The sequence below is a fragment of the Pyricularia grisea genome (genome assembly GCF_004355905.1).
Source record: "Pyricularia grisea strain NI907 chromosome Unknown Pyricularia_grisea_NI907_Scaffold_4, whole genome shotgun sequence".
NCBI classification, from domain to species: Eukaryota; Fungi; Ascomycota; class Sordariomycetes; order Magnaporthales; family Pyriculariaceae; genus Pyricularia; species Pyricularia grisea.
The window spans coordinates 2,257,319-2,525,885 of record NW_022156718.1 but is presented as its reverse complement, the minus strand read 5'-3'; the positions used below and the strand labels follow the sequence as shown (position 1 = coordinate 2,525,885).

Below are 268,567 nucleotides of genomic sequence, written 5' to 3'. Positions count from 1 at the left end.
CCCTCACAGGAAAGAAGTCATTCACCAGGGGCTCTCCCGATCCAAACTCCTCAACATCACCTACGATGGGCTTCGGCTTTGGCGAACGCCGACCTATAATGTCCAAGGCCAGCGCTCCTAACTTGAGAACAGCAAGCCCTGCTGCCTCGGCAGCTTCCGGCTCGAACGACCGGGGCAGCAACATCTCCATTAAAGAATCTCGGTTCAACTTTGCTGGGACGCCTCCTCTGAGCCCTCCAATCAGCGAGACTGGCGATATGCCTCTCATGGCTATACAGCCCAATGACGTAGGCAAGGCAACTGCTATGGGCGTGTTCAACAAACCAATGCAACCGTACAATGAGTCCAAGTACGCAGAGCGACAACTCCAGCTACAACAAGGTCGTGACACCCCGACGCTGCGTGACCGGACCGAGTCCAACGCCACGAATATGTCCAAGAATGGTCTGTCGCTACATACAGACCCGAAGGACAAGTCAGCGGGATTAACTTTCCTTGATGATTCTGACGATTCCCCAGATGAGCCTCGGCATTCCCCCATTCCTCCCGCTGTTGTTCTAGAAAGACCTGCCGATAGTGAGCATCCCGCATTCAGGCAGGGCTCCCTACCGACACCACTCTCTTTCAAATCACAAGTGTATGACCCACCACACGATCCTTCACCACCGCTATCTAAGCCTGAGATGTTCGAATCACCTATAATTCCACAACACACCACGCCGGTCGACTCGCCTACGCTGGGTTCTCCGGGCCTTCTCACAACTGGCCTGAGTGGCATGGTGCGTCAGCACATGCGGACGGAAAGCAGCACATCTTCTATCTACGGGCCTAGCTCCTCGGGCCTGGAGGTTAAGTTTCCAGCTGCCTCGCGCGATTCAACCGTTCTGGCAATCATGGGTGATGGTTTAGGGGTGAGCAGTTGGCAGGACCAGCAGTGGAATCCCTATGAGGACGAAGCCGCCGAGTCTCGCATCAGTCAGCACACGCTTGTTCAAGACGACACACCGACAGAACCGGAACCGTCATCGCAGCCGGAGCCAGTCGAAATCACAGACAACGACACCAGCCCGGTTAAGGAGGAAGACCCCGATGACTTTGCCAACCGGGTCGCGATTGCGAGGCGTCGTGTTCAGGAAAGACTGACCACATCTTATCTCGAATCTGCCGACAGCAGCCGGGCGCCTTCGCCTCAACCGCAGGAGCGCGAGATGCCTGTACCAGCCAAACCCAGTCCGTTTGGTCTGCTCAGGGGCAAGTCAAGTCGGGGATCTCTGGCTGACAGGAATCGCAGTGGTCCACCCAGGAAGGCTTTGCAGACTCTAGGCATTGGTGCCACGACCATGAGCTCATCGCCCAGCCCTTCTAAACAATCCTTCGAAGACGCCGGCCTTGCCCCTATGAGGGAGGAGGCGGAGGTCAACTCGAGGGTAGAGACAACTAGGCGCCAGTTTGAGGACAAGGTCAAGGAAAAGGACTCGGATGCTCGGTCGCTGAGGTCTACGAAATCCACCAGGTCTTTGACGGACAAGGACGATGAACAGACTCACCCTGGTCTGCGCGCCTTCAGACAGGCTCGTCGACAGCTTCAGAAGCAAAAGGAACTTGCCGTTCTTGCCCGGCATCAGGGTCAAGGAGAGGGGGTCAAGAATGAAGAGTCTGACGCTCAAAGTGACAGCAATCCGCAGGAACGAACACCATCCAGAACCCGACACCCCAGGCGGGACTTCAGCGAGGATTCGTATCGCAGTGGCACATCGATGTCTCCTCCACGCAAGGAGCGCGACAGGAGTGGGTCTGAAACGAGTAATGGCAGGGTCCCACCTCGACCGCCTCGTCTTCGCAACAACTCGACTCCCTACGAAAACCAGCAGCTGAACGATTCCGATAACACACCACGCCGCCTGATGCTGCGATCGCCGGGGCTTCCTGGTACCGACATCAAGAGGTCGCCGATTATGCCGCCTCAGCCTTATCCTGGCGCTATGTCGTCGCCCAAAGGCTTCTCTAGATCAGCTTCTTCGGGAAATCTGAGGGTTAACCCTGGACGAGTTGGAGAATTGGCGCCCATTTCTCCTATCGCCCCATTGGGTGGTCTCCCAAACAGCCCGAGGCATCAGTTTGTTCCTCCTTCGCCTGCCGCGAATTCCTCTTCGGCCTTTCCGGGCCCTTCAGGATCAACTACCAACAGCACTCTGAACGAGGCGAAGAAGAAATTTATCAACAAGAAGGACATCTCTGATCCGACACTGGTGATGAGCACTAGCCGCGTTCCGACGGTGAATCTGCCCCATAGCCAACCTTCATCGGACAGCGCAGGGGCGGGATCGGATCAGCGTAATGCTCCTCCACTCCCACCGATAAACCCTAGGCGAACTCGAGGTGTCATGAATGGCTTCCTCGGACGAAAGAATAGTGATTATGACGACGAGAATTTAGCTACCTCGAGCTCCCCACATCTCCCTCTGACGAACTCAAGTGGCTCGCTCGGGGGCTCGAGGACGGCAGACGATGGCCGCAGTGCTTTCTCCGTTAGCGACGACGAGGAAGACAAGCCGGTCAGTAGATGGCGGCTCAGGAAGGCGAATCCGGAAGGACAAGGGTCTAACTCGCAGGCTTCTGCCGCACCATCACTGGGCGCTGCTGGGCCCTTTGGACCTCCGCGGGATACGCGAGCATTTGTCTCAGCTGCACCGCCGGTGGGCCGGTCAGTGATGACTGCCCCGACAAGGAAACCTAGTGCTCTGCCGGGTGGGATGATTTGAATCAGGCCTATTTGTTTCTAACTGATTCGCGGCAATTTGACAAGCAAAGAATGCATGGGGATTTTCTTTTTTATTTTCTTTCAGTACTGGACATTTTAATTTTTGTGAGATGCGACCATTCGCAGAGAACGAAGCTAACGAAACTATCAACTCGAGATACCTAAGTTTGTTTGTATAACATCAGACTGTACACATTTACTTATTTTTTGTTTTGGTTTTTTTCTCTCTTAATGTCTCTTTGTTATTGGTCTTCGAAGAGACACCCAGGGGTTCTGGTAGCCGTTTCTTAAATTATTTTAGTTCTTTAGGTTGACGGCCTTATTCATCTTCTTCGCAACCTAGTGAGTTTTGGAACTGGGGAGAACATATGGCTTTCTGAAGCGATAATCTGCGCTGGATCATCTCGCAGATGTGTCCTTGACTTTGTTGCCCACAGTGTTTATATCTTTCTACTCATCATCTTGCTCTGCCTCGAGCAAGTTTTTCTTTTCCTCACAGGTGTTCTTTTTTTTTTTTTTTTTTTGTTGTTGTTGTTGTGTCTGGGAATTTCCTTCAATTGGCTCGGCGTTTTAAGTAAAGAGGGGTTGGATGCGGGGGAAATGTGAAAGTAACACGGGAGTATCTTTGACGATATCACAGATTGTAGAGGACTTGCGAGAAAAAAGAAAATAACATCGATTTGCTGTTTCATTATCAAAAGAAGGCCTCGAGGCATCCATTCCATTGAACTTGCGTTATGCTTCAATTTATATTGGTCCTATAGTTTGGCGGCTTGTTACTTCCCGTGACTTGCTGATTGGTGTGTGCGTGCTGCCCAACTGCCTGAGAAGGGCGCAATCAGCTCGCCGCATGCTCCTGCGTTTCGGGGCCGACGTTCCGGTCGATGTTTATCTACTACCTATCTATCTAGGTAAGGTAGGTACCTATTGTAGGTGCAAGATCCCCGCATTGGTACTATGCAGCCATATTCCATCCTATAAAAACAAACACCAGGTGCGGGAGCTGATGATCTAAAGTCGAAAACTTACACTGTGTTCATCTGTTGTTCCAATGCCGAATAAAGAATCAGCGTCGTGAATGAATTGAACCAAGTAAACCGGATCGTTCAAACGTTCAAAACAGAACTTCACCTGTCTTTACCAACCGAAGTACCTTCAAAACTCCCTCCTTCGCCCGTGACAGTACAACAACAAATACTTTCAGATATAACGAACGACTTGCGATCGCTAAGAGAATCACCATCAAATAATGGCTTTCATCAGACCATACCAGCCCACCGACTTCGAGGCGACGGCCTTTATCGTAGGTCTAGCTCCCCACCCAAAATACCAACACGATTCGCGGCATAGTATTCCACATGCATGAAAGCAAGGCCCAAAATCTCAAGTAATTATAAATTCACTTGACTAACATAAACTCCCCCTGCCTCCCCCCCTGCGCCCTGCAGTGCCGCGCAACGCTCCCACCGTCGCTGGCCAAGTCTCCAGCGGGCGTCAAGCTGTCGCCGTACCTGTGGACGCACCAGTACATGGAGCTCTCGCCATCGCACTGCTTCGTGCTGGATGACGGGAGCGGCCGCTGCGTCGGGTACGTGATCGGCACGCCCGACGTGTTTGCCTTTGCCGCCGCGTACCACGGCTACGTGGCCAAGCACCTCTCTGCGCCCGACATGACGCCGCGGCAGATGGAGACGAGGGAGGCCTGGACCACGGCGGACGGCGAGGTCAACGAGCAGGCGCTGCTGCAGCTGGCGCGAGAGCCGCGCTGGCTGCTGCTAGAGGGCGTCGAGGGCAAGGAGGAGATGGTGCAGCGGTACCGCGGCACTATGCACATCGACATGCTGGAGGATTGGCAGGGGAAAGGCTGGGGCAGGAAGATGATTGGGCAGTTTATGGAGAGTGTGAAGAGGAGGCAGGGGGAGAGGCTCCCTGTCGTCTTGGCGGATGGGTCTGCGCAGGAGATGATGCTGGATAGTGGGAAGGGTGTGCATATTGGTATCTCGGGGGAGAATACCAAGGTCGTCAAGTTTTACGAGAAGGTTGGGTTCCGGGTGCAGGAGGGTGGGGAACGAGAGGGTGGTGTCTGGATGGTATATGATTTCTAAGGAAGATGAAGCATGGAATATATGGAAGAGGTCGGTTACATAACTATGCATATGGGAATTTCATAGGGAACTTCCTGCCGGCCAAGGGGAGACTCTCAGAATTTCATAGAACTTTGTTAACTATCATAGTATAAAAGTTTCCAGGTCTGTGCCACCAACTCCGCCGCTAACACCGAATAATAACATTTCTTTCCGAAACCTTGAATGAAAAGACATGACAATCAATAACCATGATGAGACAAGTGAAACAAACCAATAAACAAACAACAAAGCAAGTTGAAACAACGGGGGTATATCGAAGGGGGCATTAAAGGTCATCGGCACAAAGCCTTTTCTACAGCCATCACCAAACAGCGCTCTGCCGACGGCTGAGCCCCTCGATGCCAAAACGGGTGAGAACATTCTTCTGATGCGTCGGGATGATCGACTCGGCAAGGGACTCAGCCCCTTTCGCAAACTCAACAGCATAGAGCGTTCCATCTTCGGACTTGACAACCGCGGCCGGGGGCCCGCCATTGGTGGTATGCACTGGGCAACCGTCGTTGATACGACTAATGGTTGCGATTATCTCGTCGTCTCCCTCGCCCGTGAATGGATTTTCTGGAGACATTCGGGAGGTTTTGGAACCTGCCCTCCTCTCGGGCCCATAAGATGACCCTCGATCAATGACGGGACGTCCGCGCTGTGACTGGAGCGTAGTTCGATCGCTGGGGTCAGAAAGCGCAGTCGGCGAGAGCTTGGGGTTGTAAGTCGGGGATAGCTTGGGCGGCTCGTCGCGCCGGTGCCCGATGCTGGTCTGCGGCCGTGCGATGTTGCCGCCGTACATGGGCGAGTTCTTGGCCGCGATGTCGGCAGCGCGGACCCGACGAACGGCAAACTCGCCGCCGCCGAGGGAGCGACTTCTGAGCTTGCTCTGAAAGTCACGCTCCTCTACCGGGTCGTGGTGGCCGCGTCGGCTGGTGGGGCGCGAGATGTTGCGCTCCTTGGCGGCGGTCCGATCACGACGATCCTGCCGGCTGCTGCTGGGTCGGTTGGCGTCTCGCGCCGCTCCTTTCGGGCTGTCCTGACCCCGCTGCACCGACCTGGGCAGCGGTTCGGGGTCTGGCCCTTTGATCTGCGACATTTGCTTTTCGTCGTTCAGCTGTTGCTCGCCCTGCTCCTCTGGACGAAACCCGCCGCTGAAAAGACTAGGGCTTGCAGCAATGGGAATGGAGGCTCGCGACGTACTCTTCTGCCGGTCTAATATCGGGCTGCGGGGGTTGGTATCCCGCCCCCTGGAGCTGTGCGTAAAGGGCGAGGAGGAAAAGTCAAAGTGGGCCCGGCCTCGCTCCACGACGGGGGAGCTGATGTTTTCGGCGCGCGAGCCGGAGCGCTTGCCGACATGCCTCAGACGCTCAGGGCTTGCTACAGAAGCCTCGGTTGGCGCGGCGGCGGAGGTTTGCGGGTCCGTGGGCGGGCCGCGGCTCCGCGCGCCAGCTCTCGATCCCAAGACCGTCTCGGGCGGCTGTACCTCGGCCGGTGTAGGCACCCTGACCTTGGCCGGCTTTTCTGAAATTTCCTGGGGAGTCTGCGTGCCTGAGCCGGGAGACCGAAATGGTCTTCGAGGCATGTGGCCAGTAGACGAGGCAGCCATGCTAGACTTCAACCTGGAGTTGCCCGACGTTGCGTTTTGTGGTAGTCGCGTCTCGACTGGGGTCTCCATCATCTGTTGCGATGGCACCCAGTAGAACTTGGACTCCTGAGGCGACGAGTCGCGGAAGAACTCTAGATATGGCGTCCGCGGCGTCAGCAAGTCCGTGGTGACTGTGACGCTGCCGTCATAGATGTACGGCTTCGCTCGAAGCTTCTCCTCGCTTCTAGGGTCTGGACCCGTACCCGGGAATGGAGTCAGGGCCTGGCGGTAGTTTTTATTGAACTCTTCCTCGGTCTGGGGAAGATAAAGTTTGGGCCGCATGTGTGCGGGAGTTGGACTGGGTGCTGTCGGTGTCTCTACCATGGGGCTATCGTCCCTCGAGGAGTCGGTAGCTGGGGGTTTGGAACGGAATGCACTGTCTGGAATTATAATGGTTGGTGACATGGGTTTCTCTTTCCGACGGCCTGTACCCGTGGGAGACTGGATGTTCGTCGTATCGACGGCCGGAGGCATTTCTGTTCGCTTCTCTGTGGAGATGTGAGGTGGCTTCTCGGACTTTTGAGGTATTGGCAGCTTCTTTGCAGGCTCTTTGACGGACTGCGGCTTAGGCGATTCATTGCGAGAACTTTGACTGGGTAGACTTGTTGCAGTCGTACTCGCAGTCGCGGGTTTGCTCCTTTGCCTCTCTACCGCCGCCGCCGAAAGCTTTGGCGTGTGGCCCTTTCTGACTTCGGGCAACGATTCAGGCGGGGGTGGTGCCGGAGGCCTACTTGGCAGGAGCAGTGACGGGTTGGATGTAGGCTCTACCTGGGGATATGGGTCGGTGCGCTGAACGAGTTTCGCAAAAGCTGGTAGGTCGGTGTCGACAACAAGGACCTCCTTCACACCGCGGCCCAGAAGGCCATAGACAGACACTTCTCCGCTTTTGATGCCGACGACGGCGCTCGTTCCGGCGTAGGTCAGGTCCTCCTCGGTGCCGGTGCGATTGCAAAACACAACAATGATCTCGTCGTCCTGCTCAGCTCGAATGAGCGGCTCCAGACGCTGAACCCAGTATGTTATCGTGTCCATGTCTGGCTCTTGAGGCATGCGGCTGTACATGCGTTGATCCTCATCGGTAGGCCATGCCATTGAAAGAATGACCAAGTCAGCGGCAACGTGAAGAACGTGGAAGGCAAACTCAAAGGCAAGCCATGGGGCCTCGAGTTTGTAAGGGCTAGAGCGGGTTAGATTTCGTTCTCTAAGGGTTCGGGATGGTGGTCGGGACGAAATTGCTACGAACTTGAGATCGGAGCAGATGCCCATAGCTGTCGAGCCAAGGCCAGGAATGTAGTCATCATAGAAACCATCGCGCCCCTCGAGTGCCCATTTCTCGTCGATGTAGTAGAGAAAGGATTTTCTGTAGTTGGCAATAGTTTCGCCGTCGCCATTGACAATCAGACACGAGTTGTAGTATTCCGGCGACGCGGGCCATTCTGGCGTCACGTCGACCTTTTCAGGATACCCAAGTGCGACGTTGCAGTTGAATTTGAGCGCAGTCGTACGAGCCCAGAGTGCACTGATTCCCGACCCCGTAGGCTCCAAAAACGGCGAGATGTCTTGCAGCGACTTGAAATTGTACCCTGCAGCAATGTTGCAACTTGAGGTTAGCTTCTGCTGCCGACAGATCCTGAAGGATCAGCCTTATGAGCTTGTTGCGACAACCGAGAAAATAATTGAAAGAGAGAAAAAAAAAGAAAAAAAAAAGTCGCGATTGCTCATTTCCCACTTACCCGAAAAAGCAAGTTCGGGTAGAACGAGTAAATCAAGATCCTCCAGCTCGGACTGGTTTGCTTTGTTCAAAACGGCATCTGCGCGATTGAGGTTGTTGTCAACATCCCCAACCTGAGGCGCGAACTGGAGGCAGGCGATCTTCATCTTCGCAGGTTTCGGAGGGGCCGTCCGTGGTAGTAACCCAGCTCTTCCACAATCTCTCAACCGGGAATTTCACCCCAGAAGCGACGCCGGTGCGTCGAGAAACAGAAGCACAAAGATCTGATAATGTAAGGCGAGTAGTACCATCAACGTAAGACTCGAATTTCTTTAGAGGTTGGGGCGCACAAACCCAAGATATTATATTGTTACAAAAGGATCATTTGCGGGGAAGTAGGGAGGGCGGGACAGAGGATCTATACCATCTCACAAAAGTATGGCGGGCAGAGCCGGGAGACCCTGCAACCCAGCAAGCAACAAGCAAAAAGCGCAAAACCAACAGCCCGAGCAACCCTTCGGGTGTCTGTACCATTGTGAAAGTTGGCGCCTAAAATTACGCATACAGAGCTCACTGGTGGCGTGATGTGCCGTTGTCTCGCGCCAAGGGTGGGATGGAGACCGCGGAAGTGACCACCACATCGTAGTAATTCGTACATCTTGGGAGGACCTGAGAAACGAAGCCGGGAAGCCGGGGGTTGGCAAGAGGGTCCAAAATTGATTGAGATGCACTGCACCTAAGCGCTGACTTGTTCAGGTTGACCATGCTGCGCCGTGACGAAAGGTGGTATGGCAGGGATTGTGCCCAATTACATCCCCAAGATCACCAAACTTCCGTGCCCGCCCCATGCGGGGGGAGCAGCCCATCATCTTGGCCTGACAATGCATTGGTTAGTCTGATTGCCAAATTGCACAAAGTAAGGTACATACTATGTCACTAATGCGGGTGTTTTGATCCGCAATCTGCTCCCTAGCTTGGGAATTTTGTACGATACGGAGTACAAAATAGGCAAGAGAGGGTGCCTTTCGGTTGGGTGCTTCAGCCCTGTGAGCCCACGAAAATGCATTCACATAAAAGGAAGTGTAATCAGAGTGTAAAATTTTTAGTAGTTGGTTATTGTGAACAATAGTCACGGGAGTGCGCAACACCACATATTGGGCATCAAATGGGTGGCATCTTGTAGTGACATTTGGAGCAACGGCCAAGACAACTCGGCGGGTTCCGATAACAAGTTGCAGTAGCCAGGGCGAAAGACAGAGCAAGTGATGAGAATTATTGTGTGCATGTCATTTGATGACAGACCATTGCAGAGGGGCGCGTACTGGTTACGAAAGTGGGCAAAGAGCACATAAGTGGAACCTTGGTTCGATAACATGCACTCCATTGGCTGGCATCTCTGGAGACGAATCCCTTTTCAACCATTTAAACTGGAGAATCTGTAGAGTCTAGCCAATAGATAGACTATAGTACTAGCGTTCCAAACTGTCGGGTCGAGGCCGCGGTTAGAGAGTGAATTTACTTGCACAATGTCACAAAGGTAATAATGAATAATGGCCGCCCATGGTCCCCTCCATGTCTCCCAGCTTGATGCTCATTGGCGGTCTGAAATGTTGTTGGTAGCTCATTGCAGCGACCTTGCAGACGAGTTTCATGCCTGGTCTCATGGTTGGATTTTGCCTTTGCTCACACCAAGAAAGACCAGCCACCCATCACCAAGATACCAGGTATGTATCAGTTCTTCTAATCCACCGTCCCCAACCCGCCGACCCGAGCGATGCCAATCAGCATGCTGTTATCTCTGCCGCCCCTCCCTCCCGCTATACCGCCATTCTTGTTCATATTTCCAAACTTTTATGACTTGACGAGCATGTTCTATAACATTAATATCGCGAGGGGAGATCAAGACGCTATTTCTTGATGAAAAGGAAAAGAGGTAAAACTATGTCCTTGGTCTTCATTCTCGTCTTCATTTGTGTAGTCGCAAGTAACTGGTAAGAAACGTGGACGTACATCAAAGTGGTGACACAGCATACATATACTACCCGCGCGGCGGTATGACTTGGCCTCCTGTGATACCAAGTACGTCAATCCACCAATCACGAGTCTGATTTTTCCGAGTTCACTGAGAGGAAAGCAAAAGCCTTGTTCCTGAAATTCTCTACGTGTGCTATTTGCTACCCAAAAATCCACATGGAGCAGGCTGGCATTTTCTCTTCTTCGGGAAGTTTGCTCCGCTGTGTCGATCCTTGTTGAAGAAATTACTGCTCTTACATACTGCCGAATGGGGTTGGGAATGTGCTCAATACAATTCTTCTTTGTTTCTCCCATCTCAATGAAGGGCTTACGAGGCATGACCATATAGATCCGGTCACACACAATACGCAGGTCGGAGCCCCGAGTTTACAAACATAGCCCCGCCATCGTTCTCCGCCGCTAGACTGACCTGATGTTTGCAAGGACTGGCTTTAGAATATGCTCAGCATTTGTAATTATGCGGCCAAATCCCCGCCACCCCGTCCAACCGCGCCCCAGGCCAGGCTGTACGAAGCGAGGGGGCCAGTCAAGTGGATGGCCGGGGCTTTCTTGCATGTTGGGGCCTATGAGAACTTGATAGGGCAAGGGTCCTTCCCCTTTTTGTTTTTGTTCTCTTTTTTCTTGTATGGTACGATCAATAACAGCTGGCCACGTAAATGCGCGTCTGTATGCAGCTGTAAGCGGCCAGACCTGTCTTGAAGCTCATTTCTTGAGGAATCATCCCCAGACCCGTTTCTATCCCGTGATCAACGAGGGATGCGGCTCCTCCCTAGACCAACCCTTGACTGGTGCTGTTGGTGGCAATAGCGCGTCTAGCAAGAGCAATAATGCCTCACCAAGCGCGTTTACTGGACGGATATCGGAAGTTCCCTGCTACGAAAATATGCGGTAAGTGGTTCATTGCCGCGGTGTCAGGTATTATTGGGCATCTTTCCTGATTGCCAATGCTACTTGACCCTATTTTTCGAGTGATTGGGAGCCTATGATCATCGTAATGAGGCTAAGTAGTACCCAATGTACCATAGCAACGCAGCTATTTGTCCAATGCCTGAGATTGACACTACACCACACCGCTAGTCAGCAAAGAAGACGGAACTTCCAGGGTTGTACTGCTTACCATTTGGTAGTATACGCCTTTCCTCTTCAGAAGAGCGGAATGGTTACCCTTCTCGACAACCTTGCCCTCCCCAAGCACGAAGATTACGTCCGCATTCTGCACCGTCGCCAACCGATGTGCCACGACAACCATCGTCCTCGACCCTTTTGTCTTCTCAAAGACTGCCTGAACAGCCTTTTCCGTCTCCGAGTCCAAGTTGGACGTCGCCTCATCCAGCAGCAACAGCCTCGGATTCCTGACCAGGGCCCTAGCGATTGCCAGTCTCTGCTTCTGCCCGCCGGATAGTGCCACCCCCTTCGTGCCCACCACCGACTCGTACCCTTCCGGGAGCGAGGTGATGAACTCGTGTATCTCGGCGTCGCAACAGGCTTGGATGAGAGCTTCTTCCAGCTTCTTGGCCGGCATCTTGTCTTCTTCCACACCCAGTAGGATGTTTTCCCTGATGGAACCGTCGAATATACATGCCTCTTGGGCCACGAGGGATATCTCTCTACGATAGTCTTTCAGGCAGAGGTGTGATATTTCTACCCCGTTGTAAGAAATGCTTCCTTTGGTTGCGTTGTAGAACCTGCTACGGTGTTAGTAGAGTTTTGGTGGTTCAGATTTCTGCTTCGCGTACCTTTCGAGCAGCGAAATCACCGTTGTTTTTCCAGACCCTAACGTAATGTTAGTTGCATCTCCTCTAAACCTGCTTCTCCCCAGGACACATACCAGAAGGCCCGACCACAGCAGCAAACTGCCCTTTTTCAACCTATAGGTTTTAGCATTAGCACCAAACCAAAGTTGGCTACTTAATGTAGGACAGTATAGAATCTTACTGTAAGGTCGAGGCCATTCAGTACCGGCACGTCTCTCGTCGGATATCGGAACCAGACGTTCTTGAACTCGAGCTTGACACCCTTGTCTCCTTCGCCCAAGTCGCCGCTGTTGACTGACGAGAGCTGGCTGTCGTTATCTTTGGTACTTCTCAAATCTACGATTCGATTTGCCGCTACTGTCGCTTGAGCGATGTCTGCCCGGAACCTTACGTCAGAAGGGGGTTCCTGGTAGGTGTGGTGGTTTGCCCAACTTACTAGGTGCGAAACTGAGCCATTGTCCAGCACCCATTCCACCCTTGATTGCCAGGACATTAGCTTATATTGGCGACATGATTCCATTTTGTGATGTTCAAGAGCCACGTACCTGCAAAACAGCAATGTATACAACAACTTCATTGTTTATTGTCAGCACCTCGCTCCTAGTTGCCTCACGTTTGGAAACAAAAGTACTCACTATACTGAAACGGCCAATACTCATGGTCTGCCATCAACTTGCCCCCATACCATAGCACAAAAGCCATGCATAATAGCGCTATGCTATCACTCAAAGCAAACAGCACGGTCGAGGTCGCACTCCTCGGAAGCGCCTCCTTGATATGCTTCTCCAACAAAACCCTATACCTTTCACAAATGGCCTTTTCCAACGTCAACGACGAAACGGTCCGGAAAGCACCGACGCTCTCCGTCGCAAACTTGGCACTCTCGGCAAAGACGGCCGCGCCCATGATCTCGAGCCGCTTCTCGTACCGGACGCGAAAGAAAGCCGCGCCGAGGATCAGCGGCATAGTCGTGACCACCGTCACCGCCGTTAGCTTCCAGCCAAAATAGAAAGAAATAGCAAGGCAGCCGATGACGGAAAGAATAGAGACGATGACGAAGCCCATGTTCATGCCCAGAAGCTGTTGGAGCTGGGTAGGGTCCGTGGCGAGACGGGCGGCGAGCGCGCCCGTCGAGTTGGCGTCGTCGTCGAAGAAGGAGATGGGCTTGGAGAGTATGTTGCGGATATACTCTTTGCGGTAATGAGGGATGATGTACTACAGTGGCTCATGTCAGTCTTGACTTGAGGAGGGAGAAGGGAGGTCAGAGAAAAAAGGCTCACAAAGGATAGCCTGGTTGCTGACCAGGCAAGGGCAAAATAGCTGATGCCCACGCCGGTTGCCAACATGACAAACATAAGACACCAGAAGTTTGCTGCCGCTCGTAATTGTGCAAAGTCGCCCCAGAGCTGGAAGAGGGTTACCAGGTTCGCAAAGAGGTATGCTTGGAGTGCAGGACTCGCTTTCCATCAAGGCGAAATGTCAGCATATACTTACACCTCCAACCAGGGGTCGTCGAATGTGAAAACGTACCTCCTCCTCCCAAAGCCCCAAGTGCCATGATGAGATACCAAGGCCAGTGGCACATCTGTTCCCCCAATAGCATCCCAAAGCTCCCGAGCAGCCCTCTCCTTTTCTTTGGTTCCGCCCCAGCCGATTCCCCCTTATTTCTTGACAGTCTTGGTTCAACTGAATTACCCAAAGGGTCCACGACATCCTCACTGCTCTCCTTATTCTCCTCGCCCAGCACCAAATCAGCGCTTCTATCTCCACCACCACCCCGACTCTTCTCATCCATCTCGACACTACCACGCGCCGACCCATCCCCGTCCCCACCACCATCACCAAGCTGCTGCGCCGTCGCGAGCCCAAAGTAAACCCCGCCATCTCCCTTGGCCATGAGCTGCTCGTGCGTGCCCTGCTCGACAGCGACGCCGGCGCGCATGACGACGATGTTGTCGGCCCTGCGGATCGTCGACAGCCGGTGCGCGATGGCGATGGTGGTGCGGCCGCGGGCGGCGTTCTCGAGCGCAGCTTGCACCATCCGCTCACCCTCGGGGTCGATGGCGCTGGTGGCCTCGTCGAGGATCAGGATCTTGGGCCGGCGGACGATGGCGCGCGCGATGGCGAGGCGTTGGCGCTGGCCGCCGCTCAGCTTGATGCCTGCGTCGCCGACCAGGGTATTGTAGCCCTGGTGGGGGGTTGTTAGTCGTGAGGAAATGGGGTAGGTATCAATGGGAGGGGGTGATATTTCAGGGGTTCAGGGGTAAGAACTCACTTCGGGCAGCCGTGTGATGAACTCCTCCGCAAATGCCTCTCTGCAGGCTTCTTCTACAAGCTTGGTCTTTTCCTCTTCACCGACCTCCTCCCACTCCGTCCCGACCAACCCATAAGCAACATTCTGGAAAATGGAATCATTAAACAGAAAGGGCTCCTGCAGCACCAGACCTATCTGGCTCCTCCACCAATACAGATCAATCTCCTTGAGCGCCTTCCCTCCAGCCGTGACGACCCCATTCCTCAACCAGAGAACATCGATATTGCCCACCGGATCGCCATCCATCTCGTACCATCTCTCCAACAACGCCACGACCGTGCTCTTGCCGGACCCGGACGGGCCCACGATGGCCGTCGTCTTGCCGGCGGGGAAGCATACGCTGAGGTCCGCGAGCACTTTTGTCAGCGGTCGCGTCGGGTACGCAAAGTTGACATGCGTCAGGACGAGGTCCCCGGACGCGAACGGGGCTGCTTCTGGCCCGGAGAGCCCGTTGGTTTTGGGCCGTGGGGCGTCGATGACGTGGTAAAAGACGGCGGCCGCGTTGGCGGAGCGGGCAGCCGCGGCGATCGGGGTCGTTAGGGTCGAGACGGAGCCGGTCAGCATCATGACGGAAAGGAGGACGCTGTTTGTGTCGATCACGTTAACGATCCTCCAGAACCCCCCTTGCAATAGAAGCCTGGGGTAGAAAACGAAAGTACTCACACAATCATGCTCTCCGGGGTCTTGATGCGACCCTCCATGTACATCTTGAGCGAATACCAAAAACACAAGGCAAAAGTAGCATAAATCGCAAAAAACACAGGCGCCTGCTGAAACGCCAAAACCGGCCTCAACCTCATCCCCTCTTTAGCGCCCTTGTCGACCCAACCATCATACCTTGTCGCCATTTTATCCTCGGCCCCGCACGCCGCCACCATCCTGACTGACGCAAACGTCTCGGCGGCCGTGGCGCTGGCGCGGACCTCGCAGAGCTGGACGGCGTTCATGGCGCGGACGAGCAGCGGCGTCGTGACGGCGTACACGGCCGCGATGAGCACCACGCCCGAGCAGGTGACGAGCGACAGCTCCCAGTCGTGCAAGAGGGCGACGGCGAGCGCGGCCACGATCAGCGACGTCGCCTGGATGCAGATGGCGGCCCGTTCCGAGATGCCCTGCTGCAGCGTCGACGCGAGCATGGTGATGACGGCTGCGGTCTGGCCTGGCGGGAGGCAGTCCAGGGCAGATACGCGCATCGAGAGCACCGCGCGCATGTATTGCAGGCGGAGCGTCGCCGATATGCGGAGACTTACGATGCGGAAGCCGAGCTGATGGGCAAGTCGGGGTGTTTAGTGGTTTATGGACTTTGAGGGTAAAGCTACTTCGGAGGAGGTTGGGACTTACGTAGGCGACGTAGCAGAAAATGAAGCGGGCGATGAAGAGATAGACCAGGTAGCGACTGGGCATGCCGGCATCAGTAATGTTCTTAATCGCCAAAGATAGGGTCTGCGAATGAAAACTTACACGCATTCCAAGATTAGATTGCGAAAGTCCTCGTTGGTCAAGGCACGCCCGTTCTGATGATAATACCCCGTGAAAGACGCAAATACACGTCCTGAACAATGAAGTGAGTATTTCACTCCAGTCAAGACATTCACTCAATGCTCAAGACGTACCAAAGACAATGTTCATGCAGGGCATAGCAGCCCCTGAGCAAACGGCGGCCAGGACAGACACGGCCAAGATGATTCGATCGCTACGGGTCGAGTATGAGAATATTCTCTAGGTAACCAATTGTTAGCAGCTTTCATAATTATTGCGAGAAGACAGAACGAAAACTTGCCAAAAAGTGCTTGAAAGTAGTCTTGTGGTCCGCCTTCTGAAAACCAGGACCAGACTCGGCCTTTCCCGCCGCAACAGCCCCCGCCATTGCGCCAGCTCCTCCCGCAGCGGGCAAAACGCCAGGACCGAGGCCGACATTTGAGCTTCCCAGGCCGTCTCCCGTCACAAACCCAGCAGTCCCAGCGCCGACTGCACCGGCCGCACCACGGCGAGCTGCCCAGAGTGCTGCAGTCCCTTGCCCGCCCATGGCAGCTGCTCCAGACCCTCCACCATGAATTGCTGATTGAAGAGGGGTAGGGCTGCCCTCATTTGCGGATGGTATCAGTGTGGCGGCCGATGATCTATTGGAAAGCACATTGCGTCCATCCGATGACAATGATGGAGGTGCCAGTGTTGCTGACGAGCTCTGCGTCGATAGGATCACGGGATTTGATTGCAGAGGTTGGAGTGGCAATTTAGACATTGAAGAGAGGGGATTCCCCATATCCTTGGTTCCTCCATGAGGGTTCGTCGAAGCAGCCGACAAAAGAGCCTCGCCTTCGTTGATGGTCGGCATTGACGGGCCTGTAGCGGCACCCACTGTCTCGGAATGAGGCGGTGAACTGCTCGGAGAGGCTTCCTCGGTATCGGTCGACGGCATATCTAACGAGGTGTTGTCCGCTACAGTCGCTGTAAGTGGGAGATTTGCGGGTGGAGGCGCCTTGCCTTTGTCGTCCGAAACATCGCCGTCATCCGTCCCTGATACCCTACCGTCGGGGCCATCCTCGTTCGGCGGACTGGCCGGCCTCGGGGGCTGACCTTCCTGGATCATTGGTACTGCGGGCATTTCAGGGTCTCCAGCTTTCTGTGACGGTGGGATACCTTGATTCTCGGCCATTGTTGCGAATGGCAGCGAAAAAAGGCGACAGGACGACAGCAAGGAGAAAAATAAGAAGGATTATCTATCAGTATCGGTATTTCTTTTTATCAGTATTGTGAAATCGACAATCGTTCTGAAATCACAGTACACTATCTAGAAGCTGTCAATTCTAGCTCTCACATGGAAACTGTGTTCTTCAGGAACCACATTATTGACTGGATGTGGGGAGATCCCGATTGCCAAGAAAAGGTACCCAAAGACAGACTTGTGTCCGTATACAGTCATGGCTCTATCGGCCATAGGAGTGAGTAATTTGGACTGTGAACGGGTACGGCCATGTAGACCCGGGACTGGGCACGGTTCCGGTGTCTACCGAACTAGGTCGAAACCATATTAAACTCATCAATATAGGGGATTCTACCCACTGAGAAACAAATCGGTGATTGGTTGCTTTGGAAGATCCCGATGGATGGATGCTACATGGCAAGCTAGGAAGTGAGGGAAACCCATGCATGCGCTCACTATGGACAACGAGGCAGAATGCGCAACCTAATCGCCAACCTATGGCGAAGCTGCGTATTTTCTTTGAATATGGGAAGATTGGGGTATAACACAATTACAAAAGCATAGCAGCAGACCTCTCACACATTCGTACCTGAGAATCACGGCAGTTTCCCGGGCCTAGAACAGAACCGATAAGTGCAAATTAATCATAAGAAAAACCCAGGGGTGAGCCTAATATGCAGGGGACAAGCCATATATTAAATCCTGCGGGAACTAGGGACTACCGGATTAATCTACCGGTTGAATACCACTTTGGCAAGCCCGCAATTCGTCTGCCCGTTTGCCTAAAAAGGTGGTGTGGTGCAACACTCAATTCCCGATAAGCTGTGCCGTCTCCGGAAACAATAAATCTTTTACGGAGAATTCTTCCTTGCCTGCAGGATTTCCACAGCGGAATGGTAAATTCACAAGCCCTGACTGACAGCCACCTCGAACGGGTCAATGCCAGGCAGACCAACCACACCCTGCTCGACCTCAAACGTCATACTCCCAACCAATGTCCTCATCTTTACTCCCTGACCGCCATTTCTCATCTTGATCTTGCCAGCAGGAATGGGCAGATGCTGGCCAAAATTCCGACCCCTCGCCCCGGACATGTTGATGAGGTGCACCACCAACTCCCTACCCCTGTTCTTGTTGAAGGTGACCTCGACCTGCGGCGCCAGCTCAAACTCCAAATCCCCCATCAGGCCGATGTGCTCCAGCACCAGCTCGAAAAATTCGCGAAACATGCTCATCCCGATCTCGTGGTATGCCCAGCTGATCAGGAACGTAACGAGCACGCCGTGCGGCCCGAACCCGACGGCGCGCTCTTAGGTTTGCTGATTGCCGTAGATGTACTCTGAAGGCGCAAAGGATGCATAGCCTAGCTTTCTGTACAGGCTCATCATGTTGCTCTTCCATTCGTAGAGGGAGAAGGAGCCGAGCAGGGGTAGGGTCGGGCCTGCGTAGGTGTTGTTTGCTGTCCCGTTTTGTTCTGGTGCAAAGTAGAGAGACCATAGCGCTTCTTCATCGGTCTCGTATGAGATGCGTTGAGCTGAAGATAGTAATGATAATAGGTGAATGGTGCTGTTATCGGCTGTTCTGTGTGTCCCAACTGCACCCTCTTGCCAGGACTATGCCCCCGTTTTACGCCCACCAATCCAACTTTCTTGAATCCGCCTCCTTAAGCTGCCCCAGATTCGGCAGCACAGTTAAAGAGTAGCATGAAAGGCCCTCCGTCCTGGCAATGTTCTGCTGTCCAACGATGTCAAAGGGCACATGCAGCTCCTGAAACACCCTATACAGTCCAGCGTCTGGAACATGCTGAAAGGCTCCAGCCACCACTTTTCAGTCGCGGTAGTGTTTTCGGCCATGACGATGGTGGTGCCCGCTACCCGCAGCATGGACATTAGTGGCACCACAACCACCGCAAAAAGGGATTCTTGCCAGCATCTTGATTTCCGTATTTTGTTTCTTTCGTACCGCACCCTGTGATCTTGTGGAAAATTCCCGATATCTTTCTACATACTCGCAGGATTTTTGTTTTCATCGACGTAACGACGTCACCTGCCTTTTCCCCCGCGTCTTGGCCATCCAGGCTTCAAGATAAATGCAAGCCAGAATTTCTATTAGCATGGAAGCTTATATGCGCAGGATGAGTTATGCATGGGCAAATGTTGATCGTCATCAAAATTCCTTGGAATCCTCTGCACCCCTCAGCTTCTGCATGGCTGGCGGGAGCCGTTTGCTTGGAAGCCCCTGACATTTTGCACCAGAATGTCAAACGACTTCTGGGGCTTCACGGCATACAAAACATCAAAGTCTAGAGCGAGAGAGCGACAAGTCTACAATGGCTTGAGCGCTCAGATATTTGGCATGCCACCAGCAATCCCCCTTTACAACTCGGAGACAAAAGGCCAGCCCCTGAGCGGCTGTCCTGAGTCGGCGCTGAGCCATCTTGCCCGCGTCGACTCTCTCACCCCTTTGCGAACACTTGGCTAGCAAAGGGGATTGCCCCTACCGTGGTGAGAAGACCCTTAATCACACGGCCCTTGGCAAGTCCGCAATCGCAGAGGAGCTTAATCAGCTCCGCCAAGTGTAGCTCCGTTGTCGCGCAATCGGCAGGATTAAGTTTGATCAATGGGGGAAAAAAGGGTATTTTCTGGTGCATATATCAGCAGCGCCGCAGTCAGATTCAATGCTGGGGCGTTTATATTGGCTGCGGCACATTCCGGAAATACTGAGAAGGCCTCGGGCTCGTGGCACGCCCCAAGCCAAGACGAGTTAGGAGATGTGGAGTGCCGCCGACGTAAACCGGCTCTCGCACATGGGACTGACCGGCGCTTCTGTCCATATGAGTCTTGATGATAGACACCTTGCCATACCACGGCATGAGTTCCCGGCACCCGGTGTCTTGTAAGGGAGTTCGACCTCGGTCGCCTAGTATGCAAGATGCTTCCGACGATAGTGAAGACGTGGTTCCCGGGGCACCCCAAAGTTATTACTACAACCGCAGGTTGGCAGTTCCGGATTTCTGGATGCTAAAAATAGGGCCACGTTAAAGATCACCCACGATTCCTTAGCCAGCACCCTTTTTTGATCCACACAGCAGATGTCTGCACTGGGTACGTTTTGGGTGGGGTTTTCGGCCAAATTGGACAGAATGCATGAATCAACAACAGTGGGCCTGGCCAACAGGGATTAAAATCAAGATCAAGGGTTAAGATTAGGGTGGTTACGTGATTTGAATCAATTGGCAGAATTTTAAAGGGGTAAATGGTGCGGTAGGTGGTAGGTATTGCGGTAGGTGGGTGTAATAAATGGTGTGGTTTGGGAGTTGGGAATAGCTTCATGTAATTGTTGGCCGAAAAAACGGGTTTACCGCCTTCGGCAAAATTTTCACCGCCTAGTGGCAGAATGTGATCCACAGGTGCAACATGGGGTTGGACGGGGTTGGGTGGGTTTTGGGTGGGTAAAAGTCTCGAAACCGTATCTACCAGTGTTCACGCTGTGTGGATCAAAAAAGGGTGCCGGATAAGGAATCGTGGGTGATCTTTAACGTGGCCCTAAAAATAATGCTGGTCTTATGTCGTACGGGTTATGTTTGGGTTGTGAATTGCAACCCCACAAAGCCAAACAAAATTTCTTTTGACCATCTGGTCTTCTCCGAGGCACACGCGACCGATGATAATAAAGTCTTTAGTATGCAAACAGACAGACAGGAGTAGCAAACCATGGAGAGCCGACTGCAATGAAAACAGGGGCGACGGTCAAACCCTTCTTTTGCACGGAAGTCCCGGCGTGGGCATAACTTTCACTGCCGAGTGCATTGCTCAGATGCGGAGACGTCGGAACCGATGAGTTTCAGATGAAGAGGACGCTAGAAAAGTAGCTAAAGTCGGGTCACGAATGGGGAGCATTGGTACTGTTCGATGAGGCCGATGTATTTTTGGAAGAAGCAAGCGAATCCCGATCTGAAGAGGAACATTCTTGCTTCTATTATGTCTTCTAGCCCGTGGGCTCTCCTCGACATTATCGGTAGGCGAGAGCTGACAGTCCTTGAGCCTTGTCCCCAGTATCTTTGCGACAAATCGAATGCTACCGCAGTATCCTCTTCCACACCACCAATGGGAGATGGGGACAATCTCTCCACATGCTGGGGGCCATGCCAAAAGAAGCTACCTTGTCAATCATCCACCAAAGAGTGGTCCATTTTGACGACGCCTTCACATCGAGAATCAATGTCCTGATACACGATGAGGATCTGCGCAAGATTGCCAGGGAACCTGGAACCAAATCTATGACAAGCTCGAAGAAGAAAAGGGCTCCGAGATCAAGATAACCGAAAGCGGCGAGGCACTACTTCCTCAAGAGTAACCAGGTCAATGCGTTCAAGTGAAATGGGGGCGATACAAGGAACGGTAGGTTGCCATGATTCCCCAAGAGCTTCATCCTCGACAATTATCGGACTGACAGCTTGGCATACCAGCAGCTTCCTGGACCCATGTCGCCCTGGCAGAATACCGATTCATCAACACGCAAAAGTGGGAAAAGGTGGAGAACGGGACGGCGGAACTGCAAGATTAGGACCTGAAAGAGATTAGCGAAATGTTCAAGAACGTGGCAAGTCAAAAATTTCTGGGCGACCTCCACAAGAGGGTGGGGATCAAAAGGTTAGACGCTATCCGGAAGAAGACAAGGGCGATTGTCTGTCTGGTGGATGGAGAAGTTGAAAGTTGCAGTTATGAAGATTGACTCAGACCTCAAGTAAAAATCATGGATAGAAATTACATAGGGATTCTCAGATCCCACTCCGGGCGACCATAGGGCCAATTGTCAAAGTCCTTTGTTCCCTCCATCTCCCTGCCATCGCTGAGTCGTAGTCGAGGATACCTCATGTCCCTGAACATTTCAGGCAGATCGTCGCGCAACTTCTCGTTCACAAGAAGCAGTGCCCCCGAATGCCACCCCGCAGCGCAGACCCCTAGCGCAAAGTACCTCCCGAGCCCATCGTCGCCCATCTGTCCAGGTAGCTCCTCCCACACTTGCAGCTGCTGTTCTATCCACTCGCTGACCTCTCCGTGAGCGGTCATGTCATTCGAACGGAGGCTCCTGGCCCGATTGGCCGCTTCTTCGCGGTCCGGTCCGCCTAACTGCAGGCTTGATAACCACTCCATCATGGCTTGTCTAAAAACGACACGTCGGCCATTGGTGTAGGCGTGCGGCAGAAGTTTGTAATCACCCAGGCGCGAGACTAGACCGCGAAAGAAACCGGCTCCTGTGGCATCTCCCAAGCCCAGGGCACCACAGCCGCGGCACTCGGTACCGTAAGACGTAATGCGCCCGTTTGCATGCAGCGCCAGGAAGTGGTAGTCCCCAAAGGCCATGGATATCACGTCGCCTTTCTGGAGGGCCGGAATTGCCAGCAGACCCGGGATTCCCGTCTGTTCGCGATTCCTCGGGCGGGCGTTCCAGCAGGCATGGAGGTAGTCCTGGTGAACGATGATGACGCCGTCGCGCTTGAGAACTCCAAACCGTAGATGAGAGCCATGGATGTCCAGGACCGAGTCTTTGCTGCGCAAAGCGCGGAGTTCCAGGATGCCCTCGTTCTGATCATGGTCAAGCTTGGCACAAAAGACCTTTCCCAGGTCAGTGACAAAAACTAGGAAGTGGGCCAGCACGATGTGATTACAAACAACTCCAACTTCTTGACCAAGCGCACGGTCCGCTTCCGACTGATCAGCGGAATCGGTTCCATGCTGATAATTAGTCCTTGGAATGATAACGTTATCGTCAATGGTAATATCACCACCCTCTCCAGCCTGTGTATTCATCATGTCAAACACATCTCTCCAGACGATGATGCCATAACCCTGAATATATGCAGAGCTTCGAGTCCAGCCTGCCACTACTCGCTCAACACGCCCACGCTCTCTACCAGAGGTTTGGGGCGTGTTAAGCTCTGCAGCATCAACGCCAGACAACAAGATGTGCCTGGCAGGCTTGGTGGCATCGTGCCAAGCCCAGATGCGGCCGGTGTCTGAGAGACCAAGGATGTGCTTTCTTCCCGATGAAAACTGACGGACGGTGAGGCTTGGGTCGCCAAATTTCTTGCCTAGAGAACCTGGAAACTCGAGTCTCTTTGCCTTGTTTCGGGTTAGTCCATAACTCTCGCCATCGAGAACTCCTGTAGTGTACAGCTCGCCGGTGGATGTCAAAAGGGTGGTGGACCAGCCGCTGTGCACGTGTCATTAGCAGAGTAACAAAAAGAGTAAAAAACAAACTCAAAACCAGACCCCGAAATCCGTCGGTACGGCATGCTTCCCCACTAAAATCCTAGGAGGGATCCGGTTTCCAAAAACCTACCCGCATTGCATGTCGGAAATTATTCCGAAACCCTGCACGTCATCCATCTCCATTGGATCTGGCTCCTGGTGGGAATTGCGACCCAGCCTGCCGCTACCATTTTCGCCCCATGTGAATGCGCGCGTGTCTCGGAGGAGGCGGCGATACATTCGCTGCCAGCGCAAGCCATCGTGCTGGACGATGGGTCGGTTGGGCACTCGAAAGGTGTCGCGGGTGATGGCCCTCCAGTAGGTGGGGTCCAGGCGTATCGAGGGCTGCTGAAAGGCCTTGCAGGTGCTGCACAGGGCGATGAAGCTTTTGGCATCCAGGTACGGGAATATGAGGACGAGGATGTCTAAAGGCAGGTTGACCAAGATCGATGAAGAGGTGTTGTCCGACATTATTTCTTTTCCAGATTTGTACAAGATTGACAATTGATTAAAGCGAGTGTTTGATGATGAAACAGGTTCAACTAATTCTGGCTGCGAAAAATTCACACCGGTATCGTCAGCCTGTCTTCTATTGCGGAAGCGAGCCCCGCTTTCGTGTGCCTACGAGAGCCCCTCCTCGGTCGGGATGCCAATGTAGGTCGGTGTTGACATCCACCAGCATATCTGTTCTATGGAATAACAATTTCTAATAATAGAAAATCAATAGAGCCACATTAATATATGTGCCAAGATTGTGTGTACATGCCAGTGTATTTTTGATTGCAGAGCTGAAAAATATATGTATGAATAGGTAAACAAGACATGTAATAAGATCGCTATGCGATTCTATGTGAGAACTATCTTGAATTGAAATAACAAGCCGTGATTTTCCGTTGAGTTTGTTGTGTGTATTTCCAACGACGTGGCAACCCGAAAAAAAGAAACTATGCTATTATGGAAGAGGTTATATGATCGGCACTACAAATTGAATGATTGCGTAGTAAACATTTGTTACATCGGTTGACCCGGCTTTGATGTACAGGTATATGTGTGATTGAATAAGAGCTCTTTATATCCTCCAGCTCAGATCCTAGAAGAATTCATCCGATGTACGAGGCAAGGCTAGCCTGGCACAATAAGTCTTCTTCTTTATCAATACTGAGAGAGTTGTGTCAGTAATCATGTTTGTTCGGATAGTTTTGCACAAAACTGCTTTTGCTGGTCATTGTTTTAATAGTTAAAATATTCGTCCAGTTTGAATTGACTTGCACCTAAATCAAAACAGGCACCAGAATCCAAATTTACGGTCGACAAACTAATTTGTTTTCTACAAAATTCTTTTCTCCGGCGGTACTGGTGTTTCTTGAGTTGAATTACAGCCTTCATGAATTTTGTTGCGTAAAATCTTGATTGTTTAATACCTTGCTCACCCTGCTTTTCACTGCAGCGCTGGCTCATCGGTACCCCGTTCCCTTCCGTTAACTGTAACACGGCTTGGGCTGGAGTCACTGCACCAAGTAACTGTTGATGAAGGTTGTAAAAAGGTAAAGTTGTGACACCGAGTTGGATCTATGTCCGCATGGTGAAGATTTTGGCCCTGACGTAGCAACACAGACGAGGAGACGTTTAGGCACAGTAATGTGGGGAGCAAGTTGTATATTGTGCAAGCCCGAATCAACTTCTGTAAACAGAAGACTGGGCTGTAACTGCTGAAAACCTGTTTCCGCTAATAAACACCCTTTTCAAAAAGGTGAAAGAACCACACGTTATCCCGAGCAAAAAGGGGGCAGCTAAAACTCCTCCATTTGCCCGGCTCACATCCCCGAGTCTCCACTCCACAAGAGAGACCATTCCCCGGAGCACGTTTAGTTGGGGCTCACGCTCGCGTCGTAGTTTGAGCAAATGCACTCGTAGTCTCTACAAATCCCATGTGTGGGGAAAGGGTTAGCACTTGTTATATTGGAAGGTTTTGCGCCGACAGCGAGAAGAAACAAATTCGCATAAGAGTCAAAGACCTACCCGTTGGTGCAATAGCCGTAGACGAAGCCCTGGGTCTTGCAGCCTTCGGGGCACTTTGGACCGTCCTGGCAAGTTGTAGCGCAAAGGTTGTTGCCTCTATCGTGAAAAAGCGGGAAAAACCCCCCATCTGTTAGCAAGCAGCTCTTCCAGGCGATGTGATGGTATACGGTCACTGGAGAAAGAAGAAGACGTACATGACGAGACAGCGCCTTTTGCCGTCTGCGCTCTCCGGGCAGCTGTTTCGAGCGTCGTTGGAGCACACTATGGTGGTGTTCGGGTAGTTGGTTGGCTCAGCTGCCGCGACCAGAGCGGGCAGGATGGCGAAAATGGCAAGGGATCCGGAGAACTGCATTTTGATAAGAGTGATAGTTCTTGAGAATAGAAAGATAAAAGAATGAAAGTAAGATTGTTGAATTGAGAATGTAAGAATGAACGTTCAACGATCGAGAATGTGAGTGATGATGGAATAGCAATTATGAACTTGGACCGTCTACATCTCAAGTATTTATACAAGTTGATTTGCCTATCCAAATCTTCAAATCTTGGGAGTTTCCATACAAAGTATCACCATACACGTATATGCAGGTTTGTAGGGTAGGGATTCCCCTGTCTTGTCATGTTTGGAATTTACGAGTAATGCTTTCTGAATCGGCAATGTGACATTTGCAATTCTAAATACAACATACGAAGGATGTTTTACCAAGGCAAATCATTTTTTGACTTTACATGATACCTTGAAACAATCCGCGCGCGTCGCGCTAAGCTTGGGATAAGGCTCCAATGGTACTCAAATCTACTTGCAGATGACTTCGGAGCCATTTGATGCTCGGAATTAAACTGTTTGAAGTCTAGCAGCGGCTCCGATTTACTCACATCTTCTGGGCGGGAAAATTTGGCCATAAGCGTCCTGAGACCTGTCGGATATTTTGGGACCAGGGTGTACCTACATGCCGCTCATTGTCGATAACACCTACTAACAAACCAAAACTCGTGTAAATGCCAAAAAGGTACCGGCCTCGGGGATCCTATTTCCAGGAACGCCGTACTATGGTATCAGACGAAAAAAAACCACCCCCTTGTCACCGTACGTGTATACGTGGGCCCTTATTAACTTAAGTGTTCGCGGCAACCACCAAATACCTAAATTGTTTTTTTTTTTTGTTCAAAACTATTACCAAGGTCGGTAAAGCCCACAAAGCCCACACTAGCGGACACTGTACAGGGAGATGGGCCTTTTACCCATACCACCATAGTAGATTGTCATCCGTTAAGTTCAGATGATTTGTTTAAAATAAAAGTAATCATAGTTTGTTCCCTCCCTCACTTGATGCCCCTGTAGATCCCTACCCAGGCTGTAAACTGGATGGTCATGCGAAGGCGCCAGCCACTGCATAAGAACTTTACTTCACATTTACGTGTCTTGAAAACCTGCTTATACACAGCTCCCACCCAAATCAGAGCCACCAAAAAGCCACACGTGGGGTTTCGTCCCTCTCTAGTGCGACATCTTTTGCGTTAAGTTCTCGTATTTGTACAGAAGTAGAAAAAATGACACTGGTGCTATTTTCTCTATCTTTCTTCTCCTCAATAATATCATCATAGAGGTCACAACAATCACGCAAACAAGGAGACACCCTGCAAAAAGATCAAACTTGCCCGTCCCATCTAGCGCAGTCCGATCCGATACTCCTTCTTTGCCGCTCTCACCACATCACCCAACTCCTTGACGGTATCTTTGTCACGTGGCAACGTATGCCCCTTGGCATGGTCAAACAAGTACGCCGTGTCAGGATCACATACATTGTACAGGGCCATGGAGCCGTGGACGTATGGGTCAAGAGAGCCGACTGTGTTTTGGTATTACGCCAACAGTCAGCAAATCTTTTGTCTCCTTCAAACCGGTGACAAGTATCGATACATGACTCACTGATGTGGCACGTCGGAATGGTAATCATCTCGTCACTCTCGTCCGCCAAGATCATCCAGTGCGATTCCGGGTCGACGGGTGGCCACCCCGCGAAGAAGATGGCATACTTGAACATGGGCTGGATCCTCTTCTTCTTGAACCGCCTCTGCTCGTGAAGCAGCAGCGTCGCGGCGACCGTCGCACCCTCCGAGTAGCCGATGATGCCATCAAAGGGGCCCTCCCTCTCCATGATGTCGACCAGGTACCGGAGGGCGGCGTGGAAGGACCGGTGGCTGGTGGCGAGCCCCTCGGTCATGAGCTCGCGCATCGTGTCCTCGGGCGTCTCGCCATCGGGAAAGTCTCGAATCCGCTCCAGGATGTCGTCCGACGCCGTCTCCTTGGTGTCCTCGTCCGGCTCGATGAAGCGGTAGTAGGGCGGCTTGCCAAAGTATTCGTTGAAGCCCTCGGGCGGCTTGGCGACGCAGGGCCCGTGGATGAAGTGGAAGGATGCCGTGTTGTCCGACGTCAGCTCGTTTACGATTGGGGCTTTCAAAGAGCAAAACAGGTTAGCCGCTTTTAGTGTAGCTCGACTGGTAGGCTGTTTACTTCCAAAGTTCCAGCAATGTGGGGACTCACCGAGCTGCACTTGAAATTTCTAGGTGTTTGTTAGTATTCATCGGCATAACTGGTCGGCTTGCAGTTTGACTTACATCAGAGCTGCCATAGGCGCCGCAGAGGCACAGGAACCGCATCTTGCCTTGTATCAGCCGAAGCCAAGAGAAAACAAGCCGTAGATGAGAATAGTGAGCTGAAGGAATGCAGACGGCGATGTTCGACCGCAGGAATCAACTGCCGTGCAGAACAGCGAATTCGCCAGGACGTTGCGAGAGCCGCACGGTCAAATTATAGAGCACGCAGAAGACAAAAACGGGATTTTATTGACTTGGCAAATTTTTGCTGCCCCCTCTACAGGTATTTGCTTAAGTCGGTACGCCCCAAAAGAATCTTGGGTTGTTTAGCCATATCGCATTCCTACCTAAGGTCCTAAGGATGGCGACATTCGGCAAGAGATACTCTGTACTCCTACAAGAAATTACAAAAAATAAAATAAATAAAAAATCTCAAAGCCGTCTGGCCAGATTATGCAGTTCCCGGGAGCCAGTGCCTATCTCCGGTCCGGATTCATGTATTTAGAACGTACCATGGGCATTTTCGCCAATATAAAGCCGCGCATAAATACTACGTAAACTTGAGCAGCCAGTCGCTGAACGGGAGCGGCAGGTAACCTCCGTCAACACCCAATTGTCTTCTAAGAGTGTTCTTTTGGGGATATATGCAGATGCTACACTGATTTCGTTATAGGCTGTGAAAGAATGGCAGAGACGATACCCACCCGGATCAAATACCCCGGCTAGCAACCACGTGTGCCGTCGATACAGTATGACACTGGATACGGGTATCAACAGGGCTCAAAATGGCAACACTCACTTTGATTGCCCCACTCTTCGGCCTCATAACTGCCCACATTTGCTTCTGCCTCAGTGCATCTTCGTTTCCGACAGCCACTACCGATTACTTGGTACACCCGCCCACTTTTGCCCGTTCGTTCCGACATCGCAATTTCAATTTGGCATGACCTTAATGCCGACTTGCCAATCTCACCCCCTCGCCCCCAACTTGCCAATTATTATGAAACACCCGCCTGTAAAAAGACACTTTGGAAAAGTGCTATATCGAGAAAATGCCTTTAAAAAGCTCTTACCAAAGCAGCAGAGGCGCAGGCCCATGCAAATTGCGCATCCTTCTGCGGCAGTCATGGATAGATACCTCCTGAACTCCGCCACAGAAGTTGCGCATGTTGCGCGTGGCCCATGATGAGACCTACCACCAATACCAATCGTTTCCCACTCGCCGCGCGTGCCATTCTGCACCTGAACAGTCAGACTTTTCGTTCCCTGTACCGTTGTACCCCCCCGGCCACTTCCCACCGCCACCGAGGGAGACCATGGCTTTTCCGGGTGGGAAGCGCGAGGAGGTCAAGACGGCCCCCACGCGCTGCCCGGACCTGCGAGAGTTTGGAGAGCTCGCCAAGAGAGATTAGGGTCGGCAACAGCTGGCGCTCCTCGCCTCGATGGCCGACACGCTGGCTAAGTAAGGCCTTCAGCTGGCGCCATATGCACGACTCCCGGTGCGCTGGCAAGCACATCGACTGGCTCGGCGACGGCCCGCAGGTCTATGAGGTGGTATAAAATGGAATTGCCTGGGCTGAGCCGGTACCCTGCTTGCCGGAGCTGTCCAAGCTCCAAAATGTCAGTCCTCAATGGCTGGCTACAAGCCATGATCCCCTAGCACGATTTTATGGGCGAGGTAGCAATGAGCATGGCCCTTTTGGAAGCGCAACATTGTCACATGAACTAGGGTCGAAGGTCTGCTTGACGGGCCCAATCGAAGCGCTATTCGAGTTTTATCTTAAGGTACAGTAGATATGGCCATGAAAGTTTTTAATTTCTTTTTCTTTTCCCTGTATAGCTCTGCAACCGAGGACACAGCTGCATGGTGTAAAACTATGATGTGGGAAACCCAAATTGGGCGATTGCTCGCCAACGTAGTGAGCAAAAGGATGACTGTACGATAATCTGGGGTTTTCAAGAATAGAAGAAGCATGAAATGGGGTGGCCAGAGTTGAGCGCGGTCGCAGCACCTACCTTCGTCGGAGGGAGCAATTACCGAGCATCGGGTACCTGTCGCCGCCCTCTCCCTCGAAACTTGGCAGCCAGCGCGAGCACCCTGTTTCCCACGATAGGGACTGTATAGGACGAAAGAAAGGGGATAAAAGAAATAAGAAGGGCGTTCCTATCAAACAACCAATTTCAGTAGGTACTCAACAGTCACATTTACCATACATAATCCGCGTTCGCACTGAGTACTTATTAGCCATACAAGTAGGTATATCTGGTTAACAGGCATGTACACAAGGAAGAAGGCAGGTGAATGAATAGATAGGTAAGTAACTACCTGGTAGGCAAGACTTGAATACCTCCATCTGTATTGATACTAGGTGGACTTCAAAGTGAGTGCTTCATAAGAACGCCTAAGCTGACTTTTGTATCCCTATCCCTCCAGCTTCATCATTCATTGCACCAACAACCCAGGTTGATCGCAAGTCCAGCTCGTCGTCACATTCAGATCTCCACCAAGATACGCCGCCTTACGATCAAACAAACACACGGGCCTCTGCGCATAAATCGCCCCCGTGACGTTACTAAAGCTCGTCGTCACGATCTGCCCGGGCCCTTGACTCCTACCCTCGACCCAGTCCACCAGCGCCACCAGCGCGTTCTCGGCCCCCGTGAGCAGCGCCGGCGGCGACACGAACTCGATCGGCACGCCGACCTGGTTGGCTGCGCCGAACCACCAGGGCGCGCGTTCGTCGGGCGCGCTCGAGAAGCAGTGCCGCATGTTGGGCACCTGGAAGAAGCGGAAGAAGGACGTGATGTCGCCGGCTTCAGACCCCGTCACCGCCTGCCGCGCGGATCGGTACAGCCGGTCGCTGCCCGCGGACGGGATCACGCCGTCCCCTTGCCCGTGGTACATGAGGATCTTGCCGCGGTAGGCCGCGAAGCCGGAGAAGTTGTCGGCTGTCACGTTGCCCGGGTCCTGCCGCGCAGAGATGCGTGCGATGTTGTCCTCGTAACGCGTCCAGTTCTGGATCGGCGGGTTGAGAGGGTCGCTGCGGTTGAGAAAGTGCTGCTGGTACTGCGTGTCGAAGCGCGTGAGGGCGAGGTCGCTCGTCAGATTGATCCAGTCCTGCTCCGAGCCTGGGTAGAAGCCCTCGTAGACGAAAGTGCCGTCGTCGAGGCGGTAGTCGGTGTACATCTTTCTAGCGATGTCGATCTGTACGGGAGTCAGGCATGGGTTCGTCTCGTTGCCAACTTGGCCCTCGCCGCAGAGGAGGGAGTCGAGGTTAGGGTTGCAGGCTTCCGGGTGGCTGATGACGCCATCCACGGGGTCGCCCGCGGCCTGTACGTCGCAAGTGCCGATTGCCAGGTCGGTCAGCAGGCGCAACTGCCAGGGCTTGTTGAGACGGTCCGCGTCGGGCAGGTCGACCTGGTAGGACCCGACCTTGCCGACCCATGGGAGATAGTGCTTGTGATCCCAGGCAGGGGCGCCGATGAGCGCGCCGTCGACGCTGTCCGGGTGGTCCTGCACCTGCTTGAGCCCCTGACGGCCTCCTGTGGAGCAGCCAGCATAGTAGGCCCTGCCCAGGGTTTCAGTCTCGTAAAAAATACGCGTCAATATCTTGCCGAAGCTGACTGTGTAGTCCATGGAGCGGTAGGCAAAGTCGATGAGCTTGTCCGGGTCTTCAGCCCACGACAAGTCTAAGGGATCGTAGCCGGCGTGCCCTGTGTCGGTGCCCGCGGTGGCAAAGCCCAGGGCGGCTCCGTAGATGATGTCAAAGTATGGAATCGCGGGGACGTAGGCGCCATTGCCGACCGCGAGGAACCTCGAGGAGCTGTTCTGCCAGACGGTCCTGTCAGGCAGGGCGATGCCGATGGTGAAGTTGTTGGTGGACCCAGGCGGACGGAGAGACACGGTCATGTTGCAAGCGGTGCGGGTCACGCTGATGTTGACCGTCTCGGGCCCCGTGGCGATTGTCGCGTAGGTTGGCCAGCTGGGGGAGCCGGTAAAGGTCGCGGCGTTGCACCGAGGATCTGCTTGGCGAGCCTGGAGGTGGATGGGAGGGGGTGAGGCCCAGGCCAAGTCGCCCACCACCGCGAGTCCGAGAAGAAAGGCCGAGATCATAGTTGCAGCTTTAGGGTCAAATTGCGGGTAATCTAGAAGCAGATTTACTATTTTCCGTTTGGAATAACTAGTAATGACTGTCTGGGACTTTCCCACGGCGGATTCATCAAGTCCGGCCACTACTGAGCAGCCCAGCATTCTGGGGGTCTGCTGGTTAGGCTATTGAATATATTTTATACCAACCTTCTCCAACTCGTTGTGGTAGCCTCTCGTCACGATGTCATCAACCTTTGACGTCCTTATTGGATTCAAGTGGTGTGCGTGCTATGATTCGTGACTATCATGGTAAGCACGATGTAACGAATAACGAGACAGCATGACATGTTTGATCACCCCGGCCATGGCAAATTTTCGGAACCTGGGTGAGACGGAACCTTGTCTGTTGCGCGAGTACGTTTCTAGAGGAGAGAATACTTGAGAGTATATATGTGTGCCACGCTGACATTAAAATACTGTGCCACACCTTCACGACGCGCGAGGCCTGGTATCCCACGCCATCCTGCTCGGACTTTCGCTCGCAAAAACGAAAAGAACTTTGGATTTGAGAGCTCATCACATATCAAATATGTCACCATTTTGGAAGGGTATATCAGGCAGGTCGCAGTCAGACAAGTTTCTGGTAAATGTAATGCTGACATTTATTGGACGCGTTCCAGTCTTCTGGCTTTCTTGGTTCGCTGCTCTGCTGACCTTGGCAGGTGAGGTGTGGATGGGAAGAAATACAGCTTTTATTCGCTGGGACTGCCTTTGAAAGCTTCAACGTCAGCCTCTTTGCCAAATCAGGTATCAGAGGTTAACTAAAAAAATAACTTTGTAAGTAGTAAAACAAAGAATTCCTAAGCTATACACCTAAATGTTCAAAAACCTCGTTCACGCGTAAAGATTGGGATTAATATAAATAAGTAGTGGAAAGTTTTGCATGTAATTATCTCTCTGTCTATTTTTTCAAATTTACAAAGCGAATCTATCTACAATTTGTTCCAATACAGAAGAAGTGGGATGTGTGGATTTGCAGGTGCCTTACAGGTTGAGCGCCTGGATCGCAAGCGCATCTATCTGCCTGGGATCCCAACCCAAGTGCGATAGTTATTGTTATTTCAACAATAACAAACACGCCCTAGCAAGAATCCCACCTCTGCGTTCCACAAGGGTTCGTTTCAAGGTTAAATATACCCCAAATCGATTTCCCCTTTTTTCTATTTATTGTCCTGTTGTGTTACGATCAAGGTATCGGGGTAACCTGTTCTTATGGTAAAGTACAGTGGGTCGAAGCAACTAAGCGTTTTAACTGGTAATTGGGTATTTTCAATAACTGGGGTGAAATTATAATCGGTTTCAAGTAAATATTAAGGTTAATTAGAATTTAATTACTGTTAAATAATTTTAAAATCGAATTTATTTATATAATAATAAATGCGTTTTTATATAAATTGTAGTTTTAATCGCAATATGTTTAATATATTTTATAACCGATATATTATTTATTTTGCTATATTTAATATACGATATATTAATTATATCCCTTTTTTGGCGATTATGTAATATTGCGTATTTTTTCCTTTATATAATCCGATTTTTACCAATCGGTAACTTTTTTGGATAAATATCGTTAAAAGGGGTGTAACCCCATTTGGCTTTTTTGGTACCGGCCCAATTATTTAATTATAATATTAGGTTTTTTTTCCTTTGGCCAAACTTTTTTGGTTTTAAATAATTTATATTTTTTTAATTTTTAATTTTGGTTTTTGGTTTTTTTTTGTTAATTTTTTTACGTTATATTTAACCGAATTAATAAATTTTGCGGTTATTTTTTTACCGTTCGTCGCAACGATTTGTTTTTTATATTTTTTTTTTCGGCGGTTAAAATATTTTTTTATTTTATTTATAAATCGTAAAAAATTGCAAAATACGTTATATTATTTCGGGATTTTTTTCGTTATATTAAATATATTTGTTTAAATCGTTCGTAATACGACGTTATAAATATTTTCCGGAAATAATTATACAAAATTACGGTTTAATATTCGAAATTTTAATTTAAATTAAAAACGGCGGAAAAAAAGATTTTTCGTTTGCGAAAATAAAAAAAATATGGTTTAAAAAAATAATAAAAACGGTCCGTCGGAATATTAATAACTTGGAAAAATTAAATCGCGTAAAACGCGAAAAAATAAAATAAAAAAAACGGCGGTAATTAACCGAAACTTTTTTTAAAATATTTTTAAAATTGTTTTTTCCGGATTTTAATTTTGTTTGGAATTTGATTTTTCCGATAAATTTTTTAAATTTTTCGTTATTAGACGAAATGGATATTTTTACGTAATATTTTATTAATAAATTGTTTTTTAATATTTTTTATTTTATATTATATATTAATAATTTTTTTATAAATTCGTTTGGTAATATAATTTCGAATTTTGGTCAATTTTTGATTTTTAAAAATGGTAGGTAATATTTTTTTAAATTATCCTTTTTTTTGGTTAATTTATTCGTAAATTTAATTTTTAATAATATTGGCGGAGCGGTTTTTGGCAATTTTAAAAATGGTTAAAAAATTCCCAAATATTCTTTTTATATTTATAATTTTTTTATTTAATAAGGTATTTTATTTTGCCGTGGTTTCGTTTATAATCGAATATTTATTTAACGTCGTAAATTTATTTTACGTTAATTTCGATCGTTTTTTATATAATAATACCGTATAATGCTAATTTTAATAATAATATATGGAATATTGGATAAATTTTTATAATGTTTGGTAATAATAATCGGTAATTGGTATTGTTAATTTTTTTATTAATTTTAAAAAATTTAAAATTTTTAAAATTTAATTTGCCGTTTGGTCGTTATATTTTAATATTACGTTAAATAAAATAAACGTTATTTCTTTTTTAAAAAATAATTTTTTATCCAATATTAATTAGCGTATTTTATTATTTTTTTTCGTACGAACTTTAACTCCTACTGGAATTTTTCGTGTAATTATTACAATTTATTTACTTATTTATCGGCTCGCGGTACCGTAATCGTGGTTTTTAATTTTTTAAACGCGCTAGGGTTAAATTTATAATTGGTATAAAATGGGATTATTTTGGTATTTTCGTTTTTTAAATTATTATAAGCGAATTATATTATAGGTAATAATTATACCCAATCGTTTTATTTGTGGTTTATATAATATTTTAAATATTATTTTAATATTTAATTAATACGTTTTATTTATCCGTTTATTTGGGGATAAAACGTTATTAATAATTTATAATTTATTCCAAATTATTTTATTAAAAATTTCCAATATTTTAATATAAAAAATTTATTTTTATTCGTAACGATATTTTTTAATAATCCGTAATTATTAACAATTATTCGTAAAAATATATAGGCGATTTTTTCGGTATTGCTATTTTTTTATATGGTAAAAAATAAATATATTTGGTAAATTTATTTATTATAATTAATATATTATTATATTTGGTTCGTATAAATGGTTTTTTTACAGGTGGTAATTCAACGATAAAATCCATTGTAATAATTTGCCAAATTTTATTGGGGGCTGGTAAAACTTATAATAATTTATAAGGTTTATATTTTACGGATTTGTTTTTAACGCAAAATTCGCAATTTTTAATGGTTTTTCGTATTTTTTATTATATTTTTTTAAAATTATAATATTATTTTAACCGTTTCCATATTTTGGAAATTTTTTAATATCCGTGGGTTTTATTTTCGTGGATTTTCCGTATTTTTTTGGTATAATTATTATATTTATTATTATAAAATTCCGGTATATTGGTAAAAGGTTTTTATTTTCGTTTATTATAAAAATAACGCGTATTTTTTTTTGGTATAATATTTTCGTAGTTTAGTTTTCGGTTAAAAACGTCGGTTTTGCCGTTTTTATTTTTTTTCGGTAAATAATTTTAAAATAAAATTTTAATAAAAATTTTAACCATTTAATTTATCGTTTGTTTAATATTTTATTAATGGTAAAATGGGTTAAATTTTTATAATTTATATAAATTAACATTTTGTATTTAATTCCGGATAATTGGAGTTTCCATTTTTCGAATATTCGAATAATAACCATTAATTTTTTATCGTATATTTGGTAATTAAATTTTGGTTTATATAATTTTTATAAAAAAAAGGCGCAAAAATGCAAATTTCTTTTTTATTTCGTTAATTAAGCTGTTTTTTAATTACGTAATTAAATACGTCGGTTTTAATTTCGAAAAATTTCGTTAAATTTAATATTTTAAAAATCGGTTTTCGGGTTATTATATTTCGTAATTGTTTAAAAATTTATTATATTTATTCCGTTTATTGGAATTTTAAATTTTTTTTGGTTATATTAGTTAACAAAATGGCGATCGCGCCGTATTTTTTAATAAATTTTTTATAAAAATTTACAAATCCGAAAAAGGTTTAAACGTTTTTTACGTTTTATAATTAAAACCATTTTTTTATTGTTTGGATTTTTAATTTTTTTATTTTAATTTTTCCAAAAACGATGGTGTATTTTAAAAAATTAATTTATTTATTATAAAAAAAACATTTTTTTAATTTAATTAAAAATTTAACGTTTTGTAATTTTCGTAAAACCGTATAAACGTGTTTTTTATATTTTTCCAACGTTTTGGAAAAAATAAGGATATTATTTAAATAAATAACGACGAAAATATTTAAATATTTTTTAAAAACGTAGTTAATTATAGTTTGGAAAATTATTGGGGCGTTAATAAAACCGAAAAATATTATTAAATATTTGTAATATTTTCGTTTGGTACGAAACGCGGTTTTCCATTTTTCGCCTTTTTTTATACGGATTAAATTGTATATTTTTTTAAGATTTAATATTATAAATTATTATATTTAATAAAATATATTTTGGAATTTTTTATTCTGGAAATAGGTAATAACTTTTAATAATAATGTCGTTTAATTATTTGTAATTTACGTATAATCGTAATTTTCCCTTTTTTTTTGTACGAAAAAAATTGGGTATTTTACTGGTAATATTAATGGTTTAATATAACCTTTTTTAAAATTTTTTACAAAATATTCGTTTAATATTTCCATTTATATTGGATTTAATCCGTATATTTTGTAAGATTTTGGTTGGGGTTTTTTTTTAAATGGTATTTCGTAATCGAATAAATTATATTTGGGTAACCCGGTTTCGAATTTTTGGTTAAATAATCGTGTATAAATTTGGTATTTTTTTGGAATTTTACCGTTTTTGGTCGGTACGTTTATATTTAATATTATAAAATTAAATTAGTTTTAATTTATAAATAATTATTTTTTTTCCAATATTAATTCCGGGTTTGGTCGTTTGTTTTATAAATACGTTATTTATTTTATTTAATTCGTCCATATTTTATATTTTTTATATAAATTTTTATATATTGTAAATTATTTAATAATTAAATATTTTTTCCATTAAATTTGGCCAATTATCCAATTTATTTTGGAATTATTTTTTTTAAACCAGGAAATTTTTAAAATTATATTTTTATCCTTTATTTCCGTAATATTTAAAGTAATTTATTTTTTTCGTCCGTAATTTTCCATTTAAAAATGTACGGTTTTTATTTCGATAATACCGTTCCCGTATAAAACTGCTTTTTTTTCTACGATTTACAATTAATATAATTTTTTTTATTATTAAAATATCCGTTATTCCGTTTTAATTTTTAATAATATATAATTATTTTATATTTTATTATTAAAAAATATTTATATGGGTTTTTTATAAAATCGTACGTTAAAAAATATATATTTATATTTTATTACCGTATTTTATATAATATTTTCTTAGGGAGGTTACGAGGTAGCTTTAAGGTTTTAAGGTTAGAAATTACTTGTAGGGATAATCGAACCGTAAAATGGCAAATAACCGTTTATTAGCGGATAATAGAAATTTGTATTATTTGTATAGTTAATTGCACAATTAATCGTAAAATCGTTGTTATATTCGTTATTTTGTAGAGTATTGGAATTGGATACGTATACCGATTCCATAGCATAATCTCTTCGATCCGGATTGCCGGAAGTGCGGGGTAGAACCACGTAACCGGTTCTGGCCACGCAGGGCTGGCTGGAACCGTTTACCTGGATCACTTATTACACTTATTGTACTTATAAGAAAATGCGACAATACTGGGAAACGAACTTATGCACTTTATATTATTGTTATATTTATTATATGAATTATACTACTAAGCTATATTACTTATTTGTTTTATTTGCTTTATTGTAAAAAAGACGTAATATTTAAAGCTTTGTGCGTGTATGCGTTTTATTTATTTATTTTGTTTATTTGTTTATTTATTTATTTTGGGTATAGGGTAGCCTTATAAAAACGGCTCCTGTTAACATACCCCCGTAATTTGTTTTTTATATTTATTAAAACAAATTAGCTCGTGGATACGTTATTTATTTATTTATTTATTTTATTTATTTATGGGTTTTTACCATTATTTATATTCGCATGCTTTATAAATTCTTTATATAAAGGTCCAGGTACCGATTTTGTTAAAAAATCAGCTATATTTAATTTTGTTGGTATATATTTTATTTCCACTTATTTATTATTTACCGCTTCGCGGTTAAAATGGTATATAATATCGATATGTTTGGACCTTTTATAGAATTTCGGATTTTCGGCTAATTTTATAATCGACGTATTATCCACTAAAATTACAGGTGTTTTTATATTAAACCCTAATTTTATATTATTATTAATATAAGTGATTATATTATTTAAATAAATAGCTTTTTTAACGGCGTCCCGTAAAGCCATATATTTAGCTTTAATTAACGATAATGCCACTGTTTTTTGTAGCTGCGAAGCCCAATTTATAATATTATTATTATTTATATTATTATTATTGGATAAACTAAATATATATCCAGTAGTGGAACGTCTTTTATACAGATTATTAGCCCAATCTGCGTCTGTATATCCCTTTATAAATAATATTGGTTTATTTTGGCTTTTATTCTCGAAGTTTTTATTTATATTATTTATATTTTCAATATTATTTTTATCGTTAATATTATTATTAATATTATTATTAATATTGGATCTATTATTATTATTAACGTTATTTTGGGATATATTTATAGCTTTATATTATAGGCCATATGTGGGATTTTTTAGCAAATATTTAAAAATATTTTCTAATATTTTAAAATGTTCAGCCCCAGGATTAGCCATAAACCTGGCGGTTAGGCACGTGCAATATATTATATTTGGGCGGGTTTTTATTGCTAAATATAATAGCGAGCCTATTTTTTGTTGGAAATCTTTTATTTCCTCTTTTATAGCTTTATTTTTATTTATATCGAATTTTAAACCTGGTACCCCCGGAATGGATATAGGTTTTTCGTTATTTATAATATTAAATTTATTTAATATTTTATCGGTATAATTTTCCTGGCTAATTAAAGCCGTTTTATTTTCCCTATTTATATTTATTTTATTACCCAAAAAATTGGATATAGGATTTAATTTTTCGATTTTTATATATTTGGATAATTTATTATATAAATCATCCAATAACGTTAAATTAGCGTTAAAAGCTAAAATATCGTCGACGTGGCAAATTAAAATTATACCAAAAAATTTATTTTCTGGATTTTGGTTTATATATACGCCTTCGTCGTAAGGAAAAACTATAAATCCCAATTTTATAAGGGTTTCTGTAAAAAAAATATACTATAATTTTGGCGCTTGTTTTAATTCGTACAGGGTTTTATTTAATTTACCCATTTTATTTATATATTTATTATCGTTATATAGCCCTGTAGGTAATTTTATATATATTTTTGTATCGATATCCGCGTATAAAAACGCGTTTTTAACGTTATATTGTATAACGTACCACCCTTTATATAATACTAACATTATTAATATATGCCAGGTTTCCGTTTTACATATAGTAAAAAAGGTTTCCAGGTAATTTACACCCATTATTTGGTTAAATCCCTGTACTACCCATTTAGTTTTATAACGATATAGATTATTTTTATCCGTAATAAAGCGGTTATTGTTTATATTATTTAAGGGTTTTATTTTAAATACCCAACGCCCGTTTATAGCCATTTTATTTAACGGTAAATCCACAATTTTAAAAGTGTTGGATTCGATTAAACTATTATTTTCGTCTTTGCAGGCTTGTAACCAGTTATTTTATTCAAGGCTTTCCATGGCCTGTTTAAACGTATTTGGTTTTTTTAACGAATTTGTTATTAATATAAAATTATTTTCGTTAAAACTATATTTTAACGATTTATTTATATCTTTTATCGTATATAATATATCGTTAAATATTTTATAATTAGCTGCATTATTTGGAGGGGTATTATTTAATCTTATCTCCAAAGATAAATTATTATTTTCGACGTTATTTTTATTTATATTATTATTATTATTAATATTATTATTATTATTATTATTATTATTATTATTATTATTATTATTATTATTATTATTATTATTATTATTATTATTATTATTATTATTATTATTATTATTATTATTATTATTATTATTATTATTATTATTATTATTATTATTATTATTATTATTATTATCGTCGAAAATATTATTATTATCGTTATTTATTTTTGGGAAAGAAAATTTAACCTCGTTATTTATATTATTATTATTTTTATTTATCTCGTTTATATACGAGTAAAATTTATCTGTTATAAAGGTAATATTTTTGGCCAAGAGACCTTTCTTTGTATTTGGGTCCCATATTTTATATATTTTAGTATTGGGTGTAAAACCCACTAAAATACCTATTTTATTGCGAGGTTCTAATTTTTCTTTATATTGGTTATTATTATAATAAATAACACATCCCCAGGGTTTTATATAATTATTTATATTATTTTTATCGTTATTTTTATCGTTATTATTATCGTTATTTATATTATTAAATATATCGAACGGCGTTTTCATATTTAGGGCCGTATACGGTGTATTATTATATAAATATACGGCTAATAATAACGCTTCACCCCATAAATAATTCGGAGCTTTGCTATTATATAACATTGCTCGTACTTTATTAAATAAGGTTAGGTTTATACGTTTTATTAACCCATTGGGTTTTTTTATATAAGCCGGTGTAAAATAGTATATAATACCGTTATTTTGTAACGTTTTATTAAAATCGTCACTTATATATTCGCCTTTATTATCGGTAAAAAATTCTTTTATACTTTTTTTACCATTTTTATTAACGGTATTATTATCCATTTCTTTTTTATATATATTAAAAGCAGTTAATGTATCTGCTTTTGCTTTTAATAATATAACGCGTAAAAAACGCGATTTTTTATCCAAAAACGTTATATAATATTTATAATTATTATATATAGGTGGTTTTATTGGTCCCCCTAAATTAGAGTGTATTTTATCCAATATATTATAATTTGTAATATTGGTAAATTTTTTATTTATACTCCGGTTTACTTTTGCTTTTAAACAAACTTCGCATATATATTTATTATATTTTTATATATCGTTTTTGGTTATTTTTATCTTATTTATTTTTATTAATTGTAAAATTGGTTTTAAACCAATATGCCCGTATTTAACGTGCATTTTATATATTATATTGGAAGTTATATTTTCCTCCGTATATAAAATTATATTCGAATTATTATCCAAGATTTGGATTGGAAGGTTATATAATCCGTTTATTTTAATACCTTCCGTTATTATTTTATTATTATTTTTATCTTTTATTTTTATTTTATTATTTATAAAGGTTATAATATATTTATGCAATTGTACAACGGATAATATATTTATTCCAAAACTTGGTATATAATATACGTTATTTATATATTCGATTATACCCGTATCGGTATATATTATTTTTATAATGCCCATTTTATTTATTATTAACTGTGAGTTATTACCCCATTTAACCGTTGTATTAACGGCCTTTATATTTGTTAAATAACTTAAATTGCAGCATATATAGATAGTGGCTGCACTATCGAATATAAAAGTGGAGGACTTTTTATTTGCAATTAAAACGTTTTCAACATTTGAATTAAAATTCTGATAAATTACACTAGGTATAGAAATTGTCGTATAATAGGCATTTATAATAAGCCCATTTCGACGTCTCCGGCCTAGATTTATTAATTTATCGTTAATATTTAATTCGTTATAATTATTATTTATAATAATAATAATAATATTATTATTATTATTATTATTATTATTATTATTATTGGGTATATAATTTACGTTATTCTGGTTTTCGTTTTCAAAGGTTATAAGGTCGTCCAACGTTATAATCGGTTTTTTATTATAGCCTTTTCTCCAATTTGGAAATTTAATTATATTAACAAATTCGTCCTTATCCTTATTTTTTTTATTTTTATCTCCCTTTCCATTATCGATAAACTTCCAGCCTTTGGGAGCTTTTTTAGGGTATAAAAATATACAGTTAAATATAATATGGCCATTCAATTTACAATATTTACACTATTTTAACTCGTTTTTATTTTTCCAATTGGATTTTTTATTAACCCTATTTTTATCGTTATTGGGCTTATTATATTTATTTTATTTTTTTTGGTTATATATAACCAACACTGTTTTATTTTCTTACCCCCGGTATTTATCCAAAATATTAGCGAATAAATTATTTATTATATATTTATTTGGATTATTACGTAAGGTTTGGATTATATTTTGGGCAAAAAAATTCCAATTTTTATCCAAATTATTTAATACCCAGGCTATTATAACCTTATTTTAAATTATTAAACCTTTGGATTTTAAATTGGTATATAATTTTTTTATTTTATTTAAATACCCTTTAATATTATTAAAAACGTTAAACGTAACCGTAAAAAATTCCTTTAATAAAAAGTAATCCGAAATAAAACCTTTTAAATTATATAATTTTTTTAATTTATCCCAAATTTCGTATACCGTAACGCAATTTTTAATATATAAAAAGGGCCCATTTTTATACAATATTTTTATAGCGGCCAAAACTTATATATTTTTTATATCCGTCGGTTGGAAACGGGTATTAATACCTTCGTTAATATTATTATCCAAATTAATACCGTTATTAATATCGGTATTATTTCCAATTATACCTCTAAAGCTTTTATATTCCAAAGCGGTTTTAATATAAATAGCCCAAATAAAATAATTCTCGGTACCGGTAAATTAAACCATGGGAAATTTATCGAAAACGGCCATCTTATATTCTTTTTTCGGATATCTCGGTAACGGTTAGGTTTGGGATCGAATGGATGGTATCGTTAAATAAGTCGTGAAAAAAGTTATCGAATAGTATAGGGCTTATATTAATATCGTTGCAATTGGGGGTAAAATCAATGGTTAAAAATAAGGTAATATAGGTAGTAAAAACTAAAAATGGCTTTTAACAAATGCGTCGAAATGGTATCGTATAAATAATTACACCATTATATAAATCTCGAATAGGGCTATTGGTGGGTATATCGATCGGATCGATCGGAAATAAATTCGTAGTATAATCGATGGATAAAGTCGTTCCTCGTTATTAAATCGAATAAGCTATTCCGGGCTTATAACCTCTAAAGGAGGTTACGAAATAGCTTTAAGGTTTTAAGGTTGGAAATCACTTGTAGGGATAATTAAACCGTAAAATGGCAAATAACCGTCTGCTAGCGGATAATAGAAATTTATATTATTTTGTATAGTTAATTGTACAATTGATTGTTATTATGTTCGTTATTGTATAAAGTATTAGAATTGGATACGTGTACCGATTTCATGGTATAATCTCTTCGATCCGGATTGCCGGAAGTGCGGGGTAGAACCACGTGACCGGTTCTGCCACGCAGGGCTGGCTGGAACCGTTTACCTGGATTACTTATTGCACTTATTGCACTTATAAGAAAATGCGACAATACTGGGAATCGAACTCATGCACTTTATATTATTGTTATATTTATTATTATATGAATTATACCATTAAACTATATTACTTATTTGTCTTATTTGCTTTATTGTAAAAAAGACGTAATATTTATAGCTTTGTGCGTATATGCGTTTTATTTATTTATTTTGTTTATTTATTTATTTTGGGTACAGGGTAGCCTTATAAAATCGGCTCCTGTTAACAATATTTCGCAAAAAATTGTAAAAAAAATTATATTAAACCATTAATATTACCAATAAAATACCCAATTTTTTTCGTACCAAAAAAAAACGAAAAATTACAATTATACGTAAATTACAAATAATTAAACGATATTATTATTAAAAATTATTACCTATTTCCATTAATAGGAAAATTCCGAAATATATTTTATTAAATATAATAATTTAGAATATTAAACTTTAAAAAAATATACAATTTAATCCGTATAAAAAAAAACGAAAAATAAAAAACCGCGTTTCGTATTAAACGAAAATATTACAAATACCTAATAATGTTTTTCGGTTTTATTAACGTTTTAATAATTTTTTAAATTATAATTAACTACGTTTTTAAAAAATATTTAAATATTTTCGTCGTTATTTATTTAAATAATATCCTTATTTTTTCCAAAACGTTGGAAAAATATAAAAAATACGTTTATACGGTTTTACGAAAATTATAAAACGTTAAATTTTTAATTAAACCAAAAAAATGTTTTTTTACAGCAAATAAATTAATTTTTTAAAATATATTATCGTTTTTGGAAGAATTAGGATAAAAAAATTAAAAATTTAAATAATAAAAAAATAATTTTAATTATAAAACGTAAAAAACATTCGAATTTTTTTCGGATTTGTAAATTTTTACAAAAAATTTATTAAAAAATACGGCGCGATTACCACCCTATTAACCAATATAATTAAAAAAAATTTAAAATTCTAATGGACGGAATAAACGTAATAAGCCTTTAAACAATTACGAAACGTAATAACCCGAAAACTAATTTTTAAAATACCAAATTTAACGAAATTTTTCGAAATTAAAACCAACGTATTTAATTACGTAATCGGAAAATAATTTAACCAACGAAACGAAAAAAAAAATTGCATTTTTATATTTTTTTTTTATAAAAATTATATAAACCAAAATTTAATTACCAAATATACGATAAAGAATTAATAATTATTATCCGAATATTCGAAAAATAAAAACCCCAATTATCCGGAATTAAATACGAAATATTAATTTATACGGATTATAAAAATTTAACCTATTTTACCATTAATTAAATATTAAATAAACGATAAATTAAATAATTAAAATTCCTATTAAAATTCCATTTTAAAATTATTTACCGAAAAAAATAAAAAACGGCAGGGCCGACGCCTTTAACCGGAAACCAAATTATAAAAATATTATACCGGAAAAAATACGCGTTATTTTTACAATAAACGAAAACGGAAACCTTTTACCAATATACCGGAATTTTATAATAATAAATATAATAATTATATTAAAAACAATACGGAAAATCTACGAAAATAAAACCTACGGATATTAAAAAATTTCCAAAATATGGAAACGGTTAAAATAATATTATAATTTTAAAAAAATACGATAAAAAATACGAAAAACCATTAAAAATTGCGAATTTTACGTTAAAAGCAAATCCGCAAAATATAAACCTTATAAATTATTATAACCTTTACCAACCCCCAATAAAACCTGGCAAATTATTACAATGGATTTTATCGTTAAATTACCATTTTTAAAAAAACCACTTATATAAACCAAATATAATAATATATTAATTATAATGGATAAATTTATAGTCTTAATACTTAAATTAAACCCCCCTGCGTTACAGGGTGGACCGGGCGCTCCATATACCTTTTAGCCACATGGCTTTTCGGCCAATTAAATTGGCCAAAAAAATCGCGCCCGTTCTAATTTAAGGATATGTTGTCGATTATCGGCGTAAATGGAGGTTATCGCACAATATCCGCACTGTGTATGCACTGTATGCGCAATAGCAATATAGTTAAAACATTATATATTTGTTTATTAATAAATATTTAATTAAATAAAAATGGTAAAAATAAAATAAAAATATTATTATAAAATTTGGAATTAAGGTTTTTTAATGGTTAAAACCTTATATTTATATACGTTATAAAAAAATTAAAATAAAATTAAATAATAATATTATTATTTTTAACGCCCTATTTAAAAGTTTATATATAAATAATAATATATATAAACTTTTTATTATATAATGATAATAAATATAATTATATTAACACCAACGTATAGTTTTTTTTTCCAAATTATCGTTCGTTATTTTTTAATTTATATAAATATACGTTAAATTTAATATTTTATATAAATATTTAATAATTAATATATTTATTAATATAAGGTTATATAATAAAAAACTTCGTAATAATAAACCTTTATACTAATTATATATAATAATAAAATAACGTTTATTTTTTTATTTAATTTAAAATAAATATAAAATAAAATGTAAAAATATATAAATTTTATTAAATTTATATATAAAATACGCAATTTTAATAAAATTTAAAAAATAAATTTACGTAGACGTTTAATTTTACCGGTTATATAATCGTTAAGATTTTGGTTTTAATATTGTTAAAATTGGTAAAAATATAAACCCGTTTCGATTACAAAATTTATTAAAAATATTTAATATTTTACCTATTCGAATATTTAACACCTTATATTACGTAATATAATAACCAAAATTTATATATATAATATATACGTATATACTACCCCCCACGTATATAGATTTTCAAGTTATATTCAAAAATAAAAATATAATTAAAAAAAATTAAAAAATTCCAATTTTTTTTAAAAACCCAACCTCCACTTGCGAATTAAGGCCACCCATATCCCAATTCGACCAATATAACGATTAAAAATATAAATTAAATCGTTGTTAATTATTTTGCTAATTATTATATCCAACGTACAAACCGAATATTTTTACGATTTTTATTTAATTAATTATAATGAAATGTCGGTCGCCGAATTGGCGAAATTACCTCCATTTGCGACGAAAATAAACAAATTATCCTTAAACCTAAACCAAAGTAATTTTTGGTTGGACCCACAGGTACAAAATAAAGCTACGAATTAAACCACGGTTTAATTGTGGAATTCGCGTTTAGGGATAAGCCCTAAGACTAATAAATTTACCAAATATACCTATTTCCTACCATATAAAAAAAATAATAATACCGAAAAAATCGTTTATATATTTTTACGAATAATTATTAATAATTACAAATTACCAAAAAATATCGTTACGGATAAAAATAAATTTTTTACATTAAAATTTTGGAAATTATTAGTAAAATAGCTAAAAACTAATTATAAATTATTAATAATATTTTACCCCCAAATAAACGGATAAATAAAACGAATTAACCAAATATTCGAATAATATTTAAAATATTACGTAAATTATAAATAAAATAATTGGGTATAATTATTATTTATAATATAATTCGCCTATAATAATTTAAAAAACGAAAATACCAAAATAACCCCGTTTTACGCCAATTACGGATTTAACCCTATAATATACGGAAAACCCAAAATAACGATTACGGTATTACGGGCCGATAAACAAATAAGCAAATTACGATAATTATATAAAAAATTTTAATAAAAATTAAAATTCGTACGAAAAAAAATAATAAAATACGCCAATTAATATCGGATAAAAGGATTATCTTTTAAAAAAAAAATAACGTTTACTTTATTCGACGTAATATTAAAATACAACGACCAAATAACAAATTAAATTTTAAAAAACTTGGATTTTTTAAAATTAATAAAAGAATTAGCGATATTAATTACCGATTATTATTACCAAATATTATAAAAATCTACCCAATATTCCATATATTATTATTGGAATTAATATTATATGGTATTAATATATAAAAAATAATCGAAATCGACGTATAAAGAATTTATAAAATAAAACGAATATTTAATTACAAACGTAACCGCGGTAAAATAAAATACCTTATTAAATGGGAAAATTATAAATACGAAAAGAATATTTGGGAATTTTTTAACCATTTCCAAAATTGGTAAAAATTATTCCATTAATATTACCGAAAATTAAAATTACGAATAAATTAGCCAAAAAAAAAGGACAACCAAAAAAAATACCACCTATTATTTTTAAAAATTAAATTTGCAAATATCCAATTTTATAAATTAATATTTAATACCGAAAACCAATTAATAATATTAATATAACCCAAAAAACGTAATTTCGGAATAAAACCAAATTTAAAAAAATTATTAAAAAACAATTTGTCGATTCCCAAATAATTCCTTTCCGCGGTATTTTTTACCGACAATTTAATATTTAAACAAATAATTTCGGCCTCGTTACGAAATTAAAAAAAACGTTTTTATTTGCGCAAACGTAATAACCGATTAAATTTTTCGGATCATTTTCGTTATAAACGCGCAATTTTTTACTATATACGGAAAATATCGTTTTTAATTTTAAATTTTTACAATTTTAATTTTTTTTTTAATTTAATCGATTTATTAAAAAAATAAATTAAATTAAAACCCTATATACGATAGGAAAAACCACTTATAATTGGTAATAGGAACGGAAATAACGTTATATTTCCGATTACGACGAATATATTTATTATATCGAAAATTCGATAAAATTATATAATACGAATAATTACGGGCCTTATAAAAAAAATACGGTATAATTTCGAAATTTTTAAAAATAATAATTTTAACCAAGTATTTGCGGCGGATGGAAAACGCGAAAATCGGGTAAATAAATTACGACCGTTTTTTAATTCGAAATAATATCGCGGTTAATAAAAAAAAACGAAAAAATTTTTAAAAGGAAATTATAAAAAAATAACCTATTTATACGGCCACGGAATTTGGTTTTGGGAAAAAAAACCTAATATTACGACCAAAATTAAAACCGATATAATTAAATAAAAACGGAGGAAATATCGGAAACCCAAATTGGAATTACCAAAAAAAACGAACCGAAAATAAGGAAAAAAAAACGCGAAAATTACGTAACGATAAAATAAGGAATTTTAACCCGATTATTAAAATAAAAATAACCACGATTATTATTAAAAAAATAATCGACCAACGGTAATTATTTTGGAATAATTATAATTATTTATACAAAAGTAATTATATTTGGAATATAATTTATATAAAATACGTTTATTATTATATAAATAAATTCGATCTTAGGATTGTTTAGCAGTACTTAAATTTTAATTAATTTTAATGTTTATTTAAAACCGATTATAATTTCACCCCAGTTATTAAAAATACCCAATTTCCAATTAATACGTTTAATTGCTTTAACCCACTATACTTTATTATAAAAACAGGTTACCCCGATACCTTGATCGTAACATTTTTTTCGTATTATCGATTATTAATTTTAATTGTTAACTTTACGTATTTAATTAAAATATCGGGTCGTTTTTTTTTAATAAATTCGTTTTTAACTTTTTTTTTAAATTCCGTATAAAAACGTGCCATTAAAATTTCGGGGCCCCATAATAATTTAGCGGTAATTTGTTAAAATTTACGGGTATATCTAAATATTAATTTGGTTTAAATAAAACGCATTAATTTACGTTTAACCGTATATTTTTCGTTTAAATTACCGAATATTTTTTTAAGGTATTTTTCGAAATTATTGTAATTTTCGAAAATACGGTTAATTTTAATTTTACGGTTTTTTTTTATGGTTTAAATAATTTCGCAATATAAATTCGAACCAGGCGAACGCGTTATTTTTTAAAAACGAAATTATGTAAATAATTTTATTGATATTATTATCGAAATTATTTTCGTTAAAATATAGGTAAATTTGGGTTTCCGTAAAAAATCCCTGTAAAATATTTATAATACCGTTAAAAAACGTAAATAAAGGATATTTAATACTGTTTTTATTAATTCGGTTAATTTATTCGGTTATTCGTTTTTGGAATTATCGATTTTTGGTTTAAAACATCGCGACTATTTAACGCAAAATATTAACGCTGGCCGGAACGTTAATAATAAAAAAAATTTAAAAAGTGGTTTTGTTAAAAAATATTATTTCGGCGGTATTATTCGGTATATTTTAAAACAAAATATTAAATAAAAATAATTAAAATATTACGATTAAAATATCGGGGTAACCTATTTTTATAATAAAATATAATGGGTCGAAATAATTAAACGTTTTAATTAATAATTAGATATTTTTAATAATTGGGGTAAAATTATAATCGGTTTTAAATAAATATTAAACTTAATTAAAATTTAATTATTGTTAAATAATTTTAAAATCGAATTTATTTATATAATAATAAATGCGTTTTTATATAAATTGTGGTTTTAATCGCAATATGTTTAATATATTTTATAACCGATATATTATTTGTTTTGCTATATTTAATATGCAATATATTAATTATATCCCTTTTTTGGCGATTACGTAATATTACGTGTCCCTTCCCTTATGTAATCCGGTTTTTGCCGGTCGGTGATTTGTTTGGATGAATATCGTTAGAAGGGGTGTGACCCCATCTGGCCTCTTTGGTACCGGCCCAACTGTCTGGTCGTAACATGTTGATTCTGGGACAGGGGCCAACCACGTTGTCGGCATACAGCCAAAACATTCCCAGAAACTTTTTCTGTGTGCCAATTGTCTTGCAAGTTCTTCCTTGAAAAGCTTCTTGAGAGCTTCGACGTCCGTGCCGCCTAAAATAGGCTCGAAACCTTCTGGTAACTTCGATTCGCCTATGCCCGTAACTTTTAAAGGCATAGGGAGGCGATTATGGCCAATTCTTTTAACGGAACAATCCGACTTGACCTGGTAGTGAACCTGATACTCCCTATATCTACCAAACCATATCATAAACTTGACACCTTTGAGCATCCATTGGTGGGAAACAAGAACGTCACCCACCTTACAGGAGATGGAGCAGCGCTCTTCAGGCAAATCAGTATTTGTATGCCCTGTAGGTGGAGCAGCCGAGGCAATGTTAGCCTGCAGTGCGATGAGAGCAATGAAAGGCTTTCCGATGTACATGTTTGGGTGACAATCAATAAAGACGCGAGTGTCTGGTTTTCTTTTGGCTGAAATAAAGCTGAGATCTGTCGAAATTGGAAAGAGTAACAGCAGATGATAGATTTAATGAAATATAAAAGTGGACTTTTTTACTACAGAAAAGACTTTTCAAAGAAGAGGTTAATAGAGAGCGGAAACTCTAAAAGTCAAGGAGTTATATTGTTAACACTGGTAAAAGAGGATAGTTCCAACCAATTCTTTTATTATAACGACGAATGGTCGCATCCTTTTGTAAACTGTTTTCAATTACATTTTCGAGCATATCATCTCCTATCCTAATTTAAGTTTTTGTTGCATAAATCACATGTACATAAAACAATGCATATCCTTCTTTAAGATTTTCAATGTATATGTTTTAAGGGTGCAATACCAAGATACCCCCCGTTGGGAAAAATATTTAAAAATAAGTTCACCAAAGTAAATTTAGACAAGTTCAGAGTCAGCTCTTATCATTTGGATTTTGAAGCTATTTTGAATGATTAACTAGCTAATCGAAGTTTTAAAAATCTAAGTTGATATAGGTTTAAATCTAATCTGGTGGGTTCTTTGATTAAACCGAGTCCTTTTACTGCGGAATCCAAATATTAACGGACTTTCCGGTCCTTTTGTCCCACAATCTTTTTCCGAGGCATTTTCAAATGCGATTAAAATAGAAAAAAAAACAAACAATTAATTTTGAAATAATAGTGGCTGTCGTAGATAGCATGGGATCTCCTGCTAATAGATGCACGTGCGATCCGGTTTCCTTATTTGCAAGCAACTCACAAATCCACGCAACCCCCTTTTTTGTGTTGGCTAAATTGAAAATAGTTTCCTATTGTATGTACGATGGGAAGGAGAGATAACTAGATACAGGAACTCGCACTGCTTATTTGTTTCAACCACAATGCCTGCACGTCGACGAGGTCCATGAATAGTAATTCAAGCCCGACCTTCGGCGCGGCTACCTAATGTTAGTTATTACACAAAAGGTAGTGTTAAATGACTCGGATATTCACCACCATAGTGGATCTTGTGCATCCCCTTGTTGTTCACCGCATCATTGGAGCCAAAGTTATTAACGGCCTTGTTACGACCACTAACAACAAAACGCAGACCCTCACCAGCCTCGTACTCGATGCCCATGGCCCAAATGCCAATTTCCAGCTTGACGACAGTTCCCGGCGCAACTTTCTCCTCCACTTTGTGTGGATGCAACGGCCAGTTTGGGTGCATGGAGCGGTCCCAGTCGATGGCCCTGTGCGAGGCCCGCAGCACGCCCGAGGGGCCCTTGTATAGCACCACCTCGGTCGACTGCTCGCGGGTGAACTCGTCAAAGGACTCGACGGGGATGCCCCGCCACGGTATGTTGAGGTTGAGCATGGGTTTGCCGTCGCGGTCCAGCTTTTCGATCAGCAGGAACACGTCCATGTCGTCGGCATCGTCGCACGACATGTGCAGCACCGCTTTGGGCATCCCGACGATCTGCGTCTTTTGCGAAAATGTGTAGGTGAAGGTAGCCGCGTCGTCGCTTTCAGAGTTGTAGCTTGTGATACTCTGTTGTGTGGGTGCTTCGAGGGAAAGCTTGCCCTCTGGTTGCAGATATAAGTTCTTGTAGTCTGTTCGCGCCATGGGGAAGTTGTCCTCTACTACATTTTCGAGCGGATCGCTCTTCCCAAACTTGAGCACAGCCATGCGGACCTTGGGCGTCTTTTCCCAGCCGTTATCCTCCCCCTTGAGGAAGTGGTCAAAGAATTGCATCAGCTCGTCTTTCGCCTGCTGGTTGCCCCAGAGATCGTACCACTCCTGCCAGGGGTGCCAGCGCAGCCACCTTTGCGGCGAGTCGACCTCGAGCCAGCCGCGGATGGCCCCCATGCCGTGCATGGTGTTGGTCCACGTGCCGGTGATGTAGGTGGGGATATTGATCCTTTTCATGTCGGGCCGCTTGTCCTCCCACCAGTCGTTAGACAGGGGGTGCTGGTTCCACATCTCTTTGAAGCTCTCCATGCCGTGGTGGCCCTTTAGCATGTACTTGACGATCAGCTTGTCGAATAGGTCTCCGGCGTAGATGCCACCGCGGCCAAACTGCTCTCGGTAGAGATCGCCGCAGCCTTCCCACGGGGCGATGGCTTTTAGGCTTGGGGGTCGCAGTGCCGCGATGAACCATTGGATGATGGCGAGATGTGAGTTGCCTGCTAATCCTATGTCTCCCGAACACCACGGTTGTTTTGCGATGCCCTCGACGGTGTCGTATCCATCTTCGGCCTCTTGAGTTCCCATGATTGCCATGACGCCTTCTGAATGGCCAGAACCCCTAGAGTCGACGTTGACGATGGCGTAGCCTTTGGGAACCCAGTCGGCAGGATCTGGTGCTTCAAACTTCTCCAGACCGCTCAGCGCGCCATCCTGAATGCCGAGGTTCCAAGGGGTCATGAGGTTCAGCGACATGATGCCGTTGAACTTCTTGCCAAAGGGACTCCAGCAGATCAGGGCTGGGACTTTGGTTTCTGAGCCGGCCGGACGGTAGATGTCCATGTACAACGTCTTGCCGTCGCGCATCTTGAGGGCAAAGTCGTGCTCCACGAGTATGTCGCATGGTAGTGGTTTGTGGCCTGAGCCGTTCCAGCCTGCCGGGAGAACTTCTGATCTTGGGTTCAGGGGCTGGTAGCCCCCTTCTCCCTCCTTGGGCTCGGCGATGGGCACAATTGGGGCTTTTGTTGTAATCATTTCGTTTCTGTTCTTTTCTATTTGATTTTAGCTGCTCTAGGTAGTGGAGAAAGGCATAGGTGTGAAGAAACGTCAGTGATTATTGGAGTCACAAAGCAAAGGTAGGTAAGAAGCAATACGCAGCAGCAGAGTGCATGTTTGATTTTGGGGCAGTTTTATGTTGTAGTTTTCACGACACAGACCTTCATCTCCACTATGCCATCGTGACTCCGGGGGAATCTGAGATCAGCTTCCGGGTCATTGTGGGGCTTAAAGTAAGTTAACAAAGGTATTGTGGGCACATGTCCTGAAAGAATATCTTCTCGATGTCTCGGCTGTAACGCAAATATGAGTCTTGAAATCATTCAAATGAGCGTCTTTCAGGGTTCGATCTACAAATTCGAGAGCGGAGATGATTACTACGGTAAAGATACTGTCAACAATATCCATGCTCACTTGGTGCGTTATGAAACACTACTTACTGAGCGGCAAGATGCATGCATTCCAGCAGCTGTACTCCTCCACATCCCGACCTGGACTTGCCCCGCATCGCTCCATATTACCCCAGACTCAGGAACCGGAATTTATTCCCTTATGAGTTCAAGTGGGTACTTCATACATTCCTCATTCCGTCTCTGATTCCGAACGACTCCACGGAATCAAACCTCTCCTCAACCCCATTTGTTTTCGATTTTCTGCAGCATTTCTCATGCTCCAACTTACCGACCCGGTCGGAAAACAATGGAGAACCACCAATCACCACCACCAACCGTACCAAAGAGGAAGCGGAAGCGACTCAACTTTGCCTGCAACCACTGCCGCGAGCGCAAGATCCGATGCGACGAGGGCCAGCCATCTTGCCACTCCTGCCTGGCTGCGGGGATCCCATGCGTCACCACCGACAAGCGCCGGCCTGGCGCTGAGGTCGAGCGGAGGACCGCGGGATCCCCTCGGCAGATTCACATGGGGTCGAAGAAAGTAACACTGATACATGTCGACGAGATTGAACCGTTGCATGGACCGGCCAGGTTCAAACGGGTCCGGACTCTGAGCCCAGCTCTGTCGACATACTCTGATGACACGGATCACCTGACTCCAGTATCAGCCACACCTGGAGATGTAGACGACAACAACCTGTTGCCCCCGTCTGCCTTGGACCCACCTGCAGAGGATGAATCTGGCCGTTATGGTGGACTGCTGCCCTTGGTGCCTCGCCTAAGGGATATTGGCACCCTCGAGACTTTGACAGGATGGCTGGATCTGGCATTCTACAGGCTGGGAGTTCATCGTCGGTTGAGGGCGGGTCTTGGAGGCAGCGAGTCGGGGACGGAACAACGACCACCTGTCGTCCTGTCACTGGTGCCTCCTGCGCTACCTGCGCTAGACTTGTGCCACGCGACCGTGAATGTTTATTTCAGTACCATCAACCAGGCATTCCCCATCTTAGACTTGCCGACCGTCCGGGGGTGGGTTGGATCAGCAAGCAAGTCCGGGTCTTCCGGGCCTGAAGGTCAGACCGGAGACATTATGTCGATACTGCAACTCCGCTTGGTTTTGGTTCTCGGGTCATTGAATTGTCACGGCACCTGTGCCTTGGAATCTGAGCAGATGGCAGAGTACGTGAGCTACTGTCAATCCATGCTCGGTCACGTCCTCTCAACCAGGTCGCTGGAGGCCGTCCAATACGTTCTGATGCTTGCCATCGCTCTCGGACAGCGCGATCAGATCTCATCCTCTTGGCACATCACGACACTATGCGTCTCAATGGCGCAATCCATGGGTCTACACCGGCGACGCAAGCCAAGCCGGCAGGACCCCAGCCCCGTGGATGAGCAGGAAGAGGAGCTTCGGCGGCGGACGTGGTGGAGCATATACTCCTTTGAGAAGCTTTTTGCGTTTGAGTTTGGTCGACCGTCATCCATTCGGGATTCTGACTGCGACCAAGCCGAGCCGGTCAGCCTCGTCCCAGCGAGCAGCAGTCAAGAGGGAGGATGGTCGTTTCGCATCTTGACCAGCTTTGCCAGGCTGCTGTCGCAGATCAACGATGCTGGCATAAGATCCCAATCACGAGAGGAGAGGACCTCTCCTGGAAATTTCGAGGTTTTCCTCCGACGCAAGCTCAAGTTGATCGGCAAGTCCATGTACCTGCTGACGCGGTGGGCGGAGACAGTGCCGGATAGGATGAGGCCGAGGTTTGATTTGATGTGTAGTCGTGATGAATATCCTCTAGCGTCCTTCATCTCGATACACTATAATAATGCGTAAGCTGCCCAAACCTTTTGGTGAAATTCAAGATGGTACTGCATGACCCATATGCTAACTAGTGATTTGCATCAAGGTTGATGCTGTTATCGAGAAATAGCTTCCTCGTCAGCACCGAAGCCATCAGGAAGACGGTTGAGATGTACACCGCGGGCAAGCCCTGGAGCTCCATAATGGAGAATGGATCAACAGTCGCCGCCAACGCGGCGCGGACCATGATCAAAATGCTTGTTGATGGTCACGAGCAGGGTGCAGCCCCGGTCCTATCGACACTGGCCCCGTCGCTGCATGCGGTATATGTGCTAGCTATCCACTTATTGGCGATGCCCGGCTCAAGGCTTGCAAGCTGGGACCTGGATGTAAGTATCTATTCTCACTCAGAACAGAAAGGGTTCTTTGTTAGCATCTTTCACTGACATCTCGCGAAGCTTTTGCAGCACGGCGTGGATTATGTCAAAAGACTTTATGACAAGCACCATTCAGACAAGGAGATTCACAGAATACTTGAGTCCCTTATGAATCTGGTCGATGCTACCATCCAAGCTGCAAAACCAAAAACGGGCTCACAACAGACGAATAATGTTTTCTCCGGGGAAGCTTCGAGATCTCTTAATAGGTTGCCCACCGACAACGAGTTGACGACAGTTGACCAGTCAAACGCATCAGTGACAGCAGCAGTTCCGCTGCAAAGTGCCCCTGCGGCTGATTCCTTACGCACGGAACCGTTGGAAATGACTGGCGGCGTAACCGGCAACACCGATGTTCGGGATTCATTGTGGCCGGTAGACACGGCGAGCGATATGGGCTGGGGCTGGGATGATTTTGGTCAGGTATTCGATCTCAATTTTGGGGGCTCAATTGCAAGTTGAAGGTAGATGATAATAGCAGTTGCAATGCTCGTAAATATGAAAAGACAATACTATAGCACACGATTGTACAGGACTTTAGAACATCACTGTCCTTATGCTCGGTCCTTACAAAAACTGGAAAAACCAAAAAAACCACCAAAAAAGTCGTCAAAAGTGAGATCATCTGTCATACCAGCGACAACATCCTCAAGACACCACAACCCACAGACCCAACTTTTTTACTCCCTAGGTTCATCAATTTTGAAGGTCCGATACGCCCATTCCCGAGCCCTCCTCCCAAAAAAGTACACCGCCACACCAAACAAGGACACGACCCCGCCCAGGATGGCATAAACATTCATGATTCCCGCGTACCCGAGGGCCTGCACGGCTGGTAGCGTGGCGTAGCTCAAGCCAAACGACACCAAGCCCCTGCCGGCGCAGATGAGCACGAGGTGGGGGCCGGTACGGGACGGGAACGCATCGACGGCGTAGGCGATGCCGACGACGTTGGCGCCCAGGAAGGCGAAGAAGGCACCGTTGTACGACACGGCGATGCTCGGCCAGCCCCAGCTCGTGCTGCTGCTGCTGGTGGCGTCGCTGACGGTCAATGCAGCGGCCTGGCCGTACACGACGGCGCAGACGACAAAGACGACGACGGGCACCACGAACGGGATCAGGCGGTACTCTGGGTTGTAGACGGAGCCGCGCCGCCTGCTCATGGCGCGGACCAGGTAGTCGGCGCCGTAGCCGAGCAGGGGCAGGAACACGATGCAGGGGATGATCTGCGCGCCTTGGACGTACGCCAGGCTGACGAAGGCGAGAGAGAAGGGCGGTTCGGTGAGGACGGTGGCGAAGGTGGCGGCCTGGAATACGTAAAGACCCAAGAAGATGCCGTTGACGAGAAACACCCACATGATGGGCCAGATGCAGAAGCCCTGCATGACCTGGGTGTAGAAGATGGGTATCTTTTTCCATTTGGGGTTCTTGACCATCAGTCCGAGACCTGTGTGCCAGGGGATGGGTCCTAGGCTGGCTCGATGGGCAGAGAAGTTGCTCAGGGTGACGGGGGGTTCGGCGCCATCTTGAACCGTACCCGGAGAGGAGCCGTCGGTGTCGTGTCGGTCCCACATGGTCTCGGCGGCAAACACCACTGAAAGTATGGCAACGACACCATTGATGATGGTGAACAGACCATACCACCAGCGCCAGCCGTGCGCGTCCACCAGGAACTGGGTGGCGATGAAGAAGACGCCCACCGACACGTTTTGGATAAAGATGAACCACGACAGCCGGCGGGACCTCTCATGAAGAAAGTGTATCTCGGAGATGATCATGGGCGAGATGGCCTCGCTCTGCCCGGCGGCCAGAGACATGATGTCGCGGAAGGCGATGTGGACGTCGAGGCTCCGCGAGAAGATGCAGCCCAGACCGGCGGCGGTCATGAGGAATATCGAGCCGAGAAACACGGGACGGCGGCCGATGGTGAGGGCAAGCGGCATGGAGATGACGTTGCCCAGACCCATGAATAGCGTCGGGTATGTCAACAGGTCGTTGGCCTTTTTCTCCTGTCCGGGATAGTCTGCCACGACTTTTGTGTAGAACGCGCCCATTCCCGAGCTCAGGATGACGGCTGTTGAGCTGTAGGCCGAGACTAGTATCACGATGGCCCATTTTTTCCATGATGGGTAGTTGAGAGGGTCTGTTTTTTTTTGTCCTCACAAATAAAGTATCAGAGTCGGATTGAACTTTGAAGTTAAAGGAGCGAGCATTCAAATGTCATCATGTCATTTCACTGACCTTTTGGATCCTTTGATGGACTTGGAATCAAAATCACCTCCTCGCCGTCAAACAGCTGGACTGTGCCAGCATGTGCTCCAAGGTCATGACCTTTGAGATTCTCCGGATCCGTGCCGGTGTAAGAATGCTCAAAGTGAGTGGTGTTGATCTTGCTCATGATGGCACTTGTTAGTTTGAATTACTGGATGTCTGACACCTCCAATATCTGGTAGGTCGCTTCCAAACTCGAGCCTTTAAGTGATATTTTCTATTATTTAAGCTAACCATAAAAAGTGTTTGATTCCGATACTAGCTACTTCAGCTTCTGCACTACCTCCTTTTCGCTACCCTCCACTTCATGGTTCTTGTTTTGACACAGGATTGGCGGATGTGTGGGGGCCGCGTCTTAGCTTTTACCCCAGCTTTTTATCTGCCGAGACTGTTGCATTACCCCATTACCCCAGTTTAATAATACTACCGAAACCCAGCTACCACCATCGCATACTCCGCATCGGTCAGCTGTCCCTTTTCACCTTTCCCCTCATCCCCCTTAGCCTTGTGATGTAGTGGATACCAACATCCACATCCCGAGGGCTCTATCATAGGGTTTTTGCAAATTTCTGGGTAACTCTCAAATTCAATAGTTGATTTTTCTGTACAGGGTCGGTCGAGGAGTTTCATCATTCTGTAGGATCTACAGACTAACCTACCAACTACGACATAAGTGTTTATGTTTGATTATACATGCAAACGGTAGTCACCAAGTCTATGTACAGCCAAAGTGATCTTCGATGAACATGTGATTATGCCACACGATGATAGTAAAATTTGATCACATTTATCACAGTAAATTCTAACTGCGTATACTGAATATAAATAACATTTCTCAACATATTCTCTACAAATGACAGTAAATCTCAAACTACTAAATCAAGCCTTGATTTCAACCGTCTCCTGCACGTACGGCACACCCGTGAGACGGAATCCCCGCTCCGAGAGCTCGGGCGCCCGTCGCGGCTTGCCCGTGTTGTAGGGGCAGGGCTCACCGTTGCGGAGGGTAGGCAGGCCACCGACGTGCATGGCGTTGGGCCAGTGCGTCGTGCTCTGCAGGTTCTCCCACGCGCCCTTCTTCCTGACCAGGTCCTCTTGCGTGGCCTCGGCAACGGGCATGTAGCAGGTGTAGGTGGCGAACCTGGGGAGGCTCCCCTCGGGGCTGACGTTGTAGTGCGGCGTCCGCGAGTCCCAGAGCAGCAAGTCTCCTGGCTCGGCGCACACTTTGACCCACTCGAACCCTTTGTTCTTGAGCCACTCCATGCCTTTTTCGGTGAAGCCGTACCACTCCTTGGTCCACGCCCAAATCTTGTCCGGCTCGCCTTTGAATTCCTTGTGGAATTCTTCGCTGGCCAGATGAGCGCCCTTGCACACGATCAAACCACCGTCCTTTTCGCCGTTTGGTAGGAGGTTGACGATTCCCTGGAGGCAGCGGAAGCCGGGCTTTTCAGGGTCTTGGTCTTGATGAGGCCAAGGGGTGTTGGGCTTGATATCTGTGCGGCCTGGCAAGGTCATGTTTACGCCATCAAACGAGACGATGATGTCTGGAGTGTCGTAGACGCGCTCAAACGCTTCAGTCACGCCGGGCTCCTGTCGGATGTCCCAGGTAAAGCTTTCGTGGTGGATTCCGTATCCGAAAACCATGCCCTTTTCGTTGATGATGGGCAGGTTCTCCTCCTTGATGGTTGACGGGTCATCCCGCTTGTAGCCAAGCCCTCCGGCACTATTGAATTGAGGTTTGTTAGTATCTGCATATGAGAAAAGTGCCTTGGGGGTGTAAGTGGCAAAGATATGCTTACAAGTTCTCCAACCATGAATACATCTCTTCGGCGTACTTTTCTGCCCTCTCACGCGGCACCGCGCCCTTTACCACGACATAGCCATCCCGAAGCAAGTCATCTCTCCAATCGCCAAATTTTGCATTGACATCGTTGAAAAGTCTGTTTGGACCGGCGGGCTTGGGGACGAGACCGACAATCTCAGATTTGACGGGCTGTGATTCCGTTTTGGTAACAGTAACCGTGCTGGACATGATGATCTTTGAAGATTTTGTATAGACGTTTTGAATGGTTTGAGTGATAATGATCTGTGTCAAGAGCTAGAGTTGCTTTAGATAGTGGTCTGTCTACCTTGAGCCCTGAAACCACGGCAGATAATTATATCGGAAATAGCCTAGAATTAACATGGTAGAATCTTGGTACTGTACTCTGACATGCAGCCAAGCAGAACCAGGTTCCCCACAGCTTTTCCGAAACAGATTCCGCGGAATCCCTCTCGGTTCGGAATCATGTAGCTAACTACCACGAACGATGAACTCGTGGTTAGAATCCCCGCATCTTTGGGCAAACTAGACTAGACTAGTCTAGTATCCACAATACCTACCTACTCAGCTCCAACCGCCCTCCACTCGGGAACCAGGACGTCACATCCGCTGACGAGGTGTTTTTGATTTTTGTCTGAACGTTTGAATGTCTCCAGGATATCCGATATAAGACACTTCAAAATAAAAAGAATTGCTACCATGTGGTGCAGCATGAGCGCCTGAAAAACTAGTAAACAAAATAATATTACACGATATACGCCCTTACACCAAGCGTTGTTGACAAAGTCGCTCCCGCATTTCCTCCCCAATAATGACCACAAAGCCAACACAGGCCAGTAACGATGACGCTATAGCCGTCCTAGGCGGAGGGCCCGCCGGCATGGCGTGTGCGCTTGCCCTGATCAAGGTCGGCTTTAAAGTCCGACTGTTTGAGCGGTACGACCGCGCCCGGCCCGCCGGCAACATCCTCAACCTGTGGCCGCCGCCCATCTACGCGCTCAAGTGCATGGGCGTCGACATCGACGACCTCGGCGCGCCGTGCCACGCCTCCTTTCGCAACCCCAACGGCCACGTCCGCGCCGACGTCAAGCTGCCCCAGGACGTCCTGGACAAGTACGGCGGTGGGTTCATAGGCCTGCTGCGCCCGGACCTGTACACGCGCATGCTCGAGGCTGTGCCGGAGGGCACGATGGAGTTTGGCAAACAGGTCGTCGACATCAAGGACCTGGGCCACTGCGTCGAGCTCACGCTCGCCGATGGCTCGGTGGTCAAGACGCCGCTGCTGGTGGGCGCCGACGGCATCGACTCGACGGTCCGCCAGCATCTTTGGGGTCAGGCACCCAAGCGCTCGCACAACCTGATGATCATTGGCGGCTTCACCTTCACCGAAGCGGTGGAGACGGAGCTGAACGAGTGCGTCATCACGCACAACCCCCAAGTCCAGGGTACCTACACCACGATCCTCAGCAAAGGCAGGCGGGGCCACCAGTGGTGGCTGCTGCAGGCCTGGCCCGAATCCAAACCCGACCCGGAGAAGCTCAAGGAGTGTGCGCTCGACGGCGCCGCCGGGTTCCCCAACGGACCGCTCCGGGACCTGGTGGCGGCGACGCCGGCGGAAAACCTGCAGACGTGGCGGATCCGGGACCGCGAGCCGCTGCGGCAGTGGTCCAAGGGCCGCATCACGCTGGCCGGGGACGCTGCGCACGCGACGTCGCCGTACGCGGCCTACGGCGCGGGCATGTCCATCTGCGACGGGTACTTTCTGGCCAGGCTGCTCCGCGGCAGGTCGCTGAGCGACACGGAGGCGGTGGCCGGGGCGCTGCGCGAGTACGACGCGTGCCGGATCCCGCACACGTCGGACCAGGTCAATCTGGCTTACTTCCTCGGCCGTCTGTTTCACCAAGTGCCGTGGCCGCTCACGTTCCTGCGGGACCTGGTGCTGGATTGGACGGCCCTGCTGCAGAGGGAGGTGGGCGAGCGTAGCCCCGGGGAGATTGTCAAGCAGCTGGATGAGATGGGCGACGGGCTTTGACAAGTGACCAATGTACCGGTGTATGGGAAATCACCCTGCTTTGGGTAGGGGGTGTCTGTAACCTCCCAATACCTACCTAGGTACCTACAGGCCTCCGAGTCACAGAGGGCTCAACCCTCGAAAGGTCTTCACAAAGATCGAAAGCAGTCGTGCTTCCCCGAGAAAATAGCCATGAGCGGAAGCTGGGTAGCCGGCCAGCGAAAACACCACCACGCACCAATGAGCAACAAGGAGACGCGTGGCAGCGAAATGCCGGGACCGGACTCTACAATTCATGGTACTGAATACTCATCATCACACTCGGGCGTGAGATGAATTGGCTTTACTCGTTTTTGCCGACAGCCCGGAGAGTATTAAATCCTCTAAATTGGGAAGATAGCCGAAAAAGAAGGCTCGATCCGGCCCTAATCTACGGGACGCATTGTCAAGGGGAAAACTGAAAGAGGGTGTATGGGTTGGGGTGTCGACTTATTGTGTACTTGACGATTGTCGACTGTTTTGCGCGGTAGAGAGACCCTTGATGGTTTTTCTGCATGTAATATGCATACCCAGTCAATTTATCAATAAGCTTTTAGCCGCATCAAGGTACAGAATGCTCCGAGTTGCGGTTCGGTACCTTATTCTCCGTTCCTATCAACGGAGACAAGCGGCTATTTTATGGCCGGCGGTTGACTACCATGGCTACATGCACAACGTTGAACGGAACCAACTCGGGTGCATGCAGAGAGGTAGTATCCCATAAACCAGCCCAGAGATAACGCAAGCATTGTGCAATTTGATTCAACCAACAGGGCGACTGCCGACATAACTTGCCGACAATACGACTGAACTCCATGGTCCCTTTCCCTATGCCTGTTATCAAAGAACCGTCCTTGAACAAAATTTTCCATATTTGTATGGTACAGGCTTGTTTCAGGTTGAATACTGGGTGTGTGCATTATTCTCCAAGAATCGGAATTTCCCTTTTACCCTATCTGCGCGCATTAGGGAATACTGGGTTCCTGCAGAAACTAGCCGCGTAAGCTTCAGGCACCACGTTTTATCTTCCTACCGAAGATGTGCTTTTTTTCATTTGAAGAAAAATTGAAGCAACTCAGGAGATGTGTCGCTTTGATGAATGTAGCCATGTGATTGCTTCCGCAGAGCCCAAAACGAATCTCTTGCTTGTAGAGAGTCCCGAGTATTGTAGACAAGGGGCCACGCACTTATGCTGGAACAGGTTCATAGGTCGCACTTCCGATACCTATGTCTCTCGTAGTAGACTCATCGTCTTGGCACCCACAGATCCCAAGCCTCCGGAGACTGATACTCCTACTTGTCACAAGATAGCCTCCATGAAAGAAAGCCATCGATGGGTTGACCTTCTTTGTCGAGGCAATCGATCCACATAGATTCGGGAACAAGCCAAAGAAAGAATTTGCACATCTGCCAAGCCCAAATCTGCAGCCAAAAAAAATGGCACCCAGCGCCGTGCTACCCGAGAGCCCTCCCGCCGCGGCAGCCGAGAGCTACTGGTCGCGGCTCAAGAACGCCGTGACGGGCAACGCAACAACCGGACCCCAGCTCCCCGAGCTAAGCAGCAGCTATGCCGCCGCTAGCAACGGTAGCAGGGTTTCGGACCACACCGACCAGCCACGCCAGCAGCAGCAACAACAACAGAACACCCCAATCGCCATAGTGGGCATGGCATGCCGCATGCCGGGCGCCGTATCCTCCCCGGCCGAGTTCTGGGAGCTTCTGACCCGCTGCAGGTCCGGCTTCGGGCCCATCCCGGCAGCGACGCGCTTCGACCCGGCGGCGTTCCAACACCCCGTCCCCGGGCGCGGAGGCTGCTTCACGCCCGTGGGTGGGAATTTCCTCCAGTGCGACGTGCGGGCCTTTGACGCGCCGTTCTTCGGCCTGACGGAGAAGGAGGCCACCTCGCTCGATCCGCAGCAGCGGCTGCTTTTGGAGTGCACGTTCGAGGCGCTCGAGAACGCGGGCATACCGAAGCATACGATCGTGGGGAGGGACGTCGGCGTGTTCATCGGGGGTTCGTTTCCAGAGTACGAGAGCCACTTGTTCAGGGACAGCGATGCCATCCCCATGCATCAGGCTACGGGGTGCGCGTACGCCATGCAGTCGAATCGGATTTCGCACTTTTTCGACCTGCGAGGTCCTAGTTTCACGTCGGATACGGCTTGCTCGTCCAGCATGGTCGCCGTGCATCTGGCGTGCCAGAGTCTGCGGTCGGGAGAGTCGAGCGTGGCGCTCGTGGGGGGCTGCCATCTCAATATGCTTCCCGAGTTTTGGATTTCGTTTTCCACGTCCAGGTTAGTTCGACCCTTTTACTAGCAACTTTGAGACCAACAACAAGGGGATTATACGCACTCCATATAAACACTTCTGACCCTCCCCATCCTTAGACTTCTCTCCGAAACAGGCCGCTCGATAGCCTTCGACAACCGCGGCACAGGCTTCGGGCGCGGCGAGGGCTGTGCCATGATGGTCCTCAAGCCCCTCGACCAGGCCGTGCGCGACAACGACGCTATCCGAGCCGTCATCGTCGGCACGGGTATCAACCAGGACGGGCGCACCCCCGGCATCACCATGCCCAACGGCGCTGCGCAGGAGGCCCTGATCCAGCAGGTTTACCGCAAGTTCGGCCTCAGCCGGCGCGAGTGCGGGTTCGTCGAGGCGCACGGCACCGGCACGCGCGTCGGCGATCCCATCGAGGCGAGGGCCATCTACAACGCACTGGGGAAGGGGAGGGCGCGTCGGGATCCACTTCTAATCGGGTCCGTCAAGTCCAACATCGGGCATCTGGAGGGTGCGTCGGGCATGGCTGGGTTGTTGAAGGCGGTGCTCATGATGGAGAGGAGTTTCGTGCTGCCAAATTGCGACTTTAAAGAGCCGAACCCCAAGATACAGTGGAAGGAGTGGAACCTTCGCGTGCCGACCATGCAGACCCCGTTCCCGCAGGACAAAAAGTACATCAGCGTCAACAACTTTGGGTTCGGCGGCACCAACGGCCACGTGGTGATCCAGGCTGCCCCTTATACTGCCAAGGAGGAGCTCTCCAACGTGCTGGAGAAGCAGCATAGGATGTTTGTCTTTACCGCCAACGACAAGGAGTCACTGGCTGCTGTGATGAAGGGCGTCGTCATCTATCTCGAGCGGCGGCCCGAGGTGTTTGAGGGAGCGCTCATGCGCAACATCGCCTACACTCTTGGTCAACGCAGGTCGCTACTCCAATGGCGCGCAGCGATCCACTCAAAACATTCCCTGGAGCTGATCGATGGCCTGAACGACAAGCGAGCCGTGATTCGTCGAGAGTCAGAGGCCGTTCGCCTCGGCTTTGTCTTTACCGGACAGGGTGCGCAGTGGTGGGCCATGGGTCGAGAACTGTACGAACAGTATCCAGTATTTACCGCCAGCATCGACATGGCGGACAGTTGCTTGGTGGATATGGGCGCAACGTGGTCGCTGGTGGATGAACTCGCGAGGGATGAAGAAACGACGTGTGTAAGCGAAGCGCATATCAGCCAGCCGGCTTGTACTGCCATCCAACTGGCGCTTGTCGACCTCCTGCGAAAATGGGGTATACACCCAACAGCAGTTGCTGGACACTCAAGTGGAGAGATCGCGGCGGCCTATTCGGCGGGAATTATCTCATTCAAATCAGCAATGGCAATCGCGTATCACAGGGGTCGCCTCATACCGCTACTAAAACAGCAATATCCATCACTTCAGGGGCGCATGATGGCGGTCGGAGGCAGCAAAGGTGACGTCCAGAGTATGATTGATGGCCTGCACGAGAACCAGGTTCGTATTGCATGCTTCAACAGCCCATCAAGCTTGACCATATCCGGCGACGAACCTGCTCTGGCCGAGCTTGAGAAGTTGGTGGAAGCCAAGCAGATGTTCCATAGACGACTCGTGGTCGATGTGGCCTACCACTCGCATCACATGGATTTGGTTGCGCAAGAATACCAAGCGTCTTTGGCACATCTCCCAGATCCAAGCCGCTCGACAGGGGTCAAGTTCTACTCATCTCTATACGGACGCTTGGCTGAAGGCTCCGAGCTTGGGGCCAACTACTGGGTCGAAAACCTTACCTGTCCAGTGCGATTCAGCGAGGCCCTGGAAAGCATGCTGAAGCCTTCAGACGCTTTAAAAACAGGTGTCACATCTCTGGTAGAGATCGGGCCTCACTCTGCTCTGCAAGGTCCGATCAAGCAAATCCTCAAGGCCATAGGCGGGGCAGCCACCGCCGTGACGTATGACTCGGCTCTTGTTCGCAAGAGAGACGCCGTCGACACCTTGATGGACCTCGGCGTGTCGCTATTCACCAAGGGCGTCAGCCTCGACTTTGAAGCCGTCAACTTCCCCAAGCCCGATAAGGAGCCGACTCTGCTGACCGATCTGCCCAACTACCCCTGGAACCACCGAACAAAATACTGGCAGGAGTCACGGATGACTACACGGCACAAGCAGCGACCCCACGCAAGGAGCGACCTCCTGGGCGTCGAAGCCATCTACTCTAATGAGGTGGAGCCGACTTGGAGGAACATCTTGCGCATCGACGACGTCCCGTGGCTGCGCCAGCACAAGGTTCAGGGTCTGATCATGTATCCACTCGCCGCGTTTGTTGTCATGGCATTGGAGGCCGTGGCTCAGAGAGCAGCGTCACAGAACTGGCAGGTGGATACTCTGGAGGTGCGGGACGTGACCATTGTCAAGCCACTGGTTGTCGGTGATGCAGATATCGAGATAATCACGTGTCTGCGCTCGGCTCAAGAAGTTGGAGAGGTCCTTGCTGGTTCCTGGGCCAGATTCCGCATTTCTTCCTACTCTCCAGATTCAGGTTGGACTGAGCACTGCGTTGGGCTAGTCTCTGCCCGGGCCAAAGAGATCAACGAGGTCGATGGAGAGCGCGATGCAGCAGCTAGAGAGGTAGAGCTGAAGTCTATCATAGATGCCCTGGAGAGCCAGGGAACAAGAAGTGTCCAAGCAAGCTCTGTGTACTCCAAGATGGCGAAGTCTGGCATTGAGTTTGGGCCATTGTTCCAAGGCATGCAAGACTGCAAGATGAGCGAGACCCACTCTTCGGGTAGCATTCTCATACCCGACGTTGCAAAGGAGATGCCACAAGAAGTCCTAGCATCTCCGGTCATACACCCATGCCTGCTCGAGTCTCTCATAGGCATGTACTGGCCCATGGTGACATCTGGAGATGCGGCAATCAAGACAGTATATCTGCCATCATCACTTGGCAAGATATCCATCTCTACAGATGCAATCCAAGTTTGCAAAGAGCCAGGCCGCTCATTATTAGCATACTCTCAAGCTGATTCTCCAACTGGGTCTTCACGGCCAATGAGTGTCAACTCATTTGCCGCTGTCAGCACCAACCCGAAGCGAACACTGATCATGATAGAAGATCTGGTTGTCTCACCAATAGTTGACGACGGGGCTCTGGCAGCTGCGGACATCCCTCGAGAGCTCTGTTACAAGATCCATTGGGAGCCCGTATCAGGTCTGGCCAAGGACGCCTCTTCCCATACCGACAGTCCAGCGCCCATTAACGGAGAGGCCATCTCAACCAAGTTTCCACCACTTTTCGTTTCGATTGTGCACGACAAGTCCGAACTGCAAAGCTCACTTGCCTCTGCGCTGACGAGAGACATAGAGGCACTTACAGGCAGCACTCCTGACGTATGCGGCTTGGAAGACCTAAATCCAGAAGGAAAGACTCTGATAGTGCTCTGCGAACTTCACCAACCAATGCTGTCCCGACTGTCTGAATCCAGGTTCAACCTGCTCAGGAATGCGCTCACCAAAGCAGAGGCTTGTCTCTGGGTCGTTCGCGGCGCCTATGCAAGCTCCACCAACCCTGAAGCAAATATGATTTCGGGACTGAGCAGAACCGTGCGGTCTGAGACTGCTATGAAGTTCGCAACGCTAGACCTCGAGGGAGACCTGGAAGTCTCGGCAGAGCAGACAACCGCACTGGTTCTCCAGGTCTTTGAGCGTGTTTTTGGTCTTGAATCAAACGCTATGTCTGAGCTCGAGTTCATAGAGAGGGGAGGTCAGCTGTTGACTCCGAGGTTGGTCAACGACAAGGAAATGAACGCATACGTCCACAGCGAGACATCCCCATCTGCCTTGGAGGACGCATTGTTCTCAAAAAGCGACCGACCATTAAAATTAGCCGTTAAAACGTCGCCTTCAATCGAATCCCTTCACTTTGTAGAAGATTCCGTGACTAGGACACTGGCAGAAGACGATATCGAGATTGAGGTGAAAGCCATCGGGATGAGCTCCAGGGATATCATGGCTGTTAAAGGCCAAACTGACGATGAGCCCGGTTACGAAATAAGCGGTATAGTTTCCGCTGCCGGCCGGGGTTGTAGAGACATCAAAATCGGAGATCATGTTTGCGCCATGGTTCGAGGCGGTTACGCCTCGAGGGTACGAACGAAAGAAACGATGGCGATGCGGGTGCCAAAGACAATGTCTTTCGAGAAAATAGCTTGCCTACCACTGGCATATTGCACGGCTTACTACGGCCTGTTTGAGTTAGGGCGCCTGGAGCGTGGGGAGAGCGCGATGATACACGGTGCCGCGAGTCCCGTTGGTCAAGCAGCGCTTTGGCTGGCGCAGGAGCATGGCGCAAGGCTGTTTGCTACCGTCGGCAACTCGCAAGAAAAACAGCTGCTGATCAAGGAATACGGAATTCCAGAGCATCAAATATTTAGCAGTAGGACCAGCGGGCTCGGCTCCAAGATTCGAGCGGCAACATGCGGTAGGGGCGTCGATATTGTACTGGATTCTGCAACAGACGATGCTGCGACGGAAGCATGGGAATGCTTAGCCAAGTTTGGCAGGTTCGTGAATCTCAGCAACAGAGATAGCAGTCGAGAAGCGCGATGGGATGTTACGGAGAGGAACAAGAACTTGAGCTACACTTCGGTAGACGTTTTCGCCCTGGCCAACGAGAAGCCGTCCATTATCGGACGTGTTTTCGCAAAGCTTCGTAAGCATGTCGAGTCTGGAGCAATATGCCCACCTGCACCTATCCACGAATTCCCCATCTCAGATCTTGAAAGCGCTTTCAAGGCCCTGCAAAGCGGCAGATTGCTAGGGAATATTGTGGTGGTGGCAAATGTGGGAGATGAAGTAAAGGTGCGTCATTTGAGAGCCGTACATATAAACCCAGAAAAGTCTGACCATTCTTGTACAGGCAATTCGATCACGACGTGCAAGCAACTTGCTCAAACAAGATGCCACTTACGTCCTAATTGGTGGCACCGGTGGACTCGGTCGGAGCATGGCGCGTTGGATGTTGACAAATGGAGCTCGACACATTGCTCTGGTTTCTAGGAGTGGAGCAATATCGGAAAAAATCACTGAGCTCATCGATGAAGGGATCAAAGTTGGCGCAGAGATAGTTGTACGCAGTTGCAATGTCGCTATCAAGGCCGAGGTAGAATCATTGATCTCCCAAGGTTTGCAGGGGATGCCCACTGTACGTGGGGTCGTCCATGGAACCATGGTTCTTCGGGTGAGTAGAATATTGGCGTGGCGAGGATGGATATAAGCATGGAGAAAGGCTATTTTCGCTGACGGTGACTGGCAACAGGACGTTCTTTTCGAGAATATGACATGGGAAGACTACACGACAGTCATCGAAGGCAAGGTCCAAGGTGCTTGGAACCTCCACCACGCACTTGAAGGACTCCCGCTGGACTTTTTCGTGGCACTATCCTCGGCCGCAGGCATGGTCGGCAACAGGGGCCAGGCGTCCTACGCGGCGGCAAACTGCTTCCTGACAGCCTTCGTCCAGTACCGTCTGGCCCGCGGGCTCCCTGGGTCGGCTCTGGACCTGACCATGGTGACCGACTCGGGCTATCTGGCCGAAAACGAAGAAAAGCTAGCTGAAGTCTCCAGGAACCTGGGAAGCGATGGCATCCGTGAGTGTGAAGTCTTAGCTCTGCTCCGGGCGGCCATTAGCGGCCACCTCGCCGAGACGTGCAACAACCATATCGTCACAGGCATGCGCATCACCCCCTCGATGCAGCCATTCTGGACGTCGGACGCCAAGTTCAAAGAGCTGCGGTTGGCGATGGAGGCTCAGCTCGACCAGTCTGCCCCTTCGGCTGGCGTGGATGGTGTAGTATCGTTCGGGGCTGCGTTGAAAGCAGCGACAACGGCCGAGGAGGCGGAAGGGTTGGTCTGTGCTGGGCTTGTGAACAAGATATCATCAGTATTGATGCTGGAGGCCGAAGACATGGACGTGACTCGGTCTTTATCGCATTATCATCTCGATTCGCTCGTCGCCATAGAAATCCGCAACTTCATAGCGCGCGAGTTTGAGGCCAGTCTGCAAGTCATGGAGCTGTTGGCCAGTGGATCGATTCTGTCACTAGCTAAGATGGTCTGTGGAAAGAGCAAGCTGGTTTCAGGGTAGCTCGCGTGGGTCATATATCGGATTGTACTGTTTTCCTGTAATTCTGTCTCAGCCATAGGGAGTGCGTTGGCCATAATAGAAAAATTTTCAGAGCGCATTGGCACCATGAGCTTCAGACTGGAAGCAACGGATGGTAGTTCTTAGGAAATGGTGGGTTGGTTTGACTGTGAAAATCACCAGTATTTCCAAGAGCACCACTATTCCACGCAAGAGGCCTGCTCGGTGTACCAATTGTGGCAGCTTTGACCTCCCGGCCAGCCTTCGCCCGCAATAGAGCCTCCATAAGTTGTTCCATCCACCCTCGAATGACAGTCACACAAGCCTCGTCCTCACTATCCTCCGCAAAGTCCAGCGGAATCCTTCCCTCATCATCCTCGGCTAGAACATCGGCTCCTTTCTCGAGGAGCATACGGGCGCACTGAGTGCTCCCCACCTTGGCTGATAGGTGCAGCGGTGTCTGTCCCTGACTGCCATACATATCGACCACCACTCCGGCGCCAAGCAGAGCCGCGACAATAATTTCGCGTCCATTGAGTGATGCATAGTGAAGAGGCGATCGCCCTGTCCGCCCCCATCGTCCAGTGGCCGGGAAGCCCTGTTGTATCAGGCGTAGTGCTGTCACAGGCGTGTCATCTCTGGTTGCGCGAAGCACTGCTGCAGACTCCTTCTCTGCGCCATTATCGAGCAACACCGTTGTCGTCTTGGTGTCTCCGTTTGAAATGGCAACAATAAGGGCTTTGGACATGGCATTTTTGCCCAGTCCTCTTTCTAAAAGCAAAGTGACTATCTCGCTTCGTTCACGCAGCGCGGCAAGGTTAAGACCCTCCACCGCCTTTTCCGTGCTAACACCACGATCCAGGAGAAAAGCGACGGTCTCGAGGTTCCCAGTTTTACAGGCGGCGATGAACGCCAGTGTTCCGCTTAGGTAGAGGAGTTCGGCGTTGTAGTAAAGGCAAACCCGGCATACCTCGGTTTTCCCCCTGCCCGCTGCGCCAATAAGAGCATCCTTTTCGCCCACGAGTCCGCCATGGGGCTTGTTCAATAGTAGAGTGACCAACTTCACGTCGCCGCCTTCCGCGGCACGGACTAGTGGCTTTGACATCGATTGTGTATTGGTTTGTGTCAGGTCAGGAACAGAATTAAGCATACACTCTGTAAGTGGGAAATTGCCTTTCGCTACAGCGTAGAGGAGGGGTGTCAGTTCCTCCTCGAGCATATAAAACTTATTCGAACTGGTGCTTGACACGAGTCGCAAATCTTCACCGAAAAGTTTTCGTGGCTCCTCAAGGCCCTCGATATCTGCCGCATATATGTATTTTTCGACTGCATCGAGCCAGTTGTAGCAGCTGGCGAGCCAGATGGGGTTGCAAAGCAATTGACAGGAATAATAAAGGTAAACCTCGCCGCTGCTGTTTCTCTTCTCGATGCGATGAGGCGGTGATCCGATATTCTTGTGCAGCATCCAGCACCAATTTCGGAATTTGGTCGAGACACAGTTGTATTCGATGTCAATTAAAAAGGGTTCGATGAGAGTCTGTAGTGAATCTTGTGTTGGGTAGCTGCCACTTTCAGATGCGTGTTCGGGCCAGTATCGAGACGAATATTCGATCATCCGTCGGTCCCCTTTGCTCAACAATTGAAGTTCCTTTTTTGCCTCCATATCTTCGTCTGCCGAGTCTGCCCCTTCGTGTCCTGGTTGTTCTAGGGCCAGCTTCAAAGAAGATTCATTTCATCCGTCAAAGATGATACAGAGAAACCTGATGCAAGTCACAGCAATGCGGCCATGGCTTAAATCGGGATCAAAGGTCTCGACGGATCTCTTTGGAAGACCTTCAAGAAATTCGCGAACGGACAAGTGGGCGAAATCCAGCACGCCGGTGCGATCAATCACCAAGTTCATGCAGACGTCGATAACCTCCGTTGTGGTAAAGGTCTGGGTGACACCTTCAGAAGAAAGGGCACAAGAGGCAAACGAGGCGAAACGATCATCAGAGATCCCGACTTTTGCGTACATGACCCATTGAAAGGTAAATACGGCCAAGTCTGTTGCGTCTCTCCAGATTCAAGGATATCTTGATAGATGCCCCAGTAGGACTCCTTGAGAGTGGCCGGCAGAGTGCCGAGACGCGCATCAATTCAGCTGGCACTTTTAGGGGGCAAAGCGACTGAATTTGCAAATCAAGCCAGCGAAACCTGCACATACAAATAACAACTCCAATCTGAGACAACCGTACACAGGGTCAAATCTACTTACATGCCGTGGGCCTTTTCTAGTAGATTATCTGTGATTGTTTCTCTGAGGTTATCGGCCAATCGGCCGCGAAGCAGCTTAGCTGCTGTCAGTCGGTCGTCGCTGAAAGATGTCAGCATTCTATGCACGAATGATGCAGACATGGAGACTGGTACTCACATGAATGGTTTAATATCTCCCCTGTTATCTTGGGCATCGATGTAAATGTTTGGGGAACCTTCGAAATGTAGAGCAATGTCGTAGTTTTCTCTAATTGACACTAATATTTTGAGCAGGTTGGGCGACTGTCGTAGCAAATCGCCGAGAATATTCATAAGCTCTTGGCGATCTTCTGAGTTAACTTCATCCAATGCATCAATAACCATAGTCACGGCCGGGTATTCCTTCATCAGCTCCAGAAGTATACTAGACGACTCGTCGCTTGTCCAAGCAAAGTCGTCAAACCCCGCTATGCCGTCGAGAGCGTCCTGTTATGATGCAATTATTGGTGCAAGTACTGAAGAATCGGGCGAGATGCTCGCTAGCTGCCGGACAGACTAGAAACAATGGCATCGCATTGGCCGGGTAACGGTTCGGCTGGATTGCGCATGCAGTAGAAGTAGGCAAGGTTCTCGGAGCCGGTGAGCTCGTCAACGACTAGAGACGTGAGCTTCGTTTTTCCCGACCCCGGGATCCCATGGAGCCAGAGAACGGATGATGTACTTTCGCTGCGCCAAGACTGGAACGATGTGTCGTCGAGGAGCCATCGACCAGAGCCCTCTAGGCGGCCTTTTCGAGCGGCTTTGTGATGCGTCGAGTACGACATGGATGGAATGGATCGTAAGACATGAATACGAGTCTCCCTCTCAAGCCCGTCATGTATGATATCCAATTGACTACTGATGCGGTCGATTGGCTGTTGCAAACTTTGTAGAAGCCGAGACAGATTCGATGCTGATCCTGACCTCCGGCTTCGACCCGACCAATTTTCTCGACGATCCAGGAGGTCTTTTCGGCTTCCGCCAGGCGAGCCACCTCCCCCAGCTCTTCCTTCGCGAGATTCACAGGTTTGTACTTTTCTTCAATGTCGGCCTTGAAAGAGCCGAAGCTTTTCACGAGGCGGGCTGCTGTGTTCTGTGTGTAGTACCTGAGGATCTCGGTGAGGTATTGCAAGATGGTGGTATAAAGTTCAACCGTAGACTCTGAAGCCTTTCTGATACAGAAAACCTGAAAAGCTGTAAGTATTAGCTGATGTACCTCCGCAAAGGAGTCGAGCTTAACAGGGCGCGCTTACTTGTGAGGGGCTGGATCGAGGTACAAGACCTCAAATATAGCAGCGGATGCGAGTGTATTCGAGATACTTTCAATAGACTGCAAGACGAAGCCAAAAACCTCAACGTCGTTGACAGCTGCCTTGAGTATAATCCGAATCGCAGCCCACGGCAACCCCACGGAAACTGGCTCGCAACTGGCTACGATTGATCCAACTTCCTAAACCCCAAATAATTTAGACATGTTTGCAGAAATGAAGATCGAACGAGGGTTCATACCGCAAATTTGTTGACTCAAACGGTAATCTTTTCCAGGACATCTCGGAAGATGATCGTGGGGCCCTTCACGATGATCTTCCACCGCTTTCTCATGCACTCATCCTTTTTTGCCCTCTTCTTGGCGAGAACATCGATGATGATCTCTTGTGGGTTGCGATCACGTATAGTCGATAGTTCAAAGTGCTCTCGATCCCCGATACTCAACCTTGCAAGCGCAATAGCCCATTTATCCTCACTAACTTGGGCGATGCTCGTGTAATTCTCCTTGTTTCTAACGACTTATCCTCCGAAGACATCTTGGCACCTTATGTACAAGCCTACCTAGTACACATCCTAGAACAATCGCTATGGCATTTTCGGAGTGAATATAGACTGTCGACATGGCTCTGAAGAGCAGGTAACAAATTCCGTTAACGAGCAGATAAGCCGTAAATTTCTTGTGAAGAGATTGTTTAAAACCAGTCGATGATAGGTTGATTGCCCTGCGAGGCGAGGCTGAGCTGCATTTTCGCCCCCACGGTTGTACTGACAATCGCCACAATATATATCGGGTGTTTCATGAGCTTTTCACTGAAGCGTCCAGTTACGAATGTCATCCAGTGTGAATCCAAGGGATGTTGTGTATCACCATTGATTTGATGATCAAGCATGACTGCCGAGTTCCGTTTCGAACAGGTGTCGTGTATAAACTCCAGCAGATATGTTTTTTTCCGATTAATATTATTATTGTGCTTTTTCTGTTAAATTAGGACAGATGCTGCGCCCTGGCACACAGCCCAGTTTACTAATGTTCCCGGAAATCCTCGGCGCAGAGGAGCGGGCTCAAGTACTCTTCCCAAGAGTTGAGTGCGAGGACATCTTGCGCTACCTGGGACGGCCTTTCCGGAGAGACCGGGCCAAGGCCGGGGTAGGAGCACAGACAGGTTGACAAACCTCGGCGCTTTCCAGGCGCAAGGCACCAATATCGCCGACCTGGTTGCTGTTATCTTGGACTGAAACAACCAACTCGAGTAGAGAGGCCTTTTGGTCAATTTTCTCCTGTCTTGTCCACCTGAACGTGATCCTCCAATTGGTGAAGAACAGGTACAGGAGCTTGCCTCGGAGCTGGTCGACACAGGTTCTCGAATTTGGCGCAGCCTGTACCCCTTTAGGATTGGCAGCTAGGCTAGAAGGACCATGATTGATATAATTGACTGTCCATAGGTCTTCATATCGTGCCATAACACAACACAGCCGATGACCAGCCAGCTGCGCCCATTGCTCGCGGTAGAAATATACGCCGCAAGGATCTCCGTGGGTACGATATGCCAGCCATCATTATGGCGACTGATAGGTATTTCGAGCAGCCAAAGTGACCTTGCTGGTATACCGTTCGATATTTCCCGGAAGCTCTTGGTTTCCTTCAATACTAATACGATGTCTCATCAACTAACTGTCGACGGTGGTAGTTTGTGAAAGGCTTTCCGATTGCCGAACAACCCACTCCTCCATCTCGCTTATGTTTTGTAATGGAGAGGTGATAGTTAGACCGCTGCGTGAAATGTGTTGGAAATGTTTGTCAATTATCAAAGAAGCCACAGTATCAGGATTGATGTGTTTTGGAGAATTCGAAACGTTTAGCATTACCACCCTTTGTGCTGCTCATGCTCAGTCCACAGATTTCCACAATGCGGGGCGTTTCACCCCACCTAGCCTCGCTGGAGGTACCTACCCTGGAGAAACCCGGTCTCTGAAGCACCCCCAAGCTCTTTCTAATTGTCGCCCGTCCAGGTCCTAAAATTTCCCCAAAAACTCCAATTGCTCCGCACGCGAAAATGTCCACCAAACAGACAAACGGCGCGCTAGCAAGCTGCACGCCATGACCCAAACTCTTTTTCCCTTTGACCGATATTCGCGATGGCCGGTGGACGCAAATCGAAACCCACGGTAATCGCCTCACCGCGACAGACTTTAATCCTTGACAACGGCGCACATACGATCAAGGTGGGGCTGATCCCGACCGAAGAATCGCCCGATGCCGCCGATGCTGGGGACGACAAGAAACCCGATGCGGCGGCGCCATCGGGTTCCAGCAAGCCCAATATTTTGAGGATACCGAATTGTATCGCCCGAGACCGCCACCGCAAAACATACGTCGGCTCTGAGCTGAGCAAGTGCAAGGACTTTGGCGAGATCGCTTTCCGTCGCCCGGTCGAGAAAGGCTACATCGTCAATTGGGAGGCGCAAAGGGAGATTTGGGACCGCGAGCTTTTCGACAAGAAGACTGCTTCTCAGCTATGCGATCCTTCCGAGACGAGGCTCATACTGACCGAACAGCCGGGTTCTCTACCGGCATTGCAAGCAAACTGCGATCAGATGGTGTTTGAGGAGTTTGGCTTTGCTAGCTACTATCGCGGCATCGGTATGGCGCTTGTCTCTGGAGCCAAGCTCTTGCTCTCGTCATGGTGACTTCCTACTAACCATGGCATTATGTGCATTCGCAACTATTAGGCCCCGCTTTCAATGCTTACCATGACATCCAAAGCATCTTCCACACCCCATCAGAAGCAAATGCAGTCAAGCAGGTCCCCGCCGAGATCATGCTACTGATCGACTCTGGATACTCGTGCACCACAGTAACGCCCTTGCTCCGCGGCCGGCCATTGCACTCAGCCGTGCGCCGACTCAACGTCGGCGGAAAATTCCTGACCAATTATTTGACGCGTCTGCTGTCGCTCCGGCATTACGATATGCGAAACGATACGTATATTGTCAATGAGATGAAGGAGAAAGCGTGCCATGTGTCTTTGGATTTCAAATCGGATCTCGAAAAGACTTGGAAGGGCACAAGAGGGGAAAGGAGAGAGTCGTACCTGACGGGGGCCGGGATAGCAAAGGACTATGTCCTGCCAGACTTCCACTCGCGCTCAGAAGGCATAGTCCGGGACTATGATCCGCAGCGCGCCGCGGGTCGGGCGAAGAGGATGGCCGCAGCTGCACAAGACCCAGACGCGTTTGCAGACGAAGACGTGTTGACGCTTAGGAATGAGCGTTTCGTAGTCCCGGAGTTACTGTTCAACCCGTCTGATACAGGCCTTCGACAGCCTGGTCTGGCCGAGCTGGTGATGCAATCGCTGTCAGAGCTTCCCATCGGGCTTTGGCCAGGACTTTTGGCCAACATTGTCGTTGTGGGCGGCAATGCTCTTTTCGATGGTTTCATTCAGCGGCTGCAGAAGGAGGTCGTACAGCTGGTTCCCGATGACTGTATCGTCCGCGTTGCTCGACCAATTGACCCCATCACGAGTACGTGGGAGGGTGCGGCCAACTTTGCACGACACGAACATGCTAAAAAGCTCGCAGTCACGAAACAGGAGTACGAGGAGTATGGGAGCCAATGGGTTGCTAGAAAGTTCGCCCTTGGTTTAGGTGCCGACGATGTCTAGCATCCCAGCTACATATATAATAGTCAGGATGCACTCAATCATAGCGTTCAGCTGATGATAGGTCATGGACAAACCAACAAGGCCTTTGGGTGAACAATTTGATTGGATAAAGCGTTCAATGGACAGGTCGACATGAAAGAAGTCATCCAGAGCATATGTCCAGACGCATAAGATCAGACTGATTCCCAATCAACAAGTCCTAACTGGAAACCTTGTTTGCACATCTCACTGGTGTGGCCTTCTAAATTCAGCCCTGGAACTCAAACGGAACAAGACTTGGCATAACTCAATATTATTGTCATTACTATCGGTTCCCGTCGTACATATGCGGTCCACCTCTTATCATAGACAGCTGGAAAAGTCACCAGCGATCCCGCACATACTGTTTCACTGTTCGCGGGCCCTTGATAGCTTCACTTCTGGGTGGCGAGACTTGCTCACACCATTCCGCCCACTGACGCGGCCTATGTTTTGATTTAATGTCGTGCTTCCAAAAACCCGTACTTAGTGCGAAGAAGTCGTCGGGTCTGGATTCCTGAATTCTGCAGACTTGGGGAAAACATGCTTTTTGGATCGTTTTGCGGCGTCTCTTCGTTGCTTCTGATCAGGTGTTTGCTCTCTGATGCGTTGCAAACGATCCGGGCTTGTCTTTCTCGTGCGGGTGAGGTACCAGAGTCTATTGGAAGCTTCAGCGCGTATGCACGCAGTAATGGGGCGCCGTATGCCTCCATTTTCTGGATCGTCGCAATTGATACTCGATGATCTTCGGCCCTTTCCCATTCCTCTGAACTGGAAGGTGTCTTGGGATAGGAGCTGATTGATTGGTTGTTCTGCGCTCAGTGTATGTGTAGCCCCTAAAGAGGTCATAACGACTAAACTGGCTATGAGTGTGTTGAACTGCATGGTGTATAGCTGTGTCAAGACTGCTGTACAAATAGAGCAGAATATTTGGTGGGATTTATTGATCAAAAATGATGATGTATTTTTGTCTTTGCCGACCGTATGTAGTTTGTCTTGTAAACCACTGCTGGATTTGGTTTGGATAATTATCAATATTTCCAAAGAGACTAGGTTGACAGATGCCCGTGGCCTTATATCCCCGATAGATTATCTACCTGTATATATTGTCATCTGTCATTCAATATAGATGCATCCCCTTTGGAGAAACTATCGAGAATGATCCCCACTGGAACCTGAAACACCCCTCGAGAAAACGTCTCTTTTGGGTGGTTTACCAGCATAACGAAATCCACCCGAGTAATTTTGTGCCGCGTCATTCACCTCGGAGTCCCTTTGGCTTTTTTCAAGCTTTTCTACTACGCTGACCACCGGTAAGTGGGAGTGCTACACGTAAAGAAGTTTCGACCATCAACCGATGTCGTCTCAGAATGGCAAACCCCCGGCAAAAAGGCTGCGTACAAGGAGCGTCCCCGGCAATACTTGCATTGGCGTTCAATGTAACCAACTTCATGGCGTTTACCACGTCCTGCTAGCAGGAATATGTTGATCAACTCGTTAAGAATAAGTTTGCCCGACGGCCGAATGGTCTAGTCTAGGGATAGGTCTGGTCTCCCACATGTCATGCCAAAATTCAATTATCAGATGAGTAGATACCGACGGCAAGGAACAAGCGGCCCCTGCGTAATGCATGTGGACCGTTTGAATACTGACTTCAGGTCGTCGCGTGGGTTTCCATGGAGAAAGATGAGATGTCAGGAACCGAGCAAACAGTAGAATGTTGTGGCGAGTTCGAAACAACGGATTTTGTTGCCACATGAAGAAGCACTGCAGGTTGCTGGTGAACATTTAGGCATACAAATAATAAGCAGTTACTTGCGCAAATGTTTGGGGTTTGGACCCGCGCCTACACGCCGACCCCTGAATTGCAAATGGATACACAGGGCGGAATATGGGGGTGGACTTCAATTTACCTTGTACTTCTACGTGATTTGCTGTCCTCTAGAGTACTTTCTTTGCTTTTGTAAACTATAACTCCGGGCATTTCTTGACCGGAATAAAGGCCCGCAATTGATTACCATCGAAATTGACGGGGCCACCTGGTCCAGATTCATTCAGGGGTTGGTGTACGTACTTCGTACTGCGTAGTAGAGGCGAAACAACAATCGAACCCCCACACTACCATATACAGCTTCTTCCAGATACGGCCACAATCTAGACTCCCAAAAGAAGAGGCAGATGTTTTTAAGCTCGGCTTGGGGAAAGAAAGGAAACGAGTGAGTGAGTGAGAGAGAGAGACAAAAAGAGAAAAGTGCAACTTACGAACAGAATCATCGTTGGCCATATTCGCCCCAGCACTGTTCTTGAACACCGCCCTCGACTGATCGCGGGTGGCCCTGTATGAGTCTAAAGATCTCCTCCGCGACGCGGACGGTGGACTACGGCACTCGGGCCCGAACCATGTCCGCTGCATATCCTCTCATCGTCGCGGCCTGTCGTAAGAAGCAGGTGATCGCCAACTCGCAACGCAGAGGTTCAAATTCACGAAGGGAATTCGGCAGCAAGATTCGAAAGGTTGATCACGTTGTGAAACTGAGAATCGTAACTTCTGAGGCCGTATAGGTCATGTCCTGTCTGGCTGCAGGCTGCAGGCTGCATGCTTCAGTCGGGTCGATGGTGATGTGCGCAATTGAGTTTCGACCAGAATCATTTCATGCACGTAGGCCGGGCACACCGACCTGGAACAGATGAGCATGGTGAGTAAAAAAGAATCGCATGTAGATCTTGTCCTGGCTATTCTTTGTTGTTGACTCTATACTTGGCTTCTGGTTGACTCGCTCTATACATAATAAGCTTCACGATTAACCTTATGTAAGTAAACTTTGACAGTTTGTCGTGATGATGCTCCAAGAGTGTTTAGAAGGGCTGCACCCTCGAGTCTTCTGAGGGCCCAGACCTGCGGAACCCCATACCCTTGATCCACGAACCAGTCTAGACTAGTTTACCCTGCCAATACATTACAGGCCGCAATCCGGGACGGTGGGCCTTCGGAATTGCATTTTGAGGTAGAGCCTCAACACAACCTACAAAAGCCCCATGTTCACAGCAAGGCTGTTGAGCAACTTTTCGTTGCCTGATACGCCTGAGATGAGGAGCATCGAGATCAGAGACATCCCACTTGATCCTCTCGGAGGACGACCCAATAAAGCAAATACATACTAATGATCTTCATAATCTGTGACACTGGAGGTTGTGCTTGATCTTGCCGCTTCGCAACATGCGAGTCACGCCCCCAGTCGCATGTAACCTGACAGGTGGTATCTGCTTGCGCCGCGCAACGGGCCCGATACACGCGTGCCGCCGACGGTGAAATTCCCATCGCTACAGTCGGCGTTGTCGAGACGCCGACGTCGTCGGTCTCGGCGTACATTGTTGTGCGTACAGCCTCCTTTCGCCAGGCCTCGGCTCAGGGTGCGTTTTTAAAACACGACAGGTTCCGCTAATGACATGGATCCCTCCATGTCGAAGCCAGGTCAGTGCACAAATCGATGTCGTCTTGCTACATCATGGCCAGCGGCCCGGTGAGCGGTTGTAACCTACCACCAAATCACTGTTGCTGGTTCTGATGCGTTCGCGATGCCATCTGTGGAGTTCTCGGGGATTTTGTACTTTGCTGCAATCACACGTTTTGATTGGCCCAGATTATATTCGGTTGCGATTTCGCGTACGCTTTGAGGGAAATTTTCAACGAGCCCGGTTTGTGCAACTTTGGTAGACATTTTGATGGAGAATTCGAGGTAATCATCGACTTGGTGTAAAAGTCGTGCTTGTAGTAACGCGCTTCTGTTTTCGGGTTGGTATTTTTGGTCGCTATCCGTCCACTATCGTGACATGGATTATCGTGGACTTACAGTACAAACTGTAAACTTTGGCAGTGGACAATTCTTGATTGAGCTTGGAACAACTTGTCTCTGACTAGATAGTCACAGTGTCGCTCCATCAACAATAAAAAGGCGGGTCATTACAAAGGACAATACGGGAGCTCAAACGAAAACGCACCCGCGAACTAGCGTCATCTGCTGTTGTTGCTGAAAAAGATATTGGCTCCTTTTACGACCGAACCGGCTGAAATGTCGCACAAATCTACCGCGATCTTTCCTTTTAACAATTGTAGTATTTGATGGGTATTTGATATTAAAGCAGCAAATGCAGCCTTGATCGTGGAGGGGAGTGCTAGGCAAGAGGAGCGGAGAGATATCAAAGAAAACACGCTTCATAACTTCGTTACAAGCCAAACGCCAACGAAAGAGTAGAGATATTTTGGTCCGAGGAAATCCGAGGTGAGAGTTCGTGGTAGGTTGAGAAAGGGAAATAAACAGCAGCAATCCATGTCATGAAGAAACTTGGCAGCGCGACTAGTATAGGTCTCTAGTCCTCAGGCTGCCCCTGGAGCAGCACCCTAGAGTTGAAGGAGCAAGTTAGCATGGATCCCATTGATGTAGTTGTGCACTGCCGCATGTAAGAAAAGAAAAGCAAAAGAAGAAAAAAACCACTCGAACCCGACGCTGCGGTACTGCGCGTCATTCGACGGGGGTCAAAGCTTACAGTCACACTGATCCACATTCATATCGGTCAGTAAAATATTCGAGTCACAAATCAAGTTGGGACGTTTGGTTTATTTACTCACGTGAGTCGAAGTCGAGCCCTCGTTATGGATGATACAATAGCCACCACAGCAGCTCTTGCAGGTCCTCTGAGTTGCCGAGATACATTCGAAGCACTAGCAAATTATAAAGAGTCAGAAGAATGACACAGTAAACGCCGACGGGTATTTGACGGGGATACTTACGTTCGGACCACATTCCCAACAATCCTTCGCAACTCCAGCCTGGGATCGAAACACAATTGCGTTAGTCTCGCATCAAATTCCCCTCTTGAAATCTTTGGAAAATCAATCAGATAACAAGGTTTTCGCCGCCGACAAAGCCAATAGAGAATGGCACCTTGAGCCATGTGATCAACCAGCTAGTGGCTTCCTCAAACGAATAATTCCTAGAAAAAAGCAACTCACCTTCGCGTTGGCGCCTCCAATGCCGGAGTAGCATGCTTCACACCACCACTTCAGGCAACTGTTACAATGCCTATTCCACAAACAATCTGCGCACCGAGCGACAAACCTTGCACCCTCCGCTTGCGACGGCCTACCTGCTGCCTTGACGGTGCTCGAATGCAGCGGCACGGGTTCCAGCAGCGGGCAGTCACCCCTCTCAGACCTCCCCCACTCAGTCATCCCCTCGGGCGCAGCGCCACAGCCTGAGCACCCGTCGAGAGCGTGCGTCGCGACGGCCCACTGTGGAACCTCGCGGCCGCTGGCGTACGAGACGTCTACCAGCCCGAGCGCGGGAGAATTGAGGTGGCGCGGACCGGCGCACAAGATGGCGTCGAATGATATGACACCGCGGCAGGCCTGGATCGTACGGGCCCACTCGGGGGATACAGAGCGAGCAAGGGCCCGCCCGCGGCTCTGGTACCAGCTGTCCTGGCTGCCGGACCATGCGGATTGGACTTCCCATTCAGAGTCTGGAGATGATGCACGGGAAGAGCCTGGCGTAGAGCTCCGGGCCTGGGTCGACGGTGCCGTGAACAGGTATATGCCCTGAACTCGGGGCGTTCCTACGGGCCTGCCAGGTCTGCAAACGGTTTGCAGGCTTTGCTGTAGCTTTCCTTCGTTAAGGTTCTTGACTCCTCGAAGGGAAAGAATGCGAATGTTGAGAGATGTGTCTGTGATGAGGTCATGGACTAGCTCTGCGGTCACAGAGAGACCGTCCAGTATGAGTGTCTGGACAGAGGGTAAAAGACTAGCGCGGTCGAGCTTGTTGAAGATGTTGCGGAGGGGAGCGGAGTAGTATCTGGGTGCCACAAGGTGGATCGTCAGTTATTTGCACAGTCCATGTGGTGATGTAAACATCACCGCCTCCTAGGAAGATAACTAACTCGTCTTCAGTAATCAGCCCGTCAGGCTGGCCTCCGTCGCGGAATCCATCTAGTCCATCGCTGCCGAGATGTGCGGCCTTGACATCAGTAAGATCGAGATGGCGGAGCGCACCAGGCGTGTGATAAATCAAGCTGCGGAAGTCGCGCGAGGTGGCGGCGAGCTTGAAGACAGAGGACGGCGGTAGGTAGGGTAAAGTCTGACGCAGTATCAAGTCGTTCGAAAGCAGGTAGTTCAGCGTCGTAGTGTAAATCTCAGTCGGTAGTGTCTTAAGTTTGTTGGCGCGAGGAGGCGCGGGCAGTGGCAGCGGTGGTGTGAGCTCGAGCCACGGCATATTGCAACTTAGCTACCTACCTAGGTACCCTGTGAGGTCGTAGCAGGTACTTGGATGGGCTGGATCTGTATAGTTTGGTGTAGTGTCTGGTGTTGTCCTGCTTCGCGGTTGAGCAAGAAACAAGAAAGGTCGACAGATTGAGAACAAAAATGTAAGAAAAAAAAAAAAAGCCAAGATATAATACGACCGAAACGAGATGTGTTCCTATAGAACCAGGAACGCCAATCCGACTTGGCTTCGAGGGTTGGAGACTAGTGCAGCCACACCGGTGCCGGGGTTTGCAGCGGGATGTTTGGTGGGTAGTACTGTACTGTTGCAGTACCTAGTCGCAAAATGCAGGGTAGCATTAAAGTGGTGAGTTAAGTCGCGGGCGCGTGGGGTGGAGGGTGGATATCATTCGCGGTAGGAGTGTGGGAGGCACAGTCCGTGGCTGCCCGGGAACTTTTTGGCTTGGGTGTCAGCGCCAATCAGTGCTTGCATCCAAGGACCTTTAGTATTTTTAGTGAATTGATGTGGTGCATGAAGTACTACGTGGTAATAAATAAATATGTCAGAAAAAGCAAAAGAATTCCGTCAGGGACTGCACGCACAGTAGTACAGTAACAAGGTAGTGGGCAATCTACGGTGAAAGATAAGCATAGCAAGTGGTAGCGCGCCATTGATGAGCAGGGAGTGGGATGTTTTTCGATTCATTGTCATCCAAGGGAGGCTGAGCGGACGCCTGCCGCTTCCCAGTGGAGCGATCACCTATTTTGGAAATACCTAGATTTGGAGCATTATGATGCTACATGTATGGTAATGACAATTCGCATTTTCCAAAACGACGCAGAAAGCTCCAATATTTGGGACACCGCATCGATAGTCAGGGTCCAAAACAATCACAGCAAAAGAGGAAATAATAGCCATGAGCATCGGTTGGTACGGGTGGGCCGTGCATCCGCGTCGCGTCGGTGATAAGCTCCTTGTAAAGCAAAATGCCAAGGTGTTGAGAGGAACGCCATGCTGCCGCTTGGCCACGGATTGGGGATGGTTTGGCCGTAGCACATCTACCCACCACATTACCGGTAGATAGAGGAGGGGGAGATCATTGACGCTACTGTGCTAAGAATTGCTAGAAATATGGATAGAATGCTGCAAACACTGTACTGACAGCTGTACAGACTATATATAGTAGGGTAAGTCAGACACAAGATCAGCTGTTTCCAGATCTGCAGTCTGTATACAGTACCGTTTTTACCCCGTACTTAGGGGTGAGGTGACTTATGACATGGCATTTTAGCCGACTTGAACAGGATTGGCCCGGCAGATAAGGATTTCCCCGCAAGCTGAACGGGGCGCAAGTGGAGCAGCAGTGGATGGGTAGAGCGAGCTTCAACCTTGATGTGACACTTGCGGGGGGCCAAGCGGAACCTGCATGTTTCCAGGTGCTGCATGCTCAGCTCACATTTCCGTTCGTCACTTTAGCAGAAACAAAACTGCCCAAAATAAACATGGTTTGATTGTGGGAATCACAATCGGGCCGTAGGTTTTTAGTATTCAACGACACCGGTTGATACAACGCTTGGACGACTAGGGGAGAGATTGTATGCATATCCGGCGCGATATGGCTTGGCAATTGAGATTTTAGTTGACATCATGACTCTGTCAGGAAAATCAGCTGTGTACGCATGTCGATAACACAGCTAGGCTGTTCCTTCTGCAGTAAGTTGTAGCGAGGCGAGGGTTTATTCTTGTCATTGAGCAAGGTTCTTGAATCTCTTGCATTGGATCCCTATCTTGGGGTTTATCGCTTCCAAAAGTTTGTGAGATTGTCCAAAATATTCTAGGTCCTGCTTCCAGTTGCCAACTCGTTCGCCTACCCTGGACTCCAATCTTTGCACAGTTGGTCGCCAGGATGTCCTTAGCGAATTGCAAATCTGGAAATTCCGTCATCGGCTCTTATCGATAAGCTCAACATAGCTTGCCTTCTCCCCACCACGATTAGGCAAAGATGCTTTGTCACCGTTGACGCGCAACAGACGCGAGTAGAATCGCAAAGAAAATCAGCATGAAATTACAACTTATTCAGCAACGTAGACGTCAAAAGCTTTTATTTTCTCATTTCAATAGTTACCGACCAGCAAGTAATCGGGAAATACATGAAAAGTGTTCCTTTCGGTCCTTCCATCTCGGCACAGTATCCAAATAATGACAGACTCAACCCCACCTCAACTCAAATGGTCCGGTACATTCGTGATTGATAGATCGGCCCCTACGCCAACAGGCGACAAGATTATTCTTCCCTCCTCGGCGCTGCAACAGCTTCTAGATGCCAATGCCGCCGCCGCTTCGGCTTCTGCCGCATCGGCTTACTCGTATTCCACGCCGGTCGTTACGAGATACACTAGTCCATACAACAGCTTTGGCCCGGCTGCTCAGCCAGAGCAGCAAAAGCTTCCATACCCATTGATGTTCCGCTTGGTCAATGAAAGGAATGGAAAGTTTGTTCATGCTGGCGTCAGAGAGTTCTCGGCCGAGGAGGGACAGGTTGCGCTGAGCCCTTTCCTGCTGCGGTCACTAGGGTTGGCGGAGCAAGAAAATACCCCCAGCACAGCGAACAATGGTGGCGAGGCTGAAAGCAGAAGCAAAAGCTCGGATCATGTGAGGATATCAGCACATCAACTCCCAAAGGGAGTTTATGTTGGCCTGGCACCGGTCCACGACTACGCGAGCTACGACCCGGCGATTCTCGAACCATTACTCGAGAGGGAACTTCGACAAGGTTACACGACGTTATCTACAGGCACGATATTACATGTCAAGAGAGGTCCAACAGAGGACTACGAGTTCACAGTAGAGAGTGTCAAGCCTGAAGGTGATGGAATCTGCGTGATTGACACGGACTTGGAACTCGATCTGTTGAGGATACCAACGGCAACTGCGCAAGATGCCGGTAACGGCATGAATGGCTCGAGGGAGACGGACAGCGCAGAAAAGAGTTCGCCAGGTGGCGATATTACCATATGGAAGGCGGTCGAAGGACAGGTGCGACACGGCGATTATGTTGACTACGATCTCTCCTCATGGGACAAGTCTCGTGGGCTGGTCCTCGAGGCTGTACCCATGTCCGAACAACCTGGTTTTTTCCTTGATATTTTCGTTAGCCCCAAGACTCCTCACCTTCGCCAGCGCCCAAGGGAATTACAACACTGGACCGCCCGCATGGGGCCATATACTAATCGCGAGCCTGTTAGGCTGGAAATGCCAGCGGGCTCTTTTGGTAATGATGAGGCAGATGAAGCGGAGGGCTTGATGATATCAGTTTATGGCTTCAAAGATGAGGCAGCTCCTGGCGCTGGACTGCAGAAGTTCTCTCTCCGCGTCAACACCTGGGACGCAACAGACACCAAGCAGGTACCACCTGCGGCTGCTGATGAGGTGGCTCCTGGAGATGCTGCCGACATGCAAAAGTGCAAGGATTGCGGACAATGGATCCCGAAACAAAGTTTTACTATGCACACCCTGCGATGTGCCCGCAATCCGAAATGCGCTCAATGCGGGCTCGTCGCCAGCCGTGACGAACTTCGCGAGCACTGGCACTGTGATCACTGCTCATCATACGGTGATAGGCTTTTTGCACAGCAAAAGCATAACGACCGTATGCATCCAGCAAACACCCTCCGCTGCTCGTGTTCGGCAGCTCTCGAGTTCGACTCGGTTCCCGCTTTGTCCCGTCATCGCGTAACAGATTGTCCAGATAAGGTTATCCTCTGCCGTTTTTGCCATCTTGAGGTACCGCAAGAGGGTGACCCGACCGATCCCTCCGACGTTGCACAAGCTGCTTACACAGGACTCACGGCACACGAGCGGGCTGATGGAGCGCGCACGGCAGACTGTGACCTGTGCGGCGCCATTGTCAGGCTACGCGACATGTCAAGTCATTTACGACACCACGAGATGGACAAGAAGGGCCGCGCCGCGCCGTCTGGGTGTCGAAATTCCATGTGCGGTCGGACGCTCCATGGTGTCGGGCCCAAGGGCACAGTGGGTCCGGCGGCGGGCAACCCGAATAACGATATGGGCCTCTGCAAAAGCTGCTATGGGCCGTTGTACGTGTCCATGCACGACCCCGAGGGAAAGGCGCTGCGCCGGCGCGTGGAGCGGCGGTACCTCACGCAGCTGATGACGGGTTGCGGTCGTTCTTGGTGCAGTAATGAGTGGTGCCGAACGGGACGGGCGAACACGGGGAAAGAGGCATTGGGGACATCTGCTTCTGCAGCGCTGCCGCTTGTCAAGCCGCTTGTTACTCCTGAGGTAATTGCGGATAAGAGCGCCCCGATGCACTTTTGCGTTGACGAGGCCACCCAGAGAAATGTTGTGGTTGCGGAGATGTTAGCTGCCGAGGGGGTGTGGGGGCCCGAGTGGTGTGTCGCCGCGGTGGAAGCGGAGAAGGGCGACCGAGACAGGGCGAGGGAGTGGCTGCAGAACTGGGCGCCGAATAAATATGAGTGATTTTGAGTTGGCTGCTCAGCCGAGTTTGAGGGGTATGGATGGATAAATGGGGGATCAATATACATGGTAGATTAGTTATGACATTCACATAGACGTGGGGTATGATGATATGATGATCTATATATGATAATTATTCACTTGTCGAAACATGATGTAATGCCAAAAGAGTGTGGTTTATTGCAGCAATGTCAATAATTCGAACTACATGCATCTCATCCACGCCTGTCTAATGACCATCAAAAGCAACCAACCCGACCCCAGTTCAACACAAACGCCATCACCAGCCCTCTAAACCCGCAACAACCAACGTAAACGCCATCGTCAAACCCTTTGACGATCTATGCAGCAACCTTGGGTTGTAGGTTGAGCAATTTATTTGCCGCAAGACTGTAAAAACGGGACAAGACATATCAAGTCAGCTTCCTCCAAGTATAGCATGGGTAAAGTCGGACAACGGGGGAGGTGACATACCCCACAGCATGAGCAGCTGGCACAGCTGGAGCAGGAGCAGGAGTTGCAACCACAGGTGGCGGGAGACATTTTGACTGATTGTGTCTTGTTGTGGATTTGGGGTTATTAAGGGATGTGTATGAATTGGTCTTGAGGTTCTTGAGTCTTGCAGATATCTGGCTGTGTTCTGAAAGAGTAGCAAGGAGAGATGGATTGGAGAGGTCGAGCAAGCCTCTTTTTATATTCGATCGTTCCTCTCATCGAAATCCTCCCAATTACCCCCCACGAATGATAAGAGGCGGAGAATACCGAGGCAATAGGCAACTAAAGCCCCGTTTTCAGTTCATTTGATCGGTCGTCCTAGTCACAAGCGGGGGGGATTCGAGGCAGAATGAGGCGATAGGCGAAAACCACGCATTGTAAATTGTTTACTATCGACACTGTACAAGCCTTGCAAGAAAACTAAAAGAATGTGTCACGACACCCAAGTAAACAAGACAGCTCAAATGGAGTTAATCGTCCTAATTGGTCAAGAGAAGACTGCAAGCCAGCACAGAGCTCTGCTCCAAGGGGTCTTGGTGGTGTAAGGGATTGAGCTCTGATAGCTCAGGGGTTTGATGCGGAGTATACAGCTTGCAGGGTGTGGATTGGGGAGGGTGGGGCGCTAGTTTCGATGTTAGTCCGTCAGCATCTGTTATGTGCAGAGCCAAGAAATGGAGGCTAAGGCAAGCTAAGGTACATAACTCTTAAGGAGGAAGAGTACCAAAACCAAAGACAACAAAACCTATATAGATAGGTATCTTGTCAGAGATAGCACACGAAAGGTAGATATCACTATACTGTTGGTACCTACCTACCTAAGTAGACAAGAAAATAGGGCGACGGGGCTGCGTTTGGTCGCGCCGACGGCCGGACGAATGATGTAAATGAGGCGTCATCCCGTGGTCACTTTTGACACCCGGGCTAACTGCCTGGTTTTCCAAAAAGAAAAAAAAAAGAAAAAGAAAGAGTACTTTTTTATCCTTGGGCTGCAAAGAAAAAAGCTGTTTCTCGAGGGCGACAAATGAAAGATGAGTTTCCGGCTTTCCGTTTGGCTACCATACCTCCCTAAAAAAAGAACCGTTTCGGGAACCGGTCAGGCGCCGCGTCTTTGGGCGGGGTAAGCTGTCAAGGCTGCCTCATGGGGGCGCCAGTGTAGAATTTGATGGGGGCCCGCGGCGTGATTCTTTTTTGCCAGTTGTCAGATATAAAGGCGCCAAGGGGAGCATCCTTCAATGATAAGAGGATTTATTGACTATGTGTCAAAAAGATAGGTACCTATGTTTAATCTTTTTCTTGGCTAGTGGTGTGGTAATCGGCCCTGCTGTAGTTCTAGAGTTTGGACTGTGTTGGTGCTTACCCCAACAATTAATTGCCCTGTTTTCCCGCTTCACTCTTGGCCGATCTTGGAGGTGCTTCCTGTGTCTGGGATATCAGCTGATGCTGAGCGCCCCCTTCTTGTATCTTATTAGCGATTTGACCAGGAAAGGTACAAGAGCTGACTCATGCCTGATGCGGAAATTAACGGGATTCCCGATCAGGCAACTCCGTCGCTTTCACAGTCCACTGCACTCACTCCAACCTACTACTGGGCGCGTGAATAGTTTCGTCCTCGTAATAACCACGTCACGAGCTTGTAGCCACAGTTACGATATGCCGATCGAATTGTCCCTTTCCGGCCGATTGCATTTTTGGTTGCATTTTGTTCCACCATGCCGATACTTGTAACATACAAACCTTAGACCGACGTGAACAAAAAAGGCTAGCTACTTTACCTTAGGTAGATATGCATACATTCGGGCTTCACATGTGAGAAATTCACGTAAATTATTCGACCAGCTCTTCCGACATGACAGAACCCTAGCCGGGCACAAACTTCACCTACCAGCAGGCGTCACCACCCTTTGTCCGCCACACGTTGCGAATTTGCGATCAGCGCAGCGGCAGCAGCACCTTTTTATCCAGGGCTTTAAATTCCCTCCGGAGCGGCTCGAACCAGTCGTCCAGCACGACGCACTGATCGCCCTCGACCTGCTCCTCCATAAACACCTGCAGCGCCCACAGCCGCCATAGGCCCCTGACCACCCTGAGGTGCTCCCGCGCGTCCGCCAGCATCTCCCTGGCGAGGACCTGCCGCTCCACGGACCCGCTCCGGCACGCCTCGTCGTCGTCCCGCGTCCGCTCAGCCACCATCCGCTTCGCGGCGTGCAGGTCCCGGCCGGCGCGGAAGAGGGCCCGCCGCGCCGCCACAAACGTCAGCGTCTCGCGCGGCGCCGTCCGCCACCTCTTCAGCATGTCTTCGGTCTCGGCTGAGGTGGGGATGGACGGCCAGGGTGGGATCGTGGCGGCGGCGAAGGGAGAGGCGGATGTGTTGTGGGCAGCGGTTGTATCGGTTGAGGGGAATAGAGGGCAGCGCTCGGTGGACCGCTCGTAGATGTGCACCTCGTGCACCATGGCGCAGTCGTGGTTGACCATGCGGGAGTGCGGGAGGCGGCTACTGTTCACTTGGGCCTGGTGACCCTTGGGGCAGCCGAGCACGCGCTCCCGCACGCGGCAGCACGTGTGCCATCTGCACAGCGGCTCGGCATCGCGGTCGCCGGGGCAGGTCTGTGGGTTGCAGTGGATGGGCTGGGCGTAAGGGTCCACCATGATTTTGGTGGGCTGGTCGGTGCCTGGGTGCGTGGCCATGATGGGGCGCTGATCGCAGGCCATATGGTGGGTGTAGATCTTTAGGACCATTTCGATGAGGCGGGATTGACTTTTGGTGTTCGATGGTAAAGCTTTAGTAGATGTTTCTAGTCTGCCTAGTCTGATAATGCCAAGGCTTTCGTGGATTCATTTCAGAACTTCGATAGTGGTATCCGGACTATCCAGGCAGTCTGGAAGGTTGGTTAGTATTGTGTATATCAATTTCACTGTAGGTATCTAGTTTGATATGATCTCGACAATAGAAACAATTACTCCACAAAGTCAGTTCTCACAACCTGTTCTAAATCGTCTGCCTGGCATTTGCCGAGTGGTATTCTGAACCACTCTCAATAGATCTTGTAGGGATAAGGCTTCTCTTTGGCACAGCTTTATTCTAACCGAGCCAGTTGAGTCACTTTGAGACCAGCTAATGATGATACCAGAAGCGATGAGGGTCTACAAAGGCACTTCTCACATGGACAATCCTGTCATAAGGACTTTGAATGACTGGGCGTAAACGGTGAATCTTATATTCTTTTCAGTCACGTCTCATGGGGTTTGAGACACGAACCTATGCTGTCTAATCCGCTGCTTTAAAACCCAGGGATTTCCAGCTTTCCTGCAATGGTCAACGTATTGAGTAGTTCTTGACTTGTCGGATAAAAAGCCGAGATGGTTCGTCGCACAAGTTTAATAACTTTTCACCATCGGACTCTGTGATTAAATGGGCAGACGGATTGACTTCAATCATTTGTCACACGAATCTTGATCAATGTGCAAATCGAAAAGTACATAAAAAGCTGTCAGGTCTGGCTATCAAAAAGCCCATTAATCCCTAATGTGTTCCCTGGGCTTTATTAACGTCTTTAAAAGCGTCTTGTATCAAGGCAAGTAGCCAATTCGAAATTGATATTGGACAGCCCCAGCAGCATCACTCCAGATACACAAGAAAGGCCTATGTATTTCAGATCGTCCAATGCTCAGTGATGGCTTACTTTTTTCCGCCAGTAAAATTTCCAATTGTCGCATGAAGAGTGCTGACATCTTTCAGACGCCACCATGCGAGCCGGTTTCGATGCATGTCCAACGGCACTGAAAACACAGCAATCCACCATAGGAAGGTAATACTTCGAACAAGGTGTGTGCTCACACTCAGACCAAACGGAATCTCCCGGCTCCGCATGCATTTTCTTGCAAACGCAACACATGAAGCCGACTTTGATATGCATCGCCGCTCTGCAACTCTTTTCATAGATGTTGCAAACTCCGGGGATGGGATATTCCTCGGTGGAGTTTGCAACGCACATAATTTGTTCTCCGGTCCTGGGATCAACGGAGTGGTCTGGACATTATTCCCAAGCCCACTTTGGTTTGTGGCCGCAGTCGTAGACCCAGACCCCGATCCACAATATGCACATGGTTACGAAGCTAGCGGTTGTTGTGATCTTGGTTGTTGGTATATTTTAATGGCGTTGAATAATATCAGTCATGAACGTGGGGAACATCTCATTAAAGGATAAAAAAGAAACGTACATTCGTTAAAAGGACAGCTTTTACATGTAGAGAGACCTATAAACTCAATCATCCTGGGACGCACCTGCAGCCTGACCAGCCACTGGAATATATCGACGGATTTATAGGGGCTGTGATTTCAAAAATGAAATGCCCTCGATGTTAACTGTTCTCTTAGTCTTGAGGGAATCAATAACATTCTGCGTACCAGTTGAGATGGAATTAGAAAGACATTTGGAGCCTTCCAAAGCCTTTTGTTTGCTCTGTTAACAAAAAGAAAAGCTCCAGTTGAATCACAAAAGTGGGTGCAATCAAGATAGAGTAAATTTCTCTATGCCGAGCTCTGGCCAGAAGAAAACCCTAATGGTGAGACGAAGAGAGTATGATCGGAGGAATCACGAACAAGAATGGACATCGAACCATTATATGGTCAAGGGTCATGAGATAAATTGTTTTTGTTATCAAACCCAAAATGGTGTGAGCAGGAGAACGTGCCTTGAATTTCGCAATTCTCCAAATATTCTAGACGTAAGTCTTTGATGTCATTCATCTTGTTCTTGTGATTGCCATGAGAGTCCTCTGTTAGTTCTATCAAGAAGATGAGACCGGCGGTTTAAGAACCACAAAATTCACTTTTCTGCCAAATTACCCCATAGAATACCTTGGAATGTTTGAATATGGAGATACAATGACACTTTTAAGTTTTGTCTTCGGCCAAAAGAGTCTTTCATGTAGGACAAACGCTTCAATCGTCAACCCAACAATTCCTTTAGACATACAGCTTCTTTAATACTAAAGTGACGATTGGAAGACCCCTACCGACGAGTCTTACTGTGCCTGGCTCTTCGGCAGGACGAACTGGCTGACGAGAGGAAGCGGCTAAGTGACCCTGACCAACGGTCTTAGTAGGTAAGTTGGTTGAGTAAGGGGCGGGTTCCGAGGACATGAAAACAGTGTCACGACTGAGTGGCATCATGCACTTCCGGCTTGCACATCAATAAATTTCAGAATCGTCATCATGGCATATACCCTGTTTCTTTTTTAGAACTCGACAAGCTCATCGCCAAGAACCAATGCAGCCTTGTCCCATACCCGGTGCAAGCCACTGCACGTTTGCGGCTTGAGTAAAGGAGTTGCTGGTTTTCTACTTTCGGTGTCTGTTTGCGGCAGTTTGACAAGCCGCCCTTTGCACGTTTTTTTTTATTAAAAAAAAAAGACAGATGGCTATCGCATGGCGTCCACGCGGGCTCCCGACCGGTTAAACAAGTTACTCACCTGCGGTGAGGTGAAGAAGGCTAAGTGCTGCATTGTCGGGACAGATACATTACCTAGAGCGGCAGGCAAACAGACATGGTTGGTGAAACGAAGCTAGTGGCCATGTATTTTTAGATTGCAAATCCCATTCGCAGTTGCCTTATTCTTTCAGCCTTCGGACGCTTGCAAGAGGCGCGCATGGCTTAGTCCGCCTTGTCGCGTGTTGATCCGCAGCGGGATCGACGGATAGCGCCCGCCACCGGGGTTCATGCCTCGAGCCGCCCGACGGCTAGTGTCCTGATACGCGTCACCCACAGTAGATATAATTGAAGGTTTATTAGAAGTTAACCAAGACTACAATATGGAGAATTATGACTGTGTATATTCATTTTTTTTTTTTGGTTACCCACAGTTGCTGGGCATGATCAGTTTGACGAAAAAAAAATCAAGCGCATGCTCACAATGCTTGCCTCGGAGGACAGACGCGACTCGAAAAGAATTCAAGTGTGGTACCTGGAAAAAATATTAAAAGGAAGCAAGCAGAATTTTTAGATGACGGAACGAGGCTAAACAAGTGCCACAAATCAGGGAAACTTTAAAATCTTTAGCCCAAAGGACCACGGCAAAGAGGTGGCGTCGATTCCGATCCCGCACCCGAATCGATCCCACGCTTTTTTTTCCTACTTTTTTTTTCCAAGGCCCGACAAACCAAACAAGCGCTTTTTGACTTCTTCCGAAACATTTACCTCCACAATTAGGGCGGGCTCAAAGCCGCAAGCAATGCCAAAGAGGAAAAAAAACCCATTCCCATGAACCTGCGGGAGTAAGAGTCGAGTAGGTTCAGGGGGCAGTTCCCGAACCCCGAGTGAGTCTATCAGTCATCTGCAATTTGTTTCCTTGGTTCAAGAGTTGGCCAACTCTAGAGAAGTGCGGTCGGTAAAGGAAAAGTCGGATATTAATTAAAACCTGACTTCCTCCAAAGTTTATTTTCTTTCTCTCTCTCGATCTGATCTCAATAAGAAGTTGCATCTCTTTCATACTTTGTACTATCTTTTCCCCCTCTTTTCTTCCAACACATTTCCCCATCTGCAATAGACATCTTGTCTGGCCCGCGTCAGGAAAAACCTGAATTCTTCAAGGTTCGGGCCCAAGCTCCTGCTTGAAAGATACCTACTCTTAGGTACCTAGCCGCCGCTTAGCCCAGGGACCGGACGAAATTTCAGCCTCCCTCCAAAAACTTCCCCAGAGTTACACAAGAAGACAAACCCACGTTTTTTTTTTCTGCATAAAAAAGGGGGGAAAATGCGGTTTGTTACACACGGGCCCTTGACGGGACATGCCGACACTCGCCATTGGGACAACTCCAGTGAAAAAGTTTGCAATCAGTTAAATGGCTCTTCGGGGAGAACATCGCTGGGGTACTCGAGCGTCAAGGAGGCAGGAAATGTTCTCGAGCGCCTGTTGCAGCTGGCCCCTGTCCCGGAAGAGATCGCGGCAAAGGCAAGAGACGTGGAGTTTGTTTCGGCCAGCGACTTGCCATATTTTCCCATTCCGTTCAAGGAGACGGAGCTTGGGGCTGCGTTGAAGGCGGTCGAGGCGAGCATTGGTCTGGCCATTGCGGAGCTGAGACGGACGGCACCGGCAGATACAACTCAGAATAGTTTTGCAAACCAAGCAGCGGAAAGGAAAACCGAGAATGGAGCGTCACGGATAAAGATTGATTTAGAAAGGACCACTGCGTTCCTGTTCCAGGCATATCTGACATCGATTGGAGGGTTCAGCAAGTCGGAAAAGGGGGCTACTCAGTTTCTCAAAGGTACCTACCTACCTATCCAACGTGAAGGCCGTCATTCTGCTTCCAAGATCAAGGAGGTATGGAAAAGGAGAGAAAACCCGAACATGCCGCTTACATGGATAAATAGCTACCGATCTTCTCGAGGCACAATCGGACCTCTACCGGCGCATGTCGGCAAACCTCTACAGCACAAAGAATCCCGGCGAATACTACCACATCCACGGCTCCCTCGAGGCATCTTCGACTCTGCGGATGCTGGGGCTTGAGGCATGGCGTCCCGATTTGACGGAAAAGGGCCACGAAGCCATCGTGGAAGAGATCGAGTCTCGCGTCAGCCGCTACACCGTCGGCGAGCTTGAGTTTCTAAATAGACTAAATCGCCAAGCCGGCGTCCAGGCGTTGAAGCACGAGGAATTCCTCAAGACCGCACATGTGAGTGGAAATAACCAGAAGAAAGGGAGAATGAGAAAGAAACCCCAGTAACTGACGCTGGTCCCTTTCCCGCCTTTGTCACAGGGCAAGGCAAACTCCAACTTACCCCCCTGGAGCATCGACGCCCTCGAGACAACGACGCCACCCGCACCTTTCCTCCCGACCACAAACCCTCACGTCAGCGACGCGTTACAAAGACGGCCACTGGCGGGAATCAAGGTGCTCGACGTCAGCCGCATAATCGCCGCGCCGACCATTGGCCGAATCCTAGCCGAATATGGGGCCGACGTGCTCAAGATCAACTGTCCGCATCTCAGCGACGTCCCATTTTTCCAGCTCGACGGCAACATGGGCAAAAGAACTGCCGAGCTGAACCTCAAATCGGCCGAGGGGAGGAAAAGGTTTGAGGAACTGCTGGCCGACGCCGATGTTATCATCGAGGGGTTTCGGCCCGGCGCTATCGAGAGGTTGGGGTACGGGCCTCAGATGGTGGCAAAAATGGCCGAGCAGCGCGGTAGGGGCTACGTCTACGTCAGCGAAAGCTGCTTCGGGCATGTAGGGGAGTGGTCGAGCCGACCTGGGTGGCAGCAGATAGCGGATTGTGTAAGTTCATTGCTTTCGCGAGCCATGGGTCTAAGTTGCTATATTGAGCAATAATGGCCCCTAAAAATGGACTGTATGCTAACGATATTATAACGAAAGGTCACCGGTCTGGCATGGGAGCAAGGCCGCTTCCTCGGACTCGACGAGCCCGTTGTACCTCCGTTCCCTATCTCAGACTACGGCACCGGTTGCATGGGGGCCATCGCGGCGCTTACGGGGCTTTATAACCGCGCCAAGTCGGGAGGCTCATGGCACTGTAGGGCATCGTTGATGCACTACGACCTCTTGCTCATGGGGATGGGGCAGTACCCAGATGACGTGAAGAGGTATCTCCTCCGCGGGTCTGAAGGTCAAGAAAAGAAGACAGAAAACGGGGAAGCTGTTGAGATTGAAATCACCAATCTACAGACAAACAGCAACATCCCCGAGTTCCCACAAGACATTCGACACAGCCACTCGGTGGATCAGGTGTCAGGATCGGCACTGCACATGATGCGGCGGCATCATCCGGAATTCTTTGCGCAGCTGCCCGAGATGATGGAGACGTGGCACTCGTCCGGCTTCGGGGCCGAGGTGGTGGTGGTGCAGCCCGTGGCTCAAATTGAAGGTGTCGAGCTTGGTTACTCCCGCGGAAGCCGACCCAATGGATCAGACGACCCTACTTGGGATGGGTTTTCTGGGTCTGGGAGGGATGTCAAGTTGGCCTAAGGAGCTAGAGTTTTGGTCATTCTATGGAGTAACTGGGGTCCAAACCTGTCCTTTGAGTCAGTATATTTGTAATTTGAAGCGAGCGTATGTTGGTATACTCTTTTCCCCCTTCCTTTCCTTTGACAGTCAGCCATGGTTGTGAGTTTTCTCGAATGCGTCGTCTTATCTCATGAGATCAAGCATAACATTTAGCGTGTAGTTCATGACAAGATACTTTACTGAAGTGGTTGTCAGTGAGAGCAAGATGATCTGTGGCACTAGGTAGGCGGGTATAGCTACACCGTGCCTCGGATCAAGTTTAATTCCCTCCTGTGGGCGGCAGTGAATTCATTCAATGTCCCCAGGTCCCGGAGAAGAGGCGGGCTTCTAATGACTCGGCCAATACACTGCCTCCAATACATGAGATGGAAGGCAACAAGACGAAACCTAAATCTGAGGCGACGGTTTACTATGGAATAAATTTTGGGCGGTATCGGCCGGGGCAACTTGGCCGAAGAACCTTCTTAGGACTACCTTCCTTTGCCACCCTGTTGATACAGGAATTTTCAGGATATGCCGCGTAAACGTGATACATCTCCAAACTATCCAAAGTTTGCACTGGTCAGTCACTTCTCAAAAGGCTTTTTTTCTTCTTTTCCTTTTTTTCCTTTTTTTTTCCTTTTTTCCCTTTTATTCAGGTGCTAATATGGACGTAGGTTTCTTTCTTGCAAGCAGCAAGGGATGAAATCACCCTTGACCCAAAGACCACCCCTAGTGGGCAGTACACAGTTAAAATCCTTTTAATTTGGGCGAGACTTGTTCACTGTGTGTATGGACCGTATCCGTTCCATGAGCTTCAGTCAGTTTCTCGACGGATTCTTTTCTTCCCGGCGCTGCACAAACGAATCGCATCAACAGACCTAATCATGAGGCGTACCTTGATCTTTCTATATTCTAATACTGTAAATTGATTGGGTCTAAAACAATCTACGATATCCGAGCCCCCTTCTTAACTTTCTTCCAACCCCCACTATGACGTTTTCGAAGACAACCCCTTCCAAAATGCACCAATCGCCGCTGCAACCTCTGCCGCATTGTCACGCACCACTCCGTGACCGGCCTCGGGGACGACAACAACATCAGCAAAACCCACAGCCCGCAGCTGGTCCCCGCTGCAAACCCCGTCCAGCTCCCCGACGACCCCAACGGCAGGCACGCCACTCTTGGCCGCCCTCACAAACGCCTCGTCGTCGTCCATGATCCGACCGTCGCGCACAATGGCCACCACGGCCGCCTTGTGCCCGGCGTGCTCGCGCATCTGCCACTCCTTGATCGCGGGCGCGACGACCTCGCCCCGCGCCACCCGCTCCCTCCAGTCCGGCGGCACGACCAGCTCCCCGCCCTCGAGGAAGTCGAGCGTCCAGGCCCAGGCGGCGGCGGCGTCGTCCCCGCGCAGCGCTGCCACGCCGTCGCCGACGCCCGCGGATGGGATCAGGCCGGCCGGTGCGACCAGGGCAAGGCTCTGCACCCGGGCGGGCCGCGAGTTGACGTACCCGACGGCCAGGGCGCCGCCGAACGAGTAGCCGACGATGTGGGCGGACGGCCAGCCGAGGCGGTCGAGCACGGCGTCGATGAGGCCGTGGAAGAGCGCCGGCTCGTGCGGCTGCACGGGCGTCTCGCTCAGCCCGTGGCCCCAGAGGTCGACCAGAGCAAGGTGCTTGCCGGGGAATGAGGTCTGCAGCGCCCGGGCCAGGGGGAACATGCCCAAGGCGGGGGTTTGGACTCCGTGGATGAGCAGGACGCGATCCGGTGGTGGTGATGATGCGGAGGGAGTGGTCGATGGTGGGAGGTCATAAAACGCTGCTGTTCCCTGTGGAGTGGTGAGGAAGCTGGCGGGTGGGAGAAGCTGACCGAATGTTTTGGTGAAATCGGCCTCTGAAGGTGCCGCGATGGGAGCTTGCGGGGTAGTGGTTGTTGTCCCCGGACGGGGCAGGCTAAAAAGGGACATTTTGCCTATGATCTCTCTCTCTCTCGCAATGTGTTTAACTCAATATCTCTCCAACGTTAACACTGAGCCGTGGTTCTGTCAGCACACCATATATTTTTGTTGGCAGTAAAAATCAATTTGTCATCCGAATGCCCTCATCATCCTCCTCCGCGCGCGCTAATCTTGTTCCGGTCTGACTAGACTAGACCCGGCGCTAGAAGCAGAAGGTTTCATGTGGGGTTCCAGCGGTCGTCTGTTAGTGGAGTCAACACTTTCAAGCCTTGTTCTCTACCAGCGCAATATCCCATGCCATGAGATCGTCATCTTTTGTGATGAAGCAGAGCTATGTCAAAAATAAGGAAAGACAATTTTTTTCAGGACAATTTGTGAGGCTTCCGGTGAGATCAAGTGTCTGCTGATGCCTCGACAAAGGACAAAGACGGTCTACGATTATCTACGCTGCCGAGGTAATAAGTTGGGTCCCCCTTGCATTTTGCCCTGGCGCGTCGCGACGCGATATTCTCGACTTCGACACTCAATAGCATCTGCCTTGGGTGGCGTCTTTTTTATTCAAATCGCAACGAAGAAGAAGGGGGAAAAAGATTATAATGGGTAAACAGAATAACGTGTGTGTAATTATTGCTCAGCCATATACTACTATTTCCTGGACGAACAAGCCAACCCTAGTGTCCTACGCCATTGTCTATGTGAGGCCTATCATCCCACAGATTTTCCTCTTTATCAATATTAGATATTTTCTTGAAATCATGGTGGATATTGGCCGCTTTGGTTGACCCTCGTCTACAGAACCTATCTCCCCTTTTTCGGCTGACAGCGGAGCTGTTACACGATATCTTATTACTTCTGGCATGCATGCGTTTCCGTGTTCTGCTTCTGGACAAACAAATTCACAAATCTAGAGAGTCAATGACTTCGATCCTGTGGTAACTCTACCGGCAGACTGCAATATCCCAGTCAGTGGCGCAAAATGTCCTCCGATGACCATCAAGCCACGTAGATAGACTCAATCATCTTGTTCATGTGAATGGACGACGGATAGCTGTGAGAACGAGCGCAGACTGCAGGTTTAAAATCAAATCAAACATCTGATTAACTCTCTCTCGATACTTAAGCCGTTGGCACAGGGTCACAGAGAACTCCGCGAAGCCATGCCACCAATGCTCCTCTGGGGTGCCTGGGTATGTACGAGCGTTGGGACATTTCCACGGATGCTACGTTTTCAAGAGCACTTCCCATATCAAGATGATATTGTCTAAACGTCAACTTGCTCAGCTTCCAAGTGTGCAGAATCTGCACGAAAAAAAAGAGCCCAATCAATCTGGCCCTGTAGGTCAAAGTCACAGCTGCCAAAAGGTGTGCATGAGAACTTTCTTTGGCTTGAACTTGTTGCAGTTCATCACATTGACACGGTGAGTCACAACCATGCATATACTGTTGGGTTACGGTTACCAGCACATGTAGGCCCTTGCATCTTCTTGCTCAAAACTCGGGATGCGGCGCCTGCGGTGCAGCTTGTCGGATTATGGTTAACATGTTACTCTAAGTGTTGACCATATTGGAGGGTGATGCTCACGGTTGCTGTGCATCCGAAGACATCCTCAACGGCATCGTCTTGGAGCATGACCATCAGCCACTATCCGATTCTTGAAATTGCCACGGAAATTTTGCAGAGCAATCCGTTTTTTCCACCAAAGGTATGTCTCTTTTTCACTATCTGGTTCCCGTCTAAGTCAGGATCCCAGTATCAACGACGGTTTTCAACAAACTCCACGGAACTCTTCACTAACACCTCTTGATATAGTTTGGTAGATGTCAAAGTAAAACCCTCCTGCTCAAGTGTCAAGGCTTGCTGGCGGTTAATAAAAATTTGATCCTGTACTCTACAAAAAGGGGTCAATCAACACACTTAACACATGGTTTAGGCACTTGCCACGGAAACTTAAATGGGAGCTTCCGTTGTCTGGGCGCTTAGAGTCTGTGTTGTCCGGGGTTGATCGCACAGACATTGGGCTGCATTTCCATCCCTAAGTACCTGGGGATATTAGTGGCCGGGTTCAATCTCAAAAAAAGCAAACATGCATGCAGATTGGCCTCTGCGCCCTTGTACTCCAATCTGGTACTCAGCTCTGGAACTTGGTCCCCTGGCCCAAAACAGTTCTGGTTCCGAAGATCTAGCCTCTCAGGTCGGGACGGCACGACACGGCATCTTGCATTAGGCTGGATCTTTATATTGTTTTTCAGACAAAACAGACCTCTAGCGTGAATAGAGAATTAATCAACGAGAATCAACGTTCTTCTTTGGCTTCATCTCCTTTTCGACTGACAAATGACCCTGTCCTTGACCACATCCGAACTTTCTTTGTGCAGTCCGTCAATATCAGGCCAGCTCACTGTGTGCGGTAGTATCACGGAGTCGTCCTTCAGGCAAACCACTACGTGGCTCTGGTTCATGGGTTGGTTTGTATCTGTTCTTTTGTAGTGGCGACGCTTTGTGTAGTCTTGTCCAGCCGTTTGAAATAGCCTCAACTTTTGCGTTGCTTCAGCTGAAATGGGAAATGGGGGCTATGTCGAAAAGAGAAGAGATAACACTGGTCTGTCTGAATTTTATAGCGACTGTGCTGTGCGTCTGCAGGAGAGGAAACAACTCTTCTTTGCCCTGGACCAACCAACGATGCAGGCGCCAGCAAGATTAGAGTCGCTGGGAGTAGCCTTGGAGGCGAAAAGGATTAACGATGCCAAGGAGTTCCATATTCTATAAAGGCAACTCGGCTCTCTCGAGACATGAGCTTTACTTTATCCTTCATCACACACAAGTCTTCTCTTCACATCTCTCTTTGCACTCAAAGCAACTCCCGCTCCTGTTTCAGGTAGCAACTTATTACATACCAAGTAACTCTTTTTTTTGAAGTTTTCTAAAGATACCCCCCCCCCCCCCCAAAAACCCTAGACACCATGCAGACCACAATCAAGTCCTCGGTCCTGGCTTTCCTCGCCGCTGGCGGTGTAGTGACCGCGACCCCCATCCTCTCTTCAAGGCAAGCCAACGTCATCACGGGTGCCTTCACGCCCATCAGCGGCGCCTTTGTCAACATGGACACTTCCGCCAAGGCCCTGACGGCACAAGACAGCCGCACTGTGACGGTGGTGCTCCAGAACGGTGCCGTTGCCCTGCAGGCCATGAACGACGCCGCCAACACGGTGCGCACGTCGACCGAGCTGCGCGCCTTGGAGAGCCGCCAAGTCATCGACTCGACCACAAACATGAACGCCCAGATGTCCACCTTCATCACCGACATCGTGGCCCAGAAGTTGATCCTCGACCAGTTCGGCGCCAGCCCCACCGTCGTCAACATGCTGACCCAGCAAAAGGCCGCCAACGTCGCCCTCAACGACGCCATCATTGCAAAGTTCCCCAACAACCGTCTTCAGCGCGACCAGGCCAGGGACAGCATCAACAAGATCAACGCCGTCTTCGACCAGGGCATCGAGAGCCTGAACGCCGGCTCCGCTCAGCCCTTCACCCCGCCCCCGGCTGCCTCGCCTGCCCCTGGCGCTCCGGCTCCCGCCCCTGCTGCGCCCGCACCGGCACCGGCTGCTCCGGCTCCCGCCGCCCCTGCCCCGGCTCCCGCTGCTCCCGCTCCTGCCCCCGCTGCCCCGGCACCAGCGGCACCTGCACCTGCTGCTCCGGCGCCGGCTGCACCCGCCCCTGCCGCACCCGCCCCGGCCGCCCCTGCTCCCGCCGCCCCTGCTGCTCCGGCACCGGCACCGGCTGCACCTGCGCCCGCTGCCCCGGCTGCTCCCACCGGATCTCCGGCTCCTTTCACGCCCGCCAACCCGCTCGCCAGCGTTGCTCCCTTCATCGCGCCCCCTGCGGCCTCGGGCACCCCTATCCCATTCACACAGCCCAAATAAAAAAAAAAAGTTCACTGGATTTTTCTCCGAGGGGATTCATGACAAAAACAAGATAGACCAGATGCGGCTGGGTCACATCGGTTTTTCTAAAAGAATTCCTTTTCTTCTTCTTCTTTTCTTTTCCCGCATTATTTTCTTCACATCTTGGAAAGAAAATTTAGCGTTCTTATTTTTTTCAAATACTTTTTTTTTCTATATCGAACCGGGTTCGAAGGATCAGACAAGTGGTCCTCTGCTGTGCAGGATGGTTGACGTGAGACTTGGAAAGGGAGAAAGAGAACAGGACTTCTCTATCTATTGAGGAAATGTAAACTATTGTATTTTACTAAAAGAGATGATTAAACTTGCCTTTTTTTTCTTTTGTACCTTGTCTATGAGATCATCTTGCATTTGGTGTACATATTGACAATGATCAAGGGCATATCTCATCAAAGTGCATTGCTGTATAAAGTGTTCTCTGTAGCCTATGTAACAGATAAGCAATGAATGTTTGGTCACTATTCAATTGTAGCAAATGCTGTTTGGAGTCACAAGCAACAGCGGAGTCACTTGTATGACGAGAACCGCCGAGTTCCTTTGGCTAGGCTTTGGACAGACTATCAGAGGCAAACATGTGACGCTGAAAATTGTGTCGTAGCGGAATAAGTAGTCATTGGTGGGCTCTATTTTGTGTACCCAGACAAGCTGTCTCTTTCGGATTGCGCCTTTTCTTTTTTCTTTTCCTTCTTTTCTTTTTTTTTTTCTTCTTTCGCAGCCTGTCTGGAATCACCATATCGGTTAATTTAATTTTGTCCTCACTTTTGGGTGGATAGTTACGCAACAGGAGAGGGATCATGGCGCTATCTCGGGGGTTAGGGTATTTATCGTTCAGTCAATGGTGATGCAGCTATGATGCAACCATGATGTTCGACTGCCGTTCTCTTCCGTCCGTTATCTTTGCTTTTTAAAACCTGGTCCATCTGATCATTGCTACTCTCCTAATCTTCACATGTCAATGCTTTTCGGCAATGCCCAGTGTCAACCAGGATTCCTCCCCTGGCCGCGCACTCGCATCAATGGGGAGCTATCCGTAGACGTTGGCATCTGACGTACGACTTACGCGGGGCAAACCTGAGCGAACGAACCATTGATCGAGGAAGCCGGGGGAAAAAACTCAATCATGTCCGGGAAGAGCTTACTAGAAGGGAGGGGAGGTATTTCTTCCAGATGATTTTGGGAAAATAATCGGCAGAGTTTTTGTTTTTGTTTTTATAGGTGGGTTACTTTTTCTGTCACACGAAACCAAAGATAGAGCTTGACCATTGTGTGGGGTTTCGCGAACCATCCTGCGACTGTTTAAAACTACCCCCTTTTCCCACTAAGAGCTCAAGGGGCCTAAAAGTTTTAAATGACAAAGTCAAAGTCAGCCGACGACTCCGACATGTCACGACCAGGCGACATCGCGGTCCTGCCGCTAGAGGGAGCCTTTCAAGTCTACCAGTCGCTGGCCGACAGGTTCCTCTCCCCGAGCCCTCCCAAGGAGATACCCAAAGATGCGCCCACCATCGCCGTCATCGGCGCCGGAATCACTGGCGTGACGGCTGCTGCGCACTGCGTTGGTCACGGCTTTAACGTCGTCATTTTCGAGGCCGGCTCGCGTCGGAACTTGGGCGGCATCTGGACCGCCGTCAACGACTCATCCAGCCTGCAGATCCACTCGGCCATGTACCGCTTTCACCCTTCGATCCGTTGGAGTCGCAGCTATCCGGACCGCAAGGAGATCCTGGACCAGGTCGAGAAGCTATGGTGGAGGTATGGCCTGGACAAGATAACCAAGTTCAAAGTCAGGGTTAAACGCGTGTACCAGGACGACGATGGAAGGTGGATCGTCAATCACCCCGAGCACGGAAAGTTTGAGGGCCTCATCACGGCCGTGGGGACCTGTGGAAAGCCCAAGATTCCTATATTCCCAGACAAGGAAAAGTTTAAGGGACCGGTCTACCACTCGAGCCAACTGAATGGGTGAGTTTCTAAACAGATGCACACCAGACGACTCCCTACCAGACGATGCCTGGATGGTGTGCCAATCAATGTACCATGATCCGTGACTGATCATCTTTTTATTTTGACCAACAACAGAAAAGACGCAGCAGGCAAAAGAATCGCCATCATAGGCGGAGGAGCCAGCGCGGTAGAAGTGCTCGAGTGGGCCTTCAAGGGCGGTGCCGCCCATGCCTCGATACTCTCCCGCAGCGAGAAGTGGATCATCCCACGCAATATCGTCATCAACACCTTACTTTCCTGGAACGTACTAGGCCAGGACGCTTTTATCGGCTGGCTGCCCGAGATACTCCTTCGCAGGTTCTTCTACCGTGACCTCGAAAGTATCGCCCCGTCCAACAAGGGCATCTTCACTGACACGCCCATGGTCAACTCGGACGTTTTGGATCACATCCGTTCCGGCAAGGCCGACTGGATCAGGTGTGACGTCGAGTCCATGACCGAGTCTGGTGTCTTGGTGAACGAGCGTGCGCCAGGCGTTCCCAAGGGAGGCTTGGGAAGGCCGAGGGTTGTCGATGCCGATATCATCGTCATGGCTACCGGGTTCAAGCGGCCATCGCTGTCGTTTCTTCCCGACGACTGCTTCAATGAACCCTATGGCCCGCCAAATTGGTATCTCCAGACATTCCCGCCAACACATCCGTCCATCTCAGCAATCAACTGGTAGGTGTAACCCGAGCAACCAATTATCTTTCCAATCTGTCCTGCTCCCAAAAACATGGTAAAAAGAAACCGCAAGCTAACCTCATCCACAACACAAATCAGCACTTACATCTCCGCCATCGGCACTGTTGGCAACTGGCACATTGGAATCTACACGCGGATTCTGCTCATGTTCCTGACGGACCCGCTCACGCGACCGGCGCCCTGGTGGATGCGGCGGTGGATTGACATGACCAAGCTCCTCAAGGCCACCAGCCCCGTCGGCGCCTTTGACTTCTTCACCTACCTCGAGCTTCTCTGGTGGTTCCTCTTCTGCATATGCTTCAACCCTTTCCGCTGGAAGTGGGCCCTGTTCGTCTTCCTCGGCATCGGCATGGCCCTTCCCAAGGAAACGACCGAGCTGGAGACGAGGCTGCTGCAGCGCGCAGGCTGGGACAGACGGGAGGTTGGCAGGGACGTGGGTAAGAGCATTTAGTGCTGGCGACGCGCGCTCAGTAGTTTTTTGTTTGTTGTCTGTGTGTGTATTTTATTGTAGGGGCTGTGATGTGGTGAAAAGTGCGCGTGTACACTGTGTTGCGCGTCTGGTATGCGTTCGTCTTTGTGACGTGGAGATTTTCTAGCACGTGTCAAAAAACCAAAAACCAAAAATAAAACAAAAGCTTCGAGCGTGGCCAGAGCTTCTTTCCCCCATCTTGTCTTCTTCCCCAGGAGGACCTTTCGATCCAATCTTGCGGCGTGGAGACCTTGAGCTATCAATAGTATCCGTGCCCGAATCCGTGCTTTTTTGCAGAAATGATCCGCTCGTTCGTTTTTGTCCCAGATCCGAACCTCAGCCAAAGCTTATTTTCTTGTTTCAAACCCCTGGACCGTCCTGTTAAGGATCGATCACATTCGTTGTCATCTGCTATGCGCTGATTTCTGCTGGTCGTCATAGTTTTCCCAAGGGGACAGACCAGCCCACGAATTCATATGTGCTACTTCGTTCGTATTCTATACACCTACCTATCCGGTCGGGGTAATCTTAAAGAAATCCTATTAGATGCTTGCCTACCTAGGTAGGTAGGTACGCAAAGTGCCTTTAAATTCTGGAAGGTACTGTCCTCCTACGTGGTAGTTCACAATAAAGATGAGACGTTTGTCGATGACGTCACCCTTACTCCAATAGCTTCCAAGACTGCCTCTCACGGTCCAAGCTAAGGTTGCTATCTACACCACAGCCAGCTAAATGGAATATCCATCTATTTTTGCTGGGGTAACTCCGGCGGTACTCGATCAGTAGCTCAGCGTGCCAAGCATCGACTAGCGCTTCCTCGAACCGCAAGGGTTTCCAGCCTACCTATTTACTGTACATACATAGCTTGGGCGAGGTACTGTGTAGAAGAGACAGGCTACCCATTCAGCTACCACCCAGAGGACTTACTTCACTAAAGCCAATCACTTTCGACTTTTTGGCAGCCAAATACCCCAAACACATTCAGCGGCGACAGGAACCTGCAGTTTCAACTTCTGCACCCCGCTCAATATGGAAAACCCACGTAAGTGACGTCCAAAAACAGCCGTTGCTTATTAACGCCTCAAACACAAGTCCAACACAGGTTAACTGACCTCATGCCTCCTCCACCAACTCAACCCACATAAAAAAAAACGTTTAGTCGAAGAAATAGACGGCATCATCAAGACGCTCTGCCAAGGCACGCCCGCGGCCCAGCGCCGCGCCGTCGAGACCTACTTCCTGCCCGAGGCGTCGTTCGTGCACCCGATCTGCCTGGTGCACGCGCACAAACCCATCGTGCTGCCGTCGCTGTTCCCAGGCTTCGCGGGAGGTTCTTCTCGGCCCTGGAACGTTTTTTGCAGCCGCGATGCCATCGCCGCCATCTACCGCTGGTACCGGTTCATGAGCCCCGACACGGTCGTGCATATCGACTCCAAGGCCTGGGACGAGAGGAATCAGGTCTTGTACGTCACGGCCCGCCAGCACTTCACAATCTGGTTCGTGCCCTTCTATCAGGCAAACGTCAGGCTCGTCGTCGAGCTGCAACTCCGCCGTCAGAGGCCCGCCGCCCCGTCCATCCAGACCAACAACGAGTCGCACAGGAGGACCAGCAGCGGCACCGCCAGGCAGGGACCTCAGAAGTACTACATCGCCAGGCAGGAGGACCATTACCAAGTCAACGACGTCTTGCGCTACATCTTGCCCATCATTGGCCCAATATTTGCCTTCTTCTCACGACAGTTTGCATCTCTGGTCTGCGTGCTGCTGGCTTTGCCCATTCTCCTGGTTGATCGTACCTTTGGCGACAAAGAACTTGTTTGAGGGGAAAACTTGTTTTGCTTTGCTACGACTGGCAAAATATTGTACAGAAGGTTGAAACTTTTAATTAATTCCTAGGGGATACAGAGGCTGGAAATAGTTTACCCCAAGACAACGTTAACTGACCGTGAATTGGCAGCAATGATATCAATGCCAACCATTAAACTTGGTGAAATTTTAGCAAAGAAATAGCAATCCAATAAATTCTTGTTTTGACCACATAGAGAGAGATGCAGGCAATTGCGCGCTTCGTGACCTTCCCGGTCCCTAACATTTATGGATTGTATTGTCAATTATCGCAACCATTGATGCACATATGAGTACAAATCTGTGACATCCATCAGGGACGGCTCGGATCTTGTAGGGCTTGCACAAGCCGCCGTGTTTGACTTTGTGACTCAAGCAAAATCTTGTTGATATCAGTCATTCGGGCCGTTTCAATAATCTTGCGTAAAGAATCACGACCCTTATCGCATTGTCGCACAATATTTTGCGACTTTTCACGACAGACCCTGAGTATACTCGCTTGGTCTTCCCTGTGCATTTTTGTCACAGACAATAGCTGGCGCTCGAGCGACATCAGGTCATTGACAAACGTGTCAAGCAATCCTTCCCTGCATTTTATGTCGTCCAAGGCATTCTATCAAAGTGAATCCGTGTTAGCAACATTGCTGAGTGCCGAGTCTCGATGGAGGTGGAAGGTGCAAACCTGTAGTATGGCTCGGATGGTTTCCCACCATTCTCCCTCAAACGGGGGCTGCTTGTTATTGTCCGCTATTCCTCGGCTCGATGCACACTCATTGTCTCGGCCCAAGTCGTTGCAATTCGTCGGCAAAGGGTTCACAGTGTCGAATGGAGGATCACTGCTACCGATATTCTCCCTCTCCTGAACCGGCAAGGTGGGCTCCTGGTCGTCCTCAGCAAATCTCTGTAGTAGTGCTTTTCCATGCTCACGATCTGGGGCTCCGGGGATGACAGCTGTCTGACCGACAAGTGGAACATCGGAATGACGCAAGCCTTCGTAGCGGACATTCAGATTTATCAAGTGGTGATTCAGTTTCCTGGGAGCTGCAGACCTTTTCTTGGGCTCTTCGGCTTCTTGAGGTGATTGGACTTTGAGGAGAGTGTGTGCTCGCTTCTGGTAATCAGGTTCAATAGGAGATGCTGGCCTCTTGAGGGAAGCGATGCCGAGATTAAAGGGTGACGAAGCGGCCCCGTATCTATCTCTGACGATGCATTCGCTATTGATATCAACAGGGACAAATGCACGATTGGGTGACTCATCAATGCTCGCAGGCACGACAGGCTGGACGGTATCACGAGATCTCAGGTAGTTTGCCGCAACGTGTTTTGTCTTCGGTGGAAGACAAAATTTACCCTCAGAGACAACATGTTCGGGTACGCTGAAATCAGAAAAGGCAACTTGAATAGGGCCGCCAACAGCCGGGCCCTTCCTCTGCTCTTCTTCTGCCAAGTTGCCCGATAGCTTCTCTGATTGGTCGACTTTCGGTAGGCAGGTTGGTAAACTTCGAGGCAGCTGCGGCAATGATTCGAGACTCATCTCAACAAGCATCCCAGGTGGTGTGTTCTTGACACCCTCGTTGGTGGCGCAATGAGATGAGCTGGAATCTCGGGCGGGATTCTCCGCGTCCAAGATTTTGTGGGCAGCAGCGGGAGTGTCAGGGCTGACTGGCTCTAGTTTCTTTGTGAATGGTCGCTTGAAAAGCTTTTCCTTGCCCACTTTGTTTGGTTCTACCGGAGGCGAAGGTTTTTTGGCAGTGGTTGGAGGCTTCCGGATCGGCTTCGAGGGCCTTTTGGGCCGTGGAGGTGGTGAGCCGCCGGGTATTTCATATTCATCGGCTTCGGCTTTCTTGACAACAGTCTCTTGCGAGCCCAGAGACTTTTTTGCAACCCGGCGGGCCTTGGCGGCTGGTCTCGATGCTGGTGGAATCCCGGCAGCTACAATGATCGACTCTCCTGAGAAGAGTGAACCAGAGCAGGAACCATCGATGCTTTTTGCGTCCGGTATTAGAGTGTCCGATCCCTGAGGACTACCGCACTTTGGCGTCTTGGCTCGATTTACCATATCTCCGAGAAGTTTACTGTTGCTCTCGTGGGTCTTCAAGCTGGCTGGGCATAAAACCCGGATCGGAGGAAATATCCTTGAGAGATTATGGTAGACGGATGGCGGGACTTTAGCATCCGATTTTTTGGGGCTACCAAGGTGCCAAAACTGAATGTGGAGGTGGCCTCGGGGTGGTGTGGAAACTGATGAGATGGCGGAGGAGAAATGAAGAGCAGTCATGGAAGCCGCAGAGTGCTAGGGTGCTTCCCACCATAGCAAAGAAAGTTTCCCTCGGGAGGTTGCTCTTTGGCATCTGCCATCATCAAGAAGCTACCAAAGCCGTGCCTTCCAATTTGGATGTCTATCTAGACCCACCCTCCTTCGTGTTGGTCCGCCGAAGGCATCAGGCAGCAAGATCCCAAAGGCCAGGCTTGGGCAGATTGATGCAACTTACAAAGCGTCATGTTTGTAAAAAAAAAAAAAAAAAAAAAAAAAAAAAAAAACACAGATTTCTCATGGTAAAGACTGCTTGTTCATTCTTCGATTCACGATAATGCCCCGTCAAATCGCCAAGATCTTTCTAAATAAGCCTGCCAAGTGTAAGTCACCAGAAATGGTATCTAAGTTTGATGATCTGGGTGAAGAAAAGTGTAAAGTCACTGCAAGAATACACATGGATTACCAAGGGGGTCGACAATGCACAGATCACACAACCATCCGACCGTGAGTGACGTCAAGCTTTGAACTTGCGCACCTCTTGGTTCAGTGTGGCGCGATTAAAATAGACAAATAACGGGTCCAATATTTTATTCTGATCAAATGGACCTCAAAAACTATTTACCTGATAACAGACAAACAAGCCTTGGAATGTTTCTACACATTTACTAGCAACAGGGAGACAAGCAGGCGAAACAAAGCAGTTTATGCTACAATCGGCGCGACCCACGCTTATTCCCAGCACTCTCCACTCGGTAGGCCTGGCCCCGGTCCTTTTTTTGCAACGATTTTGCGGCTGATGCTGCGTACGTCGGTACTCAAATCGCCCCCGCACTGATCCAGAGGTTCGTCATCTGCAAAAACTTCCCCGGCTCCAAAATTTCTAGAGGGTCTTTCTTCAACTCCTGCTGGACCCTTCAATCATTCTCCGCAAAACCCATAACATTCCTACACATTTTTCTCACCGCGTAACATATAGCAAAGTCTTTGTTTTCCATTTGTAGGAGTATAAAGATTGAGGTTGATTTACTGTTGCCTCTTTAGTCGTCTATTGCGCGACGCTGACCCGGCAAGTGAGAGGCTTTAGCCGCCGGGAAACCGTCTACCTAGGGTTCAATTCAATCGACAATCCCGAACGAACGACGGCGCGCATTATATCGACGATATCTGCCAGCTCCAGGGCAGCCTGAGACCGGAGTCTGGTCCCTTTCCGATCGTACGCAGCCAAGGCCTAATCGATTGCCCCCTGCCACGACCCCTCCAGTGCACGTCGAAGCCCAGACAACCCCCTCCACGTCCAACCCGATTCGCGCCCTCACCCGCCACCGCGCAACGCTCGCCCGAAAGGATGCCCTCTTGGAGCACTTCCCGCCTCAATCTTCCCCGCCGCTTGGGCGAAACTGTAAGCAGCCCCTCCGACTCCAATTCCAAAGCTTGCAGCACAGGGAGGAGCAGGAGGAGGAACGCACCGGATGTCCGGTCGCCCCTGAAGCAGTACAAGCCTGCGGCAAGGGAAGCGCTCAAAGGAAGCCTTTCAGTTGGCCCCGTGGCAATGCAAAAGATGTCGTTCGATCGACGACCGTCCCACAAAATTCGAAAGGGATTATTCAATAGCCGCTTCGGGGGTGGCTCCGGGTTGGGCTATAATAAGAAAAGAGTGGAAAAGCAATACCACAAAAGGTCCGCCAGGTCCAGCAGAAGATCCAGCCCTGACATTTTTGCACAGCTCAGTCCACATAACGGGTACTTGACCTGTGAGTATTTTAGTTTATATTCCACCCGGAGCTGGTGATGTACGATGATTCGTTCGATCGGCAGCTGATAATTCCCGAATTCAAGACCACGGCGTCAACCTCCTGAACTCGGACGTCAGGGCACTCAAGGATGATTGGTTAACAGATACGGTGCGTACTTCTTTCTACCCCTGCAACAGAGACTATGTCTTTAACTGACCTTCAAAATATAGAATATCGCCTTTTGGGAAGAGTACGTATCGTTGACAGCATTGGGGTCACTGCTTCTACTGACACATCGGAACACAGGTACATCGAACATGAGATACTTCCAAAGTATCCCCAGGCTCGTGTTGCCTTGATGAGACCGGTACTGGTGGCATTGATGGTGCAGGCGCAGCGTCTTAAGGACATAGCGGATGCTCTTCCTGATTTTCGTCACGAAACGCACATCTTCCTACCCATCAGTGACTCGATAAATGCTGGCCGTCGAGCCGACACGGGCAGCCATTGGTCACTGCTCTTAGTTTCCAAACTGGACGGTGTTGCCTTTCACTACGACTCGCTGAACGACCACAACGACGCCCACGCACGTGCCGCCGTAGATAGGCTCTCTCGGCACCTTAGACAGCCCCTGCGCTTCTATCGCATCATTGACATGCCTCAGCAGGCTAACTCTAGTGATTGCGGCGTCTTTGTCTGCATCTTGATGCGCCACCTCCTGGTAAAGAAGCTTCTCAACGCCAACGCCAGAGAGAAGGTTGCCATGGGCCTTTCCGGAAAGCAGATCGACGCGCACGGGGGCAGGAAGGAGATGATCAAGATCATTGAGCAGCTACGCAAGGAGGGCGAACGCAGACGTAGTACGGGTGCCTTGCCCATGTCGTTTCGCTCCGGTAATTCGCCGCCGTACATCGACTAGTAGACGACATGCGAGTGGCAAACCAAGGTCTGAGGCAAACGTTAGGGGATTTCTATATGATTTTTGTGTTTGCGAGCTATCAGCATCCACCTCGGTGCTTCAAAAGCCGTGGTGGCTTGATGTGGAAGCATGGCGTCCTTGCGGTTGGTGTTATGGGTCTGGCGTTGAGGCAATGGCGTTGGGGTATAGCCGGAGAACTTTTGTAATTTTCATCCTGACAACTTTTGGTGATTTTCTCTCGTACATGTCGCCCATATTGGATAGGTCATATACGTTGCAGTCACTTCCTTGTTTATGATTATTTATTTCAGGCAGGCGTCTTCCGTTGAAACATTGGTGCTGCCTTCATTGTAAATATCTTGCTTTGTTAGCTTGAGTAATTGATGATAGTCATGCCGCACGATAATATCACAGCACCATGATTGAGAATCCTATAATGAGCCTGTAGTAATTGGGCTGTATGAGATAAAATTCTGTCCATGTCGTCTAGACATACTATCAAGGGCTGTTTTGGAACCGGAGCATTTGGCTGGGTACGTTTCACAAAAGTTGATTTTAGTGAATGTATAACGCACCAAGTGACTGTGGACCTGTGTGCCTCGGTACCATGTGCCACCGTAAATAGGTATTCGACTTCGCTATCAAGAGACCAAGATACAGATACCACGCTGGGTTTGCCTACAAGCACTGGCCGGCGCGAGCTGGCGGCTTCGTTGATCTGTGGCGTGGTTTTAAGAGCATCAGCACGGCAATCCGAAGATATTATACCGAATGCATGCTGGCTTGCAAGATAAGCAACTGGTTATTTTGGGTGATTTGGCTTCTATGGGGTATCATCGATTGTACTGTAATTTCCTGACCCGGTAGAGGATGACTTGTGAGGACAAAATGATCAAAGTCACTTATTCTCCAGAAACGCAGGATTCTGCTCCATAGTCCCTGAGATGTGCGCCCTCAATGCCGCCCACCTGCTCGCGGTCGATGAGGGCGCCGCCGGGGCAACCTTTTCCGACCCAGCTCCCGTCTTCTCATCCTGCTCCCTCGCGCCGCCCATAGCCTCATCCTGATCTCCCCCACTCGAAGCGCCCCCACCATCAGCTTTCAGCTTGTTCAGATACGCCATGCTGAGCCCTATGTTTTTGGTCTCGGCCCTCAGCAGCTTCTCCTTGCGCTTGAGGGCGCCCGGTCTACTCCTGATACTCTTGAGCCGCACCTTGCCCGGCTCGGGTCTCTCTTCCAGCTCGTCCAGGTCCGGGAGCGCATCTGCAAGGGACTCGAGGTTCGCGGCGAGCTTCTTGGATGGCCTGCGCCGTTTTGTAATCTTGCCCGACGAGCTCTTGGTGGCGATCTGAGAGAGAAAGGACGAGCGCTTGATCTGGCGGCGGTCGCGTTTTGAGTCGGCGAGGAGGGAGGATATGTTGTTTGTCTCTGTGCGCTTCGGGGCCGCCGAGGATGAGGATGAGGATGATGTTGCTGCGCGGGCGGCCTTGGCGCGCATCGAGGTGCGCTTTTTGGGGGCGATTGGGGCCTTGGGGGGGGCGGAATTGTCGCGGTTAGTCAAGTTTAATGAGCATTATCCGAGTAACAGTGAACTTACCATTTTTGATATTTTGATTTCAAAGACGATCACTTTGACTTTGGTGCAAAGAGGTACTCAGCAAACTCACTTACGTGACAACTAAAACCAAGCTCGCAAGCGTGAATTGGATTGAATAATTTTGGCGGGGAAGGTCATTCTGCCGGTGGCAGGGGTGTCGAGTCTCGGCGGGCGGTCAATAGCCACTTCCGCCCGAAGACCATACAGTGCGAAGGCTCATCCCTGAAGACGCCGCCCCGCTTAGAATTTGTGAGTGGAGCCTGGTGACGATGAATTCTTGAAGAAGACGATGCGCTCGTGATAGTCATGTATGGCTAAACCCTGCTGCTATGCTGGTGAAGAAATACGAAAAAAAGAGAAAAAAAAATGGAAGAAGCCGACAAGAGCGCGGAAGAGCTCCGAGCTCAAATTGCCGAGTGCGAGGCGACGCTTCAGTCACTCAAGGAGCAGTTGGCTGCAGCAGAAGCTGCCAAGACCCCGCCTTATAGCGGCAGTACTGAGACGGACAGGGGCAGTATTAGCAGTAGCTGGAAATGGCCCCTGGCCGAGGCAGAGTATGATCGTTATGGAAGGCAGCTGATACTGCCAACTGTTGGTATCCAAGGTGAGTTTCAGAAATCATCTTTCACTTGCCTGTTCATGATCAATTTTTGCGTTTAAGAATAAAACTAACCTGCAAAACATTCAGGCCAGCTCAGATTGAAAGCAGCTTCGGTCCTCATCGTCGGTGCCGGTGGTCTCGGGTGTCCCGCCTCGGCATACCTTGCAGGCGCAGGCGTGGGCACCATAGGCCTCGTGGATGGAGACACGGTTGAGGCCTCCAACCTCCACCGACAGGTCGCCCACGGCACTTCAAGAGTAGGCATGCTAAAGGTTGACAGCGCCATAAGCTACCTGAGAGAACTCAACCCGCTGGTAAAGTACAATGCGCACCGAACCCACCTGACTCCGCAGAACGCCGAGTCCATAGTCTCGGGCTACGACCTGGTCCTCGACTGCACCGATCATCCCACCTCGCGCTATCTCATCTCGGACGTCTGCGTGCTCCTCCGTAAGCCCCTGGTCTCGGCTTCTGCGCTACGCACCGACGGCCAGCTGATCGTGCTCAACACCCCCGCCGCGCCGCAGACCGACTCGTCGGGCGGGCCCTGCTACCGCTGCGTGTTCCCAAGGCCGCCTCCGCCCGACGCCGTCACCAGCTGCGGTGAGGGCGGGATCCTGGGCCCGGTCGTTGGTGTCATGGGCGTTCTGCAGGCCCTCGAGGGCATCAGGCTGGTTGCAGCTGGTCGACACCTCCTTCCGCCGTCGGAACAGCAACAGCAACAACAGCAGCCGCAGCAAACACTCATTCCCCCCTCGTTGCTACTCTTCTCGGCACCCCCGGACGGTAGTCCAGCCGGGTTCAGGAGCGTTAGGATGCGTGGTCGGCGCAAGGATTGTTTTGCCTGTGGGGAGAAATCGACACTGTCGCTGGCGACGCTGCGGGAAGGGGGACTGGATTATGTCCAATTCTGTGGTGGGCCGAGACAGCCTGTAGCACTGCTGAAGCCGGAAGAACGCATTTCGGTCGAGCAACTGAACGCTTTATTGCAGCAACAGCAGGACGGGGAGCATGGGAAGCCCGTGCTGTTGGACGTGCGGGAGCGAGAGCACTTTGAAATTGCAAATATCCCCGGGTCAATTAACGTACCATTTTCGAAAACGCAGAGCCCCGGGGCCCGTAAGAGTACCCAAGAAAATACAAAGCTGGACTGGTTGCCAGATGTTGTTACTGACGGCGACTCGCCCGTGTACGTAGTCTGCCGAGTTGGGAATGATTCGCAGACTGTGGCCAGACAACTCAAAGAGTTCGGGCTTGACAACCAAGGAAGACGTTTTGTTGGTGACGTCAAGGGCGGCATGCTGGCTTGGAAAAGAGAGGTGGATAGTACCCTGCCGTTCATGTAAAAGTCGAGGTCTCGATGAGAAGCTTGCTATTTACCTATGTAGACCCCTTTGGGATGAGCTGCGAGAAATGGAAAATAGATACCCCAAATTGTGGGTTTGCAATGTTAGTACAATAACTTGTTCCGCCTCTGCCGTGGCAAGAACAGAGATTTCCTTCCCGCCGACGTTCCCCCCTCCAAAAAAAACCTCCGAGGGGAAGATCATGAAAACATATGAGAAACAATAAAGATGCGAAAACAGACTCAAATACTCCATATCAAAGCCCATTTTGATGTGTCTTTTAAAAGTAAAACATGACAAAAGCTTTCTGGCAGAGGAACCCCTCAGCCCCTTAGATGAACGTTACTCGCTTCTTGTTGAAAGCGCGCTGGTCCTTGAGCCATTGCCTGTAGCCGGCGACGCTCTGGATCTTTTCACCATAGAAATCGGGCACTGATTTGAGTGTTAGTGAGTCCGGTCAAGTAAGTAAGGCCAGTTGAGTGTCAAGTCCAATGTATCAAGGTTACATACCTGGGTTGCTGGCCGATCCATACGGCTCAGCTCTGTTCTTCTTGATGCGCGCAAAGAACTGGTTCTCCTTCTATAATAACGAAAAAAGCTTTGTTAGTGGGATATTCATGTTCATCGAGAGAGCTCAACGATTATAAATCAACGAAACCACTGGGGTTATCGTTAGGATTCAGATGCATACCAGCGTCATCTGTCTCTTGGTACTTCTGTGCAGCACGTTGAAGGCGGCACTGCCCAAGATGGGACCGACGAGCCAGCCCAGCGCGGCAAAGCCAAATGTCATCAGGCCGAGCGTGAAGAACGGGTCAAGGGGCAGCTGAGAGACGAGCGAGTCGAGGGACCCAGAGCCTAGGAAGATGGCGCCGCCTCCGGCGCTGCCTGCGCACATGAGACCGCTAAAGGCAAGCTGCCAGCGCCGGCGCAGGGTGCGCAGGCGGAAGAAGGTGTTCCAGTCTAAGGGCTTCTCGGCGATGTCGGTTGCTGCTGCTTGTGAAGAGGAGGACCTTGAGGTGGTGGTTGAGGCTGATCGGCTACCCAGTATCGGTGAGCGGGCTGATGCGAGAGACTGTAAAATCTTGGGCTGGTAGCGAATCGCCATCGTCGGTGCCGCTGTGGGCTTGGCTGCAAGTAGGCACGTCGTTGCCATTCCACGGAGGGCGGGCTGCTGTAGAGTTGTCGCGCGTGGCACAGCACGGAGCATGGTTGTCGTCCTTGAGACGAGCATTTTGAGGAAATTGGTTGTGGTTGGGAAAGCTAGAAAAATATGATGCTTGAAAAAGTCTCAATGCCTCTCTTAGTTGCGGCGTTGGCGACAATGGATGTTGTGCTGTGGCTTGGGAGAAAAAAAAATGGATGCAATTGGGTGCGCCAGTGACGTTGTTGGTGTCGTTCGTTTTCTCGAAGCTCTGCAGCTTGAGGCTCTCCAAATTTCCATCAAAGCTGTAGCTAGCTTGGCCAAGGTAGCGCTTGGGCCAACGTTTATGGCAATCGATAAGCTACCTTCGTAAGTACCGATTGGTGCCAGTGGATATTGGGCGCGTGCTATAGACATGGGGTATGAGCAAGGTTGCAAGGGTCTTGTTTCTGCCCAGCTACGAAGTACACGTCCAAATTGTCTGAGCCTCGGCCCACACTGGGATGGAAGACCATCAGGTGCTTGGAGCAGGAAACAAGGTAGCTAGATATATCTGTAAACGTCTACATGACTTTGATCTATTCAGTACGAGCGATAATGATGAAACCACGAGTATATACGTCTGTATCAAAATGTAAGTAGTACAAAAGGAAGCGTAGCTTCACCATCCCTAGTCCTACCCAAGGCGCAGTAGGCGCTATAATTTCTCTTGCACTCTGACGAACAAAGCTTCGCCCTTTGCCAAATCCTTGCCCTTGCCGTCCTGAAGAGTAGCCGTGAAAAAGACCTTTCTGCCTTCATGTTTGTCAATTTTGACGTGACACTGCACAAACCCAGGCGTGGTCACCGGCCGGATAAAGGTGACATTGAGAAACTTGGTCATGAGCTGCTGGGTCCCCCACGGTCTGCCATCACCCAAATTAGCTTCCACAACGCCTGCGACAGCCTCGTCGATCATTGCGGCTACCACGCCACCATGCACCACCCCGCGGTAACCGTCGATTCCATGGTCAATGGCGAAGAGGGAAATCCTTTCTTCCACAAGCCCGTCCGGTCTCGTTGTCTTCTTGTTCAAACCAATGAAGCCCGGGATGCAGTCGGGCGCGTTGATTGTGCGGGCAAAGAACTCATGATCGACCGTGAATTCACCGACTCGAGACATTGGAGCCTGTATGGTGTAAGTCGGGTGCCGAATCAGTTGCATGCACCATGGCTCTGAGAGGAATGGCTGAATTAATTCGTCGACGGTGGTGGGAGGCATCGTGCAGGGTAGGTAGACCTGTGTTGAAGAAAATGGGGGGTTTTTTTGAGAGTGACAGGTGGGTGGGTTTGTGGTGCTTCAATTTGCTGTTTGAAAGGTGCAGAAATGAATATTGCCATTATTTTTTCTCAAATCGGATCAAAAGACATGAGATATAAATAGAATACTTGGACATTGTCTCCCAAGCGAATGCTCGAACTTAATCTTGGAACTTTCATCCTGATGCCATCACGTGAGGATTGTTCCGTGGTAGTCGGCCATTTTGGGAAGGTTGAGCACACGCACGTTGGTTTACTTAGCGCGACTTGAGCCAGATCCTTGCTAGCTAGTCAAGTCTTTGCGCAAACGCCGCGTTTACTCTGTAACACCCACACACAGCAGCACAACAAGCTGCGGGATTCTCCCTGGGTTAGAATCACTTTCAATTCAAAATCGGTTCACATTCTGATCTCGGTTCTAATGCATTTACCCAACAAACAGAACCTCTGCCAGATGTGCGCGCGAGGTTCTTAGTCTCGACTGAGCGCGTTTCTCAAATAGACCAGCAACCCATGTTTCGACCCATGCTTGCTTCAACTTTCCCCATCTGGCAGACGAAAATCAGGAACGCGAACCGCATCCTCCAAACTTGCGCTCGCTCTCACAGCCACAAATAAAGCTATGGACGACTTCTCCCGCCCGGCGAAGCGACAGCGACGCGAGAACGCCACTCCGTTATCATTTACAATTGATATTCCTTTGCACCCCACCTATCACAGGGGCACACACCCTCCTCCCAGCAAGATTCAGCTGCTGCCCGAACATAGCGACAATACTGCCTACATCGTCCAGAAGATTATCCATCCCAGTGGCCGGAAGCTGCCTGAAAACGTACGAAAACGACCTTTTTACATCATAGGATGGAAAGATCCGGAGCTGCGAGAGGCCCGTGTTGGGGTGGAATGCATGCGCGCTTATACATACGTATCACCGCGACAAGTGGAAGAGTTTGAATACCAGGACTTGCTAGCGCGGGAGGCGGCCGAAGAGCAGCAGGCGCAAAAAGAGGTTGATGCTTTGCTCGCACAGCAACAGCAGCAACAAGAGTCGCAAAAGGCCGGCGCGCCCAAGAAACGAGGTCGACCGGGTCGACCGCCGAAAAAGAAGACTACCGCAGATGAAAATGATGGTCGCCGTGTCCCGTCACTTTCCACGCCGCAGAAAAGTCGGCTCAACCTATCTGCCGATAACCTGCAGGACTTGCAAAACGAAATGGAGGATCGCATACGCAGTCAGAACAGTATCATGGTACTAGGTGAAGACGAAGACGAGGAAGCCGAGGAGGATGACGAGGATGAGGATGAAGACGAAATGCTCCAGCGCGTGCTCCTACAACAAGCAGAAAGGAACAACAAGGCCGACCGTCTAGATACAGACTTCACAATCGCAATACCCAGCCGACCTCCTGCACGAACACAGCCGGCGTCTCGCAGAGGTCGTGGACCAGGCCGTCCTCCCAAGGTCAAGTCACTTGACACACCTCAGACCACTGTCCCACAGGCGGAGCCCAGCAGGCCAAGGCCAGGTGTTAGGCCCACCAGAGGCCCGAAACAGCGGGTTCCAGATCGTTCATCGGCACGTATTCCAGAAAGTAGAGAAATCACACCGGCGCCTTCTCTGTCCGAATCAACTATCGTGGCACGTCCAACTTTCACGAAGCAGCCGTCACTGATCTCCGTACATGATAGTTCCATATCCTCCCGGTCTAGCGGCTCCCCCAGAGATGTATCTGTCCAAAGGGGGACTCTCGCCAAAACTAAACGCGAATCCACCACCCCCATCCCATTACCGTCCTACGTCAGATCTATACCGAAGGATGCGCCTCCCACTTCGAGGTCCCCGCCTCTACCAAAGGCGCAGAAAGATGAAGCACCTAACGAAGATGCAATGGCTGTGGACATGCCTGATGAGTGGGAGGTTTTGCGGCTTGAAGGCTTCAAAGTGGAGGAACACAATGGCAAGAAGACTCGCTTTTTCAAAGTCAGGTGGAAGGGTGACTGGCCCGCCGACCAGAACCCGTCGTGGGAATCCGAGGATTGCATAGATCGCGACACGGTCAGAGAATTTCTGAGGCTTTGCAAAGAAAAGAAAAAGGAAGCTTCCACAAAGCCCCATTTAGGAACATCTACAGCCTCACCAGGACCGGTCACTGCCAAGACGCAAGGGACGCTCAACGGATGGCTGCAGCCTGGGAGAGGTGCTGCGCCTGCGTCTTAGGGGGTGGTCGCAGACTTACATACCCAGGCATCCCCCATCAGGCCAATACCACCTGCATTTTTGGGTGCTACCAAGCGACAACCGAGTGACTGTAAAGGTATCGGTAGACACCAAGGTATCCGACAACGAAAAAAAAGAACAAAGAAGAAAAAAAGACATAAGATTAATGCTCGGTAGATGCTTCAACAAAATGCAGTATATCTTCCACCTAGTCTTTCTCGCTCCATCAGTAGGCAAAGTTACGTTTGGGATATTAGCCCGTGACCTGTCCCCGCCTCAGTCGTGTTCTTTTGTGTCGGATGAAGCGACTCATCCTTGTTGGTGTGCCCAGTCTTATACCTATCAACTTCAAACTGTGACTGAAATGGAAAAGATTATAGTCCTGGGCGTGAGTTGCTTAGTTTATCTTATGGGTTCGTTTTCCTTCTATTGTCTTCTTTTTTGATGTGGTCCTGGCGTGGTGGCAGTTCTGGCACATGTCAGCACTATACCTACCTAGGTAAACAAAGGACCCAGTGGAAATCGTTAAGCCCGTCTCGACAAAGCTGACAGTATGTGTTGGCCATATGAATGACGCTTGCGTGTACGCCACGCAAATCGAATCGGCATGGGGGAAGCTGCAGTGATCAAATTCACAACCCCGCAACTCGGTACTGATTGCCTGCTTGGCTGCACCATTAGCCTCCAGGGTCTTCGAGGCGCTTATCTGCCGGAGGCTGTCGTATTATGTGCTATTTTGCCCGGAACCGGACGTCAAATTGAAATTCCGGACCGGTCGATTGCTAGTATTAGCTTGGCGTGTTCTGTCCAACCCACAGAGTTGCTTTACACACCAGCTTTGTTGTTGCAACTATTCTCAGAACTGAGGAGGCTTATCAGACTTAAAAGCGTCAAATTTCCCGGTAATATTTTGTATGCCTGGTACTTGTAATCCACAGAAAAGCAACAAGCAAGCAAACACAACACTTCAAAGAATTCCTACCCTCCGCCTTCACACATCGAAACCATCACCATGACCAAAGAACTCACCGGGACTTGTCTCTGCCGCAAGGTCTCCCTTACAATCAAGGGCGACACGATGGGCACAAACCTCTGTCACTGTACCAACTGCCAAAAAGCAGCTGGGTCGGTCTTTTATACTGGCGTCAGGTTCCAAGCCGAGGTAAAATACATCATTCTCTTCTCTACACACCCTCCTTTTGCCACTCAGAAGCTGACATCAACATATAGAACGTCACCTATAACGACCCCGAATCTGTCACCAAGACGCATGTCGATGGCACCGGCCAAGCCGCCAGCGGTATTGCGCGCTCCTTCTGTGGCAACTGCGGTTCTCTTGTCAGAATCAGCAGTATCAAATACCCACAGTTTGTGTCGGTTCCTTTCGGTATCATTGACAGCGACGACAAGGCCGACTTCAAGCCCAAGATGGAGTTTTTCTGCGATAGGAGGGTGGACTGGGTCGCTCCCGTTGAGGGATCTACCAAGTTTCCGACCATGCCGGCGGTTTAGAACGGGAACTCACTTGGTTCTGAATCCAGTGACTGAAGAAATAACGATCCAAATACAGAGTCTTGTCATCTTTCCCAGGTCCGACCCTTCTTCCAGCTTGTCGCGTGACTATCGATCTACCTTTTACAATACCCAATTGCTTTGATTGATCCAACCGCTTTCCTATCCATCACTTTCTCATTTCCACTCTTCTCATTCCCTCCAAACCAAAATCCCTTCGTCATACAAGCCAGTCAGAAACCCAACCCCTCTCGTACAGTCCCTGACGGCCGTCGCAGTCGTTCCGTAACCACCCGCCTCCCCACCTCTGGAGACGTACAGATCCTTCAACCCGTCAGCCTCTGTCCACTCGGCCGCCCAGCTCGGCGCCATGGCTTTGCGGCAATGCTTCGGCTCCTTGGCCTTGGGGCTCCGTGCCCGTTCGTCCTGGCACAGCGCCCGCGACCGGCTGACTTGGTTTAGCTCCGGCGGCGACGGGTGGCCTGCGATTAATAGCTTGCCCTTTTGATCAACTGACAGGTTGTCTGGCAGGAATGGCAACTTGACCATGCCAGTGAGCGGCAGATGCTCTTCCTTGCCTTCCTTTTTATTCTCACCCAAGCTGTAAAAGTGAATGCTGGCCGTGCTGGTCGAAGCAACAACCATTGTGGACTCATTGAGTTGCGCGATGCCGTTGGGAAACGGGAGCGACGCGACGGTGCGTATGGACTCTACGGTCGACGGCTCTTTTGACGACAACTTCACCCGCACCACCGTACCCTTTGCCAAGAGCAAATAATTCTCCAGGGTGGACAGGGTCGGATGATAGCGCGCCGGGAAATGATGGTCGTTGGTGATGTAGAGCTCGGTGCTGCTGACCACCTCGACCGAGTTGGGCGAGTATATCAGCGGATCCTCTATGGTCCCCAGGTGGTTGAGCGAAGGCGATATTATCGACTGCTTGTAACGAAACACTTCTAACCGCGGGCCCCGCACGTCGTTGTTCAGCACAAAGAGGGTCTTGGTCGGATGGTCGAAAGCGATACCGATGGGGTGAAACAACTTAGGCTGCGGGAAGCCGGAGAGGCCAAGCCTATGCAGCCTCATCGTTGCATCACCGTCTGCAGCGACCACGTCCTTTGAATACCTGTACAGCCAGATCTCCCCGCCGGGATTGGCGTCCTGATCCTCGGCGAACGCGCCCATGACGGTATTCCAGCCGTCGCGACCGGGATCGCAGCTCAGGAAGGCGACGCCGAGCTCGGGCACCACGATCCCGTCCTCACAGTTCCGGATCCGGTCGGCGAACAAGACTGCGTGACTGCCGCCGCCCGCCCTCGTGGCCGCTACAAAGGATGCATTCACAGGTGGTAGCTTGTGCGGCCTGTTGGCGTAGATGCGCGACAGGGCATAGTACCTGCCCGCGAGGTAGCGTGAGACTGGTGGTATCAGCAGCGCCAGCTATTTCACATTGCCACGATGGGGTGATGGTGAGGATCTTGTTAGCGCGGTGTCGGTTACTGAGTCGGCGGAACGATGATGTCAGGGGGGTTCTGGGGTGTCTTGTGGTCTCTTACCAGGAGCAACTTCACTGCCGAAGCTGGATTCAAGCCAAAGGCGGCCATGTTAGGGGTTCTTTCGTATCGATAATTGGCTTTAGCTCGGGACAGCTGGTGGGGGGAACTGAAGCCAACCACCAGGGTTTGAGGTGGTTGTCCTGAGAGTTTAAATGCGAGAACCGGAGGTTAAGGGAGGAGAAGGTGACATTTGCCAAAAGACGGTCAGGGATGGGAGTGGATCACGTCAAAAGCAAAAAGATGGGAAAAACAGGGACGGGCCCTAGTAAGCCTGTCAGCACTTTCTGTTTGTTTCAATTCGTTCGGTTGTGATAGCGTCTGAGTAGTCTGATGTTGGCATGTTTTGCCTTTTCAGAGTGACGTTAAGTTCTTGCACATCGGGCAAAACTCAATATATTCCCCCGTTAAATTTTTCGTCCAGTGTTTGCCATCCTGCAGGGGCCTTTGCCGGCGTGTTTATAAGAGTTGAGCAACTACATGCATGGCACATGTCGGCTGTAGTCCCAGCGAAACCTCATCGTGGGCTGAGAGTGTATTTCTTCACCAATGATCCACCACTTGCTCATTGACAATATACAATTGAGTTTTACCAGCGAGCAAACAAAAATCTAGTAGTCACACTCTGTCATTGTTACTATGTATCTCATGACCAGAAGCTCGTCTTTAATGACTGTTGCATAATGAAACGTGAATACATGAGACGGCAAGCTGTTCGCCGTTCTCTGTACGGCATCGGGGCGCAAGGACAAAAACTACCCGAAAAAACTTGACATAAGCCAATATACAGAAGGTTAAGTAGAATTTGTGGATAAATGAATGGCGGCCCGCTACTATGTACGAAGTAGTAAAATGAATGTTGTGCGGGTTGAGCATTTCTAATTAACCTCAAATTCAGTCCGCCACAGCCTTCTATGCATAATATAGAGAGCAACCTGTTGGATGATAGACTTGGAGTGTATATGGACACTACACCACAGCAAGCAAGCAACACTGACTTTAGTTTTCTCATCTGCTGGGGAATCTGCCGATAGAACTGGTTAGCCTTTCGTTAGGGCTCTTATAATCTCGCCAGTTTTGAGCTGTCGAAGGGGACATCCAAATCTGGCATCGTTGAATCCTTACTCAGATATCATCAAAGAGTTTGTCATCAGAGATTATACACCGGGCAACGCAGTTCTGCCGGCCGACAAAGGTTTGGGTGAAGCGCCAAGTCCTCCTCATATGGGCGTTTGAGACTGTTGGTCTACTTTAATGGCTGATAACGATTGGCTTTTGGCCTCTAGCTGGCAAGGTAGGAACACAAGGAGGAAACGGCGCCGGTCTCTACGTGCCATCAACGAGGCGTCTTGTTATTAGGAACAAGTAACTAAGAGAGCACATATCCATCAGTACAATTCTTCTGTTCGCAGGTGAAAGACCGAAACACAAGGTGGGGAAACCAGTTGCTTGTGTGCACCGTACAAGCTTGCTATTGATGTCATCGGTTTGATCCACTCACTGCCTCTACAGCCACAAGATGGTGATTCACGTTTCTCAGCCGGAATGACTGAAGTGCCACTACATCTCTGGGGGCGCTATTGCCTAGGGCAAGGGGAGCGCTTCAAGCCCAGCACAGATGCCATTGCACATATCAGCCTTGGTCGTGTAAATTCAACCTTGATACGGCCATGGATTCCCTTATTTCAGGCGGGAATCAGGCCAGTTTATCTATGGGGAATGTGTTGTTGATTCTGGTGGTCATTCGGAAACGGCTTCCTTTTCCAATGTTGCCGTTGGAAAGCAAATGTGTGAAATTTGTGTATAAATTAGAGGAGGCAACCCTGGCCCTGCAGTTGGAAGAGAGTTGTAGGATGTTAGGAGGATATTAACTGAGGTGATTATATGAATTTCAAAATCCCAGTTCTCACGACAAATTGGAAATGCTAGTTGCATGTGTGTTCAGTTTCTTTCGATAGCAAATTATAAGAACAATCCAAAGTTTAAAGCTTCGTCAAGATCGGCATTTGTAACGTGATACTCAAAGTCGTGGCTTAATCAATTTATTTATTGAACTGTTCTAATCGCCGCTTTCAATTTACAATTTGGTTTCATTTGTGTTTGGTCTCCTCTCCCAAAGTAGCGAAGGCTATTTTCAGAATCGGTTACGTCCATTAGTGTTTTAAGGCTTAGGCGCGTGCTGTGTTAGTATAAATAGTATTTAGCTAATAAATGGGAAGTTAACTTACATTAAAATTAATCCATGCCGCGGTCTGTGGAGTAAATGGGTTGGGGTAATAGCGACACGCCTTTTTTTTCTTTGTCGCGGTTATGGAAAAAGTGTTGGGCCAAACGCCCTCAATAACCGAAAGTTCACATTTTTTGTCAAGTTCAAAATAGAAAGTTCCTTCCTTTGATTCAATTGCGAATTTGGTGGGCTCTTCCTGGGAGCCTGGATTGAAAATTGCGCAGCCATCTCTATTTTGGTGAACAAAATTCCAACTCATCGTCACTTCACACGCAAATGATAACGCATGTCCGGTAAAAAGGTTTAAAACCAGAAAAAAAAGGCTGGAACTTCATAATAAATATTTAATATAGCGGCCAAATGAATATATAAATAATAAAACACTGTGGTAAAGCGAAAATAAATTTAGTAAAAATACGGCAAAGATGTTGTGTAGCTTCAACGTTATGTATTTGGACAATTGGCGTATTAATGGTTAATGTATAAAGCATTGCGTAATTTACATACCTAAATAAACGCATAACAACGTTTTTTTATTTTAGATTTTTGGGCTAATTTTAAACAAAGTCATGCGTAATACATACGGCAGTTACTTAATTTAAACCGCCAGCAGCAAATTTAGCGTTTTTAAAATTATCGGGCACCCCGATTCAGGTTCTTTTATACTGTTGTTATTAACAGCGGAGATTAGAGTCTACTATTTATATAACGTGATAAAGTAAATTGTACTGCAGAATTAAATATAAATAATATCCACGATTTAAATCAAATAAAATTAAAAGTTAAATATTAAATTAACTTACATTAAAATTCATCCATATCGCGTTCTTTGGAGTCAATAGCTTGCCCTGCTCGGCACACGGTTTATATTCCTTTGTCGCTGCTATAGTAAACGTTGTGGGCCAGTCGCGTTCAATGATTGAAAGTTCGCATTTGTCGTGAAGGCCAAACACGATAGCTTTATCAGGCCCTGCTCCAACCGCGAATTTGGTGGGCTTGCCTGGGGAGCCTGGCTTAAATTTTGCGCAGCCATTTCTCTGTTCCAAAAGACTCCAATTCATCGTAACTTGACACCCAGCGTGACCCAGGTGATACCGCATTCCAGGCGGAAGGGTTTAAATTCTGAAAAGAAAAACGATGGAGGCTCATGATAATTACTTAGGATAGCGACCAAGTAAATATGTTAGTCTAATAATAAAGCAGTGTGGTATGGTTAAGAGAGTGATTGTTTGTAGCTAGCGTTGTTTACTTATATAATTGGCCCTATTAACAATTTGTATATAAAGCACTGCGTTATTTAATACCTAAGTAAGCGCATAGCAACTTGCATTATTTTATATATTTTTAGCTTATTTTACACGAAGCTTTGCGCAACGCATATGGCCGTTACTTAATTAAAACCGCCGGCAGCAAATTTAGCGTCCTTTGCATTACCGGGCACCCCGATTCAGGTAGTCTCAGGGCTCATCGCTGACCGGCCCGCGATCCACAATGTTCACATTATATCCGCAAAAGGTAGTAAAATAAGTAAATTGTATATTTTAAGATGCTGGAATAATTGATAAAATTAAAATAGAAAAAGCATACTAAAAATACCATTGAAGTTTTTATTTTAGGGTTGCTTTAAATGTATTCTATTATATTTATAAATTTAATTTATAAGGAGATATGAATTATTATCTTTAATTTATTAAGTTTTATTTTGATGTTTACATGAAAAGATTTATTTATAAGCTTTTAATTTAAGTACAATAGTATTTATAACTCTACTAATGTTAGGGTATAAAGCTTATTTATATAAAATTTCTTTAAATATAAGTTTGATATAAAATTAAAATAGCTTTCATTTGTTTATTTTATTTAAAATAAGTACTAAATAAAATTCAAATTTTATTATAATTAATACTTTATTTTATAAAATTATTATTATAAGGTATTTTTTAAAGTAGATTTCACGCGGATTCTTATTTATAATAGTGTTTAAATCGATAAAAGTTTGGTATTGTTAATGTTAAAACTGGTAATAATATAAACCCGTTTTAATTATAAACATTATATACATATTTTTACTACTATTTACCCGGTCATTTACAGCTTTATATTACATGATATATATACAGAAGCTTATAGAAATATGCTTACTTTAGCATTATTTCGTCCCCCACTTCCCAAGCCTTGTAAATTGTACTAAAAAAGGGAATAAAAACAAAATAAATCTAAAAAAGAAATATCGAAAAAATACCTTTATTAACGAATTAAAAACACCTATATTTTAACTCCATTAATTCAATTATTAAACATTTGAAAAAGACCGTTATTAATCATTTGGCTAATTACCATATCCAACGTACAACCCGTATATTTTTACGATTTTTATTCAATTGATTATTGCGGAATGTTGGTCAACGAATCGTCGAAAATACCTCCATAAGCGACGAAAATCGACAGATTGTCCTTAGACCTGAGCGATAGTGACTTTTATCTGGATTTACAGGTAAAAAATAAAGCCACGAATTAAACCGCGGTTTAGTCGTCAATAGCGCCGTTCAGGAATAAGCCCTGAAACTAGTGTAGAGCCACGTAATTTTAAAACATATAGCAGAGATTTTAACACATCTTTGCAGGATTGTAACCAATTACAGCTAAACAATTACCATATATGGGGATGTCGTTACTTTGTTTTATTGTTTTTACGGAAGGAGATGTGACCCGGTCTGAACAAGTGTTTTACATTCCGACGTGACATCCTTAGGTCCAGCCTCTCAGTCAACCACCCTATGAAAAACTACCCTGGTCCTCAAGATTCCTAACAGTCTTCCCTATAAATCAACCAAGGATCGATTTCGTTGTGCAACCGAAAGCGGGTAGCGAACAACTCTGGAGGCCGTTTCCAGCCATGGTGTGTTCCCTTGGTTCGCACAGCTCACTGCCACAGCTCTCTTTTGTCAACCAGGGTAGTCACTGCAATGCAAGGTGGGGGGTCTGTCTCTTGGGCGATCTGGCATAGCCTCAGCGACAGCGTTAATCTTGGCAACCCATTCTCCGTCGTTTTTACCTTCTAGTTCCAGGTTCTCATAGCCCCACTCTTCCGACAGGTCGGCACCATCGACAAGGTCAGTCAGATTAATTGTGTCGTTTCTTTCGATGTGGCTTTGCACCAAAACTTCCAACTTTGGGAACGGGATGTCGTTGAAACTTCTCGTAATATTTCCTGGCTTGACGTTAAAATGAACGTCGAAAGATGGCACCAAAACGAAAATAATGTTAATGCCGACGCGTTTGAAATGAGGATATGTGTGTATGAGAGAAAACGGTTGCGGAAGCATCGGTTTGGCAGGTTCGTAATCCGGGGAATTTTCAAAAATAGCTGTGGCCTTGTCCATCTGGTCTGTAGGTATGCAAATCTCCCAGTTCTAAAGACAGCGTAATTAGCAAGTATAACGCCCTTGCTGATTGAGAGAGAATGCGCATACGCTCCTGACCCTTTGCGCACCATAATAAATGAGCGCAGAGACCCCTTGAGCGCAACATGGAATCCCATGAGCTTCTAAAGTCCGTACAAACTCCTTAGCCTCGAGAGTTCCATGGCTGCTGAACGAGGGAATCGCATTTATTTCTGCGGTGTAGGTCTTGTCGGCCTCCATATGTGGTGAGGGCGGGCTGCGCCGCCTGTCCATGGGCGTAAGTCTGGTGTGTGTTTCGTTGTAATTTGTAATTATAAGTGTTTATTCATGGGCAGACATGCGAGCGGGTAGATCACGTGTGGAGCCACGTGATCTCAAAACACGTAACAGAGATTTTAACAAATCTCTAGTTATTGGATTGTAGATAATTATAAATAGATAATTACCATGCATGAGAATATACCGTTTAAATTTGTTATATTGTTTTTACCGATCGCAGGGATTACTTTATTCCTATTAACATGTACAGTACCTATAACAAGTTGGACTGTCGAGTCTGGTTTTAACCCCTTAAAGCCCCTATTTAGATATAGAGCTAAATGAATAAGTTCTTTTTCATACTGTTCCGGGTTGTCGCAACCTTCCTAAGAAATTCATTCCCTTTCGCCAGGCGGCGGGGGCCTTCCACCCCTTAAGCGCGTCTTGTGTCAAAAAGGGATATTAATTAGTTGAAAAATGGTAAATTAACTCACATTAAAGTTAATCCAACCCGCGTTTGTTTTGGTCCATACCGTGGGTTGGCCAACACACGCTTTTTCTTCCTTCCACGCTCCTATAGTAAACTTGAGTTTGGTCTGATGCTGTAAGAGTTTGCAGTTTTCGTCAAGTTCAAACTTGGAAATATCGCCCACAGCTGACTCAATTGTGAATTTGGTGGTCTGGCGTCCGGAGCCTGGTTTAAATGATATGCAGCCGTCTCTGTCTTCCAGAGGCGGATCCCACACCATTGTAACTTCACACTCGGCTGATACCGCATGGCCGACGAAAAGGTTTAAAACCAAAAAAGAAAAAGGTCCGAGCTTCATAATAAATATCTAATGTAGTTACCTGATAAATATGTTGGTAATAATGCAGTGTAGTAAAGTCGAAAAGAGAAAGAGAAGCAAAGAAAGATCTTTGCTAGCGTTTTTAAAAAATTGTCCGCATGAAAATATATTTACCCATACGGCATTGAATGGTATAAATAGCTAGGTTAGCGCGTAGCAGCCTATATAATTAAATGTATTTTTGAATAATTGTATGGACAGTTATGGGAAATGTAGATATAAGTTGCTTTAATTTTAACCACCAGCAGCAAATATAGCGCTGTTTAAATTATCGGGCACCCAGTTTTGCTTTTGTATTTTAGACCTTATTTTTACCCTCCACTAAAATTAGCACTTGCGGTTTCCATAAGATTATAAAGCGGTTTACAGTGCAACACAGAATATAAATATATTTCACGATCAAATACAAAAAAAGAAAGACGAGTCAAAACATCGTAATAAGAGAGAAAATAGTAGACGTATATTAAAAATAGAATAATTTATGCGCAGATATTAGTACATGAGTCAAAAAGAAAAGAAATAAAACACCAAATAGGGTACATGCCTGCAAGCAAGATGTAGAATTTAGTTATAATTATCGTGTTGTACGATCATTAAACCAATGAAACGACTTCAACTTTAAATCGTTGTTCTCATTTCACCTCCTGTTAGCCTTTTCTTCAAAATTCTCTCCTTACCTTTATTATAATCCTTTGCAAAAAACCCCTTTATTCCGGCCATTTGAATCCCTAGTTATACTATTTTCTGATTATAGACTTCAACCCTGGTTCAATTCACTTAACCTGGGCTCTTACCTCCTCACCGACAGATGCATTTGCGGTCTGCATTCGCCGTCCATGAAATATTGTGGCATTGTATCCCATAACCACATGCCAGAATTCGAATCCTATTACGTGCTCCAAAGATCAACTTTTCTAGAATTGACGGCTAGAGTTTTAATTAAAAATGTAGTTGGCTTACGATTCAAGAGTACTTGTTCCACTCTGTTGCGTAGGTGTTAAGTAGAAACAATGATTGGTTACTTGCTGCGACGGTAGTCTGTCTACCAATAATTACTTGGTAGGGTAAGGTGCTCGCAGAAGATCGCAACTTGGTGTTCACGTCAAAATTTTGGAATGGGAGGACTTGCGTCTTGAATATAGCAAGGCCGAGAGTACCTGCGAATATGGTGAAGGCGGCACATTGATTCAGGGCAGTAAATTAGATGTTGAATAAATCCCTGATGAAAAGGCTCGCGGTTCCACAGCGCGACAGTTACTTGATGCTGAGAACGTATTCTCAACTGACGCAGTTGGTGTCACTGGTGAGATTTGACCACCACCGAGTCACTTACAGTCAATTGACCCATTCTAGAAGCCCAAGAGGCCCGATCGCTTCATCAAGCATACCGCGGATACAAAATGGGTCATCTGTGTGGTAATGCTGTGCCAATGAGCTCCTCTTCATTGGCACAGCATTACCACTGGACAGAGAAGTTTGGTTCCATGATATAAGCTAATATGGACTTGTATCTTGATCCTCCGTACCCTATCCGGTCTTGCTGGCCGATGATGGAAATAGTTACAGACATCGATTGTATGTATAAGCCGAGTCTTCAAACCTCAAAACGAAACACGAGAAGAAAGAAGAGATCAAAAAACCATAGGCAGGTATTCATGCCAACTTGTGGTCGGCGCTCACAGACGGTTGTGAACAACCTCTCGCGGCATCAGTGATTCATAATGATAGGAAGCGGTGCTTCGAATACTGGGTCGTGCGCTATCAGACTAGGGCGCGTTGCCGTTTAACTTTGCTACTGTCCTTACTCACACCGAGATAGTGCGGAGTTACACGTGATTTAATAGATTGTCACGGCCTTGGCAACATGGTCTAACGGACAAACAACCACAACTAATGTTTATGACACCAAAGCTGAGGTGAAGTTATGCACGGGTCAAGATTTCTTTGGCAGGTTAAAAAGTAAACTACGGTAGCTCGCATGAATTCAGAATCACATACTGTTTTTGTGCCACAGCCGGAGAAAAATCATGTCATGGCGGCTGGTGGAAATCCTGTCGCGAGTCGTCTTTATGCGCAAAGCCACAGTTGGGACTTGAAAAGCAGGAATTTGTTGCCTAATATTTAAAATTTTTTGTTGAGTCTTTCAAATTCTATTCAAGCTTGATTCCTCCCTGACCTTTTGTGCTACTATGTCTTTGGTAGTTAAGCTACATACTAGGTCTGATCAAATATTCCCATAATGTTTAGTTAGTCGGAAATTATCTGAAAAGTGATCATACGCACGTGTTGTCATCACTTTGTACATTAGATCAAGATCTGGCGGCTGACAGCACACCCTATTATTTCGCTGCCTGAATGTCTTCGCCACTGTCCTTTGGTCGTGACATACCCTATCCTATCCACTAGTCTAGTTCCACTTTCTTTATGCAGAATCATATTCGTGCTGTAACTACCCAATAATCCCAATTATTCAAGCTGAAGCTCCGCAACATATCTTAAACAGGGTGAATATACAAAGCAGATCTTTGACCGCCGTCAATTCGGTCAATCAAACACCTACGTGCTTTCTTCATAAGATAGCCGCCAAGTTTCCCAACAACAGAAGTGTAATCTCATCTGGCCTCGACCGCCGCGGCATAACGACCCTTCTTCTTGAGGCCGGGGCATTCTACGTTACAGTCAGTATGCCCTGTACTGCATGAAGCCCCGTCAATCTCAAACGGATACCCGGCAACAATCGTTGTGATTATCCCCGTCGGCTTGTGGTCCATAGTATAGACTTGAACAATGCACTCCAAGGCTGTGATACTTGGAAGCATCAAAGCAGCGACAGCAAGGACGGAGACTTTGAACTGCATTGCAAAGGTGGTGAAAACCTTTTTTTTTTTTTTTGGTAAGCTTTGGTTAACGTAAATGCAAAATGTAAATTTATGGAATAATGGCATTACTCACAGGACCTCCTGGAATTGCCTTCGAGAAGACAGGAATAGTGAAGCTTGAAGTGAAGGGTGTTTGTAATGGCAGACAGCAGATGTTGAGTGATGAGCCAAAGCAAAAAAGAAAAAGAAAAGATATTGTATGAGTATCTAACGGGCCTTTATAGATGATCGGGGCTTCGACAGAGGTCATCGTGATTTTATAAATAGAAAGCTACTATAATATTGCTGCATATTATAAGACGGTAAGCAGCTGAAAAAGTCGTTGGCGCACGAAACGAGAATCATCCTTCAGGTAATGATATTAGACCCCAGTATAATACCTGGAAATAGCGGTCAAATTTGTGATTTCATGCACCTGTCAGGGCAGGCAGGTTCCCATCCTTGGTAAATAGTGTACAAAACCCCAGGCTCGAGAGACTCTATCATACAAGGCACAAAGTAGTACTAGATCCATGTGCGACCTTTGTTACAAGATACATTACTTTATACTTAAAGTGATTAACACCAATGACTGTAAGCTTGTAGTCCAAACTCAGGGCTTGTGACGGCCAAATAACTCGCAAGAACTGGTAGACTTGGAATCACGTTTAAGGCTGCTTGCTGGACAAAAAGTCGACTATGCGACGGACACTCATGTACATCCCGGCAAGCCCCACGCAACAACGTTCGGCCACCTTTTACAGCGCTGGTGTAACTTGGGTGTAATAAACCACCAAGGCCCCGCCCAAACTAGCATTGTGCTTTTCATTTGGCAGTTTGCCTTGATTCTCCATTGTGAGGCTTGCTAGGTGGCAACCGTGGGGCTGGGTGCCAAGCCGGTCCTCTCAACAGGAGTCCGAGTGACGTGCGGGACCATGGTATTGAGGGCCGACTTTAAGCGTTGGCCGTAAGCGAGCAGGTTATAATCAGTATCCAAGCTCTTGGTAGCTATTCAATTTACCATATTAGTCATATATTGTGCAGTTGCGATTTTATTTGTGTGGCCCAAAAGTTAAATCCATGGCCCTCTACTATGGCATCTGGCGAAAGATCCACTCTCCTGCCACCGTACGTATATGCGTGGACATTTACCAGGTTTGTCATGAGCGGGAGGAGTCAAGTACCTAAATTTCTTTTTTATCAAGAGTATTACCAAAGTCGCAACGCCCACAAGGCCCACGCCACTGGACAGTAGAGACAGGGGAGGCATATGTTTCACGCCACCATAGTACAATAGCCGATTTTTAATCCTGGTTGACTTTGGAGCCATTTGGGCGGTGGAAGCGAAATTTGTTATTAATGTCCGTGAAGCGGGTCTTACCATTGCCGGGCGGCTGCTCTTCTTCTGTACTCTGGTGGTATGGGTAAAAATCAACCCCCTTGTACAACGTCCGCTGGTGTGGACCTTGTGGCCTTTGCCGAATTTGGTAATAGTTTTAAACAACATAGCAAATTACGTACTTGGTGGTTCCCGCGAAAGATTAAGTTAGTAAAGGCCCACGCATATACATACTGTGACAAGGGGTGGCTTTTATGCCTCATACCATACATAGTACGCTATTGGAAATAGCCCAATTTGCACGGTACAATAGGAAAGGTTGATTTTAGTAAAGTCCCTTGGTTCCGAAGTAACAGAGCACCCGCATGGGGAAATTTCACGATGCAAACGTTGGAAGATTCGTGGGCTGAAGCTTCTAACCATGCACGCGCGCGATATTGGACATCTCTGGAGCAAGTTGGTATGCAACAATGTATTTATTCTGATGGCTGTGTGTCCGAATCAGCTTAGGCTTTTATTCATGTGCAAGATTCAGATCCTACAAGCACAGCCTTGGCCCAGCTTTAAAATTGTATTCATTAAGAGAAGTCAAGTCCCATCGAGTCATCAGCATGAAAGTCCAATTGCAAGTCTATTGAAGTCAGAGCTATGGTGTATGCAAACAAAACTTTACAAAATCTTATTCTCCACATGAAAGCATGAGAGACCGCATTTAACTAGACTTGCTCACCTTCATTAGTCTCATTATGCGAATTGAAGCTCGAGATTATCATGCAGGACAACCTCCTTGACAACATCCAGCCCCTCAACCTTTCTGGCCAGATCTCTAAGCGCCGGGTACTCCTCAGCCATGTTGAATTTGAACCAGTAGCCCCAGACATAAAAAATGTACAGGTAAAAGTCAGCCACGGTGAAGTAGCCGTCGACCCCCAGCCCGAGTCCTTGAGTGTCACCGACCCGCAGTCTCTCGTCGATCCTGACCAGGCCGGCTTTCAAGCGCTGCATCCCCATCTCCTTGATCCCAGGATGGCCGACCTCCTCCGTGGTGAATTTGAGCGGGGCTAGACTGGGAGTCAACCCCAGGCCCTGGACGGAACCCGCAAGCCACGAGACCCACTCAACCACCTTGGCGTGCTCGAGCGGGGTCCTGCCGTAGACGTGCTTGTCCTCGGCCAGGGACGAGATGTAGGCCGTTACGGCCTCGATTTCGGTGATGACCGTCTTGGTGCTGTTGTTGTTGTTGCCATCATCGCTGCCCTGAACGGTGAGTGTAGGCACGACGCCCTTGTGGTTGAGTTTGGTGTAGTCCTCAGCCGAGAAGCTGCCATCGGCCGCCTCGAGCCGGGGTTTGGTCGGCGGTCCGTCGCTTCTCCGCATCGCGACGCACTCGTGTGGTATTTCTAGGTATTTGAGGAGAATATGTGGCAGCATGGAGCAGGCTTTATCGCTGCGGTAGAGCGTCACGGTTGCCATTTTGCTCTTGTTTGGTTCTGTTGTTTGATAGATGTGCGAAATGTGTCGAATGCTGCGTAATTTGCTAAGGTTGAATGTGTTACTTTCTGCTATCGTACGTGATTTTCTATGAATTTTGTCCCAAACCCAGACTCCTTTTTATTACATTCCCCGCCTAGGTAACACTTATGCACGGTCCTTTGGCCTTGGGACTGTTTCATGACACCAATCCGGCCACTAGGGCAACACTAGCTATCCATTTGTCATCTATTTTTTTTTTGTTTGCTTTGTAATGAGGGAATGAGCACACACTTTCTCTTTTGGTGGCTGCATTTGGAAGGCCATCGTCTTTCATGGAACATATTAATAATTCCTCCTGTCTTGGATCGAATGCGTTGGCATCTTATGGGCCCTGTGCAAGAACCGCTCAGGAGAACCATCGTGCAAAGCCCAAAGATGCATTTTGCAAAGATCGTCCACGCCAAGCCCAAATGTCTCCGACACCCCATCTGATCTCACCGCTGACAGCGACGCCACTTGTACGTGATCTGCTCCTTGACCAATGCCACCTCACGCCCCATGAGCTCGAGTGGGCCAAAGTATGCCAGGCCGGTGCCGCCACCTCCCACGGTCGAGACGCGGAAGTTCATATTGAAGATGCCAACAGCGCCGCCTTCGCTGGTGACGCAGGGCGACCAGACCTCGCTGCGTACGCTTGTGCCCACGAACCGCGATGCTCTGGTGTCTCCGGGGTTGGAGAGGGTGGTCTGGGATGTGAACTGTTTTATATTATGGATGTGTTAGTGTGTATGGAAAGGAATTGTGGACCTGGGACGGAGAAACGAATAAGGATGGGGGATTGCCTACAGTGTAGGACGCGTCCTGCGACCAAAAAGTCGTGACAAAGAAGCTGACTGCCGACTCCGGGTCCAGCACGGCAAAGCCGCCGTAGCTGACAAGATCCGGGCTGACCTGCCACCCCATGTCGCCGCCTGTGATGCTCAGGTGCATCTGGCAGTTGAGCGTCCTCCCCGCTGGCGGGAACTCGGCGCCCTGCTGCACTGCCGTGTAGTTGTGATACACGATCTCCTGGCCGTCCACCAGATTGCCCGTGTAGTTGGCGAAGCGGCCCACGCCGCCGCCGTTCTGCGGGCAGCCATTGCCGGAGAAGGAGATGGAGGCTATGGATGAGTTTGATCCAGGGCTGTAGGGGGTGTCCGAGGCTGGCGGTGGCTCTGAAGGGGATTCCGAAGCGGTTGGGAGGGAGACGGATGTTGTGGTTGCTTCAATGAGCTCGAGTGCCGCGCTGAGGTGCGTGGCCACCAATGCGCAAATGAGTTTGTGGAGGATGAACATTTCGAGGTGTTGTGTAGCAGACCCAATGCCCGGGCTGCAAGTGCTGGGATACTTGAGGGTCAAACGAAAACAAGGGGGTCACGAAAAAGGACGAGATCCATACGGGAAGTCTCCCACTGCGATTCTTTTTATCCTGTTGTTTAATGACGACTTTCTGGGCAAAAAAAAAAAAAAAAAAAAAAAAAAAAGAAAAAGGAAAAGGCTGGCTGCACACAAGCTGGGTCCGGTGATGAGCTGAGCTAGATATTAGCCGAGCCAGGCGGCAATTTGGCGCTGTATATTAACTCGACCAGCAATTTTTCAAAATTGCCAGGCTTTTTGCCGCAGACACAAGGTGAACCTGCCCGATTCGGCATCACGCCCAAGCGGAGTTTACTTTAAGAAAATCCCGCCAATGCAGCCTGTTTTTACGATCTGGCTGGGAGTGGAACATTGGTCCTATTGTTGGTAACGCCCGATCCTTAGCAATATCTGCATGCAGGGTCGAAGGAGTCTGGCCAGGCTTCCAAGTCGGAAGACGGCTCCCGGTGGACTTTGTTTTGCGGAGCTGTGTACCTGAATGGACTGTTACGGTATCGTGCATCTTGGGATGTTATAAGATAAATATTTTATGCCGGTGCGGAAGTTATATCCACCAATGAAAGGTACGGGGACTTTCAACCAGCTCACACCTACGATTTAAGCCTTTAAGGTCACAATACTAATAATTCATACCCTCAAGTGCCTCCCTGTCTTTGGCCAGGTGCGGTTAAAAGAACTAACTGGAAATAATTACATCAGTGAAGGTTTTACGACGCAACCAGACTCGTGCTTCATATGGTGTTATGATACTTTCCAACAAAAGTAAGGCAGGTGGTGTTTTGCCCTGATTGAGTAGACACGACGCTAAATTGTTACCAAGATATTCTTTTCAGGAGACCTCTTCACCACATATGAAGGCGAAAAAAATATCTCTACTCAACATGAAGCTTTACGATGGGGCAAATATGAATCTTTGTCGTCATTTTCATGCTTTGGCCTGGGATCAATCGACATTCATCGGCACTGACGAGAAACTGTCGTTGGAGGTTGCAGCCTGCGAGGAAGAGGTTGTCAAGGGCGAGTTGGTACTACTGACAAAGGTCAATGTACTTGATGCCGAGCTAGACGAGGTAAATATAATTGCTGAGCAGGTTATTATTGCCTGACAGGTAAAGGTAGTCGAAACCAAACGGGTGCTATTAATGGAAATCGATGTAATGGATTTCGTCGAATTGGATAACATGGAGGTGGATGTAGTTGACTTGACCCATTTTAGGCCCCTGAATCCACGTAGAGAGCTGAAGAAGTAACGCGCTTTTGTCCTGGCTATTATCGTCCTAATGAAATTTTGCAGCCAAAACGTGTCCAACTAGCTCTCAAAAGAGGTTGAAAGGCGCCATCCCTATTTTTTCCAAAATGGCTTTGGTTCCGAAATTCAATTTAACGCAATAAGCTAACGCTCTTGTAATCTTTGGCTACCAAAGCTGATTTCCATCCCGTCCTTTGCACATAGACTCCCATGCATCATCCAAAGTAGGAAGGATAGTCGCAACCAGACTCTCGAGATGTTTGGTGAGGGGGATATAAAAGAGATCGCGCTCAAGTTCCTCAACTGGACAACGTAGCAATAAAGTATTGGTGTGAATATATATATGGGTGGCACTCTTTTATCAAAACAGACAGCAGCAGCCATTGCCCCTGCAGTTAAAGGTCCATGAAGAAGTGCTCTAATCACAGCGGAAGAAGCGTTTCTGTCAGAGACTTGACACTCTCTGAGCTGAGAGACAGGAGGTGATCATGGAGAGTGAATTGGAAGGAGTTACGGTTTTGAATAGGTACTCATAGGTTGCTAATTCAAAGGCAACTGAACAGGGACGGGGGTCAGAAAACCACAAAAGTGATGGCTTTACATAATTACACCTATCTGCATGACCTAGCTATAAACGAATGTGACTCCTCCAATTTTGGTCATATCTGCATAAAGTCGTGTGAGGTCTGCTATCTTGTAAAAGTAGGTAGTGTTGAACACCTCTCACAATCTAGCCCCTCCGAGAACAAGAAGTGGCATGATTTCTATTTTTATCCTCCTCCCTTTCCAGAAGACATTTGAAGCGCCTCACGAGGAGGGAGGCATAATCTTCCAGATGGTGTTGATAGAGTTGACCAAGCTTTCCATGTTATCGTGGCAAGAGTGGTTGGACAGGATTTCCTTGCCGTTGTGCTTGATGTTGAAGGCGCGCGTGTGGCCCTCGACCGTCTTGTCCTTCCTCGCCAGTCGCAGCTCCATGCGGTCGTCGACCTGGCGGAGGGCGGTCTGGATGTCGACCGTGTTGTCGTGGCAGGAGAAGGGGCCAACTATCTTCTCGCCCTTGAAGTAAAGAGTGGCGGTGTTTGTGTGACCCTCGACGGTCTTTGATTTCTCGTTGAGCCAGACTGATGACATTTTGATGGTGTTTTTACTATGTTCAAAGTTAGCTTCTGTGAAGATTTTGTTCCAAGGGAAAGGATCCTTACATGTAGGGAGTTGGCTGTGAGTATTGGAGTAGGGTGCAGAGGCGAAGAAGCTCAAGGTTTGTATGAGGATGTGAAGATAGGTGATGATGCTGATTCCCTTTTCTTCCTGTTCAACATGGGGATATGGGCTCCTTTATATAGCCAGTTTTCTCCCTTTGAAGCATAGCCTATGGCCTGTTCATCTCAGTGTCCACTGGGATAAAGTGACTTGACTTGCAGTTTCTGAGGCCAGTAACATCTTCATCGCTCTGGACTTGAAGTCAAGCATCTTTGATTGGTCGAACCTCATAGCCGACAAACACCTAGGTAGGTATGCAGCATCAAAGCTCCCAGGCTGCTCTTAATTCGCCTAGCATTATCCTGATTCCTAAAGTTTGTCGCCACCGCTTCTTGCGGAAAAGATTTTAATTTTCTTTTTGTTTTGTTGGGCCAGGGCCTGAATAGGATCAGGGATACGGAATGGCCCGAGTAGCCCGGCTTAGTAACGAGCCAAGCCGACAGCCGAAGACCTGAGAACTCACCTGAACCAATTATCTCACAAAAGCAATCGAGTATATCAATCATTGCCCAAAACTCTACCTTCTGCGTCTTGTGCGTAACGTTGCGTACCCCCTGTTCGGCACCCCCCCTGTTCGGCACCCAAAAATAACAACACTTTTATTTTTATCCTCCAACTTCTATTATAAATATCTCGATGAATCTTTCACTTTTGGATTTACTTTTTTCTAATCTTGATTCTCCATTTTCCAATGAAGCAATATACTGAAAAACAGCTTATATCTGCAATTAACGACGTCAATAATGGCAATCCAATTGCAAAAACCTCCCGAAAATGGGGAATACCTAGGTCTACACTTCAAAGTCGACTTAAAGGTTCTCAAGCTTATAAAAAAGCACAAAGCCCTTTTCAAAGGCTTTCTACGGAACAGGAAAAGCATTTGGCTGATTGGGTACTTACCCAAACAGCTTTAGGGCTTCCGCCAACGCATCAAGAATTACGCTTTTTTGCCGAACGAATTCTTCAAGCCGCCGGAGAGACAAAAGGCCTTGGAAAACGTTGGATAACTCGTTTTTTGGCTCGTTATCCAATCCTTAAGACCCAAAGGCCCCGTCGAATAGATAACGCCCGGGTTAATGGCGCTACTACGGAGGTAATTAAATCTTGGTGGCTTTATATTACGAACCCGGTTATTAACGCTATTAAACCGGAAAACCGTTGGAATATGGACGAAACCGGTATAATGGAAGGTAAAGGATCTAACGGCCTGGTATTAGGGCTTAACGGGATCCGGCCGTTGCAACGGAAAGAGCCCGGAACGCGGGGTTGGACGACTATAATCGAATGTATATCGGCTACGGGCGTTGCCCTCCCTCCCCTTGTTATATTTAAGGGAAAAAACGTACAACAACAATGGTTTCCGACGGATTTAAGCCTTTTCGATAATTGGAAATTTCACGCAACCGAAAACGGGTGGACAAATAACGAAACGGCTATCGAATGGTTAAAAAAAGTGTTTATTCCGTATACCCAACCTTTAACCCCTGAAAAGCGGTTATTAGTTTTGGATGGCCATGGATCACATATAACGGACGAATTTATGCTTCTTTGCTTGCAAAACAATATTCAACTCCTATATTTACCCCCTCATTCGTCACACGTTCTCTAACCATTGGATTTATCGGTTTTTGGGCCGTTAAAAGAAGCTTATCGACGTCAACTTGGATTTGTTAGCCAATTTTGCTGTTCAACAATTATTGGAAAACGAAATTTCCTACTTTGTTATCGAAAAGCCAGATTAAAAGCATTTATAGCAAAAACCATTCAATCTGGTTGGCGTACAACGGGGTTATGGCCGGTAAACTTGGTTAAACCACTTTTAAGCCCTTTTTTGTTAGAAAATAGCAATGCCAACGTTATAAAAGATAAAAACAACGGTTTGCAAAGGGATAAAACACCGGAAAGCCCAGCCCAAAAAATTAACGATCCGTCTTTACTTATTTGGAAAACCCCTAAAACGACCCGAGATGTCCGATTTCAACTGCAAAAACTTTCCCAATCCAACAAAACCAACGCTACTTCACGTCTTTTATTTGCAAAAGTCCAAAAAAGCTTCGAAGCTAAAGATACCCTTTTGGCTAGCGCCCAGCAAAAAATCAGCTTATTGGAAGCACAACTGGAGGCAATACGGCCGGTTAAAAGGAGGAGGGTGGTTCCGGATCCAAACGAGCTTTTGGTTAACAAACAGAACATTATTGGATTGCAGGAAAAGGATATAGAAAATTTGGAACCTTTAGCTGATGAAGAAGAGGTTAATGAACCGGAGAAGCGTGAAAACGATTGTATTTTTGTCCGTTGATAATTTTATATTTAAATCAGCTTATAAAAGTAGGCATTTCGTTGTTAGATTTTCAGGGTGCCGAACAGGGGGGGTGCCGAACAGGGGGTACGCAACGTTATACTCACCGCTTCTTTGAGGGTGAGATTCAAAAGCAACTGTGTTGCTGATCGCGGCCCAAATCTGGAGTTTGCAATTCCGACGCGAGTCTTCTCCAGTACGGATTTGGCCCGTAGCAAGCCACTTGAGGCAATTGACGCCCGGGACGGTCCGTACATCAAATTCCGGATGGAGTATTTGGAAGGACGCTGAAATTAAGTGACCTGACCAATTAGGGGCATAGTATAACTGGCGTGCAAGCCTCATCCCTGCCCTGTATTGCCTGCGCGCTGTCCACCAATACAGATGCAGGCTAATAGTAAGGTATATACTTACATATCCGTATTTGCTCACCTACCTGAGCTAGAAAAGTTAGATTATACTAGCAGCGGAAGTCCAGGTTTTGCCGCAGGCTCCATGGCGTAATTCATCTCATGGGTCTACGTAGTATTAGGCATGTCACTTGCACAACCCTCTTCTCCCATACACTGATAATAACCGCAACGGTATAAGATTGTTTTTCGTCGATTCATTGGCGGGAAGTGCGAGCGACTTTTTACAAGGTTTCTCTGCACAGTTGTGCGAAAATGCCCCTGCATTTTGACGTAGTTGAGTTGGTAGTTACTGTTCTGGGCGCATGAGGACGAGTGCATTGAAATGATCGACAGCATGCCAAATTCAATAAGCGAATGCTGGGCAAACAGTTTCAAACTGCATTCTGTATGCAGGCCACAAAGTCTAGATGGTCCTGGCAGTGATCACTTTGGGATTCACCATGGCAATTCGTTTGCTTTTTTGGAGTTTTTGATGCAACTTTTCATACACCGCTGATCGAAGAATTGCCTATTTTGTCAAGTGGCTACATGCAATTCTGCAACGCTCTCTCACAAACTTGCCACTATTTACGGAGTACATCGCCAAAGATCACCAATAGAGCAAGCCGAGGAGTCCCGGCCCACCAATAAGGATACAGACGTAAGAGACCAGAGGGAACCTGAGTACTGTACGTCAAAGTGTTTGTTTGATGGTGTGATGTGGGCGCGATAAGGTAGGTTGTGCGCCTTGGTGTTTCCTCCACACAAACTGATTTCTTCTGCTGTCTCGCTTACCACAGCTGACAACTGATGACTGGTCCACGGAAGCGGAGGGCGGAGACTTTCGTCCGGCCAAGCAAAAAGCAAACTGCAAAATAAAGTCAAAATGATACTATGATTTGAAAGGAGACAAGGAGGTCAACTCCCTAGAGCACAGGCTGGATGCAATCGACTCCAATGGCATTTAGAAATGGCGGGATCTTGGAACATTACTTTAATCAGTGGTACTCCGTATGTGTCAAGCTCCAGGCTAGTGCCACAGCTACGGGGTAATATCTCGCCTCATGGTAGCAAGGGTAGGTAGGCAAAGTATGGATAAGTGGGTAGGATTGCGTGCGGATGAACCTAACTGGATGAGCCCAGAGTAGCCTTCCGTCGGCTACAAGCGAAAAGAAAAAAAAGCAAATATGATGACGGAGCTACCTCCGCACCTACCTCGACGAAAGCACAATTACAGACTTTACCCGAAGCAGCAAAGCGCAGCCATGTCGACAAGTCGCCAAGAAATGGACTAATGCACAGTGACCCAACTGGGCCACCAAGACTGCAATGCTGCATTGCGTCGTTACGCTAGCGATCGAGGGAAAAGGGACCCTTATAGACTTGGCAGCTTTACTTTTTAACACCCACCGGAGATGTGTATCAACCAATTATAGCCTTGCTCGTTTTTTGATGTGCAATTGGCGATCAAAAGACTCAGACTTCGGGTAAATGGAGGAAGACGACGGCTTCTATCCCGTCCATGATGGAGGAGGATGACGAAGGCACCTATGATGCCCAGGTTGATTGGTTGGTTCGATATGGCCGCCCTAAAAACTTTCCGATCATCGGGAGATCGGAAGCCTGTGTCGAGCATGTTGACCGTCACTGAAACGGTGAACCAGGACATGCGTGGAGGGTGGGCGTGACGAGCATATGGACAGTGCCGCCACTGCAGCTTACGGATTGCTAGTCCAATGCTGCTGCTATGCTCAAGCCCGACGGAAATTTATGACTCAACGACCGGATGCAAAGCAGGGTCTGAATATTCGGTGGCATGCGATTGACAGCCCTGGTGGGACAAAGAGCTTAACACGTCGCCAGGGTTGTGGCTGAGCGTACGGAGTACATCAATAATATGATTGTGCGTTCGGCTGTGTCACATGAGCCCTGATCAGGCCCTGGCGGGTGTGTGTGCAAGTTGCGTTTTGGATGGATATGGACATACCTACCTACGGAATGGCTAATGAGGACAACAGGTCTACCATTTACACGCGCGTGAAGATGATTGGAAGATGAATGCCATGGCCTATAGCTACCTCGTGTTTGGGTAATTTTTGACCTGTGGTGGGAGTTCGAGGTATGCGTAATGAGGCGGATGGCAATTGTCCCAATGGTGTGAACAGTTCCTACTGTGATGCCTAATATGATGGTTAAGCGCATACTAAGCATAGGTACCTAGGTAGTGTATATGTGTTCGATGCTGCTTGCCGCATTGAGCAGCGATTTTTGAATTTCCAATGTGAAATATCGAAGAAATTGCCAACATGATGCATGCTCTTGACGGAGAACTTCGGGAGAAGGGACAATGCTACCATTACAACATGACAGAAATACTACAACCAAGTGCTGTCTGTACGTTTACAAAATGTCACGTTCTAACCACCAACGCTGACGTTAGTTTCCGTCAATTCTTATCCGGGACTTGCCTCTCTCCTTCTACCCTGAATCCGCATGATGAAACAATGTCCCACAACAAAATCATCCGGCAAAACTCCCGAGACCTGGAACCAAACTATTGACCTGATCATCCCGAATGGGCTGGTTTTGACGTCGCAATAAGGGTGCCCATGAATGAGACCCCTGCTCAAGTCCGTGCCGGCTGGGGTCGAGGCTTGTCATCGTATGTTCTTCAGCGCCAATCGAATGTTGGACGCTCTTGAAACCGCCGCAACTTATGATTCGCCCCACTTTGATTTTTGTTTTCGCCCAAGATAACCGTTGAATGGACCAACATCGCTCAGAGTTTTTGTCTTGCAAAAAACTGTAGGGTGATCCAATTGTCCACGGCCATTTACAAGTGTGTAGGTGCTATCTGCAAACATAGAAAATTATCATTAATAAGGGCTCGCATGTGGATCACCTCTAGCTAGACAGCTTCCAAGGAATAGAATCTCCAATTTATTCCCTCAGAGCTTTTATATATAGAAGTCAAGTCCTGCACCGCTCATCATCCCTCCCTTAAAGTCCGATCAAGCAAGTAGTTTGATCCACAAGAACCCCGACGTCGAGTGTGCCACACACAGCTCATCCCAGTAAACTCGGAATTATCCGCACAAGGACCACTCGTTTAAGCTGCTCCCTCTTTTACCCCAAACATGGACCGCGCCAGCAGTACCAACCCACGCTCTGGCAAAAGCGCCTTCCCACCTCCTCTGAACCTCAACAAACGCAGCCCACCACCGCCAAAATCGAATGAAAGCCAAAGAACAAACGAAAAATCAACCAAAGACGGCCCAAAAGCCAAAAGCAACCCAAAGACGAAGGATCAGGACAAGATGGACGACGACTACGTAGACGTCAACCCAACCAGCCCCGTGCCCGCCGCCTCCTCCAGCAGGCTGGCCCCCAAGACGTCGACTCAGTACTCCAACAACTTCAGCAAGGCCGACGCGCGCTTCAGCACGACGGCGCAGTCCAGCTACGGCGCCTTTGACCCGCTCGATTACGCCGCCTCGGAGGCGCCGCCCCCTCTCCCGACCGAGGAGAACGGCGAGTCCAGCGAGGAGCTGCGCCAGCGCCGGCTCCAAGAAAAACAGAGACGAGAGGAAGAGTGGGAGGAGGAGCAGGCACAGCGCAAGCGCGAGCGCGAGAGGCTGGCGCAGGAGCGGCGGCAAAAGGAGATTCAAGAAGAAGAGGAGAGACGCAGGCGCGAGTGGGCCGAGGAGGAGGAGCGCAGGAGGAGGCGAGAGGAGGAGGAGGACTTTGAGGAGGAGATTCCGCGCCGGCAGAGCCCGCCCAGGCAGGAACAGTACCAACGACGGCCGTCCGGGGCGGACCGGAGGAACTCGTACGCCAGACACTCGTTCCACCGCCAGAACGACAGTCGGGACTACAGGAGGTACAATAGCAACAGCAATAGCAACAACAACAGTGGCAACGAGGAGGAAAACGCAAGGGGTGATCCCAGACGGGAGAGGATTAATATCAACATGAACGACGCTTGGCAGTCTTGGACCTCGATGGGTGGCAGAGACGATCGTGGAGGGTTTGGCATTGGAGGAACTCCAGGCTTCGGATTATTTGGTGGTCAGAGGGCCGGATTCGGTCCAGTGGGGAATTTGCCTATCACCCAGTTGCCAGGCTTGGGAGGGTTTAGAATGTTTGGCTTGTGATTTTTTACAGTGCGAGTGCTGGTTGGCTTTTAACTTTCTCATTTCTTTTTGTAATGTAGGCAGAGACAGCGCAGAAAAAGTCAGTTGACCTGACAACGCTTGTAATAATAAATATATTATTCAGGTCATCATCAAAAGGCTTGTGATGCAGGGCGCTAGACGACAAATGCTCTATCCAAGGCCTGTTATTTCTCAGAAATTGATGCTTTAGCGATCTCGATGGTACTTGCTCTGCATTTTACCTCAGGCAGTTGGTACGGTGAAAATGGCCAAGAGGCAAAACACAGGAACATAACAAGTCAAATTGAAAGCATCACCAAGTCTTGCTAAGGTTTACCATTTATCAAAATTAATGAAGTTTTATTGACTTCAATTTGCATGTGCTCAATCCAAAAAATGTGCAAGCACAACTCCAACTGAGGAACAGTTGTAATTATATTGGCCGCGATAGCTGTCAGTCCCGTGCGAGCGAACTTGTATCTTAAAGGTAAGTTTTCTTGCACTCCATCGCCTTTCAGGACACCTCGATAAATTGATGGTGCTGCATACTGTCTTAATGGCTGGCGTGTTAACCTTATGAAGAATAATATGAATATTTTGAAAGCTTATACACCGGAAATGCACTCATGCACATGCACGTCGAGCACCACTGACATACTCCTTGCACCTGACAACTAATTCTTTGATATATAAGTGATCTTTCCCCCTACAAACTGTTTTGGGGAGGAGTGATGGGAAGCATTCTTTTCACCTATTATACTTGCCAGTTCTAATCATCTCTACCAACACAAAAGCCTTTCCAAGGGGAAGGTAGCTTTGAACTAAATACAGCCGAATATATATAAAATACTTAAAGGCGACCAAGTTCACATTTAACTCCCAGACATTGCACACCGCAGTCGAATAACATCACACATCCTCCAAAATGTCGTTCAACACTCAAAGCCCGACTACCAACAACAGCACTGGCCAGCAGTCAGGCCCTCAAAGCTCACAACGGAGGGCAAAAAAGACCTGGGATAGGCCAGATCAAGCCGGGGCTATCGACCCTCGCATACTATCATCCCCACAGCACAACAGCTCGGAACCCTCTCCAGACTTCGCCTCCCTCTTGGCCACCGCCGCGGCCGCCAGCATCACCGCAGCCCAAGCCCAATTCCAACTGGTCATCGCCCGCGACGTCGACATGGACGGCGGCGGCAGCGATGGAAACACCAGCAGCGACGAGGGCAGCGACGGCGGCACAGACGACAGCACGGGCGCCACGGCCATGCCCGAGACGATCGAGGAGCTGGCCACGTATTCGGACGAGGTGATTGTGGCGCACGCGACCTTGCTCCCCTACCTCGCCGGGCGATACACCAACCCGGGTCTGTACCTGCAGCTGGCCCGAGTGGCGTTCTTGGCGCAGGCGAGGGAGCGGCCGCAGTTCGAGCCGCCGAAGCTCGAGATGGTGGAGCCGGGGACGGCCGTGGTAGAGCGCCGGCGGGAGCAGTCGCTGGGTGTGATGCTCATGAGACACAAGCTCATGTTGTTGGAGCAGCAGTGGGAGCAGCCCAGGCAGCAGCAACAACCTCAGCAACAAGAACCAGCACCTCGTGGCGGGCAAGACATGGATGCTGGATTGTTGGATCAGCAGGAGTACCAGGGTCATCAAGTGTCTGGCTACTGTGTGGACGAGGATGGCGACGTAGAAATGGAGGATGCTTGGCTGTGAGAACCTTTATTGCAGCGAATGACAGAAAGCATTACCAAGACAAAGCGAGGGGCGGAAAAACATGCATTTTATTGCCAGTTTCTTTGCTTTATCCCAAACACTGCCTACAAATCCCACGAATCGAAACTCCCATCGCCAAACGTCTCCTTTTCTCGTTTTCCACCCCTTTTACAGATTGCCATTCGCCGGAGCCCTTTGTAAACGCTGACCCATTGTAACAAACTGACCTATTTTGGTTGTCTGGCAAAGAGTTACTAAAAGCCACGCGTCTTGAGGGCTCGAGCAGTTGGCTTGGACTTGAGAACCACATTTGCCAGGATTGCAACACTTTTCGATACATTTAGTCCACTTTTGCTTCAGCGCAATTATGACTTCCCGCTCAACCAGGACAACCCCCTGGTCCTTTGATCTGGTCACCGCTGACGTGGACGTAGGTTGGCAGTAGGCAGAATCAAAAGGGGCCACAACTCGGGACTCGTTGGTGACATCGACAGATAGGGCCGATGCCGTCATGTCAATGGGTAAGAAGGTAGCCAGTTGGAGGCTCTTGGCGGATTACATTTCGACCGACAGGGATAATCAATGACTAAAAAGCACATAGCAGTAGGAAATGCACTAAACTATCAAGGAAAGAAAGGCAGGAAGCAATGCTTGAGAAGTCAAAATCGGATGATAAGAAATGGAAGAAAAGTATTGATCAATAAAGGAAGAAAAAAAGAAAAGAAAAAGGAACAATTTCTTGTATACCGGTGAATGGCATGACGAATCTGGCACGCATTGACGCTACTATGGCTAACCATGCTAACTTAAAATAATACTTACCATGAGTTGGACTGTAGTGCAAGGAAGTTAGTCGTGCGGATCGATAGCAAAACACTGGAAGTGCGTATTCAAATACTGTTAATAGTTGCACTTGGCCCGCACCACACAGTTGTTGGATGAACATCACGGACCAGGTTTCCGCCTATTGCATCAATGTGTGGTCTCTCAGTCTTCTGTGTACGGTAGATCCAGTATTCAGATATATGACATGCGAAATGCACAAATTGTAAAGCCTCTGGTATATTAGGAGTAATATTGGATGAGTTCGTGGGACTTGGACAATATGCAGTTGAAATATACAGCGCTTTCAGTATTTAGTTGACAAAGGAACTGGCTATTTGGCCCAAGTATCATGAACCTACAGTTCGCTACGAACAGTCATTCCACAGTGACTGCCCTGCAATACGGATATATTTACATGCAACCCTCCAACCCAGGCAAATTAGGCCACGCAAAGACCAGTTCCTCGGCCTAACTCTTAGATCAGCACAATGAAAAAGATGCTATCTCTTCATCTTTTGACTATTACCCACCTGCACCAAGGCTTCAGCCTGAATTTTGGACAATCTTTTGAACATTTGCGCCAAATTTCACATCAGTGCGGCTGCAAATATGCCGATACCTAGACAAGAGGCAAACTGGTGGCTTAGCCTTTGGACGTGTTTTGTGTTTCATCTCCGCATCGCAGCGACAATGCCCTGGAACGGAGGGCAAAGGAATGAAGGCTATAGTAAGTGTGACCAGAAAGATGCTGACAGCAATCGGGCACATTCTTGTCGAATTTGATTGGTGATGTTGAGTTTTTCTCAATCTTCCTAGATTGTTTAGTTTATTTTAAGTGATAAACATTAAAGAGAAAATTTGACGGGTCAATTATCAAGCCGTAGAAATAATAAGCAAGAGAGTTTGAATCAACGAAGCCCTTCACTTACGCCACAGATTTGTATTGGTCATTTGAACACACAAGTGGCAGCGGCGGGGTATTACTCGACACCCTGCCTTTTGGCTAATACTCGGGATGCCCGGCTGGCAATGCCACCAGGATGAAGTCAGTCACACACGTGTTGTGGCGGGATTAACGTGTCTTCCGAACATCCTACCATATTACCCCAAGGGGCCCCTGGATCTGAGTAAGGAGCTCAACATGGTATTCTGGTTAGGATCGACCATGGTGCCAGGGTAGCGGCAAATAGGGGAATAAGATATTTTGATGCGCTTCTTTTTAAGGCACTTCTCTCAAATATACCAAGTGCCTTACAAATAAGACCTCATGACTTGCGCGCATAAAAGAAGATCACTCCTGTCTATCAATCCATATATCTCTTTCATGCATCTCCACTTCAAGTCTGTTCATTGATGAGAGCTGCATTGCAGGCAATTGCACCAAGATAGGGAAAGTTGTATTATCGTAGCGCTTGGAATGGGGACAGCAAATCATTACTCCTTATCCACTTGTAAGGCCAGGCCACATACCTGTACTAGCAACAAAGGAAATCTCTGCAGTCCGGCTTATTTTTGGAGATTTATTCCATAAGCTCTCGGCCTACGACCAATGAAAATCATATTCCAGCTTAGCAATCGGAGACGTAAGTCCGGTACCAGACTAACTTGGACATCAAGTCCAATGGAAAAGTTTCCACTGTTGCTCTTGGAGTGGAAAGTGTGGAAAAGCGCTCTGGCTACGTGATTCGGTTTCTTCACAGACCACTTGCTGTACGGAGCTGAAAGGAAGCAGTACTCGAATTTGGATGCTGCTTCCATTCGCATATTGGTTGAAACTTGCAGTAGATACTTGGACAAGCACATTCGGATACCGCGGGCAAGTCTGAGTTCGGATGCAAAAGTGATGTTTCCGGGTTTTGCGATGGCCTGCAGTATTGGCTTGCGCCATGATTAGAGGCAGTTGTCCGTGCTCTTAAGCAGCACCTACAATTACAATTACCATTGACGGCCCGAGTTCCCTTTAAGCATTAAACGAGCTTGGTTCTGTTGTGCGCACTTATCCGGCTCATGCGGTGACTAGTAGCCATGCATGATGTCAAAGCTCGGAAGGGGTCACTTTTTACTGAAAAGAAAAAGTGTCGAAATACTAGACTACTCTAAGCAGATAATGGCTAGAAATAATAGAATGCTCGGTTACCTGCCTAGGTATGTAGGTTTGTGAAAAAGCAAAGCAAGGGCCTTCGGGAGCTACCAGTAGGTCGATGTACTGTGTAGGAATCAAGGGTTAGGCGAGATAGTTCATTTAAGACTAAAACTTTTTAGACCTAGTCTGACTTTGAGCCAGAGCTTAATCAGCTGCTGGTACAAGTCTGCCATGTGCGTTTGGTGCCCTCAGTGAACAACACGATTATTTCAACAGGCGGGAGCCATCGCTGCTGTCGGGATTTGTTCGACAGAGCTTTAGTCAGGCCAGTAAACACTCGATTGCCAGCGTTGCAGCTTGCGGTTTTCCCTGCCGTACATAGTAAGCTTTGTTTGGATGCCAAAAAGTAAGCACAGATTGATGATTCAGCCTTCGTCTTTTTCGGATGCTGCAGCCTGCCTTTCTTCATCACAACAGGAAATTAAAGTTTAGACAACAGACGAGCTTATGACCAGGTGGATCACGTGATATAGAAACTCTGGTCCAGGTGGGGTAGAACTTTTTGTTACCTCCGGGGTGGCGCCACGCGTACGTACATACGTCAACGATCTGCTAAACAAGTGTTCCGGTACTACTGCAAGGGACCGTGACTTGGCTTGTCACCCATCGACGGACCGAAACACTATCCAAGCGATTTGCAGAGCTCAACAGCAAAACTAGCGACAATTGCATCACCCTTGGAAAGTCCCCGCAAAAAACAGCACGATTCCAATTTGAAAGTAAGAAGGAATGGCAAACATTACCGCCACAGTTCCCCGGCCGGCCATCTCACCAGACGACGCCGAGCCAACGCGGTGGTTGGACCAGCCGGTCCCCACACCCAAGTTCGGCGACCACGGCTACTGCACCATAGCCAGCAGCGTGCGCATCGCCGCGCCGCCCCAGACCTGCCTGGGCATCGTGCTCCACGCGCCGGGCTACGCGTCCCCACATGCCTGGAACAACTGGGTCCGGAAAATCACCATCACCTCCTCGCCCGCTGGAGATGACGCTTCTTCTTCCGCAGCAGCCGGCATCCCCGCCGAGCTGACGGGACCCGACTACCTCTCCAACGGTGCGCAGTTCGACATGTCGATCTTTATGGACCACACGACGACGTCGAGTCCGCGCGTGCAGTCGATGGACGTTACGGCCTGCGAGGCCCTGACCGACGGGAGGAAAGGGTTCCGGGTCGGGTGGACGTACTGCATGTTTGGGCTGCACTGTGAGAGGATTCAGGAGTTTGTTGACGACGGTGAAGGCGGCACTGTGTACACGACCTGGGAGACCTTTGGTGGTGTCATTGCGAGGATTGTTTGGTTGACCAATGCCAGTGGCATCCAGAGAGGCTTTATCGAGTGGGGTCGCGGGTTGAAGGAAAAGGCTGAGACTATGGGCTAGAGTTTTACTTGGTGTATCCAGCTGGGTTGGCAGTGGGCCAGTGGCACCCTTGGCGGCGTCCACGACCGGGGCCGCCAATGGTTTCTGTCAATGGTTTCTGTCACGAACAAAGCACTTGTTCAGACTGTACCATAACCATGACTTTTTCACAATCGCAATGTCACTCAAGTATACGGTCGAGCTAGTTGACCTTTCTATAGCCCTCAGCACGGGCAACAAGTCATCGCTACCGGTACCGGCCCTTGCCCTCGAGCTCGACATATATGTGATCTGTATCGGTAAATGAGGACTGACCAAGTGGAACCCTGACGGGCGTTTTCGATATTCTGCCGTGGAGATGTGTGGTCCCATTATAAGATTTTGGTTGTTCAGCTTGAAACGTAGATGTTAAAGGTGCGAACGAGAGCGAAAAGAGCCAAAGACCGGCAGGCCTATTGATAATGTTAGGGGTTCTATCCATGTGAAAGGGTAGAGGTAAACTCAGTCACCCAGGTGTCTTATCACACTTGTGGCTTGTCAAAATCTTGGCAGCGTGGCTACTCTAGAGGACAGCATGGTGGTAATGACTAATAATAGTCCCTAGTCTGCCCACAAGGCCCTTCTCTACCCGGCCAACCTTATGGTGGCTTCAATCAAGGCTACTATGGTATACGACGGTTAGATGACCGTTGCTAGCCAACGGAAGAAGCCCGGGCGATTATTCACATCAGGTGTCCAGGAGGGTTGAGAATGATTGCCTTTGGACTTGTTGCAAGTTAGTTCTTATCGATCTCCAGAACCGAATTTGAGAAAAATATCGGCTTGGCACTTTTGTGGACGAAAATGATATGTTTGAAACTAATGGCGCTGTAGAAAGTTGTATCCGATACTTCCGTTGGAGGCCACATCGTGGGCGCCGGCACTTACATTAATATTTTTCCTCTATCGTTTGGAGAATTTCAGCCATATTGGACCCGTAACCCTATGGTATCAAACTCCGGGCGAAAGATTATATCCGATTGGCATGATAGCGACGGAAATACTAAACCCGCACCACTGTTGTCCTCCTTCCAAAAGGAACCCATCCAATGACGCCAAGGCATTCTCATACGGACCACAGTGGCAGCTAAAAACATTTCCACACTGTTGTCCAGTAATCATTACCGCCTGCATAGCAACGCGCTGTGGCTACACGCATTGTCAACCACGTCGTAGACTCGCAGCGTATACGGGAGCGGCAGCCTGTTAGTAGGCTAAAGAATAGAAAGATCACTAGCTGCGTGCTTCAGGCCTGATGACAGTCTGATAGGTGGAAGTCATGGGCGATAATCTTGGCCAAAGTAAAGTAACATAGGTTCTACGATGATCTTATAGCACCTTTTTTAGTGTGTCATCATAACAAGTACGACTGTGTTGTAACTACATTGTCGATGCAGCTTGGTAAATAAGTCAGACCGAACAAGTTTTGGGACTGCCATTGGGTCCAGGAGATCGGCGCCCACCTGAATAACGAATGAATAATGTATAAATAGGGCTCTAATAAGTTTGGTATAAGGCCTGCCAAAGCCCGAAAAGCTTGGGGGCCCGGCCCGGCCTATTAACCCATGGGACTGGGATGGGGGCCCGTAAAGGCCCATAGGTTTTTTTGGCGGGTTAATGGGGGCCCGCGGGTTCGCGGGTTTGGCCCGAATTGGGTAACCCGCGGGCTTTGTATAAATTTAAAATTTACGAAAAAATTATTAGAAAAAATAAAATATTTATATATTTAATTAAATAAAATAACGTAAATTTTAAAAAATTGTAACTATTTTTTATAATTATTTTATATTATATTAAATTATTAAATTAAAATAAAATATATTATTATTTTTTTTAAATATAATAATAAATTAATTTTTTTTTATTTTGGTCGGATTTGGCGTTATCGTTAAAATTTTTTTTAATAATATAGGGGGTAAGGTTAAATAATTTAAACGGCGAAATATTTAATTTGTTTTTTTTTTGGACCGAAAATAAGTTTTTAACCGAAAATTTAGGGTTAAATTTGGGAATTTTTTCCGGGATAATACGTTATTTAATAATAAAAATTTTACCATTTATTTTTCCGTTTATTCGCGGGCGTCGCGTAATAAAAAATTATAATAATTTTTAATTAAAAGGTTTATTTATATTAAAACGGGCGGTTCGTTTTTTTTTTTTGGGTTTGGGGCTATTTATAACGGATATGGCGTTGTAAAATATAAATTTAAATTATATATTAACGTACGGGTACGTCCAACTATTTATAATATTAAAAATAAATTTAACGAAGTTTATATTTTTAATTTGGATAATAATACGGCGAACGTATATAACGTAAAAATTGGAAATTATTTTATATTAAAATGGTTATAATAAATGGTTATAACGTAAAAAAATAAAAAAATTTACCAATAAAAAAATTGGTAAAAAACGTTTTAATAATTTTTTGCAAAACCGCGATAATAAACGTAAAAAACCTACAATTAGGTAAATATTTGTGGGCAATTTTTCGGACCAAACGTTAAAAAGGTATTTTGGGGATAATTAAATCGAAAATTCGCTACATTTTTCAAATTTTCCGTAAAATAATAATTAAAATAAAATTAAATAAATAAATTAAATATATAATAGGAAAATAAAAATATATTACCGGGTTTAAAACGTATATTTTTGCGTTTTTTAATAATACCTTTTTTATCCGCGGTTTTAAAAGGTATTTTGGACGTTTTACCCGCATAAAATTTACGTATTATTTTTATTTTAAAAGTTTTGTAAAACGTTTTGGCGGAAATAAAATATAAAAGGGAAAATATTATAATTAATTAAAATTAAATAATAAAATAATTATAAAAAATAGTTACCAAATAAACGATTTAAATCGGTAATAATTGGGGTTGGATAAATAATCGGGTAAAAAACCGAAAATTATTGCGCGATTACCAAAAAAAAAAAAAAAAATTATGGGGGGATAAGGTTAAATTTAATTAAAATTAACGTAAAAATTTTTTTAGGTAATAACGCCTTTTTAATTGGATAAAATGCGGGGTGGGTATAAAATTAACCCAATTAAAAAAACACCGCTTGTAAAAAAATTTCCGAATTTTAAAATTTAATTATAATAAGAAAAGTTTCAAATTTTTACAAATTTTACAACTTTATAATTCGATCGCGGTTCTATTTTATATTGGAAAAACCACCATTTACAAAAATAAATATCGTTAGTAAATATGGGTAAAAACCTGTATTTTTTACAATAATTTTAATTATAATTAAAAATTAACCAAAAATAACACCCAAACGTAAAATAAATAATAATATCGGTCGCAAGGCCCAAAATTTACGAAACCGCAATAAAAAATTTAAAAAATAAATAAATAATGGCGATAAAATTAAATTGCTTATAAACCGCGCGCGTAAACGATTTAATATAATATTATTGCGGTAAAAATCGAAATTACGCGTTAGTTATAAATATATAACGTCGATTAAATTTAAACAAAAATAAATGGAAAATAAATTTAAAATAAAATTTATTATTAAAAAATAAATAACCATTTTATATAACCATTTAAAATAATAAAATTATAATAATTATTTTTTCTAATTATTTAAAAAACGTTAAAATTAATATTGGAAAAATTTATAATTTAAATTTGGTTTAAAAATACGTACCCCCGCCCCAATTAATAACGAATATTAGAAAAACGTAAATAATTTTAACGATTTGGAAAACGTTTTCGAAACCTTTTTTTAAATCCCCATTAAAAAGGTTAAAAAAATAATATTTAAATAAAAAAAAATGGTCGCTGTTTTATTATTATAATAGGCCAATTACCAAAATAAAACAAATAAATTTATCCGCCAAATTTTTTACAATTTTTTTAAGGGCGTTTCGTTTACTAATATTATAAAAATTGGTAAAATAATACGCCAAATTTACCACAAAATTACCTATTTTGGTAATATATTAACGTTTTTCCAAAGAAAAATGGCTAAATTGGTAAATAATTAATGGTTATATAGGATAATTACTGTTTTTTTTAATTAATAATATTAAATAATACGTAATTCCGCTTATTATATTATATATCGGTACTAATATTTTTTAATTACGTATTTGGTTATTAAAATATATTATTGGGTAAAAAATATTACGGTTTACAATTATAATATAAACCAAATATACCAAATATTCGAAAATAAAATAAAATAAATATTCCCCAAATTAAAAATTATAATACCAAATTTAACAATTATAATATAGGACGGTTTATTTTACGTTTATTTAATTTTTTACCCTTATTAAGGAAATTTTATTACGCGTTTTTATTTATTATAGCGTATTTAAACCTTTAATTGTAAATTATATTTATATTATAAATACCGCCAAATTCCGCGCGTAAAAATTATATAAAATTTTTAATCGTAAAGCCCCTATACGCCGCATTTGGACCAAATAAACGCTTTATAAAATATATATAAATATATTTAGCAAATTAATTGGAACAATTTATCGAATAATTATTTAAAAAAATGCCCAAAAATGGGTTATATTTCCATTTATTACCGCCGATTAGGTTAAAGTACCCGATTTTGGCGAAATAATAAATAAAGAAATAAAAAGGTTACAAATACTGGTTATAAAGCCTATTTATAATAAAATGCCTAAAAAATTTGAAAAAAAAATTTGCTTATAGTATAAAATTATACCCAAATACGGTTATAATGGATAATTACGGGATTTTTTTATATTCTAAAATTAAAATATAAAAAATTAAATTATAATAATTATTAAAATTAATATAATATAATTTTAACGGTAAAAAAGGTTTTTATTTTCCAACCTTTTTTAAAATTAGTAAAAAAAATTAAAATTAAAAATTTTTTTTATTTATAATTTTGCGTTAAATAAATTAATATATTTTAACCAATTTAAATAAATAAAATAAATAAAACGAATATAATTTAAATAAATAGGGAAATATATAGGTAAATAAATATAAAAATAGGTAAATATTATTTATTAAAATTTTATTTTATACCCTATTATTTGTAAAATAAATCGGATAAAGGATATATTTTTAGTAAATACCGTAACCCGTTTAACGTAAATAACAGCCAAATTCGAAACCGTAAATAATTATATTAAAAACATTTCCCCGGCTTTTTATAAAACTATTAAAACCTTAATTTAAATATATAAACGAATGTAAAACGTAACCGTATTTATTAAATCCCTTATTATACGTTGGAAAATAATTTTGGGTATTAATAAGTCCGTACTGGATTATAAACGGCAAATATCTTTTAATATAATAATTAAAATAATATATTAATATATAATTATTCAATATAACCATTATAATTTATATTCATTTTTAGGTTTAAATCGTTTTATATAATTTTTCGTCCGTTATCCTTTTTTTATTATTCGGTTATTAATACGGCCATTTTTTCGAATTAATAATTTGCCTTCCGTCGTTTTTTTCGTAATTTTTTTCGTTCGACCTCGTTTTATAATTGGATTTTGGGATAAAATTATATCCGGGGGTGGTATTTTTGGTATTTTTCGTAATTAAACGGGTAATCGAAAATTTAATTATTCGATCGGGTTTAACGGTATAAATTTGGCACAATTAATAAAAATAAAAAATTTAATTTCGATTAATTAATATAAAATAAAAATTAAATAAATAAAAATTTATTTAATATTTGGAAATTTTTATTTAAAAACCGGTAATTATCCGCGATATTTTTATTTTATTCGTATTATAACTTATTATACAAATAATAACGATAATTTAAAAAAAAAAAAAAATTCGTTAATTTTCCAAAGTTTTTTTTTTTTTATTTTAAAAAAAAAGGGGTTAACCGAAATAAATCCGATATTAATTATTTAAAACTTTATATTAAATTTCAAACGAACGAATTAAATCGATAAAAATTTTTTAACGTTTTATATTATAAACCGATCGTTATTTTTTTTTTTTTTTTTTTTTTTTAATTTTTAATTATATAATTGTAATGGATAAATTAACAAATCTTTTGGGGGAATTAATTAAAAAATTATTTTCCCTAAATATTAAATTTATTAACGAATTTTATAATAAAATTTCGAACGTAAAAACGCCCGTATAACGTCGATTTAACGTAAATTTGAACGAAAATAATTTCCTTTTAAATTTTAACCAAAATACCAAAACGGAATTTATCGTTACGTTATTTATAAATTACGAATTTACGGATTATATTAAATTTATAATAAATGGCGGAAAAAATAACGTTTATTATTTATATATTTTTAAATTATAAAATAATTTTTTTAATTTATTCGTTATTAATTTTTGGTTTCGCCGCTGGATTTTAAAAAAAAATAAAATCGATTTAATTTTAAAAACGTTTTAAAAACCCAAATTGGTAAAAATTTGGAAATTTTACTAATAAAAATTTTCCCGAAATAACGGCGAATTATACGCTATTTGCAAATAATATATACAAATATTAAAATACCCCCAATTTAATAAAAAAAACTAATAATAATATAACGGAATAAATACCTTTATACGGTATTATAATATTATCGCCTATACCCAAAAAGGATTGGAAATTTAAACGACGTCCGGTAATATTATATTAATTAACGTTAATTTTCGGCTGGTAAATTATTTTTTTTTAAAAAAATATAATTATTTATATAATTATTTATATAACCATTTATTATAATTTAAATTTATTTATTTTATATATTATTTTTTTATTTACGTAACGTTAATAAAATATTTTATATTCGTATAGGCTAAAAACGTATAATAATATTCGAAAAATAAAATCGAAAAATCCTACGTCCGATTTTATATTTCGTTACGGAAAAAATTTAATATTATATACGATTCGGAATTTAAATTGTTTGTACAAATCCGAAACGACCGATAAAAAGTTTTTTCGTTATAAATATTTACCAAAAAATATAAAATAATAATTAAAAATATTATTACCCAAACGTTAATTAATATTTTCCGAAAAAGGAAAATATTTTTAATTATTAACGGGTGGATTAATCCAGGTTTAAAACACGTTTTTTAGGGTATTATAACCGTTTACGTAAATAATAATTAAATACGCCGTTATATTATTTTAAATTTTATTGCAATTAACGTTAATAAAACGAAAAAACAATTGGTAAAATTAACGGTCCAAACCATTGTAAAATACAAATTAAAGGGTAAAATATTAATTATTATGGCCGATAATATATCCAATTTTCGCGTTAATAACGTGGCGGCGGAATTTCGGGTTTATAATCCCCAATTATAAATGCAATTAAAAATTTTCCAATTATTTTATATAACCTACGCTTTACAATTTGTAAAAGGGGTTATATATTAAAATTTTTATATTATTAAAACAAATTTCCGCGTTTTTTTGGTTAATTTTTATAACGACAAAGATTTAATTATTAATAATACGGACGAAAATAAAACGTAAAATATTTTTCCAAAATATATTATCGTTTAAATAAATAATATTAATATATTAAATAATTCGAATATTATTTAACCTAATATTTTAAATTAATTAAAATATTTGGCGGTTTTATTTTATTAAAGCCCCAAACGGATAAAATTTTTTTATAATTTGCAATAATTTACCGGTAAATATAAATTTAAAAACTTTCGATTATTAATTAAAAATATCCAAATTAAATAAAATTCGACCATTTTAACTATTACGCGTATTTTTTAATTTTATCAAACTATAAAAATATTTATTTAATAATATTTTATTTCGTCAAATGGTTAAAATAATCCGGTTAATACCATTTTAACTAAATTTCGAATTTTTAATAAAAATTAAATTATTTTGGAATATTTATTAATAACGATTAAAATTATAACGGTTTTTATTAACGTTTTTAGGGTAAATAAAATAAAAATAATTATATACGTATTATTTGGATTAAAAGCTATCGGTATAATTTTTACCAATTTCGAACGTAAATTTCAATTAAAAGTTCGAAAATATTTATAAACGGGATAATATACCAATTTAAAAACCGTAATTTTAACGGCGCGAATAAAATTGGATAAATATATCGATTTAATTTAACGTTATTACGTTAAAAAATTATATTTTTTAACCGTTATTTTAATTTTCCCGACGCGTACGGATTTCCGAAAAAACCGTTTGCGGTATTATATAAAATATATTAACCAACGCGTAAAAAATTTAATCGCCAAAAAAATTAAACATTTAACCGAATTATATTCGAAAAAACGAAATCCGAATTTTTATCCGAAAAAAAAATTAATTTAACCGGGTATTAACCCGGTTTTATTTATTTTATAACGTAAACCAAATCCGAAAAAATCCAAATATATAAACAATTAAAATTTAAACCCGATAAAATTTTTATACCTTATCGATCGATCCGTCGAAAAAAATATCCGGTTAAAAATTAAAGTGTTTTTAATATAAAATGCGTAATATATTAATTTTATTATAATTTAAAATATAAATAATTATACGGATGGTTATACGGATGGTTATATATATTAACTTTTATTTATATTTAATTATAGAAAATGATAATAATATTTTTAATTGGTAGGCTATATATAAAATAAAATTCCCAAAATTCGCCCAAATTACCCGCAATATTTTAATTATATTTACTATTTTAATTTTTATCGAACGTTTATAATTATAATTAGGTAATTTTATCGGTTTTAATTAATATTTTTTAAATTTATTTGCCATTCGTAATTGTGCTATTATTTATATTTTAATTAAAAAAAATTTATTTTTTTAATCGGTTTTAAAATTACCATTATAAAAAACGAATATTTAAACCCGGAAAACGAAAAAGCTAAATACGATAGGTTTACGGAATTTGTCGGTTTTATCCACAATTTGGGTAAATTAAATAATAATTCTAATTCCAATAAAAATAATATTATCGAAATAACCGTTAATAATACCCCAATTCGGGCTAATATTAACCGTATACCTGCATTATTTATTTTTATTTAAATTGGATTAAAATATAGCAAAACTTTTATGGAAATTCCAACCAGGGCGTTAAAACGGGTACGGAATAATATATCGTATGGGCGTAATTTAAGGAATTTTCAAATGTAAAATATTGTTAAATAAATTGTTTTTTTTCGTATTTTATATTCGGTTAATAAAAAAAAACATTACAATTAATATTTGTTATTTTTATTTTTATTATAATTTAATTTATTATATACGAAAAAAAACAAAAATTAATAATAATAATAATAATTATAATAATAATAATAATAATAATAATAATAATAATAATAATAATAATAATAATAATAATAATAATAATAATAATAATAATAATAATAATAATAATAATAATAATAATAATAATAATAATAATAATAATAATAATAATAATAATTATAATAATAATTATAATAATAATAATAATAATAATAATAATAATAATAATAATAATAATAATAATAATAATTATATTGGAAAATATATTATTTTATATTACGTTTATTTTAATATAATTTCCTTCGGAATTTTACAAATGTTAATTTTGAAATATTTACGTATTTACGGGCTTTACCCACGGGGGCCCGCGGGCTGCCAAAAAAACCCGCGTTCAAATTTGGGCCGGGTTGGGCCCCCCCATAAATATTACAGTCTACCCGCGGGCCCCCCGACCCACCTACTTGGGCCGGCGCGGGCCCCCATGGGCGGGTTTTGGCAGGCCTTAGTTTGGTATTAGGGGCGACTCGAGTAAGGCCACGAAAAGAGAGCCAGGTCTAGCGCTTTTCAGCGGGGCTATTACCACAATTGCCAGAAAATAACTTTCTCTCGACTGGCAATTTGAGACTGTCTAGGGGCTTTTTTATTTTTGAGTGTTGGGCTTGGTGAGCCAGCTTGTGGCACCGCACGCGGCACCAGCTCCAGTCGTTAGGACAGCCCCTGTAATCTGGCAACTTTTAATTGGGAAGCATTCCAGGGCGTCACTGGATTTTGGTGTGAGACTTTGAATCTTTGGGCTCGGGCTCTTTGAGTAGTAAAAAGACTCATCTGTTACACGTCGAAGTGAATGCGTAGACAGAGTTTGTTGGTTGAAGGACCCGAAATCAGAGACTTGCTTCGTGTGCCGTAGGCTGCGGTAAAACGGAGCCAGCTTTAATAACAACATAGCGAACGTTGCACTGTCTTGAGCACTTGAGTCTGATGTTTGTTAGTTTCAAGGCGGACACCGATGGGAGGACCATTTCGATACCACTCCCTTGGTTCTAGCCTGGGCTTGAGTCCGGCATATTGGGCAAGACTTTACTCCTCGAGCCCTACCATCTTTACATCATTTAAGTTTAGCCGAGGTATCCTTTTTATTACTGTACGAGGGCAGCAAGCTTATCATGAGTAGAAAGTCTAACTATCTAATCCATTCAAGATAGCAAGGCTTTCTAGACATTGCCAAGACAATCAATGTTTGCACCCCCCAATATTTAGATGTTTGATCTGTAAACCTGACGGTACATCTGGTTCCTAATAATACTAGTCCAAGCTATAATCAGAAGTTACTTGATTTAGCTAGTACGCCAAGGTGTCTTCTTTTACGACTACCTTTTACAGCGCTTTAGTATTGCCCTTCAACTATTTCTATGCCATTTAATATTATGTTTTTGATGCTGATATTCGTAATTACTCCATTTTACGTTGTCTACGAATCTACGAAAGATGTTAAAAACAGCCGTGTAAAAAGGGCGCATGTAAGTGCCTAGAAAACATGGCGGCACAAGTTACAAGGTAATAGAAAATTGGGCCATGAAGGGCAGTATCGCGGTAGCCTGTCGTTGTTTTGGGTTGTGTTTATATGCCGCTCTTTAGCTGCACTGCAGAGTGAATAGTCGTGCGGTGATGTAGCGTTTTCCTGAACTAAAACAACCACGCCCATAATTTGTTATTAAGTCACTTCATTTGCGGCATTGCAACTGTCTTGGGCTGTATAGCACGCTCCAGTAAATGATCATTTTAGATTGTGGTGATTTACATAAGTCATCTTGAGATAAACAAATACTCCGTCTCAAGCCAAATATTCTTTTAAAGGTTTGAGTCCACCATTAAATTAGCGGCGCTTCTTAAAACTGGGTACTCATTACATATTGCCGCAGAGTCTGGTATATGCTTAGCGTTACACGGTGCACACGACCTTGGGGTTTGACAAGCAACAGGTATTTGTACGTACCCCTCTCTGCAATCATCAGATTTCTTTCCGCAGACCGTGCAGTTATAGGCCGTAGGACTGGGCGAGCTGCCTTTGCTAGAGGCGCTGGAGACGTCGCTGCCCTTGTCGCTGTCGGTCCAGCAATCGCTTCGAGCAGTCAACCGGTGATTGCTCGACCTCCCGGCGCTATGGCATTGGCAACGCCCAGCCTTGTCTAGATGGCATGCTGGGCCGGGAGCCACGGCTTTGGATCCGCCGATGCTAACGGGGATGGCCGTGACCGAAATGGCAAGCGCCAGGATGGCAAAAAAGCGAGAAACCTGCATTTCGTCGAACAAAATCGTTTCAAATCAGAGATACAAATAATATGGGCAAGATTAAGTCTGAAAAGCTAAGAAGGGGACTGCAGCAGGAAACAATGACGAGATTGTCCGTCTTAGATACAAAAGCAAAAAGAAACTATTGTCAAAGGTTGTTAGCCTTGAATATTTATAATGGGAAGCCCTTAGGTGATGTACCTTAGGTTTGCAGACACACTACAAAGATCCAGGGGGTAACATAGGCCCAAAAGCATTACATTATTACAATCGGTATAAACGACATAAACATTTATATGACCTTTTGTATATAAAAGGCGCACGCAGAGTTAAAAATAACGAAATGAGGGATTTTAAATTGGTCCACAAGTTGAATATTGCATCGCTAAGTATCAAACAGAGTCCCTGCCTAATGTGCGGAGGACGCCGAAAAAAGAGGGCTCGGTGGCCGATTGCTCATTGAAAATTCGAATTTTAACCCTAGTAGTAAAGCAAGCCCTACATAATTAGCTGATCGATAAATAATCAGTTCATTAGAGGGATCAATTCTAGATTAGTTCTTAATACGAATATTATATAATTAATTGGTACTTGTTTATGCGCTGTTCGATCCCGGGGGATATCCGCACTTTCAATCAAATTTGATCAATTAATAGAAGGGGGGCGGGGGCACAGTATGTAACATATTTATATGGGGTGGGGGCGGGGGGAGTCGAAACCTATTTATTCACACAAGTGAATAACGAATCTTATCCACGAGTATAAAATAATGCTAAAGCACCAGGTTTTCGCCTATAATATATATCATAAAGGAATTTTTAATGTTCAGTAACGTCTTTTATTTTTCAATTTATTTACGTGAGAGTTTTCATCCGTGAGCCTTGTACAGATAAATTTGATATATTTTACCTTTCTATACATAAATTACTCTACATACGTCTATCCCGGTCTGGCAGTATCATAAGACTTCAAAAATAGATTTAAACCTAATTAGATGCGTCTTGATTGAACAGGAACGTTTTGAATCCGGTAAAATGCTTCTATTTGAATAATATAGAGAACTCGACTAAATATATTCCAATAATAGCTCGAAAGGAATATAAATTCAATCCCCGAATTATTGGAAAATTAAGCCGAACATAATGATGTCAAATACAAAGTAGTTATACAATCAATCTGTAATTTAGTATTCTTCCAGTTTAAACAGCACACTATTTAAATTTATACCTATTTTATATATTGGGATCCTGGTCGTGTGCGCTATTTTCCTTTCCTTTTTTTATTAATTGCAAGCCGCGCATTAATCTACGGAAATGTCCGTTATTGTTTGGAGCGTCGAATTATCCGGCACCCACCACCCACACTATTGTATTTGCCATCCAAAATACTCCACTTTCTTACCGATACAGCATGCATTTGCATTGGATATTAATCTAGTGGAATTTCGGCCCAAATTAAACATTGTATATAAAATAGAAAAATGGCCAAATGGTGGTAAGGGTGCGAGTTAATGCGCACCTTATATTTTCGACCCAACGATATATAATACGCGCATAATACGGCGCATTAATATTAAATTGGAAAACGCTGTATATCACGATTGTGAGTGGTAAAATGAGGCATTTGATTCCGCCCAGGTTTGCTACAGGGCCAGACAAATTTGGGTGGACTTTTGGTGGGGATAAGTTTTAAGACGTATATTTTCGATGTTGTATTGGGTAGATATAAATCGGGTGCCAAATAAAACATGGTGGGTGCCAGATAATTTGACCCCCCCTTGAAGACTTGCATTTGACAAATATATATTGACATGATTCGTGTATCATAGTAATGTGGGACGAGCCGCAGATAGTCAACCTTACTCGCCTACCTGGCTACCTTATGCTTTGTGTGGCCCAGAAGCCTTAGAAGCACTTATTTATGTGAGAAAGCTGGAAGCAAGGGAATCCAAGACAAGAACAGAGTATGGTACGCCACCTCGAAGAGTAAGAAGACAGAGGACCCTTGCGCAACATTTGAGATGATCTGCGCCATACTTTGCGTAAGAGATCTAAGCATCCATATCCCAGCTCTTTGTCAGTCCTTTCTGACTCCCGTAGTTTGCTATCTACCAGTCAATAGGCCTTCGAAAGGAAGCCTAGTGACGCACAAAGCGGTGTAGGTAGATCCGTTTCTTTTGGTTACGGAAGCTCCTGGCAATAATTTGAGACTTGAACCAAGTAATCGCCCGTATTCTTAAATATGCTCGCTATTCCTAAACTATAACATAACGTTGCGTACCCCCTGTTCGGCACCCCCCCTGTTCGGCACCCAAAAATAACAACACTTTTATTTTTATCCTCCAACTTCTATTATAAATATCTCGATGAATCTTTCACTTTTGGATTTACTTTTTTCTAATCTTGATTCTCCATTTTCCAATGAAGCAATATACTGAAAAACAGCTTATATCTGCAATTAACGACGTCAATAATGGCAATCCAATTGCAAAAACCTCCCGAAAATGGGGAATACCTAGGTCTACACTTCAAAGTCGACTTAAAGGTTCTCAAGCTTATAAAAAAGCACAAAGCCCTTTTCAAAGGCTTTCTACGGAACAGGAAAAGCATTTGGCTGATTGGGTACTTACCCAAACAGCTTTAGGGCTTCCGCCAACGCATCAAGAATTACGCTTTTTTGCCGAACGAATTCTTCAAGCCGCCGGAGAGACAAAAGGCCTTGGAAAACGTTGGATAACTCGTTTTTTGGCTCGTTATCCAATCCTTAAGACCCAAAGGCCCCGTCGAATAGATAACGCCCGGGTTAATGGCGCTATTACGGAGGTAATTAAATCTTGGTGGCTTTATATTACGAACCCGGTTATTAACGCTATTAAACCGGAAAACCGTTGGAATATGGACGAAACCGGTATAATGGAAGGTAAAGGATCTAACGGCCTGGTATTAGGGCTTAACGGGATCCGGCCGTTGCAACGGAAAGAGCCCGGAACGCGGGGTTGGACGACTATAATCGAATGTATATCGGCTACGGGCGTTGCCCTCCCTCCCCTTGTTATATTTAAGGGAAAAAACGTACAACAACAATGGTTTCCGACGGATTTAAGCCTTTTCGATAATTGGAAATTTCACGCAACCGAAAACGGGTGGACAAATAACGAAACGGCTATCGAATGGTTAAAAAAAGTGTTTATTCCGTATACCCAACCTTTAACCCCTGAAAAGCGGTTATTAGTTTTGGATGGCCATGGATCACATATAACGGACGAATTTATGCTTCTTTGCTTGCAAAACAATATTCAACTCCTATATTTACCCCCTCATTCGTCACACGTTCTCTAACCATTGGATTTATCGGTTTTTGGGCCGTTAAAAGAAGCTTATCGACGTCAACTTGGATTTGTTAGCCAATTTTGCTGTTCAACAATTATTGGAAAACGAAATTTCCTACTTTGTTATCGAAAAGCCAGATTAAAAGCATTTATAGCAAAAACCATTCAATCTGGTTGGCGTACAACGGGGTTATGGCCGGTAAACTTGGTTAAACCACTTTTAAGCCCTTTTTTGTTAGAAAATAGCAATGCCAACGTTATAAAAGATAAAAACAACGGTTTGCAAAGGGATAAAACACCGGAAAGCCCAGCCCAAAAAATTAACGATCCGTCTTTACTTATTTGGAAAACCCCTAAAACGACCCGAGATGTCCGATTTCAACTGCAAAAACTTTCCCAATCCAACAAAACCAACGCTACTTCACGTCTTTTATTTGCAAAAGTCCAAAAAAGCTTCGAAGCTAAAGATACCCTTTTGGCTAGCGCCCAGCAAAAAATCAGCTTATTGGAAGCACAACTGGAGGCAATACGGCCGGTTAAAAGGAGGAGGGTGGTTCCGGATCCAAACGAGCTTTTGGTTAACAAACAGAACATTATTGGATTGCAGGAAAAGGATATAGAAAATTTGGAACCTTTAGCTGATGAAGAAGAGGTTAATGAACCGGAGAAGCGTGAAAACGATTGTATTTTTGTCCGTTGATAATTTTATATTTAAATCAGCTTATAAAAGTAGGCATTTCGTTGTTAGATTTTCAGGGTGCCGAACAGGGGGGGTGCCGAACAGGGGGTACGCAACGTTAATGGATAACGACCAAGTGGTATTTAACTGACTTTCAGACGTTTTCCAATTGGATTTAATCATCAATATTGATCGACTTCCTGTAAAGAAATGTTAGAAAATGGCTATGCACAGGTTTGGGTTAAAAGCATGGAATGATAACAATGTAATTTGACTTACACTGCAAAGGCAGCCCGGGAGATTCCCGGGGATTTGGGCCTACCTATCGTACTTTGAAGACGGATCGTCAAAATTCAACATATGCTTCAGTGCCTGGCACAGCTGAGTCGGATTGGCCCCAGCATAGTAAAAGGCCAGACAGGTAAAGAGAGCACAACGTCTGGATGGCCCCATTCAGACACTTGGGACACCCTTGGCGTAAAACGAGACGGCGATTGGGTCTCTGCCAGGGTGCAAACCGTATCGCACATTCCACCTTTTTCCCCAGCACATTAACAAGATGCGCTTGGCCAAGAGACCGCCGAGAAGATATACGGTTTACCGGGCATACACCTTGTCGGCACACATTTTCGCGACGTGTTCGATAATTTCCTCGGTGACTTGGACGTCGAAGACGCACTTTTTGATGTGCATGCAATCCTGCGCATTTAAGCTGTAGAACGGTAGGATGTTTCCAGTTTATGCATAGCTATATCGACTTGCAAGCCCGCAGTAAGTTCGTCTTTCACGTCTTTGCGAAGAAAATAAAGCGATGGGAAGCCACGGGTGCACTTGAAATTACATTAATAGACTTCTGATATTCGTCCTGAGTAAGTGTAAATACCTAAAGATCGACCAATCTGAATAACTTCTCTGCAACCTACCAGCGTTAAGAATGCCCATCAACTGTTACCTGAGGGCCTAATGGGTATTTAAGCTGGGTTTGAACCGTGAAATCGAAGTCCGACTCATCCATAACTTCTTTGTAAGCAGACTTGGGCCATGCTTGGGTAATGACCATGAGGTCTGCCTCCAAAACCCTATAATAATTAGCTGGCGGCCAACTAGTAAATGGAGCCCAATGGTTTGTCGATGGGAATGTTTATTCATCGTCAAACATTCGCTCTAGACCACTAAGAGCGAATACGATCAAATGTTTTGGGGGGCAAAATAATTACCCCTTCTTTTGCCATGGTGTCACGCTGAAGTGCGCGATATGCTTGATGTTGGCCTTCAAAAGTTGCGTTCCGTTAAGAAAATGGCACACGTAGGATTTCACAGTCAATAAACCACCGAGTCGAGTTTGCAGGAGCTGCGCGGTTTGGTGAAGTAGCGCCTTGGGCACGAAGAATAGCGGCCATTCCTAATAGAACCTCAATTCCGTCATATGGGTTGCAACAGCCGCTGTTATTCGTGAAATCACCCTACAACCCATTGCCACAAGCAGCTAAACCCAAGGTCCGCCACTTGGATGCCCTCGCGCGACGCAAGTTGCGGGTCTCGCAGCCCGCCTAGAGGTTTCTAAAGCACCAGAACGAGATACTAAGAAACAAAATTATTAAAGTTTACCTCTTTATTTCCCTTTTTTCTCAATGTGGGCATTATATCTCGCCACGCGTGCAAAAATTTATCTCTCAACCTGAGTCCTCCTTTACATTCTCGACTCTCCCGCAACTTCTTTTTCTAGCCTCAACCGGAACCGAAACTATCTTCCAAAAGTGAATTTGCTTTGCCCTTATCAAGATCTTGAATTTTATGTTCTGAAAAGATGCGATCGAGGAAAAAGCTTGCCTTATATTTGCCTGTAACCTCTATTCATTTTGACTAGGAAATAAATATTCCAAGGAAAAGTAATTGCGAGTGATTTCAACAGGAAGGCCTGAGAGGAATACACTTTGCTTTACCTCCTCTAAACAGATAAGCATTCCAACTCCACATACACATTGACATTTCATTCGCGACTATTACCCAAATCGATAAGTAATTCTTGGCACAAGGCTATCAAAGTTGAAGTTCTGCCCGATCTAACTTCTTAGTCATTAAATGTTTCAGACAGGTTAATCTTTAAGCTTTTAATAATTTTTATAGCGTTAAGGTTCATTTTGATACGGCTGTAGTGCTATATAAACGCTTGGTATATTTTAAGCTGCGTGTTGTAAAAATGATAAAAATGGGCTTCATTTTTGCTGGCAGAGTACTTTCACAGCCAAGTGTCCATAGCTGCCCACGCTAAAACTGTTTAGAAGGTTGATTTAACCTTTTCCAAAAATCAGAAATGCACTTAAAGCCCAATTTAGGCCCTCAAAGAAATTAGGATAACATGATACAATTGCACATTAGCACAATATGCACACTTTGCAATATACTAGCACATAGGATATTAGCTGCTACTGTTTTTTTTTTTTTTTTTTTTTACGGTAATTTGCCTGTTTGGATTTATTTTTGGTAACGACTGTAGTTTATTGTTGTTGGTGACTTGGTTGGTGTTTATTTTAAAAAGTTCAAAAACTAATAAGCTGGTGTTCTTCCGTCTGAAACCTAGACAGGGTCGGCGGAAAGCCATTCCGGTCCTGGTTTGCCATTGGCAAGAATAACTTGGCATCGAGAGTCTTGCGCATGAACTACCAATTCCGTCCCATCGGCTATAATAGTATCTATTTCGCCAATTCTGACAACCCCAACCTGCCTACGCGACTTGTTACTGCCAGTGAAATAGGCGCAAAATTCGGGTGCCGCAGCGCTAACTTGCAGAGCAGCCAAGGCCACGGGGACAAGAATTGTTGAAAAGTGCATGTTGAGAAATTTGGTTTTCGGGAACGACGAGTAAGGATGCGGTTATGGAAAGGTGTGAGAAGAAAATATGAGCGGCGGCGGCGGGGGGTTTGGGAAGAAGCAATAAACAACAAGGTAATTTTTTATTAGTCGTAAGACAGCGTAAGATATATAGCTACAAGAGTACTAACGACAAGGTGCTTAACTTTGGCCAACTTTGTCATGGAGCTACCGTAAATTATCAATTAACTGGGTTCTATTCTAACATAGGGCAATAAAAGTATATGTTTATGCGGAATAGCCCTGTAAAGTGCTCGAAATAGTAAATATGAATAAAAGAGACTAAAAGACCTCGCGTTTTACAACAAGGAATTCCAAGCAACTGCCAAGATAATGGGACGACCGTTATTAATCGCCGATCTTTGTTTCTAGGGCCCGCAGCTTTGACTGACTGTGGATAACATAATGAGACTGAAATTGCTATTTTTAAGTTGAAGCGATACCGATTGCAAGTAACTTTCCGGTCAGGCATGCCTTTATCTCACTGTGAGTATAATAGCGTTTGGATGGCTATATGATGGTAAAAGCGACACCCAACGCAAGTTAAATCTTCTGACTGCCCATGCTTACACGCGAGAGCTAAAATAACCCCTGCAAACTTCACCGGAGATAAAGTTAGCGAGGCTCGGTGACATGTCATTAGGGCCACGATCTGTTATTTTGGGGTACATATAATTGATAAAGCTTTATATCCACGCTGATGTGGCTCCAATTTCGGTCTTCTGATTGCATAATTCAGAGTTGAAACCATCATTTATCTCGCTGGAGAGGATTGACAATATTTTTCTGCAACAGTATTTCCTACAATGCGTATCAAAGATCTACTAGTCCTAACTTCCATGATTTTAGTCTATTTAAATGGTCCGGATGTTAAGCTCCGCTTTACTATTAATATAAGGATCGATTGGCGTAGATGGGAAAAGAATCAAGGTATTCAAAGGAGGCTGTGCTTTCTTAATTCTTGAATTTTGTCTAGGGTGGATGTACCACAGTACCCCAAGTCGCGCAGGACACCGACTCGCGTACATTTCCTGCATTACATCATTATTTGGATTATTTACAGCGCCCATGTTGTTCAGTTAAGCTCGATACAATTGGAACTGTATACATTGGACATTTCCTTATCCTCCCAACAGGTGTGTGCATTTCACCCTGTTTTGATGTCGTCCATCTCGATCAGCGCACGGGTGACCTTATTGGAGATTTCGCCGAGCATCAAGCCGCGAAAAGCCGGTGTAAGCCAGATAATTGTATTAAATGTTACAGGTTTCTATGGTAACCAAAGCCAGCTACAGCCTTGGTACTTAGGTACCTACCTTAGAATAGCGGCGAATAGTCCCATCCAAAATGATCAACTTATCCGTAGAGCCTACACTTTGCGAGTTAATTCATTCAAGTGTGCGTATGTTCAAGTAACTGAGCTTGCTATTCGTTTGCCAGGAGCTTATTGCAGTAGCAAATAGCAAATGTTATTCTCGGCCCCCTGGAATAATGTTGCAAGATCCTAGTTTCCATTCATCAACGTCCACCGAGCTGAGCTGTTTCAAGAATATCTGGTGAGAGTCTGGATTTTCTGTTTAGAGAAATCCTCTTGCTTAATTCCCGTCGGCCAGGTTGCTCAGCTTGGCACCGGCACCAGCAGTACCGCAGGCGCCCTCCTTGCCCTCCACCGAGCACTTCTCAACCGTCTTGGTCACCGTGTCCTTGACGGTGGCATCAAATCCCGTGGCGGTGACCTTCTTGATACAGACCGTCTGGGGGTTCTGACCAGTGGGGGTAACTGAGAAGGAGCAGACTTGTCAGCATTAACATTCTTAAACAAAATGCCACAAGGGTGGTGCGGACGGGATGTAGCTCACCAGTTCCGCAAGCATCAGGCTTGGCCGCAACGTCGTCAGCACCAGTGCCGGTAATCGAAATAGTGGGGTTGCCCGCCAAGACCTAGTTATGATCAAGTTAGCCCTTCAGTTCTCAGGAAATGATTGATGAGATGATGGAGGCGGGCATCTGATCCGTACCTTGGCGGGCTTTTCGGCCGCCGCACGGCGGACCATTCGGAGCTCACCGGCTGAAACTGCTACGGCGGCAAAGGCAATAAGGAAGACACTGCTGAACTGCATTTTGATTGTAAATTTTTGGTTGAAGGGGAAAGGACCGGCCTAACAAATGAAGTGAAGTGAGTAAAGAAGGAGAGTGTGATGAAGAATTGACAGCTGGAGTTGTGGATGGAGGAGTGAAGCAATAAAGAAGATGATGAAAAAGCGTGTATCGAGGATCCTTATATAGTTTGATCTTAGAGGTCTAGAACCAGAAGAAAACTCGTATATCCCGAGCAGGATGGACCACAAAATCCTGTACAGCCTATCCAAACAAGGTATTACTCGCCAGACTGGCCCCCACAAATTTAATGCATTAAATGGGTAGGCCTCGTAATACTGGGGTGGAAGCCGAAACGAATGGATATTACCCTCCAGTGCAACATCCCTTTCCAGGTACGTATTCCCATTTGCAATCGGGTTGGACTCGGGAGATGCCCAAGTGCCACTCGCCCCTGTTTGAGCAGGCTATTTCATCCGCCTCAGTCGTGTCAGAAGTCCATACAAATGGACATCCCGGCTATCCAAGTGGTCTGGTGCAGCTAGGGATAGCCAAAAAAATAGAGGCTTTCATAACGTATTCAGGCAGCTTCTTGAATCAAAGTTGGACATGTAAATCATGTCCAGATGATCCACCTGCCATCCATTCATTGAATGCTAACCTTAATTCACACAAGCTCAGATCGGCCTGATCTCTAGGCGCCTACTCATCCCATCCGAACCACAAATACACAAAGACGACTAATCTCCCATGTCCCCGCATCAGAGGCAAAGGGGGTACGCACGCTTGTAGTACACAGAGCCCGTGACTCTGTACGGGATGGTCTCAACAGGCCTCACCCTTGACTATGGAGTACCACGACGCTGTTCGGTGCTCTAACTTAGGTGGGGCACGATAAGCATATTAAGGGCCGAAAAGCTTGACAAAGCTTGTTTGCAATAAGAATAGCAAGGTCTCCTTCTTTGGCTAGGGATTGTATCGTTTTGGGCCATTTCTGAAACGGACAGAGGATTGGTTTTGGAGCTGGCGCAGTCGGTTCTGTCGTCGCCAACACGCTCCTTATTTATTCTAGGAACTGTGACTTGATGTATGCTCTACCTGGTATAAGCTTGCGACTCGGGAAAGATGCTTAATCGATGCTAAAGTACGATGGCAACTATAGTTTCAAGTGACGAAAGTGACACCCCGCCCATCTTTCACCATTCGAACGTCTCGAATTCGCAAGTCTAGACTTGACGGCCACGTAAGCTTGGAGTTTGGGCTACGTTATGAATCAGATATGCTTTTAATTAAGCGTAATCATTTCCCCCCACGTAGTTATTGGGTGCAATGTTACTTTCTACGAACAATGCCTCCGTATCTAATCTGGCTGCCCTTATGGGTTATGAGTAGCACCGATACAATACTACCAGCCAGCATATCAATGATCAGGACCCTTGCCAGTCTCCCATACAATAGGTTCGGCTTACAAGTTGAAGTGGGCATTTTGTCCGCGCCTTCTATGTTTTTTATGACTGGAAACCTGTCCTTCGTCACCGAGGTGCCAGCAATGGCAGTGGTAGGCTAGCAAGTCATGAGCTTGGTGACCATCTAGACTCTGTCGGATTTGGCGACATGACAATCTATTCTCGGTTTCTACAGTGCATTTCTTCTGGGGTGACTTTGATATGAGAAGTATCGAATCCGCTCGGCTAAGTCACCGGTGCCGAGAAAGTTAAACGCAAGAGTATAAAGTTGCAGGAGACAGTGGCATCAGTGAAGTCTTTATCGAGTGATAAGGGCAACAGCAAAACAAAAGCTTTAAAGATTTACCCAACTCTCTTACACGACCCCAATGCTCTTTTACGCTACCCTCGATAGAAATCGCCCAGAAAAATGTTCCCAGTCCTCCAAAGTAAAGATGCCGAGGGCATGTTCACTGCCGTGGTCATTGGCGACTCACAAATCAGTAGTTTTGGCTCGCCCTAGGGCATTACACGACCAGACGGCCACCTAAGAATTAACTTTACATCCTCCAGACACCCGTTGTACTAACCAATGGTGAATTTTTCGTCGGCTCAAAATCGCACAAATTCCACGACGTGCTGCCACATTATAGGGACCATGGCCTACCGGGCCTTCCACTGAAGCCGGCGACGTTCGATCACTACAGCGTAGGGCCGACTTCAGTCACGACAAACGTGTTTCCGGTTCCTGCGATACATGTAGGCATGTACGCGACGTCGAGGAGCGAAATTGGCAGCGGCTACTAGCTCGGGGCCAAACTTCAAGGTAGTCCTGCCCGAGGAGCACAAGCAGATGTAAGTCGGCCCGTACAACCAGGTCCCAGGCGGCCTGGCGACGTCACTTGAGCGCAGCGCAAGCGGCTAGCCGCAGTGAAGTTTGGCACCGGCAATATAGTTTTTTGCAGACGCGTGCGTGCCTGAGCTCGGCATGGGGATCAAGGGGCTGCGTGCCCCAATCGACCTGTTCCTGCAGGCGTACATGAGGAAAAGCGTATTCCAGTCAATCCTCGCGCTGAACCTCGGCGGTGGGCAGAGTGTCTTCATCGGCTTCCAGCCGAGGGCCGGAGTGCCGCTGATTATATTGGCTCAGGGAGGTCAGGACGAGTTGTAGGTCCCTAATAACAAGCCCATCGCGCCCGGGACCGTTCCGTAGGTTTGTACCATGGTCAGGCATGATCTTCGCAACGGGGTGCCGCATGCGGCCGGAGGTAGGACATCGGCCGCGGGTGCAAAAGGGGGCGGCAAAACCCCCCTTGGCCTAGAATGGAGTAAGTAAAGCACCAGGCGGGTGTGGTACGGATGGACTGTATCTACCTACCAAGGTAAGTAAAGAGCGAACGGCAAATAGATACGGATACGGCGGTAAAGGTAAAATAGGTAGCGGAATGGCCACATTGAGACTGGCAGCCAGGGCATAGTTCCTTGTACTGTTTTTTTTTTTTTTTTTTTTTTTTTGGATGTGTAATGTATCTGTGGTTTTTATGAACAATTGCTTAGGGCCGAATGGATAAAATGACATAGGCGTGAAAAATTTCAAGCTGGCCGTCCGTTCCAGGCTTTTCACTCAGACTTTATCATTAGCAGTCACTAGGTGGGTTAGCCGAATAAAAAATCCTTTGCGAACCTCCTCAATGTTTTGACATGTGAAGAAACAGTAGGGCAGGGAAATGTTCAATCAACAAAAGTTAAAGTACCCGGTAAGTAAGGTGCAGGGAAAAGCCACCTATTTCCACCAAGCGATCTCGATTTGAAGCACTTCAGACATGTCATTATATAAGCTGCATGGGTTCTCGGGTCGCAAAGCAAGCCCGACCATATGCCGAGCATCTCTGGGCCAATCGGTGCAAGAATTTTTTTTTTCTTGGGGTAAAATTCCCACCCAAAAATAAACCCCCACGCGCACCATGTCAAGACAACAGATCTGACATGTCTGGTCGCGTGTGACTCGCTTGTGACCCTTTGCACCGAATCTCAACCTCAAATCAATATCATGATATCCTAAACAAAGAGTCGGGCCATTCCCGACCATATGCTATTCATACCTAACAACAAAACAGCTTCTCAGAATGGAGGCGCTCCGTTTATACCGAACCGGCCTTTCCCAATGTCGCCCGAACGCCCTCCTCCGACACCGGCCTAAGTTATGCGCTCGTCTTCACGCGCATAGTCCACTACAGAGTCGCGGCGCATCGACGAAACAGACACCCAAGTCGGAGCAGCGCACACATGCATCGGCGCCGGAGGAAGTTCAGATCCCCATACCAAACACCGTCCCGCCGGTCCCGGAACCGGCGCCGCGTCAATGGTGGCAGCGGCTGGGGCCCATAACGCGGGCCGCCGGGGCATACGGACGAGCACAGCGCAGCCGCCCGTACGTCACGCAGCTGTGCACCTCGCTCGCCATCTACTTTTGCGCCGACCTCTCGGCCCAGAGCATGGATGACGAGTACGACACGAAGAGAACGGTGCGGTCGCTGGTTATTGGGGCGGTATCGTCCATACCCAGCTACAAGTGGTAAGAGCTTTTAGCCAGGCGAAGAAAGTGATGCGATTCTGCTATTTGCTGGTATAACTCCACCATGCTGACCTGGCTTCTGGTCCTCACTAGGTTCATGTTTCTCTCCCACAACTTCAACTACTCTTCCAAGCTTCTCTCCCTCGCTACCAAGATCGCGATTAACCAAACCTTCTTCACGCCCTTATTCAACACCTACTTCTTCGGGATGCAATCCTTCTTGTCAGGAGGCTCGCTATCCGACGTTCTTGACCGTATTCGCCGCGCCGTACCGACAAGCATAGTCAACTCACTCAAGTTGTGGCCTGCCGTGACGGCCTTCAGCTTTACGTTTATCGCACCCGAGTACAGGAGCGCGTTCGCGGGTGTCATTGCCGTCGGCTGGCAGACGTACTTGGCTTACCTGAACAGGCAGGCCGAGATGGCGGCCGCCGAGACGGCTGCGGCGATAGAGGCCGCACTGCCGGGTGCTGCGGCGAGGGTAGCTCAGGGGGCTGCGATGGCTACTGCGGCGGAGCAGGAAGGCCGTTGATGATTAGAACTGGTGATGTCTTTTTTTTTCTAGATGGCGGATTCGTCTTTACATGCTTTAGGATGCTATTTGATGCTTTGGGGATGATGATGGATATACCCTGCGCGAGACGCAATATTCCCTTTTATTTACAGATGTCGCCAGATGTCGCCTCTTCCTTTTCAATGGTCGGTTTACGCATACAATAGATAGATAGATCTCTTTTTTTTTTTTTTTTTGTGCTTTCACTTTTTGTCGATAGTTACTACTGAGCCAGTTTGGCCTTGTCAAGTTTGTCCTTGAATTTCAGGGCAGGTGTACACAGTCATAAACCCAATTCACACGGACCTAGGTCATTGCGGGGCCTTGGCGGAAAACCCCAGCAGCCAAGCAAAAGCTCCCGCTTGTTTGGAAGCGACCATTGAGGCTTCCCTCTATCCACAGAAGCCGAATTCAATTCAGCCAACCAACTTGGTCAATTGATACCCGACTGCTTTTCATCTCCATATCTGCCTCCCACTGCTGGCAGAGAGGCTAGGGACCTCTTCCCCAGGTGGACAAGATGGCATCTAACGCTCGCATTCTGCGTCTCTCTCGCTCCACGCCATCATTTAACAATACCGGACGACTTCGGTTCCAGCCCGCACGCCGATACGCCTCGACAATTCCTCCTTCTTCCGAAACTCCAGTGCAATCTTCTATTCTTAGCCCAGGCGCACGCGTCTTCCTCTACTCGGCAGCAACAGCCGTAACCGCCTACGCAACATACCTATACGCGACCGACACCCGCGCCAACCTCGTGCACCGGTACATCGTCCCACCGTTGCTGCGTACCCTTGTCCCTGACGCCGAGGATGCACACCACTTTGGCACCGCGGCCATGAAGGCCATGTTCAACATGGGATTGCACATCCGCGATCGCACCGTCGCCACGGACGAGCCGATCCTAGGCGTCACCGTCTTCGGCCGAAGGCTATCCAACCCCGTCGGCATCAGCGCTGGCCTGGATAAGGATGCCCAGATCCCTGACGCTCTCTTCGCCGTTGGTCCGGCTGTCGTCGAGGTCGGCGGCATCACCCCGCACCCGCAAAGTGGCAACCCGAAGCCCCGCGTCTTCCGTGTCCCCACGCTTGAGGGCATGGTCAACCGCTACGGGCTCAACAGCGCAGGCGCCGACGCCGTCGCCCGTACGCTCCGCGCCCGTCTGCGGTCCTTTGCACGCGAAAATGGCCTGACCGAGGCCGACGTGTTGGAGGGCCGCGCGGGCGTCCCTGTCGGCTCCCTGGCCCCCGGCAGGCTGCTGTGCGTGCAGGTGGCCAAGGCCAAGGAGACGGACGAGGCGGACATTGAGGCTGTGGCGAGGGACTACACGCGATGCGTCGAGCGGCTCGCCCCCTACGCCGACGTGCTCGTCGTCAACGTCAGCAGCCCCAACACCCCCGGCCTTCGGGACCTGCAGCGCTCGGGCCCGCTGGCCAGCATTCTGTCGGCTGTTGTGGGCGAGGCCAAGGCCGCCGCCGCTCGGTGCGGGAGGGCGGCCGACCCACCTCGGGTCATGGTGAAGGTCTCTCCCGACGAGGACTCCGACGCCCAGGTCGAGGGCGTAGTGGAGGCCGTCTGGGGGAGCGGCGTCGACGGGGTCATCGTTGGCAACACAACTAAGCGCCGCGACGTCATCCCGCCCCGCGTCCTGCTTTCCGGCAAGGAGGTCGAGAACCTGCACGAGACGGGCGGTTTCTCAGGTCCTGCCCTGTTCGACCGGACCGTGGCGCTAGTGGCCAAGTACCGCAAGGCACTGGACGGGCATTCGTTTAGCGCCGGAGGAGCCGGTCGTCCTGCAGCGGCGGCGGTCGAGGCGGGTGCCAATCTGGAGGAGGTATCCGCCCAGGCTGGAGCTGCGGCTGTTGTTGTCCCGCCGCCGACCAAGAAGGAGCGGGATGAGCAAAAGGTAATTTTTGCCACGGGTGGTATCACGAACGGGGAGCAGGCCTTGGCGGTGCTGAATGCGGGCGCCAGCGTGGCAATGATTTACACGGGGATGGTGTACGGTGGTATCGGGACGGTCACGAGGATAAAGAGCGAGATGAAGAAGCAGCTGACGCAGAGCTGAGAGGTCGGGGAATAAACAAGAGCAAGTCTGTGTACCGATGAAAACAAAGGTTATCTATTGTAGTTTGTGCATAACATTGGCGTAGGAAAGCTAGACTAGAAGGGTAAGGTTTCCATCAGCCCCCTAGGGGAGTCGGTTCTTTGCAATTCCACGGTGAACACGTCTACTCTGGTTATCAATGCAAGCAAACGCCATAAGCGACGCGGCAAAAAGAAAGTCCGTCGACAAAAGAGATATTTAATAGCTGAGGCAGATATCCACCTGCTGAAAAAGATACACGCTAAACAAACGATGCTACAAAATATAACTGCTGGTCTAGACCACCTTTTTCACCATTCTATCATACGACCACTTGCTGAATTCGACGCTCTTGACATCAACCAACCTCGACGCAATGTCGGCGACCCAAAACAGCACCGGCCATAAGCCCATGTACGCCAGCACGATCCCTGCGCCCCACCCGGCCGTAGTCTCCCTACCCGTCAGCGCCGTGCACCACCGTCCCAGGTGCCAACCGAGCGAAAAGACGATCGGGCCGTGGACCAAATACAGTGCGTAGGATATCTTGCCGAGGTACTGCGCGGCGCGGCTCGTGAAGGCGCGCTGCAGGAACGGACCCGCCCGGTCTATGGTGAAGACGAGCAGCACCGCGCCCAGCGACAGCCACCAGTGGTTCTCGTCGTCCGGTCCATAGTTGGCCGGGATGTGTGACGTCAGCACCATGTAAAAGGGGCTCGTCTTCCCGCCCCGGTTGTTCTCGGGCACCGACAGCAGCCATAACGACGTCAGCAGCGACGCAACCCACAGCGTCTTGGTGAACGGCAACGAGGCGACGACCCGTGCGCTCGGCAACGACACGCTTCTGGGCAGTGTTGATATTGCGCGGGCGCGAAGGCGATTCAACGTCCGCCTCCACCGGGCGCAAAAGCCGGTCCCGTGGTTGAAGGCGCGGGCCGGCTGCGTGACGGACGGGAGCAACGTAGCGACCGTGTCGCTTCCTGCGTCCTCCAGCTCAAAGTGCAAGTCGCAGATGAACATGCCCGCTATGAACAGGAACGGGCCCCAGTGCGTGAACCATATGGCGTAGGTGGCCACGGCGGCCGTGAGGAACAGCCTGAGGATGGACCGCAGGCGGGCAAAGGCGGCCAGACAGAGGAAGACAACCAGTGAGCAGTCAAACTCCATGGGCAGCGTCCACAGGTTCCAGTCGTAAGGGGTGGCGCCGCGGCGTTGATCCGTGGCGAGCGGGTTGGTGATTGACAGGACCGTGCGAGCCCAGTCGGCGAAGTGCTCGCCAAATGCCTCCTTGTAGGGAGGAGCGCGGACGGGGATGGCAACGTGGGCGTTCCACTTGTCGCCTTCGGTTGCACCCGTGCCGCCGTACAGCTGAAGCCAGCCGGCAAAGGTGCCAACGAAAAGAATGGCGACGGCGGGGAGGAAGAGACGCGGGTGGCGGCGAAAGATGGAGGAGCTCAGGGCAGAGGCCCATTCGTTGAACCTGCCGGCGCGGGCGAGCTTGAGGGGCTTGTATGAGAGGGCATAGCCCGAGATGGCGAAGAAGATTTTGACTTGCGGGGCGCCCGAGATGATGAGCCGAATGATGGGAAGCTGGATGAGATACGACCATTCCGTGCCCTGGGAGGACCCGTAGCCTTCATGGACTCGCCAACTGAAGTACACCAGCGACGAGTGGTGCCACACCACGAGGAAAGCTGCAGTGCCGCGGAGACCGTCTGTAGGAGGATTCGATGGTCAGTTGTCTTGGTCCACGAGATGGAAGGAGAATGGCATCTCTCACCTAACCAAGCGCTCGGATGCAGCCGTACCGGTGGCTTATCCTCATCGTCGTCGACGAGGAAGCTTGGAGCCAAAACGCGGAATTTTGCCAGGGCCGCCCATACTTTTGGGTGGATTCCCCAGCGGGCCAACCGCCGATCAAAGACCTTCTCGTCGCCAAAGTCGAGGATACGGCTTTCAGTGGGACTATCGGGGATGAGGGTATCATCGACTGAGGGCCGCTCCCCCAGGCTTGAGCTCCTCTTTTCGGCATATGCATCACTGCTGCTCTCGCTCTCGCCCTCCCCTGTTAGAAGTGGCACCGCAAGATATTCCCGCCGCCCTCGGCGGAATGTGTCGGGCACGAAAAAGGCAAACATGGTGACCTCGTGACACGCTTGTGTAATTTGCTCTTTCTTACATGGAAGAGAAGCTGCGGATAAGCCGAGAAAAAGAAAGACAGACACAACAAAGTGCCCCCAGCAAGCTGATGAAATTGGCAACTGACACAAAAGAAGGATGCTGCCAAACAACTTCAAATAATAAAGGAGTTGAGTGTACAATGATTGTACGTACCCCAACACGAAAGGAGATTACATCAAATCCTCAACTGTGAAAATAAGATTTGTGCCATACATGACGGTGGCGCAGCTGCGGACGCTACAGACCAACACACCGAACTCAGGGGCCAGGCTGGAAACCCATACATGCTATATATCGACATACAGGCCTGAAATAAAGATCTACCCTCCTTGCTGCTCAAGTCAAACAGTCTGCGCCGAGTTCTGTCGGCCGATAGCCCTAGTGGGCACGAGGTAGGACGGGTTTTGACCGGGAAGGCCTTTTGTTACCCCATGCTAGCGTCAGCCTGGACTCGGGCGTTAGTGCGGCGTCAGCGTTCCCCTTGCATAAGTTTGTTGAAAGCTTTGGTTCTTGCGGACTTGGTGGAGGAATGCCACATGGCGGATACCGGTCCCCGTTAGTGCGGCGTGTTTTAGGTCCTTCGTTGGTGCCGAAGGTGTAAGGGATGCACTGAGTATCTGTCCATCCGTTCCTGCATGTGATGATCCTTGTTTCGGAGCGACATTGCAGCGATGTAGGAGTGTTGATCTTTCTTTTTTTTTCCCGTTTTGAACTAGAATTAGTTGTAATCTTCAGGTAAAATCTACAGCCGGCGATCCCCCTTAGGGCTGCATCTTGACGGGTAGTAATAGGTTCTGCTGTATCCTGTCTCTCGGATATCTCCCCCTACTCGATGGTTTCGCAGGGAGGGCAATTGTGGCACCAGTATTTGTTGACAAAATAAGTAATCGGACCGTGACGCTTTCTTACCCAGTCTGAGCATAGGTTTAAAATCAATCTTTAGAGCTTGGTTCATGGCAATATACAGCTGAGAGATGGGCGCTCGTCAGGCCGAGGCAAACATAACACGAATGGCGTCAGTCGCAAAGCTTATCTCCATTGGGGTTGACGCTGTCGCCAAGCAAGAATAATATGCTATGACATTGATACAAGTCTGAAATGATAATGCCCAGTGAATTACAATCGACAGCAGTTGCATCGGGATTAAAAGCAGGGATCGAAATAGTCATGTCTGTACTCTTTTCGTTTCTTTTTTTTTTCTGTCCGAGCCAAAGATCTAGTTCCAAGCCCTAGAACGAACCGTTACCGCCACCAACAAGCCCGATCTTCTCTGCCATTTTTGGATGACAAGATGCGAGGCTAGGGAGCAGCCCGGACTGAGCGCCTTCCGCGTTCTAAACTGTCGCTCTGGGCAACGGCAAGATCGACGTGAACCAAGTGCCAGACTTTTTTCTCGGCGGTCTACATCGCGGGCCATATAAGCACCTAATTCTATACTAAATCTGCCAGGTACGAGGTCGCAAGCTAGACCTAGGTGATGCTTAATATGGGGGAAATGGGTTATAGAATCGCAGACGATGTAAAAATGCTCGAAAATCTAACCCGGAATTCCCGCGGTGGTGTGTCCGTGTATAGAAGATCCACTTGGCGATAACCATGATAGCCAAGAAATATGTGTAAAAAGTTACGTCTTGGCTTTTGACTAGCAGCTGAGAGACTTTAAACAAAGGCGCCTCGATAACGGCGTGCTCTGGACAGCTGAGAAAAGGGATGGGTGCTAGACCAAGTGTGGTGAAGGAAAGGGAACAAAAAGGACCTATTCAGCCACTATCCGACGACTCAAAAGTCAAAATCCACTACAAGTCAAAGTATCCGACACGATGAACAAAGTGATGTAATGTTATAATAGATCGGGGATCATTCCTTGATTGGCATATCCGTTTGGCTTTCTAGAGGAACTATATTTCAAATATGCATGTGCAATCAATATTATATCCCAAGAGGTAATAAACAGATGGAAGCTGGAGTCTGTTATGAGCGCAATTGTTGTTGTAAGTTGGCAACAGTCGCTGGCTAGAAGAGACATGGGGGATATAATCACTCATAAGGTCCTTCAGTAGATTGAAGGAGCAAAAAGCACTATTATCAGTGTGGCAGTATTGTAGATTACACCTAAAAAACGATTTCTACTTCATCATTCGCTTCGGTCTAGACCTTTGTGTGCGCAAGGCATGTAAATAAACGTCTAGCCACTCTGTTTTCGTAACTGCCCCCTTCAGAAGCATGCCCGAAACCCAGGCCTCATGCTCATGCCAGACTGCGGCGCCGAATTGCATCGAACCGTGTTGTTGAAGCATTCCGAGGTGCCGAGCTAGACATAATTCCAGCGAAGGTGGCAATAGAACAAATCCCTTGAACGCGTTCGCCGCGTTTAATCGTGTATTATCATGCATTCCTTTACTTTTGAGCCAGCGGAAAATGTCAAGAGTCGCCTCTTACGTGATGTATAAAAAACCTGGGCTGGTTGTACGACTTTCTTAACTAGATGATGTTACAAGTGTTCAGTAGAGAACAATCACAAGAACCAAACGCAACAAGCAAGCCCCTCTGGTAGCCAAGATCCCATGACTGTATCTGGAGATTCTCCCGATTGACGAAAAAAAGACCAGAAGCATCAAAAATGCATCTTAAACACCTCATCTCATTCGCTCTAGCTCTAGCAGCAGCAAGCAACGCCGTAACCCCACCACCACACGAACAAGCCAGCACAACTAGCCCGCACGACACCCACTCTACCGGCGCACCGGACGCAGCGCATGTCACCGAGCTGCTCGACCGTCGCGCCACGGCCGACGTGCGCGAATGCAGATCATCGGTCGATGCACTCCGCAAGGGGCTGCCCGTCCCACCCCCAGAGCTGGTCAGCCTAATACTTGAGCAGGTGGACAGCAGCAGCAGTAGCGGCGGCGGCGGCGGTGGAGGCAACACAGCGATCTGCACCTTGACGTTGCCCGAAGAACCGTGGAGCCAGACCTTTGGCAGCTGGTGGGCGGAGCGGACCTCGTACAGGTCCATGTCGTTGACGAGACTAGCCGAGATTGCAGAGAAGTGCAACGGCGGCGGTGTGGTCAAGAACAGGACCGGAACGGGAACGATCAAGACCACCACTACCGAGCCATGCGCAGGCACCACTACGGTTCTGTACAGGGGAGGTGGTGACGGAGCGGGGGCGACTAAAACGGAAACATATGTGCTGACGGCGGCAGCCAGTCAGGAGACGGGACAGGACGCAGGGCAGAACGCGGGGCAGGAGAATGCCGCGCCCGGGAGAGTGCAGGGGCCGACGGCAGATGGTGTTGTTATTTCTGGATTGGTCTTGGTTTTTGCATTCTGGCTGTGCATGTAATGGATGCGTCAGGAGTGGTTGCGTCGATATTGATCCTTTGGCCAAGAGATGTTGGGTGACACTCGGATTTTTTTTTTTTTTTTTTTTTTTTTTCACTGAGACCCTCAGATTTCGAAGGATGCCGCCCTGTTGCGCCCTGAGAAGGGAAGCGTAATGGATTTCACTTGGACGCTAGAAGAGAAGCGCTTACCTCAGACCTCTCAATGCGAATAGAGACCGATCATGGCGAAAGTGAGACGTCAAGTTTCGTACATGTACTTGGAACTTCAAACAGGCAAAGAAAGAAAAAGAAAAAAAAATCATCTTGTGTAATATGCAATCCGTTGGAAAGTTGGAAACATGGAGGGGACGGGCGGAAGACCGGTACCAGGTCGCGTGGGGGAGCCGATGGATCTGCAGGTGTCTTGGTGCGGATACCACCACCCTTTCCCCAGCAAAAGCTCCGGTTACCCGTTCTGGGCAAAATTCGCCCACATCACTGACTGCACTGTGCCTTGCTGACGCTGGTTCTACCGTGCCTTGGCGCCGATCCTGGTTGACGTAATCACAGGCGAATTGCGCAGGCGTTCCAGCGCCACTGCAGCACAACTTGCTTGACGTGTGTAAGACTGGGCAAACGATTTCGATTTGTCCACATTGTAGCTCTTTCAGCTGCACGCGTGTATCCATGAGGCTATGGCAACTGCATCGCGAATAGGATCTCGTTCCATGACGAAAGCCGATGCTGTAACATGTGCCGAATCATCCGTGCCAATATGGATCGACGATTCCGGCAGAGTATAGAAAGGACCTGACAACCGCCTGTCCTTTCTACCATTCGTTTGTTAGACAAGCCGCTCACAGCCTGCAATCGTCTACTCAACTACTCATCAGCTCATCTCTACAGCCAATCAGCTCATCTCTACAGCCATTCAGCTCCATTAACCCAACTTTTTCCCCACTCACCACAAAAACCTCTTCAACAATGCAGCTCACTGCCGTCCTTCCTCTGGCCCTCGCCGCCCTCTCCGCCGCCATGCCCGAGCCCACTCAGGCACCGGCTGCGGCCCAGGTCGAGCGTCTCGTGCGCCGCCAACAGACAAGCGGAACCGCAACCACCTCCAGCGTGAACGTGACCAGCATCACCTCGCTGATCAACGCCTGCGCCACGTCGCTCAGCGCCCTCCAGAGCAACTTCCCCGCCATTCCTACTCCCCTGAACCCCTACGTCGGGCTGGTCTTCCAGGACTCGAACTGCACCTTCAGCATGGCCGAGTCGGTCAGCTCCGACTTTGTCAAGCTCTCGTCCGAGGTGAGCGTGTGGGCCGAGACGAGCTGGACCTCCGTGCAGGCTGCCACCAGCACCTGCTCGCCCGTGCTGAGCACCCTTGGCTTCAACCTCAACAACCTGAACTGCTCGCCCAGCATCGCTGTAGTCTGGACCGGCGGCAACCAGACCAGGACCGAGAACTTCAGGATGATCGGCGTCACCGAGGCCACCGCCACCCCTACTCCCACCAGCACCAACGGCGGTGGCAGCAACGGCGGCAGCAACGGTGGTAGCAACGGCGCCGGCCAGACTTCTGCCACTCCCAGCCCCACCGGCAATGCTGCCGCCCTGGCCAAGCCCGAGCTCGGCATCTCCATCGTCCTGGGCGCCATTGCGGGTTTCATGGCTCTCCAGTAAATCGGAGAATAGTAGCCATGGAATTGGTGGACGAGATGATATTAAACATATTTGTACAGATAGATATTAGTGGATAATGTGTTGTTGCGACTAGAGCCATTGGGCGACGGAACTTAATACTTGTGGCTTTTGTTTTGCTGTATATTCAGAGTAGCTTGATTTACGGTTGAAATTGATTGCCTTATTATACCTACTCACCTTTGCCTGCGTGAAGTTGCAATTGAAAAAAGTGATAACGGCAGTTGTGCTGAGAAGAGCAAGTCTTAGACTGGAAAAGTGTGGGGGTGATCTTTGAAGTGGATGTGGGGAATCCAAAACTGGGAATCGCTACCATGAGATCCAATAATCCAATGTCACGTGAAAAGGCAAAGAGACGGTGAACCCCTAGCCCCTGTCTAAACTTTCTCCAGTCCCAAGGTTGTCCCAACTTTGTAACAACTACAACCTGTGATATGTCTTTTGGCAGAGCATGTAAACTTGGGAATCTTGACCTTGTGGGACTGCATGCTGTCGCTCTGGCTTGAGCAGAATCACCAAACACTGAGATAATGTCTAGGGAATGGATCAAATTGCCAAGAACATGCAAGTCGGGCTCGAGAATACTACCTGGCCCCTCTCATCTCAGCCCACAAACGATTGTCACTCTGGATGGCTGAGGGACAAGCAAGGAGTCCGAGTGGTCTATTGCTACTAAAACTCAGTCTAGGCAGATTTTCAAACGCTGCGAACCCTCATTTCCAGCTTCCCGCTTGTCATCAATGGTCTTATTGAGAAACTGACATAAATTCGGCCACCCGATAATTATATACCACCTACAGCCTAGTTATCCAGGCCGCTGGTGACCGGGTCCCAGCACACAGGCTTGTACTCATCCGTCTTGAGCTCCTTGACCTCTTCGGCCGTCAGCTGGAAATCATACACGTCGGTGTTTGCCTTGATACGATCCTCATTGACGCTCTTGGGCAATGGGACGAAGCCCTGGTCCAGGCTCCAGCGGATCAGCACCTGTGCCTCTGTCTTGCCGTATTTCTCCGCCAGCTTCTTGAGCACCGGTTCGCCCCAGCGCTCACCCCGCACCAGCGGGCTGTAGGCTTCAACGGCGACGCCGCGCTTCTGCAGCCAGCCGACGACGTCGTCGCGCGCACACCAAGGGTGGATCTCGTACTGGCCGACGCTTAGCACGCCGCCGGCGCCGGGCCTCTCGGCCTCGAGCTCCGCCATGTGCTTCTCCAACTCGTCGAGGTGGTGGACTCCGTAGTTGCTGACGCCGATGGACCGGACCTTACCTGCCTCGACCGCCTCGACCAGCGCCTTCCACGCGCCCTTGCGGTTCGCCGACCCGCCGTAGGGGCAGTGCAGCAGCATCAGGTCGATGTAGTCGAGGCCCGTCTCCGCCAGCGTCTTGGCCACCTGCTCCTTGGCGCCGTCATAGGTGATGACGCGCACCTTGGACGTGAAGAAGATGTCTGAGCGGGGGATTGACGAGGCGCGGATGGCTTTGCCGCAGCCGCCTTCGTTACGGTACGAGGCAGCCGAGTCGATCTGCCGAAGAATGCCAGCTTGTCAGATGATGAGTCCAGGTACAAGATGGAGCGGGATAAACCCACGTGTCGGTATCCCAGACGGAGTGCGTCATTGCAACACCTCTCAGCTTCGTCGGGTGGGCTGTTTGAGTGTAAAACCGTTAGCTTTTTTTCATGAATGCGTCACAGCGCATAGACTCTATAGAGTTCTCACGTCTGCCAGAGCTGGGTTTAGTTAGCATTAACATTCAACGGCGGCCAGGCTAATGGGACCACTAGCGAAGAGTTGGGTGAATGTAGATATTGGAATCATTAGCCTACACCAAATCCAAGTAGCGGCATTTCATGACCGCTGGGAAGCTTGACAGTAGACTGTAGTGTGAGAGAGGACGCCATTTTGGAAGATCTGATGTAAAATATCACCGAGGGACTTGGATGTTCTGAGAAATTGGGAGCTTATACAAGTCGAGTCGATCGAGCTGGAGCTTGTAAACCCTCTCTATCACGTCTAGGTATGCTAGGTATGGCACAAAGAGCGGGGTAGCATCAGTGGTTCGCCCCAAACAGGTTACATGTTTCCCCGCGTGAAACTGGACCGATGTCTCTCGGTAAAGGTCAACACCGAGAGCTTTGGAGGCAGTCAGCACACCATTTGGCCAGAGTTACCTGCGGTATGAGGTGACTTTCAAACATTAGTTGAGTTGTTCCCATTGAGCTCGGGAAATTGCGCAGTGATTGCTCAACTAGAACTGTCCACAAGTCTATTCCCAACCGAGTTGTCTGTCCACTACATACCCTGGAGGACACAGTCCCCCCAATAACTTAGATGGACCATCAAACTTAATGTCTTAAATGTCTTACACTTAACCATTCTTCGACTTGTATATTGCTTATTTACAGGTCGTCACCACCCTGATAACCTGGGTCCCTGCACCCAAGCCAAGGTGGAAACTGCACTACCCCTAACCCTGCAACAGGGATTGAATGCACTTCTTTGAGACCCACTAAAATTTCCAGTGGCGACGACATCGTGCAGCAAAATGTCAAGCTATTAACGGCTTTCTGCGCTCAACCATCCAATCCCAAAAAATTCCAACCAACCACCACACATCCTTCCCAGAATCCACAATGGCATCCCGTGCAACATTTGGGAGCCCTGCACGGCTAGCGAGAACCTCGTCGCTCGTCTCCAATCTGCTCACCACAGGTCAACCTCTCTCACGTCCTGCACGAAGCTTGTTCCATGTCGCAAAGCCTAGAGCAACAGCTGCGCATTGCCAGCGGCGACTTTTTTCCAGCAGTATCGATGGTTCCTCGACCGCTCCCAGATCCACCTCAACAACTAGCTCAAATAATGACAACTTGGAGGAGTTGACATCAAGGAAGCCTGAGGAAGTGGTGCTGGAGGAAACTATCGTGGAGGAGACCATCATAGAAGAGGCTAGGACTCCAGACGAGACAACCACAATATCACCAGAAGCAGAGGCGGAAGCGCCCATGGAACCCGAAGACCCAGACGCAACCCCCTGGTACCTCGAGGTCGAGCCGCCGCGCCACCCGACCCTCGTCCCGCACGACATCCCCCTACCCCCAACGCCGGCCGACTCCCCAGCGCTGGTCGGGCCGCTGATCAAGTTCGTGGCCGAAGACCTCGGAGTGGACGACTTCTCGGTCCTGGACCTGCGCACGCTCGAGCCGCCGCCCGCCCTGGGACCCAAACTCATCATGATGTTCGGCACGGCGCGCAGCGAACGCCACCTGCACGTGTCGGCGGACCGTCTCGTGCGGTGGCTGCGGGGCCACGGCATCTCTGCGCACGCCGACGGCCTGCTGGGCCGCAACGAGCTCAAGACCAAGATGCGGCGGCGCGCGCGCAAGGCCAAGCTCATGGGCGACACCGCCTGGGACAAGGGCGACGACGGCATCAGCACCGGCTGGATCTGCGTGAACCTCGGCACCATTGGGTGGAAGCCCATGGCGCCCGAGGACGAGGTCGTCCGGACCGACGCCGAGGGACGCGTCACGGGTTTTGGCACCCCGATCGAGGGTACTACCTTGGTCGTGCAGCTGATGACCGAGGGAAAGAGGGAGGAGCTGGGGCTTGAGAGGTTGTGGAACGGTGTGCTGAAGAAGAGCGACAAAGACAGAGCGGAGATTGCTGCTGCTGAGAATGTGGAGGAGGTGCCGTACTTTCCTCCACACATAAAGCGAGGAAAGAGGGGCCGCCGTGCTTGATTGTCAAATGAGGACGGTTCAGTGCATCGCGTGTACATTTTGTAATATAAGAGCCCTAGCCGGGTCGAGCTTTGCGCTCAATGTATGATAACTTTAGTATATACCAACAACGAACTGTACTACATATCTTGCGTGATATTAAAGAATTGAGGGGCCTAATAACATGAGCTCTAGGAATAATATCAACCCAGCGATGAATCTCACAACAGTACACTGGAATACAGACAGCTGAACATGCCCCAAGTTTAACTCCTCCTGTGCCAGAACACACCGGAACCCTCCCCTAGATGCCCTAAAGAGGCCCAGGAGTGTAGTAATGCATGAAAATATACACACGCATGCCAGAACTTGGCTGCGTAAGAGCTTATCGTCCGCAATTCGATATGCCAAATCTCAATCCATGAAACCGCTCAGATTTGACAGGCCGAACTCAGCACCCAAACTAGCCTAGTCTTGGGTCTGGATCTTATTGTCTCCAGCAACAACCTGGGCGTAGCTCGGCGGCGCAGCTCCATCACTACCACCCTCGCCAGCGTTGGTCTGCTGCGGCGGCCTCGAGTTCGAGGCCTGGTTGTTGGTGGCGTTGTTGGTGGTACCATATGTCGGGCCAGCACCGGACTTGTTGGCGCTGGGTCGGGGCTGACGGGCGGGGCCGCGCGAGTTCTGGTTCTCGCCGTTGGGGGCGACAAAGACGTAGGTCACGCGCTCGGCATCACGGTTGTAGCCACGCTCATATTCGTACTGCTCCTCAGGGAAGCGCGCGATGATGTACCAGGAGTGAATGAGACCAGGGAGCTGTCGATTCGGGTTAGACACTTTGGCAATCCTTCGAACATGCTAACGCAGTGTGATTGATGACTTACATATCCAAGAATACAAAGAAGAATGTTGATGATGGAGTCGCCAGAGCAAAGACCGCGCTTCACCCAGACTGTATAGAATTTCGCTACATGTTAGAGCCCAAACTTTCAACGTGACAAAAGTCGCAAATGGATACAGGCTTGCGGGGTTGAGCGGGTCACTGTACCTGGCAGAGGCGGAAAGAGGATGGCCAGAAGGCCGAGAAAGATGTCGGCGGAGCACATATCGAGGTGTTATAGTCGAAACTATCGAAACCGATCGATCTTGAGTGACAGGAAATTCGCAGGCGCGGGCTTCAGAAAGAACTAGATTGATGTTGATGATGTAGTTGAAGAGAGGTCGGAGGGAACCGAGGCGTTGGGTCGGCGAGAGAAATGACTGCGGAGAATGAATGACCCAGGTGAAGATTCCAGTGGGCGGAGCGTAGCGGAGTGAGGTGTGTTGCGTAATAAAGTGGGTTCCATTCGCCCCGCATGATCGCGCTGGGCTGAGCTTCCGCGTACATGGGTTTAATTGACAGGCGGCCTCCAGCAGTAGTCATGGCACGTGCACGTAGCGATCCTGACTAAGCCAGGAAAAAGTTGCCGTAACCAAGCGATTGTCCTGTCGCGAGTCGCGACCACCAAACGAAATGTTGTTACAGCCTCAATGTCCCAGTGACGGGGCAGACGATAGCAAAATCTCACCCGCTGGAATTTTCATTGCTTGCGGCAGTGACCTCCCCGCGAAACAACTTCGGGAGAGCAAGTGGACGCATTAATAAATTCATCAGCCATCGATTGATTCCGCGCGCCTTTTGAATTTGTCACCTCTCCACGTCCGCGCAGGGGCGTACCAGACGCCATGGATGATCTGGAAAACCTCGAGCTTCTGTCCCTTGTATCCAAGGTGACATCGGAGCTCAAGAATCATATGGGCGTTGATGACAAGGACCTTGCCGACTACATCATAGCCAACCGCCTGGAATGCGACAGCTTTGAGGCCTTCAAGAAATGGATGGACAGCGAGTGCGAGTTTCCACCCAGTCTGATCGAGAGTATTGACAGGCTGGTTCGTTCAATGCACCCGAAGCTTAGAAACAGCAGCCAAAACGCAGATTCATCAGGGCCGACAACAACAGGGCGAACGCAAGAGCAGAAGAACGAGCTCTTCAAGGGTCTCGCAGTTGCCGATACCCAGCCTGCCCTTGGCGGCGAAGGCCCCGATGCGATCGATGATACCCTTGCGTTACTTGAAGGCCTAGCTCCTAAAGGGAAACCGGAAAAGAAGGATCCCTCGAGAGGGTCTAATGGTCACGACGACTACAGGAAGGAGGACCGAAATGGAGAAAGGACGTCGTATCGGAAACGGTCTCGAAGTCCAGAAGCCGGTTACGGGGACTCGCGCCACAGAAGGAAAGAGCAATACAGATCAAGATCAAGGTCTAGGTCAAGAGGAAAGGATCAATACGGCCGCCGCAGTCGGCGGGACAAGTACGACGACTACAATGACGGCTACGACCAGAAGTCCGCGAGGCAGGATCTGGATGATGTACCCGTGCTGCAAAAAATATATGATGGACACGTCACAGGAGTGAAGGACTTTGGTGCTTTTGTCAACATACACGGTGTCAAGGGCAAGGTTGATGGCTTAGTTCATGTCTCGGCCCTCACAGAGGGGCAAAGGGTCAGCCATCCGTCGGATTTTGTCGGCAAAGGCCAGCCTGTGAAGGTCAAGGTCATCAAGATCGAAGGCTCGCGGATCGGCTTGTCCATGAAAGAGGTTGATCAACAAACGGGTGAGGATTTGGCGCCAGAAGTAGCATTCCATTCCGGTGCAAATTCCATGGCTCTTGGTTCGAGGCACAATCTCAGCAATGGATTGCTAGAAGACAAGGCGCCAGATCTCAGTGCCATCAAGAACACACTGCCCGGAAGGAAGCACAAGAAGCGTATGACCTCACCTGAACGCTGGGAAATTCGACAGATGATTGCCTCCGGTGTTGCCAAGGCCTCTGATTACCCAGAACTGGAAGAGGACTACAACAATGCGCTTTCAGGTGAGGGTCAGATGGAGCTGGAAGAGGATGTGGATATTGAGATTCGAGACGAAGAGCCTCCCTTCTTGGCTGGACAGACTAAGCAGTCCCTAGAGCTGTCGCCCATCAGGGTAGTCAAGGCACCCGATGGGTCTCTTAACCGTGCTGCCATGGCAGGCACCTCGTTGGTCAAGGAACGCAAGGAAATTCGACAACAAGAGGCTGAGGCTGCTGCTCAGGCCGCAGCCACCAACGGCAAGGTTGACTTGGCCTCTCAATGGGAAGATCCCATGGCAGACCCTGAAAAGCGCAAGTTTGCGGCCGACATGCGACGTACCATGCAGAACCGTCCCAGTGAAGCCGTTCCAGAATGGAGGCAAGCAATTGCACCCAAGAACCAGTCTTTCGGCAAGCGCACCAACATGACCATAAAGCAGCAGAGAGAGTCACTTCCCGTCTTTGCTTTCCGTGAGCAGTTGATCAAGGCCGTCAGAGAAAACCAGATCATGATCGTTGTAGGTGAAACCGGATCTGGAAAAACGACGCAGTTGACCCAGTATCTAGCAGAGGCCGGCTTTGCAAACGAGGGAGTCATCGGGTGTACGCAACCTCGTCGTGTGGCAGCCATGTCAGTCGCGAAGCGCGTTTCTGAAGAAGTCGGCTGCGAACTTGGGCAGGAGGTCGGCTACACCATTCGTTTCGAGGACTGCACCAGCCCTGCCACGAGAATCAAATACATGACGGACGGTATGCTTCAGCGTGAGATTGTTATCGATCCTGATATGAAGCGATATTCCGTCATCATGCTGGACGAAGCTCACGAGCGCACCATTGCCACGGATGTTCTCTTTGCTCTCCTGAAAAAGGCTGCAAGGCGAAGGCCTGATCTCAAGATTATTGTCACATCAGCTACGCTCGATGCCGACAAGTTTTCGGCATATTTTAACGAATGCCCTATTTTCACGATCCCAGGTCGAACTTTCCCTGTCGAAATTCTTTACTCAAAAGACCCAGAGTCGGATTATCTGGATGCTGCGTTGACAACAGTTATGCAGATTCACATTGATGAACCACCTGGAGACATTCTGCTCTTCCTTACGGGCCAGGAAGAAATTGATACCAGCTGCGAGATCCTTTTTGAACGGATGAAAGCGCTGGGGCCTTCCGTCCCTGAACTAATTATTCTACCTGTATATTCTGCGTTGCCCAACGAGATGCAAAGTCGAATTTTCGATCCTGCACCACCTGGCAGCAGAAAGGTCGTCATTGCAACCAACATCGCCGAGACATCTATCACCATCGACCATATTTACTACGTCGTTGACCCCGGCTTCGTCAAGCAGAACGCCTATGATCCCAAGCTCGGCATGGATTCGCTTGTGGTTACCCCTATTTCTCAGGCTCAAGCAAACCAACGTGCCGGGCGTGCCGGACGTACCGGGCCCGGCAAATGCTTCCGTCTCTATACCGAAGCCGCTTTTCAGACAGAAATGTTACCGACTTCAATTCCTGAAATCCAACGGCAAAACTTGTCCAACACCATTTTGCTTCTCAAGGCCATGGGCATTAACGACCTTTTGCACTTTGACTTCATGGACCCTCCACCCATCAACACAATGTTGACAGCTTTGGAAGAGCTATATGCCCTTTCTGCCCTCGACGATGAAGGGCTTCTCACTCGACTCGGCCGCAAAATGGCAGACTTTCCCATGGAGCCATCGCTAGCCAAGGTCTTGATTGCATCGGTAGAAATGCGTTGCTCAGACGAGATGCTCAGCATTGTCGCCATGCTCAACTTGCCCAATGTGTTCTACAGACCGAAAGAGAAGCAGACGCAGGCGGACGCCAAAAAGGCAAAGTTCCACGATCCCAACGGTGACCACCTGACCCTGCTTAACGTCTATAACGCCTGGAAGCAAAGTCGATACAGCAAACCTTGGTGTGCCGAGAACTTCATTCAGTTCCGAGCATTGACGAGGGCGCGTGACGTGCGTAATCAAATCGAAAGAATCATGCAGCGCTTCAAGTACCAAGTGATGTCGTGCGGGGCCGACACGAACCGTGTCCGACAGGCGTTGTGCTCGGGTTTCTTCCGCAATGCAGCACGGAAGGATCAACAGGAAGGTTACCGGACGCTGATTGAGGGTACGCCGGTGTACCTGCACCCGTCTTCGGCGCTCTTTGGGAAGCACGCTGAGTGGGTCATCTACCACACGCTGGTGCTGACGACGAAGGAGTACATGCATTGCACAACGAGCATCGAGCCCAAATGGCTGGTCGACGCGGCCCCCACCTTCTTCAAGGTCAGCGCCTCCGACAAGCTTAGCAAGAGGAGACAACAAGAGAGGATCCAGCCGCTGTACAACAAGTTCGAGGGCGAGAACGACTGGCGGCTCAGCGCGCAGAGGAGGGCAGGAAGGGGTGGTGGTGGTGGTGGCACCTGGGGTTAAGAGCATATACCGCTTTGGATTACTGTATCATCAAAATTGCTTGAATGTATGGGAAAAGCACATTTTCAAATCAAACATCAGAGTTGTTTCAAAAGTCTCGTTCATTTGCTGTCTTGCATCCATGGTTTATCTGTGCCATACGCCACCACACTCGAGCGGTCCATTATCATCTAGCCTGGCCTGGTTTTTAATCCGATTATTTTGTATAGCCCAGCATTCATGAGCCACAATACATACGGACTCTCTTTCTCTCTCTTTTTTATTTTATTTCCCCTTATTTTTTTTTTTCCTTTTTCGACAAAGCTCCAAAATGCGCAGAACCATGGCCAACATCTGGCCCAAAATATAGGAGTTTGGCTAAATACGTTCAAACCCGAACTGTCTGTACCCTGTGATTGCACAGGAGCAAACACTGTCACATGCGCGATCAGTCCTCCGCATCTCCATCACCACCGCCCTCGGCGTCGGGATTGTCCACGCTCGGGGCGTCACGCATATTCTCCCTCGGGTTCTTGTAATCTAGCATGAGCATCTGCGGCAGGAAAATACGGAAGCTGGGCTGGACGTCGAGCAGGTTCTTGATAAAGGTCAGCTCGAAGTCCGGATGCGTGATCCTGGCCGTCTCGAGGTGCAGCTTCATGCCCGGCAGCAAACAGCGGAGCAGGTCCCGGTCGACGATGAAGGACTCGGCCTCATCCTTGCTCGGCGTCGGCGGCATTGTGTGCAGTTTGGGCGTGTTGGCGAACCCGTCCTCGACTATGCAGCGCCTGACCACCAGCACGCCCACCGGCTTGTAGTGGCCCGTGACCTTGTCGCCGCTGTGCAGGGCTCGGAACAAGCGGGCGACGGGCTCGTCGGGTTCGCGCGTCTCCATCACCTCGTAGTGATCCGTCCGGGACTCCGCGGAAACGGCACTGCCCATCTTGTCCAGCGTGGGGTCCTGCTCGCGGAGCTTGTGGAGGTCGATGGCCCTGGCGGCAGGGTACACGTCGGCCAGGAGGGTCAGGGTGCTGGTGAAGACCAGGATGGGGCGCACGGGGCGGTTCCTGGCCGGGTCGACGGATATGCGGTCGACAAAGGAGTCGGTTTCGTCGGGCAGGTTGAAGATGGTGCGGCAGGCGTAGTTGAACTGACCCATGCCGCCGGCGAGGGCCCTGTTGATCAGGGGGAACTCGAGCTTGGCCAGCTTGCAGACGGCGCGGGCTCGGGCGAGGTCATCTTCGTACTCGGGGCAGACGTCGTGCTTGATGACGTAGTTGATGAAGTTGAGGATGGTGTCCACGCCGAGTACGATCATGTCTTGTTCTCCCGCCACGTCAAATGGAAGGCGCGTGGAGCTGTTTGAGTTGAAATTTGAAGTTAGCCAGGGCCACCGACGTCGAAAGGATGGTTATCGGTCATGGGAGATGGTGCATACAGGTAAGCAGCCACCACACCGGCAAAGTCGACTGTCCAGCCCTCATCGCCAGGTGTGAACCAGCGTGGATCATCTCCTCTGCGGTTAATGACGTCGTTTGCGGCAGCCATGCGCTTCTCTGCCTTGCTCAAACCAGCTAGGTCGTCTTTGGAGATTCCATTGGCACCTGTGAACTGGCGTTGAGAGGTGTCGATGCCGCCCATGTTGAGGTAACGGCTGAACATCAGGTCGCGGGTGGAATCCAGTCGTCGACGACCTCGATAACGTTGGATACACTCCTCGATACGGCTAGGAGCACTTCATCAGTGACTTGAGAAGATGCAGTAAGGGATGTTTCCAATATAGTATACTCACTCGACAAAAGGACTCTCACTGCCAAGGCTCTGGGGTTAGTATATCACCCCAAGATATCATGAGCTTACACATCACGCTTACGGATCATAAATGCGTTTCTCTTCCTCAAATTCTTCCACAGTCATGGGCGGATCAGCGAATCCATCTAGAATTCGCAGCACGTTAGCTTGGTTGATACTGATCCCCCCGAATTTGGACGCAGGCAGCCTACCCTCAAAGCCAGTTCCCCGAATCTTGTTCAGAGCTGTGGGACCCCTTTGAGAGGCGTTGTTTCGTTTCCGATTCTTCTTCTTCTTCTTTGCGGGGACTGCGACTTGATCCTCACCAGGACTCTCCTGGCTACCAAGCGACTGTGGCTCAGGTTCTGCATGATCCTGGGAACCATCGAGCATGATACCGCGTATGGGTAGATTCTTGACAGTAGGGGCTGCGTCCTCGTGCTCTACTGTGACGGCTGTGGGCTTCATCTTGGACTCATATTCCTCGTGCTGAACTCCATGGACGCTAGAACAGTCAGATGATTGATCTTTTGTGGTGATGTCAACCTGCGTGTCTGCACACGTGATGACCTTGCCGCCAGTGGTCATGGTTTTGGGCGGAATTCGCGTATCGACTATTGGTGATGTGCCCACATAATCTTGACATGGTGGGTTATTTGCCTCTAGGACAGGATCCATGACTGCTGGCTGTTTGCTGGTAGCATTGGGATGTCGAACTTCTTCCACTGGTTGTTGAATCTTTGGTGGCGTTATTCCTCCAGGTGTACCGTTCTCCGGGACATCAAAGTCGATACCGTTCAATTTGATTCTGATTCCAGGATCAGAAAATGTTCTGGTAGGAGTTGTGGGTGAAGTGACAGCAGAGTGACGAAAGATATCAGGAATGCTGCCCTTGAACCTGTCGGTTTTGTACCATTCTTTTTTTCCAAACGGCATATTCGCCAGGAGGAAACAGATATTCTCGTAGAATAAGTTATTATTAGAGCACACGACTTTCAAAGGGGACAAGTCAGAAAAGATGTTGTGCAGCGTAATGGATAGGTGGGTACACTCAAAGAAAAACAAAAACGCGTGTTGGAAGGGTCGATCGATTTTGGATCTCTGTTTGTTGTGTTACCCGGAACGGAAGGAGCGGAAATCCTCGAGAGCATTCACCTTCTTTCATCAAACAAGGCTCAATCAAGCTGTCTGTCTGTCTGTGACCAAGGTCATTGTAAGGAGAATATTTCCACTGCATTTTTTTTTTTAGTTACCTTAGGTACCTACCTAGCCATGGAGTACGGTCCATTCCCCATGTCTTTCCAACAGTCTGCAGTACCCCATGCTTGATGAAGAAATCATGGGCGTTCAGCCGCGTGGGAAATCCTCCCTGTTACAAACATAGCGATTCGACGCCCAGTAGTGCAGGCCAGCAAAAGCAAGTATCGAACTCGCCTCTTCAATTTCCACGACCATTTTAACTATCGGAAGATCCCCAGTTCTTTGCAGTTTTTAAACTCCTTTTTCTTCTCATGTCTTTCTTTTCTCTAAAAATATTCTAATGCGGGTGGTAGATCAGATCCACATTCATGTTAATTATTCCCATTCAGATCCCAAAAATGCTGGTTGGTGCAAACACCAAACACATGCGTTTGTATTGCGCTAACTCTGCAAGATGCAGGCAACAATTCCGATTTCCCCAAGCCATAACGGCTACAAACTTGACGCTGTGTACTGTAATACACCGTCGTGGGATTAAAAAAAAAAAAAAAGTAAGTTGACCACAAGAGATGCATCAGGTGGTTTGCGTCCTGTAAAAAGCTGAGAGTAAAACAAACAACCGCTAAGCGATATTGACTGGGAGAGGGAATAAAACACCGCCACGTTACGCATCGATCAGTCACACAAGAATCAGTCTGTGATTATATGGTCAGGTCAGCATGCGACGACGGCGAATCCCATAGGCAGGCAACTTTGCGCCTTTAGGCTGCTGACCTCTTTGTTGACGGGACACTGAAATGTCTCATAGTGTGCCTTTTCTTTTTCGTCTCTCTTTCTATGATTATTCCTCTCTTCGGTTGAAGGATAACGTAGGTACCTAAGAAGAGTCTGAATAAGGCAGGAGTGCAGGGTGCAAAATCCACATGATGAGGCAGACGCAGGCAGTGTAATTGACGGGAGCAAAAAACTCGGCCGGGCGTTAATCCATTGGGCTGAATGAAGCCTCCCCCCATGCAGGCTGAAAACCATCAGCTAAGGGAGCCCACCTTAGGCGATTAGGAGTCGGGGTGGCTGAGTCGGCTTTGCATTTGCCCCGCCACTATTGACCCAGAATGGCGGTGGCCCCCAGCGGCCTATCGCTCTGCCAGATCAGATCTTGGGGCGACTTTTTATACTCAGGGATGACATGGGGAAAGCAGAAAGAAACATGAATCGCTTGTTTTCGAAAAAGTATACCCAAGCCGAGAAACCTGGTGAAGAACATGCTAACATGCTAAAAGCGAGTTGGCTGCCTCTAAATTTGCGGCCCACGCTAAGGCCCAAGTGTTACATGGAGCCCAAAGTCCCTCACTGGATATTCACTGCGTACAATTCGTAGCAAAGTAACCTCCTCGACGGGCATCCATCGAATCCGTCAATAAATCCTTGTCACCCCAGTCCCACCGGATACGTGACCATGCAGGATTCCAGCTTTAGCTTGGTCCCTTAACTTTGCCTAGCCGCATGGTCTCCTGTCAGTCACCTCCTTTTTTTCCATCCCGCCCTCCTGTCATTCATCTTGTGAATAAAGTCTTTTATTTCTCTTCCATCCTCCCTAGATTTTAAAGCATTTCTTGTTTCTTTTTTTTTTTTTTTCTTGTTTGCTTTTGGACAAGATCCACATATTCCTCTAACCTGTGCGAATACTTTTTTCACGTTCTCGGAAGAAGAACTACAGCATCGAATTAAAGACGCGCAATCGCTCTTTTGCTTTCCAGGGTCTCGGAGCAACCCCACGGCGCCACAACCAGGTGTTTTGGAATTTATGACGTCTGCCCATCTTTTGTTGCGACGGACCAGCCCATTTATCGATAGTAAAAAGGAGCAACACATAGGCGATCAACACCCTCTGTGCGTCTCGTCGCAACTGAAATTCAGGCCACAACGTCCGAGTGTTTTTTCGACTTGAAAAATTACCTAGTTTGGCGACGACCCGAAATAGCTTCTTTTTTTTTTTCTCCAGTCAAATTTTCGAATCCGCCCCCTTTTTCTTTTGGGCGCACGACAAATCCTCCATAACGCGCCTGCACACACGCACCCCGCCCTTCCTAAACCTCTACCATGCTCGCCAGCAAGACCATACCAGATCGTAAAGATCTGGTCGACTACAATTATGCAGTTGCAGGACAGTAAGTGCACTAAAACCCCATATTGTGGTGTTCATTGCCCCACTGAAAGATACCAGACGAACGCCTGCGAACTACGGCACACGACCCCTCAAACTCACTAGGCGAACGCTTTTCTAACTTCCTGTCTTCCTACACTCCCAGTGCCGGCACTTTATGCGACCCAGATGGCGAACTATTCATCAAGCCCGCGACGAAGCAGGAGGTCGAGTTCTACGAGTCGGCCAACGCACAACATCCCGAGCTCGCCGACATAATGCCAGTCTTCATGGGCACGCTGCAGCTCAACAACCACACCGACATCAGCTCAATCAACGAGCAGCTCCCCGTCGTCTCGGACGTGCTTAGCGAGCACCTGAAGGATGAGGTGGTCGCACTGGCGCACCAGCTGCACCCGGAGCCAGAAGCCCCAGCGCCGGGCGAGGAGAGCATCGCGTGGCGGCCGAACCGGAACAAGAAGATCGCCACCGACACCGCCATTGTGCTCGAGAACAGCGCCTACGGATTCTCGCGGCCAAACATCATGGACTGCAAGCTCGGCGTCAGGTTGTGGGCCGACGACGCACCCGAGGAGAAGAAGCGGCGGTTCGACAAGATCAGCGCCGAGACCACGCACAAGGAGTTGGGTTTCCGCGTCGCCGGCATGCGCGTGTACCGCGGCTCCGAGAGGGACGAGGAGCTCGACCCGGAAGAGTACAAAAAGTACGACAAGGACTGGGGCCGCTTCAGCGTCAGCACCCCGACCGTCGTCGAGTCGATGCGCCGGTTCCTTTTCAACCCGCGCAGCGGCGTGAGCGAAGAGGATGCAAAGTTCGTCGCCGAGGCCTTTTGCGAGGAGCTGAAAAAGGTAGAGAAGCGCCTGGCCGCCGAGGAGACGCGAATGTACTCGGCATCGCTGCTTTTCGTCTTTGAGGGTGACGGCCCTGCTCTGAAGCACGCCATCAAGGTCAATGCCGAGGCGGCGGCGCGCAAGGAGGCGCGGATGACGGAGAGGCAACGGCTCAAGGACCTGGCTAGGCGTGAGGCCGAAGCCGAGGCTGCTGCGCACAAGGGTCGGTCACCATCGAATGCCGCAGCCCGAGTCGACAGCGGTATTGACGTTAGCGGGGACGACGATGTGCTAACGAGGAAAGCTGTTGGTGCTCTAGACGGTTATGACGAAGATGACGACGACGACCTGAGCAGCGACGGGTCGATGGAAACTCTAGAGCCCGTCCTACAGTTGAGGTTGATCGACTTTGCGCATGCCGCATGGGTACCCGGGCAGGGGCCGGACGAGAACGTTTTGAAGGGCGTGAGGAGTCTGATCAGAATATTTGATGAGATGTCGCGATGACTTTGGGAAATGGCTGCAGGCAGCATATATTCATTCTCGATCTTCTCTACTCCTTCTTGGGGCGGCCTAATACCACCATTTATTTGCTTATGAAATATATTTAGAAAAGTACGTATATGATCTATGACTGGATTTATTGTGTATTTTTGATTATTACAGTTTGATGGTAGTCCCGATTTAAAAAGTTGTAGAATCACTTCAGGTTGGCAAATGTAGGATAAGGTTGACAAACGCGAGCGCTAGGAACCCATTTTTCTATCTTCTTTTGTACCAAAGTCAATTCACATGGATCCTGTATTCTTTTTTGTCCTATATTTGGGACTGCACAAACATTGAAAAGTTTCAACCAAACAATATGCGCCGACGAACAACATCGGCAGGGCCCAAATCCCCGCCTTGCCCCTGCGTCATCCTCCACTTCGACGCCCCACCTGCTCACACGCCGCAGCATATCCCTGCAAGCTTTTTGCTGGTTTGGCTGGGTCTTTCAGATTCGCAAAGCTCAAGCTCGTAGCGGAGCTTGTCGTAGCTTCAATTTCCTTCATCCATATAATTTCTATCATCCAAGTCACCACGCCACAAATTCTGGCAAACAAGGTTCTTAGAGGTCCTCTGCATAGACAAGCAGCCGAAAACAGATCTTCAGCAAATTGACCCGCAACAGTATCTAGTTCCTGGGTCATTGCGATGTCTATCCCAGGTTTGGGGCTGATCCCCGAGAAGGTACCTCACCTCACATACCTAACCCTTACCCCAAGCTACATTTGACCCCCCTCCTCGCACACCCCCTTTCTCAATAGTAGAATGTTTTCCATGCTTACTCCAGTGACGAACGTCTTCTTCTAGCCTGCAACCTCAGCCTCCCGAACATACACCCTCGAACCGCGTCAGGAATACCGCTTCTCCGTCTCGCATGGCGCGTCCATCACCATTACCCTCACCAGGGGCACCGCAGAGCGCGACGGCACTGAGCTGGCCCTCAATGTCCCCTACACCCTCTCGGGCGTAAAGTCGAAACTGCTCTCCTGGCACGGCGCCAACCTCTCGGTCGAGGGCATTACAGTCCACGAATCCGTCGCGGGCCCCGACGACGCCGCCAACACCGCACACCTGAACCTCCACGCGTTCCTTCAACGGTCCCGTGAGGCCGCAGCCAGGAGCAGCGGCGGCCGCTCGGCACCTCATGGCCCGCGTGTGCTCGTGGCTGGCGGGACGGGCTGCGGCCGAACGAGCTTGGTGCGGACGCTGGCGGCATGGGCGACGCGGACCGGCGCGCAGCCGATGGTGGTCAATGCAGACCCGGGCGAAGGGTTGTTGACGCTGCCCGGCACGCTGTCGGCGGCGGTTTTCGGGACGGTCATGGATGTGGCGAGCGAGGGTGGGTGGGGCGCCGCGCCCAGCAGCGGGCCGAGCGCGGTGCCGGTCAAGCTGCCGCTAGTGTTCTACTATGGACGGCGGCGGGTGGAGGAGGATAGGGATCTCTACAAGGGGGTTGTAAACTCCATCTCGTCGGCCGTCTCGGCCAGGATGACGGACGATCCGGCTGTCAGGAGCGCTGGAATGCTGATTGATGCGCCGCCTTATGTGGAGGGCAAAGGTGCTGATGTTTTGATTCACCTTGCGGAGGAACTAAACGGTACGGACGGACTGGATAGATTGATTTTTTCCCCCCTCAAATTACGGCTCGGACTTTTGCATGCTAACAATTGTGGCAACAGTAAACATAATCGTTACGATTGATACGCCCAGTCTACTCAGCGAACTTACGCAACGATTCTCTGGCGTCAAGAACGTGCTCGGGGAGCACGTATCTGTGGTGGCGCTGGACAAGTCTAGTGGCGTCATGGAGAGGGACGAAGGTTTTTTGCAGCACATGGGTGAAGCGAGCATCAAGGAGTACTTTTTCGGAGATGCAAAAATCACCCTCAGCCCTTTCACCCAGCAGGTTGCCTTTGATGAGCTGGCCATTTACACGTCACCCGAAGGTTTGTATTTGTTATTTGTTTTGTTTTTATTCCCTCGCTCCTAAAGTTTACCCATGCGTATCCGTCTTACTGATAGTGCTTTTCTTCTTAGCTTCTGACTATTCAGCCGAGCCTGGCGCATTGGAGCGAATCACGCAGCCGCTACCTGAAATGGCTCACTGGGTGTTGGCAATGATGGACGCGGCACCTAACGATCCCCCGTCCAAGATTCGGTACGCGCCCGTGTCGGGATTCGTGTACGTCGCCGCAGTGGACAAGGACAGGCGGCGGATGAAGATCCTGGCCCCCGTCAGCGGGAGACTCGGAGATAAACCGTTGGTCTGGGGCAAATGGCCCGAGCCGCATATCAATCTTCTCGGCTGAAACCGACGGCAAAATCAGGTCTGGGGCGTCGCTGGACCTTTGTTTGCCAGCTGGATGGTTGGTTAGCTGACGATACAAAATGCAAGAGTGCACACATACATCAGGGGTCAGGTTGGCTTTTAGACAATAGCGAGGCGTTCGGTTTGTGGGTTGGCGCTTGTTTCGGGAATCCCCAAAAGGTTTCGCCCATTTGGAATTCACTTTTTCGTGCTGCCCAATCTCAAAAGGGTGGCTTGGGGGTGCTCCCGCCACCGATTCCATCCTTTTTACTCGTAGTTCCCAACAGCACAGCAAGTCGGCGAGGTATGCCCCCTTTCGGGATTTGTAAACTACCTGAAAGCTGACTCTGTGTCGGCGTTGGAGCCTTAACCGGATTATTTTCTCCGACCGGCCATGACAGGACAAATGGACTATCGGGAACAAGCGACTCGCTTGGCATGGAGCGATGGCCAGCTTCGTTCCTGTCTTTGTTAATCGCATCGCATTCATACCACATGGTTATCCGGGACGGCCCTTCTTGGCGTCGTCTTGTGAGCAACACCCCATACCACGCTTGCTTGACTGGCAAGACTTGACTCGACCTCTCTCGGCTCTTGGATTTTGCGCGAGCCCAAGCTAGTACTAGCGGGTTTTCATCGTCGCTTGCCCGGCCGATCGACGCCATCGTGACTTTCTTTTATAGTTGGCTCCTTTTTTAGCCCCCTTTGTATCCCGATCTGGCAGGAACATGGGCTTTTTGGCTCACTCCGGTCGACGGGAAAAGGTAAAACCACGAGTCCAAAAGGATCTCAGCCTTTGGGAAGTCCCCATCCCCCATGCATGCTGTTGTACGCCACCAAAAAGATTTGGAAGAGTCTCTGCCCGTTTCTGATTAGACTGTACGAGTTCTCCCGTCCCCCCTTTTCCCCCCGTTGTTCAATATGATAGGCCACTGGGAGGTTTACTATATAGGTAAAGTGTAGTACACCACTGCCATACTTGGTTCTGAACCCAGACGCAGGAGGCGCCAACTCAAGCCTAGCTGGGGCTTGGCTGACACCAATTAACATTTCTAGGCAGTGTTGTTGGCCTATTCTTGTTTGCATACTCGGTCTAATTTCACTTCGTCATCCCATCCTGTCCTTCTCCCCTCTCTTGTTCTCCTTGATATGAAAAAGGAATGTTAATCGATTTGATCTCCCGAGGCAGTGGGAAAAGTGCCGAGTGGCGCACGGCTGGCATGCCAGCGTCTATCCCTGTCTCTTTGCTGTCCGTGGCGTTTTGTCAAGTGATGACTGGATAGAATTTGCTCACATAAAATCCATTCCTGCCGGTGAATATATTGCTTTTCCAATTTACACCCCCCCTTTTTGTGTTCTCCCCTGTCTTATCTCCCCCAACCAGGCGACGCCTCATCGCACTACATTTCTCTATCGATCCGTCATATATATCCAAACTGAATGCGGATCACCGTCCGCAGGACAACGCACAGGCAGTGATCGTCGTGAGCGTCACCTTGGCTTTCAACATTCCTTGGTTGGTGTGTGTTACGCAGAGTCAAAAACAGTAAATCTCACTTGACACCACAGGGACGATCTGGCTGAAGAGGGCTGCTCTAAGTTTCTTTCGGACCCCACGCTACCGACAGTCAAGAAAAAAAAAAAAAGACGACCCGCAAAGAAAGGTTGGATTTTCGTCTTTATGCGTTGGGACAGAAGCAACACTATCCCGCCGTGTTGCCTGCGCCTTCACCGATCTCGCCACCGATTGCAAATTGCGGCCGAACCACTTAAGCTCCCCGTATTCTGTTTCTTCACCGCGATTTCCTCCACAGCAAAACCAAAGGTCATCATGCGGACGTCCCTAGAGGACGGCGCAACGTCGTGACCCCTGTATACACGACATTTGACTGCATCAGGTACCTATTTGCACCACCCAGTAAAATTGAAGCTTTACTCGGCCTACAACGCTACTTCTTTTTATCTCAGAAGTCCCTCCACGATGATTTTCTCAGCATGGCGTCTCAAACGACTACGTACAACCCTAGCATGGGCCAGTACTTTAGAGACCCGCGAGAACTCATGGCACTCAAGCTCATCTCACTATGCGTCGGTACCGTGAGCTTGTGTTGCACTCTTGTTGCTACATTTCACTTTCTGCGCATGAGACGGGTGTTCCGTCACGAGTAAGTGTGCTTTTGGCCTTGCTTCAAAATTAAACAAGAAAAACATGCCAAGTTTCTGAGAGCTGGGTTAACGCATCGACGCTATCACGAAAAACCAGCTTAATATTGCTACTACTAGCGGCCGACTTGCTCAGAGGAATCTGTTACGTCGGATTCCCCTTGGTCTCGTTCGCCGTGCACCGGAACCGCCGCATCCAGAGCGGCGCGCCGTTTTGTCAGTTCAGCGGCTTCTCCCTCACGGTCGGCATGGAGGCTGCCGATGTCGCGGCCCTCTTGATAGCCCTGCACACGGTCCTCTACATCGTGCGACCGCGCAGGCAGGGCGGCGGCAACGGCCTATACCCGTACCGCTACTGGGCGTACACGGCCGTCACCCTGCTCCCCATCCTGGACGCGTCGCTGGCCTTTGCCGGCGGCATGCCCGGCTTCGAGGACACGGGCGCCATGTGCTACCTCCCGCTCCGCCAGCGCTGGTACAGGATGTACCTGGCCTGGGTGCCGCGCTACGTCGTCTTTTGCCTCATCGTCGCCTTGTACGTCGGCCTCTTCCTCTACGTCCGCTTCGCGCAGTGGAGGTACGCCAAGGCCCACGACTGGTCCCGGCGCTCGTCCGAGACGGCCGCATCGGCGACACTCGTGTCGTTGAGTACCACCAGCGCCGGTGGCGGCCCGCAGAAGCAGATGATTCAGATGAATGATTTGCTGCCGGACGGCAGCAGGGCGGCTACTAGGAAGAACAGCGCCGTCTCGTCGACGCCTGGGAAGATGCCGAGCTCGCCGACGGAAAGTCGCAAGGCATCTCAGGATGGAGGTCAGGTCAGGGATTTGGTTTCGGCTGCTGGTTATACATCGTCAAAGACGATGGTAGACTGGCAGGAAGCTGACCAGAGACGCAAGTCTGTCAAGTTTTCGCCCATGGTATGGAACCCAGAGACGGCTGCGAGGCTCAATCAGGCGAGTGAGCTTTCAGACGAGCCTGAGAGGGTCGGTCCAGAAGAGAGAGCAGACAGCGGCTCTCGAAACACGCCCATCGACGGACTGAGTAACCGTCGCATGACGTGGAACTGGACAGAGCAGCTCCAGCTTCCAACTAACACAACGCCACCTGTCAGGTCCAGGATGTCCATGTCAGCGGCGCCTGCGGCAGAGGCATCAAAACCGGCAACGACCAGGACGCGAACCCGCCAGCCGCCTCCTTTTTCGCCGCTGATTGACATCTCGCTCGAGGAACAATTGCCTGATGAGATCCCCAAGCAACGACAGCGACGGAGCACGACTGCATCGATGTCTCTGCATGTCCCCAGTGGTCCTTTGGGAAGCGCACACGAACTTGGGCGTATGGAGCAAGCTGAGACGCCTAGCACATCTGCCCTTGCGCTGATCAGTCCGCCTTCTCATCAGACGGATGACACGCAGAAGAACAAGAACCTTTCTACAATCATGTTACCACCGCCGTTGGCAGCGATACCGACACCAGCAACATCCAAAACGGCCATTGAAGACGACGGCCCCGTGCGGCGAGGATCTGCTGCCAGCGAGATCGGCGGCAGCACGCTGGGTTACGACAGCGGGACGCAGGTGGCCAAGACGCGGTCGAGGGTGCGCAAGCAGCTCATCATGCTCTTCATCTACCCGCTGCTCTACATCGCCATGTGGATGGTGCCGTTCCTGAGCCACGTTCTGTACTTTGACAACTACTTCACCACGAGCGAGCAGCAGCTCCCTGGCCAGCCGCTGTGGCTGCTTTGCCTCAGCATGGTCAGCCTCTCGATCCAGGGAACCGTCAACTCGTCCCTGTTTATGTGGCGCGAGCGGCCATGGAGGTTCCGCGACGAGAGGGGCTTCTGGGGTCCTTTGAGGGAGCGCCTGCGCGACTGGCTGGGGAGGTTTGGTGGTGGTGGCGGCGGTGCGGGTGGAGTCACGGGGTGTTGGTCGGCGTGCCTTGGGGTCCGAGGCGGAGAGAAGGATAGGAGGAGAGGCGATGGAGGGGCTGCCTCGGGCAAATCCCGGCAGGAGATGATTAACGATGGTTCTTTGGCCAGGATAAGGAGGAGGCAGGAGGTAGTCAACGAGGCTACGCTTGCGGCTTCGTCGCCGAGGAAATCCACCGCACCGAGAAACTGGTGGGATGCCGAGGACCAGGATTGATGATCCGCGGCCTTTTTTCTTTTCTTTTCTTTTCTGGTTCGGACCAGAACCATCAAGCCGGAGGGTTGATCACAATACTAATGTGGGTACGGATACCGAAAAAAAAAGCATTTATAAGGTTCCAACAAATAGGTGGGACTGTTTTTGTCACGGCGAGGCGTTTTGGCTCGGAAAGTTTTTCCTTATTTATATATACCCCTGCTGCTCTTGTGTATATATACTGGTTGCTTATTTTACCAAAGAACCGTGGTGTTGCTTTTGATTTTTGCGCCAGTATCCATGTGTGCAACCATTTGGTCAGCTGTATTAAATTCACTAGGTGCACATTCTCTTGACATCTGCCGCACTTGCGTGATAGCGAGGCAAAACGAATGGGGAACCGCCGATTTACCAAAGACTGTTTTCATTATTCGACACCCAATGTTGCAGCCCCTCGAATTCGGTTCTACTCGCTGTTTAAAGCATCATCGGAAAGAGCAGCACTGATTTTAAAATCATAACCTCATAAACTTGATGAAACCCTTTGCGATGGCGATGCCGTCATGTGGGCTAGCGGCCCTCGACATGCCGCTGTTGTACAGCTCGTCGGGGTGGATGCCTGCGTCGTGCCTGGTCTCCAAGATCTCACGCATGACATCCTCTGTAAATTCAGGATGACCCTGAACTGTGACGCAACGGCCAGGCCACAGCATGCCCTGGACCTGGCAGACGTTGTTGGTGGCTAGGAGCAGGGTTGGCGGGTCGGTCTTGGGCAACTCTGGGACGATATCGCGGTGCATTTGTTGGATCTTCTGGTGGACGGCAAAACCAAAAGGCCACGGTTAGTCGTCGCACAGCCGACTTTTTACCCTCATTCCTGCCATGCCGTCCCAACAAAGACTCACCAGCGTCTCCAGACCAAAGAACTCCCTCGCGCGCTCCGTCAGCTCGACCTCTGTCACGGCCACCTCCCAACCCTTTTCGTTGACGACGACCTTGCCGCCCAGGGCGCGGGCGACGATCTGGTGGCCGAAGCAGATGCCGACGACCTTGACCCTGCCGTTGGTCTCGAGCAGGGCGCGCCTCGTGTAGTCGACCAGGGCCATGATCCAGGCGTCGTCGCCAAAGGCGCTGTGCTTGGACCCCGTGATGAGGACGGCGTCGACGTCGTCTAGCGGCGGGTACGAGCCGACATGGTTGACGATGTCGTGCTTTGTTATGGAGAGGATGGACTCGAGGGGTTCGGGCTGGGCGGCGGTGGCGAAGAGGGATGTGAAGAGGCCGCCGTAGTCGCCGTACTTGGCCGCCGTGTTGGGCATGGGAGTGTCGGCCATCAGGATGGCAAGGCGGGTAGGAGGTTTGGCGGCCATTGTGGCGGTTTAGGGGGGTATACGTCGTTGTCTGAAGGGAAAGGGCTGCAAAGGTGTAGATGCAGGGAGGGAGGGAGGGACACTGACGGAGGATTAGTTCTAGTATTCAGGAAAAGAAAACAGACGAGAAAGAAATCCGTACAAAAGATACTTTGAAATTTGCAAAAGACGCCCAAGTTCTATATTCACTACCCTCCCCTCGACCCCACCGCATTAATAGTACCTAGGTATCTTATCTAGTTCAGTTCAGCCTAGATCTAGAGATTGCCTGCCATCAAAAAGCATGCGACACGACTCGTCCCGTCATCCGCCCGCGGTTGCTCGCCGTTTATCGGCTGACAGCTTTAAAATGCGCCAACCCCACATTGCGATGAGTCCCGGTTCCAGCCTGGTTTAGCGTGCAACACAAGGACAGGGTTTTGTAAAACGCCCCTCTACCCCTTAAAAGTCGGAGTGCTGGGGGCCGAGTGGTTTGGAGCTTGTTCAGACGCTGAAGATCCTCCAGGGGTGGTCTAAGCTACGCAAGCGAATCGTTGCATTGCCTGCAGTACCTTACTGTACAAAGCATGTGTAAACCGCGTGTTTGGTTCGGGCTCTCGATGTGGCCCAGCCCTTCTACCACGTAGATAGGATGTTTGGATGTGTGGAGGGTAAGGTAGTAGCAGCAGCAAGCAGGTAGGCACCATTGGCACCATGCCACTGCCCCCTTGGGGGATTCGGGATCAAATAGCTTGGAGCGAGCGCGGGGCCGTTATCGGCGTCACTGACATGCTGGATGGCAGTGGAGAATAAAACCGGGGCTGGCGAAGGTGACCCCTCGTCGTAATCTTTTCTCATTGACGTAGGTAAGGTAGGTACCAGCTACTTTGCTACCGTTGCATTATTGGTTCCGAACCTGATGTTTAGATCACTAACTAAAACTACCTAATTGTCATTTCAGATACCACTATCTGTTTAAAGAGTCCTAATCTTAATCATCGCGACCCATCCCAGAAATGCCTCCATCACCACATCCTCGCTCAATCACGGGCTTCCTTGCCACAGCGAAGCGAGCCTTGGTCGCGCCCAAGAGCACGCGGCAAGCTCCTCTCCACCTTGTGGTTGGCAACGAAGCTGCTGGTGGGTTCGAATTTTACTTCTTCAAGCTTAACAGTGAATCATGCAGCTAACTGCCGACATTGCAATTAGACCTCGACTCCTTCTGCTCCGCCTTCCTGTACGCCTATCTGCGATCTCACACTGCCCCAAACTACACACTACACATACCGCTTGCAAACATACCGCACGAGGATATCCATCTCCGCAGAGACGTCGAGTCGGTATTTGCCACGGCCGGTGTGCAACGCGACCAGCTCATCTCGTTATCGAATCTCCCAGGCGAAGAGGACCTCAGGCCAGAGGACACAAAATGGATCCTGGTCGACCACAACGAACTCACGGGGCCCTTGGCGCAAAGAGGGTTTGGAAAAAGTGTCGTGGGATGCATTGATCACCATGTCGACGAGGGCACTGTATCCGTGGACACGGGAGATGAGCCAAGGATCATCAGGCCTTGCGGGAGCAACGTGAGCTTGGTGCTAGAATATTGCCGGGAGACATGGAATCAGATCTCTCGTGGAACGAGCGACTCTCGAGAGGATGCAGACGCAATCCAGCCCGGAGGCCCAAGTGTGGCGGCACAGTTGGCTCGCTTCACGATGGGCCCGGTTCTGGCCGATACACACTGCCTAAAATCCAAGTCAAAGACGACGCCCCTGGATATTGAGACAGCCGAGATGCTTGAGGAGAGAATCAAGTCTGAGAAGCTAGAATACGATCGCGAAGCGTACTTTGACGAACTTGGTCAACTTAAAGAGGACATAACCGGCTTTAGTTATCGCGATGTTCTGCGAAAGGATTACAAGGAGTGGACTTCTACTGACCAGGAAGGCACGCAGCGCCTCGGCGTTTCGTCGGTGCCTCAAGGCTTCAACTACTTGCTTCAGCATGTCGGACCGAAAGAGGACCTCTTCAGAGACGTGCGCGAGTGGGCCAAGGAGCGTCAGCTTGACCTGGTAAGCATCATGACGGTGCAACCCGACGGGGAGCAGTTGGCACGTGAGTTGTTGCTATGCGCGTTCAACAAGCGAGCGATCATTACAGCTAGGAAGTTTACTGAAAGATACACCGAGGAACTCCACCTCGAAACTTGGGGCGAGGGTGGCGAGCTTGACGATTACGGAGATGAGGACGGCCGGGTGGAATGGCGCAGGTGTTGGCACCAGCACAACAGAGAGCACAGTCGCAAGCAGGTTGCTCCCATGCTCCGGGAGACGATGAAGTCTGGTGCTTGAAGTGCTGGTGCTCTTCGGGTGCGGCTCACGTTGTCCATGCGAAATCAACATACTACCCTGAATACAGATACCCATAGTTGAAATTGTATCGGCTCATATTTTTGTGGAGAAATCAAAAATCAGATATTGCGATTTCGCCGATTCTGTAACGCTTTCCGGGGCAGCCGAGGCTCCCCGCATTTCAACATGCTATTGCGCACTTAGATACCCCTCCCAGGGCGTTGCACGACCAGGTTACCGGCGCAGACAATACTTCCCTGAGGACTGACAGATGAAGCAAACGGAATATTATTCCAGTTGGCATAAGAAATACTAACAGTCTAGTTTGTGCTGGAATCAAGAAACGGCCATTTTGGGGTATAGAACTACCGAGTTTACCAAGAAATTTGTAAGTTGGGGTAATAATCGTCCCGGCATCCGTGCGGATGGCAAGTTCTACTCCACTGACGGATACTAACACGATAACACAGCACTGTTGTAAACTGCATATTTTGGCTGTTATTCTTATCTTTAACACATTAACTATCTAGATTAGGCTACCGAGCCCCAGCTGTTGCTCCAACATGGCGGATAGTTCTTACTCACTCCGTGAAGAGGCGGACCGTATCTTCCGCGATGTCCTACTCAAGGACACCCGCCTCCAGTTGCCCTCCAAAGTCCACTCTGCCGCCTCCAACACATCTTTTCTGCAGTCAACCATAGACACGCCCTATGTTCCCGTCCCTCTCAAGTTCACAGAGACCAGCTCTGCCCTCTGGGCTTTGGTAGCAACCATCGGCTCCGCCATTGCCAAGGACCGCTACAATGTCGAACAAAAAGCCACCGTCAACTCTGACATCGCCTCGCTGTTCCTTTTCTCCGCGGCCTGCGCCCGAGTAAACGGAAAACCAATTAGCGACCCGGCCGTGGCGGCCCGCTACGCCAAGTACGACCTGGGCCGCATGCAAGACCCCTGGCGTCGCTTTTGCACAAACATCTACCCGACTCGGGACGGTCGATGGTTCCATCTCCACGGCAGCATGGATTCCGATCGATCCTTGACCATGGTAAACCTCCCCAAGGAGAACCCGGGACTGGCTTCTACCGAGGATATTATTGAAAAGTATTGCAACACTGTCCAGCAGTTCGATTCGGACTGGCTCGACGCCGAGGCCAACGGACATTACCGCCAGGCCGGTACCGTGTGCTTGACCCGGGAGGAGTTCCTGGCCACGGAGCATGGGAAAGCAACCGTCGACCACCCCATTTACTTCCTGGAGAAGCGGGACGCCGACGCCATCCCGCCCGTGCCTTACCCACCCGTCACGGGCAAGCAGCGGCCGTTGGAGGGCCTCAAGATGCTTGACCTTTCGCGCGCTATCGCGGCCCCGACTATTGCGAAGCTGGCGGCGCTTTTTGGCGCTACAGTCATCCGTGTATCTAATGACCAGTTGCCCGACATGGGCCCGCTTTTGGTGGATGGTAACCTGGGCAAGCGAGACGTGACCCTGAACCTCAAGACGGATGAGGGTCGGGCTGCCCTGAAGAGATTGATCGAGGATGCCGATATAGTGTTGGATGGCTACCGGCCCGGCACGCTGGATCGGCTTGGATTCGGAGCCGAATACGTTCATGCGCTGGGACGCCGGCGTGGAAGGGGTATCGTCTTCGTACGTGAGAACTGCTATGGTTGGGAGGGCCCGTGGGTGGCGAGGTCCGGGTGGCAGCAGATCTCGGATTGCGTCACGGGGGTCAGTTGGATGATGGGGCGGTTCTTGGGACTTGACGAGCCCGTCATCCCGTTGTTACCAAACTCGGACTACCAGTAAGTGTCGGATAGGTTTGCTCGAGCTTCTTCCACACTCTTGGCAATACAAACTAACCTCACATCGCAAATGCCCTAGGACCGGCCTAATGGGATTCGCAGGCTTGCTGACGACCGTCGACAAGCGCGCGACCGAAGGCGGCAACTACCTCGTGAGCGTGTCCCTGAACCAGTACAACAACTTCCTTCTTTCACTGGGCGAACACACACCCGAGGTGAAGAAGCAGCTTCTGGACCTGCATCCGGGCTTCAAGCCGCGCCACTACGACGACATGGTAAACCTGTTCGGCCTCGCCCTCTCGACCCTGCAGGCCAATCTGCCGCGGCTTTTCCAGCCTTCGTATTTTGGCAACATCCCTAGCAAGTTCGGCGGCGATCGGGACGAGACGCTGACGTACCTGCTGGGAGCGGCGAGCTACGACGTCTCGAAGCTGGAATATGATGTCGGCAGCTGCTTCCTTGGGGCGTATAAGCCACAGTGGCCAGAGGGGGAGGGCAAGAAGGAGGCGGCGGGTCTTGCGTCTCGGATTTGAGTGAATAAGTCATGTAAACAGTCTGACATTCAGATTGCTTGAACATGTTGGTAGAGAATCGTAAAAGATCAACGCAAGGTGATGAACGATTTGGACATGCGAGTGCCTCCTTGTTTCTAAATGTATTGCCATCACGAATTCCCTCAAGGTCCAAGACGCATCAACTATTCTGGTGCTGTTGCCATCTCTCGGCCTTTTCTTTTGCAATGAGACGGCAATGTCTTCATTGAGGGACCTTCCTCTGGGAAATGGGATGGGCGCGATCTGGTGATGGTTGAAATCGTGACTATTTCATCGTCGGAGGCGAAGCATTCGCAAAATTTCTAGAAAGGATAACCCCAGCGGGCCAGGATTGAGACAAACATGGCAGGGATCCTGCATCGCGATGGCAAGCATTCTCTGTGCTTGATCTCCGATGAAGTTGGCCTTGGCAAGGTATATTTTCATTGTGCTGTACATATCTCACCGTATGATGTAGTGATATTTTCCAGGCTGAAATAATAGAAAAGATCATGATATACCTACGATCATCCGATTCAAGGGGGCATTGTTGTTGTCAAAATAGTCGCGCTTTAAGCATGAATTGGGCTGCCGAGCGTTGACGAGTAATTTATCCCCCAAGCCCCTGTTCACAGGTAGCATGTCCCTGACTCGTCTCGGATCAAGCCACGGGGCCATGGTTCTCTTGTGTCGCGACTGGGTCGCGTCGTCGAGCCAGATGAAATACGTCGAGTTGAACGGGTTCATGCGTGCGAACTAGTCAAGGAGAAAAGAAAAACGGCCTCCAGTTCCACACACTGTACATGTGTGGCTGTCCCTCCAGGAAACCCTCGTCCACCCTGCGCATTACTCCGTCAAAGCAAGATACCTCTGCCTGGTGTTGAAGGTTTGGACGTAGGGACAGATCGCGGGAACGTCTCATACCGTGGCGAACGTGTGATATGGAGACCACGGGCAGGTTGTGCCCAACGTTAATATGATGGGATTGCTATGTGTGAACTGAAGGTGGATAAGGTAGGTATGTTCTCGAAGGGCTACCTGGCCGGGCAGCAACAGCCGTGTGACGCTAACAGATGCCATTGTTTTCGAACATTGAGTGATGTGAGGAGTTATTAAGAGGACACGAATTTGGCGGAATTTCGACGGTGAGTGTAGAAAAGCATCTAGTTCTACACTTAGCAAGAACCACCAGTTCAAAGTGGCTACATCTCGGGAATTTTAGCAAATCGTACATAGTAGTCATAGCAAAGCAGCCTGGGCATACCCCTGGCTCTTGGGCTACATGCTTCCAGTGATAAGCTTACATGTGTTTTAGTGCGCTTGTCGCAAACTTGGATAGTATCAGGGCATGATGGGTAAACCCTTTCCCGCGGCTGATATTTGGCATGGCCCATTCAAGCCTACCATCAAACGACTCATGGCGGCTAGGTAATGCATCAATTAATTAATTGGAAACGCTGGGCCAACTAGAAGTCGTCTTGTGCAGTACGCCAAACCAACTGTGACAGGTGGCCCCTAACCCAGACGGAGCGTTTTCTAGGTACTCTAATACCATACGGTGGGTTCTTTCACGACTGACTCTTGCTGGTTTCAATCTGGAACACTACCTGTAAGGATTGTAAGGTATGATTTGGCAGCAGGCTTTTGGGCAGCATTGACAACATACTTTAGTGCTGGAACAGCGATCGTCGCCACGGATGAAACATTGGTACCTTACCTAGATACCTGTATAAGGTATGGAACCGTAGTTTGTATTTTTTTATACTCGTACACTACAGACTTGGCAACACAATGCCAATTATAAATATCTCCAGCACTTGGTAGTGCGAAACCACATCAAGTTACTTGGCCTTTGTTCGCACTTTAGTTCTTCCACTTTTCTTTTTGCGAAGGATACGAGACCGACATATTGTCCTAGCAAAAGCCTCATCCCGATATATTCTTGAAGCCGAGCAAAAAAAAAAAAAAAAAAAAAAAAGATGAAGCTCTCAGTCTTTTGCACCGCCATGTTGGCAAGCTCCGCTATGGCCCTCAGCATCCGAGCAGCCAAAGATGTAAGTTCGAGCTTCCGTCACCAAACAACACGAAGAAACTCGTCAATTAACCTATATTCCGGCCAAAGCAACCAACTTCAACTCCCATCACCACCAGGCCTGCGGATGACCCTAATCAGGGGAGGCCTGAGACGGACCCTGTTTCTGGGAAGCCGATTCACTTCAACCGAAGACGCCTATGAATATGATGAGTAGGAGGGGCTTCCTGTCCGCGTCACAAAACAGCGCGATCTTTCCAAAGTTTCTTTCAACGAAGTTTTCTCTTTGGTTCGGAAATTGAATCTGCCTGCAATCAAGACCAAGGCGTTGTTCTCTTTGGCATACGGCGAAGATGTGGCCATGCTGTGTGGTGGCCGAGACCTGTTTAGCACAATAGGTATGAGCAGGTAGTTTATAGTCCATGCGCTAGATGGAATGCCAGTTTCAATACATTTAGCCTATCCTCCAAGGAGAGCTCTACAAATTTCGGCGTATCATTTTCAGTCTTGAAATTACGCGTAATGCAGTTCCATGTGCTTGTTTGTTAGGCTTGGCATTAACGTAAAGTGTGGAATCGGCCTCGATGCCATATTCAGAGACTCATTCGGAACGAATGACTGATAAGAAAACTTATCACTACATTTGCTTTCAAATTTGTATAGACTCGACTGGGTAGCAGGACTCTCCAAACTGTCTACGTCGTTTGCGAACTTGAATCTCCCAAAGTGGTCGCCAGATCTTCGGGTTCGATTCTCCAACACGGATGTTTTAAACTTCAACACAGCATTTTCTTAAGGGACAAATTTATTATAAAATCACTTAATTGAAGCAAGTCTGAATTTAACTGCGACAGGGAAAGAACAAGCTTCTCATCACATACGAACCTATGATGCTGGCTGCCATGCAGCCCCTATTCGATGGATACGCAATGTATCAGTCGAGAGCTGGAGGAGAAAAGGTCCAAGACTGGGCACTTTGGGCCTGTGATCTCATTGCCAGCAAAATGACGGTAAAAGCGAACCAAAAGTAGTCCAAGGATCAAGAGTCTCCTTTCATGCCCGACCAGCTATATTCTCTACCTCTGGCCCATTCAGCTCTGATCAAGAACCCTGGCCACCGTGGATGAAAAGTGTAGCCTCTCCTTCCGAATCCAGAATGAAGCGGACTGGTTCGTATTTTAGCAAAACGTGCAAGATGCAGTCCAGTTCGCATAAATGTTTCTCTTTTTTGACAGCTTGAGGCAACCAAAGTGACCTGCTTCTGCTTGGATCTGCTTGGTCGCCCATTGGTGATTATTACCCCTTACTCGGGTCTGGCAACTTACCCAGTGGCAGCTTTTATTAATTGCTATTAACATTGAGATAGCCACTCTAAAGCAGTCAGTGCTCTGCTTGATAAATTGAATACCGTAGCACGGGGCTGTAAATTCTATCCCAAGTGAAAGCAAATGACAACCAATAAGTCTTGTAACTCTCATACATTCTTGCTTTACTTCCATGTTTCTTGTACTACACTGCTGCCAAATTTTCGTCTTATTCTTCCTCCACTTATGAATCTATAAGGAAAGTGCATACCAGTCTAAGATTTGTTGAGATTCCTTCAGGATGGAATCTTTCATGAGCATATCAGAATGTGTCTGGTCGAGATATCCTTGGGAGCTGCAAATTGTGTCGGGTTGGGGTTGGTTGAGGATTGCAAGACCAGTGTAGTCGCGGTCAATCATCTGGTTGAGGTTTGTGTTATACCACTTAGAAAAGGAATGGGGCGGGAGCATATTTATTTGGATAACATTTAGCCCACCACCTGCCCCTTCGACCCCAGGTTTTATGTCCTGTCATCATCTGACAATTTTGACAACATGGATGCCAAAGACGAAGCGAAGCTAATGATACCGTCCTAGGGAGCACACTACGCACCAGAGCGCTCTCGAGGTTTTAAATTCGAAATCCGCCCTTGGGCACTATTATGAGCGCTACCGGATGTGGCGTCATTAGGGGTGGACTTTTTAGCACTCCGAATGTTGAGCTTTCGAACCCTTTATGGTTGCAGATAATGCCAGCTGCCGAAACGCTATATGCATCGTGCAGGTTTATCGACCTACCATATCTTCCAGCGAAGACGCAAGCAAAACATGCACAGCTCTGATAATTCATCTCATGATATGATATATATTACATGGCCGTAAATAGTAAATACGGATGCTTGCTATTATGCTCATTACAAAAAGAAAGCTGGAAGTCCGCTCCGTCTCTTGGAAATACGGCCGATCCCAAAAAAAACCAAAAAAAAAGAAAAAAAAAAAAAAAAAAAACACAAGTCATTTCTCGCCATTGAAAACAATTTCAATGTCGGAATTTCTACTTCCGTCACTCATACTTGTCTGACCGCAGCTATTTATTTATACATTTACAAAATGGGAGCACGCCTTGTAATTGCATATGATGCACACCTGAGCAGGCAAATACTGCTTGAGTTTTTATTGTAATCTTAATAATATACTTGACCGTAACAATAAAAGTCTAAACGAAGCACCATGTTAAAAATTATTTAAACAATGTTTACCATGTGTTACTTCCGAAACCTCACTTATATACAAAGGTAGGTGTGGTTATTCACCCAGTACAACATCGCTACATAACCAGGAAATAGATACTTTTACAATGCTATTATCGAAAATCCAAGTCCACCAAACTACAACGTCATACGTGATTGTATGTGCATAAAACCAACTTTAAAGCTTTTGCAACTATTTGCATTTTCGCAACCTGTAATTCGCACCATTCCCATCGGTTTTATTTCTAGTCTAACGCAAAAAACAATTGCGCGCGTACGCAATTAATAGAGCAACACTACGCGCATTTACGCCAACTAAATTGCAGTTTTTCAATTGCATTGCATGCGCGCGAAATTCTTTTTTGCGTTGCAGATAAAAGTAATCCAAATGATGGTGTAGGTGTTGCGTTTAGTTGGTGTAACGCAGGATGTGGTGTTATTTCCAACTGTGGTGTGTTATAGTTGTATCTTTATATAATAATATTGCAGGGGTATTTATTTCCTGGTTATTTGGCCACTTATTAGCGACTTGTACAGGATAAATAACCACACCCGAATGTTATGTAATTTATTATTCAGGGGGACCTTTAAATTATTTATTCAGCCTTTTCTACAAGACCTACTTCTGCTTATTACATAAGCTACGAAATTAAAAATATATATACAAGCTAATAATTGTTTTAAAAATTCTATGAATATATAAAAAACCTATTTTTATACGGACATATATATAGTAACTTGCAATTTAAATAGGGCAGGACTAATACGCACTTACCCCGGCTATAAAACATTTGTTTTAATGATAATCGGCCCCACTTAGTGTTCACACAGTAAAAACACGCCCTCGCCCTTACCCTTATCGAAATTCCCGGCAAATTTGTCCCACACTGTGTTATACTTACGGGCCAAGTTTTGCCAAGTAACGGTAAAGAAAGTGAAGCTATTCCCGATTTACAATTCACAAGGGTACGAGCGTATTTTGGGCCCAAATTTGGTCGTATTGGCTACGGCATTTGAGCGCCGGACCGGCCACAAATAAAGCATCCGGCTGATTAAATTGTATGGTTTTCTACCGGTAATTTCCAGCTTTTTGTATAAATTTTATCTGTCATTACACTCTGTGTTTAACTTGGCAAAAAAACGCCACTAAAAAAGTACCCAGTGCAAACTTTCGCTGTGCGGGTTTAGAAGTGGGTCAAAATGAACCCTGATTAGCCGGAGTCAAGTGCTCATTAGTCCAGCCCTATAAATATGTAAATGTAGTCGGCCTGTGTCCCGGAATAAGCTACTACTATGTCAGTAGAACCCACAACGACAGGGGGCGGCTCAAATCGACCACGTACTTATTATAGTACATGTTATATACCAATACCTGTTGCGTACCCCACCCCCATATTTTTACCTCCTTTACTCACCAAATTGAGAGTGTTAACTGGCTGGGACCTCCCTGTTAGTTTGCGAGGTCGAATTTATTTTGGTGGTTAAATGTACAATTGCTCCAGTTCAAGATTTAATATTTAGCTAATATACGAGTTGTTCCTTATATAATTAGTTGTTTTATATTAGGCTTTATGCGTAAAGCCCCGCTATCCCAAATATGTACAAGTCGAACCTGTTATTTGCAATTGTGTGATAATATTTGATAAATCAAATGGAGCTTTACAAATAATATATAAAAGCTCCGACACGCATATTCAAACATTACATTTCAATCCTCGCTTCATCATGTTCTGATAATCATACTTTGGCGCCAAATCTCAATTTTTTAGACCATCAGCAACAACAACCCTTTTTGTCCTACCTTTCTTAATATTGCTTTTATTTTCCCCTATCTCAATTTATTCGACAAACATCACCATGCAGGGTCAAACCATCTATTATTCTTTCGTCGCCCAAGCATCCTCCACCATTCATGGGTCAGACCCACCTTTGTTAGCGATTCACACCCAAACACACCAATAAGCTTAACAGCTGAAGAATTTTCGCCCTCCGGGCGCCGGTCGTCATGGCCTCACCAGAGGTCTCAAACCGCCGCGCGCGCCCGCAGAGCACGCCGCAGGCTTTGCCGCCGGGCCAGGCCGAGTCGGAACACGTATCTCTCGACACGCGCACCGCTAATGCGCCTGAGCCGGCCGGCCGCGGAAGGTACTCCAGCCTCCCGGCCCTGGCCATCAAAACACTGCAGCAGGAGCTGGAAAACGTGGAAACAGTCGGCAGCTGGCTCGAAGAGGTTTTTGCAGCCAAGCTCGAAAGCTTACAGGCCCCGGAGGACGCCGCGCTTAGGAGAATTGTTCTCGAACTTGATGATGTGATCAGCGGCTGGTTCCTCAGTCGCACCCTCCCTGAAAAAGAGCGTTCGCGCTCCCCGTCGCGTTCGCCGACCAGTTCCAGCGAAAGGCGCAGCATCTTAATTACAAGGACGGGCACGGCGTCGTCGGCCTCCAAAGGCAAAGGCACGCCCACTAACAAATCGGTCACATGGGCCGAGCGAGCCGCCACGCCACCAGCGGCGGCCCCAACGCGAATTTTAACCCCGGCCACGCGCTCGTACCCGATACGTACGACGCCCGGCAATGCACCTGACAGCTCCGCAGCTCCCTCCCAATCGGGCCGGGACCGCCCCCAAGCCCCGAAACGTTTGACAGAACAGCCGGCCAACCGGATCCTGATCCGCGTAAATGACAAATTGCGGATGGTGACGAGGGAGCCATACGCGGTAACCACCAAATTGGCCGAATTGGTCTCGGTGCCACACAGTGAAATCCCAAACGCCAAACGTACCCCCACGGGCTGGGGTGTTACGGTGGCCTCTGAGGAAACACGGCAAAAACTCCTCAACCCCAACGCAGTCAAGGCCATTATGGACGCATTGGACGCGCGGGAAGTCACTGTCCCGACAACCTGGCACACATACGCCGTCTCTGGAGTGCCCCGAACGCTCAATTGCCTGGACGGAAGAAAGGACGTACATGATGTAATCCAGGAGGAGATTACCGTGGCAGCAGGCCAGCAGCCAGTCAACTGGCACATTTCCAAGCATGGATACGACCCGCATACGGCTGAGGGCACGTGGATAGTGTCTTTCCTTCAACCCGTAAAGCCTTTTCAGCTTTTTGGAGTGTCGAAACGTGCGCGGAAGGTTGAAAAGTCACGCAAAATTACACACCACCACGATGGCTGCCAGGGATATTGCGAAATACGTCGCTGCGTACGGCAAGCGCGTTGCGGCATATGTGGTGAAGCAAAACATGCGACAGAGGAAGAGCCGTGCAAAGCAGCCCCCAAATGCGTTAACTGCCACGGCCATTTCCCATCCGGACATGAGAACTGCCCTGCCCGACCTTTGGTGGTAAATGGGAAGCTTGAACGACCTTCACAGCGTAAACTAAAGGGGATCCGCAGAATCGGACGTGCCAACCGTGCCGCGATTATCAACGACCGGGCTGAGGCGGCCCGCCGAGAGCCAGCACCTGCAATCCCGGTCCTAAGCACCTCATCGCAGCATTCGCAAACCTCGAGCTCCCGATCGAGCATCTCAAACAAAAGAGCGCGGCCATGCGAGGCGGCAGGGGCGGACATCCGCAACTTCCTGCAGGCCGAACAGGAACGCGTGCACGAAGAAATCGTTTGGGCAGCCGAAATGGAGGAGGACGCAGCGGCTGCCGAACCTTGCCCCGCTGATGTGATAGACTTGGAAGCAACCCATCGATTGATATGACGAAATATTCGCTCGGCAACATGCAGCGGGAACGCCTCGACGTAGTTTGGGCCAACGTAGGCAAAAGGATGGGTGTGCATCTGAGCCTGTTGGAGTTATGCCACCAGAGAGAAGTGGACCTGGTTAACGTCCAAGAGCCATGGTGCGGGCTAAAGACGACTACACAAACGCACCCGGGCTATGATGTTTTTGCGCCAGTGGACGAATGGCACGCGAGCACTTACGAAGCCATGACTGGGTTCCGGCCCCGGGTGCTCACCTACGTCAAGAAGGGGGCAGCCCTAGGGGCCGCACAACGACGGTTACCGCAGGGCCAAAATACGCGGGACGTACTTTGGCTCGAAATTAACGGAATATTGTTTATTAATGTATATAGGGCTCCGGGTATTGAGGCCGCGCTGGAAATGGTATGCAATACCGTGCCAAATGGACCCACGGTGATAGGCGGCGATTTTAACGTAGCGGCTGCTGCATACCAGCCAGGCCGCACAGACGCACGCGGAGGGGATCAACTGACGGCATGGGCGCAAGCCCAGGGCATGCATTTTACAGGAAATATCGGCGTGCCCACCCACCGCGACGGGGGTTTACTGGATATGGTTTTTTCCAACCTCCCCAGCACGGTAACTGTGGTTGACAGCAGTCTTTACACAGGCTCCGACCACGAATCTCTTTATACCACGCTGCGGACGCGCGGCGCCCCCCGCCCGGAGGCGGTCAACGTCTCAGTTAGGGACGACCGGCTACCAAAGTTCGCGGAGCTACTTGCTTTTGGCATGCAAGATATGCCGGACCCGGGATCCGCGGCCGATGGCTACGCATTGGACGCGTGGGTAGCTGAATTTACAACTTTATGGGAGCAAGTGACGTGGGTCGTGGGTACGCCGGCGGGAAAAAGGGGCAGCTCGGCTCCTTGGTGGACCGAAAACTGCCAGCGGCTCTGGGTCGAATTCCAGCGGGTTAAACGGAGCGCTGTAAATAGGGCAGACGCCTCTGCCGAGGAGAAAGCTTACACGAAAGGGGTGCGGGCCGCGAAGCGGGATTACTGGAGGCACCGGATTGACCAACTGCGCGACGATAAGGATTTGTGGAACATGGTGGGCTGGCTGGGAGCCGGACCACGCCTCCGGTCCCCGCCGCTGGTTATTAACGGCGAGCAAGTGAGCGAGCCCTTAGCAAAAGCGGAAGCACTGCAGCGGGAGGTGCTTGGCCGATTTTCGGCGGAGGATGACCTGCAGGGAGACCCCTTGGAGGCCTGGTCGGCGGACGAGGCTAAAATCCCTTGGGACACCCAGGTGAGTGCGGAAGAGGCGGAGCGCTCCTGCATTGGGGTTACGAGCACGTCCCCGGGCATCGACGGAACGACCGTCCGGCTACTAAAAGCCGGATGGGCTTCGTTGGCCGAGCCGGTGCGCAGGCTCTACCAACGTTGCCTGGAACTCGGACATTTCCCAGCGCCTTGGAAGAAGGCCGAGGTCGCGATGCTACCGAAAACGGGGAAGAAAGACCGGAGCAGCGTTCGATCCTGGCGGCCTATAGCCCTCCTCTCCTGCATCGGAAAAGGCCTCGAAAGGCTCGTTGCACGCCGGATAGCTTGGGCCATACACGACAACGGGCTCCTTAGCTGCACCCACGGCGGTGCCCTACCCAAGCGATCGGCGACGGATCTGGTTTGTGCCCTCGCCCACGATATCGAGCAGGCTTTAGCTCGCGGGGAGGAAGTTACCCTTGTCGCATGCGACGTCCAAGGCGCCTTCGACGCCCTCCTCCATGGGCGATTAATACGGAAAATGCGGAGCCTCGGGTTTAGTAAAATGCTCCTCAGGTTCGTGATTAACTTTTTAAGCGGCCGCCAGGCCCGAGTCCGGCTGGAGGGTACGACCACGGGCTTTAGGCGGCTTGGGTGCGGCACCCCGCAAGGGTCTCCCCTTTCCCCGATCCTATATATGCTATATTTGGCGTACCTCGTCAAAAACGGTGCGAAGTGGCGGCTGGCATACGCAGACGACGTGCTTACATGGAAATCGTCACCCTCGTTGGAGGAGAACGTACGTTGGCTGGAAGATAAACTCCGGGATATGCACGAAATTGCGGCGGAAGAGAAAATCCATTTTGCAGCGGAAAAGACAGAGGTGATCCATATCACTAAGAAAAGGCACGGTCGCAACCCGGAAATCCGGATTAATGGTAGAACGGTTACCCCGGTCCAACTACCGGGCGGTCGACGCGGACAAAGCGCCTCCGGGGCCGAGCGTTACCCGGGCATGCGTTGGCTTGGCTTTTGGTTCAGCCGACGGCTAGACGGGCGCCGCCACGTGGCCGAAAGGGCTGCCAAAGCAATGGCGGTCGCTGCTCACCTCAAAAGCTTTGGGGCAGTAAAATACGGACCGCCTGCGGCTGCACTTCGCAAGGCAGCGGTGGCATGCGTGGGTTCATCGGCCACCTACGCAGCCGAGGCATGGTACAACCCAGCGCATAAGCAAAGAGGACTCCTCAAAGCACTGAACAAACCGCTGGTTTTAGCGGCACGGGCAATCCTCCCGGCGTATAAAACCACCCCCTCGTCCACTGTTCTCAGGGACGCAGGATTACCCTCGGCCCGCGTCGCGCTGGCCTACACCCGCCTGAAATACGGCGCCCGACTAAGGCTCGCGGACAAGGGGCACCCCCTTGTCAGCCGCCTGCGTGAAACACCTCGTGCCCGCAACTCGGGCCATTCGGCCACGACCCTGCAAACGGCTGCACAACTTCTCCCGCGGATCCGGAGACTAGAGTTGCGCGCACCTCGCAATGCCCCGGATTCTCGCACTAACCCCACCGGAGGAGTCCCAAAAGAGGAAGCGGCCCGCCGCTTTATGGAATGGCTGGACATGGTATCACCTGACGATATCGTGGTATATACGGACGGTTCGGAAAAACACGAAAATAACTGCGTCCAAATAGGGTACGGATGGGCCGCTTTTAGGGCGGGCCTGGAATTTGCCGCAGGCTCCGCATCTATTACGCCGGAAAGCCACGTTTTCGACGCCGAGGCGATTGGCGCCCTAAGAGGGCTACAGGCGGCAGCCAGGGCCCAGCCAGGCGCCCGGATCTGGATTGGTGTGGACAGCACCTCGGTTATTTGGGGTCTTAGAGGCGACGCGCCGCGTTCGTCCCAATGGGCCTTTTTGGAATTCCATAATCTTGTCGATTTATTTCGAAAACAAGGTACCGAGGTTCGGGTCCGTTGGTGCCCTGGGCACCAGGGAATCCCGGGAAACGACCGGGCTGACGAGCTGGCCAAGGCCGGCTCCGCCGGACCGCCGGACCCAGACCCGAGGGCTCAGCAAACCACGTATAGCGGTGCCGGCACGGTCCTTAGAGCCATCCTTTCGAATATAGAAAAGGACTGGTGGCGTAAAGAACTCTGTGAACGGTCCCCCGCATATAGGGAATGGAAATTCCAATACACACCAAGAAAGGAGCCCGAGGAACTGCGTTTGCCAAGACCCCTACTGGGCCATTATTTGGCCATGAGGACCGGCCACGGCGATTTCAAAGCCTACCATGACCGTTTCAACCACCAGGATGCAAACACCTCGTGTGCCTGGTGCTGGAAGCGGACCTCCCCTGAACACCCGGTGCATTGCCGCTTTTCGCGGGCGGTGTGGAGAAACTGGCCGTGGCCTGACAACGACCGGCCGGTCGGGCCGCCAGACCGCGCCCAACGCCGCAAATTCTTCCAGACAAGCCTCGGGCAACCGAAAAGCTTTGAGGCGTTTTCGATAGCCACCAACTATTTCAGCGCCCGCCCCAGAGCGGCCCGCCAGCGCCCCGCGCGCCACGAACGCACTTTACGCCTAGGGACACCGATCGTAAGCGACTCGAACTCTGACGAGGAATAGATTTATTGCCTTTTCACCCACACCTCACGGCACAAGCCGTCAGACGAACCCTCCGTACACCTTAGGCACGGGGTCGCGTCAGTGAACTAACCCCCTAAGCAGGACCGGGCCCGAACCCGGTCAGGCACGATCCGCCTCTGCCCTCCTTGTTTTCCCCCTGTGTAAATAAAGAAGATAGAACGCGCGCCGAGATACCCCTCGGGAGGTTGCTAACGGCCGGCTAACAAGCCGGGCCGAGCCCGGCGTTAAATAATACTACTACTACTACTACTACTATTCTTTCGTCGCCATGATGGCCCTTTTTTCAACTACCTCTGCGGTCTCTCCCGGGAGTGTTCCCGCGCAGAACGCACCAATCGCCCCCGCCAACAACGGAGGGTACAATCCCGGACATCAGGGCAACACACCACAACAATACCATGGTGCGGGGGCAGTCCAAAATGGTGAGAAACGCGCTGGAATCTTTCGAGCTATTCGTAACGCAGTCTCGGAACAGCCAATGAAGGATTGCCCGATTACCGTTTACCGGAACGTCGAGTGGCAAGATCACAACGCTCTAAAAGCCGAAAGGGGTAAGGTGGGCACTTATGAAAAGATCTGGTATGGCACGGTTCAGTCGACCACACAAAATACTTTTTACCGTACGCGATGGGTCGCCCCTAAAGTGCGATTCGGCCCTAACTGCGAGATATTATACCCACCCCGCTACCTAAGAGTGCTTAAAATCCTGCCGGGAATTCATCAAGAGCAGAGGATTCAGGTAGAATGGACATATGATAAGCAGCGTTGTGTTCCCAAAGGCGTCTGCCAATGCAGCCATGAAAAGTCGGACGGTGCTGGGGGAGTTATTCACAGCGCGTGTCTTATACAAGATCCTAAATATTTCACAAAAAACTTGAACGACGGGGATAAATACGATGAATAATTAGCTATTTCAGCTTCCATTCAAGTTACCCATCGGCAAATAACAACGATCATGGGTCATTCAACTAGCTACTAATAAGTTATTGAAACATTTCTTGTATCTTTTACCAATTGGGATAATTATCAAAATGATAGCCTGCATGGCGACGATGAAAAGAATCATGTATAATTGGCCGGTGTGGCCATTCTGGTACTTTATCATTTAATTGATAAATTAAAAATATAAATTTCTATTCCAATAACGGTAAATCTTATTTTATGCGAATGATAATTCAAAAGTCGATTTTTATAACCATTAATAATTTGAGAAATAACGGAAACGGTTATAAAGTTTTTATCGAATTTTACGAAAACGATTTTGGGGTGAATTTATCGTTTTTTTATTTTCCGGAACCGGTTATAATTTCCTGTTATCGAAATTTTGGAACTCCGGTGCCGCAAATAAATTTGTGAAAAAACTATCTTATGTGGGTGTTAATAGGCCTTTCGTTGTGCCGATCGATCAACAGAACGTTATTATACGATAACGTAGGTATTATTCTGCATGAACTATTTAACAGTCTAGACTAGTCTAGAGAAGAGCTTCTGAATGTCCTTCTTGTCTTATACCATCGATTAAGTAGGAGAGTCACGTGTAATTGGCCCGTGCGGCCATTCCCGTGACTTATCATTAAACTGATGAATTGAACGCATAAATCCCTATTCCAATTTCCAACAATGGGTTTTATAAAAGAAACCCTTTTTTGCATATAAACATATAAACCATGTTTGGATTCGCACGCATTAAGGGCCTGTATATAATTATCTACGTGTATGGAATAAGAATTAAAATTTATATTAAAGTAATTAACTTTAAATATATACTGATAAAATATATAATGTGACAATAGAAACAAACAACCTTATCCCATCAAATAAAATTTTAAGTTGAGTAAGTTTTTATTGAATTATTATAATGTCAATCATGAAAAAATATATTGACCCTAATGGCCTATAGGCGAGTTAGTAAGCGTATTAAAACATTATCCAATGGATGTTATAAGAGCATAAACGGCCTAAAACTAGGAAAACTATACCGATTATAAAATATACCTGCAAGGTAAATTACCATTATAGGGTGGGTATATGGTAGTTAGTTTTCGCAATCATATTCAGGAAAGTTTTAAATACATACTCAATAATAATAATAATTATAACAAGGTATGAGGTTAACCTTTTACACCTATTATTATCAGCCCGTATAGAGGTATGATATACCACTTGCGGTACCTATAACACCTATTATATGATTTTATATTTTAACAACGTCTCTACTTTATCGGTAGATTGAGTATAATCAATCGTAAGTATTTTTGTACAGTTGCCTGCATGGCACAGAAAGCACGGACGACTTCTTGACCACTTGTTGCAAGTTGCAACTCGTGAGGCAAGCTTACAGGCGGTACAGTTTTGTTCTGTAGTCCGCCGAAGCAGCCATAGCAGCATTGTTACTTGATGGAGTGAAACAGATCATTTGAAGACCACAAGGCGGGAATGCGGGTAAGTAGCTGCTCATCCGAGAAGGGGAAAGTAGTAAGCTAGGCTAACCCAGATGTTGAGAATTTGGCTAGCTGTCCACAACTGCTTTAGCATCTCTGTATCTTCCAGAGGTTTAAGGTACAATCTGGTATCGAAAAAGGGTGCATCGTGTTAATACAATGGATTAACAAACATAAATATCTAGTTGGTTAATTTTGCTTATATAGATCGGATTTTGATTAAACTCGCTATTTATGTCTCTATCTGTCATACGTTTTCTTCCTAAATGTAAATTGCCGCTGTTTTTAGTCAAGGCAGTGCAAGAAGGCGCCGGTCATAATTAACGTCTGACCGAGTTCATCGGGTTACAAACCTAATCGAGCATCCTCCGCCGTCAGGTCATCAGAGAGCAGACAGGTGGACCCGACGACACGTGACCATGCGTGACCTGGGGTAGCGGAGCCGAGGATTTGCAAATCGAACCACCCGGAAGACAAAATGCCGTGCAAAATAAAACCCACTTGCTGGAATCTGCGGATGCCCTGATCCATGATTGCACTGGAACAGGGAAGCAGTCACTTACTAGAATACATGTAGGTACAAAGGTGGTGATCTTTCCATCTCATCCATAATCCCAAAAGTTAACAAACCAGGGAAAGTCCGCCCGTTTCCTATCCTAATCCCATCCGGCTACTCTGCAAGGTTGTTACGAGTAGAGCCGGCTCTATTTGCTTTCAACAATGGGACTTACTAGTTTTGCAATCATTTTACTGGTTTCAACATGGATACTTTCTCATCTAAGAAACCTTGCCCGCAATTATGGTGCAGCAAAGGCTCTTGGCTTGCCGCTCATCATACACCCCTTTGATCCTGACAGCGTGAGTCCACCACTACGATCGCCTCGAGAGCGAGAAAGGAAAAGAAAAAGAAAAAGAAAAGAGTATATTAACCGAGTACTGACATGCTTGCCATCAGGTCACTTTCGCCCTCCTCTCAGAGCCACTCCATACCATCCTAGTACGGATACTCCCATCTTCTGCTTATGCATACATTGAACCATCGTTCATCGGCTGGGAGTTTCATAACAAAGGTGCGATTCACCAGCGATTAGGATCAACATTTGTCATCGTCACGTCGGGCATCAACAGGCTAGTTTCTTCCGACCCGGCCTTGTGCTCAAATTTTATGACGAGGAGAAGAGAATTTGTGCACACGGATATCTCCACCCGGGTCATGGGTATGCATGGGCCAAATATTATTACCGTGAGTAGCTTTTACTCATTGTCTGCTTGTACGGTCCATCTCGCATACCACCTCCACCTCGCTGACTTCGCACCAACCACAGGCGACCGAGGACGCTTGGTCTCGTCAGCGCCGCATCGTAGCCCCAGCCCTTAATGAGCGCATCAGCTCGGATGTTTGGGATGAAAGCATAGAGCAAGCCTATTCTCTTGCTGACGTTCTGATGTCGTCTTCTTCTTCAAACCCTGTCGAGGACCGGTCTACCGACACGGTATTTGGCCTTCGATCAATCGCCATCAATGTCCTCTCCCGTATTGCGTACGGTAGAGGCAAAGAATTCACTATCTGGAATCCTTCTTACGATCCCAAGGCAGACATATTGTACGTCGATGCCATCGCCATATGTACCGATCTCTTGGTCGCTGCAGTCTTTATCCCCGCCTGGATTTTGGGGCTGCCGATCATGCCACTTTCTTTGCAGACTCTGGCGGCAGCCCTGCAACGACTGCCCGATCTGGCCAAAGACATGCTCGAGCAGGAACGCGAGAGGATCTCTTTTTCGCCTGTCGATGAGACGACTACGATGATGGGCAACAAGAAGCGACATGAAACCATCATGACAACACTCCTTCGGCTGTCCGACCAGGCAAAGGAGGAGGACGCGTCTGGGCAGGAAAAGTCTTCGGCGACCAACGGAGTCAGTGGCCTCGGAAACAAGACATACCTCACCGAGCCGGAAATACAAGGGAACCTTTTTGTTTTTACAGCAGCTGGCTTTGACACCACTGCAAACACGATGGCGTACGCAGTCACGCTGCTGGCAGCGTACCCACAATGGCAGTCCTGGATCCAGGCCGAGATTGATTCTGTCGTGGGATTTGTTGCTCGTGCTCCCGACGGGCAGTCACAGTTGCCTGAATACGGCCAAACGTTTCCGAAACTGATTCGTTGTATGGCTATTATGGTGAGTTAGGTCAACACGCATCATGGTTATAGCCCATCGTGGAGTCTGCTTCAGCCAGTGAGGGTCATTGTCCACAAAAGTTACTGACGTCTTTCAACGCCAGCTGGAAACCTTGCGTCTCTACCCGGCCGTCTCGCTCCTGCTCCGCAAGATCACAGTCGACCAAACAATCTCCTTGCCGGGCTCGCCTTCTACCGAAGCATCCCTCAAGGCCCCCTTCATGGTCCAGGTCAACGTGATGGGGTTGCACACAAATCCCGAGGTCTGGGGCCCGGACGCCCTCGAGTTCAACCCCGGACGCTGGCTGCGCCAGGACCCGGACACTCCCGGAGACCACGTGCTCATGACGCCTCCCAAAGGTACCTTCATCCCCTGGTCTATCGGCCCGCGCATCTGTCCAGGGCAAAAGATGGCGCAGGTGGAGTTTGTGTCGGTCATGATGATGCTCTTTGGGCGGTGCAGCGTCGAGCCCATCCCCAAGGACGGCGAGAGCTTGGAGCAGGCGAGGAAGCGGATCTTGGTTCTGACCGAGGACAGCCAGCCGGTGCTGACGCTGCAGATGAACAGGCCAAGGGATATTCGCTTGAAGTGGATGAGACGGTGATCTTGGGGGATGGAAGTGGAAAATTGATATTATCGATGTTGGAAGGGAGGATCTCTGAAATCACAAAGCCCCCATTGATCATACATATTTAAAAAAGCAATTTATGTCATGAAAATCGGTTGAGTTGTTCCGTCTTCAGATGCCAAATTCAGTAATCGTCGCTGAGATTAACCTACTTAAACTTGGAATCCACATTCTCTCCCGATTTCCCGTCCACTATCTGCAGGGCTCCATTAACCATGTGTTGATTATGAGTGGGAGCATTAGATCGTCAAAAACTTCGCGCACATCTTCGGGCTGGCTGAAAACAGGATGTGATCTACATGCATTGGCGACCTACAAGCATTGGTTTGGGTATGAGAAATGAAATTGCTGCGGCGTTAAAGAGATCTGATAGGGGCGTATTTTAGGTAGTTGACTGTTTATTGCCTAATGAAAGAAATCCAAGGAATCTTTTCAGCCTGATTCACACAGCCGTTCATCTCTTGTCCACAGCTGGGGCTTGGTAAGTTGGTATGCAAGTTACTCAACCTTGTAGATCCTATGAAAATGACGTTCCATACCAACTCTTGCTGGGAAAAAGGCTGTCCGGATGTTTTCGACACAACCCAAGGTAGCTAAGGATATTGAGGGCAAAGAATCTCTTGGTTTCCCATGCAAGTTTGAATTGAAGGAGCGTCCAATCGTGGGAAATGAGAGTCAAGGGGCTGATTATTACGCGCTGACAGAATATAGAGTCGTTCAAACACAGCGAGGAAACAGGCCCCGAGAACTGCTCATAAATTCTCTGGGCTACCTGGTATATAGCCAGGAGTAATATATCCACTCAGACGACAGCCAGCTGGCTGTACTTAAGATCTCCTTGGAACATACAGCATGCACCAGGCTAAAGATACAATCTTCGTGCACTTTGACCTCTAATATTCTAGCCAGAAAAGATTAAAATCATCATCACCATCAACCCAGCATCCTTCTTTAGATCTGTATGTCACCGTTACAAGACAGAAGATACTGACTTCCAATTCTCAAAATTGGTAGTTCTGTACCCTGTATCTTGCCTTCTCGTCCTCTTCATAACCGTCTCCTCACTCTCTGTGAGCCTCGCCGACGACGGCAACCTATACTCGCCATATACTGCTCAGAGATAAGAATTAACTTAATTTTCAGTATTAAAACTGGATTACTATATCCTGAAGACTGGAAAATGGAATGGGGCTTCAGGCAGCGGGAATTTCTCCTCCGACGGTCTACCTTTAAAAACGTCCAGACGCAGAAACAATTTCCTTACTGGCAATACCCAGCCGATTCCTTATAACAAACAAGATGAAGGCCTCGTATTAGAGCAAACTCTCGAATAACAGTTGTCGGCTTCCAAACAGGGCATCTTGGGTGAAAGACTGACCCAACTCCTCAAGAAGTCACCCGCTAACAAAAAGGCCATGAAGAAATGCTGGACGGTGGAGCATACAAAAAAGCTGTAAAGGGCGTTCCCAAGCCATAGTTTGGCCATACTGGACACAATGGACTTTTCGGTTTCTGGTGCCAATCATATGGAGCACATCCTCTAGTCTCCTGATAGGTTAAACCCTTTTTAAGTTGTAGAATAATAGAAAAAAAGATTTTAATCGAAATACCAGGTTCCTGCGACATTGTGGGACGTGGTTGTTAAAGCTGCCATGAACAACGTGAATATATTGCTCTGTCGATCGGAGGATCTCTCAAGACTAACTAGGTATCTGTATGCAAATGATCAGGGATGATACTCCCAAGGCGTATAAACCGCAAGCATTTCAGGTCAGAGTGCTTTGTAAGTCTTGTCATATTTACATCGTTCCCCGCCGAGACTGTTTAGGCATGCTGAAAAGCTGCCGGCCACGAAGGAGCGGAATCGAGCAAGATTTGAAGAAACTGTGTGGCGTGGTGTGATTAACAAGACCTGCCATTCTCAACCTGATATTCCACGGCGGCTAACCATTAACATAACACAGTGGGCCATCCCCAGGGGCCAAATTTGCGGCTTCACCAGCCAAGCCAGGTCCCCCGCCGACCCAGCACTTTACATAGCCATCTCCTCCCAAACACAAGCTCTCGCTTGGGACCGTTGAGAAAGCATAGCCGGAGGCCAAAACGTAAGACAAGGCGGAGAAGGCGCCGGTTCGGCGTTAATTACGACGCAGCCAGTGGTCTGCATAAGCGAACCGAAGATATTTTGACAAGCTCAAAGTTAGCACTAATGCTTGACAGAAAGCACTACCAAGGCCAAATAAGGCTAACTGGCCGAGATACCAGAGATGCCGGCAAGCTCAGCGGAGACCTCGTAAAGCTCACCGCCTGTTCCTGGGCAGTAAAGCTTGCGGTGTTTGATAGAAATAGGGGTCTTTTATAAGGACCTGACCCCTGTCGACTATCGATGAGTAATCCATACGCAAATGCAACTTAATTATGAACAGAAATGCGGAGTGATTTTCAAATTAATATTCAAGTGTAAAAGCATGATGCACAAATTGAACTTTCAACTTTTGCACTAGCCTTAAACGGTGCTGGTATATTAACAACGCACCTTGTATACGCGCCGGCGTGGTTAGTGGTGTATTATGTGCCACATTTACCTCGAGTTATCAACTACTTGAACTCGCGGGTTCGGAGTTAGAATCGGTATTCGCTGAAACTTTATTGCTTCTAGCAGATCCACCCTCAAGGCCACGGTTTGTTTTAATGGCATGGATGCAGTTGGGAGCGCTAAATTAACTCAGGCAATATTGTTCAGCCAGACTTCCGAGGATACCATAGTACGTGGTAGTCTGGAAGCTTAGCTCACCAGTACCACGGTACGGCATTTAATGTCATAGTATATTCAATAAGGAGTGACTCGCACAAGCAATCTAACTTTATTCGCCTCGGTGCAGTGTTTTCATTCTAACACAGGTATTTACTTCGGAACTAGTAAATATCGAGGTCCAGGGAGTGTTGTCATCTATACCCTCAATTAGTTATCTATGCATTCCTTTTCTGTATATACATTCCATCTGATAATCAGAGATAGTGGTGTCGATGGGTAAAGCTTTTCCTTCTATTTCCACATAATAACAACCCTGCGGGGATGGTTCCGGGTGCAACATCCGGGGGTTGTCCTAGAATCCCCCGCCTGCCGGGTGGGTCGACTTTTGATACGAACGCCCTTAATGATTCGGGTAGCCTACTATCACCGAAACCTTCACGTACTTCATACCACGGGACCAGGTGGAAAAACCCCCCTGTTACCCAAGGTATATGCATGAACCTTCACCGACCTAATTGACCCGAGGGGAGCTGAAATTACCTGCCGTAGAGTAGTTTTGATTTCGCGCAGAAAAGAAAAACAAAAACAAACACATCTACCCCTGAATGAATGTACCGGTGGGGATTGGCATTGTTCACTTAAACAAATCGTCAATCCGCCAATCGGGAATAAGTATAATCAAAACACCTACTAAGGTTCTATTACGGGGGACAAACCAAGGGAGGTACATAATGGGGCTAAACAATTTACGTGTAGGTGCAGGGCAAATTCGAGTACCTTATCCACTTGTACATTCAAATTTAAATGCCAACACCAATCAGTCCAGAGGACTCTATACCACGTAGTACGATGTTAAGTGTAAATGTCCCTCCTCTGACTCTCGTCCAGTCGTGTGGGCCTTGTGGGCGTTGTCGTCCCACGTATGCACGTACGCTGGCAGGGGAGGGATTTTCTTTCGTCCGATACCATAGTAGGCCCTGGATATAGAGAAGTCCGAAATACAAAGATTGAAATATAAATAACAGTGATGTCTCTCATTTACAAATGTCTTTGAATCCTGCCTCTATCATCTCTCCAACGCAAACACCTTTCAAAAGTAAAAACAAAACTATCAATATGCAGTTCTTTACTCTCGCCATTACTCTGCTTTCTATGCAATTTGCTGCGGCTGAGCCCATCCCAGCTGACGCGGGCTTAGCCGCTGAACCACTTGTTGTTCGCAACATCCTCATGCACCCACGGGCGGCGTTGGTGTCATGTTGTTCCAATGGATTCAGTGGGAACTGCGATTGCGGCAGCTGCCCCATCGAGCAATGTGCTGTAAGTATACTAAAACAACTCTGATTTGACCTAAACATATTTTGGGGGCTTTTACTAATACGACTTCTGGAAAAGTACGGCGGCAAGGGTTGCAAATGTTAAGAAGCAGCCCGGCCAAAATTTGGTAGCGGAGTTGTTGTCAGGTGCCCCAAGGACGGGGCCGTCGGAGTACTAGAGGAAAGATGGGTTAGGATTGGGTGGAACTCCATATAAACTGTTGGATGGTATAATGGTTAACAGTAGAAGGAGATTTTGATTAAGGAGATATCAGGGACCCCGTTAGTCTTATGCGTTAAGCTTATTATGCGGTGTTCTGTTCACTTTAAAATCTATCGATATTAATCAACATTCCAATGATATGAGAAATTAGTAGGGATAGGAGTAGTAAACGTAACCTTTGTATTCTCTTCAAGATATAGGCGGACACATCCCACTTTTAGAGAAAGACACAAGCTTAGCACTCTACTGTCTGTGGTAGAAGAAGCCCAAGGACAAGGAGAACGTATTTAAGCTTTTCAAGTGACTACCTTAATAACTGGTGTGTTAGTCTCACAGATAGGTGACAATAATAAGGAGCAGCCAGTTGTTCTTTTCCAACTTTTTCTCAGGAGCAAGCATAATTGCCTAAAGCCCCCGAGCAAGCTGACTGTCGGCATTGGCGGCGGCATCTCCATCATGTACCCTTCGCATACTCTTTTTTGCAGTAGAGGATCACCAGCCATATGCCTGCCTGGAGAGGAGCCCATCGAGGGGACCATCTTAAAAAAGGCAACGAATCCTTGGCCCTATTCTCCTGCAATTCCCTGCATGCCGCCCTCAGTGAATAGTATTTAGTAGGTTTTGTTTTAGTATATGCACAAGTGTTTTACCCCACAGAGGGCCAGGATAGGACAGACAGGGCACCTATGGCAGCGGTCATAAACAGAAGTATTTTGCAAACACTCCGGTTGTATGCGAGTACCTGGGCAACGGATCTCAGACGGCCTCCGCACGAGGATCCTGCGTAATTTCCTGCACAGCCAGCTTAAATCATAGAAGTGCCTGCGCCGGCGCGACAATAAAGGCGCCGCCATCTTTGTATACGAACAAAACAGCCGCAATCAACTATCATGCACCGGAGCCCGCGAAAACCCTTTGCGAGGCTACCATGTTTTAATATATGCCCATGTATGACCCGCATCCAATCACTATTTACTATGATAGTAACCGCCCTTCTGCCCGTCCGTAGCCACAGGTGACAGCGCGGGGTGCCCGCCAAACCGCATGGCCGAAAGCACCAGAATCATTGCGTTCATCATAGATGATGCTTTGCCATCCAGACAATAAGGGACCCGCCCCCGCTAGGGTCGAGATCATAATCACAGTTCCCACGGTAGTATTTGGATGCCCGGCTTTACCCTAATGAAGCGCTAGGAGAAGAACCAGGCTACCCATAACGGCGAGGTCAACGGAAAAGTTGATCTTGCAAACCTTTTCAACCCGCGTCTTGTTGTCATTTGCGGTGGTGATCAGCGTCTCGCAGCCGTCATTGCCGCGGCTATTTCAATGACTCGGTAACATTGAAGGTTGATCCAAAAGCACCAGCTCCAGCCGATACTGTGGGTAATGGCGCCACCAACAAGGGACCCTGCCATCAAATTCATTCCCTCCATCCCCTCTAATACTTCAATATTAAATTGTGAGCCGATCTTTTAGCAGACAGAGTTTACTTAAAAGACGATGATAACGAAGGACGATGAAAGAAAAATTTTCAAGGAGTACGGTCCATATCTGCCCTTTACGACGGGAAGTTAAATAAATGCTGATACGAGCGCCCCAAAAAGAATTCCAGATGTGTTAAAACCCGCGATCGTGCGTCCTCCGATAACAGCAGCAGAGTTTGATTTAAACGTGCGAGCTAAATCATCTAGGTGCCAAAAAGACGACTGCGACCAAGAGCATTAGATACGCAGGCAAGGTAGTGAAGAGTTTGCCCAGCGACGGCTGTACTGCGCCTGCAATCAAGAGGCTCCATCGTGTCAGCTATTACTGTGATCCTTGTTTGTTTATGTTTATGCTCAAGATGGCATTAGGATGATCAGAAATACTAAATAACCATGCAATATCAGCATGACTCGGCCTGCGACTGAAACTCGAAAGGAAGGCTAGAACAGTAATAACCATGAAGGTTGTATCCCACCGGTTGGGTTCCTTCAGTTGAGTTCCAAAAGGTCGGGGGGGGGGGGGGGGGGGGGGGGTTTACTAGCCAGCATTATCCTAACATCAACGGCAATAGCTTGATATGGAGTTCTTCACAAGGAGCTTCCACCAGAGCTGGGACCGCGGGGCTGTTAAGTCGGAAGGATGGGAGGTCATATTGAGCCCGGTCAGAATGCACGGAAAGACGGTCAATGGAGAAGAGCTTTGAAATGAAACATGGCGGATGCTGCCCGTATGTTTGGCAGCTGTCAGCTCCTATACGTCGGGCTTTGCAGTGCAACGCGCTTGATCCTGCTGTTGGCCGAGGATGCTGTTTCCCTCCATATCCCATAGTTGTTGCATGCGGGAGTGAAAACATCAAGAAGGATGGCATGCAGAACACAGGATAGGCGCCACCAACCACCGCTCGCTTCATCCCCAGGTGCGCTGGTGCCAATAAATCCACCTTGGTTATCACAAGAATATTGACCTATCCCATAGCTTCACAACTGTAGCCTGTGGAGTGTTAGCATGCCTGGGTGCATTTGTGCTGTATCCTCACCGAATAAATGTCCAAGACTGAAGATGAGGTCTGTCAAAATGGGATACCGTATGACAAATATACACTAGGCAGCATGGTGGCAAAGCTTGCTAGAGCATTCCACAAATCCGTCCGCAATATGCTAATGCAGCTAGCTGATGGAACCTGAAAAGCCCAACCAGGTCCGATTGACAGCCTCTTATCCTAAGGACTGTTTGAGCAAGACAATGTTTCTTGTTCTAGACATATTTGCAGAATGCTGTGAGTTTATACCTCTACAAAGCCGAGTGAGGGACTTGACAATAGGCCAGGCTATGTATACCCACCATGGATTTCCATCAGTTTGTTATCAATAAGCCTCCTTGGGCTCAGGGCATGGGAGGATATGAGAATATGAGTGTGACGAGGCGGGGACCTGCGAGGCCTTCTCATCTTGACATAAAAGACTTTTTCTTGTACAAGAGTTGATTGAGTGTGCCTCATCTAGTCTATTCTGACGCATGGTACCGTGCACCAATACGATGCATGCTTGAGTAAGACATTTGCAGTTGTGAATTGTTGCTGTGTAAAGATCCCATTAACGGTGCAATACAAAATGTATGTCCACGTATTGGCCATATCTGTTGGGGAGCGGGTGCCGACGCTAGCTGAAAAAAGAAAGGAAACTCAGTTGCCCACAACATTGTGCAGTTGCTCTACGGGCTACGGCATGGGGCAGCCATAAACATTGCTTTTATATTATACCAACATGTGTGGCTTTTGTGGGGACGGGTTTGTGTTAGCTTATAGTCGCTCATCTCGTTTGCAGGATGCCTCTTTCCAAGAAAGTTAATAGACTCATATTACACTCGATGTCTCTGCTAGGAAACCTAAGCCCCTCCTTAAAAGTAGAAGTTCCAATAATTAAAATTAGGCAACAAAGCAGTTCGTTACATTGAACATTCAAATTGTCGCAACGATACAATCAATTGTATCAGAAGAGTCAGGAAGTTCAGGAGATTCCTCCACAGCTGTTTGAGTCTCTTCGGCCCGATTTTGAGCCCGTTATATCTCCCTTAGCCGAAACTCTCAGTTTTCCCCATGGTTCTACGGCCGCCAGTTGCGATTACGATTGGCGGATCAGTCGATCATCCATTGCTAATCTCAAGTCTATGGAATGGAATCCCAGCCTTTTTGGATTTTCAAAAACAATGATTGTCGCGTGAAGTTGGCCCCGGTTAGCTGGGAATAATTGGGAGTCAGCGTGGCGAGGTCTTTGTATTCAATGGAGGGATGCTGACCAAAAACTCTGGATCCAAAGTTTGCCCAAAGATGGAAGGGCTCCTTTGGTTTTCAGGAGCCGGCGAGCTAAATGACGGGGCTCTTTATGTGTTGTTGGAAGTCCCAGTCATGTTTGTGTAAGGCCTCAAGTAATGAAGTGGGCTCTTTTGCTACTGGAAAGTCTTTTTAAATGTTCTTTTGATACAGCATAAAGATTAGTAGCTGTTAATTTGACCGTGGGATGTACTTGGTGGAATACCGTCATTCATGGCAGCTCTTCGTATCGGGAGACCTGTTCTAATCGCCACAAGGGCTTTCTGAAGTTGTTGTTGTGTAAACTGCGTGCCGTGTTAAAGCTAGCGAGACAGAGATACTAGTGACGGTAATATGTCGGCAAGTGCCCAGTGATCATGCTGCATGCTGGAACATATCTTGAGCTGCCAGCCCAACGGCCCGCCGCCGTTTCAATCAGCCGAAATCTTGGTTGAGTTAGGGCGCTGTAAACTGCTGCTGAGCTGTACTGGTTATTCATCCGGCTAGCGATGGTTTCTGCCTAGGGTAAACGGCCTGATTAATCGCGAGCTGGGTGGTTAGCAACTCAGAATTATGGATAAGAAGGAAAATTCACGAAGGGGATCCATGCGTGTGACGATAGCCTGTTGTCAGCTTTTTCCATCATCGTTTATGTTTCGACCCGGAAAAGAAAGGATCGCGTGTAGATGACAGATTCGCTCCCCAGACCAAGATTATAAAAGGCCAAATGCCACCCGAACCGGCGATCAGCGCCAGCCAAAAACGACAGCCATACTCCGTGGAACTTAGGCTTCCGTCGTTAATAAGCAAAATTATTTGCTAGATGTGCATTCCACCTCGCACTTTGAAGTTTGGTATATCTATAAGGTATCTACTGTATTGTTCCTAACTTAGTAAGGCAATAAAAGGCCAGCTATATAGTCATAGTCCTCAGGACGCTGGTGAGGTGGTTGAGCAGCTTGTGCATGGATCGAGTATTATTCAAAAATGAATAGGCGGTTTTGCTACCTGGATATTTTTACAAGGTTATAATCATAAGTGGAAACGTCAATTTTCTAGCTAGACCTGTGCGTCAAAAGCATGCACCTCCTCAGATATCCCCCTTGTCCCAGCAGAATGAGTGGCCCATAGCCACGTAAGGTAGTCCGCGCAGCCCTTGTGGCCCTTCTGACTGGCGTATTTAATGGCCCGTATGATTTCCTCGTCGGGGAAGCCACCAGAGGTTGACTGCCCGGCCGTCCACAGCACTCCTAGCATGCGGAGTCGCCCGTTTTCCGCCGCTCCTTCCAGGGCCGATCTTCCAAAGACCCGGGACGGCGCCTCATGGACACTCGCCCCCACTGATATCAGCAGCTCCACGATTCTGATGTAACCGCCTTTGGCCGCCATCTGAAGCGCAGTACCACCGCCCCTCCGTGTGGGCGGTGCCCCGACGTTGGCGCCCCTTTGCAGGAGCAGGTTAACCATCTTCCAGTTCCCAAGCTCGCATGCTGCCTGCAGTGGCGTCCGTTTCACGCCACGGCGTGCTGGCTGGTTGACATCTGCACCCCTGTCTAGCAGGAGGCGCACAATGGCGTCCCTTCCGGCTTTCACGGCAACGAGAATTGCAGGTTCCAGGCTTGACTCTAGGCTTTCTGCGTCCGATGAAGCTCGGTCCTGCTTTTTGGTTTCCCATGGCAGCGAACGCGCCACGGCGACGCGGCTGATATCAACTCCTGAATCCAGGAGCTGGACAACAAATTCAATGTTTGGACATGTCTGGGTGGCAAATCCGAGTGGCGTTGCTGACTTGCTTCCAAAAGAATTAGCATCGAAGCCTGCCGAGAGCAGCAAGGCAAACAAATGAATCTCGTTTTCCTGTATGGTTTTGATCAACATGTCGGGACCGAACCCTGGAAGTCCCTGGGAATATTTCATTCGGAATGCGTTAAGAAGTTTGATCAGACAGGGATTGCCTGGTTTTGTGGCATGTATAAACGCAAACTTGTCGGCAGGGTTTGCTCCCTTCAACAGAAGAAGGTCGACCATTTCTTCGTTTTTGATGCGTATTGCTTCGCACAATGGCGACCATGAACTTTCGGCTTCGAGTTGCACATTGGGATTTGCGCCGCTGGAAAGAAGAAAAATGACCAAATCATTGTTCTGTAGCTTTATAGCTTCAATGAGTACTGTAGTCTCTTCTCCATGGTTGAGATTGAACCCCATGGAGGTTAGGTCCTTGATGATCGAAATATCTCCCCATTTCCCAGCCTCTTCCATGATTCGTCTAGTTTCATATCTGACAACTTCAACATCAACGTTCGAATCAAGGATTGCCTCAAGGATACGCTTGTTCCGCATCACCAAGGCTTCAACCAAGAGCGTGCCTCCATCACTATAGTTCAGTCGTGCACCTTCATCCAACAACATCAAAGCGGCTTCGGTTTGTTCATGCTTAATCGCTTCCAAGAGCGGGATGAATAATAGCACACCAGGGCCACTGGCGCGTAGGTGTAGCGCTCTTCCAAGGGAGCCTAAATCGCCCACCCTGGCTGCGGCGGAGAGTACGGCGACAAAATGGTCGTCGAGACTTTCGACGAGAGACCAAGCCCCGAGGCCCTCAAAGATCTTGGCCAGCAGATGATTTTCAGTACGTACAGCTTCGGCCAGTGGTGTAGTAATAAGTGGAATCCTAGGCATCCAGTCGTCCAACTCGATGTTAGCGGATGGTGTTATCGCGATAAATTGATGCCGCATGCAGAGATCGATCACCTCTTGGTTTTGACTCCGGATTGCTGCACAAAACATCCCAATAGTGACTGGGACTCCGTTTTGTAGATGTAGTTCACAGAGCTCCAAGTTTCCACTTTTCGCAGCTTCCGTCAATGATTGTTCAAAATTCTCGGCGAAGTCGACCGTGCATCTTCCACATCCGCTGTCAATACAGTTTTCTATCAAGAGTCGAAATATGGCTGTGCACTCGGGAGTTCTTGCCCCTTTTGATAGCCCACAAATTATAGGTTGTTGGGAGGGATTTATTTTGTCTGAAACGATGCCGAAGCATTCCCGATGATCTGCTGCCGGAAGAGCTCGAAATAATGGCGGTAAATAGCCAGCTTCCCATGATATTGCGTTTATGCGACTTGTCCCAAGAATGCATTGTATAACATGAATGGGGGTTATTGCGCCATGCTCAAGTAATGCCAATGTTGTGTTCTTTGCAGCTTCGAAATTTCCTCTCGACCCATCTGGCATGGCTAGGAAGAGTGGGCTTATGCTCAGATCCATTTTATCTTGCCAAGGCGCTATCTTGTTGGGGTCAGCTCCGAGGTTGAGGAGCATCTTGGTCATCTCATGATCATAAAGCCGTGCCGCGAGTTGAAGGGGTGAATAATCACTTCCTTTATAAGTGCAGACAATTTCATCGAGGCGAATGGCATAGGGTGTCCCTTTTCCAGTATCAATGATCAACTTAGCTGTCTTGGCGTCACAAGCTTCGACAGTGGCCCTGAAAAGATTATCAAGCACAGTCTTGGCCAAAGCAGCAGAGCTTTCACGCAGACGTTGAAACAGTTCAGAGCGCAGTTTAGAATCATATTTCAGCGCTGAAACAATAGATGCCTTGGGCAATTCACTGAGCCCCGCGAAATTGTTAACGATTGAGAATATAAGTGCTGAGCGGATAATGGAACCAGTATTGGTTTCCTCGTTAGCACGGCTGAATGTTCCGTCGACTTCGTCCCTGGGTATGAGGCCCAGAAGGCGGTCAAGCAGCTCCTCAACTCCGGGTAGCGCTAGTGGCAGTGTTAGGCTGGGTAGCCCATATAGGCTGGGTAGCTCATAACTCTCAAACTCAACATTATTCTCTTGGTAATCCGCAGCATGCTGTAGCATAAGACGGAGCAAATCGGTTGACTTTGCCGGCATTTCGGTGGGCCAAAGAGATACTGAAACTTGTGTGGGTTCGGTCAGCGTGGCAGCAGCGTTAGCTGAAGGAATGGTGCAGTGACTTTGTTGAACCACAGGCATATCCTCCACGCCCATCCAAAGATCAAAAGTATCCGGCGCAGGACTTAGGGTGTTGAGCCAGAGGTCAGTTATCTCAGAGGTTGGATAAGCAGGCCCTATCAAGAGTGGTGGGTCAAGACTAAAATAGTTGTCGCCGATCGTGGTTTGGTCATGAGGATTATAGTGAGCTGCCTGGATCAAATCCAATGTAGGTGCACAGCCTGATTCAGGGGCTGCATACCTAGTGCCTTGGGTCGTGCTGGCAGGACACAGGGCTAGTTGGCTAGTCTGAAACTGAGATGTTGCAAGTTGACTACGTGAGACAACTGGCGATGGATCGAGGAGGGACGTATGGAGATCATGGTCCTCTTCTTGTGTTGCCGCCTCATCCAGGGCTGCGTTGATTTTGATTGGGGCTGCAGTCTGCTTGAACGGAACCCAGTTATTGTTTTCCCGTATCTTGATGCAGATTTCCCGACTCTCAATGATCTCAGCGGCTGCTATAAGAAAAATACAGTCAGTATGGAGCGGAATGAGAAAGGGAACGAAGGGGCGTGAGTAAACAACCCAGAAAGATGGTACTCACATCCAAGAGACGCATCATCATTACTTTTGGCTCTTAAAGATCGCCTGGCTCGATCTATGGCAGTCTTTCTGATTTCTTTTTCCGCTAAGAACAGCTGGTACTCGGTCCCATTGCCTTCGAGCTCGTCTAGCCACGGCATGATGACCTTCCATTCTCGCAATCTCAGATTCTTGGCGACATTCCATTCCTTCAGCTTGGCCTCCAGCTGCGATACGGTAATCTTGATATTGAGTTCTCTTTGCAGTATCTCCGGAATGGTGTCACGACTCCCATCTTTGCACCTGAGAGGGACGTGTTGATGAACGAGCTGTTTGATCCTGGTCTCGACCTCGTCCCACTGTCTGTCCGAGATTCGCGCAGTTCGTGCAGGCGGCATGGCAGCGAGATGTTGCAAAGAGCGCGATTGAAAAGAATATTAAAGAGAGAAATGATCATGAGCCAAATGTTCTAGGATTTGTGGAGCGAAAATGGAAGGGGCTCGTTAAAAGAAGGTATGATATTTGTATGGGCGTATGTTTGGCTATTGTGGATTGGACAAAACCTGACAGCTTTGGGCATCCAGTCCAGGTTTTGTCACCATGCGGGGTTTTGGCAAGTTCTTGCATTTTGGATGCCTTACTAGGAGCCAGCTTGCCAGGTAGGTACCTCTACCTTCCCTACGTTTAGGAGGTGCCCAATGAGACATGCAGCTCTGTGCTTACGCCAAGCTTTCCCAATCTTCAGCCTGCCCGAAAGCTCTCCAACTCTACATCGGCGTAAGGCATGGCCAAAACCCACTCATAAGGGCCTGCACTGGTCTGAATAGGTGGTCTAGGATACCTGTTCATAGCATAGAAATCAATGATGAAGCCTTGGTCCATTGACAGCTCCCAATCAACTTTCCCACCCAAACCCGGCTAAATTTCAGAGGAGGATGTGCCAAACCAAAGTGAAGCAACCTTAACCGACACTCATTACATATCAAATCCTCCAGTTTTGCTTTTCACAGACAGCAGCAGAAATATCAACCCTCTTCTGAAAGTAAAAACCCCGGCAACGTGTTACTATGACCACCAAAAGGCAGAAAGAACATGGTGAAGCCGTAACGGAGCGTGCTTTAGCAAAAGGGCTTTCAAATGATCTCTCAGAGATTAGTGCCGAACGAGTATGCAAAAAGCTTGGTGAAAAGACTAAAAAATCTTATAACGCAATCCTTGAAAGATGGTTCGCGTAAGCAGCCCTTGTCTTTATAAAATCATCCAATACTAAAAAAGGCCTCGGTTTAAATATTTGGAGGTGGATCCCAGAAATAGAGCTGGTTTAACCGGAAAAGTGGCCCGCTCACTAATATGGCCGGGCCGCTGATAAACCACGTTGTATAAATAAGTGATGCTTCCAAGATTGCTTAGGAGCAATCAAATTTTACTTGACGTTAATGCTTATTTAAAACCGATAATAATCTTACCAAAGTTACCTCAGAATCCAGCACTCCGTCAAAAACTCTTACCACGTCTGCCCACTATACCCTTGCGCTTAGGAAACAAAACCCCAGATATCTTGATCGTAACATATTTGATCGACGAGACATACAAGGTCGTCTGCGCACGACGTAGGACATGCACCTGCTGTTGAAAACGTCACTATCGAGCACGTCAAATTAGAATATTGCGTGGTAGTCGATAGATTTGTAAAACCTAGGTCTGTTGCTCGTAAAATATTTCTTAAATTCCGTAATAATTACTTATATAATATTCAAATTGTACCTAATCAATTCCTCGGCCGGAGCCTGGTGTTCGGCTTTATGGACATCCTGGTCCAAGGGATAGCGAAAGTGAAGGTGCTCCGGGAGGTGAAGAATGGTGGATAGTAGGGGGGCGAGGAAACAGTTGCCTTCCTTGGATGTGGGAAACATTTATCTTAACTACAATGCAGGGCGACTGACGTTGGGTGAAGAGCCGGCAGCACGTCAAGCCATTTATAGCGAAGTTGATATCAAAAATGTACCGATTACGTAAGTATTAGCGTCGAAGGAGATCGAGCTCGTTAGCCTTCCGCGAGAGCTGTGAGACGGTCCAGACCATCTTTTCCAGGGCTTCGATACCCAGCCCAGTGCCGTCGCCAAGCCGAAGGAAAATCTGCGCCGCGGCGGTTGAGTACCAATCCCGCGCGTTATTGCCCGCCATCTCGCGGTACGCTGGCATAAACTCGTTAAATATTTCCACGAGGCCCTGCAGCTCCCCGATGTTGTCGTTGGCGAAGCCGATCTCGCGGAGCAGGACCGCGTCCACGGCCCCGACGCTGGCCGCCAACTGGTCGTGGTTCATGTAGTTGAAGGCGCCAAACGCCTGCTGGAACTTGGTCGCGATGTACGCGGCCGCCTCGTTCCCTTCCTTGGTGCCGGCAAGGTTGATGGCCTCCTGGATTTTATTCTTCAACGTGCTGGCTGCCATGACGGCTTCGTCCCCCATAATCTTGCCCTTGATCATGTTGACGGACCCCGCCCAGGACGGCCATGACGCGCGACGCGGGCGTATCCGGGTTCGTCCAGCCAGGAATGTGCGACATATCCTCGACGAGCTTAGTGAGGGTCACGGTGTACTGTTGGTTCCAGCCTGCAATCAGGTTTTCGATGGGAATTTTGGCTGCCCTCATTATCTTTCCATTGGGCAGAATGCCTGTCACGGCAGTGTCAAGAAGGAATTTTGGCATTTGGAGCTGCGAGTAGTCGACGTCGGCGCATTCTTAGCAAAGCAGTAATTCCAGCCAGTGGTCGCCAAAAAAACAATAAGAAAGAAAACAAAAGAGAAAAACCTTACCTCGTACCAGTGCTCCGTATGGAAGCCCTTTTTGGCAAGCGAGTTGAGCTTGTGGAATGTAACGGCTGTGGTGGTGCAAACTGTGGATGCCATACTGCTTGATGAGAAATCGAATGGGCCACCGGCTCCTGGTTAGCATGAAGTTGGTATGCGTAAATATAAAAGAATTAAGAAAAAAACGGACCTGAAACCACCCTGTGTCGCAATCCTGGTCAAGGCCGTGGTGCCGTCAAAGAGATCTCTGCGGTTGGCCGGATACATGCGGCTCAGGTACTCGAGCGTCTTGCCCGCGTGCATGACTCTAAAGAGGCGAGGGTCCCCGGGCCTGACTGCACGCTTCTCGAAGCGCTCGTACTCTTGCCCGTCCAGCCAGAAGGTCCGTCGGACGAGGGCGTCCTCGTAGTCCTCCTCGTAGTCCGAGTCGTCCGCCGCATCGCAGGAAAGCTCGCTGTCCAGGGCCTCCTCGTTGGCTGTGCAGCAAAGGGACCTTTTGCGACCACCTGGCGGCCGGGGAGGGGGGGCACGAATAGACAGAGAGTCAGCACTCGGCCTCCTTTGAGAGGAGGTTGGGAAGCCCCAGTGACGCTCACCTGCGCAGGCTTTAATCGACGGGCCCAGCTCGCTAGTCTCGATCGTGACCTGGTTCTTGCCGCACTTATCCTGGCAGTGCTCATCACTAGTCCATAGGCAGTTTCTGAACGGGACAGGCTGGGTTCTTTTACAGCAGTAATACCGGTAGCCGTCGCACTCCCATCCAGGTAAAGTTGTCTCACGTTCATCACGTACCGAAGCGACGTCGGTCTCGTCGATGCCACAGCGGTCGCTTGGGAAGGATCTTGTTTAGCTTCGGGTCAAAGGATCGGGCCCGAGTGATGTTGGGCTGGATGGAAAGGACCTATTTGGACTCACCAGCCATCTGTCCAGCGGCAGAAATCCTCGTGCCGCTTGACGAGGGAAGCCTTGCAGCACATGGCCTTGTCGCCTCGGACGCACCTCTTGTGGCCCGCGCCTCCGCTGCTGGAGGCGTGCAGCTTAACCTCGCTGGACAAGCATTTCCCGTCGCAGTTTTCTTTGGTGCCCCGCCACACGCAGTCGGTCACGGCCGCGCTCTTGGGGCAGCAGATGACCCAGCCGCATGTGGATGGGGCCTGTAATAACAGCATTCTTGTGAGTCAGGCTGGTTCTGGAGGCTAGGGGGAGAGACAATGCAAAGGAAGGGGTGGGGGAGTGGATCGGGATATATACCGCAGACTTGCAGGCTATTCCTTGAGTATCGTATCCGGCTATGGCGTAACCGGTTTTGCACTTTTGATTGTCCGTCGAGGTCCCGATATAGCAGTTCTTGCCAAGAGTCGCGTCCAGCGCCTGCGTAAGTGGCTTCGCCAGCTTCAGGCTCGTCTTGGGGGTTGAAACCGTGCCCAGATTAGCCCTGTTTGTCATGGCCTTGTGGGCCGTGTAGCTGTAGTCGTCTACGAGGGGAGAAAGAGATAGAGGTAGATCAGCGCGTGATAGACAACAAACAGACCCTTCACGCCGGGCAGCAAAGAAGCTGTCACATACCCAGATCGGACGCCCAGATGAGCGAGCCGGCGAATCCGATGCTGTTGGCCCATTCGATCTTCTGCTTGAACGTGTCAGCGTCGTCGTAAGATATCCACTGGTCGTTGTCCCACGACATGTACTTGACCGCAGCCTCCCTGTCATGCACGGGAACTATGTCGCGTTTTTTGTTCGTCTCGATTATCTCTTGGATCTCGTAGTGGGCAAGGTCTGTTGGATAGGATTGTTAGTTTCATTGTGCTCTCCAAGGAGAAGAATCAAGCCAGGTTGTTTCGGCTTACAGCCACTGGTGCCGGTGCAGACCCCGGGCTTGGCGCCGCCGCTAAAGGGGCATCCCGGCTTGGTACAACTGGGATCGGCCAGGGTAAAAGCGCGGCCGTAGAAGCCGAAGCCAAGCGCCACCTTGGACGGGTGTATGCCGACACGCCAGAACAGCTCTGCCGCCATTTTGATCTCAGTGAGGTTGGTATGGCCCTGGACAATGGCGCCGCTGGAGAAGAGACACTGCCGGTTAGAGGAAAGTCCACAGGGCTCGGGATTGCACGATAACACACTTACATGGGGTTATTGCTGTCCCAGACGCCATGAAGGTCGTATGACATCTAGTAATATGTAACATGTTTGTCTTGTCAGCTTTGCAAGGAGGGGCTGTTGACAACTCTGGCGATAAAAAGAAAAACTTACAATGTTGACCCAATCGACATATTTGTCCAAGCCGGGAAGGTCGAACCATTTAAGATACCAGTAGGACGACGGCGCAGTGTAAGTCAGACCCAGCTTACGGCCAGATCGGTCTAGGGTTTCGCGCAAGGTTTTCATCAGGGCCACGTAGTTGGGTACGTCGTCGTCCTTCCGCCCCTATCGGGAGCGCCTGGGTACTCCCTAGCGGGGAAAAAAAAGAACAATGATCAGCAAACGAAGTAGATGGCGAAGTGACATACTGCATATATTCAGCGCGAGGACGAATTGGCGTACCAGTCTAGGTCGACGCCGTCGTAGCCCAACGTATTCAGAAACTTGACCACATTGTCGGCAAACTTTTGCCTGTTGGCTTCGGTGCGGGCGATATGGCCAAATAGGGGCTGCGTGACTATATCGTTGTCCGAAAGGGTCCAGCCGCCGACGCTAACGTAGATTTGGATGTCAGGGTGGAGTCTTTTAACTGCTGCGCGATCCCAAAAGGTGGACGCTGGAGTCGCGGCATCCATGGTTGTGAGCTCGAAGCTCTGGGGGTCGATGTACGCAAAGGCATAGTTGACGTGCGTGAGACCCTTGACTTTGTCGGTTGGATAGTGGTTAGTATCAAACCAGCAACTAGGCCGTGTTTTCTCTCGTACGTACGCGGGAGCTCCTCCGCTTTGGTGGGATGGCACTTGGACCGGACGTTCCATGCTTCCCAGTACCCTATCACTAGACGTCGTTATATCCATCGTCAGAGGAGAATCTGATGCGGGCGCACTCTCGGGAGGAAAACATGCCCTTGGATAAAACCTGCCCGTCGCGGGCGCCACCGGGAGGCGACGGATGCTCAACACAGTTTGACTGGCATTTGTCGTTGCAAAAGTCTAGAGGGAGTACCGAGTTAGGATATACGCAGAGCCTGAAATCGGTGCTGGTTTTGCTAGGTACGCACCTCTGGTGGTGCCGCAGAAGCCATGCTCAGAACAGCAGACATTCAGCGGGCAGCTTTTACCCGCTGGGGCTGCGTACTGGCCGCACTCGGCTTTTGCGTCGCAGTTGCTCGTGCAACCGCTGCCGCAGTACGTAGGTCCGTAGCCGCACCATCCGTCCGCTGTTTTGACGTCATCTGGTCAGCTTTTGATGGTGCATCAGGTTTTTCCGCTAGGGACGAACTAGGTATAAGGATACGACATACCGCCACAGCAAACACCGTTTCGACAAGGACCTATCTGTTTGGTAAGTTTTCCGCCAACCATGAATAGATATTTAGAGGTGGTAGGGGTTCTGGGCCAAATTACATACGCCCCTGACCGCATGTAAAGTCGTCTCGCTTCAAAAGCGAGGAAAGAGTCTCGTTAGCATCCTGGGACCTCCGCTGGCGGGCGGCCAGCATTTGGAAGGACCGGCCGGCCAGATGGGGCTCGGGGTTGACGCTAGCCACGCCGAAGACGAGAAGCCCCGGGATCAAGGCGAGTACGGCGGAAGACCTCATGGCTGCCAGAAGGGGGAGGATTAAGGGGCTAAGGGAGAGAAAGGAGGTTTACGGATGTTGAAAACCGGCCGTATCTGCTCTTTCTCTGATCCCCCGAGCAGAGAGGCAGCGGCATCGATACTATATCAGCCTCTTCCAACCAAGACTTGGACGCATGATTAGGGGGCGATGCCCCCCTCCCTTGTGGTCAGTGGCGTTGGTGCAGCCCGTACGACCAGTTTGGCAACAATCAATTTACTTGGAGTGGTCTTTCATCAATATTCTGCAGTGTTATCTAATTGGCAGCTTACGGCTCCTACTTGGCGGTAATCAATTTACCTGGAGTGGTATTATATCAATATTCTGCGTTGTTATCTCCCTGGCGGCTTACGGCTCCTGCTTGGCTGCCTACTCTAAATTCCCGCCTCCATGTGATCTATTAAATATACACCTTCAGTTTGCTGACGGGAGCAGACCTCATTAAGAAAGTGCCAAGTGTTCCTGCATTGATATTTCGGTCGGGAACATGTGCTGATTATACCATGCGCCTTTCAATCACGATGCGCAGCCAATCATCTTCCAAGCCCCTATTTGCGGCGCTACGCCTGGATGCGCCTCAGCTTACGGGCTCTATAAATGTCTTGGCTTTAGGTTTTAGGTAGTCGGGGGGGCAATAAAGCATGTTGCATTGTATAGATGCAACGTACCTTGGGCTCTTTTCTATTGCCGCTTTCCCGCGCTGAAATTGATGAGCGCTGATAACCGGACCGTTGTAAGGCTGATGCACGAAAGCAAGCGCTAGATTTTACTCGCTGATGTGCCAAGGCTCTCAATCTCACTCTACTAATACAGAGATGCTACAGACCTCGTCCAAGTAGATACATTATGGACTTCCATCCCTCCATAGCTCCGGGACACTCCTCAACATGTTTCGGGTCAACTCGGTCCTCGTGCCCTGCCTCGCCCTCAGCGCGCTTGGAGACCAGTACATTACAATGTGTCGAAACGGGGCGGGTGTCGCCCTGAATTCCGGTCTCTCGGCCGTCGCGCTCCTCCTGCTGGATTTCCCGGGCGCCGCCGCCCAGCAGCTTGTCAACTATGTCTACCCACACGAGCTGCTTGGGCTGAGCACGGCGTGCTTTGCCGCCGTCAACACCACCGTGTCTTCCTGCCCCAGCTGGCTGGCACCACATTCCGGGCTGTAAGTTGGGGACATTCCGCCTTTTCCACCACAGTTAGTTTCATAGCTGATAGAGGTTGCACACAGGAGCCGTGTCAGTTTCGAGATGCTCAAGACGCCCCAGCTAACGGCCCTCTGCGGTGGCTCCTGCCAGACTGAACTCACGGCACTGCAGTCCACCATTGCTAAGGCTTGCACTGGAAGTAGTGATGTCATGGTTTATGATGACCATATCGCATATCCAGGTATGGGACACAGATGAGTAGAGCTGCATCAAAGTCTTGCGCCTCTTTCTGTGCGCTGACGATTCATGGGATCGTTTCCTGCAACGCAGCTACCTTTCTTGTCGACCGCTTTTTGTTCGCGGCAAGCCTGTCATGTCTCAAAGAATCGTAAGTACCTGTACATGTTTCCACAAAGCATGAACTGCCGCTCTCTGACACCAGAGCAGTGGCACCGGCCTCTACTGTGACGAGGTCGTGAGCTTATGGCCCAACGAAACCGAAACATGGACCGAGGCCCAAAGGTGCCACGAGTGCCAACTGGGCATCATGAAGCAGCAGTTGGCCTCGCCGTTTGGGTACGAAGAAGACGAGGCGGCCGACTACGCCAGTACCACGTCGAGCTGCAGCAAAACGCAGTACGCCTTCGCGACGCCGACGTCCTACGCGCTCAACTCAACCACTCCCTCGCCCTCGCAGCCCACGTGTGGCCCGGATGCAAGCGGATCGTATACCGTTCAAGACGGAGACTCGTGCAACTCCATTTCCGAGGCGCAGGGCGTTGCCACCGAGGCGTTCATCTCCATTAACGACATAGATCTCGGCTGCAACGATATTCCCACTGTCGGGACTTCGCTTTGCCTGCCCAAGAAGTGTAAAGTCCGCGAATTGGGGCTTGGTGACACGTGCGAGTCAATTATAGAGGAAGAGGGAATCACGCTTGGTCAGCTGCAGGCTTGGAATCCCGTAATAGACTCGGGCTGTTGGAATCTGAACTCTTGGCGAGGCAGATTTCTCTGCGTCAGGTGAGCCGAGAATCTCTAGGGAGATAAATCCATTAATTAATTACAGGGCTAATCGGGCAAAAAGTGCTCCCGGTGGCACCGTTACGGTGAAAGACGGCTCCAAGGCCACCACGGCGGCCCCGATGCCGACCAATGCGCAGGGCGAGTCCAACACGCGCTGCGGCACTTGAGTAACCATCACCGACGGCGGCACGTGCGCCGCGGCGTCGGTCGCCTTCGGCATCACGCTCGACGACTTCTACTTCCTGAACCCGCAGGTCGACTCTTCATGCTCGAACCTGTGGCTCGGGTATGCGTACTGCGTGGCCGCCGTCGGGGACATCCAGACCTACCCGGGCTACCCCGTCACTGCGCCAGCCACCTCATTCACGCGTCCGCCGGCGGAACCGGAGCCCACGTCGACGTTTGAGCTGCCGCCGCCTGGTCCGCGCGCGTCCGGCACGATAGAGGATTGCTTCTTTTACGAGGACGCCTGGCCTTTCGAGTTCGTTGCGGAGAATCCCGGGTGGAACTCTTGTGAAAGATGGGCCAAGTATGGGGGCGTGACGGTCGAGGAGCTGGTGGCGTGGAACCCAAGCCTCGAGGGGGTCGAGTGCGAGCTGAAATCCGGGTTCAGCTATTGCGTCCAGAAGGAGGTAATTGGTAAGCACACCATATTCTTTTGCGACGTCCTGACGCGCTGCAAGGGACGTGACAGCTGACAAATGGGGTCCACCAAATACACAAAAGACCACAATGATGGGGAAATCACCACCACCACCACCACCTCCTCCTCCGCGACTGGGACGAGCCCTGGGCAGACCTCCACGACGGCCCTTCCCTCGCCCACAACTGGGCCTTCACCCCCGGCCGAGACGCAACCGGGCGCCATCGAGTCGTGCAAGACGTGGTACGTCGTCGTGCCCGGGGACGGGTGCTGGGCTATCTCGAACCAGTACGGCATCGCACTCGACGATTTCTACAAGTGGAACCCGGCTGTCGGCTCCGACTGCGGCAAGCTGTGGCCGGACTATGCGGTGTGCGTGGGCATCTAGTGACCGGCCGAAGAATATATGCGTGTGTATGCTGTTGTGCTCTCGGATACCAGGATCCCTACCTGGAGGCCTACTGCCTACCGCCAAGTACTTATGAAGGCATCGCTGGATTATAAGGCTTGCCTGTGAGACCAAATTTGATTCATCAGATGTTTGTAAAATACGCTTGATACATAGGTTATGTACCTAGGTACTTTCTAACGTACAAAAACGTACACGTGCAGCCTGATTTTTTGGGTAGGAAAACCATATATTGGAGTAGGTGATGCTATTTAGGCTTAAGCGCATGGAAACGATGCGATACCATGACATATCTGATTATCTAATGCAACACTTTCCAGCGGAGATCTTACTAGAAGCAGCTTGACAAAGGCTCAAGATGTACTGGACCGTGAAGCGCAGGTAGAGGCGCTCGCTTCCAGTCTATTCCATCCCTGTGCTCACATCAGACTGGAGGATTGTGATGCACCAAGTATTTGGGATAACTGTGATACGATTGGCGGCGCAGGCCCCACGAGGTCTTGAGAGTGTGCTCAATGCCGTTTCGCGCTCTCAGAGCCAAGGTCTCCGTCTCGAAGCTGGCAAAGATGCCAATGGCCGGTTGACGGTCTTGAGGAAGCCAAATGAACAACCTGGTCGGATTTTGTGTCGCCCAAGTCGGAAAAGAGAAAATCAGGATAGGGAAGCTCCTCCCGCACAGTGCCGCCGAATAGAACCAATCATCTGACCCAAGCTCTCCGGTGCAAGCGTTCATATCACGTGAACTAGCAAGAGACTGTCCGCAGGGATAAAATGGCTGACGCTCAATCCCGGAACTTAATCCCTCCACTCTGTTGCAATCGACATATCGAGCGCCGACGTATCTCATAAAAAGAAAGAAAAAGAAAAAAAAAGGAAAAAAAGAGACAAAACTGTCCTGTTTCAACTGGAATGCGACCACAATTTGTAACTGCGCCTGGCAGAGTCACCTCATCGGGGGCTCGCACGCTCTCATCTGCCCGTCTTGTGAGGCAGCCTCTTCACGCACCATCAGCCGCAGCGCCCAAGAACAGACCCGCGCCGCCCCCGCAGCCCTCATTCGTGCCGACACGGGGTCTTCGGGCTCGCCCCTTTGTCACCCCGGCCAGCTGCAGCACGCCCCCAATGGCTGCGACAGAGGCCGGCGCTGAAAAGTCCACCGAGCTTGCAGGAATCGACAAGGGCCTCGCCTGCTGGGAGCAACGCCACCCCGCCGCGCCCTGGGGCATGGCCGTGTTCCGCACAGACTACGGCGACGACGACGCCTGGCGGCGCGTCGTCGCGGCCCTGCAATCCAAGATCCCCGACTCACTCGAGCTGTACAGACGCGAGGACCTGCTCGCGCGCCACAGGCTCGTCTTTGTCGAGGACCGCGCCGCGCTCGACGGCGCCAGCGTGGCCGACGTGCGAGAGCGCTTCGCCCGCTGGTCGCTGGAGGAGGCGCGGCGCAACACGGGGGATGATCCCGTTTTGGATCACGAGCAGGATTGTTTCGCCGGTGTGCGGTACAATTACTGCCTCGTAGTGGACAAGACTTGCCTCGATGCCATAGAACGGCCCGGGTTCGCCGAGGCGGTGCTGCTCAAGCTTGTGGCCAAACGCCACGACGAGGGGATTAAGCCGGATTATGATGAAGAGGACAGGCCGCACCCGGGCTGGGACGGGGGCACGACGGACAACGAGCTGGAGAACGTGGGCTGGATGTACGTGGATGCGGGCGACTACGTCAACGTCTGCCACTTACTCAACGACCCGGATGTCTGGGAGGACGACTTTGTATATGTGCGTCCCGTGCGCATCACGCCCCAGGCGAGTTCTATATACGACATCAACGTTTGGGGTGGAGATCCTGACCACCCCGAGACTATTAAAAAAAAGAGAGAAAAGCCCGAGCGTTGGTATTGAGGCTTTAATTTGGGCCAAAACGAGACCGCAAGGCATTTGTTTTAGTGTGGTGTTGGTCGAACAGGTCGACTAACACCCGAACCCCCTTTGAACTTCATCGACCCTCCTCCGTCTACCCTCCTCCTCACCACCTCACAAGAAGCCCTTTGCCTTCACTTCAGGATACCAGATGAAGTCTCCTCATCTTCCCAAACAGCAAGATGACCCATGAAACTTTGTTAGCGTTTTGCCACAGAATTATCACGTTCGTTTTCACCTGTTCCGAAAAGTACTCCAGATGCTGCCGCTGGCTGAGTTCTACCTACGTCGAGAGTGTCGGCGATGTTTTCCTCCACCACAAGCACGTGGCCGCCCTCGTCAACATGGCCTCAAAGTGTAGACTCTGTAACATCATAGCTGCCGACTTGTATGGGTCATCACTCGGACAGGGAAGTCGACGGTAACGGGCCGCTGATGCTGCATGACGCCAAAACTCCGGAAGAACTTCATCAGCTTCGGGGCGCCTTTCTATTTCGGGCACAAGCTCATCGATCATCGTAACCAATCGTTACAAAGGTCGCTCGGCTTCGAGAACAAGGGTGGGTTTGCTCTACCAGTACCTCATCATGTTCTCATCTGCCAACGAAAATATGGGGAAGCTCTTCGGGTCAAAACGATTAATAAGTAGTGAAAAACAGCCAGGCCTTCATTTAGCTGTGCCCAATGTCTACCAGAATAGGGAAAGGAGAGCCCGGACCGAATCGAGATTCCTGCGTGTGATTCCAGCCAGATCCGACTCATGGTGATTGACTTTTTGAACTAGCGACAATACGCACGCACGTCTAGATCACATTCGCCACCAATGTAGAGAAAAGAAATACGGTTACAAAAAACAAAACATACAACACCGAGGATTCCCTAGTAATCACCCACCATGAGTACTAGTTCGGCCCTTACTAAATCGGTACGAGGGGAAAAAAACCATGGATTTCGGGATCCGAAACGTCCAAAAACGGAAGTTGGGACGCTCAAAAACGGACGCTTTCGTTCTCCTGTTACTCCTGCCAAACCTACGCCCGCCGTCACATCAACGTTTTCCGTTAACCAAACCCATACGGCTTTTACGACATTAACAATCCGCACCAAGTAAATGTGCTATAATCGCCCCATCGCGATTTATTTATGGCAGCATTTTAATTATTGGTATTAAATCCGTGGTTTTAAACGCCCAAATGCTTACCAATGCATGGTTCCCAAATTATGGTTTTCGGGTAGGCGGTAATGGCCTCCATGCAAATATGCTCGGTTGTGTATTGAAAAAAAAAAAAAAAGAAAAAGGCTAAAATAATGGCAGATTAAGGGTATGATCGGAAATTAATCTAGCTTATTTACCGAAAACACGAGGGAAAATATGGCAGGGATTAATTTAATTAATTTGGAGCTTTGCTGTAGGGCATGGAGGGCATGGAGGGTATAAAGGGCATTGTATAATTCGCGTGGCTATAATCTTTGATCTCAAGCCCAGGCTCAAGCGCCCTAGGTGCGTCGCGCACGAGCCTTCTCCAGGAAGACTTGCCCGAAAAAATCCAACGCGGCCTAAACTTCCACGACGCCAAACTGTGGAAACGGGTCCGTAATATTCGCTCGACTTTGATATACGTACAGCGTTTAATCCCGTTGATTTTTCCGACGTTTGCATTTTCTCTTTTTAATAAAATGCTTCACGCAACTCCAAATCTAAAAAGAGTGGAGCTCATATGGGCAGTCCTATAAAACCACTTTGAGTGTCGTACCACGGGGGGTCAGATCTCCACCTATGGACTCCAACTGCCCTACAATTGCGGTGTGCCGCTAATGGCAGCAAGCACATTAATGCACTGGCTAACCTCCAATTGTCTATTGCTGATCATTCTGGGTGTAGGTAAAAGCTCCCGGTGCTTTGGCCAATTGAGGTGGAGACACAGGCAAGCGAACATGAACAAAGATTTGCTGACTCGAACACAAAACTACCCATACCTAGATTCCAAATTCTACCTATCTCTCAACGGACTCTGCTCGTATATAATTCTGTCTGAAAATACCGCTGTCGCGATTAGATTCTCGAGCCTCTCCAAGGACTCCAACACCAACACCATCGCTCCGAGGCGCTGTACTAGAGGAACCACCTCTGGAAGAGTGAGAAGGATCATTTTATGCCCATGGCCCGTTGAGCTGATTGAAACTTCTCAGCGGAAATTTCAGGCTGGTTCGCGTATGAATCAAATAGTATTTTTCCTTGTGTCCAGGGGCGCTCGATCCAATCATCTTTCTTAATATAAAAGACCGAACCATCTTCCCGGATCACGTTCCATCCCATAACCATTTTCCAAATGATCTTTTCCTTGGTCCCAAATTCCTTCACCTCCGCCAAAGTTTCAAGATCGACCTTGCCTTCAAGTAGTTTGCTGGCATCAAAGAAGTTCGATTTTCTCCAATTGGTGTTAACGTGGTAGACGTAACGGACGTCATTTCTCTTATGGGGGTCGGGTCTGCGATAATTTAAAAGGTATCTTAAGTTGGCTGACAACGAGATGAACGGACTTTTGCGATATCCGCCACAGTGATGTTGATCAGTTCCTTCGAGTTGGGAATATAAATCCTTGTGTTCGGCATAGGTTATGGTATTGTCGACGAGTCCATGACATTCCCCTCGACTGGTAAGGCCCCATTTCTCCAAATGGACCGGGGATAGAAAGTCTAATCGGTAAAGGACATTTGGAATTTTGTCGGCTGCAGTCCAGCTCAATGACACAGACCAAACGAGAAGGACGGGAAGGATTTTAAGGCCAAACATGGCTTTTTTGGAATTATAAAGTTGATTTAATTGTGAAAACGGTTTGAATCGAGTGGATATTAGCTTAAAATTTCGAGAATTAAGCTTCTAAACCTGGACGGACGGGAAGAGGTAAAGAAAGACGAAAATGAGAGTGAACCGGTAAACATGTGAAAGAGAGGCTGCCAGACCAAGAGACCTCGATTTGAGAAAAAGAAAAGAAAAAAAAAAGACCATACGCTGTATTTATATTTAGTGGGTTTATACCTTTAAATAGGTCAAAGCTGGCCATAAATACAAAATAAAATTTCAATATAGATTTATTACTAGGATAATGACCAATGCGTGTAAGGACCAGGGTAATATACCTAATCCGTATAACCAGCAAAACCCCTGTTTTATTCCATAATAATAACATCCGGAATATGCCGATTAGTCTACCTCGGGACTCTACATTTTTGGTTTGGTTAAAGCCACTTTCTATTTCAAAGTTTAATCTACAAAGGCATTAATTGTTTTTATCAACTTTGTAAATTCATAAAATAATGAGCGGAGTGATAAATATATTACCGCGACGGTATTATTACTAGCAAATTATCGTCATCCCGCAGAGATTTGTTGAAATCTCTGCTACTTGTACTAAGATCACGTGGCTGTACACATGACCTACCCGTTCCCATCTCTACCCATGAACAAACAGCGTTTTTATTTTAACGAAAAAAAAAAAGAAACAAACACGCTAAGAATTGCTTTCTTTGATAGGTATCAAAAATCAAAGTGTTTAGTAAGGTTATTGTTAAATGGAATCTAAGGGGCCTAAAGGCCGGGTATTAACCTACGGTGCACCTATACCAATATGGGTAGATTTGCTCCTTATTCGGTTGATTGATCGGAAGAAAAGGTTACAAAGGGTAGTAGTCATGGAGTGGGGCCTTATAAAGGCCTGACAATCCACGTTTCTATACAGGAGTTGCATACGGAACCAAGTAAGGTAGTTAAGCCAACACCAAGTACTTCTACATAAAATATCAATTAACCCGCAAACACGTGGGTGAGATACGCGTTCATTATGGTCTCCCCTTCACGATCCTCGAACGACGAAAGGAAGAAGTGATTTCACGGGATGGCTTTTAGTTTACCTTATTTTGATAATTCTGGCGTGAATGACTCGTAAAGTATCGTTAGCACAACTGCTGTAAATTTACCGAAGATACGAGTGACTCTGGTATACCTGGGTACTTAGCTCAACCTTTCTCGGAGTATTTGGTGATACCGGCTTTTGATTATTTCTGTAAGTATTCCCCAGATTTCCATGATTATAAGCGCTACAGAGACTCTCATCAAGATCCGTCTTATCCACTCTCTCAATTCAACGCCCAAGATTTGAACAATGACGAAATGATTCCAATTTGTGCCGTTGAAACTTCTCAGATCTCGACGAAAACCTTTCCCATCTAAGTCCAATCGCTAATGAGCAAATTCCAGGGGCAGTGCCTAGATACAGGGTACGGGGGTCATACACTCTGCTCAGAAACAATGTTTGAACCGAGGAATAACAGTGGAAGATGAATACTAACTCAACAGTCTCCGAAGAGATCCAGACAACGAGTGAGATCTGAAAAATGACAGCAGACCTAGCCAGGACGTATATGTCCAATTTGGAAGGATCGTGAAGGTCAAATCCTCGCGCAGTTCCAAATAAGAAATATGTACGCACGCTTCGAGAACAGAACGAAGGCTCCAAACCTACGACCATACTGATTTCTGTTCGAATGTTTCCTGTAGTACCTTCATAGAATGAGCTGCCGACCAATCTAGGTAGCCAAGTTACACCCTTTAGAATAGCCTAATACTAGCCCCGTTCCGTAGACCATGGCTTGCATGCACAACCACTCCGGCGAAACCTCGCATCTTCGTCTTGGCGCTCGTCATGTGTAACTTGAATTAGGTTCAGTGCTCGCCGCTCACAAAGGATTGTTTTCGTTCTGTGCTCTGTTTGCCAACTCTCCCCGCCAAACAGCATTCTAGACTTGGCTTTCAGCTTCCAATCGATGCAACATGGACCCTCCAAACAAAGAGGCTGTGGCAGCGAGCGAGGGAACTCCGTCGTTAATCTCGAAGCCAGTGCGATATTGCTTCCGCGTTCACGTCCAACACATTCCTGGCCCACCACTCGCTCGCTCCTTGACCCTTGCAAACGACTTCATGAGGCCGCGATTCGACCGCGATTTCGACTGGGCAAAAGATTATGTCCATACGCCAGTGAACATTGGAGAACAAGGGAAATCCTGGGTGCTACTCGATGTCGACAAGAACGTACATAAATCGGCATCCTCTTAGGACGTGGATCTAGTCATATTACGGGTCAAGCAGGATGAAAATGGAATCCTGTACGTCCGTTCGTGGCCTGTTATGTTGATTGATGAAATTCTTTCACATAAAGAATGGACTGAAATGACTAATATGTCTTCTTAGGAAATATACAAATGTGAATTATTTCAACGTCCGGTCTTTCACCTCCACGTTTCCCTGGGGAGGTCGCAGCCGGATGAGCGACAAGTCAGGCCAGGGGAAGTCGGATGCTTCAAGCCTTCTGGTGGAGCCACAAACCTGATGTAACTCCTCGGGCTGAGCCAGCTTGACCAAGTCCACCAAAGCTGTCAAGATTGGTGGGTGGGGAGGAAAGCGGGGAGAAAAGACATTTCGTGTGCTGGTCAAGTTTCCTAACTAGGTAGTTGGGGTGCAGCGCAACCTGCAGATGGGGGATGACAGAACTGGGCTAAAATCATGCCACCGGAATTCACGGTTCCTATCCGCCTTGTTTTGGGTTGTTGGTGTGGTGATAGCTGCTTGATCGACAGGTTCTCGGGAGGGGATTCATCTGCGATGGACTCTGGTACATTTTGCAAGATGCAGGACTGGTGGGATGCAGGGGCTAGGCAGGCTTGGACATTCAGGCTGTGTCACTGGGTTGGGTTTTGGCAAGTTCCCATCTTATCTACCTAGGTACCTGGTACCTACCAATAGGACATGCAGCCCTGTGCCTGCGCCAAACACCTACTATCTTCAGCCTGTGTAAAAGCTGTACGACTCTACTTCAGCGAAAGGCCAACTTAAGCTGGTCGGTGATGCAAAACAAGCACATAGGTTCTAGAAGGTAATATATGCATCCCAACGACCAAATTAATATCTTGTCGTCTTGACAAGCTCCCAAATTCCGAGGTTACGCAACTGAAACTGGGCCTTACATTCCTTTTAAACCACAATCAATCAACCTCAGCCAACTTTTTCACAACCGTAGAGACCTTTTTGCTAGTGCAAGCAGAAACAACAAGCGTTTTTGCTTTTGTCATTGGCAGTAAAGGCACAATGGAATCTCCCAATTGATGTTTTGAAGAGCACACCCCGTTTTGTCGCTTTTATGTCAGCATCCAGTTTTGTCACAAGCTGGCAGGTTTTGTCCACGCAATCTACCATTCTACCTAGGCTTTGGTGCCAGCTTTTGTTGCTTGCACGTTAGCTGATTTTTTTTGATTTCTGGTTTTGACACAGTTTTGACAAGATAGAGCGAATACGATAGTTCATCGTAGGTATTTTAATTGCAGCTTGTTGCAGTGCCATGTAGCTGAATGATCTACATGCCAAAAGCATCCTGTTGTTCTCCAGAACATTTGCGATCATTTGTCTTGCATGCCATTCATCAGCCCGAAACCCCACTACAGAGCGCATAGCGATGGTGTTGGACAGCCAGACCGTCGTTGGAATAATCGGGCTTGTGTTCATGTGCATTGGCCCGATTTGCATGCTCATCGTGAAGTCAACATGGCAGAGGCTGTGGGACTGGCATGGGAGTGCGAACATAGCAGATGTAGAAGCCAGAGCACTTTCACCAATCGGATTCTCCAGCAGATCTACCTTCTCGACAAGCAATCAAGATCAAACTAGGGCAAGGTGGGATATCTCGGTTGAGGATTTGGTCCTACGCCCATGCGATCTGCCCCAAATGCCCTCAACGGCCTTGCTCCCGGACAGCTTGGGCCTGAGGGGCATTGATAGATAGATCACATTCCTCAGTAAGTTTACCCATAGAACCCATATCTCGTCACTTACAACATTGGCGTTCCGCTAAACTGCTGCCGTAGATCGTTCCCTTGAGAATCCCACCACTGGGCTTTGGGCGCATCCGGAGTAACTGGTTTATAAAGTCTATGGGGGCTGCGCGATGGGTGCAATTTGCGGATTGGTGGTGCCCCAGGAGATGAAGGGGAAACTATCAAGAGCAAATCAGCGATACAACTGACTGCGTGTCCTTGATGTCCTATCACTGCTACATGAAAGTAATATTGTTGTTTTTCTGTCTTGCATGGATGACAATCATTGTAAGAATACAAATCAGCATCTTTCTTACACAGATTGGGAGGGCAAAAGGTCAATGCAGCGCTTTGTGTGTTATGTGGATTTCGACTGCACGCATTGGGATACTTGATGTTTGCGTGTGCACCACTACAGAGCCTTCTCCACGGGTAGTTTTGGAAAACAGAAACGCCGATTGAGCTCAGTTACAATTAAGTCGGTTGTCGCTCAACCTTGTCTACATATGTGCAAAACAGCACTTTGATAGACTTAACGTGAGTTTGTGCAACCTAACAATCATATAAAAACTCACCGAAATCTAGAGAGACGAGATTGGTTTTGTTTTATGCGGGATCGTGTACTCAAAGTTCTAGTCTAGTAAAAAAAGTCAAATAGGGGAATATGCATGACTTGACGTCCAGGGAACCCCGCGTGGAGTGATCTACACTGCGGTTCGCTCAATCGGTAGGTTTATAGTTCCGAAACCAGGGTCATGAATCGAGGTAGTTCCTTAGGTATGTTTAACGTTGTCGATCTCTAGATAGTCGATCGGTTGATCTCCAGGCAAGAGAAAGAGGTGCATGAAACAAAAGTATAAATTGAAAAGTTAACAGCGAGTTCTTTCTCCCTTGGATTGTGAACCTGCATGTTTGACACAAGCTCACGCCGCCGGTGAATCTGGTGACCGTGATTGGAAGCAAGAGCTCACAGTCGACCGCGTCCAAGTACGTTAAAACTCCTTCATGGTTATTCATCTACAAATAAGCAGCTCAAAAGCAACGATGATCTCAGGTGGTATACTGCACCCAATCTGGCAATCTCAAAGGTAAATAATTCACTTGTAGATGTTATGGGTGGTCTAGCTCCGTACGAGATGTATCATCTGTCTGCTCTGTAAAATAGATCAAGGTCTGTAAAATGAAACAGTGAGGTATCGACAACTAGGCGCGTAGTCGGAGAGGCAGAACTCCAAGACATTCTCTCCATTCACAACTTGTCCCTCGCCACCTCCTTAAAAGTTGAGGGGCAAAGGGAGTTTCCTTGGCCTGGGAGCTAGAATGTTGCATGTAAATTGTTCCCATTGTTTACTTTGCTCAGCCGACGTGCTGAGCGAGAGATATTCTTAGATGTCTGCTCGCCACAGCGGATGCGATTACCACAGTTATCGCTATGTCTTTTGGAACCCCCTTTTCTCTTGCAACGCGTGACGACATCAAGAAACCTTTCAGGATCCGCAAAATTGAGAGCTTCACGAGTCAGCTGGAGCCCAGCGATGACCTAGTGTCACTACCAAAAATAAATGGTTCTCAATCAACATGGCTTAGGTCTTTGGAAGGCTTGAGCGAAAAGTTCAGACGAAGGCGGTGACACCCACAACTACATTCCAAAATTCATACAAGAACGGCACAGGGGCTGCACAGATGGCTTTTTTCTTGGATGGGGAAATGTTGCCTCACCAATCCCTTGTCGACAACAAACCCCACAAAGGATATGCGAACCGCATAAATGTCACACGGATCACCTACCATCGTGTATTTTCTCTAGTTCGCCTTCGGCAGTCGTCGAATTTGTGGATAAGGCAGGGAACCGGATTTAGAACAACCCCAATCAATTGGTCTGGTACCGCCAGGCTTGGTTCATGCGTTAGTTACCACCTAGATCTCAAGACCTGCCAGGCTTGGCAGGGAGGCGGATCGCCACAACGGTCCCCCTTGTAAGGAAACCGTACTTAAAATTTTATTTTAGGTTCTCGGCACGTAACCGGCGCCCCCTTTGACGGCTGTGATGCCACGGTACCAGAACGCGTCGGGGGCCCGCTTCCGCTCGCCTGATGAGCCGATGGAGTATGCCAAGATCATCGGAGGGTGAAATCTTGAGTCAGTATGGCTGCAAGTTCATAGGGTGTGTTGCAGAAAAAAAGTCGCCGCCGTGGATTGTTGGCGTAGTACCGCAACTGGCTGGTGAAGGGGCTCCGCTTGGTGCTCTTGACACTCGCCTATTCGGGCAGTTACTTGGAACAGAGTCTCAAATGGAAGTTGTCGAGGTCCAAGGCCGTGAAAGATGTTGACATGAAAATGTATAAAGAGACCTCGAGATGAT

At 47.9% G+C, this 268,567-nt stretch overlaps 80 protein-coding genes across 80 annotated transcripts in view; 37 read left to right on the top strand and 43 right to left on the bottom strand.

The window, feature by feature from the left end:
* Window positions 1-2,762, top strand: part of PgNI_07452 (uncharacterized protein) — a gene marked incomplete at both ends in the record, with an annotated part of 3,660 nt that extends 898 nt beyond the window's left edge. Inside the window, one exon of the mRNA XM_031127464.1 lies at window positions 1-2,762. This exon is cut by the window's left edge and continues 898 nt beyond it. Coding sequence (XP_030981014.1) covers window positions 1-2,762 — 2,762 coding nt within the window.
* A 1,248-nt stretch (window positions 2,763-4,010) lies between these two features.
* Window positions 4,011-4,866, top strand: PgNI_07450 (uncharacterized protein; the record flags this gene model as incomplete). The annotated part of the gene is made up of 2 exons (XM_031127462.1): window positions 4,011-4,064; window positions 4,210-4,866. The coding sequence occupies 2 exons, from the start codon at window positions 4,011-4,013 to the stop codon at window positions 4,864-4,866; spliced, it is 711 nt and encodes a 236-aa protein (XP_030981317.1).
* PgNI_07451 (uncharacterized protein) lies at window positions 4,401-4,601 on the bottom strand (the record flags this gene model as incomplete). The annotated part of the gene is made up of 1 exon (XM_031127463.1): window positions 4,401-4,601. One exon carries the CDS (start codon window positions 4,599-4,601, stop codon window positions 4,401-4,403), a length of 201 nt encoding a protein of 66 aa, XP_030981316.1.
* A 343-nt stretch (window positions 4,867-5,209) lies between the features above and the next one.
* Window positions 5,210-8,671, bottom strand: PgNI_07449 (uncharacterized protein; the record flags this gene model as incomplete). Its single annotated transcript, XM_031127461.1, has 2 exons — window positions 8,272-8,671; window positions 5,210-8,121 (listed from the first exon to the last, which is right to left on the bottom strand). Exons 1-2 carry the CDS (start codon window positions 8,414-8,416, stop codon window positions 5,210-5,212), a joined length of 3,057 nt encoding a protein of 1,018 aa, XP_030981064.1. The 5' UTR covers window positions 8,417-8,671.
* A 2,261-nt stretch (window positions 8,672-10,932) lies between these two features.
* PgNI_07448 (uncharacterized protein) lies at window positions 10,933-12,137 on the top strand. Its single transcript, XM_031127460.1, has 3 exons — window positions 10,933-11,171; window positions 11,309-11,934; window positions 12,103-12,137. The coding sequence occupies exons 1-2, from the start codon at window positions 11,111-11,113 to the stop codon at window positions 11,683-11,685; spliced, it is 438 nt and encodes a 145-aa protein (XP_030981063.1). The 5' UTR covers window positions 10,933-11,110; the 3' UTR covers window positions 11,686-11,934; window positions 12,103-12,137.
* Window positions 11,317-17,007, bottom strand: PgNI_07446 (uncharacterized protein; the record flags this gene model as incomplete). Its single annotated transcript, XM_031127458.1, has 16 exons — window positions 11,317-11,343; window positions 11,401-11,968; window positions 12,020-12,056; window positions 12,112-12,151; window positions 12,219-12,412; window positions 12,474-12,513; window positions 12,583-12,608; window positions 12,673-13,252; window positions 13,318-13,496; window positions 13,568-14,225; window positions 14,313-14,934; window positions 15,015-15,616; window positions 15,693-15,747; window positions 15,813-15,903; window positions 15,965-16,068; window positions 16,187-17,007. The coding sequence occupies 16 exons, from the start codon at window positions 17,005-17,007 to the stop codon at window positions 11,317-11,319; spliced, it is 4,644 nt and encodes a 1,547-aa protein (XP_030980762.1).
* On the top strand, window positions 13,307-13,627 carry PgNI_07447 (uncharacterized protein). The gene is made up of 2 exons (XM_031127459.1): window positions 13,307-13,473; window positions 13,544-13,627. Exons 1-2 carry the CDS (start codon window positions 13,361-13,363, stop codon window positions 13,557-13,559), a joined length of 129 nt encoding a protein of 42 aa, XP_030980763.1. The 5' UTR covers window positions 13,307-13,360; the 3' UTR covers window positions 13,560-13,627.
* Window positions 17,008-17,957: 950 nt separating the features above from the next.
* PgNI_07445 (uncharacterized protein) lies at window positions 17,958-18,290 on the bottom strand (the record flags this gene model as incomplete). The annotated part of the gene is made up of 1 exon (XM_031127457.1): window positions 17,958-18,290. One exon carries the CDS (start codon window positions 18,288-18,290, stop codon window positions 17,958-17,960), a length of 333 nt encoding a protein of 110 aa, XP_030980764.1.
* A 75-nt stretch (window positions 18,291-18,365) lies between these two features.
* PgNI_07444 (uncharacterized protein) lies at window positions 18,366-18,944 on the bottom strand (the record flags this gene model as incomplete). Its single annotated transcript, XM_031127456.1, has 2 exons — window positions 18,366-18,589; window positions 18,839-18,944. 2 exons carry the CDS (start codon window positions 18,942-18,944, stop codon window positions 18,366-18,368), a joined length of 330 nt encoding a protein of 109 aa, XP_030981715.1.
* Window positions 18,945-21,821: 2,877 nt separating this feature from the next.
* PgNI_07443 (uncharacterized protein) lies at window positions 21,822-23,780 on the bottom strand (the record flags this gene model as incomplete). Its single annotated transcript, XM_031127455.1, has 2 exons — window positions 21,822-23,271; window positions 23,401-23,780. The coding sequence occupies 2 exons, from the start codon at window positions 23,778-23,780 to the stop codon at window positions 21,822-21,824; spliced, it is 1,830 nt and encodes a 609-aa protein (XP_030980739.1).
* A 1,394-nt stretch (window positions 23,781-25,174) lies between these two features.
* Window positions 25,175-25,680, bottom strand: PgNI_07442 (uncharacterized protein; the record flags this gene model as incomplete). The annotated part of the gene is made up of 3 exons (XM_031127454.1): window positions 25,175-25,226; window positions 25,329-25,424; window positions 25,523-25,680. The coding sequence occupies 3 exons, from the start codon at window positions 25,678-25,680 to the stop codon at window positions 25,175-25,177; spliced, it is 306 nt and encodes a 101-aa protein (XP_030980732.1).
* Window positions 25,681-26,842: 1,162 nt separating this feature from the next.
* PgNI_07441 (uncharacterized protein) lies at window positions 26,843-28,084 on the bottom strand. Its single transcript, XM_031127453.1, has 3 exons — window positions 27,945-28,084; window positions 27,256-27,832; window positions 26,843-27,175 (listed from the first exon to the last, which is right to left on the bottom strand). Exons 1-3 carry the CDS (start codon window positions 27,984-27,986, stop codon window positions 26,994-26,996), a joined length of 801 nt encoding a protein of 266 aa, XP_030980749.1. The 5' UTR covers window positions 27,987-28,084; the 3' UTR covers window positions 26,843-26,993.
* Window positions 28,085-28,708: 624 nt separating this feature from the next.
* PgNI_07440 (uncharacterized protein) lies at window positions 28,709-29,335 on the top strand (the record flags this gene model as incomplete). The annotated part of the gene is made up of 2 exons (XM_031127452.1): window positions 28,709-28,813; window positions 29,081-29,335. 2 exons carry the CDS (start codon window positions 28,709-28,711, stop codon window positions 29,333-29,335), a joined length of 360 nt encoding a protein of 119 aa, XP_030980744.1.
* Window positions 29,336-30,366: 1,031 nt separating this feature from the next.
* PgNI_07439 (uncharacterized protein) lies at window positions 30,367-32,175 on the bottom strand (the record flags this gene model as incomplete). Its single annotated transcript, XM_031127451.1, has 2 exons — window positions 30,367-32,069; window positions 32,106-32,175. The coding sequence occupies 2 exons, from the start codon at window positions 32,173-32,175 to the stop codon at window positions 30,367-30,369; spliced, it is 1,773 nt and encodes a 590-aa protein (XP_030980741.1).
* A 19,956-nt stretch (window positions 32,176-52,131) lies between these two features.
* Window positions 52,132-53,877, bottom strand: PgNI_07438 (uncharacterized protein; the record flags this gene model as incomplete). Its single annotated transcript, XM_031127450.1, has 1 exon — window positions 52,132-53,877. The coding sequence occupies one exon, from the start codon at window positions 53,875-53,877 to the stop codon at window positions 52,132-52,134; it is 1,746 nt and encodes a 581-aa protein (XP_030980742.1).
* Window positions 53,878-54,597: 720 nt separating this feature from the next.
* Window positions 54,598-56,987, top strand: PgNI_07436 (uncharacterized protein; the record flags this gene model as incomplete). Its single annotated transcript, XM_031127448.1, has 3 exons — window positions 54,598-56,117; window positions 56,195-56,477; window positions 56,556-56,987. 3 exons carry the CDS (start codon window positions 54,598-54,600, stop codon window positions 56,985-56,987), a joined length of 2,235 nt encoding a protein of 744 aa, XP_030980745.1.
* PgNI_07437 (uncharacterized protein) lies at window positions 55,836-56,335 on the bottom strand (the record flags this gene model as incomplete). The annotated part of the gene is made up of 2 exons (XM_031127449.1): window positions 55,836-56,105; window positions 56,234-56,335. 2 exons carry the CDS (start codon window positions 56,333-56,335, stop codon window positions 55,836-55,838), a joined length of 372 nt encoding a protein of 123 aa, XP_030980743.1.
* A 218-nt stretch (window positions 56,988-57,205) lies between the features above and the next one.
* PgNI_07435 (uncharacterized protein) lies at window positions 57,206-58,923 on the bottom strand (the record flags this gene model as incomplete). Its single annotated transcript, XM_031127447.1, has 2 exons — window positions 57,206-58,668; window positions 58,767-58,923. The coding sequence occupies 2 exons, from the start codon at window positions 58,921-58,923 to the stop codon at window positions 57,206-57,208; spliced, it is 1,620 nt and encodes a 539-aa protein (XP_030981181.1).
* Window positions 58,924-59,675: 752 nt separating this feature from the next.
* PgNI_07434 (uncharacterized protein) lies at window positions 59,676-60,828 on the bottom strand (the record flags this gene model as incomplete). Its single annotated transcript, XM_031127446.1, has 2 exons — window positions 59,676-60,519; window positions 60,596-60,828. 2 exons carry the CDS (start codon window positions 60,826-60,828, stop codon window positions 59,676-59,678), a joined length of 1,077 nt encoding a protein of 358 aa, XP_030980746.1.
* A 601-nt stretch (window positions 60,829-61,429) lies between these two features.
* PgNI_07433 (uncharacterized protein) lies at window positions 61,430-62,650 on the top strand (the record flags this gene model as incomplete). Its single annotated transcript, XM_031127445.1, has 1 exon — window positions 61,430-62,650. The coding sequence occupies one exon, from the start codon at window positions 61,430-61,432 to the stop codon at window positions 62,648-62,650; it is 1,221 nt and encodes a 406-aa protein (XP_030980747.1).
* A 493-nt stretch (window positions 62,651-63,143) lies between these two features.
* PgNI_07432 (uncharacterized protein) lies at window positions 63,144-71,102 on the top strand (the record flags this gene model as incomplete). The annotated part of the gene is made up of 4 exons (XM_031127444.1): window positions 63,144-64,962; window positions 65,056-69,817; window positions 69,876-70,196; window positions 70,275-71,102. The coding sequence occupies exons 1-4, from the start codon at window positions 64,106-64,108 to the stop codon at window positions 71,100-71,102; spliced, it is 6,768 nt and encodes a 2,255-aa protein (XP_030980748.1). The 5' UTR covers window positions 63,144-64,105.
* A 112-nt stretch (window positions 71,103-71,214) lies between these two features.
* Window positions 71,215-72,762, bottom strand: PgNI_07431 (uncharacterized protein; the record flags this gene model as incomplete). Its single annotated transcript, XM_031127443.1, has 1 exon — window positions 71,215-72,762. The coding sequence occupies one exon, from the start codon at window positions 72,760-72,762 to the stop codon at window positions 71,215-71,217; it is 1,548 nt and encodes a 515-aa protein (XP_030980750.1).
* A 198-nt stretch (window positions 72,763-72,960) lies between these two features.
* On the bottom strand, window positions 72,961-74,158 carry PgNI_07430 (uncharacterized protein; the record flags this gene model as incomplete). The annotated part of the gene is made up of 3 exons (XM_031127442.1): window positions 72,961-73,455; window positions 73,513-73,820; window positions 73,898-74,158. The coding sequence occupies 3 exons, from the start codon at window positions 74,156-74,158 to the stop codon at window positions 73,353-73,355; spliced, it is 672 nt and encodes a 223-aa protein (XP_030980751.1). The 3' UTR covers window positions 72,961-73,352.
* A 125-nt stretch (window positions 74,159-74,283) lies between these two features.
* On the top strand, window positions 74,284-74,814 carry PgNI_07429 (uncharacterized protein; the record flags this gene model as incomplete). The annotated part of the gene is made up of 3 exons (XM_031127441.1): window positions 74,284-74,399; window positions 74,555-74,569; window positions 74,703-74,814. 3 exons carry the CDS (start codon window positions 74,284-74,286, stop codon window positions 74,812-74,814), a joined length of 243 nt encoding a protein of 80 aa, XP_030981065.1.
* Window positions 74,815-76,710: 1,896 nt separating this feature from the next.
* Window positions 76,711-79,049, top strand: PgNI_07427 (uncharacterized protein). The gene is made up of 2 exons (XM_031127440.1): window positions 76,711-77,283; window positions 77,373-79,049. The coding sequence occupies exons 1-2, from the start codon at window positions 76,779-76,781 to the stop codon at window positions 78,302-78,304; spliced, it is 1,437 nt and encodes a 478-aa protein (XP_030980568.1). The 5' UTR covers window positions 76,711-76,778; the 3' UTR covers window positions 78,305-79,049.
* A 2,296-nt stretch (window positions 79,050-81,345) lies between these two features.
* PgNI_07426 (uncharacterized protein) lies at window positions 81,346-81,692 on the bottom strand (the record flags this gene model as incomplete). The annotated part of the gene is made up of 2 exons (XM_031127439.1): window positions 81,346-81,404; window positions 81,482-81,692. 2 exons carry the CDS (start codon window positions 81,690-81,692, stop codon window positions 81,346-81,348), a joined length of 270 nt encoding a protein of 89 aa, XP_030980567.1.
* Window positions 81,693-82,197: 505 nt separating this feature from the next.
* Window positions 82,198-84,751, bottom strand: PgNI_07425 (uncharacterized protein). The gene is made up of 6 exons (XM_031127438.1): window positions 84,257-84,751; window positions 83,440-84,171; window positions 83,334-83,391; window positions 83,112-83,150; window positions 82,950-83,042; window positions 82,198-82,721 (listed from the first exon to the last, which is right to left on the bottom strand). Exons 1-6 carry the CDS (start codon window positions 84,586-84,588, stop codon window positions 82,698-82,700), a joined length of 1,278 nt encoding a protein of 425 aa, XP_030980566.1. The 5' UTR covers window positions 84,589-84,751; the 3' UTR covers window positions 82,198-82,697.
* Window positions 84,752-86,775: 2,024 nt separating this feature from the next.
* Window positions 86,776-89,079, top strand: PgNI_07424 (uncharacterized protein; the record flags this gene model as incomplete). The annotated part of the gene is made up of 1 exon (XM_031127437.1): window positions 86,776-89,079. One exon carries the CDS (start codon window positions 86,776-86,778, stop codon window positions 89,077-89,079), a length of 2,304 nt encoding a protein of 767 aa, XP_030980565.1.
* Window positions 89,080-91,500: 2,421 nt separating this feature from the next.
* PgNI_07423 (uncharacterized protein) lies at window positions 91,501-92,307 on the bottom strand (the record flags this gene model as incomplete). The annotated part of the gene is made up of 1 exon (XM_031127436.1): window positions 91,501-92,307. The coding sequence occupies one exon, from the start codon at window positions 92,305-92,307 to the stop codon at window positions 91,501-91,503; it is 807 nt and encodes a 268-aa protein (XP_030980564.1).
* A 4,017-nt stretch (window positions 92,308-96,324) lies between these two features.
* PgNI_07422 (uncharacterized protein) lies at window positions 96,325-98,560 on the top strand (the record flags this gene model as incomplete). Its single annotated transcript, XM_031127435.1, has 4 exons — window positions 96,325-96,838; window positions 96,945-97,249; window positions 97,334-97,852; window positions 97,952-98,560. The coding sequence occupies 4 exons, from the start codon at window positions 96,325-96,327 to the stop codon at window positions 98,558-98,560; spliced, it is 1,947 nt and encodes a 648-aa protein (XP_030980563.1).
* A 1,009-nt stretch (window positions 98,561-99,569) lies between these two features.
* Window positions 99,570-100,547, bottom strand: PgNI_07421 (uncharacterized protein; the record flags this gene model as incomplete). Its single annotated transcript, XM_031127434.1, has 1 exon — window positions 99,570-100,547. One exon carries the CDS (start codon window positions 100,545-100,547, stop codon window positions 99,570-99,572), a length of 978 nt encoding a protein of 325 aa, XP_030980562.1.
* A 2,952-nt stretch (window positions 100,548-103,499) lies between these two features.
* On the top strand, window positions 103,500-104,459 carry PgNI_07420 (uncharacterized protein; the record flags this gene model as incomplete). The annotated part of the gene is made up of 1 exon (XM_031127433.1): window positions 103,500-104,459. One exon carries the CDS (start codon window positions 103,500-103,502, stop codon window positions 104,457-104,459), a length of 960 nt encoding a protein of 319 aa, XP_030980561.1.
* Window positions 104,460-105,418: 959 nt separating this feature from the next.
* Window positions 105,419-109,476, top strand: PgNI_07419 (uncharacterized protein; the record flags this gene model as incomplete). The annotated part of the gene is made up of 5 exons (XM_031127432.1): window positions 105,419-105,713; window positions 105,856-106,460; window positions 106,578-107,162; window positions 107,265-107,623; window positions 108,815-109,476. Exons 2-5 carry the CDS (start codon window positions 105,880-105,882, stop codon window positions 109,474-109,476), a joined length of 2,187 nt encoding a protein of 728 aa, XP_030981725.1. The 5' UTR covers window positions 105,419-105,713; window positions 105,856-105,879.
* Window positions 109,477-109,813: 337 nt separating this feature from the next.
* PgNI_07418 (uncharacterized protein) lies at window positions 109,814-111,778 on the bottom strand (the record flags this gene model as incomplete). Its single annotated transcript, XM_031127431.1, has 2 exons — window positions 109,814-110,113; window positions 110,141-111,778. 2 exons carry the CDS (start codon window positions 111,776-111,778, stop codon window positions 109,814-109,816), a joined length of 1,938 nt encoding a protein of 645 aa, XP_030981726.1.
* Window positions 111,779-112,669: 891 nt separating this feature from the next.
* On the top strand, window positions 112,670-114,692 carry PgNI_07417 (uncharacterized protein). Its single transcript, XM_031127430.1, has 4 exons — window positions 112,670-113,508; window positions 113,594-113,658; window positions 113,721-113,740; window positions 113,797-114,692. The coding sequence occupies exons 1-4, from the start codon at window positions 113,103-113,105 to the stop codon at window positions 114,407-114,409; spliced, it is 1,104 nt and encodes a 367-aa protein (XP_030981718.1). The 5' UTR covers window positions 112,670-113,102; the 3' UTR covers window positions 114,410-114,692.
* Window positions 114,693-115,256: 564 nt separating this feature from the next.
* On the bottom strand, window positions 115,257-116,020 carry PgNI_07416 (uncharacterized protein). Its single transcript, XM_031127429.1, has 2 exons — window positions 116,007-116,020; window positions 115,257-115,937 (listed from the first exon to the last, which is right to left on the bottom strand). The coding sequence occupies exons 1-2, from the start codon at window positions 116,007-116,009 to the stop codon at window positions 115,308-115,310; spliced, it is 633 nt and encodes a 210-aa protein (XP_030981719.1). The 5' UTR covers window positions 116,010-116,020; the 3' UTR covers window positions 115,257-115,307.
* A 352-nt stretch (window positions 116,021-116,372) lies between these two features.
* PgNI_07415 (uncharacterized protein) lies at window positions 116,373-117,953 on the top strand (the record flags this gene model as incomplete). Its single annotated transcript, XM_031127428.1, has 2 exons — window positions 116,373-116,610; window positions 116,695-117,953. 2 exons carry the CDS (start codon window positions 116,373-116,375, stop codon window positions 117,951-117,953), a joined length of 1,497 nt encoding a protein of 498 aa, XP_030981716.1.
* Window positions 117,954-118,284: 331 nt separating this feature from the next.
* Window positions 118,285-119,187, bottom strand: PgNI_07414 (uncharacterized protein; the record flags this gene model as incomplete). Its single annotated transcript, XM_031127427.1, has 3 exons — window positions 118,285-118,385; window positions 118,464-118,533; window positions 118,645-119,187. 3 exons carry the CDS (start codon window positions 119,185-119,187, stop codon window positions 118,285-118,287), a joined length of 714 nt encoding a protein of 237 aa, XP_030981717.1.
* Window positions 119,188-119,794: 607 nt separating this feature from the next.
* PgNI_07413 (uncharacterized protein) lies at window positions 119,795-120,477 on the bottom strand (the record flags this gene model as incomplete). The annotated part of the gene is made up of 2 exons (XM_031127426.1): window positions 119,795-120,376; window positions 120,415-120,477. The coding sequence occupies 2 exons, from the start codon at window positions 120,475-120,477 to the stop codon at window positions 119,795-119,797; spliced, it is 645 nt and encodes a 214-aa protein (XP_030981723.1).
* Window positions 120,478-121,018: 541 nt separating this feature from the next.
* Window positions 121,019-122,614, top strand: PgNI_07412 (uncharacterized protein; the record flags this gene model as incomplete). Its single annotated transcript, XM_031127425.1, has 1 exon — window positions 121,019-122,614. One exon carries the CDS (start codon window positions 121,019-121,021, stop codon window positions 122,612-122,614), a length of 1,596 nt encoding a protein of 531 aa, XP_030981724.1.
* Window positions 122,615-123,264: 650 nt separating this feature from the next.
* Window positions 123,265-125,860, top strand: PgNI_07410 (uncharacterized protein). Its single transcript, XM_031127423.1, has 2 exons — window positions 123,265-123,776; window positions 123,845-125,860. The coding sequence occupies exons 1-2, from the start codon at window positions 123,627-123,629 to the stop codon at window positions 124,124-124,126; spliced, it is 432 nt and encodes a 143-aa protein (XP_030981722.1). The 5' UTR covers window positions 123,265-123,626; the 3' UTR covers window positions 124,127-125,860.
* PgNI_07411 (uncharacterized protein) lies at window positions 124,319-125,730 on the bottom strand (the record flags this gene model as incomplete). The annotated part of the gene is made up of 2 exons (XM_031127424.1): window positions 124,319-125,566; window positions 125,683-125,730. 2 exons carry the CDS (start codon window positions 125,728-125,730, stop codon window positions 124,319-124,321), a joined length of 1,296 nt encoding a protein of 431 aa, XP_030981720.1.
* A 4,991-nt stretch (window positions 125,861-130,851) lies between the features above and the next one.
* On the bottom strand, window positions 130,852-131,583 carry PgNI_07409 (uncharacterized protein; the record flags this gene model as incomplete). Its single annotated transcript, XM_031127422.1, has 2 exons — window positions 130,852-131,319; window positions 131,467-131,583. 2 exons carry the CDS (start codon window positions 131,581-131,583, stop codon window positions 130,852-130,854), a joined length of 585 nt encoding a protein of 194 aa, XP_030981592.1.
* A 3,445-nt stretch (window positions 131,584-135,028) lies between these two features.
* On the bottom strand, window positions 135,029-135,545 carry PgNI_07408 (uncharacterized protein; the record flags this gene model as incomplete). Its single annotated transcript, XM_031127421.1, has 3 exons — window positions 135,029-135,292; window positions 135,369-135,411; window positions 135,508-135,545. 3 exons carry the CDS (start codon window positions 135,543-135,545, stop codon window positions 135,029-135,031), a joined length of 345 nt encoding a protein of 114 aa, XP_030981591.1.
* Window positions 135,546-137,357: 1,812 nt separating this feature from the next.
* PgNI_07407 (uncharacterized protein) lies at window positions 137,358-138,086 on the bottom strand (the record flags this gene model as incomplete). The annotated part of the gene is made up of 1 exon (XM_031127420.1): window positions 137,358-138,086. The coding sequence occupies one exon, from the start codon at window positions 138,084-138,086 to the stop codon at window positions 137,358-137,360; it is 729 nt and encodes a 242-aa protein (XP_030980585.1).
* Window positions 138,087-138,130: 44 nt separating this feature from the next.
* Window positions 138,131-139,566, bottom strand: PgNI_07406 (uncharacterized protein). The gene is made up of 2 exons (XM_031127419.1): window positions 138,933-139,566; window positions 138,131-138,844 (listed from the first exon to the last, which is right to left on the bottom strand). The coding sequence occupies exons 1-2, from the start codon at window positions 139,419-139,421 to the stop codon at window positions 138,581-138,583; spliced, it is 753 nt and encodes a 250-aa protein (XP_030981296.1). The 5' UTR covers window positions 139,422-139,566; the 3' UTR covers window positions 138,131-138,580.
* Window positions 139,567-141,558: 1,992 nt separating this feature from the next.
* Window positions 141,559-141,885, bottom strand: PgNI_07405 (uncharacterized protein; the record flags this gene model as incomplete). The annotated part of the gene is made up of 1 exon (XM_031127418.1): window positions 141,559-141,885. The coding sequence occupies one exon, from the start codon at window positions 141,883-141,885 to the stop codon at window positions 141,559-141,561; it is 327 nt and encodes a 108-aa protein (XP_030980587.1).
* Window positions 141,886-147,842: 5,957 nt separating this feature from the next.
* On the top strand, window positions 147,843-148,859 carry PgNI_07404 (uncharacterized protein; the record flags this gene model as incomplete). The annotated part of the gene is made up of 1 exon (XM_031127417.1): window positions 147,843-148,859. The coding sequence occupies one exon, from the start codon at window positions 147,843-147,845 to the stop codon at window positions 148,857-148,859; it is 1,017 nt and encodes a 338-aa protein (XP_030980586.1).
* A 925-nt stretch (window positions 148,860-149,784) lies between these two features.
* Window positions 149,785-150,576, top strand: PgNI_07403 (uncharacterized protein; the record flags this gene model as incomplete). The annotated part of the gene is made up of 1 exon (XM_031127416.1): window positions 149,785-150,576. One exon carries the CDS (start codon window positions 149,785-149,787, stop codon window positions 150,574-150,576), a length of 792 nt encoding a protein of 263 aa, XP_030981590.1.
* A 3,697-nt stretch (window positions 150,577-154,273) lies between these two features.
* On the top strand, window positions 154,274-154,924 carry PgNI_07402 (uncharacterized protein; the record flags this gene model as incomplete). The annotated part of the gene is made up of 1 exon (XM_031127415.1): window positions 154,274-154,924. One exon carries the CDS (start codon window positions 154,274-154,276, stop codon window positions 154,922-154,924), a length of 651 nt encoding a protein of 216 aa, XP_030981026.1.
* An 11,155-nt stretch (window positions 154,925-166,079) lies between these two features.
* PgNI_07401 (uncharacterized protein) lies at window positions 166,080-166,474 on the bottom strand (the record flags this gene model as incomplete). Its single annotated transcript, XM_031127414.1, has 2 exons — window positions 166,080-166,098; window positions 166,170-166,474. The coding sequence occupies 2 exons, from the start codon at window positions 166,472-166,474 to the stop codon at window positions 166,080-166,082; spliced, it is 324 nt and encodes a 107-aa protein (XP_030981102.1).
* Window positions 166,475-173,049: 6,575 nt separating this feature from the next.
* On the bottom strand, window positions 173,050-173,304 carry PgNI_07400 (uncharacterized protein; the record flags this gene model as incomplete). Its single annotated transcript, XM_031127413.1, has 1 exon — window positions 173,050-173,304. The coding sequence occupies one exon, from the start codon at window positions 173,302-173,304 to the stop codon at window positions 173,050-173,052; it is 255 nt and encodes an 84-aa protein (XP_030981345.1).
* Window positions 173,305-174,938: 1,634 nt separating this feature from the next.
* PgNI_07399 (uncharacterized protein) lies at window positions 174,939-175,463 on the bottom strand (the record flags this gene model as incomplete). Its single annotated transcript, XM_031127412.1, has 3 exons — window positions 174,939-175,123; window positions 175,203-175,284; window positions 175,362-175,463. The coding sequence occupies 3 exons, from the start codon at window positions 175,461-175,463 to the stop codon at window positions 174,939-174,941; spliced, it is 369 nt and encodes a 122-aa protein (XP_030980990.1).
* Window positions 175,464-177,806: 2,343 nt separating this feature from the next.
* Window positions 177,807-178,369, bottom strand: PgNI_07397 (uncharacterized protein; the record flags this gene model as incomplete). The annotated part of the gene is made up of 3 exons (XM_031127410.1): window positions 178,264-178,369; window positions 178,069-178,203; window positions 177,807-178,017 (listed from the first exon to the last, which is right to left on the bottom strand). The coding sequence occupies exons 1-3, from the start codon at window positions 178,359-178,361 to the stop codon at window positions 177,807-177,809; spliced, it is 444 nt and encodes a 147-aa protein (XP_030980986.1). The 5' UTR covers window positions 178,362-178,369.
* Window positions 177,874-178,221, top strand: PgNI_07398 (uncharacterized protein; the record flags this gene model as incomplete). The annotated part of the gene is made up of 2 exons (XM_031127411.1): window positions 177,874-178,052; window positions 178,116-178,221. The coding sequence occupies 2 exons, from the start codon at window positions 177,874-177,876 to the stop codon at window positions 178,219-178,221; spliced, it is 285 nt and encodes a 94-aa protein (XP_030980989.1).
* A 478-nt stretch (window positions 178,370-178,847) lies between the features above and the next one.
* On the top strand, window positions 178,848-180,217 carry PgNI_07396 (uncharacterized protein). Its single transcript, XM_031127409.1, has 2 exons — window positions 178,848-179,460; window positions 179,554-180,217. Exons 1-2 carry the CDS (start codon window positions 179,012-179,014, stop codon window positions 179,990-179,992), a joined length of 888 nt encoding a protein of 295 aa, XP_030980985.1. The 5' UTR covers window positions 178,848-179,011; the 3' UTR covers window positions 179,993-180,217.
* Window positions 180,218-180,533: 316 nt separating this feature from the next.
* PgNI_07395 (uncharacterized protein) lies at window positions 180,534-182,081 on the top strand (the record flags this gene model as incomplete). Its single annotated transcript, XM_031127408.1, has 1 exon — window positions 180,534-182,081. One exon carries the CDS (start codon window positions 180,534-180,536, stop codon window positions 182,079-182,081), a length of 1,548 nt encoding a protein of 515 aa, XP_030980988.1.
* A 315-nt stretch (window positions 182,082-182,396) lies between these two features.
* On the bottom strand, window positions 182,397-184,237 carry PgNI_07394 (uncharacterized protein; the record flags this gene model as incomplete). The annotated part of the gene is made up of 2 exons (XM_031127407.1): window positions 182,397-183,814; window positions 183,880-184,237. The coding sequence occupies 2 exons, from the start codon at window positions 184,235-184,237 to the stop codon at window positions 182,397-182,399; spliced, it is 1,776 nt and encodes a 591-aa protein (XP_030980987.1).
* Window positions 184,238-186,900: 2,663 nt separating this feature from the next.
* Window positions 186,901-187,626, top strand: PgNI_07393 (uncharacterized protein; the record flags this gene model as incomplete). Its single annotated transcript, XM_031127406.1, has 1 exon — window positions 186,901-187,626. One exon carries the CDS (start codon window positions 186,901-186,903, stop codon window positions 187,624-187,626), a length of 726 nt encoding a protein of 241 aa, XP_030980982.1.
* A 964-nt stretch (window positions 187,627-188,590) lies between these two features.
* Window positions 188,591-189,292, top strand: PgNI_07392 (uncharacterized protein; the record flags this gene model as incomplete). Its single annotated transcript, XM_031127405.1, has 1 exon — window positions 188,591-189,292. One exon carries the CDS (start codon window positions 188,591-188,593, stop codon window positions 189,290-189,292), a length of 702 nt encoding a protein of 233 aa, XP_030980981.1.
* An 819-nt stretch (window positions 189,293-190,111) lies between these two features.
* Window positions 190,112-191,211, bottom strand: PgNI_07391 (uncharacterized protein; the record flags this gene model as incomplete). Its single annotated transcript, XM_031127404.1, has 4 exons — window positions 190,112-190,834; window positions 190,900-190,957; window positions 191,030-191,040; window positions 191,137-191,211. The coding sequence occupies 4 exons, from the start codon at window positions 191,209-191,211 to the stop codon at window positions 190,112-190,114; spliced, it is 867 nt and encodes a 288-aa protein (XP_030980984.1).
* Window positions 191,212-191,927: 716 nt separating this feature from the next.
* On the bottom strand, window positions 191,928-194,348 carry PgNI_07389 (uncharacterized protein). The gene is made up of 3 exons (XM_031127402.1): window positions 194,078-194,348; window positions 193,914-193,981; window positions 191,928-193,845 (listed from the first exon to the last, which is right to left on the bottom strand). Exons 1-3 carry the CDS (start codon window positions 194,133-194,135, stop codon window positions 193,498-193,500), a joined length of 474 nt encoding a protein of 157 aa, XP_030981628.1. The 5' UTR covers window positions 194,136-194,348; the 3' UTR covers window positions 191,928-193,497.
* On the top strand, window positions 191,944-193,050 carry PgNI_07390 (uncharacterized protein; the record flags this gene model as incomplete). Its single annotated transcript, XM_031127403.1, has 1 exon — window positions 191,944-193,050. One exon carries the CDS (start codon window positions 191,944-191,946, stop codon window positions 193,048-193,050), a length of 1,107 nt encoding a protein of 368 aa, XP_030980983.1.
* A 406-nt stretch (window positions 194,349-194,754) lies between the features above and the next one.
* PgNI_07388 (uncharacterized protein) lies at window positions 194,755-198,378 on the top strand (the record flags this gene model as incomplete). The annotated part of the gene is made up of 1 exon (XM_031127401.1): window positions 194,755-198,378. The coding sequence occupies one exon, from the start codon at window positions 194,755-194,757 to the stop codon at window positions 198,376-198,378; it is 3,624 nt and encodes a 1,207-aa protein (XP_030981629.1).
* Window positions 198,379-198,805: 427 nt separating this feature from the next.
* Window positions 198,806-201,084, bottom strand: PgNI_07387 (uncharacterized protein; the record flags this gene model as incomplete). The annotated part of the gene is made up of 5 exons (XM_031127400.1): window positions 198,806-199,715; window positions 199,796-200,083; window positions 200,150-200,167; window positions 200,231-200,294; window positions 200,361-201,084. The coding sequence occupies 5 exons, from the start codon at window positions 201,082-201,084 to the stop codon at window positions 198,806-198,808; spliced, it is 2,004 nt and encodes a 667-aa protein (XP_030981626.1).
* Window positions 201,085-201,428: 344 nt separating this feature from the next.
* PgNI_07386 (uncharacterized protein) lies at window positions 201,429-202,694 on the bottom strand. Its single transcript, XM_031127399.1, has 2 exons — window positions 202,123-202,694; window positions 201,429-202,043 (listed from the first exon to the last, which is right to left on the bottom strand). The coding sequence occupies exons 1-2, from the start codon at window positions 202,375-202,377 to the stop codon at window positions 201,720-201,722; spliced, it is 579 nt and encodes a 192-aa protein (XP_030981627.1). The 5' UTR covers window positions 202,378-202,694; the 3' UTR covers window positions 201,429-201,719.
* On the top strand, window positions 202,685-205,053 carry PgNI_07385 (uncharacterized protein). The gene is made up of 2 exons (XM_031127398.1): window positions 202,685-203,516; window positions 203,658-205,053. The coding sequence occupies exons 1-2, from the start codon at window positions 203,449-203,451 to the stop codon at window positions 204,847-204,849; spliced, it is 1,260 nt and encodes a 419-aa protein (XP_030981624.1). The 5' UTR covers window positions 202,685-203,448; the 3' UTR covers window positions 204,850-205,053.
* Window positions 205,054-205,451: 398 nt separating this feature from the next.
* Window positions 205,452-207,640, top strand: PgNI_07384 (uncharacterized protein). Its single transcript, XM_031127397.1, has 4 exons — window positions 205,452-205,572; window positions 205,696-206,485; window positions 206,568-206,834; window positions 206,926-207,640. Exons 1-4 carry the CDS (start codon window positions 205,537-205,539, stop codon window positions 207,195-207,197), a joined length of 1,365 nt encoding a protein of 454 aa, XP_030981625.1. The 5' UTR covers window positions 205,452-205,536; the 3' UTR covers window positions 207,198-207,640.
* Window positions 207,641-208,765: 1,125 nt separating this feature from the next.
* On the top strand, window positions 208,766-211,509 carry PgNI_07383 (uncharacterized protein; the record flags this gene model as incomplete). The annotated part of the gene is made up of 2 exons (XM_031127396.1): window positions 208,766-209,361; window positions 209,460-211,509. The coding sequence occupies exons 1-2, from the start codon at window positions 209,192-209,194 to the stop codon at window positions 211,507-211,509; spliced, it is 2,220 nt and encodes a 739-aa protein (XP_030981622.1). The 5' UTR covers window positions 208,766-209,191.
* Window positions 211,460-213,004, bottom strand: PgNI_07382 (uncharacterized protein). The gene is made up of 2 exons (XM_031127395.1): window positions 212,394-213,004; window positions 211,460-212,300 (listed from the first exon to the last, which is right to left on the bottom strand). The coding sequence occupies exons 1-2, from the start codon at window positions 212,856-212,858 to the stop codon at window positions 212,004-212,006; spliced, it is 762 nt and encodes a 253-aa protein (XP_030981623.1). The 5' UTR covers window positions 212,859-213,004; the 3' UTR covers window positions 211,460-212,003.
* A 749-nt stretch (window positions 213,005-213,753) lies between these two features.
* PgNI_07381 (uncharacterized protein) lies at window positions 213,754-215,315 on the top strand. Its single transcript, XM_031127394.1, has 2 exons — window positions 213,754-213,977; window positions 214,047-215,315. The coding sequence occupies exons 1-2, from the start codon at window positions 213,854-213,856 to the stop codon at window positions 215,189-215,191; spliced, it is 1,269 nt and encodes a 422-aa protein (XP_030981620.1). The 5' UTR covers window positions 213,754-213,853; the 3' UTR covers window positions 215,192-215,315.
* Window positions 215,316-215,456: 141 nt separating this feature from the next.
* Window positions 215,457-217,604, top strand: PgNI_07380 (uncharacterized protein). The gene is made up of 3 exons (XM_031127393.1): window positions 215,457-215,579; window positions 215,662-216,995; window positions 217,075-217,604. The coding sequence occupies exons 2-3, from the start codon at window positions 215,755-215,757 to the stop codon at window positions 217,526-217,528; spliced, it is 1,695 nt and encodes a 564-aa protein (XP_030981621.1). The 5' UTR covers window positions 215,457-215,579; window positions 215,662-215,754; the 3' UTR covers window positions 217,529-217,604.
* Window positions 217,605-219,507: 1,903 nt separating this feature from the next.
* PgNI_07379 (uncharacterized protein) lies at window positions 219,508-219,764 on the top strand (the record flags this gene model as incomplete). Its single annotated transcript, XM_031127392.1, has 2 exons — window positions 219,508-219,582; window positions 219,651-219,764. The coding sequence occupies 2 exons, from the start codon at window positions 219,508-219,510 to the stop codon at window positions 219,762-219,764; spliced, it is 189 nt and encodes a 62-aa protein (XP_030980923.1).
* Window positions 219,765-232,690: 12,926 nt separating this feature from the next.
* Window positions 232,691-235,112, top strand: PgNI_07378 (uncharacterized protein). Its single transcript, XM_031127391.1, has 5 exons — window positions 232,691-232,751; window positions 232,818-233,036; window positions 233,134-233,421; window positions 233,504-234,364; window positions 234,468-235,112. The coding sequence occupies exons 2-5, from the start codon at window positions 232,899-232,901 to the stop codon at window positions 234,966-234,968; spliced, it is 1,788 nt and encodes a 595-aa protein (XP_030980922.1). The 5' UTR covers window positions 232,691-232,751; window positions 232,818-232,898; the 3' UTR covers window positions 234,969-235,112.
* Window positions 235,113-238,863: 3,751 nt separating this feature from the next.
* On the top strand, window positions 238,864-239,091 carry PgNI_07377 (uncharacterized protein; the record flags this gene model as incomplete). The annotated part of the gene is made up of 1 exon (XM_031127390.1): window positions 238,864-239,091. One exon carries the CDS (start codon window positions 238,864-238,866, stop codon window positions 239,089-239,091), a length of 228 nt encoding a protein of 75 aa, XP_030980931.1.
* Window positions 239,092-244,138: 5,047 nt separating this feature from the next.
* On the bottom strand, window positions 244,139-248,181 carry PgNI_07376 (uncharacterized protein; the record flags this gene model as incomplete). Its single annotated transcript, XM_031127389.1, has 2 exons — window positions 247,653-248,181; window positions 244,139-247,566 (listed from the first exon to the last, which is right to left on the bottom strand). Exons 1-2 carry the CDS (start codon window positions 248,026-248,028, stop codon window positions 244,139-244,141), a joined length of 3,804 nt encoding a protein of 1,267 aa, XP_030980930.1. The 5' UTR covers window positions 248,029-248,181.
* Window positions 248,182-249,649: 1,468 nt separating this feature from the next.
* Window positions 249,650-252,826, bottom strand: PgNI_07375 (uncharacterized protein; the record flags this gene model as incomplete). The annotated part of the gene is given in 10 exon segments (XM_031127388.1): window positions 249,650-250,108; window positions 250,128-250,346; window positions 250,448-250,541; window positions 250,632-251,270; window positions 251,357-251,595; window positions 251,693-251,916; window positions 252,008-252,217; window positions 252,289-252,497; window positions 252,566-252,609; window positions 252,692-252,826. 10 exon segments carry the CDS (start codon window positions 252,824-252,826, stop codon window positions 249,650-249,652), a joined length of 2,472 nt encoding a protein of 823 aa, XP_030980929.1.
* A 131-nt stretch (window positions 252,827-252,957) lies between these two features.
* On the bottom strand, window positions 252,958-254,180 carry PgNI_07374 (uncharacterized protein; the record flags this gene model as incomplete). Its single annotated transcript, XM_031127387.1, has 4 exons — window positions 252,958-253,283; window positions 253,349-253,417; window positions 253,641-253,799; window positions 253,991-254,180. The coding sequence occupies 4 exons, from the start codon at window positions 254,178-254,180 to the stop codon at window positions 252,958-252,960; spliced, it is 744 nt and encodes a 247-aa protein (XP_030980928.1).
* Window positions 254,181-255,085: 905 nt separating this feature from the next.
* Window positions 255,086-259,323, top strand: PgNI_07373 (uncharacterized protein; the record flags this gene model as incomplete). The annotated part of the gene is made up of 7 exons (XM_031127386.1): window positions 255,086-255,360; window positions 255,427-255,584; window positions 255,674-255,731; window positions 255,791-256,284; window positions 256,538-257,008; window positions 257,096-257,384; window positions 258,363-259,323. The coding sequence occupies 7 exons, from the start codon at window positions 255,086-255,088 to the stop codon at window positions 259,321-259,323; spliced, it is 2,706 nt and encodes a 901-aa protein (XP_030980927.1).
* Window positions 259,324-261,487: 2,164 nt separating this feature from the next.
* PgNI_07372 (uncharacterized protein) lies at window positions 261,488-262,135 on the bottom strand (the record flags this gene model as incomplete). The annotated part of the gene is made up of 1 exon (XM_031127385.1): window positions 261,488-262,135. One exon carries the CDS (start codon window positions 262,133-262,135, stop codon window positions 261,488-261,490), a length of 648 nt encoding a protein of 215 aa, XP_030980926.1.
* Window positions 262,136-268,567: the final 6,432 nt, after the last annotated feature.

What these genes read in the sequence shown, in the direction of transcription:
- PgNI_07448 (XM_031127460.1), top strand. Translation starts at nt 11,111, where the DNA reads ATGCCTCACCAAGCGCGTTTACTGGACGGATATCGGAAGTTCCCTGCT. An exon ending in CCCTGCTACGAAAATATGCG is followed by an intron (nt 11,172 to 11,308) that starts GTAAGTGGTTCA and finishes AATGTACCATAG; the next exon opens with CAACGCAGCTATTTGTCCAA.
- PgNI_07447 (XM_031127459.1), top strand. Translation starts at nt 13,361, where the DNA reads ATGCCCACGCCGGTTGCCAACATGACAAACATAAGACACCAGAAGTTT.
- PgNI_07441 (XM_031127453.1), bottom strand. Translation starts at nt 27,986, where the DNA reads ATGCGGTTCCTGTGCCTCTGCGGCGCCTATGGCAGCTCTGAT. An exon ending in GCGCCTATGGCAGCTCTGAT is followed by an intron (nt 27,833 to 27,944) that starts GTAAGTCAAACT and finishes GGAAGTAAACAG; the next exon opens with CCTACCAGTCGAGCTACACT. An exon ending in CATTCCGACGTGCCACATCA is followed by an intron (nt 27,176 to 27,255) that starts GTGAGTCATGTA and finishes ACCAAAACACAG; the next exon opens with TCGGCTCTCTTGACCCATAC.
- PgNI_07427 (XM_031127440.1), top strand. Translation starts at nt 76,779, where the DNA reads ATGGCCGGTGGACGCAAATCGAAACCCACGGTAATCGCCTCACCGCGA. An exon ending in TAGCTACTATCGCGGCATCG is followed by an intron (nt 77,284 to 77,372) that starts GTATGGCGCTTG and finishes CGCAACTATTAG; the next exon opens with GCCCCGCTTTCAATGCTTAC.
- PgNI_07425 (XM_031127438.1), bottom strand. Translation starts at nt 84,588, where the DNA reads ATGCCGTGGCTCGAGCTCACACCACCGCTGCCACTGCCCGCGCCTCCT. An exon ending in GGGCTGATTACTGAAGACGA is followed by an intron (nt 84,172 to 84,256) that starts GTTAGTTATCTT and finishes TGTGGCACCCAG; the next exon opens with ATACTACTCCGCTCCCCTCC. An exon ending in TTGGAGGCGCCAACGCGAAG is followed by an intron (nt 83,151 to 83,333) that starts GTGAGTTGCTTT and finishes TTTCGATCCCAG; the next exon opens with GCTGGAGTTGCGAAGGATTG.
- PgNI_07417 (XM_031127430.1), top strand. Translation starts at nt 113,103, where the DNA reads ATGCCCTCTTGGAGCACTTCCCGCCTCAATCTTCCCCGCCGCTTGGGC. An exon ending in ATGATTGGTTAACAGATACG is followed by an intron (nt 113,659 to 113,720) that starts GTGCGTACTTCT and finishes TTCAAAATATAG; the next exon opens with AATATCGCCTTTTGGGAAGA. An exon ending in AATATCGCCTTTTGGGAAGA is followed by an intron (nt 113,741 to 113,796) that starts GTACGTATCGTT and finishes ATCGGAACACAG; the next exon opens with GTACATCGAACATGAGATAC.
- PgNI_07410 (XM_031127423.1), top strand. Translation starts at nt 123,627, where the DNA reads ATGACCAAAGAACTCACCGGGACTTGTCTCTGCCGCAAGGTCTCCCTT. An exon ending in GCGTCAGGTTCCAAGCCGAG is followed by an intron (nt 123,777 to 123,844) that starts GTAAAATACATC and finishes ATCAACATATAG; the next exon opens with AACGTCACCTATAACGACCC.
- PgNI_07406 (XM_031127419.1), bottom strand. Translation starts at nt 139,421, where the DNA reads ATGTTCATCCTCCACAAACTCATTTGCGCATTGGTGGCCACGCACCTC. An exon ending in CGCAGGACGCGTCCTACACT is followed by an intron (nt 138,845 to 138,932) that starts GTAGGCAATCCC and finishes AATATAAAACAG; the next exon opens with TTCACATCCCAGACCACCCT.
- PgNI_07396 (XM_031127409.1), top strand. Translation starts at nt 179,012, where the DNA reads ATGGAGGCGCTCCGTTTATACCGAACCGGCCTTTCCCAATGTCGCCCG. An exon ending in TCCATACCCAGCTACAAGTG is followed by an intron (nt 179,461 to 179,553) that starts GTAAGAGCTTTT and finishes GGTCCTCACTAG; the next exon opens with GTTCATGTTTCTCTCCCACA.
- PgNI_07389 (XM_031127402.1), bottom strand. Translation starts at nt 194,135, where the DNA reads ATGTGCTCCGCCGACATCTTTCTCGGCCTTCTGGCCATCCTCTTTCCG. An exon ending in CCTCTTTCCGCCTCTGCCAG is followed by an intron (nt 193,982 to 194,077) that starts GTACAGTGACCC and finishes AATTCTATACAG; the next exon opens with TCTGGGTGAAGCGCGGTCTT. An exon ending in TTCTTTGTATTCTTGGATAT is followed by an intron (nt 193,846 to 193,913) that starts GTAAGTCATCAA and finishes CCGAATCGACAG; the next exon opens with CTCCCTGGTCTCATTCACTC.
- PgNI_07386 (XM_031127399.1), bottom strand. Translation starts at nt 202,377, where the DNA reads ATGGTTTTCAGCCTGCATGGGGGGAGGCTTCATTCAGCCCAATGGATT. An exon ending in AGTGTCCCGTCAACAAAGAG is followed by an intron (nt 202,044 to 202,122) that starts GTCAGCAGCCTA and finishes ATATAATCACAG; the next exon opens with ACTGATTCTTGTGTGACTGA.
- PgNI_07385 (XM_031127398.1), top strand. Translation starts at nt 203,449, where the DNA reads ATGCTCGCCAGCAAGACCATACCAGATCGTAAAGATCTGGTCGACTAC. An exon ending in AATTATGCAGTTGCAGGACA is followed by an intron (nt 203,517 to 203,657) that starts GTAAGTGCACTA and finishes CTACACTCCCAG; the next exon opens with TGCCGGCACTTTATGCGACC.
- PgNI_07384 (XM_031127397.1), top strand. Translation starts at nt 205,537, where the DNA reads ATGTCTATCCCAGGTTTGGGGCTGATCCCCGAGAAG. An exon ending in TGGGGCTGATCCCCGAGAAG is followed by an intron (nt 205,573 to 205,695) that starts GTACCTCACCTC and finishes GTCTTCTTCTAG; the next exon opens with CCTGCAACCTCAGCCTCCCG. An exon ending in CCTTGCGGAGGAACTAAACG is followed by an intron (nt 206,486 to 206,567) that starts GTACGGACGGAC and finishes TTGTGGCAACAG; the next exon opens with TAAACATAATCGTTACGATT.
- PgNI_07382 (XM_031127395.1), bottom strand. Translation starts at nt 212,858, where the DNA reads ATGGCCGCCAAACCTCCTACCCGCCTTGCCATCCTGATGGCCGACACT. An exon ending in TCTTTGGTCTGGAGACGCTG is followed by an intron (nt 212,301 to 212,393) that starts GTGAGTCTTTGT and finishes GCCGTCCACCAG; the next exon opens with AAGATCCAACAAATGCACCG.
- PgNI_07381 (XM_031127394.1), top strand. Translation starts at nt 213,854, where the DNA reads ATGCCTCCATCACCACATCCTCGCTCAATCACGGGCTTCCTTGCCACA. An exon ending in GGTTGGCAACGAAGCTGCTG is followed by an intron (nt 213,978 to 214,046) that starts GTGGGTTCGAAT and finishes CATTGCAATTAG; the next exon opens with ACCTCGACTCCTTCTGCTCC.
- PgNI_07380 (XM_031127393.1), top strand. Translation starts at nt 215,755, where the DNA reads ATGGCGGATAGTTCTTACTCACTCCGTGAAGAGGCGGACCGTATCTTC. An exon ending in TTACCAAACTCGGACTACCA is followed by an intron (nt 216,996 to 217,074) that starts GTAAGTGTCGGA and finishes CAAATGCCCTAG; the next exon opens with GACCGGCCTAATGGGATTCG.
- PgNI_07378 (XM_031127391.1), top strand. Translation starts at nt 232,899, where the DNA reads ATGGGACTTACTAGTTTTGCAATCATTTTACTGGTTTCAACATGGATA. An exon ending in ATGGGCCAAATATTATTACC is followed by an intron (nt 233,422 to 233,503) that starts GTGAGTAGCTTT and finishes CACCAACCACAG; the next exon opens with GCGACCGAGGACGCTTGGTC. An exon ending in TTCGTTGTATGGCTATTATG is followed by an intron (nt 234,365 to 234,467) that starts GTGAGTTAGGTC and finishes TTTCAACGCCAG; the next exon opens with CTGGAAACCTTGCGTCTCTA.